A 282,119-nucleotide genomic window follows, 5' to 3' on the forward strand; every position below is an offset into this window, starting at 1 on the left:
TGTTTCTCTGGGGAAACTAGAATAAACCCTGGATGAAACCCTCAAATCTGGGTTTTCATTGGTTTTATAATTGTTCAGTTCAACCATAGGCTAACCAGATTGTCTACCATTTTCATTCAGTTTTAAAAGCTAAGATCACCAAGACCCTACAGGGTCAAACTAAAGTTGTAGCTAGGGTCTGGAGTTCTTGGAAAGCCAAAGTTAACCTTCCTGTTAACAGGAAGTCTCTCTGCTATGACTCCTACTTCACCTCTGCAATAATAATCAGGAAATTCTGAGCATACTTACATAACTCTTCCTACCTTTCAAGAGAAGTCTCAATAAACAGTCAAACAAAAGATTCCAAATCAGGGATAGCTGGCCACCATCTTCCTTGCTCGCCCTAGCATCTTCCTCTGGAAATGCCTCTGAAGCCAAAAGCCCCTCAGGTCTCCCCATCCCAGGGTCGGTCGTACTGTCTCCTACTGGTGCTGGCCTTTTCCATTCCTACACACGCCTTCTCTCACAGCCCAGTCTCCTGTCAATGCTTTGTAGGAGGAATGGTTTCTTAATGTTTAAGTAGGGCTTTTTCAGCATGAGGAAGACCATTTCTTCTTCGTGGTCATGAAGTCCTGACACAAGCAGTGATAAAGATTGTCTGTTGACCTGATTGGTTTCGAGGAGGTACCTTTTGGAATTCACAGCATGACTCTGCCTATCTTCTGTAAATGTTGGTTTATGCCTAATTTGATCTATTTCTAGATCCCATAATCTCATTCCACCGTTGGCCACTAGGTGAATAGCGATAAGTATTTGGGGGCTTTATTCTAAGAGGGCAGTTAAGGGACTCTCAGACCATGTGATCCTTTCAAGTCTTGCCTCCATGCTTTGTTGGACCAGCGCAGCATTAAATCTAGGTCCCATTCTGTCCCACTACTATGACAAACTCCCTCTGAGTACTTTACCTGATGGTTTATAAATTCTGAGGTTTTTTTGCTCTCACTGGTGGGAACATAAATATTCCCAGACCGTGAGCCTTTGACTTTGGTCCTGCTAAGACACTGAGGTGTGCTTTCCCAGTCTTGGGTAACTTCCTCTGGTTCGTGCTGAGTAAGCTTCCTTTGAAACAATGAAATGCTTTCGTCTTGTCTTATCTTGCCTGTTCTTAACTATTTCAACAAGAGCTAATGACAGAGCCAAAACCTTCCTTGGTTCTGAAGTTAATGAATTCACTGAGTGAGACCACACACTTGTGCTGTCAGAAGCTTTCCATCTCCTGAATCAGGGTATCGCAATTTTTTCTCTATGACATAAACTGGCTCAAAGCACTTCATTTCCTTTAAGTATTTTGACTTTGGCTTCAAAATTGTGTTCACAGTTGAACAATATTATTTGAATTTGTAGGGATTTATTATTGTTCTTGAATCTTTTTGACTCAAAGTATCATGTTTCACTTTTTTTTTTTAAGATTTCCTTTATTTATTTGACAGAGATAGACACAGAGAGGGGGGAACACAGGCAGGGAGAGTGGGAGAGGGAGAAGCAGGCTTCCCGCCAAGCAGGGAGCCCAATGTGGGCTTCAATCCCAAAACCCTGGGATCATGACCTGAGCCGAAGGCAGACGCTTAACAACTGAGCCACCCAGGCTCCCCATGTTTCACCTTTTAAATGGTGCTATTGTTCCAATCTACAGAGAAAAAACTTGTCCAGTGAGGACCTTTGGGCTAGGTGGTTTGCTGGGCAGGACATCATAGCCAGAACTTCCTGGATCCCCTATGTTCTGGCTAAGCTAAGAGGTGCTCTTAGGACATCCTTGATCATCATCTTACCTTGTGAGTATTTTGAAATTCATTCTAGAATTGTACTTTGTAAGTTGGAGTCGCTGAATAGCCCCTCTGATGTGGTGAAAATGTCTGTAATCTTCTTCCCAGTAACTCATAATCCAGTCTTATCATGAGAAAAATATCAAATTCCATTAATGGGACGTCTTAAAAAATACCTGACCAGAACTCCTCAAACTATCAAAGTCATCAAAAACAAGTAGAGTCTGTGAAACTCCCATAGCGCAGCCAAGAGGAGTCAGAGGAGACTTGACAACTAAATACAATGTGGTATCCTTAAATGGGATCTTGGAACAGAAAAGGGACATTAGGTAAAAACTAAAGAAATCTGAATAAAACTATTGACATTATTTAATAATAATGTATCAACAGTGGTTCATTAATTGTAAAAAATGTATCACATTTTTGTAAAATGTCAATAATAGGAGAAACTAGGTGCAGGGTATGGGAACTCTATATTATCTTGTCAATTTCTCTATAAATATAAAACCATTCTAAAAATAAAGTCAATTAAAATAATCCTAAGGGATCTACAAAAAAGCTACCAAGAGGCACCTGGATGGCTCACCCAATTAAGCATCTGCCTTTGGCTCAGGCCATGATCCCAGGGTCCTGGTATCAAGCCCCACATTAGTCTCCCTATTCAGCAGGGAATCTGCTTTTTCCTCTGCCTCTGTCCATCCCCACCCCATTCATGTTCTATCTTTAAAATAAATAAACAAATACAATCTTAGAAAGATAAAAACTACCAAAACTAATAACTAAGTTGGGAAGGTTACAAGATGGAAGGTTGTGCACCAAAGAATTATTTCATCAGACTTGAGATGTTCAAACCCTACACAAGCCAGAAAATAGACTGGCTTTTGACTGAGTCTGGGGAGATAAGCTCTAAGCTCTTCAAATATCTTGCCTGATGAGTGTCCTGGTACACCTGGAGCCTTGGACCTCACCAGGGAGTTTATGCTAACAATGTGATTTATGGTGGAGACCTTGGGTCATATTGTATCATTTCTACCTCCTAAGAGGCTAGAGAGATTGAGTAACTAAGGTCAGTCACATTCTCCATTTTTAAATTCCTGAGTCCCAATAAAAATAAATCCCGGACACCAAGGCTAAGGTGAGCTCCCCTGGTCTGCCATTCTTTGTATGTGTTGTCATACATCATTGCTGGGAGAATCAAGTGCTGTTCATTGACTCCAGTGGTAGAAGAGAGCATGAATCTCACTTCTGGTCTCTATGAGCTTGTTTCCATTGCTGATTTTAATGTACATCCTTTCACTGTAATAAACTATAATTGTGAGTAGAACAGCGTTTCTGAATTCTCGGAGTTCTTCCAGTGAATCATCAAATATGATGGTGGTTTTGGGAACCCCCAACACAAAGGCCAATAGGTCAGCATACAAAAATCAGTTGTATTTGTACAACTGTTGAACATTGTACAACATTGAACAGCTGTAAAATGAAACTAGAAACACAAGTCCATTTACAGTAGCAGCCCCAAGTATAAAACATGTAGGAATGAATTTTACAAAAATATGTTCAAGTCTATAGATGCAAACTACAAAACTTTGCTAAATAATTCTAGAATTTCCATTTCACTCTTTTTTTTCCATTTCACTCTTTCTATGGATTAAATTATTTGATGAAATTCTTCATTTTCCCCTCTGTATTCTGAATACATCAGTCATAGTCCTTTCAATGTCTCTGGCTACTCAATATCTGGGTCGCCCAGGAGACTATTTCTATTGTCTGAGGTTTTTTCTTTTGCTTTTTTGATCAATTGGACTGTTTCTTGGCATTTCGGCTGAGTTTTTATTTAATGCTGAACATTGTGTGTAAAGAATTGTAGGAGCTCTGGTAGGTTCACTGAAGAGGGAATTATCTTCTGGAAGTCAAACAGCATTTTGGTAGAGCCTCGTGATACAATTGATGGGAAGTGGGCAATTTGGACACACCATTTCCTTTCAGTGCTTTCAGGTGGCTTCACTTTGTAGTACTTATAATTATACTGTACATTTATTTTGTACCATATCTCTACTTCAGAGCCCAAAGAAGCTCTAAAAGGCACCATAAAATTTGAGCATCAGGGAGATGTAGAAAAAGGGGCCAGTAGACACTGATAGACTTTTTGTGTGACGTGATCTTCATCTCTCTTTCCAGAACATGTGAGACAGGCCCATTACCTGAACTTCTTTGAACACATTTCCTAATGACCCTGAACACCATTATGAAGTGTGCTTTCAGGCACCAGGGCAGTGCCTCGATGAACAGGTCAGTGACTAAAGGACAGGAAGTAAACTCATTCACCACCAGCTATTCCCTCCATTAGCATGCTGCCCCACCTCCTCTCTTCCAGCATCTCCAAATTCTGCCTGGAAGCAGTTCTTAACAAAAGCAAACTCATCCACCTTGGCCAGCAGGCTTTTCTGCCTCACCATACCTGGTTTACAAATTCAGCCTCAAAACCTCCACTTTAATACATATTGTCAAGTAGCCAATGAGCCTGCACGTTCGTGTTGGGCTTTGCATTGCCTGAGACCTGCATAAAACAACCAGTTGCCTGAGACACAAATGCCAATGATGGATGCTTCTGCAGTGACGCTTGGACAACATGGAGCATACGGGTAGTTCTCAAGAAAGAAATGGCAGCTAAAGTTGAGGCAGGGCAGGGCCAGTTGTAGAATCCCAAAGTCCTGTACTCCAGACAGGATTCTAGCCATTAGGTCCGCCCCCACAACTCACGAGGGATCCCATCAAAGATCACTCCACCCAGACTCCCAGCCTGGGCAGACTCCTCCCTCTGCTCGGGAAAAGGCGGGTTGCTGGTACAGCATCCATCTTCCCAGGGACTGTGTAAGCTCTGCCATCTGGTGGTAATCAAGATGTTACAAGCAGTGGGGAGAAAAGATAACAGACATTTGCAAAAAGAAAGCACTGTGTTCTGTGAATGAGCTTTTAGAAAGTGTTCAGGCTCAAAGCAAACTGGAATCTTCTCCTTCCCCTTACTTGTTTATACTGTGGCAGAACTAATTAAGTATAAATGGATTCAATCCTTACAGAAACCAATAGAAAGCATGTAACTTATTAGAGCCTTAGAAATGCTCATATTCTTGGAGTACCTGGTTGGTTCTGTCAGTGGAATGGGCAACTCTTGATCTTGGGGTTGTGAGTTCAAGCCCCACGTTGGGTACAAAGATTACTTAAAAAAGAAATCTTTAAAAAAAAAGAAATGCTCATCTTCTTTGATGGAGTCGTCCCACTCCTAGGTGTTTGTAACTCCTGGGTGTTTGTCCTGAGGAAGGGTTTTATTGCTTCAGAGCTTTGATGGGAGGGCCGCAAGGATGAGGGTCATCCAGACAGAGGCACTGTCATACTGTCACAGGCACTGTCAGAGATCCACGGGGAGTGGTCAGGAATCAGACCTCCAGCCCCACCCCAGACTGAGCTGGGACATCAGCAAAGCGTAGATGGAGAAAAAGAGACCTGGGAATGCAGTCATCTGGGAGGCACAATGGGGCTTCAGGGACCGGGAGACTAGGCGGTTCTTTCCAGGTAAATGAGAGCTCACTGGACTCCACTACCTGTCAAACAAGCCTAGGTCCGCCCAACCCAGCTGGCTTGCAGACTAATCCTAGACCCTACTTATTAAAGAAGGACCTTTGCAAAGAGGTAAAAACCATTTTTTTAAAGATGTTCATATATCTATTTGACAAAGAGAGAGAGAAAGCAAGACAGCACAAACTGGGGGAGCTGCAGAGAAAGAGGGAGAAGTAGGCTCTCCACTGAGCAAGGAACCCGACGCAGGACTTGATCCCTGCACCCGGGATCACGACCTGAGCCAAAAGCAGACACTAACTGACTGAGCCACCCAGGCACCCCAAAGTAAAACCATTTTTAATACCTTCAACTGGGCCAGGTGAAAAGAGGGAGCACAGGTGGGCACCAGCTGGTGGGCAATGGGACTATGTGCTGAGTGACTGGCAGGTGCTGGGCATGGCAAGTGTGAGGCTACCGCATGCCAGATCTTTGGCTAGGGCCTTATGCTGGACTCTCACTGCAAATATGAAGCAGATCCTCTTTTTAATGTCCATTTAAGGAAAGGAAAACTAAGTCCTAGTGGCGTGAAGTGATTTGCTTAAGGTCATGCAACGGATTTAATTGGCAGAGCTGGGACTCATTGACATATTCAGTCACTCAACAAACACCAAGCCCTTGCTCTATGCAGGGATTATGCCAGATGTCCAGGGGATGTCCTGCTCTCCAGGAACTCACAGACATGGACCATGAAAAGGGAAGGCGGTGTCAGAGAGCCAGCCTGAAGGACGTGAGGCTGGCAGAAGGAACACGAGCTGTCAACATGAACAACAGGCATGAATATGTGAAGCCCTGTGGGAGGAGAGGGAATGGGAGGCTGGAGAACCTCATGCAGTGTAAAGTGTGCCCTCAAGAGCAGGAGCACAGAAGCTGGAGAAGTAGGACGGCAAGTCACAGAGGGACCTCAGTGTGGCCATCTACTGGCTGCTCAGGATACGGCAGGCACAAGGAAAAGGAAAATTATGCCAGCCATTGCGGGCACTCACCCACTATTTACTATATGCTTTCTATGCATGCATGAGCTCATTTACTCTTCACCGCAACCCAATAAGATGGGCATCATTCTACCCCTGATTTTCAGATCCAGGCACTGAGGTACCTTTGTTACGAATTTCCCCAACATCACACCAATATAAAGTTGGCAGGGAGGGATTTGCCCAAGGAAGTCTGGCTTCAAGCCCATGCCCACAGACATGAAGCTGCACCTGCCCGGAGCAGTGGGGATTGCCTTGCAGGTGTAAAGGGCTGGGTCCCACCTGGCTGTGTTTGGGAAAAGTCTTTCTTGTGGCAGCGTGGAGGCTGGTGAGAGCATGCAATGTGAGTGAAAACAGGGAGACAGGAAAACTGGCTGCAAACATCCAGGCGAGCTGGAGGCCAGAAGCAGGGGAGCAGGAGTGGGACTGAGGGAGGGGAATTTAGTGTGAAGAGATGGGTCTCTGTCCTGGGCAGAGGAGTGGCGGTACCACCAACAAGGACAGGGGACCTAGGTTGGCAAAATATTGGGATTCCATTTGGACCTAAGGTGCCCGAGGAGTGGTGCAGGAGGCAACTGGAATGGGACTGATTTGGAAGTTGGTACTTCGTGGCAGTAATGGGAAAGAACTGAGTGGATGAGGCCCCCCATGTCGTTCCTTCAACAAACATGTCCTGGGGACCTCCAGTATTCTGAGCCTGTGCTGGGCACCCAGACACTACAATACACAAGACAGATGCATCTCTGCCTCATAGAATGCCAACTTCACTGTCTTGTCCAGAGCACAATCCCATGACCAAAGTGAGTCCACCATCCTGTGGGAACCCAGCAAGGTGAGGGCAGGGGGTCAGGAGCAGTGCCCCAGAGAAAATGGCCATGATCCTATTAGGTTGAGAGTGGAAGGATCAGATAAACCAACACACCTTGCGACAAGAAGATGGGACTCTGGCGCCCTTGGTGAGAGCTGTCTCTGCAGTGTTAGGGGTGGAATCGAGGCCAGGAGGCCGAGGAGCAAGTGGGAAGGATAGAGGCAGAAATGGCAAATGCGGACTAGTCCTTTTAGATACTCAGAGCAGTCCTTCTTCCCTTTCCCAGCATCTTTCCAAATGTGCTGTGAGCTTTGTAATGGCAAACTCCCTATTTTCTTCAGCTCCCCATTTCACACACACACACAAACACACAGGGTGTATGCTGGGGTAGAATTAGCAATGGATTTAAAGTCAAAAGCCTAGAGCCCAATGCCTTTAGCTAGCCCAATGCCCCTAATTAGGCTTGTGACACTAAAGTCTCCTCCTTTTCTGAGTCTGCATTTCCTCCCCCAGGAAAATGGGTCCAGTTATGTCCACCTGGTAGGGTCAGAATGGGGCTTGAGTCACAAAGCATTCTCCCGCCACATAGAAACCTCAGCTTCTGTGTGAACACCAGCACCACCACCCGCACTACCGCTGCGTATGGAGGGAAGGCTCTTCCCAGTCTCTTGTTCCAGCTTGTTAGGTCTTGGGGCCTGGAAGATGCTTCCATCAGCTTCTGCCCCTCCCTCTCTGTCCCTCTCCCTTCTGCTTGCTGGAGCTCCCTCTCCTCCCCGACCCTTTCCCCACCTTAATAGCACCTGTCCTCACCACCTCTGTCCCACATGTGGGCTCACAGCTAGAACTGGTCAAGAGCCTGGTTATTCATTTGCAAAGTCCACATGCAGAACTGTACCAGCCTCAGTGATGCAGAACGAACCCATGTAGCCAGCTCCTTTATGCTGGGGCCTCCAGAGGTCCAGAAGAGCAGCTGTGTCCAGCATGTTCTGTCCTCACCAGCCATGCAGAGCCTCTAGTGGACTCTCACTCCAACTTGGTACATGACCTTAGGCTTCAGATTCCATAGTACAGCATTAGTAACCCGGCCTAAATGATTCTAAGGGTTTTGCTAGCTCTGGCACACTGTGGTCTTGCACACAATTCAGCCAATCCTGGAATACTAGTAGAAATAAAAAAACAGCAGCTAACATTCATTGTGCATGAACTGTGTGCTAGGCACTGTTCAACGTGTTTCTGTGCATTGTTTCTTTTCATCTTGACACCATCTCTTACCAGACAAATACCATTTACTGGCCCCAGTTTACGGGAGAATGAACTGTAGCCTGATAAGTTGAGTTCACTTATCCAAGGTCACTTGATACAACGTGTCTGAGCACTGCTGTATGCAGGCTGCCTGACCCAGTCCTGGCTCTTAACCTCCCAGGGGGTGTCCAACTCTGGTACAACTACTAACCCAACCGTGCACTCACTTTGCCTTCCAGCCCATCCCTGCACATGCCCAGGGCCTCCTCAATTCCACATGCCCATAAATGTGTCCTCGCCACCCCCCCACACACACTGCTGCTTGTCCCCTCGCACCTGTCATTCTCAGTGCCACTCACTAGGCTGCATGGGGCCTTGGTGAGATTGGAAAAAGGCTCCCCTGCCCTTCACGCAGACACGGGCCCAAACTAGCTTGCAAGGCCTGGTTAGTGGAGACGTGGCCTGCACAGCCTTGTGCAATGTCCCAGGCTCCACCACCTTCCAACTTGCTCAGAACAATACCAGAGCACCAGAACTCATCCTTAACTTCTGTTTCTCTTTCCTCCCCTCTCTCTCATATCAAGCTCTCTCTATTTTGCTTTTCCAGGAGGTCTCCTGGGAAAGATGAGCAAGGTGCGGGCACAACTGGGGGACAGCGGCGGGGAAGGGGAGGGTTCTGGAGCTATGCCATGGGAAAGCCTCTGGTACAGCACTTAAGGGGGAAGAGTACAGCCTGAAGCTCAAGTTCAAAAGCGCTCTGCTGATCTGCTCTTCCTATTGAGCGTGGAGCCACCAGATGGCAGCCAAGGCCATAGGCAGACAGAGGGGGGGGGGGGGGGGGGGGGGGGGGGGGTGTATGGATGTTCAGGGGGCTCATCATTGACCCCGTCACCTTCAATCAGAGAGCAGGAAAGAACGAGTACTTGTGTGTTTCATGTGCCTGTGTGTGCGAAGAGTATGGACAAGCACACACCTGGACAAACAACTGGGTTTAACCTCTTCCTTCCTTTGGGTTTCCTCACCACACCTGGAGCTTCCCTTCTTCTGAGACCAGCCCTGTCCTGGGTGCTGGTGATGCAGAGGGAAGTGACCCCATTCCTGCCCTCCAGGAGCTCCCAGGCCTGGCAAGCAAACAGACCACAGGGTGGTGTGTACAGAGATGGCTGGAACAGCCCAGAGGAAGGCCCAGCAGTGGCAGGGGCAATAAGGGCATACATGATCTCCATTTCCTCCCAGCAGCCTTTCAGGGAAAACCCAGCAGAATCAATCCTACTGGCAAGCCAGTGGCACAACTGATAGGCAAGGCGGTCCGCAAGGTAAGGCACAGAGCTGGAATATGAGCCAGAGTCTGTAGGATTCTCAAGTTTATGATCTTGGCCAATGCGTGCACTTGTGGGGACTGGAAATGGGGGAGGAGAGCCAAGCTGGGGAGGTCCAGGCCCCAGACCAGACCTGGAGAATAGGCAGATGCCTCCCATCCTGGTCCCAGAGCAAGTTCTGACAGCTCCAACTATCTGACTCACGGGTGAACTTGGTCCAAGGGGACAAGGCAGAGGGCGTGTGATTGGGATCACCACTGCAGTGCCACTCTGCACTCCCGCCTCCAGTTGTACCCTAAGCTGGGGGGATGCCACCTCTGCAGAGCAGTAGTCTTGATCTGATGGCTCCTTGAAGCAGTCTTTCTGCTCAGGTTACTCTGAGCCTAAGGGAAATCATCTTGAAAAATATTCCAACCACCCAACACTCTGTCCTATAACAGGTGACACTCGAGATAGAATTCCACAGCCCTGTTTTTGAAACCAACTCCAGATTGGAAGTTCCTCTTGGAGTCTAACTGAAGTAAGCCACCCCGAAATCTACCTCCAATTCAGCAGTTGCCGGTCGGAGCCTTTAGTGCCTGAGTCTGGATGTAATCTATAGGTAACCCTGTGAAATTCACAAGTTTTAGGTAGTGAAGAGGAAAGGTGCGAGCCCTGTTCCAGGAAAAGCAAGACTGTCCTCTAGTAGTAAGAGAATCTCCCGGCCGTTCAGCCAGGCTCTGGGCGGCCTGAGCTTTCCGGCTGGAGAACGGGTGAAGGGATCAGCGAGAGATGATGCCACGCGAAGAAGTGAGACGCCAGTGAGGGAGGCCGAGGGATGTCCCAGGCCAAGGGACCAGCACGGTGCCGCTAGGGCAGGTGGGACGCGCAGGGGAACCCATCGGATACAGAGAAAGGAAACAAGGGGAAAGAGGAGGTGGTGAGTACTAGCTCGGGGTGGAGGAAAGAAGAGGAGGAGACTAGAAGACGGAGATAAAAACAGGACAAGAGGTGCACTCAGGGAGACAGAGATCCGTAAAGGCTGGGAGAGCAAAAAAGGAGACCGGGACGAGTGGGAGAAAAGGGCGGGGAGGGAGCAGGAAATCGTGAAGGCCCACCCACCCGCCCTGTGCGGGGCTACTTTCAGGCCAGCCCACCGCTCCAGCGGCGCGGTCCCTCCTCCTGTCACTCAAGGAGATGAGCATCCCCTCCCCCAGGGCTGGCGGGGGAGGGGCTCAACTCCCTCCCCGCCCCAGCTCAGGGGCTCCGTTCCCCAGGACCCCTGATCGCCGCCCCCTTGGGACTAGCTGTGCAGCCCCGATAGATGGTGGGGGGCCTAGCTGGTGTGTTATCAGCCTCCTCCAGGAGCGAGCCTGAGCCTCTCGGCGGCTGCCAGCCTGAGATTAGGCCCCGGAGGGTCATTAAGCACCGCCCTGGCCCGGGCCCAGCCTCTTTCCCCTCCCTCCCTCTGGCCGGGCTGGCAGGTGGGAACAGGCGATAAGGGCTGGGGGCTCTGGGGCCGGCAGGTCCATGCCCCCTGCCCCCTGCCAGGGCAGGAACATGGGGTGGGGGGAAGGTCAATACCAGCCCAGCACCTGCAAGGATCCCGGAGTTCCCACCACCCTGCCTCCTCCACCGTAGAGAGGGGGCTAAGGTGGCTCCCAGGGAGGCAGAGGCAGGGAAGAGGGTGGCCTGCCCCAGGAACCAGGCAGGACAGCGACTGCCACTGGCCCTTGCTAGGCAGCCTCACAGGTGGGAGAGGCCAGGCTTCACTTGCTGCAAGGAGGCCGAGGGATGGTAGCTCTGCCTTCTACCTGGGAGGGTGTGTTGGGCCAGACATGAACCCACCCCAGGCCCTCAGGGACAACTCAGGGCAGCAGTGGGAGGGAGGGAATGGAGGTTTGTGCAAGGAGAATCAATCCAAGCAGTGAAAAGGTTCAGACAAGGAGGCTGGAAAGGAAGAACAGGGTGTTTGTGCCTTAGCAGAGGCCCTCTAGTAACCTCTGTCCCTCCTCCAGTAAGTTAGAGGCTGGCCTCCTGGCTCTGCCCTCTGGTCTAGTCAACGAGGACTTCCTAGAGGAAGAGGAACCTTAGCAGAGCCAAGAAAAAGGAATATGCAGAGTTGGAACTGGCAGCAGTGAGTGAGAAGGCATCTGCCCACAAGAGCACAGTCACAATTCACTAAGCTGAGGCTCAGAGAGGAGAAGCAACTTGTCCTGAGTCACACAGCAGGCAAGGGAAGGCTTGGGGCAAAGACCCTGGCTTCATTCTGCACAGGATTCTTCCTTCTGCTGCAGGCTACAAATTAGACCTCAGTGGTAAGAAAGGATAAATCAGATCTTAGATGGGTCTTCCCTGGAGCATTTGGCTGAAACCCCCGAACAGCAAGGCAAAGGTTACAGTGGGGAAGTGAGGGGGCCATGGCTGGTTGGGACAGTCAGCAGAGGGAGATCTTTAGGACAAGGTGGACTGCCTTCTACCCTCTAGCCACACTCATCTGGATCTGGGATTGCTCCTAGCTAGGCCTGTCTCAGGCTGTCACCCCATATTCTGTCTGTTCCTAGAAGAATGACAGTCACAGGGACGAGGGGCCTCCAGGGTCAGCCAGCCTGATGACTGGGCTGCCTCCTCCCACCTCCCTCCCTCCTGCTTCATTCCCCCTGGGACCCAGTACCCTGACTCCACCCACCCCTCAGGACAGGGAGTCAGGGGCACTGCTGAGAATGATTCTACTCCGGTTTTGTGATGAAACTGACTGCCACCACCACCCCCAGAGGGGAAGCTGAGCTCAGAGAGGACTGTGACTCCCAAAGTTACCTAGTAAGGCGGCAGGGGACAGGGACTCAAAGCTGGGCTCCCTGCGTCCTAGCGCAAGCTCTGTCTGAGAACCTCTTATACTCCAAGTACAGCCTAAGTACAGCTAGAGCTGCCTGGATGAGGGACAAGTGAGCCACCTACAAAGCCAGGCAGCACAGAGGATAGGGACAGGTATCGATACTGAACAAAGAAGGGCCCAGAATCACAGCTGTGAAGGGTAGTCAGGGAGGGGCACTGTCAGGAGGGTCTCTGCCTGGAACAAGGGCTGGAGTAGGTGAGCTCCCTACCCCAAGGGGGCTCTCAGAGAGGGTTTCCTGGGTAATCCTCCAAAGTCACCATGACGGTGGCTTGGGGAGGTGACTGTCATGACTCAGAAAGCAAGACTGGGCCCGGCTGTAAGCCTGAGGGGCTGTTTCTGAACCGTGGGAACATCAGGCTTGGAAATACAAAACATCTTTATTTCACAGAAATGAGAGCCATTTCCACGGTTAAGAGGGAGAGGATGTGAGGCAGGGTTGGAGGTGATGAGTTGACTGTCCTCTTCGGAAGGGTCTTCTGAATTAAATTGGGTGGGAGACCTGGCAGGAACCCCTAGGGCCACTGCTGAGTCCCAACCCGGACACAGCTCTGACTTCGGCTGGTGACAGTTGGAGGGAAGGTGGGCAGTGTGGAGCTGGAGAGTCGGCCCCTTCCTGTAGGTTCCTGCACAAAGAAGGAGTGGCTGGCTTGGGTGGTGAGCTGGGCATCCATCACAGGCACCTGGGGTCAGGGCTGGGGGCCACAGGCAAGCGGCGGTCACATGGGGGTGCTCTGGACCTTGCCCTCCTCCTCCTCGGGGACATTCTCATAGGCATTCTCATGCTCACTCGAGCTGAAAGAGGATAACAGAGGTCATCAACCCCTCCGTGCTCTATCCTGCTGCACCTGTGACAGCAGTATCTTCCCGAATAAACGTACTTGAGTGCCAGAAGGGAGTTCCCCTGCCCACATCTTGTCCCAGGTGCACCCGTGACTAGAGGCCTCTCAGCACCCCTCCCTGAGCCCCCATCTCTCTCCTAGGCTAAGCCCCTCCCCCACTGGACTCCCACTGAACAACCCCCTCACAGAGCCCATCTCCCCACAGAGCTGCCTCCCCAACTCATCCCTTCAGAGTCCCCTTCCCTCCTTGAGTTCCTCTGCCCCACCGCACCCCTCCACCCCTCCACCCCTCCACCCCTCCACCCCTCCATATGAGTCCCAGTCCCCTGGCTGAGCCCCTTCCCCTGCCAATCCCATCCTCTTACTGGGCCTTCTCCCCAGCTCAGCTGGTGGTCCCCCAGGAGTCCTGCATCCTCACAAAGCCCCCACCGCACCCCTCCCTCCTCCCTTCACTGAGCTCCTCCCCACATGAGTCTTCCTCCCCCTCCCACCCCACTTCTCAGAAGCACCTGGTCCTTCTGGAGCACAGGGTGGTGGGTCAGCCCCGTACCAGTCCCTCACCTGAAACTGGCCGCCATCGAGGAGTACCTTCCATCTGTTCCTACCAGGATTCCATCTGCCTTGTTTCCAACAGTCATGACCGTGTTCACGGGCTCCCTGTGGATGAGGCTCATCAGTAGGGCCCCCTGGGTCCCTACCCTCTTTGTTCTCCCTCCTTCCCCCTGTCCAGGCAGGCGCTCTTCTGGGCACTGTTTCTCACAAGTCCAAGGGCAGCGGCTAGGCCTTAGCAGAAGCCCCTCTCTCCAGCCGGGCCCCTGTCAGTGGTCTGACTCTGGCCCTGCTCCACGGTCCTGCACACCCTGCCTGCTAAGGTGGGGGCCTCGGGTCCCAGGCTGAGATTTGCAGAAGAATTATCCAAGCCCTCTCCCCTACCACCACTCAGCCTCCCTCTGTGATTCTCCTTCTGGCTTCAGCTCAAGACCCAACAGGCTTTGGTGTCTGCCCCCCCATGTCCACGTGGCTCTCCCTGCACCGGGTGTGGACACAGTCCACCTCCACTCAAGGCAGAGCTTAGCTCAGGTGAAAAAATGAGGCTTCTTTCTGACCAAAAGCTCAGCACTCTGACCACTGCTTTTGCCCTTCCTGGGTCACCACACGGGCACCGCAGACTCAGTATGTCCCAAACTAACTCCGCAGCTGCCTCCAGATCTGCCTCGGGGGCTCCGTGTCTCTGTGAGCAGTACCGCCAGAAGCCTGGACCCATCCCTGTCCTTCCTTCCTCCTGCACACAGCAGTCCACCTCCAGCAAGTCCTGGGGTTCGGCCCCCTGGACAGCTCTCAGACAGGTCCCCTCTCTATGCCCTCTGCTGCCTCCAGAGGCCAGACTCTCTCCCAACCTCAAGCTTGTGGTGGGGAGGTCATTGCCCTTCTCGCCTGCCCCTCCCCCACACATGCACCCGGGGCCGCCAGCGTGGTTCTGCTCAGGCCACTCCTCATCTCAAGACCAGCATGCAAGCTTTCACTGGATTCTTCTTGCAGGAAGGATAAAGCCCAAAGTTCGGGGCATCGGTTGCTGCTAGGCCCAGGTCCTGCCTACCTTGCCGGTCTCTCACTGGTCCTCCCTATGCCTCTCTCCACCCATGACAGCTCGTGGTTCCTCACGGGGCCACGTGGGGCCTCAGCTGGCCCCCAGGTCACTGGGCCCCCCTCGTAAGAGACAGTGGCAGGGGTGGCCTGGGTTGGGGAGCACAGAGTGGGCTGCATTTCAGCCCAGCCCCGCATGGTGACTGCTCCTTGCCTTCTGGTCTGGGAGCCTGGGAGCACCTCGGTGTCTGTCCTGCTGACCCCCTGGACCCCAGCATGTGGCACAGCACCTGACCCTGAAGAAGGATGGAACCTTCCTTCCCAGAGGTTTTCACACCCCCCATCACAAGTGGGGCCAGTGTTCTGACTCTACAGAGAGAGAGAGAGACATTGACATCTGGGGGAAGCTCACCATGAATGAGCACCAATCCGCGGGGACCGACAGAGCCGTCTGGCAGTCACTGAGCCTCTGCCCTGGTCCCAGACACCTTTGGCCTCAGTGTCACTTCCACACAGTGACAGACTGGCTGCTGGGCTTCCGACACCCTTCTCAGCACGACTAGAGCAGTGGCACAACTCCGGGGCCCACCCTGCCGGCACCAGCCCAGACCCTGGCGCCCCTGGGGCCCCCAGGGGCGGTACTCACGGCTCTTCCTGACACCAGAAGCGGTTGACAGCAAAGGCGATTGCGACCAGCACCAGGAACACAGCCACTGCGATTAGACCCTGCATCCAGGGCTGCAGGCTCCCCAGGCCTGGAAAGAGGGGCGTGGTCACTGCAGCAGGCTAAGAGCTCCAAGTACAAAACAGGGGAGGGAAGGGCCTCATGCCCCAAAGGCTAGAGCCTGTGTCAGAGGCCAGAGCCTGTGTCAGAGGCCATCGGCCTGCCAGTGGCCAGGACCAGACGAGACATTCCAGGACAGCCGGGGTGGCCAGGAGGACCCACCTGATCCCCCACTGAGTTCAGAAAGGGATGACAGTGGGAAAACAGGAATTCAAAAAAGGAATGAGATGCCTAGGAGAGACAGCCCTAAGCCCCCACTCACCCCTCCACATGGGTCCCATGCAGGGCCCCCTAGGGAGTGTCTGGGCCCCAGGGACCAAAGGGCAGCCCTCTGGATAACTGGCCCCGGCCCTGCCAGCCGTGTGTCTCTCCCCTTCTCCCTGACTTCCAGAAGGCTGGCGAGGCCAGAGCTGATAGGACTGGGCTGGCATCTGGAAGATCCTGTTCTGTAATGAGATTTCTCTGGCACTGGTTAGGGCGCGGGAGTGGAGAACAAGCACAGCAGCTTAGCTAGGGGCACCCGGAGAGAGGGGTGGGACTGAACACCTTTGGAAAAGCAAGACAGAAGGACAAGTTCTCCTTGTCAGGGGGCCAGAAAAAAAGTCTCAAAACCTGAGCCCCTTTTATCTCCTCCAGCTGGATGCCTACAGGACTAGACCAGAGACCAGGCTGAGACCCCCCCATTCATCACCTTCTTTCCTTCTTGACCTTTGACACCACCTTCAACCCTCAAGGTTTCCCAAAATCTCTGCCCTCAGCCACTGGCAACCCCAAAAGGGCTCTCCCCTCCCCCAGGCATCACTGTGCTCTGTGAGCCTATGAGCACTTAACCCCGCAGAGAACAGAAAGGCGGGAGCAGGTGGGTGTCAGGAGGAGACAGGCCAACAGGAGGCCCCCAGAGGTCTCCGGTCCAGGCCAAGACACATGCAGACCTGGTGCCACCCTGTATTTAGAGGGGCCTGGGCTGGGCATTGGAAACCTCATTCTGCCTCACTCTCACTCTTAGTCCTTCCTTGGGTCTACCCTAAAGCTCTCCTGCAGCTGTGAAGGCCGCACCCCTTCTCTGAGATCCCTCTGAGCCTGCCAGGTACAGGGAAGAGGGGAGGGGCCTGGGGCCAGATCAGTGTGGTTACAGACTTGCGGAAACAAAGTACTTTGGACTCACTGTTTCCCCAGGAAACAATGGATCAGACCCATTGTTTCCTCAGTCTGTCTGTCCGTCTGTGGTTACTCAAGGATGGGGAGTTAGGGCTCCAGCCCTGGGAGGCGCCTCCCTGCCTCCTCCAGACCCTGCAGCCAACTCCCTCCAGACACCCAGGGAACCCCCGGACCCTGCTCCTCCACCCACGTAGCTCTGAAGTGAGCAGAGAGCACAAGGGGCAGAGCCTGCAGCAGGAGAGAGGGGACCTGAGCCCTGTCCCTGAAAGACTGCAAGTCCCTCCAGAGTGATCTCAAACTTTCCCATTGAAGAAGTTCTTTCTGGCTTATCTCTTCACTCAGGCAAAGACCCCGAGGGCAGTTCTGGGAACCCAAACTCTGCCTTCAAGCAGTAAGGATGGCCCCGAGCCAGCAAGACCCCCAAAACAAAGACAGACTTGACCTTCCCTGCCCATCTGCATGGACCCACCTACTTCTGCCCCACAGTTTTCTTAGAGAAACCTGGAAGTGTTTTCGGCACTTTGCAGATCGTCCTGGAGATGCTAGTCCGCTGTCTTCCCGGGGTTGACCTCACTGAAATAAACCCTGTTGTTTCACCGCCCCTGTTTCCCTGCATTTGGATTTTGTCAGTAGCCAGGGGCCGAACGTGGTCTGTGTGGGGCCCCCAGAGCCAGGGCTCATGCACCCGGCTACATCTCTTCTCACTCTGCTGTGTGATCCACACAAGTCACTCAACCCCTCTGATCTTCAGTTTCCCGAGACTGGGAGGCAGAGGGGAAGCGGACCTGCATGTTAGCTCAGGGTCCCTGTGAAGCTACTCGGGGAGCATCTTTGCTGGTCCCCTCTGCACCCAGAGCCCTCAGACTTGGGAGGCAGATGGGGCCCTGCAGCTCAGGTCGGGCAGCAGATCTCGGGGTGTGGTGCCTCCCTGCTGTGCAGCCTTCCCACGCCCTCACCTGGGTAGGCAGGGTGGCTCTATTGTCCTCATTTTATGGAGGAGAAAACTGAGTGTCACAAAGGGGCAGTGATTTTTCTCCCAGCCACACAGCAAGACAGAGGGAGAGCTCAGATTTCTGAAGGGGGCCACCCTGAGGCACTGTCCCCTACCCAACCCTAGCCCAGGAAGTTGAAACAATGAGGACTTCAGCCAGAGACACGGGCCCAGCCTTGACAGCATGCTCCCTCCCCTGGGACAAGCCTGCCATATGAGGGGCCCCTTGGGCCCACTCCCTGACCCCCTGTCCTCGGGACCCCACCATCTTTCCAGCAATTCCTGCTCCTAGAGCTTGGGTGTCAACTCCTCTAGGGCTCCAGTCCAAGCCCACACATTTCCCCTGCTGCCCACATTCCTCACTCTTGGAAAACAAGTCCCAGACAGAAGCCTTGCTCGGGGGTCTCTGCCTTTGGCGGTTCCTCCAGCGAACCCAGTCCCTGCTTCCCCTTCCCAGTTGTAGGTGTCCAGAGTGGTGAGGGAAGCCAGACAAGCACCCCATCCACCCCTGGGTTAGCAGCACTCAGCCCAGCCCCCCCTTGCCATAGCCACCAGTCCTGGGCTACCTTGCTGACAGCTGGCTGGCGGCACTGCCGTGAACAGGACAGTGAGGAGCAGGATGAGAGCTGACATGGCTGCAGGAAGCTTCTGGGCCTTCTCTCGGGCTGCTGGTTTCTGGGCTTCTGGAGCAGTTGTGAGGCCTGTCAGCGTCCGCCTGGGAACGGCTGGCTCAGTCTGGCCCTGGAGGAGAGGAGCTAGTAAGGAAAAAGGCGAGGGAGGAAGGAAGGGAGGTGGAGAGAAACTGCCCTCCCTCCCATGGTAATGAGCTTCCAGGCCTGGCCTTCCAGGTTGGTGCCCTGCCCACTCGAGCTGGCATTCGAGGTCATCTTTCAAAGGTTGGATAAGAAAGCAGGTCTGAGGACCTGGGAGACGGTGAGGGGAGTTGGTGTCTCACCTCCAAGCCCTAGGCCTCCCCAGTTTTTTGTGTCAGTTCCCCTTTCCTGGCAGGGGGCCTGGGCTCTGAGGAGAGGAGTGACACATTATGGTTCCTATGGGCAGGGTGCCTTGGAAGGCTGACAGTGGGATTAAGAAATCTGTTGTGTGGCTAGGAGCAGGAGCTTGGGGAAAACCCCAGAGGCTAGGGAAAGGTCAAAACTGACCCTCCCCACCACAGCCCAGCCTATTTCCTGCTCTTCAGCTCACCTGTCCCTCCCTAGCCAGGCCAGACCTTGGGCTTTCTGTCCCTCCATCCCTGGCCTAGCCTCATAGCTCTATAATCTACCCTGTCCCGTGGGGATCATGCCAGAGGGCCTGAGGGGCCCTGTTCCCAGCCTTCCCTACCCACCCAACTGCCCTGGTCCTGTTCAGCTGTCCTTTCAGCCCCAGAGGTAGCTTCTGGAAGGTGGGTGGAAGCTCCCTGGGACAAGATCGAGGCTCGGTCACAGACCATTATACACACCTCCCGATCTACCTCCAACATCACAGGGAGACAAGGGAGAGCCCTGCTGTGGAGGCGAAGGAAAGACATCCCCATATGGAAGGGTCCAACGTGGGGCCCTGAACCCCTGGTCCCTCAAACACTGGGATCACATAGATCCACCTGGCCCTCCAGCTCAGGCGCTAAGAATGACCCAAGGACCTGTTGAGGCCTGGGCCAGAGGGTCACGCTGGGTCTCCCTGCCTCACCCCTCCCCAGAAAGCCAAAGAGGCTGAGAGGCTGACTCCACAGACACTAGGAAAGAAGGGCCCAGCATCCTGAGGCAAAGTCTCAGAAATGGAGGGTCCCCAGAAGTCAGGGCTGGAAGTCCCTCCACAGCCTTCCTGCACGGAAGCCACCGAACTACTGTTCACAGGACCCTGTGGGCCACCCTTTCCATTGCAGGATGGCTCAGCCAGTGGCAGCCATCGGATGTCATGCCTCACCCCTGCTCCTTATGTATGCAGGTTCAAGGACAGTACGCACTTTCAAGGGCAGAGCACCCACTATCATCTCAAGACAGGGTGCTTTGGCTTGGACTTGAATGACACAGACACGTATGTCCTGTTCTCCCTCCATAACCCCCAGTTGGGTGTCCTCTGAACCTTCTGGCACAAAGTTTGGCGAGCATAGGCACCATTCATATTAATGAACAGCCAGGGAATCACCTATTGGAATGCAAGGAATGGAGTTGAACTTACTAAACAGCAGGACGCCTTCTTGGGCAGCCTAAAGCCGGCCAGTCAGGTGGGCAGATCTGCATTTGAGAAAACACTTCTGGTCCCAGGGTGGGGAATGAGTGGGGAGGGCAAGGGCTGGAGAAAGGGGGCTACTCAGGGGGTGGGGGCGCAGGGGCCATACGGCAGCCCTGCACCCAGCGCTGCGGCAGCACAGGGCGGCGCGGCTGTGCATCTGAGCCCTGGTCAGGGGATGGAGCGGACAGGACGCTGCTTCTGGATGCAGTGACCAGCAGGGAGTGGCTGGTCAGACAGGGAGTTGCCAAGGGTGATGCCCAGAGCTTCTGAAGGAACCAGAGCAAGTTTCAGAAGCGGTGGGGGTATGGTGAGCTTCAGGCTCAGGAGTATGATGCTCGTGGTGCCTGTGGATCCTCCGGAAGGAAATAGGAGGAAGGCAGCAGAATCTGGGGTCTGGAGTAAAGGACTAGATCTGGGAGGCATGGGTGGCACAGCATGGGTAACTGAGGCACAGGAATGTATGGTCTCCCCAGGGCGGGGTGTGTATGTGTGTGTGTGTGTGTGTGTGGTTTGGTGTCTGTGTGTGTATGGTGTGTGTATAGTGTGTGTGTGGTGTCTGGTATATTGGGTGGTGTGTGCGACGTGTGTATATATGTGAGTGTGTATGTGTGTGTGTGTGCATGTGTGGTATATGTGTATGTGCAGTGTAATGTGTGCGTGGTGTGTATGTGTGGCATGTGTGTATGGTGTGTGTCTATGTGTGATGTATGGTGTCCATGGTGTGTGTACATATGTGTGTGGTGTTTGTGTGGTATGGGTGTGGTGTGTGGTATATGTGTGTGTGTAGCAAGAGGAGAGCAGGAGAAAGGAGGGAAGTGAGGAGCAGGACACAACTCCAATGATAAGGGTCTTTAAAAAGGAAGAGGAGCAGGTTAGAGCAGGAGGAAGAAACCTCAGAAGAGTGAGATGTCCCAGAAACCCAGGAAGGAGAGATCCAGTAAGAGATGGACCCCCCTTAAGGATTGCCCCCCAGAAGTAGCCCAGCCTCTCCCATCAGTCCCAGGGTATCTGGTCCTTGCTCCCTCACCCAAGCATCCCCGCTTCCCTAAAGAATACGGGGAAGGACAAGGACTCCAGGGGCCTGATTGGCCGGGTTTTGGGGTAGAGGGGGAGGGGGATAAGCAGGAAGGACATCAGGTGACCAACAGGAGGAAAACACACCTCCCAGGTCAAAGTCCCAAGCTTTAGAGCAAAACAAGTTGTTCCGGAAAAGAGGGGTGTGGGTGGACACTTGGCTTTGAGGCTGGTCTCTGTTCACTGGGCGTCCTCATCCAGCTGGGGAGGGGGGGATCACCTCTCCACCTGTATGGACATCACCCTGGGTCCTCATGGTAACAAATTGGGCCCCCTGCTGCTTTGGTGTGAGCCCAAGATCTAGACTCAGGCCTCAGGGTGCCACAGGGCTGGACTCTGTCCTCATCCCTGAGCTGCTGCTCCATCAACACTCAGTTCCTCCCTCCTGGTCCCAGCTCAGCTCTGCCCCCCGGAATCATCAGTCCCCCTTGGACAGGTCCTCCATCTAGCTAGACTTTGTGTGATAGTTTTACCCTTCAGAAAAGCCAGTGTAGGCCTAGACTTTCCAGAAGGGGCCTTCTCCCAACCCCAGCCGCCTGCCATTACAGTTGTTGCCAGCAGGTGGCAGAGTCCGGCTCCGAGCCCAGCCAGGTTGGGGAGGAAGGGAGGGGGCCGGTTTGGCGCTGAAGATTCGGCAACTTCCCCTCCCTCCAGCCCCCCACTTCCGCCCCCTTCCGTGGGTGGTTTGGAGGAAGAGAGGGTGGACACGGACGTGTAAACAGTCAGCCATGCTGGGAACAGGGCCCATGGCATGCTCAGGGCTGTGCTGGAGAGCAGCACAGACGACTAAATTGTTGAGGAAGGCGTCCCGGAGGAGGCAGCGCGAAAAAGAAAGGTTCAGAAAGAGATCTGGGCACAGAGAGGACAAGCAGGGAGGCGTTGGAGTAGGGTGTTTAGAGCGCAGAAACAAAAGCTTTTTTTCACTCATTCTCATAGTATTTCAATCTCTTTAATGTCTTTGCTGCAAGCCTGAGAGCTCCAGGATACCTTGTTTTATTCCTTCAAGCAGATCCTGCTTAGACCCTTTAAGGGCTTCCAACAGCTCTTAAGATAATATGCAAACTTCTTAGCATGGGCTTAAAGATCCCACAAGCTGCCCTGGTGCCCCCTCTTCAGCCCCATCTGGCCCCAGTGCCCCCTCTCTCTTCCTAAGAGTAGCCATGCTCTTGCCCACATCATGGCCACTAGTCTTCCCCTCCTACTTGCCTGGTGGACTCCAACCCATCCTCCAGGTTTTTTCCTAAATGTCACTTTTCTTCAAGGGACTTTCCTTGACCTCCCCTTTCCCCAATCTGAAGTCACTCTCCTGAGTCCCCTGCTCATTTCTTCACAGCCATGATCATGAATGCAATTACATATTGACTTGTGTGCGTATTTGTTTAATATCTGTCTCCCCAGGGAGAAGGCATCATAACCATATCACCCCCAGTACACCGGAACTGAGCACAGTACATGAGCACACACTCAACAAATACTTTATGAAATAAAGTCTCAGTAGACCTAGTCCCTACCTCTGGCCCAGCCAAAGCTGGAGCTCAGGGAATGATTACTGAATAAAGCAAGCATTTTAGCTCTTTTCGGGTCCTTGTTTTTCTCTACCCTCTAGCTGTGAGGGCGGAGCCTCACAGGTCTGATTCATCTCTGTGTCACATTGCTCAGAGAAGTTGGAGCTACCCAGCCCGGAATAAGAGTGAACTCTCCATCCCTAGAGGTGTACAAGCAGAGGCCCAGAGCTAGGTCACCCAATGGGAACATCTACAAAAGGGGTTCTGGCCCTTCCAGTTCCGAAGGCCTGTGATTCTGTGACTCTGTTAATACACTAAGATGGATACTTACATTTTAATCAGGTTCTGAGGATGTGGGCTGGTTAGGACTGTGGTAAGCCTCTCTCCCCTCAGACTCAGTACTTCTCTTACCTGGCTCCCCTTCACTTAGCATTCCTATCACAAGGGCCCGTGGGCAAAACTCAGGGGTTCATGAACTTGCACAGGGAAAACATTACATCTGCATTTCACTAACCTCTAGCTGAAATTGACCATTTTCTTTCTTTTTTTTTAAAGATTTCATTTATTTAATTGTCAGCAACAGAGAGCACAAGCAGGGTGAGCAGGAGAGAGAGAAGCAGACTCCCCCCTGAGCAGGGAGCCTGCTTCCTCCTCTCTCTCTCTCTGCCTGCCTTTCTGCCTACTTGTGAGCTCTGTCAAATAAATAAATAAAGTCTTAAAAAAAAAAAAAAGAATGAAGGCAACAGGGTCACCTAGCTGGCTCAGTCGGTGCAACTCTTGATCTCGAGGTGGTGAGTTTGAGCCCCATGTTGGGTGTAGAGCTTACTTAAAAATGAAAAAAAAATCTCAAAAAAAAAAAAAAAAAAGAATTTAGACAACAAACCACAGTCCCTCTGCATTATTTCCGTACCACCATACACCATTGGTGCAGACATCTGGATACATCCCTTGTGCTCATCACTATGGAAGTATAGGAGTCACTAGGACTCCATTCCCACTAGAGCTTATTATTTAATACATTATAAAAATACACATAAGTTACCATACTATAACCTTATATTTTTGATATTTTAATAACTACATTTCAATATAATTGGTTTCCTCTTCCTTTATACATTTAAAAAGATTACTCCGAGATGGGTGTCCATGGGCTGCCCCAGACCACCCACGGGTCCCACAGCACAAAGCAGGACTCACCAGGAGCCCAGGGCAGGTCTGCTCAAAGCAATGCCATATAAACTCATGTCAGATCTAGAGAAAGATTGGCACTTCCTGGACAGGGGCTTCCTGGGACTTCGAGCTGGGGCCACGGTCAGGTTGAATGGGTGATCACCCCCGTACAGGGCCCCATCCCTGGAAGCTGGAAGGGGCGAAAAGACAAGCCCTGAAGTGCCCAAGCCAAGGAATGTACTGGATATGACTCCTGGGTCCTAGGCGACTCCACTGGGCCGGTGAGATTTATGACCAGGACCCCCCAGTTGGGGAAAATCAATCACCTTCTCCTGCTGCTTACTCACTCAGCCAAGAAACTAAAGGGCTGACCCTCTGCCAAGAGCTCAGCTGCCAGCAGAGGTCCCAAAGCCCAATCCTTGCCTGGTGGTTCCAGCGCAGCCCTGTTCCCTGCCCACTGTTGTGGGCCCCAGCCGTGGGACAGCATTGGGGGTGCTGGTGTCTAGAATCACAGTGTCCCCTGGCCTAAACACTCATCTTGAATGCTGTGATCTTGTTCCTCATTTTTCACCTCGGGAAGCTGTGACTCAGAGAGGAACAGTCAGGGGTGCCTGGGTGGCTCAGTGGGTTAAGCCTGGGCCTTCGGCTCAGGTCATGATCTCAGGGTCCCAGGATCGAGCGCTGCATCGGGCTCTCTGCTCAGCAGGGAGCCTGCTTCCCCCTCTCTCTCTGCCTGCTGCTCTGCCTACTTGTGATCTCTCTCTCTGTGTCAAATAAATAAATAAAATCTTAAAAAAAAAAAAAGAAAAGTAAAGAAAGGGACAGCCACTAACTGAAGGTCACACAGTAAGTTAGTAGGAGAGATAGGGCTCTCTGTGCTGGTCAGTTTCCCAAATAGGCTTCTGGCTTTGCTTTCATTCATTCGCTCAACATACCATGGGCCTGGAAATACAGTAACGACTAAGATAGGGCTTATGTTATACAATTATCTGATTAATTATCTAATTACCGTTCACCTCTGAGCAACATGTGTTTGAATGCTTGGGTCCACTTATATGTGAACTTTTTTCAGTAAATACAGTACAGCACTGTAAATGTATTTTCTTTTCTTTTTTTTTTTTAAAGATTTTACTTATTTATTTATTTGACAGACAGAGATTACAAGTAGGCAGAGAGGCAGGCAGAGAGAGAGAGAGGAAGGGAAGTAGTCTCCCTGAGATCATGCGGGGATTGATGTCAGAACCCTGGGATCATGACCTGAGCTGAAGGCAGAGGCTTTAACCCACTGAGCCACCCAGGTGCCCCTGTAAATGTATTTTCTTTGTGATTTGTGATTTTCTTTTCTCTACTTTATTTATGTTATTATATGAATACAGTATATAATACATATACGAGAGCTGTGTATCAACTGCTCATGTTATCAGTAAGGTTTCTGGTCAACAGTAGGCTATGAGTAGTTAAGTTTTGGGGGAGTCAAAAGTTATATGTGGATTTTGGCCATGCCCGGGATGGGGGTGGTCAGTGTCCCTATCCCCCATGTTGTTCAAGGGTAAGCTGTAATCTAATTGTACCAGATTTGTTAAAGGAGATGGAAGAGGGCCAAGGGGACCCCCTCCACTGTAGGAAATCAAGAAAATGTAGTATTAATATTAACATTAAGTCTAAAGTTCATTCATTCATTTGTTGGTTCGTTCAACCAACATTTATTGAATGTCTCCCATGGACTAGTCCCTCTCTGAGATGCAGGGATACAGCAATGAACAAAAGAAAGTCAAGAGCTGACTTCTCACAGAGCGTACTTACATTCTAGAGGCATTACCCAGGAAACAAATAAATCGATAAAAAAAAGGTCATAGGGCAGGATGGGAAAGTCACGACGGGATCAGGAGAATGGGGTGCTGGCAGAGAGGGCTGGGCTAGTTCACATAGATTAGTCAAGGAAGACTCCTCTAAGAGGCGACACTCGAGCAGAGAGCTGAGGTGAGGAAGCCAGACGTCTGGCTGTCAGAGAGGAGCCCATGGCAGGCATGGAGAGCCAACAGCCAGGACAGAGGTCTGGGGGAAGGGGCATAAGGACGGTGTGAGCGTAGCCAATCAAGAAGTGATGGCAGGAGGGGCGCCTGGGTGGCTCAGTGGGTTAAGCCGCTGCCTTCGGCTCAGGTCATGATCCCAGGTCCTGGGTTCGAGCCCCACGTTGGGCTTTCTGCTCAGCAGGGAGCCTGCTTCCTCCTCTCTCTCTGCCTGCCTCTCTGCTTACTTGTGATTTCTCTCTGTCAAATAAATAAATAAAATCTTTAAAAAAAAAAAAAGAAGTGATGGCAGGAGAGGAGGTTTGAAAGACCACTGGAAGGGCGCCTGGGTGGCTCAGTTGGTTAAGCCTCTGCCTTTGGCTCATGTCATGATCCCAGGGTCCTGGGACTGAGCCCCGCATCGGGCTCCCTGCTCCGCGGCAAGCCTGCTTCTCCCTCTCCACTCTCCCTGCTAGTATTCCCTCTCTCTCTCTCTCTCTCTCTCGCTCTCTCTCTCTGTCAAATAAATAAATCTTTTTTAAAAAGGAAAAAGGGAAAAAAAGAAAGGCCGCTGGAGAACCACACATCTGGAGCCTTGCAAGGACTTCAGACTGTACGGACTCCAGCTCTGAATCAGAGCCAAGAAGCTATAGGCTCTGAGCACAGAAGACAAGATGTGGCCGCAGTGTTGAGAGAAGACCTTGGAAAGCAAGAAGAGCAGGAGCAGGGAGACGGGTCGGGAAGCCACCACAAGACCACAGGTGAGGTGGCTTGGGTCAAGGTAGCAGCTGGGGAACTAGGGATGCAGGATTTGAATCTAGATACATTCTGAGGGGACAGCCAACATGATATGGAATAGGAGGGGAAAAGAGAAGCCAAGGATGGCTTCAAGGTTTTGAGTCTGCTCAGCTACAATAGACAGATGGGGAAGGTCGGGCAGGGGCAGGATTCACGTGTTTTGTCTGGGACCTGAGTCAGGAGTTCGGAGGCGTGGTCTGGGCTAGAGATGTGTATCTGGGAGCTGTCAGGCAGTGACGGGGGTGGGGCTGGGGGCTCCCCAGGACATGGGGAGAGAAGATCGGAAGTACCAGTCATCCAGGGAAGAGCCAATGGGAAAGTATGCAGATAGGAGGAGCTACTGGGGAATCAGCCCATCCAGAGAGCAGGGGGTGGTGGGGAAAATGGTCTTGATGGCCTTGTAGGAGCTATTAAGAGGTTTGGTCTTTCCCTTACACACCATTATAGTGTTTTAGGCAAGGACATGGCATGGACCGTCTTGCGTTTCAGTGAGGTCTCTCCAACCACAGCTTGGGGGGCGGGGTAGACAAAGCAGGGAGCAGTGAGCAAGCTGGGGGCGGGTCTGGGGGGGGGGCCAGAAGACAGGAGGCCCAGCTGGGTTAGAGCAGCATGTGGACAAAAGGGGGAAGACAGAAGAGCAAATTAAGGGGTACAACTAGCAGACTGAGATGCCTTGTTGGATGTGAGGAGGGAGGGATTGGGAAGGGTGGTGTCCAAGGAGCACCTACTCCTCCCTCTCAGATAACACAGGGTGGCTGTGCCAGAAAAGCAGCAGGTTGGGGGTGAGGAGAGACTATTCATTCATTCAACGAGACTCTGAGACAAGCAAAGAGCAATGAGCCGAATGCTGGGCCCTAGTGTGGGCGGGCTGAGTTCCCAGCAGCCATGGGACATCTCCGGATGCAGCTTGGGGTGTGGGAGAGATCTGAGCTGGAAGTAGTGGCTTAGAGGGGCTAATGTGGCTGGGATAGGGAAGGATGAGCAGGAAGGCTAGGACCCAGCCCTAAGAAATGCCTAGGTAAATGCGCAGAGAGTAGGTCTCCATCCCGAAAGGAAAATAAAGAAGGAATACATATCCCCTTCACACCTCTTATCATCAAAGTACCAGCATCAGTCATGTCCCATATTTCAGGGCCTTTGGAGTCATATAACTGATTTTATTTCACCCTCAATAAAACTGTTTTCTTGGGGCAACTGGGTGGCTCAGTGGGTTAAAACCTCTGCCTTCGGCTCAGGTCATGATCCCAGGGTCCTGGGATCGAGCCCCACATCGGGTTCTCTGCTCAGCAGGGAGCCTGCTTCCCCCCCCCTCTCTCTCTGCCTGCCTCTCTGCCTACTTGTGATCTCTGTCTATCAAATAAATAAATAAATAAATCTTTTTTTAAAAAACTGTTTTCTTCCCTTGATACTAATTTTGCCATTAGTCTATTACATATTTAGAGAAGCTGAGATTTTCAGCCTGAAAAGGAGTCTCTGTCTCTAAATATCTGCAGGGCTGCCCTAGACCAGAGAAAAATTGTGCTCTGTTTCCTCTAAGCACAGAGCTGGGGGATGAGAAGAGTCACAGAGAGACTGCGTTTAGTTCACTGAGAGAAAGCCTATCTTGAAGAGTATCTAGTGATAGCAAAGAAGAGCCTGGAGGGGGGTGAGCTCCCCATCACTAGAGCTATGCAAGTTGGAGCTGTGAGCTTGCGGAGACAGGTAGCGCACAGGAATGAGACGGGGCGGGGGGGCTGTGAATGGTGAATGGACTCAATGCTGAAGTCTCTGGGGCCCAGGAGGAATGAGCTGGGGGGTCAAGACCCTCACCCACCACTATTTGTGTGACATGAGCAAGACTCCTTCTCTCAGCCTCTGTATCCCAGCAATGCTGCACAGGATTGGCTGGAGGGTAATGCATCTGGACCCCTGGTAGCAGTAGATGTTGGATAAATGTTGGGAGCACCCAGATCTAAACACAGCACCCAGTGTTTGAGCTGTACTGCCCTGTCCCAAACCAGGCCTTTTTCAGAACGGAGACCTCAGCAGGGCAGTGAGAGGCATTATGGGCACATTCCGCTGGCCACATGGTCACTATCTCTAACTCATTGTAGAGCAAGCCACACCCAAGCCATCTGAACATCTTCTGTTTGGAGCTTTTGTTGGAGTCAGACTTTGACCTTCAACATGAAAGGACTTTTAAAGTCTAGAGCTGTGGGATGCCCGGGTGGTTCAGTTGGCTAAGCGTTTGCCTTTGGTTCAGGTCATGATCTCAGGGTCTTGGGATCAAGCAGGGAGCCTACTCCTCCCTCTGTGTGCTCTGCCTGCCACTCCTGCTGCTTGTGCTCTCTCTTTCTCTCTCTCTGATAAATAAATAAATAAAATCTTAAAAAAAAAGTTTGGAGCTGCATGCAAAAGTTAAATCAATCATAATTTCATAATTGGAAAAAAACAGATTTTTTTAAAAGATTTTATTTTTCAGTGATCTCTACACCCAACATGGGGCTCAAACTCACAACCCTGAGATCAAGAGTCGCACGCTCTTCTGATTGAGCCAGCCAGGCACCCCCCAAAATAGATTTTGCTTTTTGAAGGGAGGAAATACAACAAAATGTTCATTGGTGACCTGGGCTCAGTTTGTGGTTTTTGTTTTGTTTTATTTTGTTTGCTTCTTTCTGTTCTTTCCAGAGTTGCTATAACAACAACAACAAAATGTTTGTTGGAAGAGAAGAAAAAAACAACTTATAGTTTAAAAACAAACAAAATAAATCTGTTTTAAAAGGCAAAATCAAGTCACTTTTCTGATTTTTAACCAGGCCTCTTAAATAGCCCGAAGTTAACCCTGAGCCTCTCTCTGCCAAAGAATCTATCTCTGGCCAGGCAGGGGCACTGGGACTCTACGGCGGAGCCCAGTCTGCCTATTTTCTGGTGAATGGGAGCCTGTCCCCCTTGTGCTCTTCTAGAAAGGCGTCCCAGGTGCTGGGACACACATAGGAAGCATTGGGACCTGCCCTCCAGCTCAGTCCAGAAAGACATGTAACATTGGCAGTGCTACCACTTCTTGAAGGAATGCTTACCATGTGCCAGGCACAGGATAGGTGCTGTGGACACGACTTACTTAATCCTTACCATATGAGGTGAGTGCAATCCCCATTAGCAACAAGAATACAGAGGTTCAGAGAAATTAAACTCAGTAAGTGTATCCAGATTTTGAATTCACACTTATTTGATGCTCTCGAGTATTTTTTTTTATGCTCTCGAGTATTACATTAAACTTCCTCCTTACATTAAAAAAAAATCAATTACTAAAAAGCAGTGAGTGCTGTGAAGGAAGTATACAATTGGAACCTCAGAGAAGCAGCCATTAAACTCCCCAGGGGGAAGAAAAGATCAGGGAAGACTTCCAGAAAGAGGTGTCATTTGAGTTGAGCTCTGAGGATGGGTAGGAATTTACTCATATCCAATAATATCCAATCTGACAGGGTGGATATTCAGTAGATATTTTTAATTATAAGAACTAGTAAAGATTTTTATCTGAATTTACAGATGAAATAACACGATGTTTGGGATTTGCTTCACAATAATCCATTTTGTAGACAGAATGTGTGGGGAGGGATGGAAGCGTAGACAAAACAAGATTGCCCATGTGGGTGATTGTTGAAGTTGGCGATGGATTCATGCCATTTATTATATTATGCTCTTCATTTTCATATAGATTTGGAAATGCCCTTAATAGAATGAAGGTAATGATCCTTTTGTACCCACTCACCATGAGGATCTGATGAAATAATTCAATAAATATTTACTGAGCACCTATGTGAGCCCACACACTCTGGGCGTGACAGAGTCCCCAGTGACCAGGGACACACTATCACAGCACTGACCTATTCACAGTTACGGAGATGAGGCCCTGACTCAAATATGGGCTGATGGCAAACAGCACCCAGATATGGTTCAAGGAGCTCTGAGTTCAGAAGTAGGGGAGACACCCATCCCTGGGGGGTTAGGGCATCCAGCAAGTGCAGCATCTGAGCCTCTGGGGTAAAGTTGAACACACAAGAGTACACCTGTCGTGAGGCATTCAGGGAGGGCATCTCAGCCACGGAAAAGCTCAGATGTGGGAAGTGAGAGACGACGCACCATTACACGTGGGATGCCTGGGGAGCCCAACAGGCCCTTAAGGGTGGATGGAAGGCAAAGAATGGCCCAGAGTTTCTTCTCATTCCCAACTAGAACTAGCATGATCTTTTAGGACGTTCCCTGCTCCACGCATGTTACCCACCCACCTTCCCTCCCTGAAACTCTGGCCACACCCCCAGAGCACTGGGAGCCATCAGAGTGAGTGACAGCAGGCTAATCACAGCCACTTGGTTCTGAGGAGGCCCCCTGCCTCTCTCTGAGGACCCTCCAGCAAGGACAAGTGCAGGACAAAAGCCAAGCCTCCCCCCCCACCCCGCCTGCCACTGCCCTCATTAGCATCATACAGAAAACCTGCCAGCAGGCTCCCAGCAACTGGACAGGCCAGCCCTGGCTTTGGCTGGGCCCCAACCAAGCAGATGTGGACCCTGAAGGGCCCTGTGGGCCACCCTGCCCCTCCCTCAAAACTAAACACGCCAGGCAACCACCTCCCTGTCCTGCCTGCCCCACTGCACCGCCCCCGGAATCTGCGGAGGCTGCCAGAAAGCCAAATGCAATGGACAAACCCTGCACAATGATGCCTAGGGTCTTAGAGACCTCCACTTGTACCTGTCATTAGAAGCAGGCTCAAATCCTAGCCTCGCAGACCATGGCGGTCAGAGCCTGCCAATCCCTAGTTTAGACACTTGCTTTAGAATGTGCCACCGCCAGACCACAGAGTCACGGCTTCCCAGGACTTAAGTCTCCAGACTGGCCAGGCAGGTAGCTGGCTCCAGAGCTCTGAGGTCCCAGGTGGGCTTGGGTGAGATTGCCTGGGGGCTTAGGGCTGGGAGTGCCTGTGTCTGTCTGGGTCCCACCTATTCAGGGGTAATGGAGAGGGGCGTGAGAGTGATGGGGAGGCCTGATAGCCCATTGAACACGCAGCTCCCAGGAGACGGCTGCAGAGAGGGGCGGAGCCCGAGAGAAGGAACCGTGGCTAGCCTGTGTGGGAACGGCCAGAGGGCAGAAGGCCCAGCCTCCCGGGATCCTTCAGAGCCTGGGACCCAGGAGCACCACAGGTCCCAGCCTGCAGGCAGTGAGCTGGGAAGGGCTGAGGACCCTGGGCTCCCAGGTCTCAGCTGGCTGAGCTGTCACTGGGCATGGGGTGGGAAAGAGTTTTCCACCCTGGTCCCGGAGGTCCACAGGGTCTCAGAAAGGCAGGGGTCTGTCGTGGGACCTAGTTATGGGATGATGAGGGGGTGGGGGTTGCCTAGGGAGAAGGGACGTTATCTTCAAACCACCATCTGCATCAGTGAGGCTGAGTCAGGGGAAATTGTGTTTCCCCCATATCAGGGAACTCACAGAATAGCATATGACCCAACCTCCCCTCCCACAAGGTATGGGGGAGCCCCTGATTTCCGCTCAGGGTAGTCCCATCCTGATGGCCCAGAACTGAGCAGTGCCTCTCTGCAGCGATCCCAGCAGCATTTAGGGGTTCACCTGCAGTGGGGTGAGCAAACTGGCTTCCTGAACAGCCTGGGCAGAATCGCAGCTGGGCTTCTCTCTCAGCTACATGACCTCGAGCAAATCATTCAACCTGTCTGATGTCATCTGTAAAATGGGAGTGACTGTCCTCCTGCAGGGGGCTGTCGGGAGGAGTCAGTGAGACAGCAGAATCAAAAGCCCAGCCCTTTGGTGTAAACTGGACGGTGAGCACAGGGGAGGCTAACCTTCAGTGACCTGCGACCTCTTCCCAAGCTTCCCAGATTTGGCGGTGGGGTCCCTCGGTCTCTGTCTGTGAAAATCTGCTCTTCCCTGGGAGTTTAGCATCATAACAAGTCTAAATTTAAGTTAATTCAAATTAAACAAACTTAGAATTCAGGTACTCTGTTGCACTAGCCACATTTTAAGAGCTTGAGAGCCACGGGGGCTTAGTGGCTATCGCACTGGACAGGGCAGACACAGAACACATCCACCATTCCAGAAAGCTCGACTGGGCAGCACTGCCTTAAGGCAGGAGACAGCTCCAAGTTGGGAGTTAGGAGATCTGGGTTCTAGTTCCAGCTTGGAATTGGTTCAGGCTGCTTAAACAAGTCCCTTTTCCTCTTGGAGCCTCAGTTTCTCCATCTGTACAGCCTATCCCACACTCTGAGCAAGGCAGAGCACCGTCAGTGTTTGATGAGGACCTTTTGATTGATTCTATTGCCCCACTGCCTTGGATCAGGCCCCTGTGGAAACCGGTGAGTAGGCGGAGCCCTGATGATGTGGAGGCTGAGGGACCCACCTGCCCAGCCCCAGGCTCCAGCAGCTCCAGATAATACTCCGTGGAGTCTAAAGTTTGTCAGGCGAGCCTCCCTGAGTCTCAGCGTCTCAGTCCATTGTCTCCAGGTCACCAAAGCCGGAGCCAGGGGGCAGGCCTCACTGAGGGCCAACGTGTATCTTTCCATAGACTTATGCAGGCCTGAGAAGCCCGCAGACCCCGAACTCATCCTTCCTGAAGCAGGCAGGGCCTCCGGGAGGAGGCAGCCTCATGGAAGGCAGCCCAAAGGGGAGGGGAGGCACAGAGTGGAGAGTCAGAAATGCGCTATCAGCACTGCCCGTCCTCCCCACTTCCTCTCTTGAACGGATCACATCCTGTTATTGTGTGGACAGAGAAGGCCAGGGGCTGGGGAGGGAGGCAGGGTTCCGACTAAGTGAGTGCGGAGGGAAAGGAGGAGATGGAGGGAATGTCACAGTGGGCATCAGGTTATGCTGGCAGCCTGGTGCCATCTCAAGGAGGGAGAGGCCAGGACATGGGTGGGATAAACCAGGAAAGGCAGCTGGGCCACAGAAAGAGCCTGACCTTTGGAGTCAGACTTACCTGGCTTGAAGTTCCAAGACTGACACAGATTGTACTGCTGTGCAACCTTGGGTAAATCACCTACCCTCTCTGAGCTTCAGTTTTGTCATCTGCAAAGTGAAGCTACTAATTCTCACCTCCCAGGGCTGGCATAGGATTTCAAAAGAATCTACATTGAGTGCTTGTGTTTTGTAGAAAGAGCCGTTATTATTGCTAGAAATGGGGTTGGGATAGGGTTATACCTGGGGATGGCAGAAGAGAGAAAGAGGGTGGGGGGGGAGTGGAAACATTAATCATTCCTCTGGACCTGCGGCATGCTGGCCAGTGTGGGGGAGCTGGCAAGGGGCTTACCCTGTCCCTGTCTGTCAGGAGCCCAGGGGCTCAGGGGCTCGGAGGCTGGGTGGAGAGTGCATGGAGGGTAACAGGTACAGAGCCCTATAACCCCAGAAGAAAGTGTTGGGAGAGAGGAGTGCAGGGGCCAGGGGAGACCCTGGAGGCCCAGAGTACATGTTTGCTGAATTGGAAAGAACCTGAGGTGGAGGCTGGGGCATGTTTCTTGAAGAATGTCATGTCCTTTAATCCAGGTGCCTCTGCAGGAAGGCTCAGCCTGTCTTGAGCCCCAGGCATCTCCTCTCAATGGCGGATGCGAGTTGCTCCAGCGATGCTGGTCCTCCCTCCTGGGGGCCCTACTCCAGCCCAGGCCACCAGGAATCAGACAGGGCCCTCTTTCTATCTTCTGCCATCCCCACAATCTGTGGCAGTCTTGGAACTTCAAGCCAGGTAAGTCTGACCCCAAAAGCCAGGGTCTTTTTGCAGCCCAGCTGCCTTTCCTGGTTTACCCCACCCACGTCCTGGCCTCTCCCTCCCTGAACCAACACCATGTCGACTGCCCTTACGGCCTGTCCTCAAGCCGAGCCCATTGGTCTGGGCAAGCTCCCCCGTGCCCACACTCATTGCCCGTGGTCCTGGGCAGATTGCTGGACAAGCTGAGCTGTTAGCTTCCCTGCAGCACAGCCCAGGCCTATCTGCTCACCGAACGCCAACTACTTATTGGCTATTTCTTCTTCCGCTCTTGAACGTCAGTGAGCACTGGCTCTGGACTCAGACCTCAATTCAAATCCTGCAAAATCTATGTGAAACCCCAGCCCCTCTCTAGGCCTCATTTCCTTCTCTGGACAACAGAGAGAATGTCTGGGGGATCCTGACTTACTTGGTTCCTTACTGTGACTCATGATGGCCACTGCTGGACACTGTGTGCAGCCCCATGGCATGTCCTCAGTACGCGGGACAGAGGCACTTACCTGACTTGCGCGGAGCCATGGGGCCAGAGGGGGCACCTTCAGTTCTTTGCAAGTAGAGAAGAGGCAGTGGGCAGCACAAGGAGGCAAGGTTGCCATGAGGACTTGGATAAACAGCTTCCTGATCTTCACCAGCTGCTGGGGCCCAGCCAGAGAAACCTCACACCCTACTTCCCCACCAACAGAAGCAACCGAAGGGGCAGAGCGGTCCATTTGTCCCTAACCAACCCAGGACTGTGGTATTAGGTGGGGGTTGAGGAACATTGCAGGAGGGGTGTTTGTAGGGATGTTTGTAGGGATGACCCAGCCTCCCACCCATTCATCCCATCCCCCCTCTCTTCCATACTGGCCTCAACACTGAGCTAGGACATTCCATACATTAGAACCTCTTCATACAGTAAATATTGAATGGGTCCCATGCTGGGTCTTCCAGGGCCTTCGGGAGGCCTAGAGACAAATGAGGCGTGGTCTGACCCTTGAGGGGCTCATGTTTGAGTGGGGAAGCAGACAAGGGGGCAAACATTAGCCAGCACAGAGGGAAGGAAGGCCCCACAGTGTCAGGGCAGTCTTCTGGATGCTGGAGACAAGTTAGCCAGATGAATGGAAGATGGACACAGATGATAGCAACAAAAAGTGTAAAACTGGATGGTTAAAAAAAAAAAAAAAAAGGCAGTGGGACAGAAAGGAGAGTCCAGCAGGAGCAGAGAAAACAAAGGGCAGAAGGGAAAGAACACAGTCCCTTCCCTGAGGTGGGCACAGGATGTCCTGGGAAGCAGGAAGCCTAGTCCTGCCCTGCTTGCCACTGTTCTCACCATTCCAGTGCTGTATGGCCCTGGGAAGATTCCCTTCCTCTTTGGGCCTCAGTCTTCCCACCTGGAGATGGAGACGTTAGCCCAAATGATCCCCAAGGGCCTGGCCCACCTGGGCAGTCAAGAGCCTCACAGCCTCTGCCTGCTAGTCAGAGAGTCAGCTCCTCCTGACCTCTCTGGAGGTGGACTGCCTTGCCTTCTCCTGGGAAAGGTCCTTCCGGAAATGGGTGCTCCTCCCTTCTCATTTTCCTCCCCTGATGCTCTTCTGGCCAGAGCATCAGTGACCGCTGTGTTGGGCTTGGCTAACCACTTCCTCAACTCCAAACCCCCTTTTATCATAGCCTCTGAAATTACTGTCCTGTGCACACACTCTCTCTCTCCCTGCCACCCTGCCCCCACCCCCACCAGGACTGTCTCATCATCCTGTCCCCCCAAGGGCCTCTTTTCCCCGGGGCCAGGGAGAAGCACACTTGGAGTCTTCCAAAAGCCCAGAAGCTTCTCTCTGGGCCAGGGCATGATCCCAAGTTCTGCCAAGCCCTGGCCCTCCTAGCTACAGGTGGAAGCTTCCTAGGACAGGGGCCACCAAGATCCAAGCCTGGTGAGATGAGTAAGGCTGACCCCAAAGGAGCCAGGGTAATCCATGGGCCCCTTGAGTTCCCTTCTGAGCTCATCTTTTTTCCCTAATACTAATCAGCTTCTAATGTGCTGTATCTTTACTACATCAATCCCATAATCAATGTATTTCATATGTTCACATGTATCTGATCTGTGTGTTTACCGTCTCCCTGCTAGAATTCAAGCAACACAAGAACAGGGATGTTGGTTTTCTTCACTGCTGGATCTCCAGTACCTAGAATAACACCTGGCCCATTGGAGGGGTTCAAAAAATATTGTTAAATGAAAGGATTGGCTCTCCATTGGAAATTCTGACCCACTGAGCTCCTTGAAGTTCCAACGGTCCATTTGCGGAACCCCACCCTCCCCTTCCACCCTACCCCTGACCTCCCCTCCCTGCCCAGAACCCGGAGTCCCTGCCTGTACGGGCCTTCCCATTCCTGAGCCTCCATTCACTGATCACTAACCCCAAAGCCTCAGCCTGTCCCCGAGCCCCACGTGAGTCCTGCACCCCCAGACCCTAAAGAGCCAGGCATAAGAGAGGCAGCCTCCCTTTGAGTCATCAGGGCCCCTGGGATCCTGCTCTGCTGAGAACTTAGTCTGTCCTGAACCAATGATAAAAGCAACAGGCCCAGCCGTGGGGGCTGAACCCAACGCATACAGGGGACCATCTGTGGGGTGGCCCCGAGCCAAAAGTGTGGGTGCACGATGCTAAGAAGAGTCCCTCGCTCTGAGGTCTGGCGGAGCGAAAAGAATGGAACCTTCATGGGGGGAGCCTCCAGGTGGTGGGTGGTGGGTGGGATCCCACCCCGAAAGGACAGCTGAGCTCTGGAGTTCCCTCCATTTCGGGAGAAACAGACTCTTACCAGGCCCCTTCCTTGTAATGTCCCAACTCCCAGGCGTGGGGGGTATAAGCTGCAAGGACAGAGTCCAAGCCCGTCTGTAAAACTTTTATTTAGAAATCTTCCCAATATATCCTTATATATATACACACATCATCACCACAAGGGTTGTGTCGCTAAAGAGTCACGCCCACAGTGTTGGCCTCCGGGCTATACAAAGGTCAAGGTACCTGGAGCGGTTACTCCTCTTCTGCAGAAAAATGCAGAGACCAACACAACCCATCACGTACAGTACAACATAGACGGAAAGTGCTGGGCCCGCCCACAGGAACAACGCTCTATGTACAGGGGCAGGGGCGAGCCTTCGGCGGGGGGGTCACGTACCATCGGAATCACAAGTACGACCAGACCATCCCCAAAGGCCGAGATAGTTGTCGGCTGACTACAGATGCTGGGCCCTTTGCTCTGTTTTTGGAAAAGAAGAAAGGCTGTACCATCTTGTCGTTTGTCACCGCCAATAAAAGCATAAGAATTTTCCTGAAAAGATGCGAATCCCTCCAGTTCTTACAATCATCTCTGTTCTCAATTTTTTCCCCCTTTACATCTTTTCCCTTGGCACAGGTATTATTCTTGGAAGGTTGCCATTTCTTCATAGGTGACGAGACAGAGGAAGGAGGAGGGTGTAGTGGGTGGGGCGAGGGGGTGTGCAGATGAACATTAAAATTTTGGATCTTCAGTCAGTCTTACAAAAACATGAGGCTTTGCCCATCCCTACCCAGGCCCGTTGCAGGAAGCTGTGTTATGTCTTACATGTTCTTTGCCCATATCTTTTTCCATTCTCACTCCTCTACCTCTCCTTGGAAGGAGACACAAATGAGGTCAACCTGGAGAAATGAGGACAATCAGGATAACTCAGGCAAAAGTGGTTTGGAACCTAAATTACCCAGATCCTGCGCAGTCAGGCAGACTGGCCCACTGCCCAGGCCCTGGACTCAGGATGGGAAACCCCATTGCAGGAATGATGCTGAGGTCAAAAGAGTTCTTTCTGGTCTCAAAATGCTTCTACTTTCATGATTTCACTTGGAATGGAATCCACAGCCCTAATGGACAGGCCAAGCCAGGATATTTTATGAGAAACGGACACTGAGAGAGGGATAACTTATCCACGTCATTCTGCAAGTCTGAGAGAAGAGGAAGCCAGAAGCCTGAGTTCCTGATAGAATGAGCGATCCGTCTCCTAAAACCTCTCCATCCATCCATACTGTGGCCACTGTTCACTCCGAGTCAAATTAATCCACCGGGAAACAAACGCAGCTTTAGGACCGAGGATAGGAGCTCCCTCTTTACACAGATGGGATTCCTCACAGGAGCTTCCAAGCATTGGAAAGAAAACAAGCCTAATGTTCAGCAAAATAGGATGCTGGGGGTCTGAAATGGACAGAAAGTCTGAGTGCTAAAGGATTACCACGTTGCTCCCCTACTCACAAACTGGACCTCACAACTTAAGAGGGAGGGGACAGAGCCAGGTTTGTGCCCTGTGAGCACAGGGCTCTGCTCAAGGCCCTTCACTGGGTGGGACTGTCTTCCCTTTAGCCTCAAAGACGGAATCTGGTGGGAGGTGGCTGTGGTGACTTGAGGCTACAATGACACGTGTATAGGGCTTGTGCGGGGTTTGTTCCATGGGTGTGGAACGCATGTCACAGGCAGGCCTGGCATTAAGAAAACCATGTCCCACCACCTGGATTGACACAAGAGATCAACAAGGGGCAGTGGTCCACTCTACAAAAAAATTCTTCACTTTACAAAAGGACTTGCAGTAGTATTTCTTTAAAAGATGAAGGATAAGGGTTCGATTTACAAAAATTTCATGTACAGCTCTCAGAGGGGGGTGCTCCTGTGGTGGTAAGCCAGCCTTCCATACACACCCTAGATGACTGAGAGTTGTAGAATCCAGGGGTGCTGGAGATTCTGCTGCGTGAATGTGCACTTGTCTGGATCTCAGCCAGGGCCTGGTCTCTGATTGGTTTTCCCCCTGCCTTCCAAGTGGGGCTACAGCCTGGGTCTTATCAAGACCTAAAGATCCCACCAATAACTAAAGTCAAGCAAAAATCCCAAATGCCAGGAATTCGCAGGACAGGGTTTGTGCTCAGCTGGGTTCAGACCAGACCATCAGCAGACACACACCCCGGAGAAGAGCATCGGGGGACCCACAGACGGGGCTGCACATCCACGCTAAGCAGAGGCGCATGGCCATCGGCACATGGCCATCGGCACACAGCCATTGGCTCGCCACTAGAACAGCGGCGGGGAGTGGAGAGTACAGGCAGGCTGCTCTGAGACAGCGCCAGGATTCGAACCCAAAGCCCCAAAGAGCTCTGGTTCAATTTCACACTCACCATTCTCCCTCTCTCTGCCTTCATGAGGCCTGCCAAGGCAGGCTCTCAGCTACAGACTCAGTCCCCGCAAGGATTAGGAAGGCAAGTCTCAGTGGGGAGAAAGCAGAGCTTTGATCCCCGGGGCAAGCAGTAAGGGCTACTGGGTTTTCTGACCCTCTGGCCCAGCTAGTTGAGAGCAGGCTGTCCACTGGCCATCTTCTTCAACCAGGCCCTGTAGAAGGCACCTCGAGGCTTGTGACTGTCTACAGCAGCTGGCAAGCTGGGTGGACCGACATGGGCCTGGGTGAAGATGGGGCTCACCCAGAAATGGGCGGCGACTGGGTACCTACATATTTGGACAGAGTGGCCACACAAGCCACACCAGCCAGCTTGGGAGGGGCTAAAGGCAAGGCAGAGGCTGCTGGATGCTGCCGGGGAGAGCTGATAACCCCAGGTCTTGGCAAAGACAAGGCCCCTAAGCTCCAGGCCAAAAGCAGTGTCAGTCCAGCTTCTTACTGGAGAAGTCTTAGGGATTGGGGGAAGGGGGAAGACCGTGCCGTCTTCATAAAAAGTACCTACCACTTTGCTCCATTTTTCTGTTCTCCCACTGAGGCAGAAGTCAGGGAAGCTGCCCCAGGGGCAGTTAGAGCTCTGCCAAGTTCAGACACCAAGGAAAGCTCATTGAGTCCATTGCTCTGCTTCAGAGCTGCCCAATCCTCACCCCACCTGCCCTGAAGCCCACGGGCCCGGCGGCCTGAGGGTGCCCTCCCGGCTGGTCCTGAATGGCCCCGGCCCCATCACCGAGGACCTGCTCCATCAGCGGCTGGCAGCATGGTGGGATGGAGGCTGCGGGCTGTGTGCTTGGGGGCCGGCTCTTCCGTGTAGCTGTCCGGGCTGGCCGCCCCATCCAGCGAGCTGCCGCAGCTGGAGTTCGGGGACAGCACGTCCTGCAGGAGGTCATCAGGAGGTGCACCGCCCCCTCCCCCACCGCCTCCACCACCAACCCCCACCACAGGGTCCTTGCCAGGCTTGGCCCGCTGGGTACCCTCCTCCTCCTGGTCATTGAGCAGCTTGGCCAGGAAGTTGATGTACTTCATGGCCAAGCGGAGGATCTCATTCTTGCTAAGCTTCTTGTCTGGGGGATGTGTGGGGATCAGCTTGCGGAGCTCAGCAAAGGCCCCATTCACATTCTGCTGCCGCCATCGTTCTCGGCTGTTGGTGAAGATGCGTCGCACTACTTTGGTGTGGGGACCTGGAGGTAGGAGGACAAGAGTTTAAAAAAATGAGATGGACGTCCCCCATGGCACCTTCTCCTATACTATTCTAAGAGTGATGGAAACTATCCTTTGGAAAACTTGGGAAACCTAGAATGCCTTCTTGCTTTTTACTTAGAAAACTCCTGGGGCGCCTGGGTGGCTCAGTCATTAAGCATCTGCCTTCAGCTCAGGTCATGATCCCAGGGTCCTGGGATCGACCCCCGCACTGGGCTCCCTACACAATGGGAAGCCTGCCCTCTCCCTCTCCCACGACCCCTGCTTGTGCTCCCTCTCTCACTGTCCCTCTCTGTCAAATAAATAAATAAAATCTTTACTAAAAGAAAAGAAAACTCCTACTCAGCCTTCAAACCCCCATTCATCTGTTTCCTCCACTCGGGGGATTTCCCTCAACCCCTCCGGCCAGACCTCACCAACAACCATGGCCCTACAACTCCCTGACCTCCATCATCTTTTTTTTTTTTTTTAATATTTATTTATTTGAGAGAGAGAAAGACAGCATGTGCGCACATGTGTGCACACATCCAACCGTGGAGGAAGGGGTGGGGCAGAGGAAGAGAGAGAGTCTTTTAAACAGTCCTGTGCTGAGCGTGGAGCCTGATGAGGGGCTCAGTCTCACAACCTGGAGATCACGACCTGAGCAGAAACCAAGAATCAGACACTTAACTGACTGAGCCACCCAGGCACCCCTCTGTGACTTTGGACCATTAGTGTCTATGCTTGTCTCCCTCTTGGGGCTGTGAGGCATTTGAGGACTGGGACCTTATGTCATTCATTCATTGTGCCAAGAGGCCATACAGCCCTAGTAAGAAAGACAAACTCTGGAGCCAGACTTTCTGGACTGAATCCCTGACTAGGACTCACTAGACAGTGACTCGGCGCAGGTTACTTAAACTCTCTGTGCTTTAGCTTAGTCATCTGTAAAACGGAGATAATACAAGAGTAACTGAAATCATGAGACTGTCACATGGATCGAACAACTACCACAGGTAAAGTCCTTAATACAAACCTGCCTCAGATTAAACATTCAGTAAATGGCAGCTACCGTCACCCATCCATCGGTTACATACTAATAACCGGGCACCGCGCCGGACACCGTGTCAGGCACTAAGGGAAATAGGGTCCCTGTCCTCATGAAGCATACATTTTAATGGTGATGACAGATGATGAACAAGTAGCAAACAAATAAAGAAACCGGAGGCCGAATGTAGTAACAGATGGAAAGGAGCCACTACGTTTAGCTGAGGTGGTTGGGGATGGCATATTGGAGAAGGAGACATCTATAAGGTAAGAACTTGAGCTGAAGAAGAGCCAGCCAGGCCCAGGTAGGGAAGACAGACCACCATGTGCAAAGGCCCTGAGCTGGAAAATGGCCCAAGCCAACCTGGCTAATTAGTGTGGGTGCGATCAGAGTAGACTGGTTCCAGGCCCCACAGGTCTCTGCAGTAAGTGTGGGGACTCTATTCTAAGAGTGATGGAAAACAGGCTAGGCTGATCATGCTGGCAGGTGGGGGGAATGGCGTAGAGAGTAGAGAAAAGAGGGAAAACAACCTACCCTGTGGGCTCTCTCCCCAAGAAAAGAAATGGAGAGATGGGCCATGCAAGGCTCGAAACAGGTGTCTGAGGGCTGCCTCAGTTTCTCCAAGTCTACTGATGACAGACTAGACTGAAATTCAGACTACATTCATGTCCTGAGCCTTGTGAAGCAGTGACAGACCCCAGTGTGCATGTTTTGGGCACCTATGGCATTCGAAGCGCTGCGCTCAATGTCCCAGCCCGACCTGGCGTTCCCAAAGCCAGAGAAAACAGAAGGGGGCCCTCCTGATGCTCCTGAGCTCCTGGGCTGAGGTGGCCGCTCCCCTCCCCAACACTGAGGCCAGCCCAGCACTGGTCTCCCAGCTGTCACCAGGAAGCTCCATGCACTGAAAGAACTCCCAGGCTGGGGATATTTGTTCGCCCTCTTCAACTTCAGAAAGGGGAAGCTAGGATAGGCGAAAACAGGAGAGGAGGGGTCGAGGCCTCCCCTTGGACCTACAGCTTGCTTCCCCGCTAAGGAGAGCCCAGGATGGCTCATCCGGTCATGGACACTGGCATGGACACACATACACACGGATGCACACATGCATGTATATACATATACATATACACACACACCACCTCTCAGGGAGGACCACGTACCCCCTGCAAGCTGATTTTCCAAACCCCAACAGGCCCAGGGCCCAGCTGACTCTTTGCCAAAGACCAGCCCCAGACTGGGAAAAAACAGCACACCTGCCGGCCGGCCTCCCCTAGGCTGCCTGCCGCAGAGGAAATAACTCTCTGTTCTCTGGCCTCTGGGCCAGACAGAGGGCCGTCCCTCAACTGTGACATGAGGAGGTCCATCCCTGCTCCATGGCTAATGCTGGCTGACCTGGAGGGAGCAACTAGGTGGGGAAGAGACATGACGATTGCTGTCACGGCTGCAGCGAGACAGAACTCCGAAAGGAGGATCTACCCCCAGCCAGGTCCTAAAAACACTTTACCCCACTGTACTCTCTCAACAAGCTGTGAGGAAGCTACTACTCTCTCCACTTTCCAAATGAGGAAACAGAGAATCATAAAAGTTCAGCAGTAGGAATCCACACCAAGTCCCGACTTCAGCCCTTGCATTAGTTCCACCTCTATGGATTCTTTTTGGTGAAATCTCTGATTCCAAAGTCTCAAGGACCTACTCTGTACTGCCCCCCCCCCACACACACACCTTCCTCTTCACCTCCATTTCTGTCTATTCCTCTCTGGCAGCTTCCCAGAGAACTCCCCACCTCTCTACACCTTCCTCTTCCCCAAGTCTGTCCATCCCTCTGTGTCCTCCACCTCTCTGGGGCCAGGCACTGAGTAGGTGCTCAGTAAATATTGGAGACATTTATGAGTAATGGCTTCCCTGTAGTTCTGCACTCCCCCCAAACCCTCAACTCCTGTCCCCTTCTCCTCCTTCCTCTCCTCTGTGCCTGATTCTCCTATCTTCTGCCCTCCATAAAAAATGTCTCTTCCCTGGGGAACTTTGTGGCTGGTCCTGCCTACTCTCCATTTGATATACCTCCCTCCCCTCTCTAACCCAGCAGCACTGACAACCCACCACCCTTCCCTCTTGGACCTACATGCCTCAAGTCCCTGGCTGGTTAGGTCCTATAAGGTCTGTTCCTTGTCCAGACTCTATGCCCTCTCCCCTCCAGAACACCACAGAGGACTCCTCTCCAGAAGCTCCAGCTCCATACATATCCCTCCTGCTGGCTCCTTGAATAAATCCCAGTCCGACTTCAAAGCCTCAGGTGTCCTTCCCACAGGGGTCCCAGGCCCCAGTGCAGCTGACACATGGGCAGCCGCTCCAGGGATTTGCTCCAAGTCCTGGGCTCTGAAGGGCCTGCTCTCCCGCCACCTGGTGTTGGGTCTCATCTACTACATGGGAAGAGGGCCAGGATACTCCCAATTTCCCATTCATCCAACCCCTTTCCCAAGTTCAGGGTGGAAGACTACTCAGGTAGTTCACAATAGTAGTGCTGGGGACCTTCTAGAGTATGCGGGGAGGGCAGGGTAGATTCTGTGATGTCGGGACGGGAATTCCAGGTCTCAGCCCTGGGTATGGAACAGGGGACAAGAGGGCCCCACAATAATGGGACCTGGGACAAGGGCCTTAACTGTCCAATTCCAGGCAGAGAGCAGATTCCAGATTCCAAAAAGGACTTGGGAGGAGGTGCAAGAAATCCCTGAGGGTCTTCTGCCCTCCCCCTGGGATTCTTGCCAAGTGTGGAAATGGAGCTACAGTGGGGACTGCAACTGACCCTAGAGATTTGGGCTAAATGCTGCAATGTGTCCTCACTGCCATGTGCCCTCTTCCCAGGAGCGTGAGGATGGCCCCCCCCAGCCCCACCCACGACTTCCCCTTGACCCAGGTCAGTTGCAGGGCAAGGACTCTCCTTCCAAGACAGCTAACCCATCTATGTGAGACACCTGTGGTGTAGTCCCTGAAGATCCCACCTTCAGGGGCTCTAACCAGCACGAGGGGTGAGTACAAAGGGAGAGGCAGGTAGACTCACCATCAGTAATCTCCATCTCATAAGGGGAGGGTCTCCTCTTCACTCGGTTGTTGGTGGCGAACATAGGAAAGGCATCTGGCTCCCCAAAGAACCCACTGTGGGAAGGAGCAGGCAGATCACAAGATAACATGTAGGTGGAGGGGAAAAAGCCTCCTGAGGGATCCTCCCCACAGGTTCCTCAGCCCCCTCCCCCCAGAAATCAAGGGCAACCCTGCTCCCTTCATACCTGGGTTTGGGATAGAAGGAGCATCACACACAGACACCCAAACACACACACAGAATGCTGCCACTCTCTCTCCTGGGTGAGACAAACAAGGGAAGAAGGGGCCACACACCCACACACCCCTCCCTCTGACACACAGTCAGAAGTGAACACATGGAGCAAACGCAAAATTGAATACACACACCCCACCGGCAGACATACGCCCCTTCCCAGAAGCGAGCACACAATCCACAGACACCTACCCTCCCAAACAGGTACCCACACAGGCAGGGGGTCGCATTCACACCTGATGGTGGGTAACTCGCACCTCACAGGGCACACGGTCCCTTTTCCCACAAATCACCCTCACCATTGCCCTGGCCCCAGGGGGCCTGTGGACAGACAACAGAAAGGAAACCTCCCTCCACTGACCGCTGCTTACCCCCCCCTACCCCCCCCCCCCCCACCCCGCCCCACCACTCTGGGCTCTCAACAGCTGCCTCCTCAAGGTCTCCTATGACTCACTAACTGCCCCACATTGTCAACCCCTGCCTCATGTTCCTGTCTCCACCCCAAACCTATCTCCATCTCCCCACCATCTCAGTGGCCCCAGCTCCGGGAACCGGCACCTTAACAGGAGGGGGGTACAGACCCCAGCCGGAGACGGAAGCTAGGGGCATAGGGGCTCAGGAGGGGAGGAAGGAATCCGCTCCCCACACCGGCCCTGTAGCGGTTTCAGGGGAGGGAGCCCTCTTGCAACCTCAGATCCCTATCTCTTATCTGTCCACTGAGGGCTGCAGCTTCCAGAAGAATTGCATGGCGAGCGCATTCAGACACATTCTTGCTCACACTCAAACGACTCCCTTTGGTCCACAGCACGCGCGCGCGCGCACACACACACACACACACACACCCCATACAGCGCGGGCCAGCGTGCTTCTGCTCACTGGCAGCCACAGCCCGCGCTCCCGAAGGCGTGGACCCACTCTCGGGCTTCCGCACACCCATGCACTCTGCACCCCACAGCCGGCTCCGCGCACACGCACACGCCCGCAGAGGACCCCCAGTCGCTGGCGCTCGGGCTCAGGCGCGCGGGCTTTTCCGCCCTCGGGTTCATAGCACCCCTCTCTTCCTGCGCTCCCGCCGCTCCGCGCCGTCGGGAGGAAGGCGGTGGCTCCGAGGGGCAGGAGGGACGCCTGGGCCGAGGGCTCCCCCCCAACCCCGCCCGCGCGTCCCGCCGTGGCGCTGACCTGCCGAGCGAGGCCAGCGGCTGGCTGAGGCTGTAGAGCAGCGCGCGGCCGGGGGCGGCGGGGGCCGCCAGCGCGGGCGGGCTCAGCTGCACCATGCGGCCGTCGCCGGGCAGCTCCGCAGGGGCCGAGGCGGGCGCGGGCCCCGGAGGTCTGCACAGCTCGGTGGTGGGCACCCGATGGCGCGCTTCGGCCGCCGCCGCCGCGTCGCGGCCCTTTAAGTCCCGCGCGGCGCCGCCCCCACCGGCGGGGCCGCCCCCCGGACCGCTGCGCGCGCCCAGCTCGATGACCGGGGGCTCCGCAGGGGCCGCGCGGCTTGTCTCCTTGGCGACGCCGTTCAGCAGTACCAGGTGCGGGGGGGCCATGCGGGCCTCGGCCGCGGCCGCGTCCCGTCCCTCGAGCGGGGGGGCACTGTGGGCCGCCTCGCTGGGCGGCCGCTCCGTCATCCTGCGGGCAGACAGACAGACAAGCGGACGCCGGCTCTTACAACCGCCCCCAGCCCACGGAGGGGTGGGTGAAGGGCAGAGAGAAATTCGCGCACCGAGACGTGGGAAGAGGCGGACTTAATGACACGTGGACACACGCCCCCCCACCCTCTCCGGGGCCTGAAGGCCCAGCGGCTGGGCTGGGGCAGGAGGAAAAGAGGGACTTTGGTTTGGGAGAAGAGAGAGGGTGTCTGAGAGACACAGAGACCGAGGAGATGGAAAAAGACGACAGGCACTGGAAGAAAAGGAATACAGCCAGCGAAAGAAAACAGAAGGGGGAAAAAAGGAGGAAGGAAATGTAGAAAGAGGCGAGAAAGAACTAACATCGTGTCCCCCTGCTCAGGCCGCAAGGGAAGAGGAGGGAACAAATCCCCTGACCGTGTTCCTCCCGCCCCCCTTTTGGTTTTGGCGGGGAAACTGGCGCGGAGGTGGGGTGCTTTTCGAACCTCCCTTGCCTCTCAACAAGTAGAGACCTCAGGGAATGGAGGCTGCAGGGCCCGGGGTCCGCCACAGCTGGCAGAGACTCCTGCCCTCCTTTTCAACACATATTCACCCCCCCCCCCCCGGGAGTGTCCCTCTGCACTAAGCAAATACACCGAGTATTCTATGCGGCTGCTGGAAACCCCAGTGGCCTTTTACTCCCCACCAGATCAGAGATGAGACTCGTGGGAGAGAAGATGATCCTAGCCCTAGTCCTCCTCCCCCTCCACATTCCACCTCCTTGAGCTCAGCTGGACTCAGAAATGAGGTGCGGTCTGGAAGGGAGGCTTGGCTAAGTGGATGTGGAACCCAGGCATTCAGAGTGCCCCCAGGCCACTGGGGTCTCAGCTCCCACCCTTGAATGGGAAGAGATATCATGAAGGTCCTTGAATTCTTCCATCCCCTTCTCCTGCCTCTGTTGTAGTCTGGGAAATGGGAGCAATACCTCATTAATGCATTTAAAAACACCGTTCAAATGCTCAAGTAAACATTATTATTGACAAGGAGACCCAGCCAGCGAGGGGACTGCCTTGCCCAAGGTCATGTTAACCTATTTGCCACGGAGCCACAGAGCAAGACCAGAGCTACGATCTCGCTCTGTCTACACTATACTCCTGTATACACCCTCCTATATATATCGCTGGGGCTGAGGACACTCCTTTTCTCCACAACCATACTCCAGGGTGACCAAAGAGGCTCTACTCTCCACTAACCCTTGCTGGTGGAGGGGTGGAAGCTTCCATCACCCTGCTTGGATGCCCATGGAGCCAGGCCCCAAAAGAATAAAAACCAAAAAACCAGGAGACTCTGGGTCTGGAGTTTGGGGGTGCTTTTGAGTTGTTTTAATAAAATAAACACACACACATACACAGACACAGATACACACATATATAATCAAATCGATAGGCTTTATAAGATGTTCAAAATAGGGTTTCTCGTCTCAAAATTAGATGATTGGGATATTTCATAGCATAAAATACACAAAAATCAAATTTGGCCCCAAGCAGATTCCGTCTAATCATTCAGGGCAGCTGTGCTGCCACTGCACCACTCTGGGCCGGGCTGGCCCGAGAAACGTCCTCCCACCCCAGAAGAGAGACCTGACCTTCTGAACCCTCCTTCAGAGCTCAGCAAATTGCCACACACAAGCTGACGGAGAATTGTCATTTGGATTGCGCTTCTGCCCAATGGGTCTGCCAACTCCATGGGCTCACCAGGAAATAACAGAATTCCCCAAGACCTGGTGAAAAGAGCCGCAAAGGCAGTGGGTCCTCAAGGCTTCACTGGAAGTGAGTTTACGACTATGGCGGAAACAATAGATCCCTATCCGCAGAATGGGACTGCCAAGACACTGCACCAGAGGTTTACTAGTCCAGTCTTCCTGGCTCCCCTGCAGCAGGGAAATGCACCAGTAATATACTACCCTGTGGTCAAAGCGACAAGCTCCAAGGTCCTGGCGCCCTACCTTACTGTCCTCACACACCGTTGTGTGCCCAGTGACACGTGCTTCAGCCACAGCTTCTAACTCAGTAACAAACAAACTGTGCACACTGCAAGCTCTCCTTATGACACATTTATACCCTCTGATTAATTCTAAGTCTTCATGTAGGCATGGATCCCGGAGGGGCAAGAGGATCACATATTCCAAATGAGTTGACCCTGGCCCCAAATGCCCTCCCCAGCCACCTATAAATATCTATATCTCGGAGGCTCCCTGTGATAAACCTATGATTGATTCCCAGGGTCTGTGGCCGACCTCTCCCCACCCATCCCCGGACCTTAGGAAAACCTGGCGGGCTGTTCAGCAACCAGGATCATCCAGGGGAGGGGTCCATGCTCCAGAAAAAGCCAACAGAGCACTCATAAGTACCTTTGGTTGTAGGGGACTAAACCCCATCACTTGGCTTTGGTTAAGATTACTGGAAGGAAAGCCTGAGTGATTTTTGTTTGTCCATTTGTTTTTATTTGGGGAAGATGAGAGAGTGTGGAAAAGCTTTTGAACAGAATGACACTAGACTATTTGACCATTACAAGTCCTCTGTCTTTGTGTTGCCCAGAACCAGCTCGAAGCCCCCAACACCGGATCCTCATCTCCTGTTGCCAGATGGCCGCAACATTTCCGCTTGTGTCTGAGCAAGACGGGGATCCCAGGAGCTCCTGGGGGGCAGGCACTAGGTCTCGGGCAGCTCCCAATGCCCGCCAGGGAAAATTTCTCCTATGAAAACAGCCTCTCCTAGTATGTGAATTAAGAGCTAGCTGGCTTCCTGTCCTTCATAATGCACCCACACCCGAATGACCCCCTGGGGGAGCCCCAAGCCTGCTGGAGAACCAAAAGCACCAGTGAAGAGAACCACCTTCCCAGCCACTAGGAGACAGCGAGAGAGTGAGAGAGCGAGGGGGTGCTCCAGCACAGCCCCACCCTAGGCCTTAGGCCCCAGTCAAGGCCCACCCGAGTTGGGACTGCGCTAGCTAGCCGGGGTGGCTGGGCCTTCTTCCTGCCAGCGGCCCAGGCACACACAGCCTGCACCATCCGGTTATAGCCGTGCCAAAGTTAGGAGCCTTGTGAAACACCCACAAAACCAGGACTGATGGGAGCGGCCTGGGGAACTAGGTCCGGCTAGGTGTTTTTACCCAGGATCAAAATGGAAAGGGCTCTAGAAGTCACAGAGACACAGATACCAGATTCCCAGCTCTGGGTTCATCCTTCCCTCCCCCAATTGTAGACTGGACTGTCCTCTGTCCTAAGCTTCCCCCACCCTAGGCCGGAACCCAAGGTCTTCCTGGACACTGTTTCCACTGATACTGTTCCCCCAAAACTCACCTGGGGCATATTTAGAGAAACCGGCCCCTCTGAATAGGATCTCCACTCCGCCGCTGGAGAGGGGCAGGAGCCAAGGTCCAAGCTGCGGACGGGGATCTTTGCTTTTCCCCTCTCTCGCTGAGAGACCAGCAGTTAGGCCACGGTGTGGTCCTGGGCAGTCTGCCGCGCCCAAAGCCAGTTTCCAGGAAAGATGGGGGTGGAGAGAAAGAGGGAGGGCGAGAGGGAGGGAGAGAGAGAAATGGGGGTCAATGGCTGGGAATTACCTCCTGTCGTCGCCAAGCAGCCCAGGGAATTGCAAATGCCTTTCTGCCCCCACCCTGCAGGTGTTTGAAGCTTCCCCCCAGTCCCCCTTTAAAAAGAACCCTACACTTGACCAATCAGGAATAACTATTTACTCCAACAACAACAACAACGAGCTTAAGGTCTGCACCAACCGCGGGAACAATTTCGGGCCCTCCAACGGGGTTGTCTGGTTCAGTGTGGCCGAGTTTGTTTTCTAAGCACTGACGGGTCTATGCGGTTGGCTTGGGAACCCGGGTCAGGCGGGATCAGCGGGCCGCAACGCCTAGCACCACTGGGTGGGTAAATGTGTGTTGGAAAAGGGGAATCCGGTTTTCAGACCCTGATCTGTAGGGCAGAACGTCCAAGGTCCCCATTCTCTCCATGCCCACCTTTAGTGCAAAACGAAACCAGAACCCAATTCCAAAGGCTATTTTCCCACAGGAATGGAGTCAGAACAGCACGGATCCAAGAGGATGGGGGTGGCAAATATCTGATCTATCTGTCCCCTCTTTTCTTCCTACCAATGAGAGAAAAAAAGAGAGAGAGAAAAGAAAGAAAAGAAAAGCCCGCCGCCACCTTCCTTTCAACCATCTCCACACAATGATTTTCATTTTTTCAGTGTTCAGAGTACAGGAGAGTTCTAATAATTCCTTGCAGCAATAAACAAGGCAAAGGCAGGGAGGGTAAAATCCAATACTGCTCCCCAGTGTGTAAGACAGGGGGATCTAGGTTGCATTTTTTCTTCTCCAAAGGGTTTTATTTAATTTGTTTTGCCTAAATTGTCCAGTTTATGATTACACATCGAAATCCTGGATTAATTCCAAAGGACTCCTTTTTGCTCTGGCTTTGGTGGAAATATAGGAATAATTCTTCCCTGGGGTTTCAGTCCAATGCGGGAGATTTTCTTTCTCCTCTTCCAATCCAGATGGTGGGGGAGGGGGGAATCCACTCATTCCCGTGTCTTAGGTCCGGGTTAATTTTTGCTTTATGACAGCGTCTCTGTGCCCCGTTCCTCTCTCCATTTTCTCTCCCTACCTCAAACCCAGCAACTTAAAAATATAGAGCTGGTTGGGGGGGACCGGGCTGCTTTGTTATCGCTCCTAAGAAGCTAAAAGGTTGGACAAGCCACTTCGCTACTTAACGATTACTTTAATTAAATAGAATGATGATGATGATGATGATGATGACATTAATAACAACAATAACTGGCAAAACAAAATCCATTTTTATACAGCGAGAGCAGCACTGACCCCATCCCTCCACAAAGCCTGGCTCTGGTCACCCATGCGACGGATACCTGACCCACACCGCAATGTCGCTCACCCGGGGAAGGGATGGCAAAGTGTTCTTTGTAGATTAACCTGAGGGTCCCCACCCCAGGAGCGAAACCCGGAGAATGCGCCCATTGTCTTCTCCAGGTCTCTCGAGACCGCAGACCCCGCGGAGGTACCTGCGAAACTGACCAGAAATGGATGAAGCCTGGGTGCGGCGGAAACCGAAGCCAGCGGCTACCGGCGTGAAGGCGCGGGCCTCGGCGAGAGCTGCTCAGCTTCGAGCCTGGAAGAACCTCCCACTCGCTAACAAACCCCTCAAACACCGAGGCACGGACCGGCCTCTGGACAGAGCAGCCGCCGATCGGGCTCCGTCTGCCCATCCAAGCCAACACTGGCTTCCGAATACATCATAATTTGGAATAAAATGTGAAATCCCTCTCCCCGCCCCCTTGCCGCCTCCTCAACTTGCGGTTCCATCTCCTGCTCGCCCTCCCCTCCACCCCCCACCGATCTGCAAATACACTTCTAAAGGACACAAGCACACAGGCGCACAACCCAGTACGGACAGGACCACACACGGTCCAGCCCCACAGAAGGGAAGCAAAGTAAACACAACCCAGCGCTGCCCTCCAAGCCGACATGGTCAGGCCCGCACACTGGCCAACACGGTACAACGAAATCAGAACGCAATCGTTCATGGACACACATCTAACGTAGTCAGGATCACATATGCCCGACACAACAACGAAACCACCCAAATACAGTCGCAAAGGCCACACAACCCAACACGCAGAGCCAGACTCTTGTCGAGAAGGAAAAACGAGCATAATCGTATACAGCGATGAAAACGCAGGAGGGCTCGAAGAATCCAAATCAACAGCCCAAAGACCGCGGACACCATCACACTAGGACACACAACCCTCCGCCTGGAAGACCACACTCGGAAGAAGTCAGCATTGCCGACGGCTCGCACACGCACTCACAATCCCACCGCATGCACACAACCACCAAGAAGAAATGAAAACCAACCACCGCCTCGCGCATTTCTGTATATTGCGTAAGGAAAAAGGGGAAGGAAGGAAGAGAGTCTCCGAGGCGGGAGGGGCGGCGGCGGCGAGCGGAGGGCGTCGGTGGAAAATGCCCCCCATCCAAAGAAACACAGGGAAAAGGAGCGAAGCCCTCTTCTGCGAGCGGGGAAAAGAAGAGAGGAACTGATGGGGAGTTCCGCGGGGGGCCGCAGGTTGCTTTCCCCTGGAAAAAGGCCGGAATGCTCACGTTTTGCTGCTACGGGGGGATGCGTGTGGCCATTTTGAGGCCTGGTCCTTGGAGCGGAGGCCCGCCCCCGCCCCCGTCCCCGTCCCCGTCCCAGTCCCCCGCCCGCGCGCCCGGGCTCCTCCAGCGACGCGCGCTAATCCCGCTCACGTTCTGGGCCTCGTTAGCATGGGCCGAGGCGCGCCGGGGCCGTGTGCGCCGCCGAGATAAGGCACTGCCGCGGGTCCGCTCGCCCCCGATAAGCGCCTCGGCCATTATGGGCCAAATGATTCATTTTAATTTGGCAATTTCACCGGAGGGAGTGGAGACTGGTTGTGCGGCGCTGGGACCGGCTCCGGAATGCGCCACGGAGAGAGTTAGGCGCGCAGTCTAGGACTCAGCGAGTCCAGCCCCATTCCTGATCCCTAAGCCTCTCGGGAACCGGGTGCCGCAACCTCAGTCCCTGGACCTTCCAGACACCTTTCTAAGGCGGCTCTCATCCCAGAACCCCGTCCCTGCCTTTGACACCCAAACCATCACTCCCCAACCTTTCCCTGGCATTCATTCTCCAGTGTCCTAGACACCCGCATTTCAAAGGGCAGTTCCTCATCCCAGAAAGCTCCCCGTTTCCCCCTACCCCCGTCACCCTCTTCAGCCCTGGCTCTATTCTGCGCTAAAATGGAGCGTGCTTGCCTCCAGGGCCATAGACTGAACTCACATCCACGGGCTCTGGGGAGGAACAACTGTTGTCAACGGAGCGATTTAAATGTCCCTTCTGCGGAGTTCCAGGCTAAGCCCGGAACCTGGGAACGTCCCAATCCCCATTATATTTTAAACATTTTAATCTTGCTATGGGAGCACCATTCTAAGCACTCTACAAACACAGATTCCTTTCCTTCTCATAAACAATCCTAAGAGGCAGGTGCTATTATTATCCTCTATTTAGAGATGAAGAAATTGTGGCAAAGACAGTCAAAGAAACTTAACCCAGGTGACAGATCTAGTAAGCGGTGGAGCCTGGGTTTGAAACAAATTTGGTCTCAGAGTCCTCTTGGGAGCCCAGGTGACGAAGAAGGGCAGCTAGAGTCTAGGCTGGGAGGACAGATCTGGGCTCAACTCATTAGAAGGACCAAGATCTTACTGTGGGGTAGAAATCTGGGTTCAGTGAGGAGTGGGCAACTGGGACTTAGCCCAGGGAAAGCACCCGCTTTCATTCTTTTATGGTGGACTGGAAACAGCACAAGCTCAAATCTTGCAAGTCACTTGGCTCTTAACCTCCATTTACTTGTCTGTAAAATGGGGAGATAATACCTACCTGATACTATAATTTTAAAAAAAAAGTCAGTGGTGAGGGGCTTGGGTCGTGAAGTCTGTTGAGTGAGGGACTCAATTTCAGCACGGGTCGTGAGATGGAGCCCCATGTCAGGCTGTACACTCAGTGTGGAGTCGGCTTGAGATTCCCTCTCCCTCTCCCTCAGCTCCTCTCACTCTCTTTCTTTCTCTCTCTCAAATAAATAAATCTTACACCAAACGGGGGGGGGGGGGCAGTGGTGAGAATAAGAATCTAGGGAAGCTCACCCAGCCCAGAGTCCAGGATGACACCATATGCACATGGCATGGGAATTCTGGTTCTTGTTATAGGGAAGGAAATTAAGGCACAAAGAGATATGACTTGGCCAAAGTTCACAGTGACTCGAGGAAAAGCTGAGATCCAAGCTCAAGTATCCAGTTCCCAGTCCACAAGTCTACCCATCATGCCAGGATGCTTGGTCCTTCCAGCAGCTCTGGTCTGGTGCCTGAGAACTAGGGAAAAGCCCCTCGCCTGGTCCCAGACTGAGTCCCAGTCAAGGATGGAGCCCAGAGTGTGGTCACAGTCTGAGTCCTGGCCCCTTCTTGCCATCAGGATGACTCTCTGTGAAGATATGGTTGATTCAGTGCAGGCTGTCCCTTCAGTTCCTTCTGTGCTCTCTGGTGGAAGTTAGGGTGCCCTGTGGATCCAGGTAACATCTACAGAATCTCATGGGAGAAGGGCCATCCTTGGTCTGCAGAAAAGAGTTTAATTCCTGGACTTGCCACAAGGTGTCCCCTGGCCCAGCCACACCCGCCTTCAGCATGGACCTTGAGGAGGGGTCCCTGGGTCTATTAAGCCCCATCTCTTGCTCTCTCCCCATGGCCCCGGCCCTGCCTCACCCACTGGTATTAAATCGAGCCCTCCCTCGTGCCCTAGCTAACGCTGCTCCTTCTCCCTTAATGGCCCTCTCATCTCACATCCATCTTTCACGACTCAGCCTTTTGGCCACTTCCTCCCTGAAGCCTCCCTGCAGTGGGGTTGGCTTTCCTCTCTCCCTCTTCTTGTCCCCTTTGCTTTTGCTGGCAGCATCACTTAACTGAAAGTGTGGGAATCATGTAATTTGGAGTTCCAAGCCCAGTGCTGTCATCCCTGAGCAAGTCAGTTCACCTCTGAGCCCCTGCAAATAGGTGCTGGCTATTCCCATCAGAAAGCCCAGCCAGGGAGCACTTCCCTGAGAAAATGATGCCTGGACTGAGATCTAAGAGTGGGATCCAGGAGCACCTGGGTGGCTCAGCCGGTGAAGCAGCTGCCTTCCACTCTGGTCATGATCCCAGGAAACTGCCTTTCTGGGATTGAGCCTCGAATGGAAGGGAGAAGCGGGGACTCCTCTCTCTGCCTGTGCGCGTGTGCGCTCTCTCTCTCTCTCTCTCTGTCAAATAAAATCTTTATTTTTTTATTTTTTAAAAGATTTATGTATTTATTTGACAGAGAGAGACACAGCTAGAGAGGGAACACAAGCAGAGGGAATGGGAGAGGGAGAAGCAGGCTTCCTGCTGAGCAAGGAGCCCCATATGGGACTTGATCCCAGGACCCTCGGATCATGACCTGAGCCAAAGGCAGATGCTTACAACTGAGCCACCCAGGTGCCCCAAATAAAATCTTAAAAAAAAAAAAAAAAAAAAAACTAAAAAAAAAAATCTTATTGTAAAAAATTTTAAAAATAAGCATGCAATCTGAGGGTGGGTAGAAGAGTGAACATCTAGAGCCTTCCACGTGGGACAAGGGCTGAAGCAGAAGGGCCTTAATTTCATGCAAGGAACAGTAGAGTTTAGTCTGGTTGGAGCAAGCCTGCGGTCATTTTAAAGGATTGGTCATTTTAAAGGATTGGGGAGGGGCGTTTTGTTTATTTGATTTGAGAATGGGCATAGTCCTACATAAGATCAGATTTGCATTTCTGGAAAGTTCTTTGGCCGCAAGGTGGAGAAGGGGTGTGGGTGTGTGGAAAGTGGGAAGACTAGTTCTGACATACAGTGGTCCAACTGGAGGGTGGTGGACTGAAGCTGATGAAGATGGCATGTATTTAGGATACAAAACTGAATTTGTAAGAATATGGTTTCGGGGAGGAGAGAGAAGGAGAAATCCAGGAACCCTCTGGCTTTCTGGCTTTCCTTTGCCTAGATGTTGGTGTCATTCCTGGAGATGGGGGCCTGGAGTAAAAAGGGCAGAAGGAGAGAATCTGCATTTGGTTTTGAATTCCTTGACTTTAGGTGCTGGAGGCATCTACAGGCTCTCGGATTCTCTTACCCGCCATTAAATGACCTTACCAGGTTGTAGGGAAGGAACAACGGACAGAGGCAAAGCTCTTGTGAGCCAGCCCCATGGCAGAGAATGTGCCCAGGCACCGGTCGAGTTGGGGAGGTGACGCTCACCACCCCCCTCTGTTCGCAGAGCTCCAGATTGTGACAGTCTGGCAGCCATCCCGGACCTGTCCCCCACCCCCACCCAGGCCTGGAGCTGGGGGCTCGTGACGTGTACACCCTCCCCCCAAGCCCTGTTTCCGACAGTCGGTGGAAAAACGGAAACTGCGCGCTAAGCGGGGCGCCGCCCGAAATAGCATCTGGTGCCTGTCGGTCAGCGCGCTGTCCGAGCGTCCAGGAGCGAGTGACGTGGCCCATGGCCCCGCCAGGAAATGCCACCCCTCCTCCGCCGGCCCCAAGCAGGGGCCTTGGGCGGGCAGGAAACCCAGAGCGCCTGGGCTGGGGGGCGGGGTGGAGGGAGGAGGGGAGGTTGGGACCCAGACAGGTCAGTCTGGAGTCTGGTCCTGGAGGGGAGCAGCCTGGAGGGAACAGCCTCCTGGGGTTTGGTGCCTGCGGCTCTGGTGGCCACTCCCCGTCCCTCACCTCCTTCCATACCCCTACCAAAGGCTGGGTTCTTCCTAAACCCCAAATTTGAAGCTTTAATTTTTTCAAGTGTTTCCTCCTACCTGGTTCTGGGTTCTAGCGGATCTCTGAGCTTTCTCCCCCGAGCTTGTTTTCCGGAGGGGAGGCTGGAGGTGTGCGCGCTGGTGGACAGCCTGGTTTCCTTCCAAGACATCCAGGCGGTGGTGCCATGTAGCAGATACTGGTCTAAGCACTTCAAAAGTGTTAACTCAGCTGATCCTACAACAACCCAGCGAAATAGGGGCTGCCCTGACCTCCGTTTTGTAGGTAGCCAGCTGAGGCACAGAGGCTGAGCAACTTTGCAGAGCCACATTTTCAAGGTTAAGAACTCCGACTGGAGGAGGTGTCCTGGTTTCCCCCTCCCAGTTCCCTGTGGTCTCCCTTCGTTCCTTGCTCTGAGAGACACCTCGCCCTGCCCGCAAGCAGGCCTGAGATGGAATTCCAAGCTGAAAAGGTGGGGAGAGAACTCTCTGTGCTACCAAACCCCAGCACAGCTGCCTTGGCTCCCCGGGACATAAAGGGCATCCCTCTAATTCCACATTTCTCAAAGTAGACCATCAGCATCACCTGGGAACTTGCTAGAAATGCAAATTCCCTGGCCCCGCCCCAGATCTGATACATGGGAGACTCTGGGCCAGGAAGTCTGCATTTCAACAGGCCATCCAGGTAATTCGCATGCTACCCCAAATTAGAGAACCGCTGCTCTGGTTTGCCGCTGTCGCCTACAGGAAGGGCCACCAGAAGACCCTTGAAAACACTGTGCTTCCTAATGCTTTGAAGCCATATCCCTCTCCCTCACCCACAGCCCTTACGGGAGCATTCAGAAGAGAAGGGGTGCTCCCCAGAGGCAATGGTTAGTGTCTTAACTCTGTCCTCACAAGCAGAGTTGCCCAGACAGCTCTGCCATCCACAGGTTTGCTCCTAGAGCCATCAGAAAAGGACAGAGCACGTGTGCCACACCCCCCCGCCCCCAGCCCTCTCGCTAGCAAATAGTGGCTGGTGGTCACTGACCCAGGCCCGGAACTTAGGGTGTGCGTACATACCTGTGGGTGGGCCCCTTGGGCCGCTGGAAGGGGCTCTATGTCCTGAGCATCTGCTATGTTTGCCTGCACCACTCCGTGCTTCTGCCTCCCCTCTGCCATGTCCTCTCCCACAGCCCTGCCAGGCTGCTAGTGTGACCCCAGCTTTAGAGATAAGGAAGCAGGAGCAGCTCACCCAAGGTCACTCAGCTGGTTGGCACCCATGTTGGCTTGGACCCGATGTCCTCGTCATTCCTGCTAGCTATAATGAGGTATTGGTACACTGAGAGAACTACTTCATAATCGAGGACAGGGGATAGCACTGTGATTATGACCCACTTTAAATCCTTTGTGACCCTAAATATTAAAAACAAATAGCTAAAACAATTTAAAAGACAATTTAAAATTTAAAAGACTGACAATAGCGCTGCCCAGGTGGCTCAGTCGTTTACGTGTCTGACTCTTGATCTCTGCTCAGGTCATGATCTCAGGGTTGTGAGATTGAGCCCCATGACGGGCCCCATGCTCAACGTGGAGTCTGCTTGGGATTCTCTCTGTCCCTCTGCCCCTCCCCACTGCTCTTTCTCACGTTCTCTCTCTCAAAATAAATAAAATACTTTTTAAAAATAAAAGACTGATAATAGCAAGGAATGGCGAGGAAGCGGAGCAAATGTGCAAAAATGACTCACCCACTTTGAAGAACCCTTTGGCAGTTCCTTATACATATACAGTTTATAGACATATACTTACTTGGGACAATTGAAAAGTATATATCCCCAAGAACTCTAGGACCCAATTCTCACAGACGCTTTAGTTGTAACAGCTAAAAACCAGAAACATTCCAAATGCCCATCAATAGGTGAATGGATAAAGTGTGGTGCAGTCATGCAATAGAACACAACTCAGCAGTTAAAAAAAACCAAACTACTGATACACGCAAGAATATGAAATCATCCCCAAAACATTATGATCAGTGCAAGAGGACGGGCCCAAAGAGTATACTTGTGTCCGATTCCACTTATAGAGAACTCAAGAAAAGGCAAAGCTAATCTGTAAGGACAGAGTTCAGATCAGGGGTGACAGGAGAGATGACAGCAAAGAGGCAGAGGGGAGCTCTCTGGGGAATGAAAATATTCTATACCTTCTTCAGGTGCTGTTTTACGAGCCTATGTGTGTCAAAAGTCAAAAATCTGTACACTTCAAATGGGTGCATTTCATTGTATATAAATCATGCTTCCATAAAGTTGATTACAAACATTTTTTGTGGTCTGGCTTCGGTCTTATCCTGTCCAGGACACCGTCCCTGATCCATCCTGTGCTGACACCCCCTCTCGCTGTCCTTGTTAGCGTGCCCCAGAGCCCTCGGGGACAGCCTGACAGCCTGACACTTGTTGCTTAGGGCCAGACGCCCGAGAAGGGTAAATATCTGAGGACAGGAGAGGAACTGGATTGATGGTGTTTGCAAAAGTGACAGACACATCTGCCAGGAAGTAAGGTCACTTCCTCTGACCCTCAGTTTCCCCATCTCTAATAGGGGGGCGAGGGGACCACAAGAACTCCCTCCCTTTTATCTCTTATCATCTCTTTCACTCTGCTGTCTCTATCTCAAACTCTCACTCTTTGGGTCTGCTCTTCTTTCTGTCTCTGCCTTTAATCTGGCTCTCATCTTTGCCTCCTTCCTCTTTCTGGGTCTCCACTCAGGCTCTCAGTGACAACTCCAGTGCCCCCACGAGGAACCTGCTTCCCCGTCCCACCCTAGCAAATCAGACCCATAGAGTCATAGCCGGTCTGCCAGCAAACTGGGGCAGGGGAACGGGAGTGACGAAAAGGATGTGAAGGGAAGGGGAGCGTTTTTTAAAAGGTACCATTAAGGAGACACACAGGCCTACCAGGCTCTCTCACACAGCTCTGAATCCCCAGGAAAAGCCGTGGCAGGAGGCCCTGTCACCTGCATAGCCCTGTGTGGCCTGCGTTGTGTGTGTCCAGCCTGGAACCTACTCACAGGACTGAGCTAATGGCTTGGATAAGAATACGTGATTGAAGGTCAACCGCACGGGGCTCAAGTTCCTCCTCAACTACTTAGTCGCTAGTGGCCCTAAGAAAGTCACTGCACTTTTCCCTATCTCTGTTTACTCATCTCTAAAATGGGGGTAAGGGGGTACCTGGGAGGCTCAGTCAGTTAAGCATCTCCCTTTGGCTCAGATCATGATCTCAGGGTTCCGGGATTGAGTCCCGAGTTGGGCTCCCTGCTCAGCTGGGCGGGCCTGCTTCTCTCTCTGCCTCTGCCTCTGCCTCTGCTCCTCTCCTGGCTTGTGCTCTCTCTAAAAAATAAATTAAATAAAATAAAAATAAAACAAAATGGGGTTAAAAATAACGCATGATTCACAAGGTTGTTGGAAACACTATGAGACATATATAAAGAGCTTAGCACATAGCTGAGCACAATTTAATAAATAGAAGCTACAATTTTTGTTGTGAGCCTCTACTCCACACCAGGCCCTGGGTTCAGACCTACAGATACTAGACGGGAGAGAAAGACACAGAAGCAAGGATCACAGTGCAGCTTCACACGTGCTCTTCCAGAGAGGGGTATGCAAGATGCTTTGGGAGCCCAGGAGAGACTGTGTGTGTGTGTGTGTCTGTCTGTCTGTCTGTACATGCGTGTTGGGTGCTCTCACTGGGAATGATCAGGCTAGACTCTGCAAAACTGGTGTCATCTATCTTGGACTTTGAGTAGCCCAGTCAGATGAGGGGAAGTGCATTAGTAGGTGCAAAGGCCCAGTGGTGGGAAGGGAAAGGGTACTTATGGGGACAGTGAGAAGCTATGATTGTCCCTCAAGTTATACGAAGGGGCTTTGTGGTCGATAAGGCAAGAACAGCGGGCCAGGGCTATCCAAAAAGCATGCCTGCCCCGCTTCATTCATTCCTTTATTCCACACTTGCAAAGTGTCTAGTTTGTGCCAGACAACATCGTAAGTGCCCGGAAACCTATTCCCTTTCTTGGGTAGCATGCTCTGTGCTAGATTAAGAAATCTGGCTTCCTTCTCATTCGATTACTGAAAGCTCTGGTGGGAGAGCAACTCTCCACCCTCTCTGGAACTCAGTTTCCTCATCTGTATAGTGGGCATGGCTCCTGCTTATTTGTTCATTTTAAACAAACACTTTTGAACGGTAATTTTGGGCCCTGTGGGGGCTGCCAGGGATATGAGAGGACCCAGAGTCCACCTGGGCTACCTGCCAGGAGCTGAGGCTTATGTCTGTGAGGTTTGGGAGAATGGAAAAAAGCCAACTGGAATCATATCCATGATCTCAGGCCTTTGACAGCACAAGGTTGGGTATTTTGGTTTTCCCAGGTCAGTCCCACCCTGGTCTTGTTTCCCCAGGACTGTACACGGGGGTCCTGTGGCACTGGGTGGCAGAGGGAGAGGGACAAGGTGAACACCAAGGAGATCTCCTTAGGCAGACTGAGGGAGCCAAGGACTTTGGCTGCCCTGGGACTTCCTGGAGAGCAGAAGTTTCTGCCTCTAGCTTTTTCTCCCATGTCCCTTAAACATCCCTCCAATATGGTGCCAAACACCTATAGCAGGGGGATTCTGTACCCCCAATGAGCCCCTTTGTAGACCGGGACCAGGTCTGATTTGTCTATGCCTCAACATATCATAGAGACAGAGTAGCAGCCCGCAACTGTATGTTGAAGGATGAAGAGTAGCACAACTGGAGAAAGAAATCAAGGGAAAAGGACACCACCCAGCAGGAACTTAGGCCATGAGCTTTGAGGAAGCCCAGCTGGCCAGCCCTCCCGGCCCTAGAAACCAGTCACAGAGAATGTGCAAATGTGTCCTGTATGGTCCTTACTAGGAGAGAGAAATGACTCTACAAGGATGCAAGCTCTGAGTCACAGCCCCTTCCTGGGGAAGCCCAGGAAATGCGGGCCTTCATGGGGATGGGGCTCCTGAATGCCTGGTCTCTGGTCTCTGCGTGTACTCTGTGCGCTCAGTGGGGAGGGAGCGCAGGTGGGGAGGGGGCTTTGAGAGTCACAGCGCAGGCCTCTTCAGCGTGATTCTGGGGGTTTGGAGCAAATCCCTCATCAGGAGTGACTCAGCTATGGTCCATGTACCTGCTTCCCTTCCAAGAAGCATCTATGACCTTGCATCATCTTATCAAGCTAGGAACATGGGCTTTAGGGAACTGAAAGACGTGCTTCCTTCAAGTGCCTGCTGTCGCCAAGGGATGAGGAGGAGGAGAAAAAGGGGAAGGGAAGGATAACATGGGCTCTGAAGCTAGACAGGCCTGAGTTCAAATCCTGACTTCACCTGTGTGACCTTGCGCACATCACTTTACCACCAAGTCTCCACTTCCTCTCAGGGAGAATCCTGACACAATGCTCAGGTTAAGAGCAATGGCTCTGGAGCCAGACTGCCCGGATTTGAATCCTTGTTCTTCCTGTTGACTGTGTGACCTTGGGGGAAAGTTACTTAACCTCTCTGTTCCTAATTTCTAGCCCATAACATAAGGAATAGTAAAAGTATCTGCCTCCTAACATTTGTCCTGAGGACTCAGTTAACAAACGTAAAGGGTTTAGAACAGAGCAGGTGCGTTCAGTAAACTGTCGTTACTTCACTGAGGACGATGTGTGTCTGCAGGTGAAACTACACGTTTGCTCCCGTCACTTCGCAGGATTATTGTGAGGTCTAAATGAGGTTCTGAGTAGGACTTGGATAGATATGAATAGGATTTGCACGTGTGTGTCTAGGCACGCAAAAAATGCATTTGTACAACAGCAGGGTCTAACAGGGTCTTTTGCTTCCTTGGTTATGCTCCCCGGGGTCTAGCACAAGGCCCCAGATATAGCACGGATGGTCAGTAGACCCTGTCCCTGTGACTCTTCACTGGACAAGGGGATCATATGTGGTCCCTGACCTTGAGGAGCTCCCAGCCATGAGGACACATAGCCAGCATACTAGTTGGTTGTAATAGATCTGTAAGAGGACAGAGGATCAAAGAGAGAATTGATTATGTAAAGTCAAAGGAGTAAAATTTCAGTTCCACAACAGGATTTTGGGAAGGTTTCCTGTAGGATGGGGAGGGCATGTGGGGCAGGGTAGTTTTTAGGCTGTGTTTTGAAGGATATACATAGGGCTTTGAACCCATGGAGGGTTTGGGTGAAGGAAGCCATGTGAGCAAACCAAGCAGGCTGGGAAGTGTGTGTGTTTGTGTATGCACAGACACTGCCTTTTTATTCCCTTTATGGTATAAAGGAAAATAGGAAGGGCCTAGGTTGTTGCTTGATACCTAACTAACTGATTCAGATACCATGGCATATGGTAGTATGGTCTGGAGTTCTGAATTTCAGTCCCAGCTCTGTGCTTACTAAGTGTGTGAACTTGAGCAAGTCCCTTTTCAGGACCCCAATGTCCTCATTTGTACAATGAAGACCAAGTGATTTCTGAGGGCCCTGCAGCTCTGACACACTCGGATACCTGACGTCATCTTTTCCATTGTTTTTTTAATTAGTCCCTCTCATCCTCCTAGCCTCAGACCGCCCATGAAGAGGCAGGACACAGAGCTCTCCCCAAATCCATCCTTTTCCTGGAGTTCAGCCTCTGACCAGGAAGTGGAAAACAGGATTTCCTCTGAGGATGTTCTCTGTGACCCAGACAGTTCCGGTTTGGGGGGTGGAGAGGAGGAGATAGGGAATTTCACCCATGCTTCCAAACCATAAAGCCCCTTTTTGTGGGTTTGAGGTTTCCTTCCACGCTGGACTTTGAACACCTTAAATACAGGGACTACAAAATTCAGAGCTGGAGAAAGACATGTTGATACCCCTTACAACAGGTATCACTCAACATTTTGGTGGAGAAAATGGAATTTTCTTTTTCATTTTAAATTGTGAAATATATTAAGCATTATAAAAAGTAGGGAAATTTCCTTTCCTTAACTGTGACTGTGGAAATCCTTCAAAATCCTTCAAGGCCTAACTCCAATGCTGCCTCTTGCAGAAGCCTATCCCTCCTCTGGACTTGCAAACCGCTCCTCATACCTTGTATTTCTGCATCATTGTTTCATAATCACAGAATGCCAGATAGATAGGCTACCCCTTCACCTCAAAAATTGGGAAACAGAAGCCGAGTGATAAGAGGTGACTTGCCCAGGGGCACCTGGGTGGCTCGGCGGGTTAAAGCCTCTGCCGTCAGCTCGGGTCATGATTCCAGGGTCCTGGGATCGAGCCCCACATCGGGCTCTCTGCTCGGCAGGGAGCCTGCTTCCCTCCTCTCTGCCTGCCTCTCTGCCTACTTGTGATCTCTCTCTCTGTCAAATAAATAAAAAAAATTAAAAAAAAAAAAAAAAAGAGGTGACTTGCCCAAAGTCATAGAATTTAGGGCAGAGCAGCAAGAGAAACCCAACTGTTGCTGACTCAGCGAAGTATTCTTCCTACTTGCATGTTTTCTCCCTTTGGTTTCCTGACCCCAATTCCTTCCTCCAATGCTGTGCCTCTTCGTATCTCCATGCTTCCCAACAAGCTGTTCTTTCTATCAGAAATAATATTTCTTCCCCTTTTCTTCCCTATTCTTCCTACAAGTTTCTGGAAAAATCTAGAACATTCTCAGAATTACCCCACCTCCCAGCTCCTCTTCATACACCCTCACACATAGAGTTTTTTGTTTTTTTTTTTTTAATGAGTGCTGACCTCACTGTATTGCTAATATTTGCAGGTCTCTCCTCGGTTAGACTGAGATCCTACACAGGCAAGTTTGTCTTGTTAATCACCTTGTGCTCAGCATCTAGTTGCATGCCCAGCAGAATCAATGCTGGATACCTGTTGAATGATTAGGAGTAAAACAGGTGCTGGTGGGGAGAGGAAGAATGGAGGAAGAAGCTGTTGCTGGGCTGGATGCTATGGAAGAACACAAGGCTCATGTTCTCGTTAACTATAAATGTATGACCTTGACCCAGTTGTACCTTATCTGTGTCTTTCTCATTATGTGTAAAAAGGGGCTAATGATGCCTTCCATCCATGATTCAGTCTGGTTTTGGATGTGAGGATTGTATGAGGAAGTATGTCAGAAAGCACTTTGGAAAATCCAAAGCAGTCTACAAACCCAAGACACTACCATTAAATTTATTTTACAGGCACAAAGCCCTCTCAGTTAATCTAGGGAAGTAGGAAAGGTTCTGGCCTCATAACATCTAGAAAATAAAAGCACAGAAAATTCTTTTGTTCCTCTAATTTTCTGGAGCTCATAGAGTAGACTCAGTTGACTACCATGATGTAAAATCATTGACGTGAACTCTTTAACATTGACAGAGCTGGGGTTGTCTACTTCAGGACTGTTGAATAGAAAATTTTTGGTCTTGGCTTAAGGGCCAGAGGACTCCTTCTTGGGGCCAAAGAGGCAGGGCAGCTTGGAGGACAACACATACTCAAAACAGCATTGACTGCAGTACTTGAAATCATTCATTCAGCTCAACATGTTTCTTGTAGGAAGCTCTTCCGGAATTCCTCAGGCCTAAGAGAAGTTGTATTTCTCAGTGGCTTAGTAAGAGCTTGGCTCTGGGATTGTACTTGAGCTTGCATCTCTGCTAGCAACTTACTTAGGTCAATTATCTCCCTCAGGCTATTCCCTTAACTGTGAGAATGACAGTCATCAGCTGGGGTCAGCAAGGACGCTTAAATGAATGGATCAATGCATGTGGAGTACTCTGCACAGCACCCAGTGAACACAGGGGGCCTAAAAAGATGGAAGCTGTCATGATTATGCTTCTGTGATCCTTCCAGTCTCCACCACTCCTGTCTCATACTGTGGTATGACTCTTTCCGGGGTGTATCTCTTTTCCTTAGTCTTCACGGCTGGTAAAAGGCAAGGTTTATGTCTAATATGTCTGCATCTACTTCTGTGCAGGTTAGCACAGGAAGGGTAAGGCAGAGGACAAGTGAGCATAGTGTTATGAGGCAGCAACGGGTTCAGAGGTTCAGAGAGGGGATGTTTGGTGAAAGCAGAGAGGCCAGTTGGCCAGGACCTAGATGAGTGGCTTTGTTTTCCAGAAGCTGAGGAATGGAAGCTCCATCATTTCCTTATTCCATTTGAAATAGCACCCATGTATCTAAACAGTATGCCATGGGACTGAATGAAAGAAAAATATTCAGACAAATACCACTTGAGAGGCAATCGTATCCAGTCTTTTCATCCAATTTTTCCAGTACTCATGCTTTGCTCAAAGATGCCTGAAAGCTACCATAGCAACGAATTTACCAAATAACTTCACACAGTATACTTTTTTTTTTTTTTTTTTTTTGAGAGAGAGAAAAAGTGTGAGTATGAGGGCATGTGGGCAGTGACAGGGAGGCAGAGGGAGGAGAGAGAACCTCAAGCAGACTCCACACCCAGCACGAGGCCCCACACAGGGATCGACTTCACGAGCCTAAGATCACAACCCGAGCTGAAATCAAGAGTCTGATGCTCAACCGACTGAGCCACCCAGGTGCTCCCAGAGTAAAACATTCTTAGAAAACTTTCCAAAGGAGGCTTCAGTGATGGTCACTTCTTCTCTAGACATGCATGTAGTAGAAAGAGACACGTTTTGTTGAATTCATCTGCAGTCTAAATTCAGTCTCCAAAACTGCTTAAGTGTCTTATCATAGGCCTTAAATCAGATGTGGTTAACAGAAGGGATGAAATTAGATTTTGCCTAAAAAGCCTCAAGTTCAGTTTTTATTGTTCAGACAGAGAGCTTATTTGCTGTGAAAATGACAGGGTTCCCAGTGATAATGGTAGAGTTAATGAGGCTGTCAGTTAATTTACTAGAATTCTCTCAGGTTTTTTAATCACGTGTAGTATAAATTGTGCCCACACTGGCTTCTTGGGTGAGGTACTGGGGGCTAGCGTTAAGTATAGCACATGCGAAGTGGCGTTGACAATTCCGTTTCTTAAAAGTTGACTCTAGTGAAGCCTTTAAGTGGGTTTTTATGCTATTTAATAAAATAACTAAAGTGCCAAATGATGCCTACCTAAGGAAACAAGGGAAGACACAGACTTCTTGTCCTTGCTATTTCCATGTCTTACTTTTCACTGGAAAGAGCAACATTGCAGGGCAACAGGCAGCAACCGGTCAGGGCTCCAGCGGGGACCAGCAGAGAGCCACCAGGTCACTACACTTTGGCTTACAAACTATGAGCGGTTCTATCAGATTATTAGCTCAGAAGGCCCAGATGAGTTGGAAAGTATTTAGAGATCCAAAGTCCCCTTCTTTCCAGCTTACATGTCAAAGTTGGATACAAGGCAACCACAGCTTAAGTTAACTTCAGCAGAAGAGCTTTATTTCTCAAGTGAATGAGGACTTTTTCCATTTATATTTAGAAATAAAAATTTAAAACTTAATTTTTAAGAAGGTGGGAGAAAAAAGGAAGCAACACTAACATCTTGGATGGATCTCAAGGACCTCATGCTTCGTAAAAACCAATTTCAAAAAGTTGTACACTGTGCTGCCATTTATATTGATGTCCTCAAAATGACAACATTCTAGTGATGGAGAACAGACCACTGGTTGTCAGGGATTAGGGCTGGGGGGGTGGATTGTATTATAAAGGCGCAGCACTAGGGAGTTTCTTTGTGGTGATGGAACAGTTCTGTATGCTGACTGTGGTGGAAGGTATACAAATCTGTAATAAGCGACAAAATTTCACAGACTTTTACACCAAAAAGGGAATAAATGAGTACAAGTAGAAACCTGTGAAACCTGCAAGGCCTGTGGTTTAGTTACTAATATCACACCCAATATCAATTTCTTGGTTTTGATCATTTGCTACAGTTATGTAAGATACCATAATTGGGGGTCACTGGGTAAAGGGTATACCTGAACTGTGTTATTATTTTTGTAAGTTTTGGGAAGTCAAATAAGTTTTTTAATAACAAGGGGAGAAGGATATGCTATAGAGGAAAAGAGTAAATCTAGACATTTTTATTAAGTTCTATTAAAAAATATGAAAACACTTGAAATACTCAAAGTTTATAAAACAACTCATGCTCAATAATTTTCTTATTTTGTGATAGCTAGTGCTATAAGCTGAAAATGTTACATTAACATCAAACCACCAGACTGTAAAAGATTTACCTCCACAGAATTTAACAAATATGATCTTAATTAAGAGAACATATATACTCATTGTATAAAAGATCTTAAAGTTATTTTTAAAAATAAAACCTTCCCCTTAAATTCAATAAGGGCCAATTTAGCTAATTTAGCCAGGGTCATGATAAGTTTATTTTACGTTATTTCAGGTGAAACTGGGTAGATGCAGAGATGCAACACACTAGGAAAATGGAGTTACTTCTCACAATTTACAGTATAAAACAGCAGTTCAGATTCAGAGTTGGATAGTACTGGTTTACCTATATCTGTCGAAATAAGTGATCTCAGGATTTGTTTTAACAACGGCTGCAGGGATGCTGAACGGCTCTCTGTGAACAGAGCACTTCTCCCTCCTCTACGCTCGCACCATCTCACTGACCATCGGGTCACCTGTTCAGCTCTTTGCAGTCAGCTGCTACCAAGAAACAGACTGGCCCCTAGAATGCTTAGGGTATCCCCCAAACTACCAAAAGCTCCGGCTTCCCTAAGCCTCTTTAAGAGAGACCCCCATCCTCGAAACAGGAGGGTGGCAAGTTTAAGGTTTAAAATAATTTTGGCAACTGTCTGAGCCGCTTTACATCTAAGAAGGTGCCTACTGAATTCATACTACTCATTTGCTTTAAAGTTTCAGGTTTCAAACCTTTGGGAAGAATTGGGGTGTCCCTTTCATTTTCTTTCTCAGGATGTTGGGTAAACTCTGCTTTTCCGGTTCGGAGGTTCATTGCAGGACTTGGTTTATGGTTTTTTAGTAAGAAAGCTGGGTTTTCATCCAATTGCTGTGTTGCTTTTGGCTGAACAACATCATTTGTAATATTTCTCAATACTGGCGTGTCTGTGTGGGTGCTCCCGGATTCACAGTCATAACGATTAATGATTTCACAGGCATTCCTAGAAGGCTCTTTCTGACAGTCAAGTTGTTCAGGTGTGGATGTAAGGTTCTGAGTCAATAAATGTTCACTCTTGCTCTCAGTATTGTTTGGAGGCTCTTCTTCATCTTCGCTGTTGTCACTGCTTTGTATGAGTCCATATCTCTTCATGTATTTTTTGGTTGCAAATGACATGTTGTTTGGTGAAATTAAACTAAGCCCCACAGTGCTTCTATCTGTATTAATATGTAGAAGGCTAAAAGATGAATCACAATTATTTTGGTTTGATCGAGTGAGAGACAGTTGTGACAGCTGATTTTCATTTAAGTACTTCAGAGCTATAGCATTTGCCTCCATGCTCAAATCCACACCGCTGGGGCTTAAGCCACTCATGCCAACATTAGCAAATGACATGTAGTTTAATCCAGAAATCACTGCTTCAGGGCTGATGCATGCCAACACACTGAAAGACACAAAAGAGTAGGCCATCATTTATCTTATTTTGAGTACCAAAATTGTGTTATTCTAAATGTATTCCACTCTATAAAAATAACAAAAGGTCTTCAGCTTTAGGCTTCATGGTGCTTTTTTAGCTGAGTGCTCGAACATCTAAGTCTTAATGATCTAGATACATTCAAGAGATAAACATGATAAACTAGAAGATAATCCCTGACTCAAAGACTGAAAGTAGAATGCACACTAGTTTTTCCAAATTTATACATACATCATGGTTTTAAGAAATACAACACCCCAAAATGAAAAGTCATTTAATTTTGGTAAAATAAAACAAAAATAAAATCAAACAGAAAAAACATCTGATGATGTACCATTTACAACTTTGTGAGTAGCTCAGAATATTAAATTGTTCATGGTTGAAGAGATTCCATTTGTTTGTTTTTTTCTTTTTAAAAGATTTTTATTTATTGATTTGACAGAGAGAGAAAGTGAGAGCAGGAACACAAGCAGGGGGAGCGGGAAAGGGAGAAGCAGACTCCCTGCTGAGCAGGGAGCCCGATGTGGGGCTCGATCCCAGGACCTTGGGATCACGACCGGAGCCGAAGGCAGATGCTTAACAGCTGAGCTGCCCAAGCGTCCCGAAGAGATTCCATTTGAATAAAAAATATCAACCAGTCTCTGGATATGGACTAGTGTGTGTGTATCTCTGTATACACTAATTTTCTTTCATTAGATATAATCTTCAACTCACTTTTGATTGGTGTTATCTCAGTAATATTAACCAATCTACTTGCCTTTTTTTTTAATACCATAAATACAATAATAGCTTCTAATTTTTATTGATGCCTTATTATATGTCAAGCACTCTGCTAAACATTCAGTATCTCATTTCATCCTCATGGAAACCTTTCTCAGAGATGTCTTCCCTTTCAAATATTCTGACCTCATTCTCCACTCTCCAACACTTCACAATTGCATCATTTACTGGCAGTCCATATATTTAACTCACATTTCTTTTTTTTTTTTTTTGAAGATTTTATTTATTTATGTCACAGACAGAGAGATCACAAGTAGACAGAGAGGCAGGCAGAAAGAGAGGGAAAAGCAGGCTCCCCGCTGAGCAGAGAGCCCGATGCGGGGCTCAATCCCAGGACCCTGAGATCATAACTTGAGCTGAAGGCAGAGGCTTAACCCACTGAGCCACCCAGGCGCCCCTTAACTCACACTTCTTATTCATCATCTAACTCGTTCATGAAACCCCATGAGGGCAGAGATTTTTAACAGCCCACCCCCACCCCAATCAATATCCTTGGTGGCTATAAACAGTATCTGGTACATAATAGGCACTCATTAAATATTTATTACATGAATACAAGAAATAGGTACCATTATCTTGATTTTACAGTTGAAAAAACTAAGGAATAGAGATTTTTAACTGCTTTTCCTAACTGAACAGCTAGGAATTGAAGAGCTAGGCCCAGGTCTGTCTTATTCTCTGGGGCTCTACAACCACTGTTTCACTACACTATATTCAGCAACTTGTATTTTGCTATCAGTTTTTCGGTTCCCTAAAAGTTAGAATCTTTTGTGTACCATTTGTTGTGGTAAACATTATATTCTGGTCAAAAACTATGATATGACTTTCCCTATCAGCCAATGTAGCTGTTTTATATATGCCAGCCACTGTCTATATGACCAACTCTCTAAAACCCAAATAAAGACCAGGTATTTTCATTCTGAGAAGCATCTGAAATTCTGAAGAAGCTATTTCCAACCATTAATATTCCTGAAACCAGTGATGTCATCACCAAAAAATGAAACTATATGCTCAATAATGTTGGTTTTTAAAACCATCTTGTAATTTTTCCTTAAGCTTCTTGGTACTTTCTGCTTTGGAGACTGTCTTAATACGGTGGAAGTGATACCAATTTATCTAGACATTCTTCTTCTTCTTCTTTTTTTTTAAAGATTTTGTTTATTTCAAAGCAAGTGAGAGAGCACAAGCAGCGGGGGCAGCAGAGGGAGAGGGAGAAGCAGGGGAGCCCAACTTGGGGCTCGATCCCAGGACTCTGGGATCATGACCTGAGGCGAAGACAGACACTTAACTGACTGAGTCACCCAGGTGCCCCTAGACATTATTCTTTTATGAAATATTCATAGTGGCATTATCTTCTGACTATAAAATCTTTTTCTACTTTTTTTGCCTATTTCTTCAAAATTATAAGCAATCAGCATACTGAACCAGAAGACCTGTACCCATTAAAATATATATATAGGTATAATAGCTCTAGAGATAATATTAATGTAAATAATTTGAATAGACAAAAACTTCTAGTTCAAAATGTTAAATATTTAGAAAAAGAAGGTCTAATCTGAATTAGATTTTCTTTGATAGAATAGCTAAAGAATCTATATAAATCTGTAAATCAGTCAGTATCAGTTTAGAAGGTTCTTTAAGTTTCATTGTGCAACACAGCTCACTAATTTCAATTTGAGGTTAGGGGAAACATTACTTTGAAAAGAAAACAAATCAATAATCCTCAGAACCAGTGCATATAAACACCAGTGTAATAAAAGGTGAGAAGCAAAAGGAGGCCAATTCCACTAAACAACACTTACAGCCTTGAGCACAAATATACTATGGTAGAATCTCATTATATAGGCAGTCACAAAAGGATGATGAGAATCCATTGATGTTTGTATATAAGAGTCACAGGCTGACAATTAAGGGAAGCTCAAATATCATTCCAACTTTCTTCAAGATGAAAACTAACCTTGACTTTATTGTCCTGTTTGAATTCCAATTAATCACCTCCTACTTATCCTACATGGAATTTTCAACTAATGAGTAGAAAGGAAGGAAGCAACTAAGAGACGGCTTAAGATCTGTTTCGAATTTAAAAGGAATTGGAAATCTGCCTATAAAGGCTGTTGCCAGACACCAAAACCACAATCTCCATCTTCCCCACAATTTCTAGGGTTGTCTAGGACCTTCTTTCATTGCTCTGCTGTCTAATCTTTGCAGTATTCTGGAACAGGAAAGCAGAAAGGAAATCTCTGGGGCACCTGGGTGGCTCAGTTGTTAAGCATCTGCCTTTAGCTCAGGTCATGATCCCAGGGTCCTGGAATAAGCCCAGCACTGGGCTCCCCACTCAGCGGGGAGTCTGCTCCTCCCTCCTCCTTGCCCCCCCTACCCAGCTCATGTATGCTCGCTCTCTCAAATAAATAAAATCTTAAAACAAAAAAAAAAGAAAAGAAAAGAAAGGAAATCCTCCTTCCCTTGTTTCAGCTACTCATCTGGTGGTAGGACCTGCTCCTGAAGTCCAGAACTGGAACATGAAATTAGTTTTCACATAGGTATAATGACAAAGAATAGGTGGTACAGAGAACTAGGGCAGATTGTAAGAATTACACAGTACTTTCTTAGAATACTAAACTAATTTAAAACACTATTTCTAAAGCACAATGTACCTTAAATTCTAAATAACTGTCTTATGAACTTTAAGCATACCAGTTATATACTCATATGTGTTAAAAGATAGTAAGACCATAAATACTAACAATAAATACTACAGAGGTGCTAAAAATAAAGCATTCACTGTAAGCTTCAGTGATGACCCAAATAGTGGGATTTCACTATTTTAGTAAATGACTCATGGGAGGCCTACCAAATGTGGTAGAAGAAAAGAGGATTCAGGGGTGCTGGGGTGGCTCAGTGGGTAAAAGCCTCTGCCTTCGGCTCAGACCATGATCCCAGGGTCCTGGGATCGAGCCCCACATCGGGTTTTCTGCTCAGCAGGGAGCCTGCTTTCCAACCTCCCCCCACCCAGCCTGCCTCTGCTTATTTGTGATCTCTATCTGTCAAATAAATAAAACCTTAAAAAAAAAAAAAAGAAGAAGAAGAAGAAAAGAAAAGAGGATTCAGAGATATAAAATTTGTTAAAATAAAATTCCTGATCTTGCTAGAAAGACTATCACAAGAACATGCTATAATCTATTGGGAACAAGGTATTCTGACTAAAGACATCAATATTCTGATGAGGGGTCCAGGAAACCTTGATTGACAAAGGAGGTGTCATCTGAGTTCAGCTTTGAAGGACAGATAAGAGGATCTGGCAGGCAGAAAGGAGAAAAAGTATTCCACATAAAAGTAGAGCAAGGAACCTTGCATATCCAATGCTGAGTAAGCTGGAAATTGGGTAGAGAATGACAGATTATACTAAAAAAAACAAGTTTAAGACAAACTGTGAAACAATGTAAATTAAACAGGTAGGCTTTAGATGGTCTTATGTTTGGAGTATTCTCTCAGTCTAAGACTAATGACAGACAAAATCTGACTTCTATGTGTTAGAAACAGTTTCAGTATAAGTTTCATTTTAAAACCTTTGTTTTCTAAGGTTCTAACATTTGTTTGTTGACTGATTGATTGATTGGGGGGGCAGAGGGAGAGTCTCAAGAAGACTCCACACCGAAATGGTGCCCGATGGAGAGCTTGATATCATGCCCCTGAGATCACAACCTCAGCCAAAACCAAGAGTCAGACACTTACCCAACTGTGCCTCCCAGGTGTCCCAGTTTCATTTTTAATCATAATAGTTTGTAGAACTCATTAATAATCAATAAAATATAAATTAAGAACAAACTAAGAAATAAATAAATTAACTAAGAATAGGTTAAGATATATTTGGTCTAAATAGCACATATCTTTTAAAAGGGCAATTTTAGTTATCTCTCCTATGTGCTTCTACAACAAACTGTATCTACCCTTTTCACAGGAGGCAACAGAATATATTATAGTTGACTATCTGAGTGTCTTCTCCACTACACTATGAGGTCTGTGAGGGCAAAGATGTCTTCAACTTGTATGCCATGATGTCTCTCAGGGCTGGCTCAAAATAAAAGTTCAATATATATTTATTAAAGTAAAATGAGTGAAAGTACTGGTGAAAGATATACAGCTGCTAAGACTGTAAAACCTTACTCTTTCAGAAAGCAATGTAGCAACAGCTTTAACATTTTCTGACCTTTTTGACTTAGTCTTCCCATTTCTGAGTCTCTAAGGAAATAATCCTAAAACTAAACAAAAATGTAATCTTTGGAAAAAGATGTTCATCATAACAACATTTAAAACAGTAAGAAATTGGGGCACCTGACTGTCTTGGTCAGTTAAGATTCCGACTCTTGATCTCAGCTCAGGTGTTAATTTCAGGGTTGTGAGTTCAAGCTAGGCATGGAGCCCACTTAAAAAATAAAAGGGAAGAAACTGGGGTGCCTGGCTGGCTCAGACAGTACAGCACGTGACTCTTGATCTCGGGGTTCTAAGTTCGAGCTCCATGCTGGGTGTTGAGATTACTCAAAAATGAAAATCTTTTAAAAATAAATAAATAAAAAAGTAACTTAAAGGGCACCTTGGTGGGCTCAGTTGGTTGAGTGACTGCTTCTCCCTCTGACGCTTTCCCCTCTCATGCTCTCTCTCTAAAGTAAATAAATAAAATCTTTTTAAAAAATCTTAAAAAAAATTTTAAGTAAGAAATTGTAACTAACTTCACAACAAGTTCTTTTCAGTTATGACAAGACGGGAAGGGTAAGGTAAACAAATGCTAGGTTCCACTTAATGGATTATTATATCCCTATTAAAGTTGATGCTTAGAAAGGGTTACAATGACTTGGAAACATTATTTACGAGCGTGGAGCAAAAAAAAAAAAAAAAAAAAAAAAATTTTTTTTTTTTTTTTTGGGCAGACACATAATGGTCAAAACACAAAGCAGCAAACAGTGTATCACCATGAGACCCCACCAAAATTAAATAAGCAGTAAGCAATAGAGCAAAACAGTAACAAAACAAAACAAAAAACAAACTATGGACTTTGGAGTTAGAGAAGAGTAGGTCTAAAATCACAGGTATAGGGACTTGAGCAAATTGATACTTAATTTCCTTATCTATAAAACAGAAGTAATAGTGTCTACCACACAGATTACTGTTAAGGATTAAATGAAAAATACTGCATAGGAGATAGTCCAAGATGGTGGAGGAGTAGGAGACCTTAGTCTCATCTGGTCCCAGGAATTCAGCTAGATAGCCACCAAATCATTCTGAACATCTACAAATTCAACCAGGGATCTAAGAGAATAGCTGCAACTCTACAAATAGAAAAGCAACCACTTTCTGTAAGGTAGGAGGTACAGAGAAGTGAATCTGACACAGTATATGGGAGGATAAACTGCTGAGGAGAGGGGGCCTCTACCAGCTGGCTACCCTCAAGTGATAGAGCAGTGGAGCACAAAAATCAGAACGTTTATAACTCTGCTCCAGTGACAGACACTGGGGCCTGAAAGGTGCTCAGGTGGCTAAACAGGGTGGAATCCTAGGTGGAATAGCACGGTCTCAGGATGACACTAGCTGGGCTTAAAATAAAGCATAGAAGACACTACAGAATCCCTTTCTGGAAAAATAAAAGCACTAGAATCTAATCAAGCCAAAATTTAAAAGGCTATTAATGAGATGCAATAAAAAATGGAGCCTCTAACTGCTAGGATAAATGAAGCAGAAGAGGAATTAGTGATATAGAAGACAAAATGATAGAAAATAAAGAAGCTGAGAAAAAAGAGAGATAAACAACTACTGGAGAATAAAGAAGCTGTGGAAAAGAGAGATAAACAACTACTGGATCACAAGGGAAGAATTTGAGAGGTAAGTGATACCAAAGAGCAAAACAATATTAGAACAATTGGGATCCCAGAAGAAGAGGAAAGGGAGAGGAGAGGGGGAACAGAAGGTATACTGGAGCAAATTATAGCCGAGAACTTCCCTCACCTAGGGAAGAAAACAGGAACTGAAGTTCAGGAGGTACAGAGAACCTCCCTCAAGATCAATAAAAACAGTCAATATCTTGACATATAATAGTGAAACTTGCAAATCTTGGAGACAGAGAAAAAATCTTGAAAGCTGCTCAGGATAAGAGGTCCATAACCTACAAGGATAGAAACATTAGACTGACAGTAGGCCTATTCACAGAGACCTAGAAGGCCAGAAAGGATAGGCATGATATATTCAGGGTGCTAAATGAGAAAACATGCAGTCAAGAATAGTTTATCCAGTAAGGATGTCATTCAAAATAGGAGAGATAACCCCCCCCAGGACAAACGGAAACTAAAAGAATTTGTGATCACTAAACCAGCTTTGCAAGTTAAAGGGGATCCTTTAAGGGAAGAGAGAGCCCAAAAGTAACACAGACCAGAAAGAAACAGAGACAATACACAGACACAGTGACTTTATAGGTAATACAATAGCACTAAATCCAACTCTTTCAATAGCTACTCTGAATGCAAATTGGGGCTAATTGCCCCAATCAAAAGACACAGGGTATTGGATTGGATAACAAAGTAAGACCCATAGATATGCTGTCAGCAAGAGATTCATTTTAGACTCAAAAACACCTCCAGAGCAAAAGTGAGGGGGTGGAAAACCATTTGTCATGCTAATGGATATCAAAAGAAAGGTAGGGTAGCAATCCTTACAGCAGACAAATTAGATCTTAAACCAAAGACTGTAGTCAGAGATGAGGAAGGACACTATATCATAATTAAAGGGTCTATCCAACAGGAAGATCTAACAATTATAAATATTTATGCCCCTAACATGGGAGCAGTCAATTATATAAGACTATTAATAACAAAATTAGACAAACACATTGATAATAATACAATAATAAATAGTAGGGGACTTTAACACCCCACTCACAGCAGTGGACAGATCACCTAAGCAGAAGATCAACAAGGAAACAAGAGGCTTGAATGACACACTGGGCCAGATGGATTTCACAGATATATTCAGAGCATTCCATCCTAAAGCAAAAGAATACACATTCTTCTCAAATGCACATGAAACATTCTCCAGAACAGATGACATACTGGGTCACATCAGGTCTCAACTGGTACCAAAAGACTGGGATCACTCACTGCATATTTTCAGACCACAGTGCTTTCAAACTGGAACTCAATCACAAGATGAAATTTGGAAAGACCTCAAATACATGGAAGGCTAAAGAGCATCCTACTAAAGAATGGGTCAACCAGGAAATTAAGAAGAATTTTTTTAAAAAGTCATGGAAACAAATGAAAATGAAAACACAACTATTCAAAACCTTTGGATGCAGCAAAGGCGGTCCTAGGAGGGAAGTATGTAACAATACAAGTATACAAGCTTTTCTCAAGAAACAAGAAAGGTCTCAAATACACACCCTAACCTTACACCTAAAGGAGCTAGAGAAAGAACAGCAAAAGAAGAAAACTGAGAAAGATTAGAGAAGAAATCAATGAAATAGAAACCAAAACAACAGTAGAATAGATCAAGGAAACTAGAAGCTGGTTCTTTCAAAGAATTAATAAGATTGATAAACCACTGGCCAGACTTACCAAAAAGAGAAAAGAATGGATCCAAATAAATAAAATCATGAACGAAAGAGGGGGGATCACAAGCTACATCAAAGAAATACAAACAATTATAAGAACATATTATGAGCAACTACATGCCAGCAAATTGGACAATCTGGAAGAAATGGATGCATTCCTAGAGACATACAAACTACCAAAACTGAACCAGGAAGAAATAGAAAACCCGAACAGACCCATAACCAGCAAGGAAACGTAAGCTGTAATCAAAAATCTCCCAACAAATAAGAGCCCAGAGCCAAATGGCTTCCCAGGGCTATTTTAACAAACATTTAAAGAAGAATTAATACTTATTCTTCTGAAGCTGTTTCAAAAAATAGAAATGGAAGAAAAACTTCCAAACTCTTTCTATGAGGCCAACATTATCTTGATCCCAAAACCAGACAAAGACCTTACCAAAAAGGAGAATTACAGACCAATATCCCTGATGAACATGGATGCAAAAATTCTCACCAAAATACTAGCTAACAGGATACAACAGTACATTAAAAGGATTAGTCACTAAGAAGTGGGATCTATTCCTGGGCTGCAAGGGTGGTTCAACATTAGCAAATTAATCAATGTGATACAATCTATAAATAAAAGGACAAGAACCCTATGATCCTTTCAACAGATGCAGAAAAAGCATTTGACTAAGTACAGCATCCTTTCTTGGTTAAAACTCTCACAGTGTAGGGATAGGGGAACATACCTCAATATCATAAAAGCCATCTATGAAAAGCCCACAGCAAATATCATTCTCAGTGGGGAAAAACAGAGCTTTCCCCCTAAGATCAGGAACACAGCAGGGATGTCCACTATCACCACTGCTGTTCAAAACTGTACTAGGAGTCCTAGCGTCAGCAATCAGACAACAAAAAGAAACAAAAGGTATTTGAATCAGCAAAGAAGTCAAACTCTCACTCTTTACAGATGACATGATACCGTATGTGGAAAACCCAAGACTTCACCCCAAAATTGCTAGAACTCATACAGGAATTCAGCAAAGTGGTAGGATATAAAATCAATACCCAGAGCTCAGTTGCATTTCTGTACACCAACAATGAGATAGAAGAAAGAGAAATAAAGGAGTTGATCCCATTTACAATTGCCTAAAACCATAAGATACCCAGGAATAAACCTAACCAAAGGGGCAAAGGATCTGTACTCAGAAAACTACAGAATGCTCAAGAAAGAAACTGAGGAAGACAAAATGAAATAAAAAAAACATTCCATGCTCATGGATTAGAAAAGCAAATATTGCTAAAATATCTATGCTACCTAGAGCAATCTACACATTTAAGGCAATCCCTATCAAAATACCATCAACCTTTTTCAGAGAGCTGGAACAAATAATCCTAAAATTTGTATGGAACCAGAAAGACCCTGAATAGCCACTGAAAAGTTGATAAAGAAAACCAAAACTAGGGGCGCCTGGGTGGCTCAGTGGGTTAAAAGCCTCTGCTTTCGGCTCAGGTCATGATACCAGGGTCCTGGGATCGAGCCCCGCATTGGGCTCTCTGCTCAGCGGGGAGCCTGCTTCCTCCCCTCTCTCTGCCTGCCTCTCTGCCTACTTGTGATCTCTGTCTGTCAAATAAATAAATAAAATCTTTAAAAAAAAAAAAAAGAAAGAAAGAAAACCAAAACTAGTGACATCATAATTCTGGACTTCAAGCTCTATACAATGCTGTCATCATCAAGACAGTATGCTAGCACAAAAGCAGACACATAGATCAGTGGAACAGAACAGAGAACCCAGAAATGAACCACAACTATATGGTCAACTAATCTTTGAAAAAGCAGGAAAGAGGGGCACCTGAGTGGCTCAGTCGGTTGAGCGTCTGCCTTCGGCTAAGGTCGTGATCCCAGAATCCTGGGATGGAGCCCTGCATCAGGCTTCCTGCTCAGTGGAGAGCCTGCTTCTCCCTCTCTCTCTCTCAAATAAATAAAATCTTTTAAAAATTTTTTAAAAATAAAGAAAAAAAAAAGAAAAAGAAAAAGCAGGAAAGACTCTCTATAGGTGGAAAGACAGTCTCTTCAACAAATGGTGTTGGGAAAACTGGATAGCAACACGCAGAAAAATGACATTGTGGACCATTTTTTCATACCATACACAAAAAGAAATTAAAAATGGATGAAAGACCTAAATATGAATCAGGAAGCCATCAAAATCCTAGAGGAAAACAGGCAGAAACTTTTTCGACCTTGGCCGAAGCAGCTCCTTACAACACATGTTACCACAGGCAAGGGGAAGCAAAGGCAAAAACAAATTATTGGAACCTCATCAAGATAAAAAGCTTTCGTACAGCAAAAGAAACAGTTAAGGTCTGACTTTGGCTCAGGTAATGATCCTACAGTCCTAGGATCAAGCCTCGCATCGGGCTCCCTGCTCAGTGGGGAAGTCTACTTCTCTCTCTGCCCCTGCCCCTCCCCTCACTCATGCTCACTCGCTCTCTCTCTCTCTCTCTCTAGTAAATAAAAACAAAATAAAATTGTTTTAGAAAAGGAATAAAAAGAAAAAGTAAAGCTTTAATAATAAATGAGTTTGAAATGAATATGGTTTTTTTCCTACATTTCACAAAGTAAGTTTATATTACCTTGGCAATGAAAACAAAACAAATAGCAAACTCTATTTCCAAAGTTCTACAATATTTTATACAACTTATACCATATAATAAAACTTAAAAATTTTTTTTCATATGAAATATAGCTATGTTACTGTTAGGTTTTTGCCAGCCTACTCCTCTATGGAAATACTTAATTTAACATATTGCTTTGAACTGAAAACAATTTTCTTCATATTGGCTTTCACCTCCTTGATAAAATTATCTTACATGAAGTTAAAATTCCATCTATGAAAATATATCCATGGGTTTTTCAACTCACATAATCAAATTTTTAAAATGGGTATAGGCCACAATATTAAAATACTTAAAAATTTTTATGTATATATAGTAAACTGCAACTGTTTCTTAAAAAGTTAATATTTTTCAGATGTTATTATAAGTTCAGATGACATTTTCTTCATTTTCTAAAACAGCAACTCTGAGCATGTATACTTTTCATAGTATAAATTTATAATGTAGATTATTATTTAAATGGAGAACAGAATAAACTTGATTAAAACAATGACTACCCCCATTGATAAATCAAAAAGACTTTACTTCCCATTTCATTCTAAAGCATCTAAAATACCAATCAGGTTCATTATATGCTGGAAATTTATGATTTCTAATGTGTCACTATAAAGACATTAAAACTAGGTAACCAGTCTGAAGAAATAATTACTTAACCCCTCCAACCCCCAGCACCACATCAAAATACAATGTTCCACGCAGATAGCAGGGTGACTTGTATATTCTAACATACATTATGTGGCCTCTATCTCACAGTATTGAGCTAAAACCTTTAAAAATGCTAGCCTTACTCTCTTACACTGTTGGTAGGAATGTAAATTGGTATGACTATTTTGGTGAGCAATGGCAGCAACTACTAAAACTTTAAATGCACATATCCTTTGATCCTGCCTACTTCTAAGAGTTTATCCAACAAATATACTTGTACAAGTTCCTATAGAATGATGCTTACTTAGCATTGTTTGAGATAAGAAATAAGAGATGCAGCCTAAAAGTCTATTAACAGAGGACAGGTTCATTATTTATCGTACATGGATACAAGAGAATATCATGCAGCTGTTTAAATGCATGCGAAAGAACTGCATAGACCTATAAAGAAAAGTATCTAAGACATAATGTTAAGTAAACAAAACAAAACAAAATTGCAATATTCTTCACAACCATATACACTTGAACATGCATGGAACATTTCTAAAGAATACAAAAAAAAAAAGCAGTTAAGAGAAGTAACCTTGGCAGGGGGTTCAGATTGAGGAATTCGGGCAGTGGGAGCTTTTACATTTTACCTGATATTCTTGCGTGCTATTTAATACTTTCTTAAATCATGAAACCATATTACTTTTGCAATAGAAAACAATAAAAGTAATTAACAGAAAACATGCTAATCTTAGTAATATAACTTTCAGATTTTAAAAACAAATATGTGCTAAGTCATCTTTGATAAAGAGGAATCTGAACAGAAGAACATGGTCAACTGTAAGTGGTAAGCAATGAGTAAGCTTTGTATGACTCTACTGTTCAAAACACATTCCTAAGGAAAGGAGTGTTTTTGCCTTTTAGATGACACAACTGCGTAACTGAATATCCAATAGCTGACAGACCCTATCACCTCCAGGAAGACCTTCCAGACACGAGAAATGAGTAAGATTCATTTCTTTTTTCAAGAGTCCCAGAGCATTTTATTGACATCTTTACCTAGGAGACATCGGACAGTATCTCTTACGTATGTAAAACCCACTCTCCTACTATAGGGTAGAGATGGTCTCTTTGTTATCACACACCTACTAGGCCCTGAATAAATTATGAAGCAACTGAATCGAGTGGCAAGCTTATACCTTTTCTCATGATATTGCTATAAAACATCTAAATATTTTTCATGTTTTTTAAAAAATGTATTTATTTGTCGGAGTGAAAGAGAGGGCATGCACAAGCATGGGGAGCAACAGGCAGAGGGAGAAGAGGGCTCCCTGAGCAAGAAGCCCAATGCAGGGCTCAATCCCAGGACCCTGAGATCATGACATGAGCTGAAGACAGACGCTGAACAGATTGAGCTACCCAGGTGCCCCCTACAATTTTTTCATCTTTTTTTTTTTTTAAGATTTTATTTATTTATCATTTGAGAGAGAGAATGAGAGAGACAGAGCATGAGGAGGGGGGAGGGTCAGAGGGAGAAGCAGACTTCCCGCAGAGCAGGGAGCCTGATGCGGGACTCAATCCTGGGACTCCAGGATCATGACCTGAGCTGAAGGCAGTCGCTTAACCAACTGAGCCACCCAGGTGCCCCAATTTTTTCATCTTTTAAAATGAGTTTTACACAACTATATGATGCAACTAATCCTCTATAAAGCAGGAAAGACCATCCATAGATGGAAAAGACAGTCTCTTCAACAAATGGTATTGGGAAAACTGGATGGCAACATGCAGAAGAATGAAATCGGACCACTTTCTTACACCAGACACAAAAAGAAATTCAAGATGGACGAAAGACCTAAATGTGAGACAGAAAGCTATCAAAATCCTAGAGGACAACACAGGCAGAAACCTCTTTAACCTCGGCCATAGCAACTTCTTCCTAGACACATCACCACAGGCAAGGAAACAAAAGCAAAAATGAACTATTGGGACTTCATCAAGATAAAAGCTTCTGCACAGCGAAGGAAACAATCAACGAAACTAAAAGGCAGCCTATGGAATGGGAGAAGATATTTGCAGATGATATATCTGATAAAGGTTAGCTACCAAAATCTACAAAGAATTTATCAAACTCAACATCCAAAAAACAAAATAACCAAGTTAAGAAATGGGCAGAAGACATAATAGACACTTTCCCAAAAAAGACATCCAGATGGCTAAAGACACATGAAAGGATGCTCAATAATAATACCCATCATTGGGGAAATACAAATCAAAACCAGGATGAGATACTACCTCACACCTGTCAGAAAGTCTAAAATTAACAACACAAGAAACAAAAGATATACTGTTGGTGGGAAAGCAAAATGGTGTAGCCACTGGTGCCACCCCTCTGGAGAACAGTATGGAGGTTCTTCCAAATGTTAAAAATAAAACTATTTGGGGCACCTGGGTGGCTCAGTAGGTTAAAGCCTCTGCCTTCAGCTCAAGTCACGATCTCAGGGCCCTGGAATCAAGTCCCACATCGGGCTCTCTGCTCAGCAGGGAGCCTGCTTCCTCCTCTCTCTCTGCCTATTTGTGATCTCTGTCAAATGGATAAATAAAATCTTAAAATAAATAAATAAATGAATAAATAAAATAAAACTACTCTATGATCCAGTAATTGCATTACAAGGTATTTACCTAACAGATACAAAAATACAGATTCGAAGGGGTACGTGCATCCTGATGCCTATAGCAGCATTATCAGCAATAGCCAAACTATGGAGAGAACCAAAAGGTCCACTGACCGATAAATGCATAAAGATGATGTGATATATATATAAAATGGAACATTACTCGGCCATCAAAAAGGATGAAATCTTGCCATTTGCAATGATGTGGATGGAGCTAAAATGTATGCTAAGTGAAATAAGTGAGAGAAAGACAAATACCATACGATTTCACTCATAGGTGGAATTTAAGAAATAAATAAACGAACATAGGAGAAAAAAGAAAAAAAGAGGAAAATAAACCATAAGAGATTCTTAAAGATAGATAGGAAACAGGGTTGATGGAGGGAGGTGGGTGAGGATATTCAGGAGCACATTTGTTATGACAAGCACTAAGTATCATTTATAAGTGATAATCACTGAATTCTACTCTAGAAACCAATATTGCAGCATTGTATGCTTACTAACTACAATTTAAATAAAATTTTTAAAATAAATAAAGAAGTAAAACAAATTTGAAAGTTACCTGGCGTGATCCACTTTATGTGCATTTTTATTCACTTTAGTGGGAGAATCAATTTTTACTCCAAGGCTTCTTAGTTGTTTAAGGGTTGCATTAAGAACACAATCTTTGTCTACCAGACCTGAATCACATTTTTTTTTCTTTGTATGGTAAACATTTTGTGTTCTGGTGCATTCATGGCTTATAATTACTGCTTTGGTCGATGGCTGCTCAGTCTCTTTGGAGGAGTTATTCAGTAGGTGGTTCACTTGACTCTGATGAAAAGAAAAAAGATGTATTTGAAAAACCACTATTAACAATCTTAGGAAACAAAACTGTAAGTAGCAGCATAAATAAGGCCAGGGAAAAGCAAAATAATGACCAGACAAATTCTACAAAGAATCAAGTACATTTGGAAATTTTTTATATTTTGGGGTTTTTATAAAGGAAGCCCATCTCAATGAATGATTTTATCAGACCCTAGAGGAAGTTTAGAATGCTCAGAACTTGTTCATTTTAAAGTTAACAGCTTTAGAGGCATTTGAATAATATTTTAAGTGTTTTCAAGGGTTTTTAGGAACTATAAACAAAAGTTTTAAATCACGCTTTCATTTGAAAAATGGTAATGTTTCAGAGTTATATATTAGATCTTTAGGTTCCTTTCAGAATTTGGTTTCTCTCTTTTCTCCCTCAGAATGAGAATGACCTATGACACTACCTCTGCCTTCCTGACATTAGAGCGCATTTCATTCCCCGAGCACACAGCTGCTAGTGCCAGTAAAAGACCCAGCAGGCAAACAGCAAGTATGTGTTCACTGATGAATACTTACGGCCCTATGAAGTATGGAGAAATCAAATGTTCCTTAGTCTACATTTCGGATGGAAGTGACAGCCAGGGTCATTTAAGCTTCGAGTCTTAGTTTACATTCTAATTTTTCCAAGATGACTAGATGACCATTTCCTCCAACCAGAATTACCCTTTTTATTCCATGTTGCCTTGTTTACAGCACTTCTCAGCCTGTCCTATAATCGTTTGCTACTGGTATCCATGTGTTATTTCCCCTGGCTTCTCAAGAGCAGAGACTATCATACTTATCTTTATATTATTCACTTTTTTTAAAAATAAGATTTATTTACTTGAGAAAGAGAAAGAAAAGGGGGGTGTTGGGAGGGAGGCAGAGGGAGAGAGAATCCTCAAGCAGACACCTAACTGAGTGCAGAGCCCACTGCAGGGCTCAATCTCATGACCCATGAGATCATGATTGGAGCTGAAACCGAGTTGGACTTAACGGACTGAGCCCCCCAGGCACTCCTTTTTACTTAGTTCACTTACTTAATTTACTTTTTACTTAGTTCACTTTCTTAGACTAAGTATTCAATAAAAATCTCTTTACCTGAATGCAATATTACCATAGATATTCTCCTACTTTGCAACTTTCAAACTTCCTGCAAATTGTTCTTTATTTTTTCTGGTACTAACTTTACTCTGCTTTTGTTGCTGTTGTTTTGTTTTATGATTTCCCCTGGCTATCTAAGTATCCGATGACTGGGATGCTTATACAAAATTACTGAATTTAGGTTATCATAATCACGAAGAGCTAAAAGAAATAAATGATGTGTCATTAATTTAGGGAAAATCTTTTTATATCAAGGTCCCAATCAGTTTAAAGAAAGGAGAGGCTTAACTAGTCTACCCAAAAGTAATCATCTCAGAAAAGATGAAATGTATTACTGTTTCTTACCAATAAATCCTGGTATATTTTCTGATTATCTGTAGGTTGATGAGGCAAGGGTTGCATTACTTGCTCAATTTTGGGTTCCCCTGATGTTACAGAGTGGTTACTGGCACCCTCTGTTGGTCCACTCTGTAAGCACATGCTTACATTTTCTGCCAGCATGGAATTCGGAAAGAACACAGGCACATCAGGTTCTTTTCTCACACCTGGAGAAGAGCTGCTTGGAAGGATATAAATAATGTGTTAGTTATCAAGATACTTTCAAGATACATTTATTTGAAGTGCAGTAACTTTGAAATAAAGGGATAAGATTCAACAGCATTCTGGTTTGTATTTTCAGCTCTCATCTTGATAGGCTGCACATAAACCAGATCATAACACCTTTTCGTCATGTTATTTATAGTCAGACAACTTTTTTTTGAAAGCTGGCAAACAACCTGTTGATTTCTCCTGAACTTGATGCAAGTATCAAAATTTTTAAATATATTATTTGTTTAAGTTTTAGAATATAGTTAAGATCCCTGCAAGGGGTGCTGGATTGGCTCAGTTGGTTAAGCTTCTGCCTTTAGCTCAGGTCATGATTCCAGCATCCTGGGATCAAGCCCTGCATCAGGCTCCCTGCCTTTCCCTTCTGCCTGTTGCTCCCCTTGCTTGTATTCTCGTGCTTGCTCTGTGTCAAATGTATAAATAAAATCTTAAAAAAAAAAAAAAAAGATTCCTGGCAAAGAAGAGTTCATAAGCTGCCATTTATAATCACATTATATATTTGGTAGTATTTCTTTCCTTCTTTATGCTTTTACTTATTTTTCAAATTTAATACAATGAGCATTTATTACTTTTAAACTTAGCATATAAATACATATATTTCTAAATTTACTATGGAAAGCAATATTAAAAGACATTTCTTACAAGAACAATAATGTGGCTATTGTAGAGAAAGATAATAATAAATATTAGCTAGCAGAAAGCTTATTACAGGCTAGGCATTGTTTTAAGTGCATCCTCTTACAAAATCCTTACCAAAAAGACCTGTGAGATACTACATATTGTGCCTATTTGACAGATGAGGTCATGAGGCACAGAGAGGTTAGCTAACTGCTCAAAGTTATACTAAATATGAAAAAAAATACAGTTTGTTTTTTAAAAGATTTTATTTATTTATTTGAGAAAGAAAGAGATAGCAAGAACAGGGTTAGGAGAGAGCGAGAGAAAGAAGCAGACCTCCCACTGAGCAGGGAGCCCAATATGGGGCTTGATCCCAGGACCTTGAGATCATGACCTGAGCTGAAAGCAGACACTTACCTGACTGAGCCACCCAGGAACCCCTCGTACATAGTTTAATACCTAGAGAAAACCACTATTAACATTTTAGAGTATTTTCATCTATACCCTATACCCTATACACTGGGTCGAGTTCTAAAGATACAGAAACGAATATGATCCCTGTCCTATAGGAATCCAATTTAATGGGGGAGACATATTTACATACCTTTTTTAATACATTGTGGTACATACTATGAGAATTATATGATTAAAACATATACTATACTGAGCAAAGGGGATAAATGTTTCTAGTTTTCTGGAGGAACATGTTTATTGTTTTAATCACTATGGTAATCAGAATAATTTAAAATGACAAATATTAGAGGCACAAAGAAATAGAAAAGCATTTCATGCTCATGGATTGGGAGAACAAACATTGTTAAAATGTCCATACTACTCAGAGCAATCTACACATTTAATGCGATCCCTGTCAAAATATCACCAGTAATTCTCACAGAGCTAGACCAAATAATCCTAAAATCTGTATGGAACCACAACAGATTCTGAATAGCCAAAGAAATTCTGAAAAAGAAAAACAAAACTGGAGGCATCATGATTTTGGATTTCAAGCTAGCAGCAGTCATCAAGACAGCATAGTACTGACACAAAAACAGACACATATATCAATGGAACAGAATAGAGAGCCGAGAAATGGACCCACAACTATATAGTCAACTAATCTTTGAGAAAGCAGGAAAGACTATCCATAGATGGAAAAGACAGTCTCTTCAACAATAGGTGTTGGCAAAGATGTGGAGAAAGGGGAACCCTCTTGCACTGTTGGGTGGGAATGCAAACTGGTGCCACCCCTCTGGAGGACAGTATGAAGGTTCTTCAAAATGTTAAAAATAGAACTACCCTGGGGCGCCTGGGTGGCTCAGTGGGTTAAGCCTCTGCCTTCGGCTCAGGTCATGATCTCAGAGTCCTGTGATGGAGCCCCACATTGGACTCTCTGCTCGGCAGGGAACCTGCTTCCCCCTCTCACTCTGCCTGACCCTCTGCCTACCTGTGATCTCTGTCTGTCAAATAAACAAATAAAATCTTAAAAAAAAAAAAAAATAGAACTACCCTATGATCAAGAAATGACATTACCAGGTATTCACCCAAAGGATTAAAAAATACAGATTTGAAGGGGTATATGCACCCCAATGTTTACGGCAGCATTATCAACAACAGTCAAACTATAGAGATTGACTGATGAATGGATAAAAATGTGGTACACACACACACACGCACGCACGCGCGCACACACACACACACACATTATTCAGCCATCAAAAAGAATGAAATCTTGCCATTTGCAGTGACATAGATGGATCTACAGTGTATTATGGTAAGTGAAATAATTCAGCCAGAGAAAGACAAATACTATATGATCTTACTCATATGTGGGATTTAAGAAAGAAAACAGATGAGGGGCACCTGGGTGGCTCAGTCTTTAAGAGGCTGCCTTCAGCTTGGGTCATGATCCCAGGGTCCTAGGATCGAGCCCCGCAATGGGCTCCCTGCTCAGCAGGAAGCCTGCTTCTCCCTCTCCCACTTCCCCTTGCTTGTGTTCCCTCTCTCGCTGTGTCTCTCTCTGTCAAATAAATAAAATCTTAAAAAGAAAGAAAGAAAGAAAGAAAGCAGATGAATATATGGGAAGGATGAAAAGAAAAAAGGAGAGAGGGAAACGAGCCCTAAGAGACTCTTAACAACAGAGAACAAAGTGAGGGTTGATGGAGGTGTGTAGGTGGGGGATGGGCTAGATGGGTGATGCGTATTAAGGAGGACACTTGCTGTGATGAGCACTGGGTGTTGTATATAAGCGATGAATCACTGAATCTTCTCCAGAAATCAATATTGCATTGAATGTTAACTACCTAAACTTTAAATTAAAAAAATACATAAAAATAAAATGCACCGGGGTGCCTGGGTGGCTCAGTGGGTTAAAGCCTCTGCCTTCGGCTCCGGTCATGGTCCCAGGGTCCTGGGATCGAGCCCCGCATCAGGATCTCTGCTCAGCGGGGAGCCTGCTTCCTCCTCTCTCTCTCTCTCTCTGCCTGCCTCTCTGCCTACTTGTGATCTCTATCTGTCAAATGAATGAATAAAATCTTTAAAAAAATAAAATAAAATGCACCTATAAAGTATCAGGCAAAAAAAAAAGTCAAATATTATCACAAGTTTTATAATTAAAAAAAAAAATCAGTTGTCTGCCCCATGCCACCCCACCACCAAATTCACCTCTTTTAACGGTTACCTATGGTGTTTTACACTACATCATTCCTCTGCCTTCAAATTTATTCTATTTATTCTGCACCTGATTCCTTTTAGCACTTCTACAAGTCCAAGCTCCTTCATCTCACTCGGGTTGGCTTTTACTATACTAACCAGTTTCCCTACTTCCACTCTAAACTCCTTCCGTTCATTTGCCACAGAACAGCTATTTAAAAAATGAAAAATCAAATCACACCACTCTTTTGTCTAAAATCCTCCCTGGATTTAATGAGCATAGAATAAATTCAAAGCTCCTTTCTACATCCTACAAAGCTCCGGCATAATTTGGCTTCTGCCTATATCCCTGACCCCATTTCCTATAAGCATGCTCTCTTGAGCACTTTCTCTCTCTCCAACTCGCACTCCCCCCCAATCCCCGCCTCCATCTCTGTCACTGTTTCTAGCCATAATGGCTTTCCTAATTGTTTCCTGAACTGTCACGCTCCTGCACAACTTAGGGTCTATACATGCCATTTCTTCTACCAGGAACATTCTGCAGATTTTCTCAGAACTGGCTCCTTCTCATCATTCTAGTCACTGCTCCAATGTTACCAGCTCAGGGAAGGCTTCCTTTACCATCCCCTACTTAATATATCTTCACTCCCATGCCACCAACTGGTTAGACTCCACTTGATCACCCTGGTTTATTTTCTTCAGAGCAGCTGTCATTACATGAAATTAAATTATTTGTTATTTATATAGTTATTATTTGTCATGGGAACAAGTCATGGAAATTCCATGAAGTTAGCAGCTTTTCCTAACCTACTACTCAATCTTAAACTGGGTAGCTCAGTTAGTTGAGCAGCTGACTCTTGACTTTGGCTCAGGTCATGATCTCAGCGTCCTGGAATGGAGCCCCATCTAGGACTCTGCACTCAGCATGGAATCAACTTGGGGTTCTCTGTCTCCCTCTCTCTCTGCCCCAAGCCTCCCCCAACCCCACCCTCCTCACACGCATTCTTGCTCTAAAATAAATGAGTAAATTAAAAAAAAAAATTACCTATTTTTTTTTTTTAAGATTTTTATTTATTTATTTGACAGAGATCACAAGTAGGCAGAGAGGCAGGCAGAGAGAGGAGGAAGCAGGCTCCCTGCTGAGCAGAGAGCCCAATGCGGGGCTCGATCCCAGGACCCTGGGATCATGACCTGAGCTAAAGGCAGAGGCTTTAACCCACTGAGCAACCCAGGCGCCCAAAAAATTACCTACTTATAATCAGTCTTACTCCAATTACACCCCTAGTCATTTCATCTCCCACCAGCTATTTTTTTTTCTCACCGGGTTACTTTGAAATAAATCTCAGAAATAAATTCTTATAAATGTATAATTGCAATTTGGAGAATCTTTAAAAATTTACAAAATTCAGGGCCCCATCTCCATCTAGGGCCTAGTTTCAGAATCTCTACAGTGAGGTCTAAGCATATGTATGTCCGAAATTTTCTTCAGATGTTCTGATTCAGCTAGACTGTAACAAACCAATGACTGACATCTGGGAACAGTTCTAGGAGTACCACAATTGTCAGTTACGTAAAAACTGTATCAGGAAAGACACTACTGAAAATACCATTTACAAAACAAACAGTTTCTGAGTTAAAACACCAAAAGAATATTAGAACTTAAAAAGAAAAAAAGGAGGATGAATGCTGAATCAAAGACACCTTACTTGGATACAGAAAGTGGTTGATTAAATTCTTCCACAGCAATGTTGCTTTCTTCAAAGCTGGGAATATCAACTGCTTTCAATGAAGACGCGCTACCTGGCGGACTTGTAACTTCATTATTAATATCAACAGAAAAATTCATGTCCTCATTGGAAATCTTGGTATCATCTTGCCTCAGCTGAGATTCGGGCTCTTGATCATTGCCTGCTGCATTCCAAAACAAGCTGGCACCTGGAAGTTAAATGATTAAGCACATACTGAAACAAATATCCTACTATAAAAATAATCCTCTGACAAACCTCTAAGTAAGACTAACTATATTGTTTTAACACAATTACCTAGAAATGTTTGCAGATTATCTCTTCTCAGAAATGCCATAAAGAGGTAAGGTGAAAAGCCAGAGGACTGGTGTACAAGGTGGAGCCTCAGTGGCTCAGCTGGCTAACTGTCTGACTCTTGGTTTCAGCTCAGATGATGATATCAGGGTCAGGAGTTCAAGGATATCATGCTCTACACTGGGTGCAGAGCCTACTTAAAAAAAGAATAAACAACAAAAAACAAAAAACAACTTGGGACAAATGGAACAGGGGACATTCTGGGCTCTGTCTCTTCAAGAGGTGTGGCTCTCAAATGATGTGTTTCACATATAAAGGTTCTGAATATGATTTAGGTTTATGTGTGTACAGAAAATTGCTCTTCTGAAAAACAAGGGAAAACATATAATATAATGAGTCCCTAGGCTCTCTGATTTCTATCTTTAAATACAATATTTATGAGAATATTCAGGGACATATCAGACATATGTAATATCAGCAATTATTTAAAAATCAAATGTTGGGTGCTCTGGTTGGCACAGTCGGTTAAGCATCCAACTCTTGGTTTTGGCTCAGGTCATGAGATGGAGCCCCATGACCGGCACAGTACTCAGTGAGAAGCCTGCTTGAGACTCTCTCTCCCTCTCCCTCCACCGCACCCCCAAAGCTCACATGCACATGTGCTCTCTCTCTCTTTCAAATAAATTTTAAAAATCTTAAAAAAAAAAAAAAAAGAAAAAGAAAGGACAATTATGACAAAGTTACGTAAGTGCTGCTACTCTTCTGGAATATTTACCAATACATACCTTCAGGAAATTAAGTAACATTGTAGAATAAACATGTTTTAAAAGCCATTTAGTTCTCACAGTTATTAATAATGCTTTTTTGTGCATATAAGTAATAACTACCCCAGGTCATCCAAGTTGAATAACTGAATATGAATCTATGAGGTTTCAAAATAATTTCAGAATATCAGCTTAAACATGTAAATGACTTCATTCAATTATCTTTTATTCAGCACACATTATGATTAAGGCATCATATTAGCTAATGACATACAATCGTGGAATAATGCAATGTTCAACATCCTAAAAGCTTGTAGTCTAGGAACAGATACAGATGAGAAGCAACTGTAATATAATAAAAGCACAGTTTATAGGAGGAAACTGCACTTTTTTGGTATGTTTGGTATGTATGTTTGGTTAGCTCATAATACCCACAGCTCCTTGTCCGCCACCCCTCTACAACATACACAAACTTCCCCTGGAGACTGTCACCCCTGCAATTAACAAAGGTGAGACTCCAGCAGATATGTCCCTTTATATGCTTCTCAACCCCCTCACCATTGAACCAGGGATTAAACCCTAATCCAAACTAGACCCTTCAGGTTCTCTGCAATTTGAAACAAGACGGAAGGAGAGTAACTTGGTTTGTTTACATGGCTAAAACTGTGTGACACTTACACTTTGGAGCTTTGGGTGAGCTACAAAAACTGAGTAGAAAAACTGAGTAAAACAGCCATATAGTTGGATAGCCCTAATGGTATTCTAGTCTCTAGTTCTAGTTTTTTCCTGAAGTCAGCCCCACTCTTGGCCTTGGTTCTCATGAAACAACTTCATATCCTTCCAGTAAATTCCCCTTCCTTACTTAAATTATTTCAAAGTGGTTTACATTACTTGCAGCCAAAGAATCTTGACTAATACTCAGTGATATCTGACTTATAAATGTACAAGGGGTTCTTCCTTCTCTCCTTCCTTGCTCCCCTCTACATGGGCAGTTAACAAATGGGTTCAGAGATAGAATATAGAAATCTGCCTTCCTTCCTTTTCTCCCTCTCAAATATTTATTCTCTAGGTTCAAATCTTCATCTGTTACTTCTACAAGTCTTGGGTCATCATCCCTTCTCCACTCCTCAAATGTTTGGGTTTCACCATCTTCATTTCCCAAAGCAGCTCAAATGCAATAGATATTTAGACTAAACTCATCCTCTCTCTTTTGCTTCTTCTCTAACTTGCCTTCCCTAGGTCCTCTAAGCTGAAAATCCTGGATAACTTTTATTTTCATTTTTAATAAACTTTTAATGTTAGAATAATTCTAGATTTATAGAGAAGATAAGAAAGAGTTCCTATATACTCCTCACCAGTTTCACCTGACATTAATATCTTACATGACCATGGCACATTTTTCAAAATCAAGAAACTAATATTTGTGCATTACAATTAACTAAATCTCCAGACTTTATTTGGATTTCACTGATTTTTTCACTAATGTCCTTTTTTCTGTTCCAGGATCTAAACAAGTAACTTCAGAATCCCACCTATTCCAACTGCCACATCTAATTAGTTAACCAAATCTTATCAACACCCTACACAACTCATTCTCTTCATTCTTACCACCATCACCCTATGTACTAGGCGTCTTGCTAGATCTTGGGGATGTTCTTGAAGATCTCATGGTCTGGTGGTGATCAAACATGTGAACAAATATAGGCCATTACATTATTAATTGATTTTTAAAAGGCCTTTAATGTTGCTTACCGAATAAAGCAGACATTCCTTTTTGAAAGATGTAATAAAGGCTCTCCTTTGTTACTAGACAATTCAGAGCTCTGTGTTTTCTCCCTGTGCCCCTACTGTTTTCCCACCCATCTTGTTCTGCCATCTCTCCATTCTACCTCTTAAAACCCTACACATCCTTCAAGGCCCAGAATCAATACCACTGCATAGATAAAACAAACCTTCCCTGATCCCTCAAACCACAGATGACTATTCTTTTAAGAACTGTGTCTAGGGACACCTGGGTGGCTCAGTCATTAAGCATCTGCCTCTGGCTCTGGTCATGATACCAGGGTTTTGGGATTGAGCCCTGAGTCGGGCTCCCTGCTCAGCAGGAACCTGCTTCTCCCTCTTCCGCTCCCCCTGCTTGTGTTCCCTCTCTCACTGTGTCTGTCAAATAAATAAACTCTTAAAAAAAAAAAAAAAAAAGAACTGGGTCCAGTCTAGGAAAGAAGCAAAAACAAAGTATCATGTCATGTGGTCTCCCATTTGTTTTCTGATACAGTTCTTTCATAAAGAGTAAAATTACACAAAGACTTAAATAAGTGATACTCTCTTCACCTTGGCTTTGGTTCTGTTTGTACCATGCACCAATTTCAAAGCAAAAAATTTAAAAGTGATATGAAAAGAATTTTTTTTAATTCCTTACAAATTAAAAGAGAAGGAAATTACCTGTGCTCACAGCAATGCTTACACTTTTTCTCATGTGCAAGCCAGGGGAAGACTGTGCTTCCATGGAAACCAGCTCCATCTGTCTTGCAGCTTGCACGGTGTCTTCAGCAGAGGTTGTCTTAGGGGAACAGGGCTGTAGAGACTGTGCTTCCAACAAACGCTGAATCTGTATCAATTAAAAACATATTTTAAACTGGCAGTGAAGTAACCAACCAAATTGGCGGTGGAGTTTAAAAATGAATTACAAAGTGCCCCAATCATACTTTTAACTCTATTTTCTCACAATTCAGTTAGATCATACCATAAAACTTATTCAATGCAGAAATCACTAACCTTCATTATTAAGAAGCACTTAAGTAGGCTAAGTGCAAATTTTATTTATTTATTTTTTTAAAGTAAACTCTAGGGGGCACCTGGGTGACTCAGTCGTTAAGCATCTGCCTTCGCTCAGGTCGTGATCCCAGGGTCCTGGGATCGAGCCCCGTACAGGGCTCCCTTCTCAGCGGGAAGCCTGCTTCTCCCTTTCCCACTCCCCATGCTTGTGTTCCCTCTCTTGTTGTGTCTCTCTCTGTCAAGTAAATAATCTTTAAGGAAAAAAAAAGTAAACTCTATGCCTGATGTGGGGCTTTTAGAACCCTGAGATCAAGAATTGCATGTTCTACTGACTGAGCCAGCCAGGTGTCCCATAGCTAAGTGTAAATTTAAAAGTAAAAACATAAAGGCATTTAAACTGGCATTTATAAATTGACACTTGTGTAAAAAAGCCTGAATGTTAACACTTCAAATCAGTATTTCATTCCTCTTCCACTTACAAATCAAAATCAAGGTAAGAGTTATAATCTAACTCCTTACCAAATAGTGAACATTTTTGCACAAGGTTCTTCTTATAAAGGGTAATCAGAATAGTCCATGTTTGGCCATGCTAAAACTGGAATTATTAATAACAGTAGCAAACAATTACTGAGTGCGCCCTGTTTTATAAGACACTATAGTGAGAGCTTTTATGTATGATTATTACAATCCAGCCCATTAGGAATGTACTATTATTTTTTTTATAGTTCTTTTTTTTTTTTTTTAGATTTTATTTATGTATTTGACAGACAGAGATCACAAGTAAGCAGAGAGGCAGGCAGAGAGAGAGGGAAGCAGGCTCCCCGCCGAGCAGAGAGCCCGATGCAGGGCTCGATCCCAAGACCCTGAGATCACGACCCTAGCCGAAGGCAGAGGCTTAACCCACTGAGCCACTCAGGCACCCCAGGAATGTACTACTATTAAACACACTTTACAGATAAGAAAACTTGAGAAATTAACATTATTTGCCCAGGTCATGTAACTAACCAGTAGCAAAGCTGAGGTTCAAACACCAAGTTTCCCGTGCTTCTTTTAAAACAGAAATATAACTCACATACCATTAAATTCATCCCTTTAAAGTATACAAGTCAGTGGTTTTTAGCATATTCACCACAAAGTCTGCAACCACCACAACCATCTAATTCTAGAGCATTTTCATTAATCCCCTGAAAAAACCTGTACCAACTAGTGGTCACCTTCCATTGCCCATACCCAGCCTCTGGCAACCACTAATCTGCTTTCTGTCTCTACAGATTTGCCTATTCTGGACACTTTACATAAATGAAACCACACAGTATGTGGCCTTGTATCTTGCTTCTTTCGCTCAGCATAACATTTTCGAAGTTCATCCTTGTTGTACCTATCAGTACTTTATGGTTGAATAATATCCCATTGTACAGATATGTCACATTGTATTTACCCATTCATGAGCTGATGGACATTGGACTGTTTTCACTTTTGGCTATCATAGATAATGTTGCTATGAACATTTGTGTACAAGTTTTTATGTGAGCATATTTTTTCATTTCTCTTGGGTATATACTTAGAAGAGCCTCCCTTTTTAAACTGCGATTTTCTATTTCCCTATAAATTATACGATTGTGGGGATGCTTCTGTGCTCAGGTGGGTGGCTTAGCCTTTGGCTAGGATCATATCTCAGTGTCCTGGGATCAAGTCCCTCATCGGGCTCAATGCACAGCAGGGAGTCTGCTTCTCCCTCTGCCTGCCGCTCCCCTGCTTGTAAGCACGCACACTCTCTCTCTCTCTCTCTGACAAATAAATAAAAATCTTAAAAAAAAATTATACCATTGTGTTCAATTTGTCTCATTAATTTGAGCAAATTACCTTTACTAATATAGGAAAATATAAATTATCAATAAATTATTAAGATCAGTAGAAATATAACCTGCATTAATAATATAAAATGGCATATGTATTTATAGTGGTTTACAGTGTGGACTCTGGTGTCATGAGGATATAAGTTTAAATCCCACTCTGCTGTCTTTTAGGATGAGCTATTTAACCACAATGAGCCTCAGTATCACTTAAAATTAAAGTAGTTGTAAGGATTTAGAGACAAAATTGGGGTGCCTGGGTGGATCAGTGGGTTGGGCCTCTGCCTTTGGCTCAGGTCATGATCTCAGGGTCCTGGGATCAAGACCCACATCGGGCTCTCTGCTCGGCAGGGAGCCTGCTTCACCACGCCGCCCCCCCCGCCCCCGCTTGCCTCTCTGCCTGCTTGTGATCTCTGTCTGTCAAATAAATAAATAAAATCTCTTAAAAAAAAAGAAAAAGAGAGACAAAATAATTGTAACTTTTTGTATGTTTACTATAGCCAGGACCTACACTAACCACTTTATATATACATATACCTATAGACACACACACATACACATAAACTCATTAAACCATCCAATCTATTTATTTGACCGAGAGAGAGAGAGAGAGAGAGAGAGAGATCACAAGTAGGCAGGTGGGGGGGGGGTGGGGAGCAGGCTCCCTGCTGAGCAGAGAGTCCAATGTGGGGCTTGATCCCAGGACCCTGAGATTATGACCTGAACTAAAGGCAGAGGCTTAACCCACTGAGCCACCTAGGTGCCCTGCGAATAGATTTTTTATAATCTTGAAGAAGGCTTTTCTAAACATAATTAACATGCAGAAAGAAAATCACCAATAAACCTAATTATATTTAAATTGGAATATTCTGCACAAAACAAATGGTTAAAACAAAAAACATTTAAGACAAACTATAAGAAACGCTTACCACATATATATGATAAAAAAAACAATTTCCTAATTTACAATGAGCTCTTACAAATTAATTAGAAAAGGACCTAAAATGGATAAATGATGGACTTTATACAAAGAAAATATAAATGGCCAATAAATAATAAAATGATCAATATGGATTATGACAATACAATGCAAATTAAAACAGTGTCTTTTTGTAAGACTGATACTAATTTTACTAGTTTTATATGCACAATACTGGAGATGTGGAAAAACAACTTTGGAGTATTAAACTGGCACAACCTCTTTGGTTGGCCATTCTCATTCAAGTTACAAAGTATGTATTAAGTAACTATTATAAGTAAAGTACTATTCAAGGTGCTTTTTAAAAAAGTACAGTGATGAATCTTGTAAGCTCTCTCCCCACAGCTCCCTAGAGACAAAAACCAAAAACTCATAATTAAGGCCTGACCCTTGAGAAGGAGTGAGCCATTAGAAGGTATAGGCAAAGGGGCAAACTCAAGAATCTAAAGTGGAAACAAACAAGTTCATGTTTTTGAAGAACAAAAAGCACATCCTGCAACTGAAGTGTAGTGAATACAGAAGATGGCGGCAAGAGATGAGCTAGAAGAGGAGGCACACAGAGCCAAATGACAAGGTTTCAAGGGTCAGGGTAAGGAATCTGGATTTTCTAACTGCAAAGGAAAACCACTGAGAGCGAAACCCTATGATCTGACTTGAGCTTTAAGAAGATGGGTGCCTGAGTGGCTCAGAGGGTTAAAGCCTCCGCCTTCGGCTCAGGTCATGATTCCAAGGGTCCTGGGATCGAGCCCCACATCGGGCTCTCTGCTCAGCAGGGAGCCTGCTTCCTCCTCTCTCTCTCTGCCTGCCTCTCTGCCTACTTGTGATCTCAATCTGTCAAATAAATAAATAAAATCTTTAAACTCAAAAAAAAAAAAAAAAAAAAAAAGAAGACGGCTGTCATGTTTCCATTGTTTCCAAGGAAAAATGGGGACAGTACTGGAAGTAGCATGGTTGGATAAGAAATGAAGATGGTTTCAATTGGGGAGGTGGCAGGAAAGATGGTTAAGAAACAGTTAAGTTCAAGATACACCTAGAAAGTAAAACCTGGGTTTCTGACACCCAGGATTTTTGCCTGAGCAACAAGATGAGAAGTGATGTCATTAACTGAACTAATAATGATAATGAAAATAGTAATAGTTAACAGGTACTGAGCACTAACTATATGCCAGGCACTATTCTAAGCCACTTCTCCCTAGTAACTCATTCAATCCTTAGAACTCCATACACTTAGGTACATTCTTATTTTGTGAATGAGAAAACTGAAGTTTGAGAGGTGAAATAATTTGCCCAAGATTGCATTACTTTATTTTACACTGAAACTTGACTAGAACCCAAGGAGGCTGGTGCCATCCCTTCACCACTACACCAAGATGAGACTCAAAACAAGTCTCCATTAGGACTGGAACAAGTCTAGCTATCTTTGAACACTTAAAATGTGTGTTCCCTTCAACTTCACACTTTTACTTCTAGGGATCTAAGCTACAGAGATATGTGCACACATGCAGGGCAATGCTAAGCAACAGGGATGCTGACTGCTGCACTGTTTGCAATAGCAGAAACTTCAAACTGTGGAACAGGAGACTAATTAGAAAATTTGTTGTACATCATTTTAACAAAATCTTATACAGAATAAGATAGTTCTATATATTCTTATACAGAAAATGTGTTAAAATAGTTTTTTACATGTAAATAAAGTGGTACCTAAAACAAAGTTTAAAAAAATTCATATGAGTTGGGGCGCCTGGGTAGCTCAGTTGATTAGGCGCCTGCCTTCTGCTCGGGTCATGATCCCAAGGTCCTGGGTCAAGCCCCGCATCTGGCTCTCAGCTCAGTGGGAAGCCTGCCTCTCCCTCTCCCTCTGCTGCTCCCCTTGCTTGTGTTCTCTCTCTCTCTGCCAAATAAATAAATAAAATCTTCAAAAAAAAATTCACATGAGCAAAATAAAAGTGTGTGTATTTATCATAAAAGCATTTTCTACATTTTTTGTATTCTCCAAGTATAATGATTCAGATAATGTGCTCACTAGTCTATATCTACATTTTAATCCCAAGTAACTAAGATTTCTGTTTAAAAGATCTTTTTAGCCTGCCTTTTTTAAAAAACAAAACAAGAAATATATAAGAACTATTTCTTTTCGATGTGAAACATTTAGCTACGTTAAAACGAGTGTCTAATATTTGTAAGGATTTGTAAAAATCAAACTTATATTTTACAACTTCAAAGAATTTACTAGGTCTAAAAAACAGTGAAACTACATTCTTCTCAGGTTTCCTACCTACAGCATTTTAAAGCAGAAGGGGTCTTTAAAGTTTTTGGGTTTTTAAGATTTTTTGTTTATTTATTTGGGGGAGGGAGAAAGACAGAGAACATGTGTGCACAAGTGAGGGCAGAGGGAAAGGGAGAAGCAGATCCTCTGCTAAACAGGGAAGAGCCACAGGGCTTGAACTCAGGACCCTGGGATCATACCCGAGCTAAAGGCAAACACAGCTTAACTGACTGAGATACCCAGGTGCTCCTAAGCAGAAGTTTTAAATTGTCTTTTTTTGTTTTTGCAAAATGCAAACACTATGACTCCAGTTTTATAAAACAAAGTTTTTTTTTTTTAATTGTACATGTATATAATGTCCATTTCACATATATTTGCATAGTTATAGGATCATGGGTAAAATACTGAAGAATGCATTTCAGGTTGTTTTCATTCATGCTGTCGGGAGGAGGGAGGAAGGAGGTAGGGGATTTGTGGTAGGTATGTGGAAGAAGGGTACCAGTAAGAAAAGGAAAAAAAAAAAAGGTACAAGACTGAATGGTGTAAGGATATAACTAAAATACTAAAAACTACCATAAAGGCCTGAAAAAAGGAAGCATTTCATAATAAAATGAGTGAAACACATCTAGTACAGATACACAGAAGAGGTTCTAGAACTATTCTCTAAAGGCACACTGGCTAAAAGTACTAAATATACTACATGGTTGACAAATTAGAGCTGCATCAGAATCTATTGTGCAGGTTTTATATTTAGTTGTATACCAAGGTTTACTAAACTATACAGACTTTTTTGTTAGAGGCAACAAACGGAAGAAAAATGTAGTTATGTTGTAGATTAGGATATGCACAAGGCAAAGAGAAGGTTTACTTTCTAGTCCCAGTTCTACTCCTAACTAGCAATGTGTCATTGGGTAAATTATTTTCTCTCTCTAATCCTCTTCTTACTTATCAGTAAAACAAAAGAAACCAGAATTCATTTTCCAAGGTTTTTTCTACTTTTGATATTCTACAATTTTATTCCATAAAATGTAGTTATTGAAGAACTGCCAGTTATTTTTAAGCAACCATATTAATACCGTGAATTTAAAAGAACTAAGAAAGCTTGCAAACCTGTGCCTGAAGCAGTCTCAGCTGTCTGTCTTGTTCTGTGAGGAACCTATATGCATCCGGAGACAGTCCCATCATTCCGTTGTCTGAGCCAGTCCTGGGTGTGTGCATGCATACTGCACAAGGCGGTGGGTTACAGGAGCCCACATGTGAAGGCTGTCTTGCCACAGGCGATGGTTCTACATTGTTGAGGGGAGAGCAACCACCCATGTTTCCCTGAGGTCTCAAGGCTACAGGACTACTTGAAGAACAGAATGCATTAGGGTACAGAGCTGGACATCCACCTAGGTGAAATAATGAATGCTTGTGAATGGCTTCAGACTGGAGGTCTTGAACAGACTCTCCTGTATTCACTCCTTGCCAAGAATTTATTGGACTATACTGCACGTGGGCATGGTGCTGACAACAACTGCAAACATTCGTAGGACAGTAAGACGGTGGTGGAGTAGGTATCTGAAGTTCCATTGGTCTTCCTGAATTATGGGATGAAAAAACCAAATTGTGTGGGTGAGACCCTGAGGCAAGAGAAGACTGCTTGGAATTTAATGTGGAGGATCTTACAGGATATTCTTCTTTGTGTACATTTGAATCAGAAGATGGCCTATTAAGAGAAGATGCTTTAATACTGTTCTTGATATGGGCGCTCCCATTCTTACAGGTAGATGGCTGTCTTACTTTGCTGTGTCTCAAAGGAACAGTGCTCTGGGTTAATTGATTTGGTAACCCTTTCAAGGAAAGCTCTCCAGCTTCAGCTTCTAGGTTGCTTTTGTCATCGTAAAGCTGGGGTTGCAATGGCTCCAAGTGTTCAGAGTGGTTAATCAACAAAGAAGGATTTTCATTATTCACCATTTCCAATGGCTTAGGCAGAGGATTTGATTCTATGAAATTGCCATCCAAAACAAGGGAAAGTTCAGGAACTGATGGCTGGATCTTAGAAACCTATAAATGGGAAAGAAATGAAAGAGGAAAAGTATTTTTTTGGATGTTCTGTTTTCTTTAGACTAATAGTTTCCAAACTATATCCAATTACTTATTAAAAAGTGTTTATTCTTTAGACAGTTGATACATATTTTCTGGGCATCTTCTATGTGCTAGCACTAGGAATACAACTGTGAGTAAAATAAACAAGGTCTTTGCCTTCACAAACTTATTACTTAACAATGGAACTCCCTTTATTGGAATACTGATTTATGTTCCTTAAATTACATAACACAATATGGGAAACTGTTTTATAATACTTTTTTACCCTCTCTCTGCAAAAAACGTATCACTGTCAAAATGTTTCAATAGATCTTATAGCAAATAATGTTTCTGCCTCTTCAGTAACAAAAGATCTTCTGATAAGTATTTCAGAATATTTTTCTACTAAGTGAAATTATTCACTGCCAATACCAACTAAGAGTTGGAAGAGAGCAGGAAAAAATAAACTAAATATTTGCTGTCGTGAATTTGGTTATAATTTGATATTAATTTTTAAAAATCTTTCTTATTCCTTTTTCTTCTAATAAGTAATTGGTCCAATTAAGGTACAACAACTCCATAATAACCCACTGGTTGCCTGTATAATCAAAAAATTATAACAGATTGGAGATTTAGCAATCTCCAAAAGCAAGTACCGTGTTTTCTCAGATTTGGTGGTAACAATGTCAAGTTCTGGAGAAGGTTAAGAATGTTGAGTCTATATGGGTTAAAGGCACCAAGTTCTGAAACCAAACCTTCTGAATTACTAGCTTTACTGAATTTCAAACCTCCTGAATTCTACTTTTCTCTTACTAGTACAATACTGGGCAGGCAACTTAACCAATCTGTGCCTCAGTTTTCTCTGGAAGCGATATAATATAATATATACACATATATACATATGTATCATTATATATATAACATATAATAGTTACATGAAAAATATCTGTATCTGTATGTACAGATATAGCCATATAGATATATACCTAGATATATCTTTGAATAAAACTTGAATAAGTTTCAGTAATACTGTTGAATGTTTTAACATGAAGAGATTTTAGGTTTCTAAACACATAGGTGGGTTCTTTATAAGATCGGTGATACCTTCTGACTCACAGGATGAGGACTAGGAATTGGTCTTGGAGAAAAATCTTCATCTTCAACACCAGAATCACGATCATTTATTGGCATTTTTCCTGGAGATAACTTTTGGGAGGACCTAAAGAATACAGGGGAGTAAGGAAAAGTTTTCAGTAATCTGTTTATTTGTTCTTTCTTTTTGAAACTGAATAAAGTACTTTAATAAGCCCCAGTAGTATCTGGATCATTTAATTTGGTATCTGACAATCACAGATTATTTTGTTTTTCAGGCCAGTGTTAGCTGCCTAGAAAAGCTGGTCCAGTCGGATTCATGCTTAATAAACTACCTCCCTTTGCCTGATCATAGGAAGTTTAACCCAGTTATTCTTTTTTTTTTTAAAGATTTTATTTATTTATTTGTCAGAGAGAGAGAGAGCGAGCACAGGCAGACAGAGTGGCAGGCAGAGGCAGAGGGAGAAGCAGGCTCCCCACAGAACAAGGAGCCCGATGCGGGACTCAATCCCAGGACGCCGGGACCATGACCCGAGCTGAAGGCAGCTGCCCAACCAACTGAGCCACCCAGGCATCCCTAACCCAGTTATTCTTAAAGTCACAAAATATCAACAGTTACTGAGCATCTTCTGAATAACCACTTTGAGGAACATAGTCATAAATAAGGCACAGTGCTTGCCATAAAAAAAATTATAAACTGGTGATAAAGCTGTACACTCACTACATTCAACACTCATTAAACACTGTTAAAAAGAGAACTCGATAAGGAACTACTCCATTTTCCTTAACACTTATATCTGTGATGGAAAACTGAGACATTAACTGAGGTGCTTCCTCCTACTGAATCAATTGTCATCATTGTGTCACAGCGGCCTGCTCTAATAGAACAGAGACCAATTTTGAGTTCTGGTACAGAGTTTCAAAAGCTGAGAGTTTAAGATTAAAATTTGGAAGACTATATGCATTGGTTTTTTTTGCATCCTAGATAAAGTCTCAAGAGGATGAGTTCAGGGAAGAGAAAAGAAGAGCCAGAAGGAAGCTAAAAGAGTGTAGACATTAACAGAATCCCTAAGAAAGGGTCCCACATCCTGTCTCCCTGGCAGCAAGCACAAAAGAAATCCCCAGGTGGATCCGGAAGGTCTGAGAGACCTTTGTCCTAGACCCTGATGGGTCTGAGAAACAAACACAGCCCCTTCTGAATCAAGGGGCTGCAAAAAAATAATCAGGATGTCTGCATGGTGTGTTTAAGCATCAGGGTCTGCACTTGGCCCCACAGAGTTCTCCCCCAGCACCCAAGAGTGACATGGAGAATATTATGATACCCCCTGTGCCTAAGTATAGCATGGACATGACAGAGCCAGTGACCTGACTAGAGTAAGGAGGTCATAGCAGAGGCCCACACAAATCTACTGCCAAAGACCAGATGCAAGTGAAAACACCTGAGCAGACGGCAGTTTAGCTGGATCATAATCATGCCGTCCCACATCATCACTACTGGGACAGCATTAAGTCCTCCAAATTGTATATAACCTCATAGAAAAGAAGATAAACAGATCTTGAATTGACTGAAATTTGGTTTCTATAACAACTGGGCAGTCAAATTAGAAATCAAGTTCAATTACTTTTAAAAAGAAAAAAAGTTACATTTTTTTGAACCCATTTGTGGCAAGGAATTAATATATTTTTTAAAGATTTTATTTAGTTATTTGAGAGAGAGAGAGAGGGAGAGAACACAAGCAGAGGGAGAAGCAGACTCTCCACTGAGCAGGGAGCCTGATGCAGGGCTCTATCCCAGGACCCGGGGATCATGACCTGAGCTGAAGGCAAACATTTAACCAACTGAGCCACCCAGGAGACCCAGGAATTAAAATTTGCTATATGCTTACTTATGATAACACAAACATATATAGAAACACACATAAAACTTCTGACATCGAGCAATAAGATGCATTTCTGAGCTTTTATAGTAGCCAAGGCAAAAAGAAAAAACCTTATGTTGTATAATTATAACATCAGTTCTTTAGGTGAGACAAACATTCTACTAAAAATCTAAAAGTGGGGAGCGCCTGGGTGGCTTGGTGGGTTAAGTCTCTGCCTTTGGCCCAGGTCATGATCTCAGGGTCCTAGGATCGAGCCCCACATCGGGTTCTCTGCTCAGCAGGGAGCTTCCCCTTCTCTCTCTGCCTGCTGCTCTGCCTATTTGTGATCTCTCTCCCTCTGTTAAATAAATAAAATCTTAAAAAAAAAAAAAATCTAAAAGTGACTGATGGTTACTAAAACTTTGATCAGAATTGAATATTGGCAAAATTTTCAAAAATAATGTTAAAGAAATTATGTTCCCTTAATCTAGTCTTTTCTTCCATAAATATTTAATAAAACCTTGAATAAAGACTTAAAAAGACAGTGAAGGTGTTCCTGAAAAGCTGTAAGAACATAGTTTTCTGGTGATCTAACCTATATCAAGGATAACTTAAAGTGCCCAAAGATGGAGACAGTATACTTTAGATAATTTTCTAAACCTCAGAAACTGTGACTATGTTTACTGCACTTGGTAAAAAGGAGTGTGCAGATGTGATTAAGTTAAGGAACTTGAGATGTAGAGATTATCCTCGATTACCCAGGTAGGCTCAATGTAATCATAAGGGCCTTTATAAAATGGAGGCAAAAAGGTCAGAGTTAGAGAAGGAGATGTGAGGATTAGCAGCAGAAGTCAGAAGCTAGCTTTGAAGACAGAGTGAGGGGCCACCAGAAAAGGAATGCACATGGCCTCCAGAAGCTGGAAAAGGGAATAAAATGGATTCTAAAGTTTCCGGAAGGAATGCAGCCTTATCATCACTTTGACTTTAGCCTCAAAGACCATTTTAGATTTCTGATGTCCAAAGCTAGAAGATAATAAATTTTATTGTTTTTAAGTCAACAAGTTTGTGGTAATTTGTCAGAGCAACAAAGTTTGTGGTAATTTGTCAGAGCAACAACCAGAAACTAATACAGATTCAATCATAACTCCCATTTTACAGATGGAATAATGATGTTTTAGAACCAGGACTTGAATGCAGATGTCTTATACCAAACTGAGCTCACAACTATTATGTTGTGCCCACTATAAACAGTCCATATAGTTGGCATTTATTTTAAAATTGTACCACAGTTAATTTCTCCCTACAGAATCAAGTGTTAAGGACAGATGAATGAATGCTATAAAAAAAGTCAGGCCATTTTCTCAATAATTGCAATAAACTACAATGAACCTTATACCTCCTTTCCTCATGCGAGACACTAAATAGACAGTATTAAAGCAGCCTCTAGACAAGTTAAGGTCATAGTCAAAAAGTTGAGAAAAGGACAAATTAACTGCTAGGGCAAGTTAAAATAACAATAGTTTTGGGGGCACCTGGCTGGCTCAGTCAGTCGAGCATACAACTTTTGATCTCAGAGGCCTGAGTTAGAGCCCTATGTTGGGTGCAGAGTTTACTAAAAAAACAATAGTTTCAGACCCCCAGCATCAAGAATAAACCAGCACCCCAAAGTAACTTTTAAATGAGGTTATTAAACATTTGGCAAATTACTAACTTACATTAGTGGACCTCTCCAATAATACGGAGAACACTGAACACACTTCATCACTGGACTATAAATTCCATGAGGGAAGAAATCATGTCTACAACTGTTTTTAATACCACCATATCCCCAGTCTTTGGCATATCGTAGAACAAATGAGAAAGCTGGAATACGATCTGAAGGGTTAATTTAATGTGTCAACTTGGCTAGGCTATGGTAACCAGATATTTGGTCAATTATTATTCTAGATGTTTCTGTGGAGATATTTTTTGGTGGCTGGAGGAGAAGGAGGAGAATGGGGCAGAGTGAAAGAGAGAGAGAATCTTAAGCAGGCTCCATGCCCTGTGTGGAGCTTGATGCTGCGCTCAATCTCACAAGCCTGAGACCAGGACCAGAGCCAAAATCAAAAGTCAGATGCATAACTGACTGAGCCACCCAAGGTGCCTCTTTGTGAAGGTATTTTTAGATGAGATTAATATTAAAATCAGTAGACTCTGAGTAAATCAAATTATCCTCCACAATGTGGACAGGTCTCATCCAGTCAGCTGAAGGCCTTAATAGAACAAAGCATTACCACCCCCAAGAAGGACTTCTGGGGGTGCCTGGGTGGCTCAGTGGTTAAGCATCTGCCCTCGGCTCAGGTCATGATCCCAGGGTCCTGGGATTAAGCCCCGAATCAGGCTCCCTGCTCAGTGGGAAGCCTGCTTCTTCCTCTCCCACTCCCCCTGCTTGTATTCCCTCTCTTGCGCTCTCTCTCTCTCTCTCTCTCTCTGTGTCAAAAAAATAAATAAAATCTTAAAAAAAAAAAAAAAGAAAAAAGCATTACCACCCCCAAGAAGAAGGACTTCTGAGGGTGCCTGGGTGGCTCAGTTATTAAGCGTCTGCCTTTGGCTCAGATCATGAACCCAGGGTCCTGGGATCTAGCCTCACATTGGGCTCCCTGCTCAGCGGGAAGCCTGCTTCTCCCTCTCCCACTCCCCCGGCTTGTGTTCCCTCTCAGTGTGTCTCTCTCTGTCAAATAAATAAATAAAATCTTTAATAAAAAAAAAAAAGAAGAAGAAGAAGAAGAAGCACTTCTGCTAGCAGATCACCTTAGGACTCTAACTCTCTAACTGCAACTCTTCTCAGCCTTCACAATTGCATGAGCCAATTCCATAAGACAAATCTTTCTCTCCCTCTCTCCATCTTGCTGTTTCTGTTTCTCTAGAGAACCCTACTATGAAGGAATATCTTTTTTACCAGAAGAGGTATATACAGACCCAAAAAACCACAGTCATTATTTAATTACTATTCCCCAAGTGCATTTTCCTTTTTAGGTAAAGAAGTTATATTTTACAGTAGTCTCTTTGATACGCTCAGGTTTAAAACTACAAGGAAGAGAAGAATAGAAGGCAAACTAAACCAAAACAAGATGCTTCTTCCTAAACAAGATAATTTCTTGACACTTTTTCTTCCTATGTAATAAAGCAACTCAAATGACAACCATATTAAAGTTGTCACCTCATTAAAATTATCATCTAACAGGATGCCTGGGTGGCTCAGTCGGTTAAGCGGCTGCCTTTGGCTCAGGGCATTGATCCCACGGTCCTGGGATGGAGTCCCACATCAGGATCCCTGCTCAGCAGGGAGCCTGCTTCTCCCTCTGCCTACAGCTCCCCCTGCTTGTGCTCTGTATCTCTCTTTCTCTGACGAAATTTAAAAAAAAAAAAAAAAAAAAAAGAATTATCATCCAACATCTGAGTATGCTGAGTATGAAGTAATGCATTTAAAGCAAGGACATCTTATGATATCTAAGATATATAATTAGCTTCATCAGATTAGGGAGTTACTTTATTACTCATCAAAAACTAGTAAATATAATTTAAAAAGTATACATGATAACAAAAACATCTTTTACCTTTCAATTGAAAGATGCTTGGAAACCTTGTTGAAAAACTCTGTTTCTGCATTTTGGCTTTCAGCAGTCAGCTCAAAATGGAGTGAATTCTTGTCAGAAGGTTCAACATTCTGAAATAAAGTAGGTTGTACTTTGAGAGCTGACTTAAAATTTTATGTAGATAAAAAGTGGCTCTGAAACACTGAGAGGAGGGAGACATTTCTACTACTATAACCTTTCTTAAAAAATCATTTTTAAAATTGAGATATAACTGACATCTCATATTACATTAGTTTCAGGTGTGCGACATAATGATTCAATATTTGCGTATACTGCAAAATGCTCATCACAATAAGTCTAGTTAACATCCATTACCATATATACAGACTTATGATTCTTTCCCCTTGTGTTGAGAATATATTGTCTTAGCAACTCACAAATATATTATTAATTATAGTCACCATGCTATACTATACATTACATCCTCAGGTCTTATAACTGACAGTTTTTACCTTTAGACTCCCTTCACCCATCCTGCCCTCCCCCAATGCTCCACCAGTCTGTGTTCTTTATCTATGAGTTCAGTTTGATTGGGTTTTTTTAGATTTCACCCATAAGTAAGATCATAGGGTATTTGGCCTTCTCTGACTTCTTTAGCCCTCAAGGTCCATCCATGTTGTCACAAATGACAAGATTTCTTTTTAATGACTGAATAACATTCTACTATATATACATATACATACACACACACACACACACACACACACACACACATATATGTATGTGTATATATGTGTATATATACACACACACACACCACATTTTATACATATACCACATTTTCTTTACCCATTCACCCATCAGTGGATACTTAGGTTGCTTCCATGTCTTGGCTATTGTAAACAGTGCTGCAATCAACATGGAGGTACAAATATCTTTTGAAGTCTGTGTTTTTGTTTCCTTTAGATAAATACCCAGAAGTGGAACTGCTTAAACATACGTTAGTTCTATTTTTATATAACCTTTTTTTTTCTAAAGACTTTTATTTATTTATTTATTTATTTGAGAGCGAGAGCGAGAGAGAGAGAGAGAGAGAGAGAATGAGAGAGAGAAGGAAAGGGAGAGCATGAGAAGGGGGAGGGTCAGAGGGAAAAGCAGACTCCCTGCCAAGCAGGGAACCCAATGTGGGACTCGATCCCGGGACTCCAGGATCATGACCTGAGCTGCAGGCAGTTGTTTAACCAAGTGAGCCACCCAGGTGCCCTATATAACCTTTTTTAAACTGTCCATTTCCTTGCCACATAAACAAAAGTGAAAACTTAATTACCTGTATTATGTAACTCACTCAATAACCAGGGATTCAGTGAAAATAAGAACTATGAACTGAGGACGTGATAAGTGATATATGTCTCTAAAATGGAAATAAATTATTAGACCTCAATTAAGATAATTATATTTATAATTAAAATACAGAATTTTTTTTTAAAGTTTTATTTCTGTAAGTAAGCTCTGCACCCAGCATGAGGCTTGAGCTCATGACCTGGAGATCAAGAGTCACACACTCAAATGAGCCAGCCAGGCACCTTGAGACTTTTTTAATTATTAGTCTGAGACACAGGACAATCAATCATTTACTGAAAAGTAGTCTCTGAATGTTTTCATGTAACTACACTTACGGTTTCAAATATCTACTTTTTCTGTGACCATCACCTACATATTTTTTATGTGTTTTATGAGATGCAGAACAATCTATTCTGATTCCTAGGATTAGACATAAAAACTAATTTTCAAATGTGAGAAACCATTTGTTGTATCTATATTTAAAAAACAACAGGGAGGGGCGCCTGGGTGGCTCAGTGGATTAAAGCTTCTGCCTTTGGCTCAGGTCACGATCCCAGGATCCTGGGATGTGCCCTGCATTGAGCTCTCTGCTCAGCGGGGAGCCTGCTTCCCCTGCTTCCCCACCCCCCCACACCCCCCACCCCCAGCCTGGCTGTTGGCCTACTCGTGATCTCTATCAAAATAAATAAAAACAAAATCTTTCAATAAATAAATAAATAATAAAAAACAACAGGGAAAACAAATGCTAAGATCACAATTAACTATCAATATTATTAATATCTCAATATCATAAAATGATACAAACATATAAATTCTTAATATTCTTCAAAGGCTTTAGAACACGAGTAAGTTATTTTGTGGAAAAGCTCTGATCCTGTATTATAATTTGGTCCTAGAGATACGATCTAGCATTTATAAAAAGACACTAACCACAAATGAATAAAGTTAATATTCAATAATAATTATAAACAAAACCTAATAGTTTGAGTTACTGTTTTAAAGGGAAAAGACCATTGGATTTAAATTGTCAACATGCAACCCTAAACAGTCATTAATATGCTACTTAATCAAATCACTTACTTTGAAAAGACGTAATGTTTCCTTGCTGGTTAGTAGCTGGAACTGAAGGTCAGATGACCCGCCATCACACGGGAGGCATTCATAAAATTCAGGATCCTTATGTGTCACAGAATATAGAACTATAATGAAATTTCCAGATTCGGAAAAAACCCTGGACAAATAAAGCCATTTAATTAAAATTTACTGAGGATACTAAGAGTATATTCTAACAAATCTACATAAATCTGTCAACCTAGTTAATAAACTACTTAAGCAGTCTAATTTTGGGAAGAAAACTGGGGAGCAGGATGACTGGGTGGCTCAGTCAGTTGAACAACTGACTTTGGCTCGGGCCATGATCTCAGGGTCTGGGGATCAGGGCTGCTTCCAGCTCTGTGCTTGGCAGGGGGTTGCTTGTCCCTCTCCTTCTCCCTCTCCTCCCCACGTCCCAGGCACTCTGTTCCTCTCTCAAATAAATAAAGTCTTAAAAAAAAAAAAGAAAAGAAAAAACTAGGGAGCAAATGTGCTTACTTTTTAGTGTTACTGATTTTTATTTTTAAAATACATTTTATGTTGAAATACATATTCCTTATAAAAACTTAAAGCAAGATAGGGATATATAAAACAAAATGAAAACCACCTCACTCTCTGGTTTAGTGTATATAACTCCATAATTTTCTCCTTGGCATACAAAAACATTTTATACAATCTAACAAAAATGAGGCCGTACCATACATACTACAGTTGACCCTTGAACAACATGGGTTTGAACTATGCAAGTCTACTTACACGTGAATTTTTTTTTTAAGATTTTATTTATTTATTTGACAGAGATACAGCAAGACAGGGAACACAACCAGGGTGAGCAGGAGAGGGAGAAGCAGGCTCCCCACTGAGTAGGGAGCCCGATGCGGGGCTCGATCCCAAGACCACAGGATCATGACCTGAGTCGAAGGCAGATGCTTAACAACTGAGCTACCGAGGCTCAGCATATGTGAATTTTTGTCAATAAATACAGCACAGTACTGTAAGTGTATTTACTCTTCCTTATGATTTTAATGACATTTTTTCTCCAGCTTGCTTTACTGAAGAATACTTGTAATATTGCGAGAATATTTAAAGGATAGAATACATATAATATACAAAATATGTGTTAACCAGGTTATCTATAAGGCTTCTAGTCAAGAGTAGGCTATTACTGTAAGTTTTTGGGGAATCAAGTTATATGCAGTTTTTTTTTTTTAAGTAAATGTTACGCCCAATGTGGGGCTTGAACTCATGACCCAGAGATCAAGAGTCACATGCTTGCCCGACTGAACCAGTCAGGTACCCCTATATTTCTGACTGAGTATCCCACCACCTGCATTGTTCAAAAGTCAACTGTATTAGTAATTGCTATTTTCAGTTGACTGTCTTGGATTTCTTCTCATGTCACTACTCTGTATTATACCTCAGACCTCTTTATTCTTCTTTAGTGACTACTAAGTATTACAATTTACAGATGTGCCATTATTCACCTAGACTTCTAAAAGTAGGTATTTTAATTATTTATAATATTTCACTATTATAAGCATAGATAAAAACATTCATTTTATTATTCAATGAATGGCTCAACAAATATTTGTAAAGTCATCAAGAATCCTTAAAACACATACTAAAACCAACAAGAGATATCCTCTTTTCAAAAGTTCACATTAGGCCACTTCACTTTTATAGAAGACCTACATTAAAATCTGCTTTCACTAACCGAGAAATCCAAAGAGGATTTTTGCTTTTATTAAAAAAAAAAAAAAAAAAAAAAAAGGCAAAATTGAAAATAACGTTCAGCATTTGTGCTGCATGAGCCATTATAGGGGTAGCATGCATCAAAAGCGAGAGTAGCCCTGCTGGGCTCCTTCTTCAGGAACTACACGCAGCATCTCAGCATCAAGCAGCCATAGCTCTGAACTGTGTCTGTGAGTACTATGTTTTACCTCAATTTATTTTGTGCATCCATTAGTAAGACATGTCCTAAGGTGTCAAAAAAGCCTGAGAAGCTATTTTCTCAGTCTGGGAACAATGAAAAAATTTTCCATATAAATTAATGGTAGTTGGTTCTTTGCTTTGTCATTTCAGCTTACAAAAGATTTCATAGGAGCGCTCTGTTCTTTCAGATGGGGTGGGGGAAGGAAACTGTATTTAAAAATACTTTAAGAAAAAAAAATTTTTTAAATAAATAAAGGAACACCTGGTGGCTCAGCTGGTTGAGATTCCGACTCTTGATTTCGGTTCAGATTGTGATCTTCGGGTTGTGAGATGGAGCCCTGCTTTGGGCTCAGGGCTCAGCATGGAGCCTGCTTGAGATTCTCTCTCCCTCTCCCCCTCCCCCCAACACACGCACTTGCACGTACTCTCTAACAAACAAGTACAACCTTAAAATAAATAAAACCCTTTTAGGAGTTGTCTCTCCTTTGTAAAACACTGAATGAAAGATAATTTGGGGATACGTTACAACATTAATAAAACAGCGCAGTGAGGGCTGTAGAGACAGAATGTCTGTTCTGCTCAGCTCCTCCTTTGGGTCAGACAAGCCCACTGTTCAGAATGTTGCAAAGCACCAACCTAAGCTATGCTGAGCAGTGCTGACTTCTCTTTGGTTCATAGAGTTGGCAGTAATTAAAGAGTTCAGGTATCAAAGAAATTGCCTAATGCTTCAGACTGAACACAGACTAAAAGAGTTTCAAAACTAATTTTACCTAGCATTTACTGTCAATAAGTAGTTAAAAGTAAGACCAGTCACTGATAACAAAACTTAGTTGTACTAATATACTAAAATGAATATTTGTTTTATTGCAAATAAAACTAATTATCTTGAAAAGGTGAAAGAAAATATAAAAAGTAGAACTGCAAAAAGTACCTGAAGAAAACACAAGAGATTTTTTATTTCAATAAATATTTCTGAGTGTGCAATTCCTTTCTAAGACTGAAAAAGAAGACTGATAATCTGACTTAGAAGTTAAGTCTGGGAAAAATATCATTAACCAAAATTAAATGAAATGGCAATCTGGGGGAAAAAAATCTTTGCCATATACATATATACACAAATTTTTGTATTTATATAACCTCTATCATACATTCACACACCCATTTTTATAAATGTACATTTCTGTGTTTTACATACTATATATGTATATAGAGAATGAGAAAGAGAAACAGAGCTATTACAAAGCAATGTGAAAAAGATGCATAATCCAATAGAATGGCCAGAGACATGAATGTGAAGATCCCAGAAGAGGTTATAAAAATCAGAAAAGATCATTTCCCATTCACCAGGTTTGTAAAGATCCAAAGTTACCTCTCTGAGGTTTGCTACTTTCCCCTCCCCTTCTTCCTCTCAGGCATAACCTCCTTGCTGTCTCTTGAAGATGCAAAGTGATCTTTCACCCACAGTCTTTGCACTTAATGTATCCTCTGACTGGGACGCTGGTGCAGATGGCCACATGGCTTTGTTTACCTCCTTCCCTCAAACCTTTGCTTCCCTGACCACCTTATTTAAAATATCAACACTTGGGGTGCCTGGGTGGCTCAGTGGGTTAAAGCCTCTGCCTTCGGCTCAGGTCATGATCTCAGGGTCCTGGGATCGAGCCCCGCATCAGGCTCTCTGCTCCTCGGGGAGCCTGCTTCCTCCTCTCTCTCTCTGCCTACTTGTGATCTCTTGTCTGTAAGTAGATAAATAAAGTCTTTAAAAAAATAAATAAAATAAGATACCAACTCTTTTTGGTATTGCATGTGACACTTCATCTCGGGGTTGTAAGTTCTAGCCCCAATTTGGGTGTAGAGATTACTTAAAAAATTTTTTTAAAAATCTTAAAAAAAAAGAAAATAAAATTTCAACTCTTTACCTATCACTACCATCCAGACACACAATATCTACCTCCTCTGCTTATTTTTCTCCACAGCATTCATCACCTTATAAAATACTACTTATTTTACTTATTCTGTTTACTGCCTATCACTGCAGGGTCTTTGTTTACTGCCTATCCCCAATATCATGAACAGTGCTTGGTACACAGTAGGTGCTCAATAAATATTTTGTTCAACAGTGTTAGTGAGGGGATGGAGAAAACAGGCACTCTCAAACAATGTTGGAATGATTATAAACTGGCAGTCTTTGAAGGCCAATTTCTATAAAAATTTAAATTACAAAAGAAAAGAATTTTAATTACATACTCTTTGACATAGAAAAACCTCTTTTAGGAATTTATTCTACAAATATGCTAATATATGTACATATGTGTATGTATACAAAGATGTATACACAAAATTGCTGCAAAGGCAAAAGGACTAGTTTTTAAGATATAATACATATTCTTTTTTTTTTTTTAAGATTTGTTTATTTATTTATTTGTCAGAGAGACAGAAAAAGAAAGCACAAGCAGAGGGAGCGTCCAACAGAGGGAAAGCAGGCTCCCTGCTGAGCAAGGAGTCCAATGTGGGACTTGATCTGAGGACCCTGGGATCATAGCCTGAGCCAAAGGCAGATGCTTAACAGACTGAGTCACCCAGGCGTCCCAATACATCTTACTTTCTATTCAACTGTCAAATAACATGACTGAATTTGTATGTGCCAAGATGTAATGACCTCTAAGGTATAATGATAGAGAGAAAAAAGCAACATACAGAAAAGAACACTATGTTCCTATTTGTGATAGGAGAGTGTGATACCTGTCTACACACTGATATTTTAGGAAAGAAGCACAAGGTACTATTTAACATTTAATACTGACTGTCTCTGGGAATAGGCTCTGCGGATATGGGGGAAGAAGAGAAACTTAAGTATCTTTACATATATTTGATTTATTGCCATGGACTTGTACCGCCTTTTCAACAAAGGTTTTTTTTTTTTTTTTTAAGTATATTATAGAGGCACCTGGGTGACTCAGTCAGGGAGCCTGCTTCTCCCTCTCCCTCTGCCTGCCTCTCCCCTTGCTTGTGCACGCATGCGCTCTCTCCCTTGGTGTCAAATAAATACATAAAATCTTAAAAAACAAAACAAAACAAAAAAACGGGTATTATAGCTACCCAAGGTAGACACAAACAGGCCTGGAAATTTTAATAGATGAAAAACTGAGGCAAATGGTGGTATCACACACAAAATACCAAGATTAAATGAGGAGTTGAAGTTAGAGAGTTTCTTTGCTAGTTCCAATAATTGTACTTCACTTCCAGAAAGAAAATTAAATATCTCTTCTCAAATATTTCTTATGGTACTAGTATTAGCACTGTGTAACTTAATAAAACACATATAAGGCAACAAATTTAAACTCATTTTCAATCACTTCACTAAAAATTAATCTCTTTATTTATAAAATATTTATAAAATAGGATGCTACAGTAGATGATCTCTAGGTAACCACCCCCCCCCCACCTGAAAAGTGTATGTTCTGTCTTATAGTACTGTGGTTAGACAAGTGAATTTCTTCACATTTCCATGTATACTGCAACCTCTTCTTTTCTGTCTGGTTTTATTCCCATTTAATGTAAGATTTGTTTTTCTTAGTGTGCTTATTCTACCGTTCTGTAAGTATTATGAAAGGTTAAGGCACTGCATGAATTTTAAACAAGACCAATAAAACATGAACAGGGAGAAGATCAAAATAAAATACAAAATATCACTTGCCTTTCTTGAATAGAAGAACTAAACATGTATCGTAAGCAGCAAGCCCATACCTGAGGACTATAGATATGTATAATTCCAGAGAGCCAACTAAAAGAAAAAATACAAATTAAAAGGTATAGTCACTTACAAATTAATACTTAATGTACATTAGATTACATTCTTCTCAAGGTGATATAGCAGAGAGTCTTGATATTCACCAGCAACACATTAAACAGCTCATAAATAAGAAATCTATGGACACTAGACCATGCTAATAATTAAAAGGAATATAGATACAGATATAGACAGAGAGATATTTCTCTCTGCCCTCTTCCACTTGAGAGGACAAGAAAATGGTGGGAGACAAAATGGTTAACAACACAGATGAAAGCAGAAATCAATTAGAATAAACTAGTCTGGACTAGAAGAATGGGCTAAATTAGGGGAGAATGCTAACGCAGCCTAAAACTATAGCGTTATTGAGAGGATTAAATGCTGTAACATACATGTGTAGCCCCCAACACCCAAGGCTCTTCACTTGGTATAACACATAGCCGATACCAGGACCACAGGAAAAAGACTGTAAGATTTTGTTGTCTGCAGATTTGTACATTCTCATTGTTTAACTGCACATACCACCAGACCCCTCCCTCCTATGATCCAAACTCTTTAAGGTCCACCTCAAGTTTGCTTTTTTTAAGGAAATGTCCCTTATAATCCCTCTAATGAATACTAATAATGCTCACTGTCTATATTGCTCATTTTATAATAAATCATATACTTCCTTATTATTTTCCTATTTGTGAATATACATATATTTGATTGCTCCACCTTGATTATAAATTTCTTGGAGAGCTTTAAATCCTAAGACAGTACCAAATATAGTGCTATGCATAGTGTAAGCACTCAATAAATATTCAAAGAACATAAATTTCTGACTGAATAATCTGTCTAAATGTCATTAACCATGAACTCTAAAGAGAAAGCCATTAACACCAAAGGGAATTACCGCAAAACTGCCTGACAGTATATTTTGAAGTGTTATTCTGAGCCCTGTGTTCTTCAAGGTGCTTTAAGGACAGGGGATAGTGATGAAGGTTAAAGAAGGGTTTCAACTTCAATCAGAAGAATTCAACTTTATATGTTTTATTTACTGGAGTTCTTCCTAAGATTGAGCAAAATCTGGTTTTAACTGATTCTGCTAAGAAAATAAGAAAGCTTAAGAATCACTGGCCTTTGTAGCTTTATAAGCTGACCTAAGTATTAAGTATATATTCATAGTACAACTAATTAACATGCTTATTATATACATTTGAATACATATGTGGCTGAAAAAGTTTTCATACATAATACTTACATTCCCACTAATGGTAGAGAACAAACCTTGGGATCTGATTCCAGCAAAAGTAACAATTTGCGTGTTTCATCCATGGTAAGATACCTAAACAGAAGATATTCATGTAAAAAACAATTAAGAGTATGTACTTTTTACCTAAAAGAGATAATCTGAGTGCTTGGAGAAGCATATTTTAGGCAGGGAAGATGATTCAAATGAATGCTTTCCCGCATACATAAACACACACACACACACACACACACACACACAGAAAATAGGTCAAAATGTAAAAAAAGAATCCAGTAAGAGGAAGAGATTGAAGAGATTTAATATCTTAAAATTTCTACTAAAACAGTCATTGACGATCATACACCTTTTTAAAAAGTTTTGCTCTAAAAGTATCTACTTATTGGGGCACCTGGGTGTGTTAAAGCCTCTGCCTTCAGCTCAGGTCATGATCCCAGGGTCCTGGGATCAAGCCCCACATTGGGCTCTCTGCTCTGCAGGGAGTCTGTTTCCTCCTCTCTCTCTCTCTCTCTCTCTCTCTCTCTCTGCCTGCCTCTCTGCCTACTTGTGATCTCTGTCTGTCAAATAAATAAATAAAATCTTAAAAAAAAAAGTATCCACTTATTTTAATCAGGAATATTAAAATCAAGGCTATTTCATATTCAAATAGGTTTCCCAGGGAGAAGTGAATTTCCTGTTACTAGAAGTGTTCAAGCATCCCGGTGACTTGACAAGACTGCAAAAGATGTGACTCCTCACTAACAAAGCTAAATTATGTGAGATATATTCAATTTTCCATGCACTATACTCTTCCAACCACTATCAAAGAATGTTGGAACCATTATGATAGATGCCAAAATTCACTTTTTCCTAAAAGGACATTAAACCACATTTAAACTTTGTTATTACATTTATTATTGACAGTAGCTTAAAGTTTATTTTTTTAAGTAATCTCCACACTCAGTGTGAGGTTTGAACTCAAGACCCCGAGATCAAGAGTCACATGCTCCACCAACTGAGCCAGCCAGGTGCCCCTATTATTGACAATAAGATTTTTATTTTTTTTAAATTTTTTAAATTAATTTTAAGTGTAACAGTATTCATTCTTTTTGCACCACACCCAGTGCTCCATGCAATCCGTGCCCTCTCCAATACCCACCACCTGGTTCCCCCAACCTCCCATCCCCCGCTCCTTCAAAACCCTCAGATTGTTTTTCAGAGTCCATAGTCTCTCATGGTTGACCTCCCCTTCCAATTTCCCTCTGAGGATATATTTTATTGCTATAATAACCCTAAAACAAAAAGATAAAGAATGTATCAGGCCATGTGACAAGATGACTAAGCCTGAGTTGGCAGGGAGATTTATGGATCAATAATGATACTTAGGGCCACCTATCTGGTTCAGTTGATAGAGCATACAACTCTTAATTTCGGGGTTGTGGGTTCAAGCCCATGTTGTGCATAGAGATTACTTAAAAATAATATTTTAGGAAAAAAAATGACATCTGGGGCACCTGGCTGGCCCAGTCAGAAGAGCACCTGACTCTTGATCTCAAGGTTGAGTTATTGGAGTCCCTCATTGGGTGTGGAGATTACTTAAGATAAAAATAAAAAATAAAAAATAAAAATACACCTGCTCTGAAAGCTCTTCTGCCTTGACCATCTGATAAATTCCTATTCTTTAAAAGAACTAGCTCAAGCTTTCCATGACTTCCCAGGCAGTTTGGACACACCTTCCTGCTTTCCCTGCACTGTATAAAACTCCCATTATATTTATCTGCATCATGTTTATATATTAATATACTTTATGGACAACAAATATGGTTTTTATCTATTTAATTCCAGTGTCTAACACAATACCTCTTCTATAATGAATCCTAAAAAATGTCAGGATAAATGAATGAATGTGGTCAAGGAAAAGGAAAATGTCACAAATTAGATAATTCTAGGTAAGAAGGGGCAAGGAAGACAGGTAATTAGATAGAATATTGAACATTTTGGGTTACTACTAACACACCAAGGGGTCACAGAAGGAAAATTTAAAGAAGGATAAATTCATACTTCACTAGTAGGTGGGCATGGGTACTAAGAAAAACTAATTTTTTGGTTAATTTTTTAAAAAACTCCCATGTCCCAACTGAATAGCACTTATTACTCCTAGAGAATTAAATGTTTCACTTAATTCAAACACTTATCAATATCACCTTAGACCAGACCTTGATATTGGAACATACACACTTTTCCCTTTGTACCACTCCAACCAGAACATTGCTCTGGTCAGCATGCAGGACTCAAAAATAGGACTTTTCTTGCTATTCCAGGGACCCTCTGAAAAGAAAACCCTCTCTTTTTCTTTTCCTCTTTTGAAGAGGCATTTTTAGAGGACTGGACTTGCAGTTGAGTGCATCTTGGCAAACATTTTCAGCTCTAGAGACCTAACAGGAACTAGGGTGGAGTCAGTGGGAAAGGAAACCAGAAGTGAGCTGCTTAGACTTTAAAGTGGAGGGTGCTTCCATTGTCTAACCGAGCTCAGTAGACAATAGATAAAGAAAGTGGATGAGGATTCAGGGAAGCAGCCCTGCTGAGGGTCAGAAAGCATGCAATTTGGCTTCCACTTCCTAAGAAACTAAGAGTGGTGACAGAAAGCTGGAGAGGATGCTGCTCCAGCTGTGTGGGGGAGCTCCACCCTCAAGTGGTTGACAATTTGGTAAGCAAGAGTACTACGAATTTTATTTAGCTATCTCCTTTCTCTCTCTGCCATACTCATTATTCACAATTAAAACAAGTAATAAAACAAGCAAGTAATAAAAAAATTTTCAGCCTTTGTAGGCTCATAGTCTTAAAAAAAAAAAAAAAAAAAAAAAAAAAAAAGACAGACAACAACCCAAACCTAGGCAAAATACAAAGGGCAAAATGACACAGAGGATAGTGCCTCCTAATTTCAAATCACGAAATACAATCAATTTTAAATATAAATTTTACCATTTATTTTTCTGGGGATGAAAAGCCACAACTCTGAACTATATTCAAATAAATTGAACAACTTCTTTTTTCACTTTCCTTGGCTATTTATCTAGCCACCACAGATCTCTGGCATATAAACTGAATGCACAAATATCTCATATGATGTGAATACCATGAAAACATACTAATGTAACCAATATTTAAAATTAATTTATCTCTTACTTACCCAGATTTATAGGTACCTTGAACTTGAGAAATATTCAGATTACTACTCAAGTTTCTTGCCAGAGCTGTTGGAATAACGGGGATGGGCTTTACAGGTGTGCACTTAAAGGTGTTTGCCAGAGTTACTGCTGCCCAATGCAAATCCAAATCCACAATGTCCAAACTTTCCTTGGAAGTGATATGAGCTCTTAGGGAAAGGAGTTTACCACAATCCAAGGAATCTTTGCTACATATATGGTGCTGCAGAGCCTGAGGAATCAATATTATATAATTACTTTAAAACTTTGAAATTTGTCCGTATCTCTAAACGTTCTGCTTCATACTGGTACAACATATATACATCTTTATCTAACAAAATTAAACAATTTCTGATTTGTAACATTTCAATTCTGATTTTTTTCCATGTGACCAAAAAGTTACATGAGTAATTATGTCAAAGGAAGTAAGATTTACTGTACCAAGTTCCATTACATATTGCCAACTTAGATGTCCCAGCAGCATTTAAAATTCTTTTTTTTTTTTTTTAATTTATTTGACAGACAGATCACAAGTAGGCAGAGAGGCAGGCAGAGAGAGAGACAGGAGGAGGAGGCAGGCTCCCTGCTGAGCAGAGAGCCCGATGCGGGACTCGATCCCAGGACCCTGAGATCATGACCTGAGCCGAAGGAAGAGGCTTTAACCACTGAGCCACCCAGGCGCCCCAGCATTTAAAATTCTTATTAGAGAATGTCACTTCCAGTAAACATTCATCACACGAAAAAAACAGATATAAACTAACTCCAACTCAACTAAGAAAATCCAAAGTCTATTCTTCTTTAATTATTTTCTTATTTCCACAAATTGTCAAGTCAGTTCTTCCTGCATAGTTGCCCAGGCCCACTGTGTCCTTCCTAGACATTCTGCTACCACTCTACTCCAGGCTAATACACATTCTCGAACATACATCTGACTACAGACTTGGCCTACCTACTCTCTCTAACTTCAGTCAGGCTGCCCTATCAGATTAACTATCCTTGATTTAATAGTATTTCCTCTTTTCAGAAACTTTTAATGACTCTACATAGCCCATATAACAAAGTTCAAATTCCTTAGCCTGGCAGACAAGGCTCTCTACAATCTGGCCAAACTAATAGTCCAGTCTGATTATCCACAAATGCAGCAAAAATCTATACCCTTAATATTACCCTGAGCACATCTTGCATTTTGTTATCTTGGTCATACTGCCTTCCCTTCTGGAAAACTACCCATACATATTACCTCCCTAAAATTCTTGCCTTCAGAAACTCCATTTAATCGTATTTTAGCAACAATCATTCAACCAGAAATTAATTATGAATACTTGTTAAATATGGGTTTATTGAAATACAACATAATACCCATAATTTGATACTTGGGTTCAATTAAGAATAATCAAGTTATCAATATATCTCACCTTAAAAGCTGAACTGAAGTCATCTCCATCATGAACTATTAATTCTTTTGAACAAAGTCCATGAGTATGAATTTTGCATGGAATCACAAAGTCCCCAGGAAGAGAAGCAGTAGGGGTTCTCTCTAAGCATTCAGGTACTTCTCTACCAGGATCAAAACGATCAACTGTCAATGTCACACTTTCTTCATCTGAAGAACAAAACAGCAGTTATTATAAATAAAATTTATGACATGACAATAAAAATTTGAAATCAACCAAGTAAGCCTACTATTATAACAAAGCATTCTGTTCATACTAATAGTACACTAAGCTCTTATTTTAAAAAATGGCTCCCATACATATTCTTCCACCTGACCTGTGAAGTCTGTGATAGGCAGTGTGAAGTTTTACTTACTTTTATAAACTTGGCCTATTGCAAAGAAAATTAGTACAAAGAACATTACAACAATTGGCTGAATTTGAAACACAAATTCTATTATAGTTATAAAAATATTTTTTTAAAGTATATTACCTTCATCTACTATGAGAGAACCAAGTAAAAAGCATGGCAGGTTTTTTTTATTCTGCTTAGCATGACGACAAGCAAGTCGGATGGTCTTTTCAGTTACTACAAGCTTTGGATTTCTGAAAAATAACAAAAGCCTTTTATTAATATGGTAGGTCTGATATCCTAAAAAACCCTCCTGCCGTGAAATGCTGCCTAAAATATAACATACATTTTTTAACACGTACAGAAAAATCACTGTTGAGAAATCCTAGGGTCAAAGATGGGCAGGAGTTGGGGGTGCGTAGGGAGAGCTGCCTGGAAACCAGAACTGAAGTTAAGTAGACGCTGAAGTTATAGTCATTCTCTGAGCATTTGCTTAACTTTACAAACCAGAGCAAGGTTCAAGAAACTATGAGGCTAGCCTCCTGTTTCTATAAATAAGATTGGTTGAAATACCACATCTGTTTGTTTACATATGGTCTATGGACTTCAGATTCTAGTATTATTGAATGTAGAATATATAAAACTATGATTAAAATGTGTAGGGCAGCTGGGTGGCTCAGTGGGTTAAAGCCTCTGCCTTCGGCACAGGTCATGATCTCAGGGTCCTGGGATCGAGCCCCACATCGGGCTCTCTGCTCAGAGGGGAACCTGCTTCCCTTCCTCTCTCTGCCTGACTCTCTGCCTACTTGTGATCTCTGTCAAATAAATAAATAAAATCTTTAAAAAAAAGAAAAAAAATGTGTAAAGATATATAAAAGGGACTTCAATATATGAGCAAGGAACTAGATACTATCAAAAAAGATGAGGCAAATTTGAAAAAGAACCACAAAGACTTGCAGAAATAAAAATATAGTCAATTGGGGCGCCTGGGTGGCTCAGTGGGTTAAAGCCTCTGCCTTCAGCTCAGGTCATGATCTCGGAGTCTTGGGATAGAGCCCTGCATCAGGCTCTCTGCTCGGCGGGGAGCCTGCTTCCCTCTCTCTCTGCCTGCCTCTCTGCCTACTTGTGATCTCTGTCTGTCAAATAAATAAATAAAATCTTAAAAAGAATATATATATATATATATATATATATATAAAATCAATTAAAAAATCAATATAATGAACAGGGGATAGGTACATGAATTTTTATTATCCTATAAATTCTGCATATATATTATAAACAATCTTTGATATATATGGAATACTTCCACATGTAAAAAACCTAAATATACAGGTTAGAGGGCTAAGTACAACTAAAGAGAAAATTAGTAGAGTTGAAGAAAAAATTACCCACATTGTAGCTCAGAAAGATAACAATAGAAAATGTAAAAGGTCAAGAGACATCAAGAAAAGAATGAACAAGTCTAAGAAATATTTAATTAAACTTCCACAAGACTGTTGGTTTTTTGTTTTTTTGTTTTTTTTTTTTTAAGATTTTATTTATTGGGGGCTCCTGGGTGGCTCAGTTGGTTAAGCGACTGCCTTCAGCTCAGGTCATGATCCTGGAGTCCCAGGATCATTTCCCTCATCGGGATCCCTGCTCAGTGGGGAGTTTGCTTCTCCCTCTGACTCTCTCCTCTGTCATGCTCTATCTCTCACTCTCTCTCTCTCTCAGGTAAATAAATAAAATCTTAAAAAAAAAAAAAAAGATTTATTTATTGGGGCCCCTGGGTGGCTCACTTGTTAAGCGTCTGCCTTAGGCTCAGGTCATGGTCCCAGGGTCCCAGGAATAAGCCCCACATTGGGCTCCCTGCTCAGCAGGAAGCCTGCTTCTCCCTCTCCTACTCCCCCTGCTTGTGTTCCCTCAGTCTCTGCATCTCTGTCAAATAAATATGTAAAATCTTTAAAAAAAAAAAAAAAGATTTTATTTATTTATTTGAGAGAGACAGAAAGAGTGTGAGCAGAGAAAGGGAGGTGGCTCCCTGCTGGGCAGAAAGCCTGATGTGTGGTTCCATCCCAGGACCCTAAAACCATTACCAGAGCCGAAGATGCTTAACTAACTGAGCCACCCATGCACCCCACAAGACTGTTCTTTTTTTTTTTATTTTAATCAGTGATACTATCCTTCTCTGCCAACTGGTTTAGAACTTCAATATGTTTTGACTTGTATCTCTCCTTTAGTTCCACTGAATCCATTATCAAATACTATAAGCTATTTCTTCAAAAAGCCTTGTTTCATTCTTTCCTTTTGATCTTAATACTGCTACATTGCTCTAAACCCTGATAATAGCAACCATTTATTGAACGCTTCCTATGTTCCAGGCACCATGCCAACTGCTGCTTTACAGAGCCTGTCTCATTTAATCCCTACAAGAGTGCTACGAAACAGGTATCATTATTCCATTTTCTAAATAAAGAAACTGATCCCTGCCTACTTTACTGAGGTTGCATAAATAAGAAGTGGTAGAATCAGGATTTGATCCTCCAGGAAGTTTGACTCTAGTTACAGCACTTTAAACAAACCACTAGGGCATAAACCGATGTTGCTTAGATTACAGAAAACCATCCCACGGCTAAGCTAACTCCAGGTTTTCCCCATTATGACCCATCCTTCTTAGAATTCTACTTTCAACAAATAACTCCCTTATACACAAAATCATAGTGGATCTCTATTTTCTATTTCTTTAAGCTTAAGTTTTTATATCTTTCTTTCAAGATCCTGCCCTAACCATGATTTATATTCCTTCTAACATGATCTATCCACTTAAAGTAAGTTCAGTCTTCTAATGTTTTACAAAGACAGCATGCTAAAGCACGATCAAAAACCCTTCCAGTTTTGGGTGCCTGGGTGGCTCAGTGGGTTAAGCCGCTGCCTTCGGCTCAGGTCATGATCTCAGGGTCCTGGGATCGAGCCCCGAGTCGGGCTCTCTGCTCAGCAGGGAGCCTGCTTCCTCCTCTCTCTCTGCCTGCCTCTCTGCCTGCTTGTGATCTCTCTGTCAAATAAATGAATAAAATCTTAAAAAAAAAAAAAAAAAAAAAAAACCCTTCCAGTTTTTATTATATTTTGTCTCTTGAATTCCTATAATACTTAGCAATTTAGACTTGCAGAACATTTTAACTGTGAAATTAAGATTACTTCTCAAAAGCACAAGAAATAGATTTAAGAAGCAGTAAGAGAGATAGTTTGAGCGGAGTTTCTGAATGGAAAAGTTAAAAAAAAAAAAAGGAATTAGTTATAGTAATCAACTTTGCCTTACACATCCTTTTGATTCCTGTTTCTACTGGTTTGATTTGAAAAGAGAAACATCTTATACCTGTAGTAATTGAGGTGTAAGTAGATGAAATCTCCAATTGGGATTGGGTTCCAAAGTGCATATTTTGATGGAGGAAAGTAGAAAGGTACCATCCTGCTTGAAGGAAACCTTAAACAAAAAAAATGTTTAAATCAAAACACAATGAAAAGCAAACTTAGCAGAAATTTTATAAGAAGCAGTTTAACATTAAATGATGGAGCTTTTCCAACTACTTATGTTAATTTTTTTAAAACTTAAAAATATTTTTAAGAAGTAAAAAAAAAAAAAAAAAGAAAGAAAGAAAGAAAGAAAGAAAGAAAAGAAAAATCCTTGTAACTTTACTATCAAGAAAATAAGCACTCGGGGTACCTGGGTGGATCAGTGTTAGGTTAAAGCCTCTGCCTTCAGCTCAGGTCATGATCCCAGAGTCCTGAGATCGAGCCCCGTATCAGGCTCTCTGCTCAGCAGGGAGCCTGCTTCCCTTCCTCTCTCTGCCTGCCTCTCTGCCTACTTGTGATCTCTGTCAAATAAATAAATAAATAATCTTAAAAAAAAAAAAAAGAAAAGAAGCACTCAAAATTTAGGTATAGCTTTTTCCTGTCCTTTTTTTTCCCCCTATGCTTACATAAATTTACATACACACGTTTCTTAAAAAGAATGGGAAAAGGCACCTAGCTGGCTCAGTTGGTAGAGCATGTGACCCCTGATCTCACAGTTGTGAATTCAGGCCCCATACTGGGCATGGAGCCTACTTAAAATAAAAAGACAATAGACAGGCGCCTGGGTGGCTCAGTGGGTTAAAGCCACTGCCTTAGGCTCAGGTCATGATCCCAGGGTCCTGGGATTGAGCCCCACATCGGGCTCTCTGCTCAGAGGGGAGGCTGCTTCCCTTCCTCTCTCTCTCTGCCTGCCTCTCTGCCTACTTGTGGTTTCTGTCAAATAAATAAATAAAATCTTTAAAAAAAAAAAAAAAGACAATAGATGAATGAAAGAATGAATGAATAAATAAATAAATAAGAATCAATCCTATAATATCTTCGTTAAGTAACAGAGAAAAAGTATAAACCATGAAATTACATTTAAATTTAAATTTAAAATTCTAGGGACGCCTGGGTGGCTCAGTTGGTTGGACGACTGCCTTCGGCTCAGGTCATGATCCTGGAGTCCCGGGATCGAGTCCCGCATCGGGCTCCCGGCTCCGCAGGGAGTCTGCTTCTCTCTCTGACCTTCTCCTTGCTCATACTCTCTCTCACTGTCTCTCTCTCAAATAAATAAATAAAATCTTTAAAAAAAAAATTTAAAATTCTATCCTTCTGAACTAATTCCTAGATAATATCCAATAAAATTATGAAAAGCACAAAAACTTAATATAGTCTTAATTTTTCAGTGTTTCTAAACTTGGGTGCTATCACTTCAGTTTAATTGTTACCGAAGCATCAAAAGGACAGCATAATAAGTAATTCCTTAAGCAAACATCCTAGATACAGCGTAAAGCAAGGTTTCAATGTTAAGTCATCCAGAACACAATCATAAAGTTTTTATTTTACGTAAGTGAGTAACATGAGAAAACCATAAGAAACAATGGAGAGAAAGGACTGAGGAAAAGATACCAGCCAAAGTCCCATGTGATTAAAGCAAGAAAGCTCTGACAGGGAGTTAACTACACCAATACATTTGCATGGTAGTAGACTATTCAAAAGCTGAACTGAAAGATTATTTATCATATCATGTTTTAAGAATATCTCATTTTAAATCTTCCTTTCTTGTATCATCTAATGAAGCTTCTCAACTACAAAACTAGACTGTTTACTGGTCACCTACTATGTACCAGGCATCCCAGCAGCCACTTTACATACACAATATTTCTCACTAAAACTGCTCCAGAACCACTTTATTATCCATTTTATAGATAGCAAACAGTAACTTTCCTAACTTTATACAATAATTAAAGTAGCAAAGGTGGGCTCTGAATCTAAGTGTGGCTGATTTCAAAACTTATACTTCCAGAAGCTGAATGGTATAGAGATTTAAAACCTGGGTTCTATTTCTGGCTCCACCACTATTCCTAGCTGTGTGCTTTCAAATCCATGTCTGATTTGAGCTCATAATATCTGTAAGAAGGATCTTTAATCTCCCTTTTTTGAAATGAGGACATAGTCCGAGATTGAGAAATCTGTTCAAGGTCACAAAGCTAGTAGGAACAAACTGTCAGTTTATCTGTTTCTATATTTAATATATTTATCACTTATCAGTTGGTGAGAGGCAGCATAATCTGGTGGGTAAAGCAAAATGTCTGGAAATCAGTTGCTTAGGTCTGAAAACTCGCTTCAAAATCTGCTAGCTCTGTGACCTTTCTCACATTATTTAATGTCTCTGTGCCTCAGTTTCCTCATCTGTTAAACAGGTAATACTTGTATCTGTATCTCCAGGCAGTTACACTGAATATTAAATGAGTCCATATATGTAAAGGGTTTAAAGGAGAAGTCACATCAGGTTTAAATCCTGCCCCATATCACTTACCAACCATATAACTTTGGATTGGTTAATCTCTCCATGTCAGTTTCCTCATTTAAAAAAAAAAAGGCAGGGGGATGAAGATAATAATAGTACCTATACCTCATAGGTTTGTTATAAGGATTAAATAAGAATAATGCACATAATGTGCTTAGCACAGCACCTGGCACATAAAAAATAAATGTTGCTATTAGTTGTTTTCTTAATCTAAGGTACACAGTAGACTTTAGAGGCAGGGGAAACAGAAACATCTTGAAATGTGGCACAAAATTTTACATGTATGTATATAAGTGTTTTATCATATAAAAGGGGGATTCATGCTATCAGATATTCAAAGCGGTCTGCAACCCCTAAGTAATTCAGAACTGTTGCTCTCAGCCCAAAGATTATTGAAAACCAGAGGTCGGGGCACCTGGGTGGCTTAATGGTCAGTTAACGGTCTGCCTCATGCTTAGGTCATGATCCTGGGGTCCTGGGATCGAGCCCCAGGTCAGGCTCCCTGCTCAGTGGGGAGTCTGTTTCTCCCTCTCCCTCTCTCCTGCTTGTGCTTTCTCTCTCTCTCACTCTCACTTTAAAAAAAAAAAAAAAAAAAAGGAAAGAAAGAAAACCAAAAATCATTAAATAAGTAAAAAAACTAAGTTGAATATATCAGGAATAATCAATTTAAATTACATGAGTATATTATCTTACCTAGAATGTAAGGAATGAATTTGACCCAAAAATAAAATAGAAAAGATAATGTATTGACTTGTTGCAAGTGCAAGAAGTTCCTTCAAAGAACAGAAGTTGACAAATTTTCAAAGAATAAGAAGTACTAATAGGATAAAACAGAAGGGTCAAAATTAAGCAAAAGGAATATGATAGCCTCTTTGGGTCACGTTTCCCATTGTCTTCATCAAAAACATCTGGTACAAAAGAAAAGTACAGAGAATGAAGGTAACTCATGGATATAATTATAGTATAGAAGAAAAAAAATTCACGTCAGCAATAATTGTCCCTTTCTCGAGGGAAAAAAAAGAACGATAAATGATCCAAACAGCTAAATAACACAAGGCAATCTGCCTTATCCCTACAGTACTGACAGACTGAGAAAATTAGGGGACAGGTGGCAAGCTCCTCCTTCCCATTCTACATGAGTGGGAAAAGGCTTAGGGACATTTAAAGAAACTTGGTATATCCAGTGTGAAATCTTCCATCAAGGATTAGGGCTTAGACAAGGGAAGGAACCCAACCACTTTCTCATTTGTCTAGGATGGAAATAAATATGTATATGATTTTTAGCCTCAAGAGCTCGGGTTCTATTTCCCATCAATAAAGATGCTCTGGGAAACCAGAAAAGGGAAGGTGGGAATAAAACTAATATTTACCAAGTGCTTACTGTGTGCCAGACCCTTTACCTTAGTAATCTTATTTAATCCTTCACAATAATTTCTGTTACATAGAGATTACTATCCCCCATTTACAGATGAGGAAACTGAGGCTTACAGAAGTTAATTAACCTGATCAAGGTCACCCACCTACCAAGTGGTACAGATGGGACGTGGATCCAGATTTTCCTGACTTGAAAGTTTTGTTTTGTTTCTATTCCAACCTATCTTCCCAAGTTATGAGAAGCAGTGAAAAAAACATTTTGTAAAAATGCTTCTATACCTGGTATTCATCTGGGGCCCTGCAAGAGAAGATGTAGGCTCCATGGCAGCTGGTGAATTATGTATTCGATTTCAAATGCTCAGAATCCTAAAAAAGTAAAGAGAATGTTACTAATGAATGATTAAAAAAAAAAAAAAAAAAGAAACATGATTTAACCACATATTAACAGTACAGACAAAATTAGGTTACTATGTATGAAATTAGGTTACTAGTAAGAGAAAATGGTTGTGGATTCTGATCATTTTCATACTTTATAGTCATTCTGCCTATAAACTAATGTTAATATTAATCTGGGCAGCAGGAAGTTTTTAATATAGGAAATTTTGGCCAAAAGCCTCATAACATTCGAAAACTGCAGAACAGTACATAGGAACAACAAACTAGATATTTATTGAATCTGTAATGAAGTTAACAAACCTTAAATCTTCTGGAGATAGAAGACAATACTGCATCCCTACAAACAGACTTGTTTTCCTACAGAATCAGTGGTCCTTTTTTGGTCTCACATGCCCTCTCTGGGTATTTCTCATCTATTCTCATTATACTGTACATAGCAAACTCAGTTTCCACCTCTCTTCTCAGTTTCAAACCTGTATTTTAAACTGCCCACTGGATAGCTCCATCTAAATATTATCAAAGGAAAATACAGAGCTCATAGTCTTTTCTTTACTGTTTAGTATTTCCTTTACTCTTTTATTAGGTCTTAGCATTCTTTAGGCTCTGAACATTCTATTTCAATCCTAGCAAGAAGGAATTGTCTGAAGCAAGATAAGGGAGGAAAGAGTTATTAATGCAGGTGCAGAAGAGATTTTTTCAGATAAAGCCAGAGGCTGAAATTATTGACTAGAAGAAAATCTTGTTTAAAGTGCTCTTGTAAGGTTGACTAAAAAGTCTCTCTTGGAGATATCTGGACTTCATGCATCATCTATGGAATGAAGGCTTTAATCTTGAAAGCCCTTCTATGTCATTTGGTTGTCACGCATAATAGTATTCAGATCAATAACTGTAACTCTAGGAAGTATATAAAATGCCATTTTACTTCAATAAATGAAAGAGTCTTAAAGCTCCATATTTGTCTCTTCTTCCTTTATGTATGAGGGTAAAAAGATGATGTTGATCTATTTCTCATTTTAAAACAATACATGAGTTTATTCTGACAGCATCACGCAAACAATTAAAGCCAGTGAAACTAAAACCACATAACACCTATACCTAGCAAAACATACCCTCCTCAGATAATGACATCATCCTTAATCAAAATGGAAACCCTCAAGTTATCCTTACCTCCCCTTTCTCCCTGTTTCCCGATATATGTTCTGCCTTAACATCTCTAGGACCTTATTTCCTGACTTCATCAATTCTCACCAGATTTACTGAAAAGTCCCCAGAGTGCTCCCAGAAGGGTATTTTTGCATATCTGACTACATTATTTTCCCTGCTGAAAAAGCTGAGGGCTTGGGGCGCCTGGGTGGCTCAGTCGTTAGGCGTCTGCCTTCAGCTCGGGTCGTGGTCTCAGGGTCCTGGGACGGAGCCCCAAAATCGGGCTGCCTGCTCAGCAGGGCTCCTGCTTCCCCCTCTCCCACTCCCCTGCGTGTGTTCCCTGTCTCGGTGTGTCTCTATCCAATAAATAAAATCCTAAAAAAAAAAAAAAAAAAAAGCGCTGATGGCTCTTCTTTATATACAGAAGAAAGCACCTTCACAGTCTGGTCCACCTTATTACTCCCCTTTATCCCACATTCCAACCAAATTGAACTACTTACAGTTCCCCGAGTTTGAGCATCTTTGCACAGCCTGTTGCCCTGACTTGGAATGCCCTGGTAAATCATCATCCTTCACAACCCCAATCGAATGTCCCTGGCTCTGTAAAACCATCTCCTGGACACCATAGTGATGAGACCACTGCCTGCGTTCACACATAGCATTTTCACACAGTATTGTTGACACACTATTCCAAGGAGACCGCGGACTTCAAACTTTAACTGACCCCTTCACTACGTAGCCACATGAGCTGAAAGTGAGGAATGCAGGAACGAGCACACTTCAGCCGTCAAACTTTCACCTTTAAATGGCACGTTATCGACGGCAAACCTCTTTCACATACCTAACGACAAAACATTCCTAGAGAATTCGTGGTCCGCATGACTGATTTCTCCCACTAGTTTCCCTTCACGTCATCGGCGCCAGGCTCCAGGAGGGCTGAATCCACCAAAGGGCCCTGAAAGTTCCCACCGTCCTCCTAGCTTCGCTGCCGCACTTCGAGAGATTCCAGAACACAAAGCCCAACTCACCGCTTCCTCCGCCCAGCCGGGTCTGTTTGTTGGGCCGGAACAGCGGTCGGCTCCAAGGAGCGCCTCCGCCGCCTCCGCCCCGCCTCCGGGACGTTGGGGTCGCGGGAACCGAGGCGGCAAACAGCCTCGAGAAACCAAAGCCCGCGCCGCGCCTACTGACTGGTCAGAAATCCGACCCGTCAGGGGCAGGGGCGGTGCCAGAAGCAACACGCACGGTCGCCGAGACGTGCTGCTACACCAGCCAATCAGCTCTCCGCACCAATCCGGCGCTTGGCCAATCCCAAGCCTCATTGGAGAAAAGAGTGCGCCACCCGTTCTCCGGATCAGATATCGGAGGATTTAAACACTACATTTTGGTCAACGGTTAAGTTCCGGGGTGGGGTGGACCTTGCGCACGCGCAATTACAAGCCCAATCTGGTGGATGCGGGAGTGGCAGAGGAAGTCGGAAGTGCTCTTTCCCAGATTGTCGCCGAACGTTTAGAAGCGGACAAAACTTTCTACTTAAATGGACGAAAGGGAGGGAAGTTCGATTCCTTCTAGTTTCTTAACGAAGAAGACTCCTCTCCTCTCAATAACAACAACAAAAAGCTTTAGTTCTTACCGTTGAGTAAAAAAGAACGTGATTTAAATTTAAAAACCATTTATTCTTAGTTTCTACAACTGATGTTGGTAATTGAGCCTTCTCCACCATTATTTTATGATTGTCCTCCAACAGCCAAAGTGGGTATTATTATCCCTATTCAACAAGGGAGGAAATGTTAGAAATCACACAGCTAGTTAGAGCAGAGTGATGATTTGAAATGCCACTTACCTTTCCACTGTATTTCACTTATGTTAGTTTCCTGAGCAATATGGGAGTGTCAAAGTGTGAGATGCATCTACAGGCTGTATTGTTCTGAATAAGCGTCCACTCTTTTGAGGGAGTTAAAACACTTTTTAAAAAAGATTTATTTATTTGTCAGAAAGTGCAAGCACAGCAGCAGGCAAAGGAGAAGCAGGCTCCCCACTGAACAAGGAGCCCCACTGGGAGACTGGATCCCAGGGCGCTGGGATCAAGACCTTGGCCAAAGGTAGACGTTTAGTGGACCGAGCCACCCAGGTGTCCCTGAAACACTATCCTGAAAAATGTATAAAACTAGCCAAGAGAAGGGCGCCTGGGTGGTTCAGTTGGTTGAGCAATTGACTCCAGATTTCAGCTCAGATAATGATCTGGGGTCCTAAAATCATCCCAGGGCGGGGTGGGGGGGGGGCTCCGCACTCAGCAGGGAGTCTACTTGAGATTTTCTCCTCCCTCTGCCTCTTCCCCTGCTCCAGTGGTGCACAAGTGCGTTCTCTCTATTTCTCTTGCAAATAAATACATAAATCTTAAAAACAAAAACAAAACAAAACAAAAACTAGCCAAGAGATATATGTCCTATAGAATGTCATTCTCTGCTTTCCTGAAAAAATTATTAGAATGTAAAGCACACATTTTTAAGAGAAATGATGGTGAGTTCCTCAGCTCTGGTGTGAGTGTACAAAGAGCCTCAGACAGTGATGCATGTCTGACAAAGTGTTGGCCAACCCAATAGGGGGCTCTGGAACAACGACTGCCCATTAGAAGAGTCCCACATCAGGTAGAAATGGGTAGACTCTCTGCTGTGCTTAGTCATTGCCTGGGGCTTCTCAGAAAAAGCAAGAACCAAGCTAAGGTAGATCCTGAAGGCAACAGCAAGAGACTGTTAGCCAAGTGTGTGCTTTGCAGCTGACTGGCATGATTTTTCTGGAGAAAGATCCAAGTGACACATGTCAATGGATGTCGTGAGTTGCATTAAGTGCAAAGGCTCTGGGGAGGGAGCTCCCTGGCATCTTCAAGGAAGACCAAGGAAGCCAGTATGTCCTTAGCAGAGTGTGTAAGGAGAATATTAAGGGTTGAAGAGGGAAATGTTGTTGGTAGACCACACAGGGCCTTAGAGGCCATGATAAGGATTTGCTCTTTTGAGTTAGATAGGAAGCCATCAGAATATTTTATTTTATTTTTAAATTTTTTTTCAAGTAAACTCCCAGCCCAATGTGGGGCTTGAACTAAAAACCCTGAGATTAAGAGTCACAGTCTCTGTCAACTAAGCCAGCCAGGTGCCCCAACCACAGGAATATTTTAAACAGGGGGCTAATATAATCTGACGTTAGGTTTTAGAAGGATTATTGTGGTTGCTACTTTGAGAATAAACGGTAGGGGAAAGGAGAAGAAAGGAGACCAGTTAGAAAGCTACTGTAAGCTATTGTAATGACCTAACACTGATGGTGGTTTAAACCAGAGTGGTAGCAATGGAGGTGGTGAGAGGTGGTTGGATTCTAGATAGACTTGGAAGGTAAAGTAAACATGATTTGATTAGAGATTGAATTTAGGATGTAAATGAAAGGGACTTTGGGTGGGACCCTCATGATTTACAGTTTTCTTTAGAACTACTTTAAGATATCTGAAAGAAAAATGTAAGATGATATTAGACAAAAAGGAAAGGATGAACATAACATATAACTCCCTACCCCTGTTGGGTTAGCAATAGTGTACAGCATGGAAAGGAGGGGAGGAAAGAGTAACTATACACTGGAGAAACTTGACCAAAGCTACTTCAGCCAGGTGATAAAGGCCAACATTAAACAGTCATAAGTGATGTTGATAGTATGTACATTGGACATGCTGTGTTAAAAATGGCACTTTAGGGGCGCCTGGGTGGCTCAGTCGTTAAGCATCTGCCTTCAGCTCAGGTCATGATCCCAGGATCCTGGGATCGAGCCCCGCATTGGGCTGTGTACTCAGTGAGGCGCCTGCTTCTGCCTCTTCCACTCCCTCTGCTTGTGTTCCCTCTATCTCTCTGTCAAATAAATAAATAAAATCCTTTAAAAAATAAATAAATAAAAATAAAAATGGCACTTTACCTTTGTGGTCTTCCTTTCAGTAAACTAAAGACCCCGTCTTATCCTGAGAAAAACACTGGATAAATTCTAATAGTGGGAATCCTATAAAATACCTGACCTATACTCAAAAAATAGCCAAGGTTATCAGAAACAAGGCAAGTCTGAGAAACTAGCCAGGAATAGCCTAAAGAGAGATGACAACTAAATGTAATGTAGCATTATGGATGAAATAATGGAACAGAAAAATGACACTAGGTTAAAAACTAAGAAAATCTAGGGCCGCCTTGATGGCTCAGTCAGTTAAAGGTCCAACTATTGATTTCAGCTCAGGTCATGATCTCAGGGTCATGAAATCAAGCCCTGTGACAGTGGAGCTTGCTTAAGATTCTCTCTCACCCTCTCCCTCTTCCCCTCCTCCCCAACCTCATGTGCATGTGCTCTCTCTCTCTCTCAAAATAAAAAAAAACAAAAACAAAAACAAAAACAACAAACTAAGAAAACCTAAATAAACTATGGACTTTAATTAATAACAATGTACCAATATTGGTTAATTAATTGTAACAAATGTACCATACTAAATATAAGATGTTAATAATAAGGGGAAACTCTGTGGGGGGGGTATATGAGAACTCTGTACTAAGTTCTTAATTTTTCTATAAATCTAGAACTGTTCTAAAAAATAAAGTCTACTTACAAAAAAGGAAGGGGCAGGAGGAGAGTCGAAACATATGCTAACTTTTTAAGCAACAACAATAAAATAAGATGTCTTCTTTTTGCTTAATAAGAACTCAAATATAGATAAGACTTCAATTTTTTTTGTTAAAGATTTTATTTTTTTATTGACAGAGAGAAATACAGCGAGACATGGAACACAAGCAGGAGGAGTGGGAGAGGGAGAGGCAGGCTCCCCACCAAGCAGGAAGCCCAGGTGGCGCTCGATCCCAGGACCCCAGGATCATGTCATGAGCTGAAGACAGATGCCTAATAAGACAGACACCAATAAGTCTCCAATTAAACATCTTATTACCACTGGATTCCTAAGCAGAATATACACTTAATGATATGCATAAATTAGATATATTTGAATTAAATGAACAGAAAGGTACTTACTGACTTCATTTATGATGATTCAGCCTCATATTTAGAACAGCTGAGAGGTGTCTAAAGGGCCTAATTCCCTAGATATTGAGAACACTTTTTGAATTATGTTATAATGTAACAAGCACTGGCTTTGGGGAGCTGGCCTCAACTCTGCCATTTATTTCTCTAAGATTGATTTTCCTCATTTGCCTATTGCACATTATTACAGGAAAGAGTTAATGAATGTGAAAGTTAATTAAATTTAATTAAAAGAGTACCCATATATTATTATTTGTCCAGGTGTATTGACAATTGACAGTGTTAATAAATGACCAACACATTCATAGAGATTAAGGGAATTGGTTTGTTAAATCAGTGAATAAGCTTAGTGAAATAAAATCTACAAATGCTATACTAAGGACCTACTGCATACTAAGCCTTGTGCATGATGGTACAGGGAACTGGAAGGATCTGACAAACAGAACAAGGAAGGCACGGTTTTAAAGGTGGGATAACAAGAGGTAATTATCCAAAGCAAATATGAATTATTTTTAGATTGCAGGCAATTTAAATAGACTGAACATATACTATTCTTTTTATCTCTTCTTTGATCCCCATTTTCTAAAATTTATGTCATTTCGGGACACTATGGAATTGCTCTGGTTTTGGGTCCCTACAGAGAAAAGCTACCAGCCGTACTTTTCAATTTTGCAAGTGCTTTAATTTGCTTCACAGAGGATTATTTCTAGTATGGCATACTTTTAAAAAATGCACAAGTTCGGGGTGCCTGGGTGGCTCAGTCATTAAGCATCTGCCTTTGGCTCAGGTCATGATCCCAGGTTCCTGGGATCGAGCCTGCATAGGGCTCCCTGCTCAGCGGGAAGCCTGCTTCTCCCTCTCCCACTCCCCCTGCTTGTGTTTGCTCTCTCCCTGTGTCTCTCTCTGTAAAATAAATAAATAAATCTTTGAAAAAAAATGCACGAGTTTGTTGCTCAATGCTATAACAAGAAAAAAATTGTAAAGAGAAACGTTCACCCCAAATTCCACATCTTAACACATCAATTGTTCTCATTTTTCCTTATTCCCTTTCAGTTCCTGTCCACATGACATAGTCTTTATGATTACCCTGGGTAAATGTTTGGTGTCATAAATCCTAGCATGTCTGCTGGTAGCCTGGCTGAAGGAATTAAAGAGAGATTGTTATTACCAGGAACAGGGAAGTTGGAATTAGTTATGAGCTTTGTCACTCAATTTCTCCAAATACCAATTTTCCCTTTCTCTGTTTACACTTCTGAGCTCAGCTAGCCTGCTGCTCTTTAAAAACAACCGTAGGTTTGCTTTTAAGAAATATCATATTGTTTAGGGGGATTGTTAAGCTGTCAATTTGGGTAAAATTCCTTTGAGACTCTTAATCTGCTTGGGAGAGGTAAATATAACAATTGATGTGTCAAGTCAAATTATTTTACTTTTTTTTTTTTTTTGTAATCTCTACACCCAATGCAGGGCTCAAACTAATGACCTCAAGATCAAGAGTCATATCACGTGCTCTGCCCACTGAACCAGCCAGATGCCCCTTATTTTACTTATTTTTTAAAAAGCTTGGATTGTTTGGAATGAAGACAGGAATGACGAAATAAGACACATAGGTAAATTCTCTACAAGTATTTGCTTACCTGAGTTGATGTAACATCATCTTGATTTTGCAGGCAAGGAAATTATAGGTCTAACCATTCTACCCATGTTTGCAGAGTTAATAAGCAAACACACTGTAAGACCTGTCAAAGACAATCTCCCTTCACTGTTCAGCCTGCTGTTCTGCAGTATAGACCCGACTGAACTCAGCTGACACACTCCCAAGAGGTTAGGCATATTGCCTGCTGTCAGATTTACCATATCAGCTTTTTTTTTTCTTTTTTAGATTTTATTTATTTGTTTGACAGAGAGAGATAACAGCGAGAGAGGGAACACAGACAGGGGGAAGTGGGAGAGGGAGAGCAGGCTTTCCACAGAGCAGGGAGCCCAAAGCAGGGCTCGACCCCAGAACCCCGGGGTCACGACCGGAGCCAAAGGCAGATGCCCAGCCGACTGAGCCACCCAGGTGCCCCATATCAGTTCTTTTAAAGACCATGTTTCCTATAACAAATGTTCTCAGAATATTTGATAAAAGAGGAGATCTAATATGCAAATATGCAAATCTAAGTAACAGGAATCTTCATTTTAGAAACTCTATTAAGCATCAGGTGATGTAATGCACCAAGCATCCTTCCAGGAAATAGATCACAATATAATAGATGGCTACAAAGGCCCGAATGCAAAGGGTATGACCTGCCGCCCCCGCCCCCTTCCAATGCTACCACACATGCCATGTCTTTGCTTCATCACCCAGACTAAGCCTAGAAACTGGTTCCTAAGTATACTCAAGAAAGGTGTTTTTGTAATTACAGGGAAGTAGCCATCAAAAACCAACATAAGAAAAACTTGAGTGGCAGCAACCAAAGTAGTCTAAATCTTCCAAGGACCTTGGAGTACCTTTAAGAGAGTGAATCATGCTGTAACAATAACAGGTTATCATGCTGTACAAAAAGTAATCAGACATAATGTCTTCCTTCCAGAAGTTTTAAATCCAGAGTGGAGATACACAACACACCACAGTAAGACAACAGAAGTAAAGGAGGGAAGGAGTAAGTATGTATGGGTGGTGGTGATATGGGTAGAAGAACAAAAAAGGGGCACCTAACCCAGTCTTGGGAATTTAGAGAGAGCTTACTGAAGGAGGTAAAATCTGAGCTGAATCCTGAAAAATGAATGGCACATACCAGCAGAGGTATGTATGGTCGGTCAAGAATGGGAAAATGAAAGAATGGGAACAGCTGATCTATCTCTAAAGGGAAATTATGATAAATAGGACAGATAAGTGGTGACAAGGCTCTATTTTTTAAGCTCCTATAGAGTTCACTAAGAACATAGCTATACCCTGGAGATAATATGCATACACTGAATATATACCCCAAAGACCTAAGATACTTAAATGATAAATAAACACATATGGGTAGGAGTGCGTTTCGAGGATAGCACTTGTTATATGTCTTTCTGAGATCAGTCTTTTCATCTGTAATAGAACTAACTTTGAAGGGCTTTTGTGAATATGCTTTTATCTTATAAGGGGTCTGTATTGTATAGAAAGAACGCAGATTTAAGGCCATATACACCAAGTTTGAATTCAACGTTGTTATCTACTGCCTATGTGGTCTTGAACAAAGTACTTTCATTTCCTGGCTGTTTCTTCACCTGCAAAATGACAGTACTAATGTCACAGCATTATGAAGATTCTATAAGGCAAGGCTGATGTGTAACCAACACTCAATTAGCAAGACCAGTATTGGTGGTTAAAGTAGTGAATTATTTTCATATGAGTTGGTTACTCACTGGTTACTCAGTGACTTACTCCAATGAGCACTTTAAGTGCCCTCCTCCCCTCTCCTGAGACCCCAAGGACCTCTCCATGGTCCAGCAATTAAAGGGTTGATGGCTGGCATAGCAAATCTTGGCAAAGAAATCTACAGATATTCTGATTGCAGTGATTATTAAACAGTTTGAATATCATCTAAAAATTAGGTAAGTGAAATAAATGCCTGGTACTTAGTGGATATCCAATAGATACTCATCAAATTTATTTAATCTATGACTTCCAGTCCATGGGTTTGTTGGGAAATGGCCCTCTACTTGATGACATCCATTTATCCAATATATATTTATTAAGGCATATTATTATTGAAGGTTTGGTTGTTTGTATCTAGGTGGAACTCATTCTTTTCTCTGCCACCTTCAAGGAATAGGAGCACTGATCTAAGGCTTAAAAAAAGTGAACACTTTGGGGACAAATTAGGAGCAAGATGCTAAGAGTTAGATCTTTCACTGTGGACAAATAGAGGAATTAAATGTTAAAGCATCAGAGTAGCATGGTGTCTTTTATGAATCCTTGACTTGGCCCCAGGGGACTGCCTGGCTGTGGTGACATAGGTGTTTTGGAAAAACTCCTCCATGTTAATCCTCTTTCTACTCACAGCACACTCACACCGAACATTCCAGGTCACCAATGTGGGGCAGGGGAGAAGAGAGGGCAGGGTTCCCACACAAAAAATTTCATGTTGTAAGCTATTAAGTTTTGGGGTTGGTTTGTTATGTAGCAATAGATAACCAGTAGGTCCAAAGAGCCAACAAATAATAAACTGTTCTTTAGCCTAGCCTTGTTCTTCCTGGAAATAACTCCCTGGAAAACCCTTTACAGGGATGGGTATATGAGTTTCACTTTTTGATATATTTCCACAGCAGTATTTTCCTTAGTTGTCTAGCACAGTTGGCACAAAGAGCTGGGCAAGATATAAGATAATAAGTGTCATAGTATTCCAGAAAGACTTAGAATAAGTTCCTGCATCTTGCCATATACGGATATACAATGAGATTTTAGATCCAAACTCCTGTGTGGATTCCTTATTCTGGTGGACTCTATCATGGAGCAAGAAAGACAACTGTTTTCTCTATGATCTAAGGCCTTCACTAAAAGCATGTGAACAGCTTCCTAATCCCCTTTTCCATAGACTCCATATCCTGAACATCTTTTAACTCTAATTGCCAGAAGAGATACAGAAGACACTTAAGAGAACATGCACAAAGGAAAAGAAGGCACATTTGCTCCAATATGGCCTTTTTAAAACTCCTACTAGTTCTTAGTATTATGACCAATTGTTCTTGTGTTCAGTTGACTTATGTCCTAGCTCCTCCTTCCCAGGGGTGCAGGGGCTCAATAAACAAGTAAAAAGAGATATTGTGAAGGAATATGAGTAAGCTATTAATCATAAGATGTCTCTAGCTGTGATGATCTGAGATATTCCATTCCCTCTTCCATGGTGGGAAGGAAAAGGTAGAAATTATGGAAAGGAAGGAAGTAGGAACCAAAGGTAGAAGGGATAAGAGAGGCAAAGAAAGAGAACGGGGGGGGGGGAGAAGGACAGAAAAAGAGAAGTAGATGGGGAGAATGGGAGGAAGTTAGAAATGGGAAAAGAATGGGAGGAGAGGGGAATAAGTAAAAAAAAAAAGAGAGAGAGAGAGAGAGGAGGGAGGAAGAGAAGGTAGGATGAGATGGGGGGCTGGAAATACTGGGTGAGAGGAGAGGAAAGTAATAGAGGGGAAAGAGACTGGGGGAAGCCAGACAGAGGCTATATCAACCCAGTTAGATAGCAAACTCCTGTTTGCTATCATTTACCAACTTTCTTGTCACTCTATCTTCAACAACTTCGTTCTCCTTTCATAGTTTCTCTCTTCACTCTAATGCTATCTGATGTAAATTTCTCCTTGGATGACAAATCTAACACCCTGGCCACCCAGTTCCAACCACAGGGCATGCTCTTGTCTCAGCCTTCTCCTCCCTCAGTCTCACCCGGCTTGGGCTCACCCTGAATCTCAACAGCATCAGCAACATACAATCTCTGAAATCTCAATTCCATATATCCCACTCAGAGCACTGGCATCTGTACTACCAGTTCACTTGCTCAAAACCTGACTGCAGTCATTCTTCAGCATTGATGCTTCTAATACCTTGGCCCCCTTCCTGGCTCTCCTCCATGTCCCCCTCATATGCCCTTATAATGCCATCATTTGCTTTCTTTATGGTTTTGATTTCATATACATCATTGCAAACATGCTCGTGCAGACACCATGCTGGTCTTTTCTCCTTCTGTTGTGCTTGCTTGGCAAAAACCCAACCCTGGATGACTTCTAGAATCCGTCTTCTCTTTGCCCGCACCAAAACAAAAACCTTCAAATTTAAAATCCAGGATCTTAAATACCAAGTGCACTCTTACTATTGCTCAGCAGTCCTACGATTACTTTTCTTTAGAAACTTTTCCTGTCTAAAAAAATGTCTATTTCATACCTTCTCTCCCCTCAAACATCCTACCTCAAAATCTTTATCTTTAGCTGACGTCGTCTTTTCTTTATGGAGAAAATACAATTTTCAGACAGGAACTCTTCCTACTTTCTAATTTTCCTGCAACTGTGCCCTTCCTGCAACTCCTGTTGCAAATTAATGTCTTTGTCTCTGAAGACCTTTTTAAAAAAATATTTTTAAAGATTTATCTATTCACGAAAGAGAGAGAGAGAGAGAGAGAGAGAGAGAGAGAAAGTGTATGCATGGGGGGGGGTTCGGCAAAGAAAGAGGAGAGAGAGAATCTCAAGCATACTCCCCACCAACCTGAGCCAAAACCAAGAGCTTAACCAACTGGGCCACCCAGGCACCCCTGTCTCTTAAAATTTTTAAGTCATCTAAGGCCTCCATTTGCCCCTTGGAGCCCGTCTGATTTTTCTTCACAAGGGTTGCCTGTCTCCCTTTGTATCAAATCATTCCCAGGAGCTTAGACACAAGCTCTAGTACAGCACTGCCCCATAGAACTTAACTGTAGTGGGTTATGTTCTGTACGAGCGCTGTCCAACACAACTGCCAGTACCGCTTGTGACCATTGAGCACTTTAAGTGTGGTTAGTGTGACTGAAGAACTTAATTTTTATTTGTATTTAATGAGATTTTTCCTCACATGCAGGCAGCAGAGAAATGGAGTTGTATGTAGTTAAGGGCTTCCCACTGCAATTAGAATATAATCCCAACTCCGTTCCATAACCAAAGGCCTGAAAGACCTGCCTGGGCCTACCTTTCCCACATTTCATTCTCTGCCTCATTTCCCACAGCTCTGGTCTCTCTGTCCTGTCCCAGTAACAAGCCGTTTTAGGGGTTTTTGCACGGGCTTTTCTTTTTATGGGACACTATCCTCGTCTTTACCTGCTTTTACTCTTTCCTATCCTTAACGTCTTGGGTTGTCACCTCTTCAGAGGCTTTCTCCGACTACCGTCTACAAATCACAACTACCCCTTGTTTTTCTTCCTCTTTTTCCCTTTAAAGCCTATAGCTCTTTCTTCCTTCCTTCTTGTCTATCATCTATCTCTTCTGATGTTGGCTTGTCCAGCTCGGCTTCTTCCCCACTGGAATTAAACTCCTGGCGAGCAGACAATAGGTTTTCTCTCGCGTGTGTCGCGTTGCAGACGCCAGCATAGGCCTGCCACACACGGCTATAGATGAAGGATCTGCGCCCAGGGACGCACCGCCAGCGGAGGGATGAATGAGCGGGCAAAGGCGCGGGCAAGAGAACAGACGCGAACGCACACGGAAGGAGCCAAGAGCAGCCGCTTAGGAAGCAGCGGAAGCCCCGCCTCTTCCGGCCGCGGCACGGACACCTCGGCAGCCACCGCGGCGGGGCCGCGGCGGGCGCCGACTCGGCCCGCCCCCTTCCCCCCCGCCCCGCCCCGCGCCGCCGCCGGCCCGGCCGCTGTCAGCTCTCCTCAGCGTCGGGCCGAGGCGCTGTGTATGTTGAGTTGCTGCGGCCGCAGGCTGCTGCACGTCCTGGGCCTTAGCTTCCCGCTGCTGACCCGCCGGCCGCTTTTTCTCTGCCCTCACCGCCTCATGAAACCGCTGGTCGTGTTCGTCCTCGGCGGTCCTGGCGCCGGCAAGGGGACCCAGTGCGCCCGCATCGTCGAGGTGAGGCCCGGGCAGCTGGCGCGCTCCCTGGGCTTGACCGGACACCGGGTCGGCCTGTCCCGCCGCGCCGGGTGGTCCGCGCCCCCCGGAGCCGCGGACTAAGCAGACTACGAGTCCCGGCGACCATTGCGTCGTCCGCGTAGCGTCGTCCGAAGGGTCCTAAGGCGCGCGGCCTTTCGGGACTCGTAGTCCACGTCCGCCCGCCTCGGGGGCACCCTGAATAGAGGGGGACCGCTTGGGGTCGCTTTGTTCCCGCGCCCCTCTTTCCTTACAATTTGGGGACCAAGTTCGTCTCGAGAGTGGGCTGGGAGGGGGATCCGAGAGGATCAGCCTCTGGGGACTCCCGGCCCGCCGAGGTCAGTGTGTCGCTGGTTGTGAGGTGGGTGAAGGCAGCGGGAGCGTGGGTTCAGGTTAGAGGCAGTGTGCGCTCGCAGCTGTCTGGAGGGGAGACCGGTTTATCCACTCCGCCCCTTCCCGCAAGCCCTTTGTAAACACCTTCGCTAACCTAACCCTGGTCTTAATCCTGGAAAGGAACCCCGGGGGACAGGGTGTTGCTAAAGGTATTCTGTGATCTGCCTGGAGCACTTTTCTGGCCCTGTCAGTGGCAGTACCAGTTCTGAGGCTCAGCCCGGATTCGTGTGGTCGAAAAGCCGCGGAGCAGAGTAGGAGTTCAAGCTTCAACCTCTGGTCCCGCTGCCAGCTCACGCTTTTGTCGGTGGCCAAGTCACTTCCTCTCTGTCTCAGTTGCACTCTAGACCGTACGAGGATCTCCACCCAGATTTACACTCCATGTAAAATACCTCCCAGCTCTAAAATTGTGTTTCTTTTTTTTGTTGTTACTTCACGGCGTGTTCAGGTTACCGGTTCAATTCTGTAAATTTTCGAACAGATAAACGTGGTTAGCTGCAGTAACACTGTGAGGAGAAAGGCTTATTGGAGAATCTGGGGAATGGAATTGGGAGTGAAGGAAAACAGGGTATCTAGAAACGAGAGGAGCCCAATGGTGCTGTGAAACACCCAGACAATCCTTGTGAAACTCGGTGACCACAAAAGTTTTGACCCAGAACTCTAAAATAATGCCCTCCTCTGTTCCAGGACGTGGCTTATATTAGCTTTGGGCTTTCATTCCTCTCCTATGTTCCTACAGTCCACGCCTGTCCTATATTTTATTCTCTAAAGAGCATCCAAAGCGAAGTGGTAACATCTACTTCATTACTGTTTTACAGCTGTCTTAATAATTCCTGATCATTTTTAGGAATGAAAGTGGGACTAATTAAACAAAAAAACTCCACATAAATATTTGTCTTATTTTTGTTGGTTCTTTTAACTTTTTAAGACAAGTGGCAATTGAGTGATTTCAGGTTTGTTTTATTTTTTATTTTATTTTTTAAAAGATTTTATTTATTTATTTGATAGAGACACAGCAAGAGAGGGAACACAAGCGGGGGGTGGGGGGAGGGCAGGGGCGGTGGGGGGGGTGGGAGAGGGAGAAGCAGGCTTCCCGCTGAGCAGGGAGCCCCATGACCTGAGCAGAAGGCAGAGGCTTAATGACTGAGCCACCCAGGTGCCCCTGTTTTGTTTTCTTTTGTTTTTGTTTTTGTTTTTGTTTTTGTTTTTAACGTCTGAGAGGACTCTTATATGTATATAGCATAATAGGGGAAGAAGAAGAGATTTCAGAGCCAAACAGATATGGGTTCAAACCCTAACTCTGCCGTTTACTGTTTCTTTTCTTCTTTTTAAGATTTTATTTATTTTTAAGTATCTCTACGCCCAACATGGGGCTTGTACTCAAAACCTGGAGATCAAGAGTTGCATGCTGTACTGACTGAGCCAGCTAGGTGCCCCCCATTTACTGTTTCTTTAGACCCAGGGAAGTTGTTACTTTCAGCTGGCCTTCCTCTGTGAAAAGAGAGAAATAATACCTGTCTAGCATGGTAGTTGTGAATGTTAAATGAGGTAAATTAGGGGCACCTGGGTGGCTCAGTGGGTTGAAGCCTCTGTCTTTGGCTTGGGTCATGATCCCAGGGTCCTGGGATGGAGCCCCCCATCTGGCTCTCTGCTCAGCGGGGAGCCTGCTTCCACCTCTCTCTCTCTCTCTCTCTGCCTGCCTCTCTGCCTACTTGTGATCTCTGCCTGTCAAATAAATAAATAAAATCTTAAAAAAAAAAATGAGGTAAAATATCTGGCACACATAGATGCAGATGATTTTTTTCCTCCATTTTAGACTTCCTGTTCTGAATTTATGAAGTTGGTTATTTCTACTTTGAAGTAGTATTACTTTAAAAATTGGTTTTTGACAGCTATATTTGAATGCATTTAAATATTTTGTTTCTGAATCATAACGTGGCTTTAAATATCCACATCCAAACTAATAATACTCAAATTACTCCACTGCTTTAAAAATAATCTACACATTCTGTAACTAGTGTTTATTCTTTACTCAGTTCAGTAATGGCTGATAATGTTTTAAACCTGTTAATTATCAACTCTAAGATTTCCATGATTGTTTCCTAATGTATTATTCTTTAAAATTTTGGCAATTATATAAGCTTAAGTTTTTTTTAAGATTTTATTTATTTATTTGGCAGACAGAGATCACAGGTAGGCAGAGAGACAGGCAGAGAGAGAGAGAAGGAAGCAGTCTCCCTGCTGAGCAGAGAGCCCGATGCAGGGCTCGATCCCAGGACCCTGGGATCATGACCTGAGCCGAAGGCAGAGGATTTAACCCACTGAGCCACCCAGGCGCCCCAAGCTTAACTTGTTTTAAACTGTCATCTTCCTTCATGAAAATAGTTGCTCTTGATTCCAGTTGCCATAAACAATTAAGTTAATTTCTACAAATTCCATATAGTTTATAATTTAGCAATTGCTATCTCCTAACTGACTAAATTGAACAATGGAATGTCTATGAACAGTTGAGTCAGAGGCCTTCCCCCCCCCAGGAGTCTTTTGTGTTTTGACTCAATTTTTTATTTCATAGGCAAATATAAACTGAATTCTAAACAACTGTAATTCTGGGGACTAAGTTTTTTTCTGTAAGGAAAAAGTTCTGTAACTCAAGGTTAAATTCCCTATCATGCCAATGCTAATTTAACTCACAGGGTACCTGAAATGTAGCTGAAATAAATTTGGGGAGGTGGGGAATTACACTGATTTCCAACTCAGGCTGCCAGAAGTACCTATTTGGGCCTGGCTATAGAATCTGAGACTATTCGGCCCTCCAATATTCTAGGACATTGCGGTTAGTGATGAGTGTATAACGGGAGGGAAGCTGGATTGTAGGTATATATGTATTTATTTATTATCTATTTCTTTCTTTTCTCCCTTCCCTCCCTCCTTTTCCTTCCTGGTGGTGAGTTTTACCTCTGCTAGTTACTCTCCCAGACCTTGAGGAAGAAAAGGCAAATCTGATGCAGTATTTTCTGAAACTGTTCTGAACTGGGATGGGAGGATTTGAGGGAGATTTGGGTTTTGACTTTGCCCATTTATTTGTACTGGTCTTCCTCAGTTTTATTTTCTAACTAATTGTTTCTAAATCTGTGTCCTCTTGTACTCAATTTGTTTTTGAAAATTAGTGGTTTTCTAAATCAGTGCAGTCCTTTCAGAGTTAAGTGCTTAGAGTTATTGTGGAATAACTTGTTACTAAAAAACGACAGGGATACTGTGTCATTTTTTTAATTTCTAAAATTAAGCTTTATATTATTTTGGCCCAAGAAAAATTTTGGTGCCATAACCTAAATTTGTCTTTCAAAATAACCACAATTTTGCATGTGTTAGCTGGAAGGATATTTAAACCTCCTCTCTCTCTCTTTTTTGAAAGTTTTTTTATTTATTCATTTGAGACAGAAATACAGAGAGTGCATGAGCAGGGGGAGAGGGAGAGAGACACAGGCTCCTCACTGAGCTGGGAGTCCCATGCAGAGCTGATACCAGGACGCTGAGATCATGACCTGCGCTCAACCATCTGAGCCACCCAGGTGCCCCTTAAACCTCCTCTCTTTTAAAGATTTGCTTACATAAACAAATTATGCTAAAGCTGATCTCAATGCCAGATTGCTTTCTTTAGTACCCCAAAAGCATTCTTGTCATCTTCTGTGTCATAACTTTCTCCACGGACGATGCGGGTACTTTGTATGGTCTTCCTACCTACTGTGCTTAGAAATTTTGGGATGCTATTAACTTTAAGCATGTAGAAATCAGTTGATTTTATTTGCCATTGTGTTTCTAGTGCTGAACATTGTGCCTGGCACGTAGTATGGGCTTAGTAAGTATTTTTTGAATTAGTAGTTTTAGAGGATGCTGGTTTGTCCTAAGATGTAAAAAGTTTTAAAATTTGGTCCCCAGGGGGCGCCCAAGTAGCGGTTAGCTCACCCAATTCCAGGACAGAAATGCTTGAATGAGACTTAGCTTTGCCATACTTAGATTTCTTTTTAAAGATTATTTATTTATTTATTTGACAGACAATGAGACCGGGAATACAAGCAGGGGGAGTGGGAGAGGGAGAAGCAGGCTTTCCACTGAGCGGAGAGCCAGATGCTGAGCTTGCTCCAAGGACCCTGGTATCATGACCTGAGTCCAAGGCAAACACTTAAGGACTGAGCCACCCAGGCACCGCTGAGTTTTGTTATGTAACACTTCTGCTTACTGTCCGTGAATAAGTGGTATGGTTGTGAAAATCTGCTGACTATTCTAAAATATCCAAGCTCCTGATTACAAATCGCCAAAGCAGATTATGGCTCATAGAAGAAACTTGATAGGAAGATTTACTAAACATTCCCTTGTTTAAGAATAAGCCTTTCTCTCCTTTTGGGGGGACACGACAGAGTAAGAGATAAGTTTTTTTTTTTTTATAATAGAAAGTTAAATTATCTGTAAAAGAGTCCACAGAATTCTTGATTCTTCTGAAGTACCTACCACCTTTCTATTAAAGGTGGTTGTAACTTAGAATTTTTTTTTTTTCGGTTAAGAACTTTTAGGAGGGGAGAATGTATTGAGATATTACCATCACTACTTTTGAAAACTTTCCTTTTTTTTCTTTCTATTTTAAATTACAAAAGTAATACATAGTTGTTTGGGAAAAGTAAAATCCTCTCTAATTCTGATGCCACTCATGTTAGCTCTCTGGTTTTTACTGCTTCCCCATCTCTTTCTCAATATTCTTAGAAATAAAAATGCTAGTGTATATATATGTATTTTTTTTTTTACCTCCAGATGGAATTCTTCTGTTTTCTACTGATGTATCATGGATATCCTTTCAGGTCTTTACATATAGATTTAATTCATTTTTTTTTTCTTTAAAGATTTTATTATTAGAGCATGAGAGAGAGAGAGAGAGCACGCACGCACGAGAGAGCGAGCGCGAAGTTGGGAAGGTGAGCAGCATGCAGAGGGAGAAGCAGACTCCGTGTTGAACAGGGAGCCCTATGCAGGACTCTATCCCAAGGACCCTGAGATCATGACCAGAGCCAAAGGAGGACACCTAACAGACTGAGCCACCCAGACACCCAATTTAATTCATTCTTATTAGTAGCTGTAGAATATTCCATAATATGAATGTTCTATAGCATGGTTTTACCATTCCCCTATTGATGGACATTCAGGATAGTCTCCAGGAATTATTTTGCTATTGCAAACAGTACTTCAGAAAACTTCCTTGTAAATATAACATTGTATATGGATGCTGTTTTTGTAAGTAAAGTACCTTAAAGTAGGATTGTTCAGTCAGAGGATACATGCATTTTTAATTTTAATTGATAATTGTCAGAATACTTCTCAAAGACATTATACTTAGTACATTTCTGTCAGCAGTGTATGGTTCTTTATTAGCACAGGATGGTTATCAATCACTTTAATTTTTTTTTTAAAGTTATCTTTTTTTTTTTTTTTTAAGATTTCTATTTATTTAGTTGACAGAGATCACAAGTAGGCAGAGAGGCAGGCAGAGAGAGAGGGGGAAGCAGGCTCCCCGCTGAGCAGAGAGCCCGATGCGGGACTCGATTCCAGGACCCTGGGACCGTGACCTGAGCCGAAGGCAGAAGCTTTAACCCACTGAGCCACCCAGGCGCCCAGTCACTTTAATTTTTGCAAACTGGTACATCTCCTTTCTAAAGTTTTTCTGAGTAAATTCCTCATTTTTTCAAAGGTGAAGAGGCATAATTTTAAAAATATCCGTTTACTTGTCATTCATTCAGAAAACAGTTTTTTTGAGAGCTGGGCACTGTGATTGTTGCTGAGATGAATAAAGCACAGATCCTTCTCTTAAAAGCTTTTAGTTAGTGTGGAGGCAAGGAAGTTAATCGCTGACTTCTACAGAATAGAGTGGTAAATCCTGTGATACAAATGTACTAAATCTACCATTTAGATAAGGGACATTTAAATTTCAGTCCAGTGGGTCAGGGAGGTCTTCCCAGGGGAGGTGATATTTCTGACCTCAGTTTTTTTTTTTTTTTTTTTTTTTTTTTTTTTCTGAACTCAGTTTTGAAGGACAGTAGGAAAGAAGCAGCTGGGAGATGTGGGGGAGTAGAGAACACTTAAAGCAGAATTACCCTTGAGTAGGGTAATTGGAGGTTTCATTTCTGAGAAAAGCCTAATGAGAGAAAACCTATATGAGATTGACCCAGAAAACACTTCCTGAATGCAGACTGTGTGCTGTATCTGTGTATGGGGACACAGGCTTCTTGAGGCTTTCACTTTAGTTAAGATAGATGCACACTTAACAGAATTTTATGAGAAAAGATATGAAAAACTTTTGCAAATATTCAAGTTTACTTTACATTTTAAAAAACTGTTTATCTTGTAGTTCTTCCTTCTGAGTTATTGTAATGTCTTCAAGGGTGGGGACCCTGGCTTTTACTCCTTCTCCTACCTGGTGTTTGAAATGCTTGCTCATCTTTCAGATTTAGCTTGTTACGGAGATTCCCAGACAGTCTCAGTTAATGGTGCCCTTATAGTGTCTCAGTAATTTTTTTCACAGCTACCCTAGTCCAAAAGAAATACTAAGTTATATTTGTTAAGTAATTAGATCTGGACAATACTTAGGTATTTTCAAACAACTTGTGATCTTTGACCACAGTTCCAGACTTACACCTTCCTAAACCCTTGGAATTTCCCACTGTTGAGAGTTACAAAAGTGTTTCTTGTTATGTTGATGAGGTGGGGTTTGGACCCCACCTAAGGTGGGGGTGGGGTGCTGGTTGACCGGAACACCAACTGTGTGAGGAACACCAACTGTGTGATCAGAGGGTTGGAACTTTTAGTCTCACCCCTCCCCTTCACCTCCAGGGAGGGGAGTGAGCCTGGATGTTTAATCAGTTGCCAATGGCCAGTGGTTTAATCAATCATGACTATGTAATGGAGCTTCCAAAAATGAGGGTGGGGTTCAGAGAGCTCCTGGTTTGATGAACACGTGGAGAGTCAAGGGGAGACGCCTGTCTGGAGAGGCACTGAAGCTCTGTGCTCTTGTGCTGTGCTTATATCTGGCTGTTCCTGAGTTATAACCTCTTCATAGTAAACCAGTGATCTAGAAAGTAAAATATTTCTTTGAGTTTTGTGAGCCATTCTAGCAAATTAATCAAACCCAAAGAGGGGGCTTGGGGCCCTCTAATTTATAGCCAGTTGGTTAGAAGTACAGGCAGTACCTTGGACTTGGGACTGGGCTCTGAAGTGATGGTGGTGGGGGGCAGTCTTGTAGAGCTGAACCTTTAACCTGTGGAAGCTGATGAATCTCTGGGTAGATAGTGTCAGAATTGAGTTGAATTTTCACACATTCTGATGGTGTTTGAGAATTGTGTAAGGGAACCTGCCCCTCAAATTAGAATTGGGTCCAGGAACCCCAAAGACTAGCCCATGAGACCATAAACTCCATATGGGAGAAGAACCCTGAATTTCTGATTTACTTTCATATTTTTAGTGCCCAGCACAGTGTCTGGCATAAATTGATGCTCAGTGAACATTTAAGTAAGATTTTGAAGCCATTCAGATCTGCCCCTTGATGAGTTAGTTAAATTTTTGCTTTTTAGTTTCTTCCACTGAAAATTTGGGATATTAATTTACTTTTCATGGTGATTATGAGGATTAATAAAAAATGTCTGGCAGAGTGCCTAAAACATGTTATTATTACTTTATGTATGTTAGCACTCACACCCCCTTTGCCTACTCTGTGCTTACCCATAAATAGTCAATGAAGGAAATGCTTTGAGCAGTGTAAGTAGCTATACTTTGAGTACATTTTGGTACAGATAGATACATTCTTAGTCATTAGACTGAAGAAAAATTGAACTGAAGGGTTATGAATTAATATCAAAGTGTCATACCTGTGTGTTGTCTATTGGGCAATATGTAGAGTTCAGATTCTAGAGTCAGATGCCTGGGTTTGGTTTTCATCCTAACATCTACTGTGTGTGTGCCACCGCAGCCAAGTCATTTAATCTCTCTGTGCTTAAATTTTCTCATCTGTAAAATGGGAATAATTATATAGTATCTACCTCATAGGGGTGGTGTGCAGATTAAATGAGCTAATATTTGTAAAGTTCTTAGAGCAGTGCCAGGCACGTAGTAAATCATACATAAATGTTAGCTGTTTTTATTATCATCATCTTTTTATGTGTTAATTTTTTATATCCCCCTCCCCCATCTGCTTTCTTTGACTTGATTGAGACACCTACCCCCATTTACTCCCTTCTACTTTGGTGGCTATACAGTCTGTTCATAATGATTGCCCTAGAAATTTTAAGCATACATGTTATTTAACTTAAGTCTAATATTGATTAATATTTTTACTCTCCCCGCTCCTAAACAATAGAAGTGCTTTAGGATGCTTAACTCTATGTTCCATCCTGTTCTGTTTTCCAGGATTTAAATACTGCAGTGATTTTTTTTAAATCCCTACAAATGATGTGTTAGTGTTTTATAACAGTGATGTAATGTTTGTAGAATAACTCACATATATACCAATTTGTCTATTCACCATCTATTTTTGCATCTCAGAACTTCCTTCTTTTTTCCTTAACAAGTTTCTTTAATCCATATGGGCTTGTGGTTAGGAATTGTTGCTGTTTTCTCTGCATGGTAGCTTCTCTTTTTGGTAGCCACTAAAAATACCATCCTTTTGGGGTTCTGACTTTACGTGGAGCTCTTTGATCTGATCTCCAGTCCTATTTGGGCCTAAGTCTTTATCCCCTTTCTCCAGTTTGTGGGCCATTAAATCCCAGGTTCTAGCCATCAGATTGTGGGTGGGAAAAGACCTCAGGGCAGCCACAATTCTAGCAGGCACTCACTCTAGATTTGTGCATTCTTGATTTAGCTAAATCTGAGTTACTCTGGTTTTCTACCAGCTCCATCATGCATTGAAAAAGGATAATACACACACACACACACACACACACACACACACACACACACACACACACACACACACACACACACACACACACGTGTATGTATTATATATATATGGGGTGCCTGGCTGGCTTAGTCAGTAGAGCATGAGATTCTTCATGAGATTCTTGATCTCGGGATCATGAGTTAGAGCCCCACATTGGGTGTAGAGATTACTTAAGAAACTAAAGAAAAAATGTTATAAAAAATACTCCATTTGGGGTGCCTGGCTGGCTCAGTCAGTGGAGCATGTGGCTCTTGATCTTGGGGTTTTGGGTTCAAGCCCCATGTTGAATGTAGAGCTTATTTTAGAATGAAATCTTTAAAAATACACACACATACACATATATCCAACTACATGGGTTTGCTATGCAGGGAGGAGTTTCTCTGAATGTACATATATATTCTACCCACATGAAAATTAGATGCCTCTACCTAAGTCTTAGCGCCTCTTCAGTGTCTGTTCTTTCCCTTATCCGTACTCTCTTTGAAATCTACTTGATATATATACCCTTTGGGTTAAAGTTTCAATGACAATAATGGGTTACTCTAAATGCCACATTGTAGTTAAGATGCTAATGGGGAGAGGACTTCAGTGACTGTGGACCTCCAAGTCACATAGGAGTACAGTATTTTTTTAAGACGGTTGTCCTGAATTGAAATTCAGAGCACTTCAGAGAAGTTCTTTAGTAGTGGGACTTTTAGATCTTAGTAAGAGAGAAGGGGTGGGCTTGGGTGATAACCGTCTTATTCATGTCATGTTGGCCTAATCACGCTGACTCATGTTAACCTTAAAGCTAATACTTTTAGCCCAATTGCCTATGTAAATGTATTTGCTCTAACATTTCTATTGCTTTAACCTGGCAAATCAAGAACATTTTTATAGACTGAACATGTGATAAGAGCATCTAGAATTTAATAAAGAACAGGTGTGAGTGGATATATTGTTTGCCAACAGTTTTATGATGCCTGGTAAATAAAGCTAACAAAACATTACTTTGGCAAAGGAAAAAGCACCAGTTGTTACCTACCATTCTCAGAAACTTTCATTTTGAAGGACTGGGTCCCATGAGTTGCTTTCTATGCCTGGTTTCCATCAGTCTTCTTTAGAAGACCCAAAAGTTGGTTTTATTCATCATTAGGCTGTATCTTATATCAAAAAACAATTAAATATGCTTTACTTGGGGCTACATAAAAGACTGCTTCCCTGCTCACTATATGTTTGGAACTTCCATGATGTATTTATCACTGGTGTGTGCCATTGGAAAGTATTACGTGTTTAATTTAAACGATAAGATTTACCTTTATAATTATGTATGATTTAGGTAGATAACATGAATTAATATTTTCTTGGTGTCTATAGGGAGTAGAGAGACAGCCCAGAGGCTTTGATTATGTGATTGGGAATTGACTTAATGGCTAATACAGGTTGTTATATAGTGGACAGTTTTATTTGCTACATACTTAGTGATTATTGGGTGAGGCAGGTGGCAAGTGGAAACGATAATGGTGTCAGAAACGGTAGTGGTGTCATAAAGGCAAGAGTAAAGTGAGGGTTGTCAGAATCTGGCTGAATGGTGTAGATAGGCCCAATATGCCTGGCTCTTTGTGTTTGGATAAACTTCTCTCAACCCCATGCTAGGATACAACTGAATGATAAATTACATCAACTTTGAGTTTCCTTTTTAATTTCTACCAGGAGATTCTGTTATTTAAAGGCAGTAAGCTGCTTAAAGGCAAAAGACTGTCTCCAGGTCTGTCGCCTAGGCATTGCCCTGGATGCCCACCGTGGATTAATAGTCAGACTTGGGTTCAAGTACTGGTTTCCTCTCCACTAACTGGCAAGTTGGTTTATTTCAATGTTCCCTTTTGTACAAGGAGGGGTGTAGAAGTAGGTGGTCTTGCCAACACTGAAACATTTGTATCCCAAGATGTAAGTGTTAGATAGTATGTAATCCAGTGCAGTCATATTCAGAGGCAAATTATCCAGTAATTGTCAATATGTATACTTTCTGTGCCATTCGGTGCTGTATGAATTGTGAGGGCCAAGGAATTGTATTTAAATCAATTCCCGAGTATTTCATGGTTACATAGAACTTCAGGCTGGTAACAAAGAATGTGTAAGGTGGGAAAAGGAATAGCTTTCTGAAACAGAATTGTGTGTATGTATTTTTAAATTACAAATATGTAAGAATTAGGGTATTAGGGTCAACTTTCTTACAATACAGCATAGAATTAGAAAGCATGTGGACTTTGAAGTCAGACGTTGGTTTGAATCTCAGTCTACCACCTGCAGCTGTATTCGCCAACTTTTCTGATTCTGTATCTTCATTTGTAAAGTGATGATAATGCCAACCTCACTGAGTTGTTAGGAAGGTGAAATGAGGTGATGCTTCTACAATGTTCAGCACAATACGTGATGCTGAGCGTAAAAATGGTAACATTTATTATTTTAGAAAAGATCTGTAGGAAAGAGATAAAAAAGTAATTTAGGTAAAAGTAGTTGTGGGAAGCATTATTGTCATTGTTTGCTATAATACAGAGAGTGATTGCTCACACTGATCAGTTTATAATTTTTAAGAAAATCTGATACAGTATTTTAGAGTCTGTGGAATATGAAAGATCTTTGTACTTAGAGAAAATATTTGGATTAGCTTACACTTAAAAATCCTAGAAAGGTGGGACGCCTGGGTGGCTCAATCAGTTAAGCGTCTGCCTTTGGCTCAGGTCATGATCCCAGAGTCCTGGGATCAAGTCCCATGTCGGGCTCCCTGCTCAGGGAACCTGCTTATCTCTTTACCTGCTCCCCCCAACTTATGCTCTCTCTCTCTGACAAATAAATAAGTAAAACCTTTAAAAAAAAACCTAGAAAGGGTGAGTGGATTTAAGGAAGTTTATAGGATAAATGCTATTTGTATTCAAAATAGATTATTAGATGCCAAATGGAGCTAATGACCTGATGATGGGTTAAGTGTCATAAGCTAGTACTGTATGTATATCTTAACTGTCCTGTTATTAAAGATGCGCATAATTCTTATTTTGATTACTTTTTTATTATGCAAGTAGTATAGACACATTATACAAAATTTAGAAAATACAGATACATAGAAATAAGATATAGGGGTTCCTGGGAGGTTCAGTCAGTTCTGCCTTTGGCTTCAGTCATGATCAAAGGTCTTGGAATCAAGCCCCACATCAGACTCCCCACTCAGTGAGCAGTCTGCTTTTCCCTCTCCCTCTACTCCTCCTCCCGCTCATGCTTTCTACTCTCTTTCTGAAATAAATAAATAAAATGGTTTTTAAAAAAAGTATAAAATTACCAGTAATCTTACCATCCAGAGAAAGCTACCATTAATCACTATTTTTGGGCATATTCTTCCAGACATTTTTTTTAGTAGGTTCAGGCTATCTGGAAACCTGCTTTTTTACTTATAATATTGTAAACATATTACCATGTTAATAAATATACTTTTATCATATAATCTATATAACAATATACCATATAGATGAGATAAATTATATATTTAACTTACTCCATTTTGGAAATTTTGTTGTTTGTAATTTTTCAGAAATTATATATATTTTTAAATATTTATTTCAGAAAGAGAGGAGGGAGAGCATGAAAACATGAGCAGGGGGAGGGGCAGAGGGAGAAGCAGACTCTCTTTTGAGCTGGGAACCCGATGCCCGGCTTGATTCCAGGACCCCAGGATCATGACCCGAGCCGAAGGCAGGTACTTAACTGGTTGAGCCACCCAGGTTCCCCTGTATTCTTTTTTTTTAAAAATAACTTCATTGAGGGGCGCCTGGGTGGCTCAGTGGGTTAAAAAGCCTCTGCCTTCAGCTCAGGTCATGATCTGGGGGTCCTGGGAGCATCAGGCTCTCTGCTCAGCGGGGAGCCTCATTCCCCCTCTCTCTCTGCCTGCATGTCTGACTACTTGTGATCTCTGTCAAATAAATAAATAAAATCTTAAAAAAAACAAAACTTCATTGAGATTGAATTTATGACCAAATAATTCACCCATTTGAAGTGTATGTAATTCAGTGGTTTTGGTATATTACATTGTTAATTTTTTTAAAATGTGGTAAAATACAACCAAGATTTCTTATTTTAACCATTTCAAATGTACAGTTGAGCAACATTAATCCCATTCACCCCTTTGTACAGCTGTCACCACTTTTCTAAAACTTCTTTGATACACAAACAGAAACTGATATACACATAAGTCCCCATTCCTCTCTTTTCCCAGTCCCTGTTAACTTCTGATCTCCTTTCTCTCTATGAATTTGCCTATCTTGGGTCCTTCATAGAAGTGGAATCCCAGTATTTGTCTTGCTGTGTCTAGCTTATTTCACTTAGCATACTGTTTTCAAGGTACACATTAGCATGTGTCAGAACTTTCTTTTTATGACTAATGTTTCATAGTATGTACATAGTATATTTTCTTTATCTCTTTATCTGTTGTGGAACAGGGCTGCTTCCACCTTTTGGCTATTGTAAATAATGCTGCAGTGAACTTTGGCATGCAAGCATCTGTTTGAGTCTGTTTTGAATTCTTTTGGGTAAATAGCTAGGAATATAATTGCTGGGTCATAGATGAGTTCTTTAACTTGTTGAGAAAGTGCCAAACTGTTTTCCACAGTGGCTATTAAAATTTTACATTCCCATCAGCAATGTAGTAGGGTTCTAGTTTCTTCACATCCTTATCAACAATTAATTTTGGTTTGTTTAATTATAACCATCCTAGTAGTGTGAAGTGGTATCTCATTGTGGTTTTGATCTATATTTCCCTAATGACTAGCATAAGCATCTTTCTTGGACTTGTCAGTCATTTGTATATCTTTGGAGAAATGTCTATTCAAGTCCTTGACCCATTTATTAATTTAGTTGTCTTTTTTTGTTGTTGAGTTATAGGAGTTCTTTATTCTAGATAATAAGCCTTTGTCAGATAGATGATGTGCAAACATTTTATATTTAACCCTTTGAGCAACTGCTTGACTTTCAAAGTGGCTGTACCATTTTACATTCCTACCTACAGGGTATAAGGGTTCCAATTTCTTGATGTACTGGCCCACACTTCTTATCTGTTTTTTTGTTTGTTTGTTTTTTTAATAGTATTCCAGTCGGTGTGAAGTGGTATCATACTATGGTTTTGATTTGCATTTCCCTAATGATTAATGATGTTGAGCAACTATCTCATATTTACCAGGCATTTGTATATCTGCTTTGGAGAAATGTCTATTTGGATCTCTTGTCCCTTTTTTCATCTTTTTCCAGAATATTGCATTTTTAAAATTGTTCATTTTTTGAATTGGGTTATCATTTTATTATTAAGTTATAAAGTTGTTTACATATCTTAGATATAAGTCCCTTACCCAGATAGATATATGATTTGCAAATATTTTCTCCCATCCTGTGGATTGTCTTCATTTTCTTGGTAGTATCCTTGGAAGCACAGTAATTCTTAATTTTGATGAGGCATTTTATCTTGCCCATTAGAACATATGGTATGCTTTCTATTGCCTATGATTTATAAGTTAAAAGACTGATAAGTGGGGTGCCTGGGTGGCTCAGTTGTTAAGCGTCTGCCTTCGGCTCAGGTTATAATCCCAGGATCCTGGGATTGAGCCCCTCATCAGGCTCCCTGCTTGGCGGGAAGCCTGCTTCTCCCTCTCCCTCTGTGTGTGTTTCCTCTCTCTCTGTGTCTCTCTCTGTCAAATAAATAAATAAAATCTTTAAAAAAAGAAAGACTGATAAGTAAGTTTAAAACTAAAAAAGAGGACAGTTGGTAAGTATGTCTTATGCTTGGGACTGAGAGCAGGGGGTAGTGGTGGATGGAAAGGAAGAGTGGGAGTAACAGATTCTTACTACTTTCTTGACTGATTCTAGGGCGTAATTGAGTCCAAGTTAAGTCAGATTAGTGAGGTGGGCAAGAGAAGTTGCCCATTTTGCAGAATGGTCTCCAGCATTCTTTCTGTTGTGTAGTCATGGCAGGAAAAAAATTTTGCTATAAAACTTCCCATACGTTTACCACTTTTTCCATTATAGGAAGAAATTAGACCCTAGTCAAGAACTGGGAGTCCCTTATATTCTGTCTACATTATAAAAATGGGTACAGTTATCTGTGGCCAACATTGAATTCCAGCCTAGGGCTAGGATTTGATAGCTGTGCCATTAAAAATGTGTATTCTTAGGGGTGCCTGGCTGGCTCACTTGGTTAAGCAACTGCCTTTGCCTCGGGTCATGATCCTGGAGTCTCAGGATCAAGTCCCGCATGGGGCTCCCAGCTCAGAGGGATGTCTGCTTCTCCCTGACTTCTCCCCTCTCATGCTCTCTCTCTCTTTCAAATAAATAAATGAAATCTTTTTTTTAAAAAAGTGTATTCTTAGACTGACTTTGATTGATTGATGTTGATGCACAATGTTACATTAGTTTCAGGTGTACATAGTGATTCAACATCTCTATAGGTTATGATGTAGTTATCACAAGTGTAGCTACCATCTGTCACTATACAATGTTATTACAATATTATTGACTATATTCCCTATACTGTATCTTCTATTCTTATAACTTATTCATTCCATAACTAGAAGCCTGTGTCTCCCACTTCCCTTCACCTTTTTGCCCATCCCCCTTACGTTTGGCAACCATCAGTTTAGTCTCTGTATTTGTAGATTTGATTTTGCTTTTCGTTCATTCGTTTTATGGACTTTTAGATTGAGCAAAATGTAATGAAACTAAACTTTATACCCCCAAATTGTAAAAACAGGTACTATCTTTCAAAGCCAAATAAATAATAGTTTTGGGATTCCTGGGTGGTTCAGTCGGTTAAGTGTCTGCCTTCAGCTCAGGTCATGTTGGAGTCCCACATTGGCCTCCTTGCTCCACGGGGAGCCTGCTTCTCCCTCTTCCTGCTGCTCTCCCTGCTGGTGCGGTCTCTCTCTCTCTGGCACATAAGTAAATAAAATCTTTGAAAAAAAAATAACGATTTTGCTCACGCTTTCTTCTATTAGCACAGGTTGGTGGACTAAAATGAAGATGATTCTTTGTTAAAGTTAAGCAAGATTAATTATGTCTAAAAAATCAGTTGAGAGAGGTTGCTTAGCACAATAAAGTTCTGAAAGTGCTGCAAGGGGTTATTCTGGAGACTAGAAGTAGTATGAGTATATTGCCTTTGCCATGAAGGGGTCATTTCCAGAAAAACTTGCTTATAATTTTGGACTCTAGTGTCTAGAGTAGGACTTCATTGAAATATGTTTCCTTTTAAACCTTTGCTGCTGTGCCTTTTGGATTCTCTCAACTGAGTGTTGTCTCTAAATTTCCATCTGTTTCTAGGCTATAAAACTGAACTGTTTTCTGTCTCCTTCTATAACTCTTGACTTCATGCCCATGTAGTATGTTTTTGTGTTGCTATATTATGCTTTTGTTTCTCTTTTGTTTCAGGAATGGATCACTTTACAGAGAAATTTTTGTTCAAACACTTGAATTGATTTTTGCTGTACTCTATAATGATTTAGTTTTAAATTTTAAAAAGTTTTTGATCAAGTAGTGTTTCCCTTTTTTCTTGAAATTAGATGTTTTTTTACATAGGGATTTTATCCTTCATGTGAGACTATTTTGAGTTTCATTTTGCTGTTTTCTTAGGAATATATATATATATGTATACTTTTTAAAAGATTTTTATTTCTAAGTAACCTGTATACCCATATATATAAATATATATATATTTATATACACACACATATATAAATATATATGTGTTTATACACACACACACACACACACATATATATATACACATATATATACATATATATATATACACACACACTCTTTTTTTTAAAGATTTTTATTTCTGAGTAATCTATACACCCATTGTGGGGCTTGAACTTAACAACCCTGAGATCAGGAGTTGCATGCTGCGCCGACTGAATCAGCTAGACATCCCAAGGATTTTATATTAATAAAACACTTAAATCATTAATTTTTCTTTGTGGTGTTTGCCATTTAGAGATGTGTGGATAGTATATATGCTTTATGTAAAAGCATATATGTTTAATTAAAATTTTAAAAAGCATATATGTATGCATTTATATTATAAAAGATTTAAACATTTTGAAAATACATAAAGTAAAAATGAAAGTTCTTCTTAATCAATCTCAGAGTACTTCTTATGTAATCACTTAAAATTTTTTGTGTGTGTGTTTCTGGTCCTTTTTTTTTTTTTTTTTTTTTTTTAATGTGGGCTCCACGCCCAACCTGGGGCTCTGACTCATGGCCCTGAGATCAAGAGTAGCCTGTTCTATGGACTGAGCCAGCCACACACCCCTCTGGTCCATTTTGTGATGTACCTTATATACAGATACAATGCATGCACACCTGTGTGCACACATGTTGCCTATTGTTTTGTGACTTGCGTTTTTTTGCTTAGCAGTTTATCTTGGATAGCTTTCCATATAGATAGCTCTACTTCATTCATAATACACAGAGTGGATCTATTTAACCTCTTGTATACTGGTAAATGTTTTGATTTTGTTTACTTTGAACATTCATGTATAGAATGTCTTTTTTTTTTTTTTTTTTTTTGAGATTTTATTTGTTTGTTTGACAGCACAAACGGGAAGCAGCAGGCAGAGGGAAGGGAGAAGCAGGCTCCCTGCTAAGCAAGGAGCCTGACGTGAACTCTATCCCAGGCCCTGGGACCATGACCTAAGCAGAAGGCAGATGCTTAACTGGTTGAGCCACCCAGGCGCCCCTGTACAGAATGTCTTTGTGTGCATGTGCAACTATTTCAGTAGCACAGCTCCTAGAGACGGAAGTACTGAGCCAGAGGGTGTGTAAACTTAAATTCTGATAGATTCTGCTACATTGCCCTCTAAAAAGGCTGAAACAGTTCACACTCCCACAAAGTATGAGGATGCTAGTTTTTCCCCACCCCTACCTCTATTCTTGCCAGATAAAGCAGTCTTTTTATTTTAGCTAATCTGATGGGTAGAAAATGGAATCACATTGTTTTAATTTGCATTTTCATGATTACCAGTGAATTGAGCATCTGTTCTTTTCTTTTCTGTGAATTGTTTATTCTTTTCCTTTGCCCATTTCTCTATTGAGGTTTTTTATTTATTTGTTAGTATGATCTCTTTATGTACAGTATGTATTACGCCTTTCACCTTTGTATGGTGAAAACATTTTCTTCCAGGCTCTTGCTTGTTATTTGACTATATTTATGCTCTCTTTCTCTGTTCCAAAGCTTTTATTATTTATGTGGTCAAACATAAATCTTAGCTGACTTGGTTCTTGTTTTAGAATGCCTTTTTTGTATCTCAAGATTATTTTTCTTTAGTACTGTCATAGGGCTTTTTTGCTTGTGTTTTAGTTTTGCAGGAAGATGATTTAAGATTCAGGAATCTGATTTAATTTTTTCCCAGATGGGTAGCTAGTTGCCAAGTATCATTTATTAAATAGTTAATCTTTTCCTCATGGATTTCTATTTCATTTAAGGTTTTTTTTTTTTTTTAGATTTTATTTATTTGAGAGAGAATAAAAGAGAGCACAAGTGGCGGTTAGGCAGAAGGAGAAGGAGAAGCAGACTTACAGTTGAGCAGGGAGCCCGACATGGGGCTCCATCCCAGGGCTTTGAGATCATGACCTGAGCAGAAGGCAGATGCTTAACTGACTGAACTACCCAGGTGCCCCTTCATTTAAGTTTTTTTTAAACCTTTTTTTTTTTTTTTTTTAAGTACTCTCTGTGCCCAATGTGGGGCTCAAACTCAGGACCCTGAGATCAAGAGTTGTATGCTTTACTGACTGAGCCTGCTGGACACTCCCCTTATTGGTTTTTAGATGCTAAATCTATCTTTTTTTTTTTTTTTTAAGATTTTTTTGTTTATTTGAGAGACAAAACAGGAGAGCAGGGTGAGGGGTAGCGGAAGAAGCAGACTCTCTGTTGAGTGGGGAGTCTGGGTCTGGATCCCCAGGACTCTGATCACTACCTGAGCTGAAGACAGCTGCTTAACTAACTGAACCACCCAGGCGTCCCAAGTCTATCATTTATTGAATTCCCACTGACACTTGGGTCTGTTTTGGGACTGTTGAGTTTCATTGTTCTCTTTGCCTATTTTTATACTAGTGTCATACTGTTTTAATTACTATAGTTTTATAATATTTTATGCTACCTGGTAAGACAAGTTCCCACTTGTAGTTGTTAAGATTATTTTCAGGTTTGGCTAGTCTCCTCACATTTATGGTCTGATGAACCTGAGAATCAGTTCATTCTGTTGCATTAAAAAGATTAATTCCAGGGGCGCCTGGGTGGCTCAGTGGGTTAAGCCGCTGCCTTCGGCTCAGGTCGTGATCTCAGGGTCCTGGGATCGAGCCCTGCATCAGGCTCTCTGCTCAGCGGGAAGCCTGCTTCCTCCTCTCTCTCTGCCTGCTTCGCCTGCTTGTGATCTCTCTCTGTCAAATAAATAAATAAAACCTTAAAAAAACAAAACAATAAAAAAGTTGCTCCTTATTTAAAAAAAAATTAATTCCAGTTGACTTTTGATTGAGGTTGCAATAAATTCATAGATTAATTTGTGGAATTTTATTTATTTATTTATTTATTTATTGAGATTTTATTTATGTATTTGTTAGAGGGAGAGAGGGAGTGCACAAGCTGGGGAAGTGGCAGACAGTGAGAGAAGCAGGCTTCCCGCTGTGCAAGGAGCCCGATCTAGCGATCTAGATCTATCGCAGGAACCATGACCTGAGCCAAAGGTAGCCACTTAACCAATTGAGCTACCCAGGTATCCCTGTTTGTGGAATTTTAAAATATTTACAGTATTGGATCTTTCTGTTCAGGAACATAGAAGCACAGAACGCCTTCTTTTTACTTTTTTTAAAAATATTTTGTTTTATTTATTTATTTATAAAAAGATTTTATTTATTTATTTGGCAGAGAGAGAGATTACAAGTGGGCAGAGAGGCAGGCAGAGAGAGAGGAAGGGAAGCAGGCTCCCTGCTGAGCAGAGAGATTTGGCAGAGAGAGAGAGAGAGATTACAAGTGGGCAGAGAGGCAGGCAGAGAGAGAGGAAGGGAAGATGCAGGGCTCAATCCCAGGACCCTGAGATCATGACCTGAGCCAAAGGCAGAGAGGCTTTACCCACTGAGCCACCCAGGCACCCCTCTTCTGTACATTTGTATGCTGTTGAGCCTGTTTGGTAGTTATTTTCCTTAATTGGCAGTAATTGTAGTTTAGCCACTGATTATCGTGGACTTTGCTCCAGGAGTAACCTGAATGTGTTTGTGTAACTTTTTCCTGATGTGAATGCTCTCATAGTAGGTCTTAAATCTAGCAGTGTGGACCATGCATTTAGCAGTATGTTCTTAAGGAGATGCCTCGAGTTGTAATAGCTAATAACAATACTTGGCTGTAGCTGATGGTGTAGTGTAGGTATTATTTCTGATAGTATCGGTACTAATTGTGTTTTAGAAATGAAGAAGCTGAGATCTAAGAAAGGTTACATAATTTTCCAGTGTCACACAGGGCTGTGACAGAGCTTAGTCTTAAAACTAATCCCTTAACTTTGAGTTCAGTGTTCCGAGGATATGACTTCATGCAAAGTTCTTCTGTGCTTGTGGTTCTTGCTGAATTCTTTGTTTCTCTAAGTGGATTTCTCCATTAGTTTGATAGTTTTGCAGATGCTGAAATGCTATGTTTGTATGTATTATTGAATTCAGAGTTTGGTATCCTTTGCACGTTTTATTCAAGAGTGGATTTATAAATCCAAATAAATTGTACCCCTTAAGGAGAACCTAAGCTGATAAAATGTTATTTTGTGATGAGGCCTTTTACAGATTGCATTCTCAAGTAGTTATATCTCTTAGGGTGGCTTGATTGCTTTTGATATTACATAGGTAATGATATTCTGATTTTAATGTTACTTTTTTTAAAAAATAATAGATACAAGTAGGCCTGCTTAATATTTTAAAAACCTCTCTTTTCTAATGTGAAATAGAAAGAAGGGCTTCATCTGAGTGGTTTGATATATGTCCTCCAAGTGTTCTCACAGGAAATGACTTAACTGAACTTGAAGCTCTTAGGCCACCTGCAACAATATTTGGGTGGTAGTGATATGAGTGTTTAGCTTGTAGACCCTATGGTGACTGTATGAATTGATCATTCAATTAATAAGATCAGAGAGTGTTTTCTAAGACTAGCAAGACTTCTGTGCTGTCTATTAGTGTTGGAAGTTTTCAAATTATTGCTTCTGAGCTCCTGGAATCCCAGGAGGTTTCTGGGCCTGGTCTTGTCTTTTGACCATTTTCCATCTCCTTCTAATGTAGGGAATACAGATTGATTAAGAAATGGATAAGATGAATTAAAAGAAAAACACTGGAAATGACCAACTGGAAGAAATTGGAGTGTGAAAATTCCAATTCATGGTTGCTATAGGGGCCATTTGGTATGTAAATCAGGTAACCATACCGTCAGTTATCTGAGAGCCTTTTACAGGCTGTTAGAGGGACACGCAGGCTTACACAGGTGGGGAAACAGTGTTGGGTGACTTCTAACGTCCCCTGGCTTTAAGATTTATTTATTGTTCTGTCTTCTTGCCACCACCTCTGCTTCCCCAAGCAGACGGTGCTCGTAAAGACTGAATTCCTTAGGAAAAGTTGTGCAAGTATGAAGAATTACCTTATTAGTTAGTATTAGGGCTCCGGTCACTTTATATATGCAGGTCACTACTACATCCTATATTAGCTTCCTTGAATCAGCACATGACCTGGCACTTCATAGACATTCAATAAATATTTACAGATTTAAAGTAAGTTCCAAGTATTGCCTGAATTAAGGTTTCTTATATGGAGAGGAAAACATTGAGGAAAATGAATAGTGCTGTAATTGTATGCAGTTGAATGGATTATATCCCTCCTCTTTTCAGAATATAAGCTTTTAAAATATCACTCTTTAATTAGAAAAAGAAGTATGCTTCATGTTAATTTAAAATCTGTCTGCTACAGCTTTTTGCTTGAGAAAAGATTTAGCTCAGTTTATAACTTCCCATAGTTTATAGTTAATATGTAGATTTGCAATTAAATAGGCATGTGAAATGCAATGCATACATTTGGAAATACAGTGAGGGCACACTAAAAATGAGATTGGAAATCTGCTAGCAACTTAATTCAACTATTACGCTCAGCTTTTCTCGCACTGGATAGACTTTTTTTTTTAATCCCCTTTTAATGCTAACCTTTCTTTAATGGTTATTATAGGAAAGACCCCTTTTCAAACCCTCTGTGAATGAAACCGGAAGGAACTTTAAACGAATGACCAGTTGTAAGCATCTTGGCACTGTGTTGGTTTTTATATTCAAAGTAATGTAAGTTCCCCAAGACTGGCAGTTTCTGTTCTTGGAATGTCCTTATCAGACATCTCATTTAGAGTAACTGGAAAAAGTTCTATTGAAAATACCTTTGAAATGAATGATAGGCTTACATAAAATGTTACTGGGAGGCTGTAGGCTCTAAAGCTGTTGTTTGCAACAAGCAGCAGACTGTGGAGTCCGGGTGGCTCTGGATAGTCCTTGCAGCCTTTCTGGGTGTTCTGCTGAAGGTACATTGTTGCTAGTACATAATCAAAACTTAGATTTTAAGGTTCACTAATCTTCTAGGGAATGCAAAATAAACTTAGTCTTAAATGCTTTATAGATGTGTCCACTATTTAAAGGACACCCAATAATTTTAACGTGCATAGTTGTATTAAAAATATATTTATGTCTAATATATCTGCTATATGCCCTTTCTTGTGAGGCTCGGAAGCAGTCCCATGGTGCTTTCTAATTGCCACACCAACTGGAGAAGGGGTCTGGCATCTGGATCTCTTCTTGCCTCCAAGGACTTGCCATTTATGCATCATTTTTATCTTTTTTTTTAAAGAATTTATTTATTTATTTGAGAGAGAGAGACCATGAGTAGGAGAGGGGTGTGAGGTGGGGGAGGCAGAGCTAGAGGGAAAAAGCAGGCCCCCTGTGGGGCTCCATCCCAGAGCCCTGTGATCATGACTTCAACTGAAGGCAGATGCTTAATCGACTAAGCCAACCCAGGCACCCCACATCAGTTATACCTTGAGCTCTTTTTTATTGTTGTGGTTTTGTTTTTTATTGTTTTTATTGTTTTTGCCCACATAGAACCACGTTCCCTAAATTAAGAAAGAAGGAAAGATGATTGCTAAGAGGTGAAAGAAGTCCATCAAGATGATTAAAGATTTGATACTGTAAAATTTCAACATTCACCTAAGAAAATAAAGTGCCATTCTGTCCTTATTGAGAACATGGTGCTTTTTTTTTCTCCCTCCAAATCTTAGTATGTGGTTTATAAGAATTTATTGAGTTGTTTTTTCAATTTCTTAAAGGAGAAAATGAAAGTAAAAAGCTTAGACCGTTACTCTAAATGAATTGAGTTTATACATTTGTCACTAGAAAACTATTTTTAGTTGAATAGTAGCTTGTAATTGTATCTATTTTAGTTTATAGTGTTTATAACCTACTGTGGTTTTGAATGATGTTCTTAAGATTGTAGTTAGTGACCCACTAGATTTTAATTGCTAGGAAATTTCAGAGAATGTGAAAAAGTTTCGGTTAAGCCAGGGAAATAGCCATTTTTGCTTTCCTCAAAATTGGCATCAGTAACTACTTAATGACAACAGAATGCTTTAAAACCGTGCTCCTTGAAGTCTAGCTGTTACTAAAATACCATAGTAGCTAGTGTGTAAGTGATAGTTGCTTTTTTGTTATAGAAACTCTATGGTAAGAGGAAAGCTTCAGCAAAATCCTTGAGAAAAATATAGTATAAAAAAGCAGTAAATAGAGGATTTTAAAAAATGGAATGTGGATGAGAAATAGGAAGACACATGTATGGATTTCTGTTACATTTACTTAAATTCCATGTTTCCTTAGACACTGCATATAAGGTTGTTTTCTCTCTTTTTGACAAACTGTGTGTAATTATTTTTAAAAACACCATTTGTATACCTCTACAGTTTACAACTAGTTTCTCTTTTAAAAAAGTGATAGGCCAAAACCCACTTTAATGCAACATAAAGCTTGCAAATTTGAGCACTCGAGTGTCAGGAAACCAACACATATGTACTAATTTCCAAATTACTATCTGGGCTTCTAAATGTATGTTGTTCATGCAGCAGAGGCAGTCCGTACAGAGCAGTCTGTGTGGTTGGTGTTTCACTAAGCATTTGTCATTGTTTAGTACTGTTTGTCTCTGCATTTATTCAATATTACCATATGCTATAATCTCCAGACCAGATGAGAATATCCAGCAAGCATAGACTTCCAAGCAGGAAACAAAGTAAGCTGTAGGAAATGGAGCTGCTATAAAATTTTATGGACACTAGTTGCAAAATGCTTTTTGAAAATTTTAATAGTGGGAAAGTGGGTCATGCCTCATTTTTTATAGTCTTTTCTACACCCATCTTTCAGAAGTTTCCTTATGCTTGGTGATCAAAGTAGCGTTTTAAAATGGTGTCGTGTGGAAATAATTTAAGAATAACAGTTTAAATAATTAAGCATTTTGTATTTTCATTTTCTGCAAACGATGGGAGGGTTTTTTTTAAAGCCTATTAAAAAACTAAATACACTTTTGGTTATTTTAATGGAAGGGGGTGTGTGTAACTAAGAGACATGAGTGACACTGCGGTTTTGTTTATTCTCATCCAACTTTATGCCCAATTTTAGTCAGCAAATAAACTGTTTAGAATTTGTTTTCCTTTGCTGACTACCTTACCTAGCTTACTTTAGTCAGTGAGAACAAGTTTAGCTAACAATGTTTAGAAATAGAAAAAGGGGTGAAGAAGGTATGGCTTCTGCAGTCCAAAAAAAGAAGACTCACCATAATCTGGGTAATTGGAGTTTTTATGAACTGTGCAATTGAAACTTTCTTCTTTAAAAGGGGGGTGGGAATGTGGGCTTCCTCAGATCTTAATTTTGAAATGAAAGATAAATTTAAGATATTAAATTTTTATTGTACACTTAACTATGGATGAGATAAAAGCCCATTTAGGGAGCCTTAAAAATTTGGGGTAAGATTATTATAGTAACTGAAAATTGAATATGTTCTGAGTGCCCTGATATTTGAGAGTAAAAACTTTTTTCTAAAACATTAAGTATTCTTTTTATTTACTTATTTATTTAAAAAACACTTTTTTAAAGATTTTATTTGAGAGAGTAAGATCAAGCAAGTGAGGGGAGGGACAAAGAGAGAGGGACAAGCAGACTCTGTGCTGAGCATGGAACCCAGTTTGGGGCTCAGTCTCATGACCCTGAGATCGTAACCAGAGCCGAAATCAAGAATTGTCGACTGAACTGATTGAGCCACCCAGGCGCCCCCAAAATATTTTTAAAATAGATTTTATAGTTCTTTTGATTTAAAACAGGGAATGTGTATGTTCATGTGGTGGAAGAAGCTCTTCATTATTCAGAATTGTTTCCTAGATCTGCATTGTTTTTTCATTCCAGGCATGAGGAAGTGGCAGAACAACACTGAACATCTTATATGACTTAGTTCGACTATTACTCTATACCCTGACCTAATGCATCATTTATAAGTCCTACATAATAATGATCATCACAATCATAATAATACTATTCTACTGACCTTTCATAGACTATTCATATCTGTTATTTTACTTTCATCTCTTGATTGGTCTTCCCATAAAAACCATTAAAGTGAGTACATATGCAGATCTGTGTGTATATATGTATATGGGTGTGTGTGTGTGTGTGTGTGTGTGTGTGTATATAATTAAAATGGCATATAATACATATATAAAAATGCTTCTAGATTATTTAAGATAAGTATCTTCATAATGGCAAGGAGGTAATTGACTTTTATCTCATACTATACGTCAGGCTCTTTACGTTATCTCATTTAGTCATCACCATAACTTATAAAATAGGTATCTGTATTCCCATTTCACAGATGAGACCTCTAGTTGCAACTAGAGAAGGAAGAGATGGACTTTTAAGAATGGTCAGGAATGTACTGGTCTAGGTAGAAAGACAGTGATATTTGAAATCACTGCTTGATTATGTGACCTCCATAGTGGTCAGGAAAGTTAATTTTGTGGAGGAGGTAGGACTTGTGCTATTTACCAAGAAAGGGAACAGACCAGAAGAACAGTGGTAGTATAAATGCTGATGAGTTCAGTTTAGATGTGTTGAATTTAAGGAAGGGAAGCATTTTATAGTTATAGAAGGGGGGGTACAGCCAACAGTGGTGAATTTTTTTTTTTTTTTGCCTTGAATTATTTGTTTTTTGTTAGGCATTTCTTGGGCATTATTAATGGCATTTAAACTTTGATTGTGTTTCTGAAGGATTACAGTGAAATGTTAAGGGCTTGAATAGTTACATAAATTTCAGGATGATTTCTTGGTGTGCGAACATTATAGCTACCATGCCCTACGAGGTTAAGAATGTTTTTAAAGCAAATTTGAGTGTATGAAATCTCTTAAAATTTGTTTATTATTTGTTTAATATACAATCAAAGCTTATTGTGGAAAAGTTAGACTATAGAAATTAACATGAAGGAAAAAAATTGGTAGTCCTACCACTGGGTTGAATTTATTTATTTATTTATTTTTGAGAAAGAGAGAATGAGCGTGCAAGCTTGAGCCCTTGTGCACGAATGCAAGCTAGGGGAGGAGCAGAGGGAGAGGGACAAGCAGACTCCACACTGAGAGCAGAGCCAGACATGGGACTCAATCCGAAATCATGACCGGAGCTGAAATCAAGAGTTGGATGCTCAACCTACTGAGCCATCCAGGTGCCCCTGGGTTGAAAGTATTCTGATTTTTTTTTTTTCCTGTGTGTTGTTTCTTTCAGAAATATGGTTATACACACCTTTCTGCAGGAGAACTTCTTCGTGATGAAAGGAAGAACCCAGATTCACAGTATGGTGAACTCATTGAAAAGTACATTAAAGATGGAAAGATTGTGCCAGTTGAGATAACCATCAGTTTGTTAAAGAGGGTAAGGAGTGTGAATGCCAACCTGTTTAAACCAGCAATGAAATAAGAAACTAAATCTGCCTTTCCTTTGAGTAATGGAAAAAAAATGAGAGTACTAAGTATCTTGCTTGTGGTAGGTGGTCATGCTGTTTGAGAATGGTAGTATTGGACATTCTGCTGTCCCCTGGAAAGAAATTGGACAGTAGCAAACATTCTCTACCTTGATCTAGGATCAGCTAGCTTAGCTTCACATCCATATGTGTGTCCTTGATCCTTCCCCAACACGCAGACGGTGTCTCACTTCCATTTCTATTTTCTCTTCCTTTTTTCCTTCCCCTCCTCTTCTTCCTTTCCCCTTCCTTGCCCTTTTCTGTTTTCTTTTCTTTTTTTTTTTTTTAAAGATTTTATTTATTCATTTGGCAGACAGATCACAAGTAGGCAGAGAGGCAGGCAGAGAGAGAGTGGAGGAAGCAGGCTCCCTGCTGAGCAGGGAGCCCGATGTGGGGCTTGATCCCAGGACCCTGAGATCATGATCTGAGCCCAAGGCAGAGGCTTAGCCCACTGAGCCACCCAGGGGCGCCGCCTTTTCTGTTTTCTTGTAAGCCTTCTTTCTTCCCTCCCTCCTTTCCATCCTTCCTTCCCTTTATTCCTTTTTCCCTTGGACATCCCGTTGTTGCCGTTTTTCTCCATTTTAATGTTTCCTTTTGTGGTGAATGTATCACCATCTTTAGTATGAAATACAGAGATTAACAGCTATCAAAATATGTCCCATCTTAAAAACAGGTGTCTTGCATTTATGTGATACCTCTCCACTATAGATTCCCAAGACGAGTTGTTAACAGGTATTTTCACATATAAGAAACGGTGAAAGAGAAATGCAAGAGTGAGAACAGCAAGAAATAGTTGAAATCCAGTGGAAGAGAGATATATGAGCACCTGGATGGAACCATAGAAACTTGAGGAGGAGGAGGAGTGGCTCATTTACACACTTTCTTACCTTTTGTTTCAGAGATTGGAGTAACCTGCTTCTATTCCATAATATATCTTCTCTCCCTGTTCTCTAGATTTGATACCCTTTCTCCACTTTATCACTAAACACTGTGAAAAAGTGGTCTACATTTTTCACTTTTTCACTTCCTACTCTTCAACCTTATGTCATCAGGTTCTACTTCCATCTTCACTGAAACTGTTCTTGCTGTTGTTACCAGTGATCTTCCTTATAAAATCTAGAGGACATTTTTAGTCATTTTTCTTACAGCATGTAACTCCATTCATTGTCTTTTCGAAACTTCTTTATTCTCTATGACACCATTTTTCTTGATTCTTTCCTGCTTCAACAACTGTTGTTTTTTACGTCTCCTTGCAAGTTTCCTAAACGATGATGTTCTCCGGATTTTATCCATGGTTCTCCTCTCCTTTTATGTATTTACTGCTGGATGCTTTTAGCCATGCCCAAGGCTTTCATTATACTAACAAATGCTAAAATCTATAGCTCTAGCGCACACCTTTTTTCTGAACTCCAGACCTACACTTCTAATTACTAGATACCCATCTGAATATTTGACAAGTATCTCAGGGAATCAGTGTATCTTCTAAAATGTGATCGCCCTTTGTCTCCTGTTCTAGTTAATGGTTCTACCATCTGTGCCCAAGCCAGAGATCTGGGGCCATCCTATATTTTACACCTCTTTCGTCACTTTGCCAAATCAGTTCAGTGAGTGGATCTTCTAGTTATCTTCCTCTTAACTGTCTTTGACTTAGTCTTTTTTCTCTATTACCACTGTCACCTTAGTTCAGATCCTCTTTTCCTTTCCTGGACCATCACTAGAGCCTCCTCATGAGTCTTTTTGCCTTTAATCCATGCTTGTCCCCTTCTAATCCACTCTTCACAGTGCCAGTGCAGTCAGGGTGACTTTTTTTTTTTTTTTTTTTTTTTTTTTGAGAAGGGGAGAGGGGTTAGAGAATCTCAAGCAGGCTCCACACCCAGTGCGGAGACATGTGGAGTCAATCACAGAGCCCATCATGGGGCTTGATCTCACAAACCTGAGATCATGACGAGCTGAAATCAAGAGTCAACCCTCAACAGACTGAGCCACCCAGGCACCCCAGTCAGGGTGATTTTTTTCCAGAAGGTGATATAAGCATATTCTGCTTAAAATTCCTTAGTGGTCCTCTGTTGCTTCAAGAATAAAAACCAGTTCCTTAGTGTGGCATAAGCTCTTCATTAATCTTGCCCCTACTGACTTTCTAGTCCTATCTCCCAGCACTCTGTATACATGTCCTAATATTCAGCTGCCTCAGCTTACTTCAGATTTATCAAAGCTATTATGCTTTTTCATTTCTGAGCCTTTATATATTCAGTCTGGAGTACCTTGATCCCTGTCTGCTTGCCACTTCATTATTTAGGACTCATCTCCACTGCCACCTCTCATAAAGCTCTCTCTCAGGCTGTTTTCCTGGTAGTTGGTGCTTTGTTTTTTCATACGTCCCCATAGAACTTAGCACATTTCTTTACACATATTTGTTACCTGCTGAACCGTGAGCCCCCAAGAGTCATGTGGCTATCCAAGTTCCTTGGTAATAGGCCTTGAGTAACTGTATGTTACATGAGTAGAATATTGATGCACCTTAATCTTTCTCTACCATAATTGAGGTAGAAATGCTATAGCAGAGCCCAAAAACATTCTATGAAAGTTTTGTATTATTGGAGAACATTGGAGAAACAAATGCTGGGACAAAGCCAACCCTCAGATGAAAGAATTAGAGGGCCAGACAACCCGTGTTCTTCTTGAGGAACAAGGAGATTGAGCACTGAGGGGACTGGATGTTGGTTAGCTTTGGAATGGGGGCTTCTCCAGATCTGGTCAGAGTCGTGCATCAGTGCTTACTCCGTGGTGGCTGGCAGTGGTGAGGACTTGGAGACTACATTTCTGCATCTCCTGTTCACATATTTCAACATTCTGGCCTCAAACTTTGGGGAAGATGGTGAAGTGTGCTGCTCTTCCTGTCTTCCTTGACTGAATTCTTAACTCTGCTATCTGTGTTATGGGATAGCTAGTGGCATTTAAAGTTTAATTAGCTTCAGTGAAAAATGTATTAACTTTTTGCTAGCAGTCTCTTTATATTTGTCCAAAGCTTTGTGCAGTTGGATTTGAATTATTGCAGAGAATCTGAATGCTTGCAGAAGCAGCATACTTCTTCCTACAGCAAAATGACTTGGGAGTGGGGAGGGGAAGGCAAGATAGGGCCTCTAGTGGCTGGAGCAAAGGTACTGGTTATTGCTTATTTTGTTTTCTTTTCGCTATTTATAACTTTGTGAATATATATGTGAAAGTAATAAATGCTTACTGTAGAAAATTTAGAAACTTCAGAGAAAAAATTGTATGTGTGTATGCGTGTAAATTGGGAAGGGATACTTGCTTGCCTGTAACTCCAAGTTACTACATTGGATCATTTCCTTTAAGTCTTTTTTTTTTTTTTTTTTTTTTTTTTTCCTATGCACCCTCCACTCTTTACTAATGATTTAAGGAATAATAGTAACAAAAGAAACACTTGTATCTCCACCACCCTGCTTAAATAATTGCATTTTGTTGGAGGGGAGAAGGGTGGGGGATGGGGTAACTTGGTGATAGACATTAAGGAGGGCCTGTGATATGATGAGCCTGGGTGTTACATAATACAGATGAATCACTGAGTTCTACTTCTGAAACTAATAATACACTGTATGTTAGTTAATTGAAATTTAAGTAAAAAAACAAAATCTGAAAAAAAGGACTTCTCTACCCTTTCACCATGTTTTTCAACTAATCTTTTGGCTGCCAATTTAAAATTAATAGAATTCTGTACCTCTTTATATTTTAATTTCTTCTGTGTTGTCAGCATTTTGTAGTCATTAATATCTACCTTAGGAGCTTTTTTTTTTTTTTTTACATTTCTGCTTATGCTTCATTGTTTCAAATATCCCCTCAAATGGACACCACTCCTGAGTCAAACCTTTTCTTTTCTTTTCTTTTTTTAAGATTTTATTTATTTATTTGACAGAGAGAGAGAGGAAACACAAGCAGGGGGAGTGGAAGAGGTAGAAGCAGGCTTCCCTCTGAGCAGAGAGCCCCATGTGGGACTCAATCCCAGGACCCTAGGATCATGACCTGAGCTGAAGGCAGATACTTAACGAATGACTGAGCCACCCAGGCTCCCCCAAACCTTTCCTTATACCTTCACCCCAAAAAACCTCGTAAAACTAATCACTCCTTCACTTAGGCTACTTTTGTACCTAGTATATACTTTTATTAAACATGTTAACACTGAAAAAAAAAAAAGAAAGAAATTACATTTTGTTGATGTCCTCTTGAACCTGAATCTTCCTTTTCTTTTAGGAAATGGATCACACAATGGCTGCCAATGCTCAGAAGAATAAATTCTTGATTGATGGGTTTCCAAGGAATCAGGACAACCTTCAAGGTTGGAATAAGACCATGGATGGGAAGGCAGATGTGTCTTTCGTTCTGTTTTTTGACTGTAATAATGAGGTAATTAAGACCTTCATCTGCTCACACGGGCTTTCACTAACTGATGGTCAACTATTAGGGAAAAACAAAGTGACGTTTTACTTATCTTTGCATTTTATATGGGCAGCAGTTTTACTTCGAACTGGTAAATGGATGAATGGAACAGTGCTGTCTTGCTGTTGGAGTACTAAAAACTGTTTGGTATCAGCAACCCTGTGGATCTAAAATTTGCTTGATTTTCAAGATAACAAGTATTTGCTTTGTTTTGAAGTAAGAATTGACTTGTACAATAATGTTAGGTAATGAGGCTGTGCTGTTTCCTCTTAGGTATGTGCTCTTTTCAGAGTATTGCCTTAGGATGTTAGGAAAAGACTTTTGGGGAAGTTGGGAAAACTTTGTATTTTAAAGAAACATCTAGGATAGCTTGATGTGAAAAGAAAAAAAGATAGCTTGATTTCTATCTTTTTTTTTTTTAAAGATTTTATTTATTTATTTGACAGACAGAGATCACAAGCAGGCAGAGAGGCAGGCAGAGAGAGAGGAGGAAGCAGGCTCCCCGCTGAGCAGAGAGCCTGATGTGGGGCTCGATCCCAGGACCCTGGGATCACGACCTGAGCCGAAGGCAGACACTTAACGACTGAGCCACCCAGGCGCCCCTTGATTTCTATCTTCTAAGAGTGAAATGATCTTGAAAAAAGCAAGAAAGCGTTTTCTTCCTGGTACTTCTAGTAACATATCCAGACATACCTTTGAATAGCTAAATGAATTTCTCAGGATCATTTAATTAAGAGGCCTGACTGTTTGACAGCTGTAATATAACTTCACTAAGTTAATGCCAGCAGCCCGAAAGAATGGGAACCTAAATTACTGCCTTGAAGGAAGTTGGCTATTCTTGGGCTGAACTGCAAATGTGCCTCTGCTGGAGAGACTTGCTGCAGCCTTTGAGTTGTTGTAAAAATCTAACTCTCTTTTTCCAACCCCCAAAAATATGTTTTCACTTATTCTTCAAAGTTAACTTTAGAATGTTCACCACAGCTTTATAACTAAGGAATGTTTATTCACGATTAATAAGGGATACTTTATTCAAATGCAAATTTGTTGATTCTTAAATATTTGGATATTTATGGAATTATCAAAAAGTAAGCAAAATGGAACAAAGTTTGAGGCATGTAATTCATACCTAACAAGTTAATAATATATCCTCGATGGAAGCACACACATACAGATCTTCTTTTTATTGCGGTTTAAAAAAAAGTGCACGGGAAAAACTGAGTCATGAATGAATTCTTATTATGCTCTGTACTTATTTAACCTAGTTTATATAAATTGAACCACATGTTTAAATTTAAAAGGACTTTGCATGTTGATTAATGAATTAGACAAATTAGTTTTAATGTAGGGTTTTTTTTTGTAATCTCTTCAAACTTTGTTCTCTTTTCGGGTTAAAAGAATGGCAAATGTGAAAGGCAAATTTGGATCTTTTTTTTTTTTTGGAATGACTTTTCATTATTTTTCTTTTTAGATCTGTATCGAACGATGCCTTGAGAGGGGAAAGAGTAGTGGTAGAAGTGATGACAACAGAGAGAGCTTGGAGAAGAGGTACTTTGCAGATTTTATCCATCGCCTCCTTAGGCTGAGTTTGGAACTTGAGGCCCAGGTTAAACCCCTGCCTCAGTTTGCCCAGGGACAGTGAACGGCACGCTTAAATATATAAAATGGCGGGTATAGAAAGAGGGTTGGTTGGGTCAGATCTGGGTTGTGCTCTGAGCAATCCTATAACATGGGGAAGAATGGGAGGATATGTAGAACCTTGTATTATTTGCTGCTTTTGCAGAATTCAGACCTATCTTCAGTCAACAAAGCCAATTATTGACTTATACGAAGAAATGGGGAAAGTCAAGAAGATAGACGCCTCTAAGTCTGTTGATGAAGTGAGTATCCCTAGCTTGCCTTAAAAGAAAAGTCAAGTAAAAATGTGATTTAGCGGGGTGCCTGGGTGGCTCAGTGGGTTAAAGCCTCTGCTTTCGGCTCAGGTCATGATCCCAGGGTCCTGGGATCAAGCCCCACATCGGGCTCTCTGCTCAGCGGGGAGCCTACTTCCTCCTCTCTCTCTGCCTGCTTCTCTGCCTACTTGTGATCTCTGCCTGCCAAATAAATAAATAAAATCTTTTTTAAAAAAATGTGATTTAGCAGGCAAAGGGGTATGTAGGCAGGAGAAAAAGAGATGTGACAGATTAGTTTGCTTTTCAAGACCCTGGAGACTAAATGAAAAATGAGATTTTTTTTTCCTCTTCTTTGAATAGCATCTAAAATAGATTTTACAACTTCAGACTCGTTCTTCACAAGAAGTGGATGGTTTATTAATTCCAAACCTCTTTTCTCAAGCACTAGAAAATTGGCATTTTGAGAACTGTGATTTGGACCACGTTCATTTTTAAAAATCTCTAATGTGAATGGCGAGTCCTCTTAGTTCAAGGGCCCCAGGCTGCTTCCATCTCTTCATCACAGAGTGCAGAGCTCCAGGGGCACAGGGCTTCCAGACCTAGCCCTTCTCTCCTCTAAAAATCCGTGATCTCTCAGTGCCCAGCAGCTCTTTTTAGTGTCTCTTAATCCAGCTCCTCTTGCCCTGATTCCCACCCTGAGTCTTCCTTTCTGGACCTTCCTTGTTTATCACATGGTTGTGTTGGGTGTTTTTTATCCATTACTCCTTCCCAAGAGGTGAGGTGATACATCAGGGAACTTAGTGCTTTAGAACCAGAACTAGAAAAATAAGCCACAACAGTTTACATTTTATCAAATAATTGCTATTGATCAAGAAATTTGTTTGTCCTAAAAATACTAATATAATTGAATGCACTTGTTCACAATTTTGTACATATTTATGATATTACTTACTACTGTCTAAGGTAAAATAGATGAAACCAAGGAATTACAATATCTTTTAAATGATACATCTTGAAAATTAATAAAAAATTGACTTTTTAACAGGAACTTAGCCATATAGTGTTTTAATAATACCTTCTTTTAAAATTACTATTATTTTTGTCCTTTGCAGGTTTTTGATGAAGTTGTGAAGATTTTTGACAAAGAAGGCTAACTCTAAACCTGAAGGCATCCTCGAAATCATGCTTGAATATTGCTTTGATAGCTGCTATTAAAACCCCTTTTTAAGGCAATTTTAATCTTTCATAATTACATCTCAATTAATGGCTGGAAAGTATATAGTAAGACAAATTAAATTTTTTATCTTAGATTTTTTTTGGTTATAGGAGTAGACAGTGAATTCGGGTCTAACTTCATCTTAGCTATGGTGCTCACAAAACAAAGAAGGGTATCAGCTTAGTTCTTTGTTTTTACTCAAAAAGCATATCCCTTTTATAGTTTGTGCCTTCTGTGAGCAAAACTTTTTAGTATGTCTGTATATCCCTTTAATAATTACAACATGTTAGGATTAGGGATTCCCCACTTCCTTGTTTTCTTGCAAGTTTTAAATTTCCAACCTGTTAAGCGAATTTGTGGACCAAATTCCAGAGGAACTTCTTGTGTAGTCGGTTCTTGCAAAATGTGTTTGGTAAACTCATGAAATGAATTCCTAGAAGTGTTTTAGTATATATCAAATAACTGACCATTTCCTATAGAAAGGTAAGAAAATAGGCTTTGTTTTATTACAACTTCTACAAAGTTGTGTGACAGGGCATCTTCTTTGCTTCCAGGGATTGGGATGGGGTCACTGGGGGTTCAGAGCCTGGCAGATTTGTCAGCTTTATTCTGACATAAATCTGAGGGTAGGGGGCAAGGATCACATCTAATGACCTGTGTTCCTGTGCTCTATTATATAGCATTATTGATGATTTAAATTGATCTTAACAAAATTCCTAGCAGTGGAACCTTGAAATGCATGTACGAGGTTTATGGTAAATGATTTGGTTAGTGTTTTGGTAACGCTTCATTCAAAGTGTTTTTGTTTGTGTTTTAGACTAAATGTAGGGTTGGTATGTAGTAAAAACATCTAATGGTTCATTTCCCATTTGTGTTTTATTTTCTTGAATACTTTTTTTCAGTTATTTGTTTAAGGAGATTAAAAATCATTGCACTTTGGTCAGAAAAATAATAAATATATCTTATAAATGTTTGATTTCTTTCCTGGCTACTTTTATTTAGTATATTGTTTTTTGGCATCATGTTGAAGCATTGAAAGGTACAGAATTTTAAAAAAAAAAAAAAAAAAAAAAAGGCTATAGAGTCCAAAGGAATTTTCCCTTAAATCCATTCTTCCTTTAAAAAAAATCTCTGAGAAATTTGTTTTCTCCTTATCTTTTTCTGTCATTACTAAAGCAGAGTAAATTCCAAGGTTCTTAATGTGAGATTTATTAAAATGTTTCTCACTTTTAGCATTTATGCTATTTGGTGTACAGGGTTAAATCAGGTAGGGAATTTTGTCTTTGTGTAATTGGGTTTTACGTTTAAAGTCATTGGGAATAGGAGCACCTGGCTGGCTAAGTGGTACAGCATGCAGTTCTTTTAATTCATGGTTGTGAATTTAAGCCATACATTGAACTGGAGTTTACTTACAAAAAAAAGAAGAACAAGAAGTATAAAGTCATCAGGAATAGTGAGTGCAATTTATGGATGTTCTTACATTATAATAGGTTCATTTATTTCTGTGTGTATTATGAGACTCACTTATTAATGATACATTTTTCAACAGACTTAACCATTAGGAAACAAAGTATCTGTAAGTACTGTAACATATTAGCCATGAAAATTTGTATTGAGATTATCTTGGTTTCTTAGAAGATATTGTAATGAATTCTTACCTAGTGATTTAGTCCAGCCAGTACAGAGGAACGTTACTGGTGGTTTAATCAAACAACTGCAGTATGAAGCAAGAGTAAAGACTAAGGTTTTGAGAGCATTCCTACTCAAATAAGTGAAAAAAATCATCCAATGGGGAAATCTAAATATTTATATTGATACTGGGAAAGCAAATTCAAGGTTTTTAAGAAGACTGCTGAGACTAGGTGCTTTGCTTCCTTTTATCACACATCCTTCTGTGGCATTTGAGAACAGAAACCAAGAAACAATAATTACAAAGTTATGAACCTTTGCTTATTGTTTGCCTTTGAGTAGAAAAACATGTTGGCAATGTTGCATTTAGGATTTGACTGTGATACATCTGACTTCATTAGTTTGGTCATTCCGTTTGTTAAAGATACAGTAACCAAGAAGTTTTTGACTTTCTTGAAGGACCCCAGTGGAAGCCTTGCTTTTTTTTTTTCTTTTAATTAATTAGTCTTATTTCCATTCATTGATGTTGGATGTGTATGACTTACTTGGTAAATAATCCCAATAAATATTGTGCTATGGCCTTTGCTGTTTCAGATTTCTGTTCTCTCAAACATATTAAAAGACCGAGAAGTATCATGTATTTAACATGTGGGTTTAAGGCAAAAGCAGAGTTCAGGATCCAGGAGAATTTTTTGCTCTGTGTATTGTGTTTGAACATCTTGAATTAAGTAGAAAGCATGACTTTATCCCATTCCTTTAAGAAGTAATTTGGATTGAGGCACAAGTATGGCGTATTTTATTACCTACCTACAGCATCGGGGGTGGGGGGGGGGAATGGCAGCCAGCAATATCTCAGGATGCAGGGTTTTGGGGGCTTGTGGCTTTGTCATGTAATTTGAGTGGTTGCCTGACACTCCAGTGGTCTCTGGAGATAATAGTGGCTGAAGGTATTGGCCAGAGCAGGTCAGCATTTTTGCCCTGGAGGTTTGGTCCTTCTTCTTCAAACACATACTAATTGCACGAGCCATGGTGCTACAAATATATTCTGTGCCTTCCAAGAGTTTTCCACCTAAAACTAACATCCTGATATGGGCAGACCTTCAGATGTCTTCTGTTAGCTAAAAATCACTATTATGTAGCTTATTTCCCTTCTCCCAAGCCTGCCTGCGTGCTTCAGCTAAATTAAGTGCGCCTTAATTCTAAGCACTTTTTTCCAGTGAAAGCAAGGAAGCTCATTTATTGTGTACCAAGGAAAAAAGGTAAAAATGGTCCTAATCACCTATCCCTTTATTTCCTCACCCCTGACTCCAGTATTCTTGGATCCAGGTATGCTTTCCTTTGAATGGGTGGGATTATTGTGACTGTGTATGTTCCGTCTCAGTTATGTTCTGCAGGTCACCAGCTTTCCTGTCCTGGGGAGGGCTAAGGACGAAGTTGAATTTCTGGCTATCACCCTTTACCTTTGGTCAGCTATGCCAGCTCCAGGCTATGCCCAGGGCTTGGATTTGTATGGGGTCCCTGCTGTCCCTGCTCATGAGAGCAGAACCTGTTTTTTCTTCAGTCCCCCTTTTTTTAAAGAGGCTTTTCTTTCATTATTTTGTCCTCCTAAGACTGAGGCATAAGAGAAGAGGGTTTAATTATTTTCTCCTATTTAGGGGGAGAGAAGGGTCATAAATCAACATTTCTCTAAGGGAGGTTCTTTCAGCCACAGGAAATTGTTTTTTATTTACGATACATTTTGAAGTAACTTCATGCAGCTTCCTAACATTGGCCTTTGATGCCCTAACCGACCAGAGGGAAAGCATCTGCACATCTGCAGAGGTAGGTTACCACATCTCAACCCTAACGGTAAATAATCCACACCTTTAAAAAGTGTCTTCCACAGAGTGGAATCGAGCAGTTAAGCAGCATTCTGCATAGTTAGCAGATGCGTTCTCTTGGGTTGAATAACGACATTTTAAAAAAGAAAGTAAAATTCAAAAAACATGTCTGTGAGCTTTGGGAACATTCGAATCCTACCCTTCAGGAGGCTTCCTGGAAGAAATACATTCTCAGTAGCTGCTTCTATGAAATTTGGGGGGGAATTGATAACAGTGGACTCAAGATGGCCTTCAAGAAAACCCCTGAATTGGCTGAGATTCCTTGCCAGTTTGCAAATGCTTGCAGCCATCTGAGGACTCTAGGTGGAGCTGGCCATCTCACAACCACCTGGCTCCCAAGGGCTTCCAGAACCAGAGGGAAAAGACCCTGAATTGGTTCAGCAGTTAGTACTTAAAAGCACAAAGCTGTTGTGCATGGCTCACTATAGGTTTTTCATTAGTTTTATAGAGAAGCTTTTTCATGAGTGGCTCCAAAGCAGCTGCCAGAATCTGGCCAGGGTATCTGTGATTGAGACAAGACTGCATCAAAAGGACCCTGAGATCATGACCTGAGCTGAAGGCAGTGGCTTAACCCACTGAGCCACCCAAGCGCCCCAGGATTTTTTTTTTTTAAGAGGAAGAGTGAGGCTGAGGGGCAGAGAGAGAGAGAGAGAATCTCAAGCAGGCTCATGGAACCTGATGTGGGGCTCGATCTCACAGCCCTGGGACCCTGACCTAAGCCAAAATGAAGAGTTGGAGGCTTAACCAGTTGAGCCACCCAGGTGCCCCTCCTTAGGATTCCATTTTCATTCCTCCAGGGGACCAGATGCTGAGAACCATAAAGCAGTGGGAATGGGAGGGGAGATGAATCTTTCACTTCATCAGCCTCCCTCTACTTGTAGCACACAACTATGAGAAGACTTAAAATGTGACTGACTGTCTTGGAAGGAAAACCAGGAGAGAGAGACTGGGATCAGAAAACAATGTTTTGGTGAAAATCTCACCACCCATGCATAGTTCAGTCTAGTTGATTGATTTTTGACCTATTGTACTGTATTGTATTATATTACTGTTCCTCTGCTATGACTTAAAAATTATTTACTTTATGAAGAAGACTTTTTTTTTAAAGATTTTATGTATTTATTTGACAGAACGAGACATCACAAGTAAGCAGAGAGGAAGGCAGAGAAAGAGGGGGAAGCAGGCTCCCTGCTGAGCAGAGAGCCCGATGTGGGGCTCAATCCCAGGACCTGAGACGGTGACCTGAACCAAAGGCAGAAGCTAAACCCACTGAGCCACCCAGGTGCCCCTGAAGAAGACTTTTGACAGTTTCTGGTTCATGTTCCGGATCTGAAACTGCTTAGTAAAAATTTCTACTTGAAGCCTTGGTAAGACTATGGTGTATCCTCAGCACTTTGACTGTGTTTACTGGACTGGAAAAGAGAGAAGTGAGAGGCTTTCTGCCTAATTTCTCCTCCGTGGGTGTGCATTGTGGAGTCTTTGGGAAAGAAATTTGAGAGATCTTAGCTGTATTTCTGTATTTTCTTACTGACATGGCACAGAACAGATTCTTAGTACGTTTTATTCTTAATAATTCTCTTGAATATTGAAGGACGTGTCTTCCTCGAAGCTCTCCAGGTTCTGGAGGAATTAGGCCTAGAACCCAGCTTTCCTTTCTTCTAGCCCACATTTCTTAATTAACACCCAACATGCTTTTATCCACTGTCTTTCCTAGCAAAAACTTGGAAAGGGGAAAGGCAGGGTCATAGCTTGTGATGCTCCAGAGTCACTCATTTAATAGGATTTCATTCGATGTGGAGAACAGTTGTTGAATGTCCTTTAAACCACTTCTTTTTTAAAACCAGTGCCTCAGGCATCACTCCCAGAAATTCTAATTTCATTTTAAAGACTCCCCAGGTGAATCTAAATCAGTGGTTCTCAAACTTTCACATGCATCAGAATCATTTGGAGGGCTTGTTCAACTCAGTTTGCGGAGCCCACCCCAGAGCTTCTGGTTCTGTAGATCTGGGTATGGTCCAAGAATTTGTGTTTCTTGTCAAGTTCCAGGTGATACCGATACTTTGAGAACCACCGTACTAAATAGTGACAGGAGCCGATATTGGAAACTCCGGGTCTTGCATCTTTGTGGGCAAGGGACCAAGCAAGTCTCCTTGGTTTTTATATCCACAGTGCCTAACACAGAGTAGGTACTTAGTGCTGGATAAATGACAAATTGCTAACAACCCTAATGAGAGCTTATAAGTCAAAGAGTTGCCTAGTCTGCCATCCCTGAAGCTCCTGGGTTTGTGGGGGGCGGGAGGGGAAGGAGAAGGACTAGGAGAAGATCACAAGTGTTCTCCCTCTAAAGAAGTTGTCAGATGGGTACTAACTTGACAGCGTAGCATGGCTCAGCTCACCAGCTGCCACTGTCTTAAAAGGTGAGGATCGTCCTGGGGGCTGCTCTCACTGTCTAGACTTCTGAAGGGAGATGTAGATGTGTTCATTGTGAGCTTGAGGGCACAACTAAGCCCCTGGAAGCAGCTCAAGAGGTCCTTTTAAAGTTAGAGCTGCCCAGGGGCACCTGGGTGGCTTAGTCAGTTAAGTGTTGCCTTTGGCTCAGGCCATGATATCAGGGTCCTGGGACCGAGCCCTATATCGGGCTCTCTGCTCAGTGGGGAGCGCTTCTCCTCTCCCTCTGCCTGCTGCTCCCCCTACTTGTGCTCTCTCTCTCTGCCAAATAAATAAAATCTTAAAAACAACAGCAACAAATAAAACAACAACAACAACAAAAAAATCTGCCCAGCAGTAAAATGGAATAACTGAGGATGTGAGTTCCCCATCACTGGAGGTGTGCAAGCAGCCTGGACACTCAGCAGGATGTTTTAGAATCTTCTAGCCCTAGATAGGTAGGTTCTGTCGCCTGTGGACCATCCTATTCAAGCTGTAGCTATTGAAGTCTAAACTCCACCTGGAACCCCAGCCACATTCTCTGGCCCTTTTGAAACCCAGGCCGCAAAATAGCTCCCAAACCATAGAACCAAGGAGGCAAGCCTGAGGAACGTCATGGGAGCCTGTGCCTTCTCATAGGAACCCAAATACTGAGAAGTTTCCTTAAGCTTCTCTTTCTGCCTCCTGGGTCCCTTCCCCAGTGTCTGGAATAGATACTCCAGAGAGTTCTTTGGTGGTAATGCTGCTGGCAGTGAGGAGGTCCCTGCTTTGCCTCAGAGGAGAGGAACAGCACTAGCAAAAGCATGACAGGATGAGGGGTGAGGGGAATGCACCCAGCTGAACAGGGTGGGGTTCTGTGTACTGAACAATGGGAAACACGAACATGCAGAGACAAGGTGGGGAAATGTAATGGACAAACCATAAAGGCAGGTAGAAGAATGCGGACTCATCCTATGTCTGTTTAGTCAAGTCCAGACTTGAATGCTGGGGAGCTACTAGGCTGGATAAGGCAGTTTGATAAAGGCTTCTCCGATTTTGGAGGCTGCTCTCCTCTTCACTCCCTCCTCTTTTTCCTCCTTGCTGTAAGATGTCCCTTGAGTTCTATTCTGAACCCTTAATGGTTTTTCCATCTCACTAGGGACAGTTTGCAAACCCGCCCTGGCTTGGCCTGGGTTAGGGCTGGGCCCGGGCCCGGCTTGCCTGAGCCGGGGAGAAGAGGCGCCTCCTAGCAATAAGCAACCCACAGAATTGTGTCTGTTATTTAAGAAAAGTTTCTGGGTTTTCGGCTAATTGCAAAAATACATAATGGATGCTTTTCGCATCTGCTAGTTATTCTGGAACAGGCCTGCATCCAAGAGCAAACTTTAAACAAACAATAAGATTATGGAGCTTAACTATTTCAATGTGTAACAGAAAAGAAAGCCAAGGCCCAAAAAGTTATATTAACACACTCGCAGACACAAGCAGTTTTACCAACAGATACGCATACAAACATACAGATGCACCTTCCAGTTCCAGTGCTCACGATGCCTACACACAATCTGCTCATGTGCCCAGTCCCCAGCACCAGTATACACACTCTCTGACACATACACAAATACACATGCCTAAACTCATAGACATGTATGCCCACCCAACTGGGCAGCACAAGCACACAGACGTACAACCCCAGACACAGCTGCATTCCACAAAGCATTTTCACTGCAACAAGTGGTCCTCTTGTGTGGGCAAGTGGGCCCTTCTGGTCCTGAAGTAAGTGAAACAATCAGCTGGGTGCTGGCTGTGTCTGGTTGGTATCAGGTGTAGTTATTCAGTGTGGCCACCAAGGGGCGCCCGTCATCCGTCCTACATCCACCTTCTGCAGGTTCTGCCCGCCTGTCAATTGTTTCTGTGCCCACACCTTCCTGTTCTGGCTCCCTGCACAGAGCTGGGAAGCATCTTACTTCCAGCCCCAACCTTCTAGGATCCACTGTACTCGCTGACACCTCTTCCCTCTCCCAAACCACCGAAACAGCCACAACTCCTCCTCCCTCCTAGTGGAACAAACATACTTCAGAGCCCCCTGCTCAGTCCTGAGACTTCTTGAGAACTTGATCTGTCAGGTCTTAATCATAATGTGACTTCTACCAAAAGCTTCTTCCCAGGAGCAGCTGTTAAAATTTCATTTCTCTTTCAGAGCCTGAGATAGCATCTCCCACAGCAGGATTGTCAAAGTTAACAATGCATGTTAAAATAATTGAGTAAGTTAATGCCCAACTCAACAACTTCCCCACCAGCCCTAGCTGGAGAGATCTTCCACCCCCAGCACCTGCCTCCCAGCCTTTTTTACCCCCTGTCGGACTATGAAACAAATCCTGGCTTCAAAACATAAGCTAGGGTAGAAAGACCTAGTATATCATGAAGTCAGTCTTTTTCAGCATCCCTGACGGGTGGCTACCCTAGTAACAGATTGCTCACTCCTCCCTAAGCAGTTGTCCTCATTGGGTGGCTCAGACTTCTGGGAAGTTTCTCTATGTTCTCCAGAAACATTCCCAGAGCTGCTTCTTCATGACAGGGGCTGTGGCAGGCCTGGATTTCTGCCCTTCCCCCGAGTTGATAGTCTGGAGAGGGCATTTAACTAGCACAGCGTGAGACCTGCTTTCATGCAGCAAGTACAAAGTACAGGGGAGGGTGTGGTGAACTTTGCAGAAGAGCGAGCCAGGGAGTCACAGGGAGTGAAGGCTGAACAGAGAAAGAATAAAACAATAGTTACAATTTTGTTTATTGAACGCTTACTGTGTTCAGTGACTGCTAATCCTCATAGAGGAACAATTCTAATCCAGGTCAGCCTGCCTGCCATCTGACAGTTTAACTACTAGGCCAGAACATCTCCTATCACAAATAAAATAGGAGTTTGGGGGCAGACATGCCAGGTGTATTAGTTTTCTATTTCTGTGTAACGAATCATCAAACTTGGCAACTTTAAACAACACCCACATGTTACCTCACAGTTGTACAGAAGTCTGGGTTCTGTGCTCACCATATACAAAGCTGAAATCAAGAAACCAGCTGGGCCGGGCTCTCATCTGGAGGCTCTGGAGAGAGTCTATGTCCAAGCTTATCCACACTGTTGGCGGAATCCAATTCCTTGCGGTTGTAAGAATGAGGGGGCTGTTTCCTTGCTGACTGTTGGTCACAAGGCACTCTTGGCACTAGGGGCCGGGCTCAGGTCCCTTCCACTTGGGGATAGAATACATAGAATACATATAGATGCATCCAAAAATTTAGAAACTAAGAAAATTTTTGTGTCATTGTGTTAGTATCATTCACTGCAGAGCTGGTGGTTACTAGATGGCATTTATTTTTAAGATTTATTTATTAGAGACAGAGCAGGAGTGGGGGGAGAAGGAGAGGCAGACGGAGAGGGAGAAGCAGACTCCTCACCGATGTGGAGCTCAATCCCAGGCCCCTTGGGACCATGATCCAAGCCAAAGGCAGACACTCAGCCTACTGAGCCCCCCAGGCACCCCAGATGGCATTTTATTTCTTATACTAGTTTTTCCTTTCGTCTTTCCTTACTGCCTTTATCTCTCCCTCATGTTTATCCAGTCTCTCATTCAGCCTCCCTCTGTCCCCAGAGACCTCTTTTCAAGGGCACCTTCTCTCCTACTCCAGTTTCTCTGCAAGTGTCTTCACCTGCTGGACACCTGTAAGCCTGACTTCCTCTTACAACTTCTGCACGGGGCGGGGTCAGGGGGCCGCTAGTCTTTTCGGTAACTTAAGTCTTTTTTCTTCCATGGCTTATTTCCACTTTTGTCTGGAGAAAACCCTCCAAGTAATCACATAAGGAAGGGTGCATAGGACATGAATATTCTGACTCCTGATAAGGCTCCGTATATCTTTACTTTAGCCTAGTAATTGATGGCTCAGTCTTTATAGAGCTCTGGATCAGACACTCTGCTCTGCCAGCGTCTGGAAGCATTTCTCAGCATTTCTTCTGAGAATTCTGAAGGCAGTTTCGTTCTCATTCCTTTGTGACCCTTTTTCTTTTCACTTTTCTTCCCTCTGAAAGCTTTTAGATCTTCTCTTTAAATCCCTGTGTTAAAAAATGTCAGGATATTATTCCTGAGTGTGGGTCACTTTGTCATTCATTTTGGGGACACGTAGTGAAGTCTTTTAATGTGGAGACTTTTTGAACTTTAAGGGAAATTTTCTTACGACACTTTTAAATAATTCCTCTTCTCCATTGCTATCTGTGCTAGTATTCCCATTTGTTGGATTTTTAACATCTTGGATTGATCCTTTCTGTTGCTTATATTTCCTTTTTCTATTTTTAAAAAAATTTATTTTTCTGAGTAATCTCTACACCCAGTGTGGTGCTCAGACTCGCAATGCTGAGATCAAGAGTCATGTACTCTTCAGACTGAGCCAGCCAGGATCCCCATTCTCTCATATTTTCTACCTCCTCTTCTTTTTATTCCATTCTCTGAAAAATTTCCTTAGCTTGAAAACATTCTAGTCCTATTATATATATTTATATTATGTATGTTATACACAACTTACTTAAATAATAGATAAATTATATAATTAATTACATATAAAAATATTTATATAATATATACACATAATATAAATATATGTATTTTTCCAAGGGCTGTTTGGTTCTTTTTCTTTATACCATCCAGTTTTTATTTTAGGGACACAATACCTCCTCAAATCTCTGTGAGGATATTAATAGAGTGTAGACCTTTTTTTAGTTCTTCTCTGTTCCTTGCATCATTTCCATTTCCTCCGAGGTCATTTTATTTGTCTTACATTCAGTTTGGAGGCTTTCCCAAATGTGTGCTAATCGTTAGCTGTCCTTTCATATTTAGGAATGAAGAACAGCTTGCTGTCCAGCTGGCATGCCTTAGTTGATGAGGCAGTCAGCCAGCCACCACAGCAGAGGACTTCCTCCCCCCAGTCCCCTCCTCCCCCAGTGCCAGGACATTGGGGTCCTCCTTCTGGGGACATTAGATTTCTCCAGAAACTGGCTGCTGTAGACATTGACCTCTTGGTGCTCAGTGCCCAGGTGTGGGGTCACACTGTCCTTTGTCCAGATTTTCACTGAATCTGCTGATTTGAGCTCTGCATCTTGCTGGTTCTGCTGAGAACGACTGCCTCTTGCCTTGACTGTGTCTTCTCTGCATGCTCCGTGCCAAGGCTTTCCCTGCCCTGCTGCATCAGTTACCACCTTTCCACCTGCTTTCTGTTTTCCTGAAATGTGTTGTAGCATCTCCCCTGCTGATTGTACCTCACCCATTAGTTTTATTATTGTGGGTTTACATCCTCTTTTTTTTTTTTAAGATTTCATTTATTTATTTGACAGAGAGGGAGATCACAAGAAAGCAGAGAGGCAGGCAGAGAGAAGGGAAGCAGGCTCCCCACTGAGCAGAGAGCCTGATGTGGGGCTCGATCCCAGGACCTTGAGATCATGACCTGAGCCAAAGGCAGTGGCTTAATCCACTGAGCCACCCAGGCGCCCCTCCTCTTTATTTCTTAACAGTCATTTTAGAGGGCTCTCAGGAGAAAGGGGACTAAAGCCACCAATGTATCATCCCCAGTGATGTGTCAGCCCCTGTTCTCTCTTCTATCCCTCTTATTACCACACTGGCCCAATGGCGAGGTCCTCAAAAGTGTGCCCCAGGACTCCCATTCTTGCTCCCTCATCCCCGAGCCTCAGGCACCTCTTCTTCACCTTTCAAGGCTCTCACTTCCACAGGAAAGGACTATAGACCTCTTCACTCCAAGTGGGCATGTCAGGTGAGAGCTTCTGGGAACATAGTCCCTGTTGCTTCGAACCTCACGAATGAAGAGTGAATGGTGGAATTTCAGTGCTGGGGCTTGATTTGGGAAAGCTGTATCTCAGGCTTGAGCACCGTTCTTATATGTCTTGAGCCCCTAAAATGATCTCATGTTACTCACTGGTGATAATGGCACAAGTGTGACTCTCTCAAAGGGCTGAGACAGGCTGACTGTGCAGGAGAGAGGCTATTGCTACTCTGAACTATACCCTCTGTCTCCAGGCCTGGACATGTGGCTTGTGATTACAGAGGGGCCTGTGCTGTCCCCGACCTGTAAAGGCTATGAAGCCTGGTTGCCTGGAGGTGGCTCTGCATCCCCGGCCTCCAGCGGACAGACTACTTGGCCAGGATGTTAATCCTTCCACTGGGACACAGGCCTCCCTGAATCCTCAAGGGCTCCCCCTAGAGGATCCCCTGCAGACAGATCTGACCAACCATCCCGGTTTGCCCTGGAGTGAAGGGCTTCTCTGGATGGATGTGAGATTTCCTTCCTTCCTTTCCTTCTTTCTTTCCTTCCTTCTCTCTTTCCTTTTCTCTCTTTCTTTTTTTCTTTTTTCAAGACTTCATTTATTTATTTATTTGATAGAGCGAGAGAGCACAAGCAGGGAGAACAGTAGAGGGAGAGGGAAAAGCAGGCTCCCCACTGAGCAGGGAGCCCGATCGATGTGGGACTCTATCCCAGGACCACCTGAGCCAAAGGCACATGTTTAACTGACTGAGCCACCCAGGTGCCCCAGGATGTGAGATGTTCAATGCTAAAAAGTGGAAAGTCCTGGGCAAACTAAGGCAAACTGGCCACACTACCGCAGAGGACTGTGTCCCATCCCAACCTCAAGTTCCCACAGAGGAAGATTTGAAAGCCTCACAGACTGCTAATTGCAGAAATAGAACTCAAACCAAGGAGTATCTGATACCAAAGTTTAAGAGCTTGAGATGGTCTTGAAATGTCCAGTTTAAGTCCCACCTTCTCCAGGAAGTCTTCCCTGATCATGTTTGCCTTCTGCTCCAAATTTGGGCAGAAAATTCAACTGACAATGGCTTAAACATTTAGGACATTATTTGTTTACTTGAAAAGTCCAGAAAGGGTAGTCCTAGGACCACCGCAGTGACTTATAGGTAACAAGGATGATGACTCTTTCCAGCTTAACACATCATGGTCTTCAGCGTGTGGGTATGGTAAATTGCATTTTCCAAAGGTGGGGAGAACAATATCTCCCATGTCATTTGCTCTTCTGCAATGTCAGCTCGCCATTCCCTCTCCTAGAGAGAGGGTCTAATTCTCTTCCTCTTCAATCTGAGCTGGCCTTAGCAATTAGCTTAACCAATAGAATGTGATGGAAATGATGTTTTGAACTTTCAAGGTTACATCATAAGCCTTGTAGCATCTGTCTGGACCTCTTAAAATGATTAGAGCTTGAACACTTGCCCTTGGAAAACAGCAGCCATGCTATGGGATACCCAAGCCACATGGAGAACCCCTCTGCAGGTGTCCTGGTCAAGGGCCCTAGCAGAGCTCCCACTGGACATCCAGCATCAACTGCCGGCTCTGTGAGTGAGCCAACCAGTACATCCAGCCCCTTGAGACTTTAGATGATTTCTGCCCCCACCTCTATCAGATTGCAACCACATAAGAGACCTCAAGTAAGAACCATCCAGTCGAGTCCGGTCAACATACAGAATGGTGACAGATAATAAATTGTTTCTTTAAGATACTGAATTTTGCGGGGTGATTAATCACTTACAGTAGATGACTGCAACAGTTGGCTTTCTTCTAGTTTGTTGCCTCAAGTTACAAGATGGTTGCCTCAGCCCCAAGTATCACTACAGACCACCGATAGGAAAAGCAAAATTGAGGGAGAAAGTATGGAGTAAAGGCTTTCTTCTTGAGTAACTTGAAGGAGGAAGAAAATCTACACGGAAGTCCCTCAGAAACCCCCCCCCCCCCACATATCTCATTGTCTAGAACTGGGTCACGTAGTCTCTCCTAACCACAAGAGAAGTTTTGTCCACCCACTTTAGCGGGAGGTAGGCAAAGGAAAAGGAGGATAGGAATGACCATTAGGTGGACACCAACAGCATATGGCATATTGTTGAAACTAGTGGTTGTTCAAGGAGAAAGAAGAATCAGATGGAGAGAATGACTAAGCAAGGAAGGAGTCTTCACTGTCCCTTCCAGAAGCAAAGCCGCCAGTGGGAACAGGTTTACTGAAAACTCCTTTAGATGGCAAGTATGGGGGCGCCTGGGTGGCTCAGTGGGTTAAGCCACTGCCTTCGGCTCAGGTCGTGATCTCAGAGTCCTGGGATCGAGCCCCGCATCGGGCTCTCTGCTCTCTAGGGGAGCCTGCTTCCTCCTCTCTCTCTGCCTGCTTCCTCCTCTCTCTCTGCCTGCTTGTGATCTCTCTGTCAAATAAATAAATAAAATCTTAAAAAAAAAAAAAAAAGATGGCAAGTATGGTGTAATGGTTAGTCTTTCTCTGAAAGGCAGAACCTGCCTCTATTGCTTGCTCGTGGAGCAGTAGTGGTGGATTGGTGTCCCATTCTGTGCCTCAGTTTCCTCTTCTCTGCAATGAAAGGATCCCCTCCAATTCCTTCAGGTTGGGAGAAGCCAGGGCAGAAGGGAAGTGCTGGATGCTTCCTGTGTGTGGAGGCTATGTGCTGCCCCAGTCAAGCTCCGCAGAGCCGGCCTCTAGCCACAGATGTTGGGATTTGCCAAACAAACCCTAATCACTTAATGAGAAACGAAAATGGTGCCTGGTTCCTCCACTTAATTGCCCCTTTGAAAACAACACACGGGAGATTTATAGTAATCACCATAATCGCCTCATAAAAACCCGAGAATTTAAAGACGGACATGCCTCATTTCTGGGAGGAATTAGAGGCAAAAATTAAGGCAAGAAATTCCTGGCCTGCCTTGGCCTTGGCTTCCTGGAATCCAGGACTCAGCTCACAGAGAGCCTGCCACTCTGGACAGCCTTGTGGCCCCAGCCAAATATCACTCCCAATGCTCTGCTGCCAGTGTCTCCCGCAGGCTGGCTCCCAGGCATCTGCTGTCATTGTGCCACCGGAGGCAGGTACCAAACGTACCAGGAAGGCTCGACTGCCCTGAAGGTCAGGTGAGGTCCGGCAGGAGGAGACAGGAACCTTGCTGCACCCACTTGCACCATCTGAACTAGAGGACAGGAGTTGGGGGACACACAGGCTAGCCCATGGAGGGCCATAGCCCATAGTTCTCCTGAGGCCACCAGCACTTGGGTCACACACCTCCCACGACAAGATCTTACAATGTCCCAGGACATTTTCTAAGATACCCTGTCAAATCTGCTCAGCGGACGTTCATTCCCTTTCAGGTCTTCTAACTGGACTCAGAAGCACGGAGTGTCAAGGTCAGAAGTGTCCTTCAGGTTCGCCTCTTCAGCTTCTCCCCGTGATAGTGGTTCTTTCTTTCTTCCTTCTCACTCCCCTCTGCTCATGCACTTGAAAATCCCTATTAAATCCCTAATGTGCATTGGAACTATCAATTCTTACCGCAATAGCCAGAGTGGTCCTTTTATTTTTTTTTAATTTTTTTTTTAAGATTTTATTAATTTGACAGAGATCACAAGTAGGCAGACAGGCAGGCAGAGAGAGAGAGAGAGAGAGGAGGAAGCAGGCTCCCTGCCAAGCAGAGAGCCCGACGTGGGGCTCGATCCCAGGACCCTGGAATCATGACCCGAGCCGAAGGCGAGGCTTTAACCGACTGAGCCACCCAGGCGCCCCCAGAGTGGTCCTTTTAAAACCTAAGTCAGATCAACTTCTCTGTCACTCTCCAGTGGCTTCCCAACTCAGAGGGAAGGGGAAGCCCTTGTGGTCCCCTTTAAGGTTCTCATGCCCTGACCCTTGGCTCACTCTGCTCCAGTCTTGCTGGCTTTCTTGCTGTTTTTCCTGGAAAGCACCAGAGACCCTCCCACCTTAGCACTTTTTTACTTGCTGTTCCCACTGTCTGGAATGCCCTTCCCTTATATATCCAAATGGCTCCCTCCCTTATCTCCTTCTAGGCCCTTCCTGCCCTCCCTACCTATAATCACACCCTTAGTCTTTCTATCACCTCCCCACATTTTATTTCTGTCCATCATGCTTAATACCTTTGAAGACCTAACACACTATAAGATTTGCTGATTGTCTTGCCTATGCTTGAAGGTAAGCTCCAAAAGGCAGGGATTTTTATTTTTTTCACTATTAAATACCAAACACCTAGCACAATGGCTGTCAGAGTGGGTGCTCAGTAGATATTTGTTGAGTGAGTCAACAGATGGTAATAGAACAGTGGCAAAGATAAAGCCCCTACTGTTGGGGGGCTTATAGTCCAATGGCAGAGGCAGACGTTAGACACACAGTCACCTGCAGGACTAACTGCTGGAGAGAAAGGGGTAGCCGTGACAAGGGTGATCTGACTGTGGTCTGGGGGACCAGCCTGTGCAGAGTTGTTTGTGAGGTGGGGGGCTGACAAGTAGGGGGCTGAAGGTTTGGGGCCATGAAGCTCTGGGAAGAAAGAGTGCTAATTCTACACCCTCTAAAGGCAATGGGACTCCATGATGAGAGGGCAATCATCTGCCAGCTGTGTTCAAGTCCCCACAGGGCCACTTCCCAGCCATCTGCCGCAGGGCAAGCCACCTCCATGATGAGGTACTTATTTCCTTGCATATAAGACAGAGAAGGGATTACTAGCTCCCAGGTTTATTGGGTGAAACAGGTGAAATGTCTATCAGAGCTGGAACCTGTAGGTACACAGGAAGTGCTCACTCATTTCCTGTTCATTTCTTCTTTGCCAAACCTTGTACCAGCTGGTATCTTCATCTGGCCATGCCCGTCTCTCTCCTGGCCCCCTGTGTGCCTTAGGGTGCATCTGATCAGCCTGAGTAAAACTCCAGGTTAACAGAGATTAACCAGAGCTTTGGGGAGCGTCATCTGACAGAAGATTAGACTGATCTCTACTGTGACCCAGGCCCTCCTGGGCTCCAGGCCCAACTAGCTTGGCTTTGGAGCTATTGACTATATAGTCCACCAGCCTCTGGGCCCGATGCCTGTGGCCCATAGAACGATCAGACTAGAATCAAGAGTGGGGGCCACTGGGTGGCCGACACAGCTGGGCCTGTGATGCTGCCAACCACTTTGCCCTTGGGGGGCCCCCCTTGCCTCACAACCTAGAGAGCTCCCTGCACAGACCTGTGCATGCCCATACCTATGCAGTACACGGAAGATCCGTATGCAGCCCCAACTCCCCGCCCCCTCAAACCTTGCTTTCTCTCCTGATTGGTAAGTCGGGGAGGGAGGCTGCTAAGGAGGCAGCAAACACATCACTTCTTCCTGGGCTCAGTATGGACAGTGGGTGTGGGCAGGCGTTTAGCAAATTTTCCCCACTGTGGACCAGCCCCAGCACTGGGCACTAGAGAAGCCATGAATCCAATCTGAATTCCTGGGCTCAGGTCTCACATTTTAGTGGGGACAACTGATGCACAGGTCAGTATAATATAACCTATGCAGTAGAGGATCTCAGAATCTATAGAAAGAGAGTCTGGATTTCACTTTGGGGTTTGGGGGAGGGTGATAGGGTGATAGGAAAGACCGTCAGGATAAGGTGGTCTTTGAGACATGCCGAGACTGGATGAAGGGCTCCTAGCACCAGCAAAGGCACAGTGAGGGGCAGGGCAGGAAATGGTGAACTGTCCCATGTCAAGCTAGATAGAGCCCCAGGGGGATATAATTGCTTTCACTGCAGTGATTTGGTTTGTAACCAGGCCTGAGAGACCCTCCCAGTGTTTAATGCTTCCCAATCCCTCCCTACATCCACCCAACACCTTAGATGGCTTTGGATGGCTCCTGGGGACCAGAAGACTACCACCTTTCTTGTTTGCTACTTTACCTTCCTGCTTGGTTGCATTTTCAACTCCTTCAGACCAGTCTCCCTCACGTCACCTCAAGCGCCCCCTCAGAAGCATTCCACCTCATCTCTCCCTGCTTACATGATTCTCATCCTTCAAGGACAGAGGAGTCCTGCTTGTTCCAGGGACACACTCCTGACCATTCCAGCCCCAGTGGCCTCCTCATCAGACCACGTAGAAGGACTGAAGTTACCCCGTGCTTTCATGCAATGATCCCCTTTCCAGGAACTGCTTCGCTACATGCTATATTAGGATACTATTTTTACAACAAGAAGTCCAACTTGAGTCAGTTTAAACAAAGAAAGGGGGAATGGATTACAAGGGACTGCTCATAGCACCTGACAGGTCCAGCTGTCTCCAAATTCCCAAGAGAAGGTGATTGGCCCAACTGAAACAAGTGTCCTAGTCTGGCCCAGTCAGCTTTGGGAAGGGGAATAGGGTCACATGGTACTAACAAGGCTGCCAGCCTACACCTCTGGGAGTCATTCCCCATAGTCATGGGGGTCGGGGGCCAGGCCTTCTGCCAGAAGGGACCTTGTCACAAGCAGAGCAGATACCCCAAAGATGTCTATGACATATCTATAACAGAATGTGACTAAATGCTCATGATGATCCTACTCACCTACTCTGACTTCATGCAAGTCCTTCCCCTCTTGGGCTGCAGTTTTCACTGGACACAGAGGAGGGGGTTCTGTTGGACTCCTTAACTTTGGGACTTTGGGCCGTTTACCTCTCTGAACCTCTGCTTTCTCACCTGGGGGTAAAATGGGAACAAGGCTACCCATCTCACAGAGTTCTTGTAAGGTAGAATGTACGAGAATGCCTAACATGGGCTGGGTACTGAGATGCTCCAGAAATGCTAGGGGCCCTAGCGGATTTACACTGGGGTAGCCTCCCAGCTCACAGGGATCTACCCATGGTCATGGCCATGCTACCCCGGATGTTTGAAGGAACTCTTTCTCCTCTAGCTGGGATCTGCCACCCTCCGACAGTGATTTGTCAAGGGGAAGGCGTGTCCCAAATCGGACCCCTCGGAGTGCTTTTCTGGGGCTTTTCCCCCTTTCCCAACCGCAGCTCTGTTTCAGTTTGCAGGACTGTAAGGACGGGGCCATAAAGCCGCCAACAGCCAGGTCCCCAACCTCACGGAGGAAGTGGTCTGTGAAATTGAAGCCAGCATGAAGAGGATGTTTAAGTACTTGGTTCCAGACATCCCCAAATCCTGCTTCATCCTTACCATAATTTACAAGCCAGTGCACCCTCCTCCTTTTTCTTAAGTTGGTTTGAGTTGGGGTTCTGTTGCTTGCAAGCAACGACTCCCGAAAATACTGCGCCTTCCCTGCATCTATCTCAGAATCCCGACCTATAAGATGCCAAGTCTGTGCCCCCCACCTTCATCTCCAATGCTCTGTCACTGCATCCATCAATTTCTTCATTTCATCCGTCAGTCGGTTAGTCAGCATCCACGTGGCATCTGTTCTGTCCCTGGCCCTCTGTTGGACGCTGGCAGTCTCGCTAGAGGAATAACACAAGGCCAGTTCCTGAGACTTCCAAAGTCAGGAGGGGGGCCCCCTGACCAAGCATTCCCTACCGAGTGTGGTCATGCCTGTGCTGGAGGAAGCTTAGGAGCTGTAGGCAGGACAGAGGAGCAGCTCAGGGCCAAATGGAATGCTTCCTAGAGGAGGTGGCCTGAGCTGAGTTTTTCAGATGGGGTAGGAGCAGAGAGAGAGGAGGAATGGTATTATAGGCAGAAGAAGCTAGGTCTGTAAGAGCCCGAAGGAGAATGAGAGAAAGTGGCAGCCTGGGGCTGGAGGGAAGGGACACAAGGGATGGATTTATTTGTATTTTCCACCCATTGTAACTTCTGCAGGGAAGAAAAAAATAAAACCGAAAACAATAAGACCTCCATTTTTGAAGCTAGGAAAATCCCCAGGGTGAAGTCTTTGAACAGGGAAGAGAAGAAGTGCCTCTTGACCACAGTAAAACCCTGGAGCAAATGGTCCTTTCCCTTGCAGGCCACCCCACTGGCCCTTGGTCCCTCCGGGAGGCCAGGCATGCAGTTGCTTCCCGAGGCTGGTCCTGGGGCTGTTGGACCTGTCTAAAAATAGGAAGGCAGGGAGCCTAACGCCAAGCAGACGGCAGAAGAGCAGGCCTGCGAGGAGCGCGAACACACCCCTCCTAGGAAACGTACTCATTACATTCAGAGCAAAGGTGGTTCACAATGCATCCTGGGGGGGGAATGCAGTTATTGCCCCAAACATATGCCAAAACTCGACTAATGACTGCACGCCGGCTCCAAAGGCATAAACCATTCCAGATGCTACTTCTTGCCTCTGTGAGAGCCCTTCTTTCTCCCAGCCTGAGGTTCTGGGCTCTCTCTCCCTTGGGTTCTAGTCCTTTGGGAGACACGGGGTCAGCTGAGGGGCTTGGGGTAAGTGATCACCCTCTCTGGGCCTCATTGGGTCATTCTACAGGATGACTAGGTTGACCTGGCCTATGGGGCGGAGTGGGGGGGCAGTGCGAGAAGGGGGCCCAATGGGAAGCCGGGAGCCAGTGCTCTAGGATCTCTGGGTGAGGCAGGGGTTTCTGAGCCCGGGTGTGCTCAGTTTCTGCATTTACCAAGAGGTAATGAATCTGCAGGGAAGCAATACTTTGAAAACGCCACGTGTTGAATGCACTAGGGGATGGAGACAGTTGGAGAGCCCTATGGCTGGGGCCTGTCTTCTGGCTGGGTGCCTCCGGGCAGCTCCCTCCACCTGTGCGGCCCTCCGTTCCTTCATCTGTGAATTGGGGTTGGTTTCTGGTTAAAGAAACCCTCTGTTAAAGAACTCATACAAGCTTCATGCCTATTTAAAAAAAAAAAAAAAAGTTTCTTTGAACAGATGATACACTCACAGGATTCCAAGTTCAAAAGGTGCAAATGGTACAGAGATAGTCCTTCTCACTCCTGTCCCATAACTGCACCATTGTCTTCCACTGAGACAATCATTGCTATTGGTTTCTGGTGTATTCAATTTGTATAAGTTAAAAGAACTTCTATTGCAGTTTTAACACACACACACACACACACACACACACACAGCCAAGTGAATATGTCTCAAAACACAACTTGGTGAATAATATTACAGTTATAATTCCTAAAGGAAAAAAAAAGGAAAAATCACCCCAAACTCATCACCTACAGAAAAAACCTATTGATATTTTGGTGTATTTTCTGCCTCTTCCATTTTTATGCATGTATGTATACGTAAATCTCAGAATCATGCTGCATACTTGTGTTCCCTGTTTTTTATGTTGAACTTATGTCACAGACATTTCCTCATGTCATTAAAAACTCCCCCCGATTTTCTTTCAGTGTTTGCCTGATGTTTCGAGGAATGGACCCCCACCTTCCTGTAGGGCTTCAGGTTCAACTTTCCCCTATCCTAAATAACCCAGTGATGACCATCCTTGAATGTGCATCATGGAGCCCATCCCTCCGGATGAAGTCCCAGCAAGGGCCTCACTGAATCAACCAGTGGGAAGACAGCATTACAAGTCAGGAGAAAGTATGGAGGGTCAGGCCCAAGGCTGTGTTAGAGCTTTTATGTAGGGCTCTGTCCTCCTGCCGGGCACAGACACAGGGCTCCATGAGTGTGAGCTAGGCCCTCCATCCCTGGAGTTTCCTGACAGCCACAAGGGAGCATATCAGTCTTGTCTGAGCTTTATTATTTTAATCCCTAAAGACTTGCCAAAGGGTGGGCTGGAGAATGTTTAACAGCTGGCTGGGGTCGGGGGGTAGGTTCTGGTTGGTGGCATTTGCCCATTTCTGTGGCGTAAAACCTCCCGCTGTGACCAATTTCAAATCGCCAGCCTGTCGTGGAAAGCAGAGCTGGGAGGAGATGCGCCTAATCTCACAGGCTGGTCGGAGCTGATTTGCCTTTTTACCTGCTGTGGCTCCCTCTTGTTCCCCTTCTTCCTCGTCCATATTCATCACCCTCCCTGAGGCTCAACCAAAGCGATAGGGATTGAATATTCCGTAGGGAGGTGGATGTTACTGAAGAATGAGAACATCCTCTCCCAGTTCTCTGAAGGGGAAACTGAGGCTCCGGGGGTCCAGATGATTGCCCCGGGTTGCCCAGCCCAATGACCTTCCATGGGGGTGTTCCTCCCTGCTCGCTGCTGGGGATGCGTCTCAGATGGGAGTCCGTGCTTCCTACTGTGGAAACACACTGCCTTTTCCAACACTCCTCTTCCTCTTCTTCCTCTTTGGGGACTCCTGTGCCCAGCTCCACAGAGCATGAGTCCCAGGCCTTGTCCTCCAGGAGCTGGGAGCCAAGTGGGGAGGTAGACACACGACTTCTGTCAAGCAACTCCCGTCCGGGCTTCCATGCTTCTCTCTTCTCTCCTGGTAGCAGACATTGTTGAGGACTTCTCTTCTTCCTCAGAGAACCCGTTTTTTTCTCATTATCTACCGCCTTTCGTGCAGCAGCCCGTCTCATGGGCCAGTCAGCCGTCTCTAGCTGTGGGAGAAGGTAGGTTTCTGATCGGCCTTGGTCAAACCTCTCATTTATTCCTCTTTGTCAGAAGTTGTTTAGGAACAGGAAGTGATCCAATTCTGGCCAATGAGCGCTGAGGGGACACGGGGTGGGGGCGTGAGGGGGCCAGGGGCCCTGCCTAGGAAGATACAACCTCTCCTCTTCTGGACACTTGGAACTCAGTATTGTAGTTCTGGATGTTGTCATGATCTTGCCGCCAGCCTGAAGATGGAGTCGACTCATGAGGGATAGCAGAGCCAAGAGAATCACAGAAAAGAAGGGGAGCTAGAGCCCTAACCGCATCCTCCCTCTGACCTTCTTGTCAGGGAGAAAATAGATTTCCTTCCAGCCTAAATCACTTTGAGTTGATATTTTCTGTTACTTGCTGCCAAAAACATCCTAAATGAGAAACTACTCCCCGTCCAGCTTCCACACTGCAAACAACGGGAATCTTATGATATGGCTTCCTCATGTCATAAGGACTCATTCCAGTCCTTCAGTGCCTTCTCTAGGAAGTTAGAGCAAAATCTTTGTTCACTGTGTTCTCTCCCTGCCTCATGCCTACCCACCTCCCAGACAACATCAGCCCCTGCGGGTAGGACAGCGGGTGGTCCTCACTGGCTCTCTCGTGTCTGGCATAGAGTCTGCCACAAGGCAGGCCTTTAATAAACACTGTTGAGTCTGTATGGAGCAGACAGAGATGGGGCAGGGGTGGGGATGGGAGTGGTCAGGGTCCAAGGCATTGCACTGACTTGTTCTGGGACTTGAGGTGCATCTCTTCTCTGTCTGGAGCTCCATATCCAAAACCGTAAAGAAGGCGTATTGTGGACTAAAGCAGTGGTTTAAGAACTGGGAGGCAAAATACCTCTCAGTGACTCCATTTTAGAGGAGTTGTACTTTCAGTATCCACAGATTCAAAACGTTACAATGTGGGAATTTGCCCATCACGGCAGCACCGATCTCCATTTGGAAAGCCTTCATCCTTATGTGTGAGACACAGTGTCTGTACCCTTGACAGACAGCTCTGGGGGCCACGTGGTTTCCAGATGCCTTCCTTGGGCTCAGGAGCCCACAGGCTGGGAAGCCCAGCCTGGGGCATCGCAGAGCTCCTTGGGCACTACGGGCTTATGTGTCCGGCAGGGACCAGGGCAGCTGGACCTCTAGCTCAGGGTCACGTAGCAATTAGCCGTGGATTCAGACTCACTCTTCTCCCACCCAGGCTTCTTCAGCTCAGCCAGCCTGGCCGATGGCACCAGTCCCCCTCAGCGTCCCTGGAAATGAGAAGCAGGGAGGCCTATGAGCCCTGAGGTTGCCCTGGGTGGGGGACGAGGTAGATGGCGGAACACAGATGCTGACAGCCCAAAATGACAGGGAACATACTTCAGATGCCGGGGGCGTGGTTTAGGAACGGCTGGAATTACACCCTCAGGGCTGAGCCAACGTTGTCTGAGTCTGAGCATGAACCCAGCCTGGACCCTGCAGGGGCAGGGTCCACGTGGGGGGTCCTGGCCCAGGGCTGCAGAGCTGAGCAGAGAGGCAGGGGAGGCACGAGGCACAGTCCTCGCTGGAACCAGGCACCAGGATCCTGTGCCTTTCCAGACATGCGCGGTCATTTGTTAGATGATCGCGCATCGTTCACTCATTCATTCATTCACTCAGCCAGGTCCTCAGTCACTCAGCAAGGCTCGTGGAGCCTTGTTGCGGCAGCCTGGCATCAGGCCCAAGGAGGAACAGGGCACAGAGGGAGGGAGACACGGGGCGTGCACTCGGGTCTCTCTGGGTAGGGTTGGGCTAGAGGTGCCGGCGGGCCTTCTGCCTGGGGATGGGCGAGGAAGGGGACACTGGGCAGTGTGTTCCAGCAGATAAAGTGGTTATATTCTGAAAGCGGCCCTTAAAGGGCAAGCAGGGGTACAGCAGGCCAGTCGGGGGAGTCTGTCAGAGGGAGGGATGGGACGTCTTGTTCATAAAGGGCTTAGGAGATCGAGGGGCTGGTCGGAAAAATAAGTGAGACTGTATTTGTATCTAAAGCTGGCAAAGCAGGCTGTGCTCATTTCAGTTAGCGAAGGCTCAGAGTGGGAGAGGCCCTGGTCCTTGGCTGAAAGCGGCCCTGCAGAGCATGGTGAGCGTGGAGGGGAAGCGGGCACGGGCGACTGGTGAGCAGCGGGGCCACGGGTCCGGCCACGCCAGTCAGGGGATCCCCTGAAGGTGCTCAAGCAGGGCTGCGGAGTGGGGCATCGCTCGAGCTGCCAAGGAAGGTGGAATCGGAGGGCGAGGCTGGGAGAGCAGCCAGGAGGCTACTGCCCTGGGCACTGTGAGAAATGGTATTGGCCTGAACAGCCGCCAGGCAGAGGCACGAGAGCAGAGGACGGATCTGAGAGAAACTGCTGGGAAATGTCGGGTCTGGGTGCCTGGAGGTGGTTGGAGAAGGAGAGAGAGGGGCCCACTGTGATGGACGGGGTGACGGCCCATTCCTGGACTATGTGGCAGTGGAGGTTTAAGCCACTGAGGTGGGCAGCTGGAGGGCTCCTCTCTGTCCTTCTGGAGTGAATGGGAACAAGGGGTCTGATGCTCCCCCACAGGCAGAGCCTTGGTTCTTACCTCACTGTCTGCTCAGCCTTCCATCTGGTCTCAGCCTTTAGCCCCTTCCCTCTGTAGTCTCTCTGCGGCCACACTGGTCACAACAAGCCATCTGACCATGTCACTCCCCTGAAAAATTCCGAAGGCTACCTGTTGTCTCAAAAGATCGGAGCTCCTTAGCCTGGCAAATAAAGTCATCTACAGTCTGACCCCCATCTACCTTCGCTGTCTCCGTCCCTTGGCACTCTCTACTAACCACAGGGAGTAATAACAGTAACAGCAGCAACAACGAACAACAGCTAACACACAGCATTGAGGCGGGCTGGGCAGTGTCTCAACAACTTTGTATATGTTCACTCACGTAATTCTCTGTTGAAAAACACAGTAAGTGTTGGACTTCCTGGAAGGGGTCACATCCTCTTGCTCTCAGATCTTTGTCCCTTCGGTGATCTTGTTCTGATATCCAGCCATCCTTCCAGCCACATGATATGTGTTTATACACCATCAGCTTGTGCCAGGCCCTGCATTAAGTGCCCAGGGTCCCCATATGAGTGACATATGTACCTGCCCACAATGTGTACAATCTAGTGTGGGAGACAGATCCATGGAGAGTCAATAAGGTATGTGCAGTGACAGAGAGGATGGGGGGCACAGAATGAGCCCTATTTCAGCCTGAGGCCTGCCAATCTGGCCCACTGGGGATTTACCCCCTTCAGGAAGCTTCCCTGACTTTGCCAGTCTGGCTGAGGTCCCATGTCTGGGCCCCTACAGTCCCTTCTCTGCCCACATCACACACTGACCACCATGTCTGGAGAGTGGCTGTCCCCTCCTGGGCACAGTGAAGACAAGAACAGTCTGGCTCCCCACCAGCCCGGCACCTGAGGCAGCCTGGACACAAATCCTTGGGATCTGCCCAGGAGAAGTGCTTGTAGAATGAAGAGTCACACACAGCAGCATCCTCCTCGTGGGTTTTTCTCTGATGCTCTCCCCAGAGTCAGGCCTGATCTTATTCCCTTTCCTGAGCCTTGTTCAGGCCCCTTAGCCCAGAGGACACTCCACAGGGGTCAGGCCCTGTGGGTAAGTTTGGGGCTGCTTGCCTTCATTACTTGTTTCAAGAGCAGTCTGGCTAGAAAAGACCACACCAGAATGGGGGCCCAAACACCTTCAGCCAGGTTGGAAGCATCTGCCCCAGGCTCCTGAAGAAGGAGCAGTATCTTGGGCAGTTCTAGTCTTAGTGGGAAGAGGGAGGAGGCCGTGCAGCAGCCCTCAGAATCCCTGGATGGTTGGGGTGGTGTGGGGTGTCTCTGAAAGTTTCTTCGGTTCCTGAACCCCTTCTTCAGCCTCTGGGCTATTTGATCCATGATGCTGTGATGAGGGGCTTAAGGAGTAAATGACTCTAGAGTGGTCTCTAGTGGTATTTGAGGAATGTTCCAGAAAGCCTTAAGAAGCTTGGTGACAGTTCAGGCTGGCCCCTTGGACTCACTGGTTAACACAGCTCTTTCTTTCCAGAGCTCAGGAGCGGCAGTCATAGGCCCTCCTAGAAGGGCCATGCATCTCAGGGCAAGGACCTAAAAGGACTTTCCCAGGGAGAATGATTGGGAAGGTCTGGCCCGCATCCTTTGCTCCTTGCCTGGAAGCCCATCTTGGCTCATGGTGCCTCTGTAGGGGTGGGGCTGGAGGCAGGGAGCCTTGGGGTCTGATGCTAACAGCTTTGGACAGGGTGGGAATTTCCATTCCTATCTAGGGAGCCATCAACGCTGTGTGCCCTGACCTGGGCCTTTGGCCTCCAAAGGGCAGTGGGAAGGCCGGCCCCAGGGCCAATCCCTGGCCATTAATCCCTCCTGCCAGCCTGAATATCCACCCAGCGTGGTCAGACAAAGGACTGCCCAGCCCAGCCACTGTGTTCCTCCCGCCCCAGGGGCTCCACTCAGACGCTGGGCCGCCTGGAATCCAGGCCCATGAGAAAGGGGCCGCCTTCACTAGCCATCTTATGCCCGGATGCTCAGCCGCATCCCGTCCGGCCCAGGGCCTGTGAAAAGAGGGCCCAGCCACGCTGAAAACACGGATTAGCCCTTGGGCCACCCCCTGACACAGGCCTGCTCGGCTCCGGGAAGCAGGCCCAGCGGGTGTGGGGGGGTGGGGGGACAGGCAGGCAGGGAGAACTGGAAAAGTCTGGGTTCTCACCCCTTTGGCTCCATTCCCTGCCCCCACCCTCCCCAGGATGAGTATAGCTAAGCGCACATTCAGTATCATTTATTGAACATATACTATGTCCCAGGCTCTACACATGGATTGGCAAATTGAAAGTATAAGAAAATTGCAGCTAGCCATGGGAGTTAATAAGAGCCACTCTCCATAACCCCCCTGACCCCACCCCTAGCAAATCTGTAGGTGTGAGACAGGCTATGGTAAGGGGCCTCCAGAGGGGCGTTTGGCCCCAAGGGAAGGTGGGAAAGAGTGTGGCTCTGGTTCTGTGCCTCAGTCCAGCTACAGGGTTACACTGTACCTGGTTGAAAATATGCAGGCTCTGAAGTCACTTCTTGGACTGCCTCTCTCCTTCCTTTCCTGGTTTAATGCTGGAAATGCCAATTGGGTAGCAGGAAAAAAGAAATCTCCTGTTAGCAAGTGCCATTGTGGGACAAGCATCTTTCATACATGATCTCATTTGAATCTCTTAACAATGTGGGCAGGGCTCGTTATTGCCCCCCTTTGGCAGATGAGGAAACTGAGGCTCCAATGAGCAAATGGGCCCAGGTCACGTGGCTGTTGCAACTGGATTCCCTGCTGCTGCCGTTGCTCGTCTTTGGTGAGCTGCTCACGGTGCCCGCACTGTCTTGTGTTCTGTAAGGCCTGTGCTCAGCAGTAGAACGTAATGTGGAGAGGGCACAAGGGCAGGAACTGTGTGCCTACAATCCAGGCCGATCCTCACGGTTGTAGGGTTGGGGGGTCGTCTCTCAGTCGCTGAGTGTCATCTCCTCCTTCCCCTCTGCTTCTACAGACCTCTCTGCCCCCCTCTTCCACAGTGGTAATTGTCTCTGTCCATCGTCCCACCAGATCAAAAGTCTCTCCATTTCAGTCTTCCCTGAGCGCTGGCGAAGGGCCTGGCACGGCAGTGCTCAGTGGGTGATGTGGGCTAAACTGAGGCCAGGACACCTGAAGGAGGGGTGGATTTGAGGTCCATGTGACAGTGACAGGACTTGCAGATGGCTGGGATGGAGGGAGTGACGGCGGAAGAGGAGCCCAAAATGATGTTCATCATTCCTGCTCTGTGTGGTGACGGCCAAGGGCCCATTTACTGTGATGGGGTCAGGGGGACACGGGGTTGAGGCTGATGTCCTGCGGACACTGGATATGCCGACCTGGAGGTCAGGAGAGAGGCCAGGCTTCAGCTCTGCAGCCAAAGTTGCTGAAAGCTGGAACAACTCTAGACGAAGTCATTTCTGCAGTCTCAACTGTAAAGTATGGTGTTCTCAGGAGAGTCATGGAGCTAGTGCTCTGAACTCGGGGGTTAATTCTGGCCCTGCTGCCTACTAGCTGTGTGAAGTTAGGAAGATCCCTTAACCTCTCCGAGCCTTAGTTTCCTTCTCTGCAAAACAGAGATTGTAACGGTGCTGACCTCACAAGGTGTTTGCCCTAAAGCGGGGCATTGCAGCGAATGGAATACTCAGTAATGGTGCTGCTACTTTATGGAGCTGGAGATTGGGGGCCTTGAGCTTCCCATTTGGCTTTGGAAGCCCTCAGCCACAGGCCTGCAGTAGCTAGCTTTGGTCATTTGCACCCCAGGGCTGCCACACCACGGCCAGAATCTGATGAATGAGCCATCTAGGGCCCCCCATTTAAGGAGGCTCTCGAGTGCCAGTCCCACACTCATACCACCTTGCGAGTTTGTGCCCCCTTAAATTTCCGCCTTGGCCCTTCCTTCACTTGCCTCACCTACTCTCAGCCCTGCTCCCTTGAACTTGCCTGTCCCCCAAGACAAGCCTCTTTAAGGCAAGCCGTCTTCATCCTTTGATTCCCTTCAAGCTAGGGCTGGTTCTCCTGTCACTTTGGTGAGATTTCCTGAAATAAACTCAGAGAGACATCACCTCTGGATGGTGGTAGTAGGTGGTGTTTCCCAGAGTGAGTCTTTAATAAAAATCGCTAATGTAACCCTCCCCCTCCCCAGTGAAATGTGAGTGTGGCTTTTTGGGGTCAGTAAGCAGTTTTCTCAGACCCCAGGTTGTGGAAGCACTTGGGGGTCTCTCTCTGACCCAGCAACTGGTCCTTGGAACTTTGAATTGTGTAGGCCCGTGTTTTGTGCATCTCCACAGTGTGTATGCTGTGTGTGTGTGTATGTGTGTGTTTGTGTGAGAGAGAGAGAGACAGAGAGACAGAGAGAAAGGGAGCACTTTCTCTAGAACAGAAGGCACACGGACAAGAGGCAGCCAGAAAGGCAACTTCAAACTATGGACTTACTGGGGGCCCTTGATTTTAAAGCAGCCAGTCCCATGGTCCCCAAATATGCTAGTTGGATCACTTTTCAGGATTTTGTGTTTTCAAAGGATGCTTACAAATGGCTTGGACAGGACAAGGTCATGTGGGAGGTAGCAGAGAGAGGAGGTGGTGACCCTGGAACACCAAATGTCCTCTCCCAGGACAAAGTAGGCCTTCTTGCTCTGCCATTGCCCCTACCCTACCCTTTTAATGTCCAAGACCAGCACGGTGTCAGGACGCTGAAGGCTGGCAAGGTGGTCCTGGGGAACTTTCATCTCTACCCCATTTGGGGTAGGAAGAATCTGGAGAAGGCTAGGAGAGAATGACGGAGGGGACAGACGGGGGAGGAGCATAGTGGGGAGGGGGCCCCAAAGAGTACACTGAGTGGGTGGATTTGTGATTAGCATTGACCCAAAGAGAAGGGAGGTGAGGGAGAGGCCCGCAGAGGGGGGGAGGGGGATGGGGCCAGGACCGGACCGACCCAGTGGAGATGGGGAAGGGATTGAGGCTGGGTCTGGAAGGACTGACCCAAAGGGAAGAGACCAAGGGAGGGGCGACGTAGGTGGCAGGGGACTGTGAACATGGTAAGGGGATTGGGGAAGTGATTCAGGGAGGAGGCGCTGGCCGGCGGGGGAAGATCCGAGCCCTCTCCCCAGGCTTGGGGGGGATGGGGGAGGAGAGGCCGCGTCCATATAAGGCGGGTCGGCGGCCCCTGCTCTCTCCGAGCTGCGCGGGCAGGGGCGGCCGCATCCCGATGACCGGGCGAAGCGACATGGAGCCGCCCGCCGCTTTCTCGGGCTTCCCCGCCCTGCCCTCGGTCGCGCCGTCGGGGCCGCCGCCGTCGCCACTCGCCGGGGCCGAACCGGGGCCGGAGTCCGAGGAGGCGGCCGCGGGCCGCGGGGAGCCGGAGTCCGCCCCCGCACCGGGCCCGGGACGGCGGCGGCGGCGGCCCCTGCAGCGCGGGAAGCCGCCCTACTCGTACATCGCGCTCATCGCCATGGCGCTGGCGCACGCCCCGGGCCGCCGCCTCACGCTGGCCGCCATCTACCGCTTCATCACCGAGCGCTTCGCCTTCTACCGCGACAGCCCGCGCAAGTGGCAGAACAGCATCCGCCACAACCTGACGCTCAACGACTGCTTCGTCAAGGTGCCGCGCGAGCCGGGCAACCCGGGCAAGGGCAACTACTGGACGCTCGACCCCGCGGCCGCCGACATGTTCGACAACGGCAGCTTCCTGCGGCGCCGCAAGCGCTTCAAGCGCGCGGAGCTGCCCGCCGCCCGCCCGCCGCCCTTCCCCTACGCGCCCTACGCGCCCGCGCCCGGCCCAGCGCTGCTCGCCCCGCCGCCCCCCGCCGCCGCGCCCGGGCCCTCGCCGCCCGCGCGCCTCTTCAGCGTCGACAGCCTGGTGAGCCTGCCGCCCGAGCTGGCGGGGCTGGGTGCCCCCGAGCCGCCCTGCTGTCCCGCGCCCGACGCCGCCGCAGCCGCCGCCTTCCCGCCCTGCCCAGCCGCCGCCTCCCCGCCGCTCTACTCGCCCGGCCCCGAGCGCCTGGGGCTGCCTGCGCAGCGCCCGGGCCCCGGCCCGCTCCCTGCCGAGCCCCTCCTGGCGCTGGCCGGGCCCGCCGCCGCGCTCGGCCCGCTCGGCCCCGGGGAGGCCTACCTGCGGCCGCCGGGCTACGCGCCCGGGCTCGAGCGCTACCTGTGAGTCGCCGCGGCCGCCCCGTCTCTGCCCGTCTTTGCCTGTCTCGGAGCGCGCCTCGGGGAGCCAGCCCACCTTTGACACCTGGCTGCCCCCATGCCGGGCACCCTCCAGCCGTCTCTCCCCTGGACCCACCCCCTGCCCCCCCCAACTGTGAGCCCTCCTCCGGGCACTCTCCCCAGGGGCGCCGTATCAGGTCCCAAGTCCCGGAGCTGGATCGCCGCGGGCGAGCTTCCTCCCCAGCTTCTGGTAAACCCCGAGCCTTCGGAAGCCAGACCTTTGCTCTCACGCCGCCTCGACTGGCTCCAAACTTCTTCCGCCTTCCCTCGTGTTTTCACAACACAGTAGAGGTCAGACTTCTGGGTTCCTGACTCCCTTGCTGTCTTGCTCCGTTTCCTCACAGACTTGCCCCCACCCCTCCCTTCCCCGTCTGCACCTGTCTTACTGGGAGAGAGCGCCCCTTCCAAACAGACACACCTGGTTGCGTTATCCAGTCCCGGAGGACAGTTCTTCCAGATCTCCCAGACGAGAAGGACCAGGGGCTCCGGACTGAAAGGGGGGCTGGTGGGCTGCCCCAACGTCTGAAAAACGTAGGACTTACCGGGTTATTATTTTTTTAATTAAAGCTGGTTTGATTAAAAAAAGAAGAAGAAGAACTCTTCTCTGGGCTCGGTGTGCTGGTTGGTGACCTGGGGGAGTTATCTGGGGAGATAGAGAGTGAGCTTTGTATGGGATCTTGGGTTGCCACGGGGTGAGCCCCTTGTCATTTATCAGGCAAAGGTTCATGAAGTGGGATTAGGATGTGATTAAGCCATAGCTGGGCACATAGTGGGCCTAGCAAAATGCTACCACCTGCTGCATCCCAGAAGCTGGTAGGGGTGTGCACATGATTGTATTCAGTTAGGGGGTTTGTCTGCTGTGTGAGATTATTCCCAGCTCCCATGGATAAGGGAGTACTGGCCACTCCTCTAACAAGTACTTATTCAACGTGCAAAGCACTGTGTAGGCACTGGAAATACATCACTAAGCAAATGGGCAAGATCCCTGCCTTATGGGGCTCATGGATCAGTCCTCAGTCCTCAGAGAAATGAGTGCTCTAGGGCCTTGCACTCAAACTGTGGTCCATAGACCTTCAGCATCACCCGGGAGCTCGTTAGAAGTGCTGAATCTCAGGCTCCGCCTCAGACCCACTGAATCATCAGATTCTGCATTTTAACAAAATTCCCAGCTGATTAGTATGCACAGTATTCTGAAGGAAAGGCACCAGATCAAGGCTGGGGGCTCAATTTAAAAGTCTAAAGCTCCCCACTTTAAGAAAGGGGACCGTGAACCACATGTTACCCCGCCCAACTTCCAGAGCTGGACTGTGCCTCATCATGTATGCCTCCTGTTCTACCTCCCTTGCTAGGTTTGAGCTGAGGCAGCCAGAACCGGAACTGGTTACTACTGACCGTCCCCAGCACCACGGACAGGGCAGCACCAAGGAGAGACTCCTAGGTTGCAGTTTGAGGGAGTTGGACTTTCACCTTGTCCTGCTCCCTGGTGCTGACCCAAATGCTAATCCTCAGGCTTTCCCAGGTGCCCCAGCACTAACAGTCTAGCAGGGCCTGGATTGGGCACTGGGGGCGGGGGATGGGCTGATGTGTCTTGAGTCCATGGTGAACGTGATTTTCGTGTTGGATGTTGGACATGCCTGGTGCACTTCTTTTAGTTACAAGAATTTAAAGTTCTCTTGTGGTGTTGGAGGGTGAGGGTAGAGACTCAGGAGCTTCTAGGGGAGAAAGGGCAAAAAATTTGAGAAGGCAGGAAAGGCCCTCTTTGGTGGTAGGACACTGGGTACAGACTGGGTGGAATGAAATTACCTGAATGGACACCCTCCTTCAGCTATTAACCCCTGTGAGCAAGAGTCAAAACTAATTTGCCTGAAACATAGCAGCCCTTCCCTTAATACTTGACTGACTGACTCCCTAGGGTCTAATGTCTCTGACTTCCTGAATAATGACTAGGTTGACAGTACTTTGGCACCTTTCTATCCATTCCCACTCGCAGTCCTTGCAATGACCTGCGAAAGAGGTAGAGGTGGAGACCATCTCCCCATTTGTTGGGTAAGAATTGCTCCTCTGGAGCCCAACGGACAGCAAATATCCAGCCTGCCTGGAGTCTAAGGAGTAGAGCTCCACAAACATCAAAATGTAAACTTTCTTCAGTACCAAATGGTGTTACAGCCCCTCCTCCTGCCTCAGAGAACCTCTTGATAAATCCTTCCAAATCCAAGAACTGTGTAGGGAAGGGGAGAACCCTTCGCAGTCTGTTGAAGCCAGGAAGTGCCTTGTGAGCTCGGATTTCCATTCCTGCCACTGCCCTGCAGATCTCTGTCGCCAGGGTCTTGGAACTGTGAGGACTAGGTGGGAAATGTCTGTACAGAAATACTAGAAAAGTCACCACTGAAGTGGAAAATCAGAGATTTGATTTGATTTTTTTGCCTCTTTAATCTTTTTTTATTCAACGTATCAAGACTTGCTATGTGTATCCAGGCCCTGTCCTAGGCTCCTAGGCCAATACAGAATCAGATTTGAGACCATCTATGCCCTCACAGAATATGTCATAGCATACCCTAAGAATTTTGACATTTTGGTAGATGTTGAACAAACAGAAACAGAGGCTCTAATCCCACTCTCTCTTTAAAAAGCACCAATCAGGGACACCTGTGTGGCTCACTCCATTAAGCATTTGCCTTGGGCTCAGGTCATGATCTCAGGGTCCTGGGATCTGAGCCCCATGTTGGGTTCCCTGCCCAGTGGGAGTCTGCTTCTCCCTCTGTCCTTCCCCCTACTCATACTCTCTCTTTTTCTCTTCCAAATAAATAAAATCTTTTTAAAAAATCAAAAGCACCAATCACTTATCTAGAAGTAAGTTTTCACAGTTATTCTCCCTGTCCCCTTTTTGGAGAAAATAATCTGAATGGAGTCTTCAGACACTTTTTTTTTTTAAGATTTTATTTATTTGAGAGCACGTGAGCAATCATGAGCAGGGGGGAAATGTAGAGGGAGAAGCAGACTCCCCATTGAGCAGGGAGTCCAATGCCAGACTCCATCCTAGAACCCTGGGATCATGACCTGAGCTGAAGTTAGTTGCTTAACTGAGTAAGCCACCCAGGCGTCCAAGCCTTCAGACACCTTAAGTAAATATTTCCCCCTTCATTCTTGTAGAAAACTAGAAGTCATCTTTAATCTGAAGACAATCTTTGACACTTAATTTTTGTTTTTATTAAATTGAAACAAGCATATAATCAAATAGCAAAGTCCTATGATAGTGCCTTGCCCACTCTCAGGATCCCTGTTTTGTTCCCTAGAAGCATCTACTTTCAATTCCTATTTGTCTCCTTTGGAATATAGTTCCACATTTCCATGCCCTTTTTTTTTTTTTTTTAAGATTTTGTTTATTTATTAGAGAGAGAGAGAGAGAGAGGCAGACAGAGGGAGAGGGAGAAGCAGGCTCCCTGCTGAGCAGAAAGCTTGACTTGGGGCTAGATTCCAGAACCCTGGGATCATGGAGCCAAAGGCAGGAGCTTAACCATCTGAGCTCCACAGACAACCCCACATTTCCATGCTTATATTCCTCTCTCTTGAAACAGTGATGATTAGCTTCCTATTATAATAATCATTTACCTCTAAAATGGTTATGTCTTTCCATCCCTGCCAAACTACCCACTTCTGGCATTTACATCTTACTACCATGTAAATACTGTTCTCTGATAGGGTGCTAATGTATCAAGCCTATAATTCTTCTCCTTCTCCTCCTCCTATTCCTCCTCTTCCTCCTCCTCCTTCTTCTGGAAACTTTTCATTTCTCCTGGAGTCAATGCCTTATTTTTTCATTTGCTTAGGTTTCTTTGTACCTATGGTAAAATCTTCCTGTGTCTTCCAAAAGCATTGTGGTAACTTTTTCACAAAGTCAAATTTATCAGGAAATCTGTCATGGCTTTCGGTGGTTGTATTTTTCCTTTCCTGGGGCATCTCTCCCAGAGTTCTCTGTCCTCCAGATCCAGTCTGAGCTGATTGCTCTCCATGTCTGCTGCTCAGATGTGGACCTGAAATTTCCCTTCACTGTTATCCTAGGGATTTCTTGGAATTCCCTCCATCTTTTTTTTTTTAAGATTTTATTTATTTATTTGACAGACAGAGATCACAAGTAGGCAGAGAGGTGGTGGGGGGCAGTGAGGAGGCTCCCTGAGAGTGTGTTTTGGGGCTCAATCCTTTAACCCACTGAGCCATCCAGGTGCCCCAATTCCCTCCATCTTTATCCGGTGTTGGATTCTCTGCTTCCTGGATCCCACATCATCCTTTTTCTTGATTTATTTATTTCAGTTGAGGTAAATTTGGGGGGAAATTTCACACATCTGAAATTAAGATGATTACTGTAGTATGAGAAGCTAAGTGTGCACTTTGACTATGAAATGTTTGAGTCAAAGCTGTATCTTTGTAGACTTATTTTGGGGGGTTTAGGAAGAGGGGAATGAAAGGTTGTTATATGGGTTCAGTATACCTTGTGTATGGGGAAGCTGGGAAGGTGGGTCAGTGTTTTGGAAATGAGGGGTACATGTTTTGGCAGGAGGATTAAGGCAGGGGACAGTTCTGAGTTCCTTACAGGAATATATAGGTGAGCTGAGAGGGCAGCCTCCGAACTTAGGAGGACTTGGGACAGGATGGGAAGGATGGCTTTGGTCCCAGGATGGTGATGAGCTGGTTAGAAGGTCTGTTGGACCCAGTTCAAGAAAGTGGCCAACATCACGCTGGCACAGGGAAAATTGAGTACATAGGAAAGTGACATCCTTGGAAGGGACATAGGTAAGCAGATCAATGGAGAGCCTCCTTTGGACAATTTTTCATGCCCATGGGCTTTCACTTGGGAAGGCAGAGGAAAAAATGCACAACCTGGAAAACCTTCTACTCTTAGTGACTGGTTTGGTTTTAAGCCCATGTGAAGGACCTCTCTGGGAGATGAGGCTGGACAGGATTTTGCAAGATACAGGAGGCTACAGTGGTCTTCTTTTAAACAAAAAAATTCTGTAGATCCCCAGTATTGACCTTACTTTTTATTATAATGTCATTTAACATGGGCAGGTATCAAATCCTTAGACTTGTGTCTCTTATGCAACTGGAAAACAAAAATTTATTCACAAATTAAATTCAAACAGAGCTACAAAATAAAAATTCATATAACATTAATCATATGTAAAAGAAGATACCATTTTGCCGAAACTAAATAAATCATTTGCACCATAAATGTGGCCTTGACTGCTCCATTACAGGTCTTTTGGGTTTGGTGTGCCTTAAGCCACGATGACTAAATTCATCCTCCATTGTTTTCTTTTCTTTGCCCTCCCTCCCTCCCTCCCCCGCCCCTTCCTTCCTTCCTTCCTTTCTTTCTTTTCCAACGTGGGGCTCGAACTCATGACCCTGAGATCAAGACCTGAGCTGAGATCAAGAGTCAGAAGCTTAACCAACTAAGTCACCGAGGTGCCCCTCCCATTGCTTTCTTTTGAATGAAGGGCAAGCCTTCCCTGTATGGCAGGCCATGCCACCAACTGGCCCAAATGCAGCATTTACTTATAAAGTCAACATTGTTTTTTGCCTTGTCTCAAGATTAAAGAAGTAGTACTTGACAATAGATGTAAATGAGGACTCTAAATATCAGGTCTCTGATATTTATATCAGGAGGTCATGTAAGTGGTTCATTATATGCTTATATGAATGTGTTTAAGATCACTATTGAAATGAAAACAACCACCAAAAATGTTCATAAATTCCTATAAGAATATGTTCTTGGACCACATTTTGAAAGAAGCCCTTGAAAATTAAAAAATGCTTACTTAAATAACTCTCAGTTTAGAGGAAAATTGAAACTACAGACCATCCATAAATTAATAAAGGTGAGAAAAGTACATATTAAAATTTGTAGGATAGGGACGCCTGGGTGGCTAAGTCAGTTAAGTGGCTGCCTTTCGCTCAGGTCATGATCCCAGGGTCCTGGGATTGAGCCCCACATCAGGCCTCCCTGCTCAGTGGGGAGCCTGCTTCTCCCTCTGCCCCTACCCCTGGTCACGCTCTCTCTCTCTCAAATAAATAAATAAAATCCTAAAAAAAAAATTCTGCAGAATATAGTCAAACCTGTGGTTAGAGGAAATTTCATAGCCCTAAATAAACTATTAGAGGGGATCTGGGATAGGGTGTTGTAGGGAGACCAATGACAAGGCTACTGCAGTATCCAGGCAGAGAAGGATGGTAGCTTGGAGGAAGTAGCCATGGTGATGGAGGAAAATAGGTATACAAAGCTATAGAAAAGAGGTGCCTGGGTGGCTTAGTTGGTTAAGCAACTGCTTTCGGCTTGGGTCATGATCCCCGGATCCTAGGACTGGGCTCCCTGCTCAGCGGGAAGCCTACTTCTCCCTCTCTTTCTGCTTGTCACTCCCCTTACTTGTGTTCACTCTCTCTCTCTGTCAAATAAATAAGTAAAATCCTTAAAAAACAAAAACAGAAAAACAAAGGTATAGAAAAAAATCAACCATTGGCTAAAATCTTCTTATTCCACAGAGGTTACAAATTTGCCATATAATTGTAGCCTCATGCTGACTCTGAAAGTTTGGGGTGGTCATTTGAGTGGTAGACCACCTTGTCTGGCTTGACTGATCCGAGGAGTGATTAATCTCATTAGACCCATTAGTACAGAAGAAAGAGAAAACACTGTCAGAAACTGTTCCTCCTTTGCGCCCACCAGAGAGCACCTAGGCTAGTTGGTTTTGCCCATGAATTCTGTGAAACCATCACGGAATGTATTTTTCTTTGATAATATAGTTACATATTATACATTACATTTATATAATGTATAGTTATATAAATTGTTCTAGAACACAGAAGAAATGGAAGTCATTCCAATTCTATTTAATGACCTTTTCGAAGCCTGATAAAGAAGGGGAGAAGATGGAAAACATAGCCATTCCCACCTATGAAAGCAGATTCAAAGCTCCTGGATGAAATATCAGCAAACTGAATCTAGTAGTGTATTACAAAAAACAAACAAACAAACAAACAAAAAAACCCATGATCAAATACAGTTTATTACTGGAATGCAGAGTGCCACTATTAGAATTATCAGCTCCAATTTACAGGATATGATATTAGGGCTCATAAAAGTTAAGTGACTCACCCAGGTCAAGCTACAAAGTTACTGACCTAGAATTTGATTCCAGGTACACTTAACTCCAAAGTCATTCTCTGCCTGTGAGGAAGAAGCAAATGGAAGTAGAAACTTGGCTCCAAAGCCCGCCCAAATTCCTCCATTCACCCTAATATACACCCCCTCCACGGCCCCCTCCCCAGCCCTGATCTTGAAATGTACATTCCAAGCCAAGTGACAAGTTTTAGATTCCTTTTTCTTTCAGTTTTCCACTCCCCGCCCCTTCTGGGCTCCCTGACTCAGACCCCTTCCCCCACCAGCCCCCGTACACCCCTCCTCCCTTCCTCTCCCCTCACCATTTTTGTGGAGACAAAAGCGCCACCTATTGGCCACCTTGTATTCACCTGACCGGGATCCATTTGGATGCTGTTTGGGGCTGGGAGTGGCTTCTGCCGCTGAAAGTCACTTGCTCCAGTGAGGAACCCAGTTGCTTGGTGTGGAAGAGGAAAACTGGCTTCAGTTACCACCTTGCCTGGGAAGCGCTCCCAGATCTCCCGTCCTCCTCCATTCTCCTTGGCAGCCCTTGGTAGCTGCCCCATTGTAGGGGGCTTGGAATGGGGTAGGCAGTCCCAGCTGCCAAGAATTGATCTACTCTGCGAAAGGGAAACAGAGGAAAGCATGCTGGGCTGAGGTCAGGAAATATGGGGTCTGGTCAAGCACTAGGCAACCCCTTTCCTTCCTCTGTCTTTCACAGCCATTCCCAACACTCTCCAAGCTCCGTGACTGTGTGTTCCTCCCCAGCTAAGGACTCAGATGAATCAGACACTGCCCTGCTCAGAGGAGTCAAATATAGGTGGGTGACAATATTGTATGCAGAGCGCTGACAAGATGAGGGAGCATGTAGGTCACCTTGGTCACTCACCAGTTGGAGCCTCTGCCTTGAGCTCAGCCTTGGTCTCTTCTGAAAGAGCCTTGCCCTATCTGCCAGAGTGATGATGCTTTTGTAACTGCTAAAGCCATTGTGATGGTGGGTGAGGATATTCGACCCTGTTTCCCTCACTGGGCAGCCTCGCTAGGGCTGGACACACTGGACTTTGGCCTGAGATACCCCTTGTCTGGAGGCTGGGCTTGAGGTTTTGGGGCTGGAGATTGATTAAAGACAAGAGGTCTGGATCCTGCTTGAGGGTTGGTTACACAGGCCCCAGCTTAGGCATCAGACTGGTTCCTGAATTGTGTAGGGACCAGGGCTTGGTGGGCTTCACAAGGAAGGCTTCCTGAAGGAGGTAAGCTCTGGTTTGGGGTTTTGAAGGAAGGGAGAAGACCTGCTATTCCAGTTTCTATGAAACCCCCTTTCCTCCATCCTAATCCCTGTTCAGCCTGGCTGGCTAAAAATGTTTGACTACTTCCAAAGCAATTTAGGCGGTACCAAGACAAGAGGCAGAAATTGGGAAAGGATGGAAAGAGAAGAGGAAAAGGGTAAGGTAGAAAGTCTGGGGTCCTAGCTAGTAGATTCGCCTGCTTCCCTGTCTGATGGTTGACGGGCTAGCACCCACAGGCACCCACTAGATCGGGCTTAAATGTCCCTGCCTTTCACATTAGCCACCAGCCATATTTTTGGATTGGAGCTCATAGAAAGTGTTTACCACATAGTTACAGTTTTTATTACTCATATGTTCTACATATTCTGCCTTACTTACTCGGATGATTCCATTGTTTGCCTTAAAGTATTTATTCAATTGTTGAATTGGCTATACATTCTCTTGGCTTTAAAATTATAAAAAAGTATTCAGTGAAAAGTCTCTCTTCCATTTTTGTTCCCCATTAATTTGCCCCAACAGATAATGTTTATTAGTTTTTTATTCATCCTCCTAGATGTACAAACCAAAACAAATAGACCTTATTTTCTCCTTTAAAAAGACACAATTGGAAGCATAATGTGTTTACACTGTTAAGTATCTTGAATTTTTTTCATTCAATAAAATATCTTGGACTCTTTCCAGATCAATAGATAAAGAACTTTTTTATTTTATTTTACACAACATTCTATTTCCTAATGAGATGTGCCATTATTTGCTTGATCAACCCCCTGTCAATGGACACTTACACTGTTTCCTACCTTTTGGTGTTCTGGAACCAGCTGCAGTGAGAGCCAGCATGTGTCCCATGTATGCAGGTCCATCTGCAGGAAAAGTTCCTGGAAGTGCATTTCCACGCAGTCCTTGTCAGCACACCAAGCCCCCTATGACCGCACCAGCTCTCTGGGCAGTGTCCACTTTATTTCTCAAAGGAACCCTTGGTGACTGTGGTCAGAATTCCACTTTCTCAAACCTCGCTGCCCTCTTCCCCGTGACCTTCCCATCAGAACCTCTCACTAGGGTTCCTCACCAGATGGTTTGGCCTCTGGATCTGAGAAGCCTGGGCACTTGCCACCTCCACCATGGGTGGGGTCTGTGCCTGGGCCACCAATCTGTCCAGAGTGATGGCTCCTTCTCCGTTCTCCAAGCCTTGGGCATCAGTGGCAGGTGTAGAAAGCTCGATCTTCAGACTTCCACTGTTCAAGCCTCCAGGCCTCCTGCCAAATGCTGCTGTCTACTCTTCTCTGCCATCCCTCGTCCCCAGTTGTGACCTCCTTCTGATCACTGGGTCATGTTCTAAGATCTGCTCCTCTCTGGCATTGGATATCCCATTTCACTGGGAGAGGCCTGCTTTGCGGGGGGAAGAGGGTGAAGGAAGACCCAGGAAGAAGCGCCCTGTGAGAGGCGTGCATATGAATAAGGGGGAGCCAAACTGATGTCATAAAACAAGGCCCTCAGGAGCCCAGGAGTGTCTGGGTTGGCCCAGGTCTGTGGCGTCAGCTCATGTAGCAGATGGTACCATTCTGGCTGACGGAGACCAGGATGAGCAGGAGCCTTGAGCAGGTCAAGACCACGCAGAAACATGGTTATCAGTGATTGCTGTGAATGGCAATCACTCACCTTTGGAATTGTGGGTAGGACACAGTAGTTAAGAGTCCTGATTTCTGAGCCAGACTCTTCAAAACAGGGGATACCCTCTTACATGTCAGATGAGGACGTGGAGGACCTGGGAGGGGAGCGGCAGGGATGGGAGGTGATCTCAGGCCCCTCAACTTGGGCTCCACTGCTCCTCTCCAGCCTCAGGAACAAACCAGGCGGAGGTCCATCCTGCTGGCAGATTGGAGCAGGCATCCTCAAAAATGCCAAGGCTGGAGAGATCAGCACGGATCCTTGACAAGGCTTCCTGACCCATAGTTGGCTCCCGCTAGAATACTAGGCATCAGGAGTCTCTGTGAGGTGACAGGCTAGGAAATTTCCTTGGTTTCTGTCTCTGACCCAGCTCTCTAGATCCTTCATGAACAAGGACACTGGGGCTTAGAAAGGTTATTTGTTGGAGACTAATACATGATGGAAGCATGATCTGAACCCATCTCTAAGACTTATAGTCTGTCTGTTGTACCTAGATTCCTATCCAGTGACTACCTAGCCACAGCTCACACATTTCCAGTGATGGGGTGCTCACTCCCATCAGTATAGCCTATCACCTCAATGAGTGACAGCCCTATTAGAAGGCTCTCCTTCCATGGAGTCCCAGATACTGGAACTCCATGGAAGGAGATCCTGACAACCTTCAGGCTCCCTTCCGCCTTGGTCTCTATGCTCCAGGTCAGCGCTATAGAGATTTGAAGATGGCGGCTGTGTCAACCCTGAGCCCTTTATCCTCCAGGCTAATGATCCTAGATTGGTCTTTTGTGTCTATAGGACATCTTTCCCACCCCACTCCTGGTATTAATTAGGGTTAAGTTCAGTTATGAGTAACGGACTCCACCACCACTGCCACAACCCCCTCCCCCCTAAGAAAATTCCACAGCAGTGGTTTAACCCATATTGAAATGTGTTTCCTTTTCCCATAAGTCTGTGAGGCAGTTCAGGGTGGCATGCACCTCAAAGGTTTCAGGGACCCGGGATCCTTCTCTCTTGTGGCTCTGTTGTTTGTGAAATTCAACTCAAACTAGCAGAACATCATTACACGTAGCTTAAGAGAAGGGAGAATATCTTTAGAGTGTTTGGAAAGTCTAAGGGTTCTAGTTTTGGGGCAGAGACAGTGGATGCCACACTGTTGTTAAGCTGTCTCTCTCTTTAAGCTGTTTACCCCCTGTGTATGGGCTTCCATGTCAAACAGCATTGTCCATGTGATCTTCTAGTCCAAAAGGAGAAGCACCCCTCCTGAAGTCCCAGAGTCCATATATCAAATCCTGTAGAAGGAGTGACTGGCTTGCTTTAGGTCACTTACTCCTGCCAATAACAATTGCTGGGCCTTGGGTTTGCAATATTATGGTTGATCCTGCTGGGTTGGCTGTCTACTCTTGGAAGTCAGTGTGAAGGACAGAGATTGGACAGTCCCGTCAGGACCATGTGGACCGTGGGAAGGGAAGTCTTATCCAACAATACACACCCCTGGGTGTATATTAGCAGAGATTTCTTAGCCCATCTCCCCCTTCCCAGGGCAGAGGGGAGGGCGATATTGGCCTGAATTGAGGCTGTGTCCAGCCTCCAGCCCACCCACCTCCTGATGGAAGACACTTAGCCAACCCCTGACATTTAGAGTCCTTCAAAGTAGCTTGATCTGCGCTGGGCTTGAGGAAAGTAAGTGACTGTTTGAGGAAAGCGAGTGACAAGTGACAAGTTTCCAGGGCAGCTTTGTCCTCTCTTCCTTCTTTCCTGCCCCACCCTGGAGCGGTGCTTCCCTCCACCCAATTCTCTCCTGTGTTTCCCCCCTCCTGGACACCCCAACCAGGCCTTACCCCTCAAAATAAGCCCTTCCCTACATCTAGGTGAAATGGAGAGGGCTCTGGGCTTGGGAAATGAGAGGTTAGGGATCTAGTTCCGCCTCTGCTACCAATTTGCTGTGTGACCTTGGGCAAGTCAGCCTTCCCTCTGGGTTTCCACCTCTGGGAAATGGACTTTGAAAGCCTGCAGTCTAATTTTGGGATAAATGACTTGTCTTTTATTTACTGAAGGGAAAGAAAAACAGCACACCCAGCATGCAGTGCAAAGGGTGGGTGGAGTGCATGGATTGACGGTCTTTTGGAGAAGGGCGAGGCAGGAAGCAGGTCGGCTGTGCAGCGCTGGGATGCCAGCGCTCTTGTCAAGGGTTCAGCCTTTCAGTTCTGAGATCAGAGCAGGAAGAAGGCAAGCTGCTTTGGGCTTTCCAGAAGCCTTCTTTCTGGATGAGGCGGGATTTGGGCAAGGATCTTAAGCATGAGTACAGGTTGGGAAAGGAAGCAAGCATGAGCAAAGAGGAGTCCAGAGTTTATGAGTCTCTGGATGACTTTGCCAAAGGGGTGGGTGGAGAAAGGGCCCTCTGGTCCTAGACCCGGTCCTCCTATTCCTGACTCTCTGCGTGGACGCGCCGCTCCTCCAGAGGTCGCTGTGCCCCAGGAATCCGTCACGGGCGTCTACCCGGCCGGGACTCCTTCTGGTCCCCTCGCTCTGCTTCTGTGGGGCTCACGCGGCTCCGCACGGGCTTGGAGCTCCGAAAGGCTAACCGCGAAGGCGTGTGTGTGTGCGTGTGTGTATGTTGCGTCGATTACCGGGTTCGGACGGCTGGGCCCCCTCCTCCCTTCCCTTCCCTCCGTCTGTGTGTGTGTGTGTGCGCGCGCGCGCGAGTGTGTGTGTGTATGTTGCGTCGGTTACCGGATTCGGACGGCTAGGCCCCCTCCTCCGTTCCCTCCCGCCTTGCCCCACTCCAAGGCTGCGGAAGGGCGTCGGTGTCTCGGGGTCCCGCTGCTCCAGCAGGCGGCGCAGTTGGTGGGCAAGCGGCCGCCGCTACACTCTTGCCAGCTCTCCGCTGCGCCTTGCCTGTGCGCTGTCCCCTCTCCCCGCTCGCGTCCCAAACACACACCGAGGCTTGCACCCTCACGCATCCTCCTTCCCCGCCAGGGTCACGCCGCAGGCCTGGAATAGGTTGCAGGCCCAGCCACGTCGCGCCGCTTCCGGCTCGGGGGCAGAGCGGTGTGTCTGGAAGGCGAGGCTTCCAGGGCAGTCCCCGCGCAGGTCGTGCGGTTGGCAGGGGAGCACTCGGGACAGGCATGGGTCGGACGGGCACACAGAGCCACTGCCGTCGGGAGGGGCACACGCACGCAGAGGGAGGACAAACAGCTCCGTCCTCGGAGGGACGAAGAAAGAGACCCTCATTCGCAGAAACCCAGGGCGCACTTAGACCGTAGGAGCGCTCAGACATGGAGCTGACGCTCCGACACACCTGGGAGCGTCCCCTTCTCCCCTGCCCGCAGCTGTGCGTCTCCCCAGCTAGGGGAGCTTGTCGCACTGCGGTCGCTGCGAAGCCAGGGCCCCAGGTTGGGCGGCTGCGGAGCCGAGCTGTTTTCACCCTCGCCTGGGCCCGCAACCCTCTTCTCGCGAACCAGAGTCGACAGGCTCCGCAGCTCGTTCGGGTCTCAACCGCGGCACAGGGCTGGGGCCGGACCGGGCTCAAGCGAGCCCCCTACGACGTCGTCCCGGGATAGGGGGGCCGGGAGGCGACCGGGGCTGGGCCTGGTGAAAGGAGAGAAAGACATTTTCTCGGAGAAGTGGAGGGTCCGTGGAGGTGTGGGGAGCAGTTCAGAGGTGCTTGGGTCGGGCGGGTGGTCGGCTGGGGCGAAGGCGCACACGCGGGAAGCCCTGTCATTTCTGTGCTTGCTGTGGGTCCGGCCTCTCTCTTAACTCTGACCCGGGGTCCCGCTCCTGTGTGAGGGGAGCCCCGCCGCCGGGGTTCGTCCCCGCAGGTCTCCCGATCTGGAGTCTCCCGCCTCCCGCCCGGGGCCAAGGGAGCCGATCGCTCAGGAACAGGCGGGGATCTGGGTGAAGAAAAGGGTCGGGGATGTCCGGGCTTCCGCCAAACAACTGTCTCTCCACCGCAGAGCTGCAGCCCGATGGCGGAACGGGAAGAGGGGCGACTGCGCGCGTCTCGCAGCTTTCCCTAAGGCTGGCAGAGTTTGTGAATAAAATTAGAGAAGTGTGCGCGCGTGGGGTCCCCCTGCCCGGCGGAGGCCGTGCTGTGCTCGCGGAATTCACACGGCGGGAAGGCAGCGCGTGAGGTCGCTCCGCTCCGCGTCCCCGCCTCCCCCTTAGCTCAGGGCCGCTCTTCGCCACGTTGGCGACTGACTTCTTTAGATTCTCTCAAAACCATCTGATAGCTGTCGTTTTCCCTTAGTCCAGAACAGTACGTCTAGGGTGACCATAAGGAGGCAAGAGAGGAGCCATGAAGGGAGGGACACCACCGGTAGCTAGCAACACAGCACAGCAAACAGGCAACAACTCCCGGTTGTCCGAGCATTTTGGGGTGGACCTCCCTCCCAAAAGGCGCCCCCCCCCAAAGCCTCCAGTTGTTTCTTGGCTGCGTGAAGGAGGTGGCAAAATAGTAAGGCAGAGGAAGGAAGAGGCCAGACTCTACTAGTGACACTGTAGCCAAGACGCACAGAGCCTGTGGCCTCCTGCTTCTTGGAGGCTTCAGGCCCCGGGGCTGAAGCATAGGTTTTCCCTGGAGGGAAGTGACAGAGTCACCCAGATAGCAAATGTGACCGGAAGCTGAGCCCACAGGTGGGAAAGCCTGGTGCCTGGGGGAAGCGCAGAAAACTGAATGCATTCTAAAGGTCCTGGTGGACCTTCTCCCAGCCCCCCACTCACCTACTCCTGACATTGTTCAAGACAAATCTAGATTTACACTAAAACCTTGGGAGGGATGGGAGGTTACCAGAAACACCTTTCCCAAGCTTGGTCAGGGGCTAAGCAGCGTTATTTGGATAAGTAAAGGAGTTCTGGCCTGTGAGTCTGGACACCTGTGTCCAACCCAACCCTGGGAATTGGGAGCAGCACTTCAAAAGACTGGCTGAGTCACATGACCTCTGAGCCTGTTTGCACTCCTGGAAAAGTATACGTGTGTTTGAAGGGTCTGGATGATTCCTTAAGATCATGTTCCACCCCTACATTGCAGAACAAGGGCTAGGGGCCTGTATCCCTTTTCCCCAACCTGAGTCTGAGCAGCAGCGCGCCTGCAGGAGAGCCAGGCAGAGGAAAAGGCTAGCAGCTGCTCCTCGGAGTCTTGCCTACATTCTGGAACCTGGGCTACGTGGGCACAAAATGCCTCAGCCAGTCTGACCCTGAAGCTGGGCAGGAGGTTGGAGCCTGGGAAACCCAAGAGTGCTGGCGAGGAGGGAAGTGACTGGTTCCTGCCTGCCATTTTAGAAATGAAGACATTCAGAAGGTGAGGTGTAGTAAGATAAGACCAATGTTGATTTTCCTCCCCATTTTCTCAGCTACTAGCAGAGTAGAGTCAGGCTAGAGCTGATGTGTGGTAGACAGTGTGGGGTATCTGCAAGTTCCAGCGAGATCTCCATGAAGTAATACACAAGCTTGGGGTATGAGTAAGGTGACCAGATAAAATAAATCTGCTAAACCTAGCAACCCTAGGTATGTGAGTTTATTTGGACTCATGCAAAACACTTCTTTCCAAAGTGCCCCCCCCCCCACCAATCCTTTTTCTCTGGAGGGCCTTATCACCTAGAAAATTCCAATTCCCCAAAGCCACTACCCCTGACTAACTCCTCGTCCATGGTTTGAGGACTAGACCACTTTTCTCCTTCCTGAGGACAGCCTGTTTAGGCAGACCCTGCACACCAGGTGGCCCCTTGGTCTGAGGAGTGTGTGTAGGGGCCACAAAGGACTTTCTCTCCCTGGATAGGAGCAGCCAGACCTGCTTCCACTCTCCTCTGCTCTCAGCCAGATGGCTTGAGAGGATAGAGACTCCATCACAAAGATTAAGTGATAAGCACCTGGCCCTGCTCTATCTTGCAGGAGCCTAGGTGAGTCCCTTCCCTCCTCTGGGCCTCTGGTTGTCCCAACTGTGGAATGGGAAAGTTAGATTTACACTAGATTATTCCATAGACTGGAAACTGTTAGAGGAAAGAATGCATCTGCCCCCACATCAACCCTGTTGAGTTACAGCTTGTAGGGGCCAGGAGATCCCTCCCACCCTGCTCCCAGCACCTCTCTACAGGGGATCTGATTCAGCGCAGTGACTACAGAGGGTTAGATAACCGTTATCCCAGGAGGGGGGTAACCTAGTGAGGGCTAGACCAGAGCTTGAGATCCAGGTGGGAGACTACACCCCGCCTGTCTCCTCTCTCCCCAAGAGTCTGCAAAGTGCTCCCAATACCCTCTTCATAAATAGTCTAGAGTGACAGAACTACTTTTACATATTAGTCATGAAGTAGGTGCTTTTCTTTTTTTTTTTCTTTTTTTGCAGGCTCCCTGCTGAGCAGAGACCCCATGCGGGGCTCCATCCCAGGACCCTGAGATCATGATCTGAGCCGAAGGTAGAGGCTTAACCCACTGAGCCACCCAGGCACCCCGAAGTAGTTGCTTTTAAATCTCATTTTTACAGAGAAAGAAACAGAAGCACAAAGAGTTAAATGTATCCAACATGACAGAGCTGGTAAATAAGAGTGAGGACCAGAATCCCAGCAGCTTAACGTCAGGGTTTCTGCTCTTAACTCCTAGGCAAAGCAGGAAACAGGCTGGGTAGGGAAAGTAGCTTGGTGGCTGTCAGACAGCCTTATGACAGCGGACAGCAGCTGGGTCTCGGGCCTCGCATGCCGGAGCTTTGACCACTGCGCGGCGCTGGCGGAGCAGCGGCCTGTCCATCAGCTCAGTTCTTGCCCACGACCATGCCCATTACTCCTGTCACCCCTCAGGGTTGAGATGGGCCCAGTCTACTGGATGTTGGGTTCCTGGCCAGGGGAGAAAGGAGCCTAATGGGCTGGGCAGAAACCCGGCTGGTAAGAAGAAGGGCAAGGACCAACCTTGTGTGCAGGGGCTCCTGAGAGACGAGGCAACGCTGGCCTGGGGCTGAGGTCAGGGCTCATTGAGGAAGGTGTCTTTAGGGGTCCTGTTGCCGGTCCGTAGGGCCTACAAGTCCGGCCAGAAAGCGGGGGGGCAGCCCTGCAGTGCGGCTGGGGGTAGGGAAATGGAGCGAGGGATTCTCGGACCCACGAAGAAACACCCAAACAAATGCAGGGTTTCCACAGGAAACGAGGCAGGGATTCACCGAAGGCGAAAGACACAGTCACAGAGCCCAAAACAAACGGATACCCGGACCGAAAGGGGCGGAGTGCAGACAAACTCAGAGCAATGGACCGGTGCGCGCCCCCGGAATACTGCCGGGAGCGCCGCACAGTAGCTTCGCGGAGAGGGCGACGCGCCGGCGACGCGCTCCCCGGGTCTCCCCGCACACACTCCTGCGTCTGGGGTCCTGCGACGCGGCAAGAGGATGTATGGCGGGGTCTCGGCTTTGGAAGGGAGAAGAGGGGCGCAGCCGGAATCTCTCACCTCTCCGAGGCCCGAGGCTGAGAGCGCCAAGTTTGCTCCTCGCGATCACTCAAGTGCGTCTCCCCTAGGGCCGGAAGCCGCTCTGGATCCGGCGGGCCCCGCTCGGGCGGCTTCGGTCCCGCGGTCTCAGGCTCCCGCTCGCTCTCCAACTGCGCTTCGGCCTTGGTGGCCCCGGGCGCTGCCGTGGATAGATGAAGGGTCGGGGGCTGTCCCTACTTTTCCCCGCGCCGGATGGCGCCCGCGTGAACCTCAACATCCAGAGGCTGAGCGCACTGGTTCCAGGCGGCGGCTCCGGGGAGCGGAGCGTGTGCGGGATCTGCGGGCAGAGGAGGACCCGCCTCCGGCCACCCGAGCCAGCTCCCGCCTGTGGCCGCTGTTTGTTCCCGCCGGGCCCCTCCGCCGAGGCAGTCCTCCCGCCCCCTCCCGCCCCGCCCCACCCCGCTCGGGGAGCTCCGCCCCGGGTTCGCGCTCTTCCGCCTTAGGCAGCAGCGAGGCGGGAGGGACAAATTCCCCTACCCCCCCATCCCGGGGGCACTGGGGGCCGAGACCCGCCAGGGTCAGGGGAAGCCTCAGCTCCTTCCGCCCACGCCCCGGGTGCGGGCGCCGGGCTTCGGCTCCCGGGGCGGCGGGGAGAGCGGCCAGTCGGATGCTCACCGGGAGGTGAGAGCTGCGAGTTGGGCCACGAGGGGGCGCTGCGGAGCTGGGGGACACCCCTCCCTACCCTCCTCAGTCCCCCGCCCCCTCCCCGCCCGCGCGCAAAACACACTCGCCCCAGAGGCAGCGCGGCGGAGCCCGAGCCGCGGCCGGAGCGGAGCCGGAGAACGACGGTGGCGGCGGCGGCACCATGACCCTGGGCAGCTGCTGCTGCGAGATCATGTCCTCCGAGAGCTCCCCGGCCGCGCTGTCCGAGGCCGACGCAGACATAGACGTGGTGGGCGGCGGCGGCGGCAGCGGTGGGGGGGAGCTCCCTGCCCGCTCCGGGCCCCGCGCCCCCCGGGACGTGCTCCCCCACGGCCCCGAGCCTCCTCCGGAGGAAGCCGAGGAGGACGCAGCCGAGGACGAGGAGGAGTCCGGCGGTTGCTCGGACGGCGAGCCCCGCGCTCTAGCGCCCCGGGGGGCGGCGGCCGCAGCGGGAAGCCCCGGACCAGGCGCGGCGGCGGCGGCGGCGGCCCGGGGCGCTGCGGGGCCCGGGCCGGGACCGCCGTCGGGGGGCGCGGCGACGCGGAGCCCGCTGGTGAAGCCGCCCTACTCGTACATCGCGCTCATCACCATGGCCATCCTGCAGAGCCCCAAGAAGCGGCTGACGCTGAGCGAGATCTGCGAGTTCATCAGCGGCCGCTTCCCCTACTATCGGGAGAAGTTCCCCGCCTGGCAGAACAGCATCCGCCACAACCTCTCGCTCAACGACTGCTTCGTCAAGATTCCCCGCGAGCCGGGCAACCCAGGCAAGGGTAACTACTGGACGCTCGACCCGGAGTCGGCCGACATGTTCGACAACGGCAGCTTCCTGCGGCGCCGCAAGCGCTTCAAGCGGCAGCCGCTACCGCCGCCGCATCCACACGCTCACCCTCATCCCGAGCTGCTGTTGCGTGGCGGGGCTGCGGCGGCGGGGGACCCCGGCGCCTTCCTGCCGGGCTTCGCCGCTTACGGCGCCTACGGCTACGGCTACGGCTTGGCGCTCCCGGCCTACGGCGCACCCCCACCGGGCCCGGCCCCGCACCCGCATCCGCACCCGCACGCCTTCGCTTTCGCCGCCGCTACCGCGCCTTGCCAGCTGTCGGTACCCCCAGGCCGCGCCGCTGCTCCTCCACCCGGACCTCCGACGGCCTCGGTGTTCGCGGGCGCAGCCTCGGCTCCGGCCCCCGCGCCTGCTCCAGGCGCAGGGTCGGGCCCCGGCCCCGCAGGCCTGCCAGCCTTCCTGGGTGCCGAGCTGGGGTGCGCCAAAGCCTTCTATCCCGCGTCGCTGAGCCCTCCCGCAGCCGGCACCGCGGCCGGTCTGTCTACCGCACTCCTGCGCCAGGGCCTCAAGACGGACGCAGGCGGTGGTGCGGGCGGTGGGGGCGCCGGGGCCGGGCAGAGGCCTTCCTTCTCTATAGACCACATCATGGGCCACGGTGGCGGCGGCGGGGCAGCAACCCCGGGCGGAGGCGAGGGCTCCCCGGGATCGCCTTTCGCGGCGGCGGCAGGTCCTGGGGGTCAAGCCCAGGTCTTGGCTATGCTGACTGCCCCAGCCCTGGCTCCAGTGGCCGGCCACATCCGCCTCTCTCACCCCGGGGACGCGCTCCTGTCTTCAGGGCCCCCGTTTGCCAGCAAAGTCGCCGGCCTCAGTGGCTGCCACTTCTGACCGCATCGAGCTCAGGGCCGGTAAGGCCCGCACTCCTCAGCCTCTCCCGGGAGCTCCTGAGGTCCCAGCGGAACTCAGGGAGTCTATTTATGAAGAGTCTCCAGACCTTGGGCCGGCGTTCGTGACTTGGCACTTCAGGCTCCATGCTCAGAAATTCGGCGAGAGTTGGGACGAAGCGGGCTCCATCGATCAGGGAGAGGCCCAGGTCTACGCGATGAATTCGCAAGCCACGATCCATCCCACTCCAATATGAGCAGTGAAAGGGGCGGAGGAGCCTTCACTTTTTCCCAGCCTCTGCGCCTCTCAGAGGCCCGGGAGGAATGCTTTCCTGGAGAGATGTCTGCCCAGGCCCTACCGATTCCATCAGAAACACCAACTGCACAGAGAGGTCTCCTTTTCTGCCTCTCCCTCACTCCTTCCCCAACTTTGAGGCCCTGCTTGTCTGATATTATAATTTAAAGATACCTATTATCTGCTTTGTGCTTAAAAGAAAATTTCAACTTTTTTTTTCTTGCTGTTCTCCAAGAAAGCTCGTTTCCTCTGAAGCCTAAAGCAGTGTCTACACCGGCGAAGTTGAACGGAGAGGTTAAGCGAGGGGTTTCCACAGTCCCCGCAGAAACCCGGGATCCCACTACACTGAGGAACATCTTCCCTCTTTTGTGTTGGGGTGCTTTTAAAGGAACTTTCCCCTTTTCCCATGGCAGGCTGGGTCCAGCCATCCAGGGCCAGCGGCCCTCTCAGCGCTCTGCTCTGTCCCAGGCCCTGGGATATTTATTGTAGCTAAAGGCAATGAGGTTGGGGTGGGACAGGAGGGTCTGGGTCAAGGACTGGAGAGGTGGGGGTGGGGTGGGCAAGAGCACATCCTGTGGCAGGGGGTCCTGTAATTACGTGTAAATATCTGTACAGCGGGCTGCTATCTGCGTTCTCTGTCCACTGGGTGTGAATTGATTTAGATTTCCCCACTGAGGGGAGACTCTGTGAAATCGTCTGATGGTTTGTGTGGAAGAAAAGAAAAATCTGTCTTCCCCCCCATTCCCATTGGTGTCAGTTGAATAAATGTATGTGAACTCTGGCAGTCATCAGCTCTGTCTGCTTGCCTGTACTCCCCTTTTCCAGTCAGGGCTTTCCCAGACACCCAGCTCCCAGGTAGAGAGGGAGTGGGGAAGAGCTCTGCACAGCCCAGACAGGTAAAGGAGGTCTTGGGCTTATTGGATACTGGGAATGTTGTGGCCTTAGCCTTTGGCTGTTGATGGGGCTAGGACTCTGGGAAGCCTGGGACCCCTTTAGCACTTTCATTTTCACTCTGGTCCTAAATGTCTGCCTGGGGTTCTACAGCCGAGGTTTTGTTTCAAATGCACCGGAGGATTCTCATCTGGTTTAGACTTCAGCGAGGCCTGGTCTTATCTGGGAGCCCAGTGCTCATGGACACTCTACCCACTAAGTACAGTTGGAGTGAATGTGTTTCTTGATGCGTATTCTGTATGCCTCTGTGTGCGGAGGCTTTCCTGGAGCTTGTTCCAGTTTGTGTTTCTGAGGGTCCTCTGTATCCTTGCTTTTTGTCCTCCTTTGTGGGGGGAGGGAGTGAGTTGAATTTTAGGATATCTGTATTTTTATTTCTTTATGTGTTCATGTATGTGTGTCTCTATGTTTGTGGTTCTCTGTCACTGTCTTTTTCTGGCTCTGTAAGAGAAGAGAGACCTCTCTTTAGCCACTGTAGAGCCTTTTGGGGGATCTCCCTCCCTCCTGCTGCTGTGGACAGGTCAGTACAAATAGCTTGAATGGGGGACTGTGAAACCCTTCTCTCCTCTGGCTTTAGAGGGTTAGAAGTGCACTATGAGCCAAAAGAGAGAGGCAGTGCGGTCCTACTCTGTTAAGGCAAACCTTCCCAACCCTTGAGCCATGCTCACAGCCAGAACGTACTGCTGAAGTGCAAAACCATTGGGAATCATGGCTGGAGCCTTCCATAAACTTACTGAGTTTCCCAGCTTGCTGCCTGTGCCTGGGACTCCAGCTGGCTAGACTCGAAAGCATGTTGGTCGGGAGGGGATGCTTTGGTTCAACAAAGATGGTTACTCAGCTCTTTGTACATTCAACTGAGGATAGAAGAAGAGAAGGAGAGGAGAGAAGGAGAGATACGAAGGTGCAGAACAAGGCATTCCAGCCATCACGGGAAAATAGACACATGCTGAGGGTGAGTGTTGGGCTAGAGTGACAGCTAGAAGAGGAAGACAGGGTCAGGGTACCAACTCTGGAAAACTTGAGAGGGGCAGGCAGGGAGAAGCCCCACAGGCCTCTTTAGCCAGAGTCCCAGGCATTAGCAACAGCAGGAAAGGAGAAGGTGGTAGAGGACAGAGTGCCCTAAGGGAGGAGGGTCAGAATCAGGATCAGGTTAGGGAACGCATCAGGGCTGAGGAACAGTGGTTGGAATTCCTAAGTGTCTCAGGTGGTTCCCTAACAGAGGGGAGACAAGGTTGGAGGTGCAGGTAGTAAATGAGGCTCCTCTGCCAGAGAGGGATCCTTGTCCTTGAGAGACTGTGGGAGGGTGGGGAGGTCGAAAGCAGTGGGCCATCTTCCCATGATTTTAGAGTTAGTGGTAGAAAGGGAAATGGCCTGCTGATATGGTGATAATGGCTCTGGCGGGTTGCTTGGTTGACTTCCTTGCTGACTTTGATTTCTTTTCATTTGAGGGAGGTTGAACATGACTGTGTGTGTTTGCCCTGAATAAAGCATTTTGTAGCTTATGTGATCTCATTTACCATGAATATGTCACTCCCAGATCTTAGGTTGGAGCTTCAAGTAAAATATTTATCGGTTAGTTTTTCCTCTGTGGAAGAGAGAAAATTCAGTCAGAATTCATATCTGATGGTGGATAGGCAGATGAGAAGATAGGGCCTCAGTCGCTTTTTCCAGGAGTAGCAGCAGATCCTTCTGGACTCCTCAGTGTGTGTTTGTGAAAGTAAATGTGTGTGTAAATTCATTTGAGCATATTGCCTTTATGTATATGTGTGTCAGAGGGTCCATATCAGGAAGTGGTAGAAATAAGAGGATCAGGAAAGAGTGAGATGCACCCTTCAGGGGTTTCTAAGAAGCTTGAGGCCCCAGACCCATGACTCAGATCCCAGTTTCCCCATGGGTCAAGAAGGCCAGATCTGGCTCAGATTATGGCTGAGGACTGGGAGGCAGAAAGAAACCACAGATGCCCAACTGCCCTTGAAAAATACAGGAAAAGAATTGCTGAGAGATCCGTACTACTAAAGGCAGGCGAGAAGGGAGGGTGTTTAGAATCTGAGACTCTTTTAGGTTGTGTGGACCCAGAACCTGTAAATTAGGAACTGGCAAGGACCCACCTGGGACCTGGACTGTAGGGAAGAGCAAGAAAAAGGATGAGGGGATTGCAGATAGAGCCCTCTCTTTGTGTTCAACTCCTCCCCCACACAGACCAGAGGGATGCGGTAAGTGGCTCCTTCCCTCCCTGTGGGTGCAAAGTGTAGGTGTTCAGTGTAAGGCGGCTTACTTAGGAGACCAGGTCCCTGGGAGGAGAAACAGGCCATCCCATCTGGAGCACCTTCTGTGGGTTCCCTTCCTGTCTGGATGGAGACAGCTGAGCTTCAACCCCCCGCAGTCCCCAACAATCGGTGACAATAAGAAAATATCCAGGGCACACCTTCATCTCTCGAGGTGAGAAAAAAAAAATGCTAAGAAATCGGCCTGGGGTTCAGAGAGTGCTTTTGAGAGCGGGCAGTTTAAAGGGGAAGAAAATTGGCGAATTTCACTGGTCAATTTCACTTCATTTCGTTCAATTTCGTTCAATTTCATTCCTTTTCATCCGGCGCCGGGAGGCCCGAGGCCACAAGGAGGGGGAGGGGTCTTTCCGGACAGAATTTACCCCATCTTGCAGATTTACTTTCTACGGGCCGAGAACAGCCTTGATTCTCAAACTTTGACATACGTCTTTCAGCCACGGTTGGGGAAGGGATTTTATTTTATTTTATTTTATTGAAGGGCATTTGGTTTGGGTGATCGAGGCACATCGGTGAACCTCTCCCTACTTCTCTCTCGCAGCCCAATTAAAGTGGTTAATTCTTTTCACCGCCGATTCCTCCCCATCTTTCTTTTCTCCTGGGGCTCCCTGGACCACCCAGGAGCCAGAGTTGAGGTGGGGGCGGACACTTCCCCTCCATTTCCAATTTGTTCTCGCCGCAGCGGGCGCGTCTTCGTGGTTACAAAGCGCTTTTCCCCTGATGACTTTTTTCCCCTTTTCAAAAACACTTCTCTCTCTCTTCTTCAACTAGCAACCCTCCCCAGGCCCACCCCTCCTCCCTCTCCGCTCGGGTTGATTTAAACTTCGCCTCCTCCAGAGCCGCCGTAGCGCGCACTTAATGAAGTTGAAGGCTCGGTGAGCCCGGGTGAAGAGGGTTTGGAATCCGTTGAAAGGGGCGTTTTTGTGACACTGATTGGGGCGGGGGCGGGGGCGGTCGCGGACCAGACAATGACCGATCGGGCGGGTTTTCCTTCGCCTAGGGTCAGGCGAATAAAGGCGCCGACGCTGTTTAAACGAGGGACCCTGCAAGAGAAAGGGAGGAAAGATTTCGAGTGTGGAGCGTGCCTCCTAGGATTTCGAGCCGTTGGAGCAGGCAGCTCGCATAGGGTCTTTACCGACCGGATTCGGGATTTAATTCATACCCCGCGCATCCCGCTAAAGAGAAGAGAGGCGAGTCTGGGTTTGTGCCTACATTATTACGTTACGCGGTTCCAGAGGTTGTCTAGGATAAGGACTGGAGATGTGTCCAGGGAGGACCAACCGGGATGATGAGACCCAGCTCACATTTGTCCTCGGGGATGGCGCTCTGAGATTTATGGAGAAACGGTGAAAGAGAACTTGAGGTGGGCAGAGGTCGTACAAGATAATTCAGCCTCCTAAGCTTTTCGTCAATCAGGGTATTTGAGAGCAAAACAAATGTTAATTGGAGTTTCGGAGCCTGATGATTCTGTTCTTTAAGGTCGGATAGACACGTACCAACACAGAAAGCTGAAGGGAGGATGGAGGTTCCTAGCTCTAGTTTCCGCAACGAATTTTTCCGCGAGCTGGTGGGCGCGGCGCGGCGCGGGGCGGAGCGGGCACCGCCTCCTTTCCCAGACTAGGGAGCGGGGCGGCCGGACCCTGCAGCGGCGCCAGAGGCCAGGCCGAGATGCTTCGGACGGCTGCGAAGCCAGGTGCTTTCCTCCGGTGCCTGCGTCCCCGGGTTGCCCTGGGCGCCGACATCCTTGGAGTTATTTCTCACCCGCGCTGGGTTCCTAGCTCCGAGTACCGGGTGTCCGCCGAGCGCTCTCTTTTCGCTCCACACGGACTCCGAGCGGAACTCGCTCGCAGTCTGCATCTTCGGTTTGCTCCTTGGCGGCGGGGGTCTACTCCGGGTGCCCTCCTGCCGGCCGGGGACAGCCTCCTAGCCGCAATTTCGTACTCCTAGAGGGCGTCGACAGGGTCCCGGTCTTCACCTCTGCCCTCCCGCTATTCGGAGATGCGCGGGTGGCGAAGGGTGCGCAGCGGACCCTGCAGGAGCGGCTGGGGAGATGCGCATAGTTGCGGCTACCAGGGTCTCGCGCGTTTCCCCTTCGGAAGCCCGGGCTCTGTAGGTCTGGGCTGTTTCCCTAATGCTGGGAAATCTCCTTAGACTGGTCTCACTTCCGGGGCATTTCTTTCTACGCAGGCAGAAGTATCGTTGGAATTGCGGTTGGACGGATTTTAGGACTGGAAAAGACAAATTATTGGGGAACAATATATTTAAATACATCTCTTTGATTCTATCCCTTCCTAAAAATCACACTGCCTTGAAAAGCATATTTCAAATGATCTGGGCAGACACCGCCAAATTGTGTGTGGAGGGGTGGGGGCACTGAGGGTACAGGAGTGGGTCTTATTGTCCACGTTAATTCCTGCCGCTTACAGAGTGCCCTCGCTTCGCGCCCCTTTCCCCCGGCAGGTGTCGGTGCTGCTAGGACTCTGACTTAGATGCCCCATCGCAGTCGCAGTCGGGTGCCGACATGTCAGGTCCCTGCTGGGTGTGGGAAGATCCTCCACCCCCGGCCGCCCACCTCGGTCCTTCTCTGCCCGCAGGGTCACCTCTTCTCCTGGGCCCTATGGGTTCACGTCTCACGTGCAGAGTTCTGTGCAAATGTTTTCATCTTTATGAGCCGGTTCTGGCTTCCCCACCAGTCACAGCAGTCAAAGAGGGCTGCTGGTGAGGTTATCGCTTAAATTAGCCTCAGAGCCAGACGACAGGAGCCACTTTCTGCGCTGGAGCGGAAGCGACCAGGCCGAGATCGCACCCCGGATCATTTGTGGAGTCCAGGAGTGGATCCAAAGACGTGGACTCCCTGTGCAAAGAGTCGGATCCCAGGGCTCGGAGGTCTGGCTTTTCGCCCAGTTCCCAACGTCTTGGCCGCTCTGGCCAGTCACGCTTTGTGGAGCCCCAGGCAAGAGGGAGGATCGATGACCATGCTGAGTGTCCTCTTGCAAACCCTTGGGTTTTCAATCTAGCGATGCAAGGGCTCATAGGCTGCTAGGCCGCCTCTGGGTTCTGATCCGCTCCGGGCAGCAGCTCTGATCTGCATACCCCGCACCTCTGTCCCTCCGCTCCTCTGTTGATCACCTGGAGATTCTGAGGCCAGCGTCAGGGCTTAGTCTGTGTCCAAGAACAGTTTTCCTGCGTGAGGAGGAGTTGCCTGGTAAAGAGCAAACATAGGCAAGTGATTTTACCTCCGGTGCTGGAGATCTCTTTCCTCTTTTCTCTCTTTCCTCTGGTATTTATTTTCTCAATAAATACCTCTCCACAGGTATTTATTAAGCACCTACTGTGTGCCGGGCATTGTGCCAGAGAGACAAACAAGGAACATCTGCCTACCATCATTACACTCAATCTAACTGTAGTTGAGAACCAAAAGACAGGCAAAACAAGTGATTACCACCATATTTGAGGTAAAAAAAAAAAAGTTTGGTGTTTTAAGAGTTTCTACTTCATGATGATGGTACCAGGTATCACAGTCCAGAGGTGTATATGTGCTTTTTGGATATTTGGGGTCTGTGACTGTGTATATGTTTGTGCGTGAGAGCACACCTGAGCCTGTCATCGTGCGTGGGTGACTGTGCTTGGGAGGGATGTCTGTTACTGATTCCGTGTGTGCTAACACGTATATTTGTGAGTGTATCAGTGTGAGTCACAGCTTGTGGTCCCCACTCCTTGGGTGGGTGTCTGAAGCAGAGGCTGGAGGGTTGTGGGTGTGAAGGACTGGGGTGGGAGGGTTAGGAATGGGTCTCTGCAGGGGTGTAGATGAGGAGGACTCAGTGTTAAGCCTCTTTCCCTATTCTTTGAGTCAAGATTGGGGCCATCAGTCTTCCCCCTACTTCCTTCCCCACTGCCCACGAGGCTGGGAATGAGAAGCAGCCAGTGAGGGTGCTGAGAGGCACAGATCTCCTGATGCTCCTGCTTTCTCCCTTTCCTGCTGGTGTCTAGTCCTCTTAGCTTACCTTTGGTTCAGGATGGCTCCAGGTTGTTCTAGAGTAGCCCGGAGGCTCCACTGTCTGGCCTCTTTCCGACCTGCTCTCAAGCCAGGGGCCTTGAGCCTCCTTCCCTCCAGCCTGCACCTAGGGACTAGGTCTGCATTCCTGGGGAACTTTGGAGCCCCCCCTTCCATTCCCAGGAAACTACCCTCCTGCAGCCACGGGGTGGGTGCAGTTTGTAGAGCCAGTAACTCCGGACTGTGCAAGGTTTTCAAGTCTGACATTCAGCTGATGGGCAAACATGTCTGGAGGAGGGGTAAGGGTAGAATTTGCCCAAGCTCACTCAGCAGGAAGCCGTTGTAAATTTGGAGCCCGCTGTCTCTCTGCACAGGCATGGATAATTGAAGCGTTAGGCTAGATATTCTGAGGAAACTAAAAATCTAGCATCTCCCCTTGTACTCTAGGGAAACCTCAAGTATTGTCTGGGTTATGGATTGCTTCTGAACCTTCCTTCCTTCCCAGGGCATGAAATCTGCTGCCCTAAAGTGAATGAGGTGCTGGCGGCCGTCAGGAGGAGTGTGGGGAGTGTGGGCAAGTAGTAGCATTGTGGGCTCTGCCATAGTCTGGCTTGCTGGGCCGGGGAAGGCAGCTGAGTTGCTCCCCCAGCTCCAGGCTGTGCAGAGGGTTGGGCACCAACTTGATTGTGAGGAAGGAGTTGGGGGTGGTGGTTATAGTTTTCCAGTCAATCACCTTTTCCCCTTCAGTTTTCCCAGGCAATAGCGTCTCTCCTTCCCAACTTCCACGAGTCTGTTGTTGGTGAATCTGTCAGCCAGTCGGCCCACCTGGCTTGTCCAAGCCTTGCTTCCTGTGCCACTTTGGACTCTAAACCTTTTAGGCAGTGGGGAATAAATGAAGAAAATCAAGAAAATCGGGGCCATCTGGAGCCATTCCTTCCTGGTTGGGAAGTGTTGGCTGAGCTTCTGGGCTTTGGGAGGCAGAGATCTGGGGGAGGGCTGGCCTATGTGTGGAGGAGGGTAGGGGAGGAGAGCGTTAGAGGGTGTGTGCGTGAGAGGCGTGCAGCAATAAGGATTCTGAATTATACTGGCCTGGAAGGTACCAGAGATCTGATGCCTCTTTCCCCCTCCTTCTTAGTCTTCGTTTAATACCTACCCTGAAGACGATTAATTATCTAATACTGGCAGTTGAGAAGGGGAGAAGGAGAGACACGTCGTGATTCCAGCCAGGGTGCTGACTCTCTTGTGATATCAAGCCAGTAGTTCCACCCCTAAAGAGCCTCAGTTTCTCTGTCTGAGAAATGGAGCTGGAATACAGTAGTCTGGACTCACCTTCCGAGTCCTGGGTCAGTAAGCTCCTCCCAGCTCCTCCCTCTAGTTTACTGCAGTTCTCACTCCTCTTTGGGCTCTCTCTTCTCTTCTGTCCTGAGGATGGGACAGTGCTAGCCTACCATAGGTTATGCGGGGACTCCCAGAGACGCAGACCAAGTGGCTGCCTCCTTCTGGCTTCCACTACAAGGGCAAGGGGAAAGACATGATTCCCTCCTTTCTGGACCCGAGGGGCTTCCACCCGAGACCCTGGGATTTCTCCTCCTCAGGCAGGACCAGAGACAGGTCACGTGGTCAAGGGGCTTTGGATGCCTGGGTTCCTCTGTCCTGCATGAACTTGTCTCCTTTTTGAAGACAGGGAGTGTGGGTGAATGGGAAGGTGACTTCCCAGCAGGTAGCCCACTGAGATCTCAGCACTGTCCCATGTGTGTCTGGCACTGGGCTAGGGAGGCATGGAGTAGAAGATGGGACCAGAATATGAAAGGGAGCCTCTACCCCACCTCCTTTTACTCTTGTCCCTGTTCACCTTGCCCTGTCCCCCTTTTCCTGGAAACCTCTAGAGGGGTGTTTGAGTGTTCCTGGGGAGGCAGGAGAGGCAGGGCCCTGCACAGGAGCTGGGAACTGGACCATGGACAGCTGGTGGTATAGGGAGAACAGTCCTAAAGCCAGAGTGGGGAGGGCCTGTGGCTCTGCTCCCTCCCCAGTGTCCCTGTCCCAGACCCAAGCTGGAGAACTGCAGATTTTGTGGGGTTGTAGTAGAAGCACCCAAAGCCTGGGAGGTGTCTGGGGGGTCGGATAGCTTCTCTCAGAGACACATCCGAAGAGTGGGTGTCGGCCCGGACAGGACCTAGAAGAAGGGGAAAGCCCGGAGGGTCAGGGCCAGGCTCTGTGGTCCCTTACCCGGGAACTGGGGCCGGACTCGGACGGGCGTCTTGTGTCCTCTGCGCTAGCGTCTAGGATTCTTGCTGTCAGATGCGCTCGCGCACCCACTTGCATTCTGTGAACAGAAAGAGCCCCAGAGAATATTCGAAAGCGGAAGAAACTCCTGAAAGGCGAAGCCCGGGACTAAGTCCGCGAGGCTCCCTGACAGAGGGCGAGAGGAGCGAGGTTCCAGAAGCCCTCCTTACCCGGATCCCGAGCGCAGGCGGGGCCCTGCCACCTGGGGGCGCCGCTGGCCCCAAAGTGCCGGGAGCGTCCCCGGCTCTCACCGCGGTGAACCCGCCCCGCCCGGGTCTAACCCTCCCTTAGAGTCGGGTTCTGCAAACCAGGACGCTCTCGCTCCCGAGCAGACCGGTCTTGGGTGAGAGGGATGATCCCACGTTCACCGGGGCAGCTCAGCTTTGAGCGAGCCTGACTCTGAGCTCGGGAGTGATCCTAAACCGCCCAGGGGTGGGGTCGATCTCGTGCTAGCGGGCGTCTTGGGCTAACCCGGCTGGCTCTGTGCTCTCGCCCTTAAGGCTCACCTGCAGAGGTTGGCTGCCAGGACTGTCTAGCCCTTGTTGGAGGACCCTTGGATCTGGCGCCAAAGCTGGGCTCCCCGCCCCCACCCTCCACTGGTCGCTGTTCCATCCCTCCTACTCCCTGGCCCTTTAGGCCACTTCTGGGACTTCCTTCGGAAGTGTTTTCCGTTGGGAGTGTTTTGCGGGAGTTTACAAGGCCGAAAAGGTGACTGAGGGTAGGAAAGGAGGATTGGTAAAGGGAACTGATTCTGAGGAGACTGGAGCATTTTGGGGACCACCCCCCCCCCCCCCCACCCGCAGCCTCCCACCTCAGTATCCATCGGCAACTCTGTCTTTGGGCAACTCCACACTCTGTTGGGCTCAGTGTACCGGTTGGGGAAATGAAATGAGCTCATCACCAGGCTGCCCTCATCTTTGGGACAGTCCTTCCACATCCACCGGCCAGTCTCAGGTCATTTCAGGAAGCATTTATGACTGCTTTGTGCCTGGTCTCTGCCCAGCACCGAGGATACTGTGCAGAATAAAACAGATGTTGTTCCTGGCATCAGGGTGCTGGTGATCTAGTGGAGGAGAGGAGGAAATCCACAGACACATATCTAATTAAAAGAGTAATAGGGGCTCTGAGGGAGGAGCAGCTAGGGCTTTGAGAAGAGTTGAAGAATGTAATTTGGAGGTGAATTGCTCAGTTCTGCTAGGCTGGAACCTGTTGGGACAGTAGCTATCACCCCAAACTACTTCCTGTTCAACTCAGACTCCAGCCAACAGAGCTCTGACCATTGGGAATTCCAGTCACGGCTGCTTAGGGAGCCAGGGTTCACGGCCATCGCCCATTGAGAGCTCCTGGAACACTGCATTCTGACACCCTGGGCATCTTTAGACCTCTTTTCTTCTCCCCAGGCCCTTGGAGTTGGAAATTGCCTTGGAAGAGGTGGTCTGCCTCTTAAGAGTAGGGTATGGAAGCCAAGCTGTCTTTTGGCGTATGAGAGCCCTTCAATTCTGAGATCTCTTTACCTTGCTTGGCTTCTGGTATAATAAATAGCTGTTCATTTAAAAAAAATGATTCTAGCAGTCTATGAGTCTACCCTTTGATAAGCCCAAAGCCAATGATTCTCTGTTTCATGCATCTGCTTGTCCCTTCTCCCCTTTGCTACTTGGTTCACTTCCAAATCAGGTGTCACCTCCTTCAGGAAGCCTTCCCTCTTTTCTGTCCCTTATTCCCCAAGCATGGGCTTAGATCCCATCCTCTGGGCTCCTACCACCCCTGGAGCTTTTATTTATTTATTTTTTAATTTTTATTTTTTTAAAGATTTTATTTATTTTATTTGACAGACAGAGATTACAAGTAGGCAGAGAGACAGGCAGAGAGAGAGAGAGGAGGAAGCAGGCTCCCTGCTGAGCAGAGAGCCTTATGCTGGGCTCAATCCCAGGACCCTGGAATCCTGACCTGAGCAGAAGGCAGAGGCTTCAACCCACTGAGCCCCCCCCCCCCCCCCCCGGAGCTTTTAAAGAACTTATCGTGGTGTATTATTTTCTGCTTACTGCCTTATCTCCCTTGCCAGACTGAGAGCTCCTTGAGGGCAGGACTTAAATCTTAGGCATCACGCTGTTCCTGGCACATAGAGCAAGGCCTGGCACATGAGTAAATGAATCAACCATGGGTCTGGAAGTGCTCCTAAAGTGTCACTTCCCAGAGACAACCAGAGTTAATATTATTCAGAAGTTTGATCCTTAATAGAGCGGTAAGGGTCTCTGGAGCCCAGGGTGGCAGGGGAGGGAGTGGGCACAGTAGTACCCAAGGCAGGGTCTGGAGGCCCCCTGAGCACTAATGTAAGTAAGATATCCTGAAGGGAGGGAGGGACCTTTACTCAAGGTCAGTTCATTCTCGTTCCAAAAGGAGCTTGGGCTGTTCAACGACCTCTCCCGCCATCCCCACTCTCCCACCAAGCAGCATCTGTCCAGGAAGCAGGGGTGGGCTTCCAGAGCTGCACAGAGATGATGAGTGCTCCCAGCCCAAGGGCAGAAGCTGCAAATGCTTATTGGGGGTGGGACAGGCTGGAAGAGGAAGGGGGATGGGTGGAGGGAGTGGCTTTCAAGGGTGTGGACAAAGAGCTGACTCAGCTGGGACCCACCAGAGATATGGGGTAGGAGAGGACACAACTCCTTCCTGACTTCTCGTCTTACCTGGCTACCCAAATGACAGAGACCCAGACGATAAGATATTTTGGTGTAAAATGCAGATGGGGCACAAATAATCTCTGAGAAGGGAACTTGCAGCCTCAAGGTGGGAAAGCACTAGCTCACTACCTCTCCTTGCCTCACTGTCCCATATTTTCCTTGAACATGCTGACTCTGTGCACACCTGGACCAGGCTGAGGGAATAGAGGCAAATCAGACACACTGTTCTCTGACCACCCACCTGCCTCCCATGCAGCAAATATTTCCTGGGCCTACTGTGGCTGGGCATCCCTGGCTGTGCTCGCTGTAGGGCAGGGGTGTAGGTTAGGGAACAGAGTGGGGAGGGCAACTGCCTACCTTTGGGGAAGCTCACTGGCTGATGTTGCTGACTCTTGGTGCTTTGGGTCAGGTCCAATAAGTTCTGTGAGGGGAGAGGAGGCCCATGAGACTTCCTGGAGGAAGTGGCATTTGAGCTGGGCCTGAAAGGTTTGGGAGAACTGCCATAGTAGAAGGTTGGGTGTGAGGGAAGGGCATCCTGGGAATTCCATCCTTTATGAACAAGGGCATTTAGGAGAGCTAAGAATGAGTCCACAGTGAACGTAGGCTGAGAGGTCTGTCCTGTATTCCTACTGTGGTCATAAGGACTCCCCTCTGTATTATAAGTGTTCTCAAAGTCTTAGTAGTCTTAGGAATTTAACAAATAAAGATTTTAAAAATCCATCTCATAATCCAAATACTGGTGATGGGATCTGATGGGGGGATACTTTGTTCCAGATAGTCATTCAGGGACCCAGGGCCTTCTCTCTTGGGACTGCCTCATTTTCTAGGGGGAGGATTTCCCATCTCTTTTGTGCCATGAATCCCCTTGGGCAGACTATTGAAGCCTATGAACCCCTAAGATTAAGGATTTGTCCATGCATAAAATCCAGTTCACAGGACTACACTAGAAACCAATTATATTGATGTTCGAGTATCAAAATATTTCTAAGTTTTGTGATATAATAGAATGTGTAATAAAACAATAGAATACATTTTTGACATAATAATAACATGACAAGTTAAATAAAAAAATAGCAATGGGATTAACAGGACAATTTCAGAGTGTTCTTAATATAAGTGACCTTTTGCTATTTCTGCAACAACTTAACACAATGTAGAAAAATACCTGCAATTTCTGTGGGCGGCAAAATTACAGGTATGGGGAAAACTGCTGTGGTTTTTGGCCTCCTTTCATAATTGAATAAAATGCTGATTTTAGTTCAGAGCTATGTCAAAATAAAGAAAAAATTTCTCCCAGCTAAATTTATGGAACTTCCATGTACCAGATACTCCCGTTGACCCCTTGTGGGTTGTAGACCCTGGTTCTAGGTCCTTGGCATCCTCCATGGGTCTTCTAAATGCAGAGGAGGAGAGTGATCAGAAAATTCTGGGGGAGTGTTTTTTATAAAGGGCCAGGTCGCAGGTGACTGATATCACTCTGACCACTTTCTTTGGCTAGAAGCCAGCCACACGGCTCCACCCAACTTCAAGGGACACTGGGAAATAGTCTCTAGTTGTGTGTGCAAGACCAAAGGAATTGGGAAAGGGATGCTCACATTTGCCATACTTCTGCCCCTGGGTAAGGTCACCTGAAACTAAACACAGCAGATGCTTAGTAAGCAAATGTTGAGTTGAGCAGCTGAATGGAAGACTTCTTTCTCTAGAGGTCTCTTGCCCTCTTCCTGCTTCTGTGTTCATTCCTCTATCCACCCGTCTGTCCCGTAGTCGGTCTATCAGAGATTTTTCCCTCTCAGCCATCTCAAATGCTTTGTGGGATGAAGCAGGACACAGAGGCATATGTGAGTATTAATAGTAAAATCTCCTTGTTGGCAGATAACCGCTCACTGTCATCTCCATCCTGTCCCGTGACTTCTCCCCTTCTGGCAATCTTGAAAAGTGAGGGTGCTCAGAGACCTCCCTAGAAAACCTTTTCACCCCCACAGCCTTATTTAGTCCTCACAGGGCGTTTGCAGCCTCTGTTTTCCAGAAGAGATGCAGAGAAGTCTCATGATTTTTGCAGGTCTGCCCGGTACATAGCAGGAGGACTTGAACTCCCATCTTCTGACACCATAGGGCCGTCTGCTCCCTTGCCCCCACTCAGGTTTGCTCTTCCTTCTCTCCCACTGGCTTCCTGCCAGGTCCTGCTGCATGGTCTGCTGAGGGCGGTATGCTCACCCATGCCCTTGCCGTGCGTGCACAGCCCAGGCCCCCCAGGGAAGTTGTCCTCGAGGACTGGCAACAGCTTATAGGCATGTTGGGCAGGACCTGCTTTTCCTCAGTGGCTCGTGAAAGCTATGGGAGTGACCCTGGGCCCCTGAGTCCTTACCTGGCTCCTGCTGCAAGGGTTCCAGTCTCTGAAGCTCTCAGAACTGCTTGGGTCTCCTGGAGCCCAGTTTACTCATCCTGGGGACTCAGACATCCCTTCTACCGTCCTTGTTCTTACCTGTCTTTCCTTCTTCATCGAGCTTTTTGGCCTGTCTCTGTGCCCAGTCTGAAATCTGTAAGAAGGCAGCTGTGGTGCGCTCCCTCAGTGCAGGCTCACTCTGTCCTCTACACACATGGGATCTCCGACCTCAGAACCCTACCTCAGAACCTCCCTGGAGGGCTGAGGCTGATACCTGTCCTTCCAGACATGAGGACCCAGAGGGCCTCACAGGGGCTGGAGACCTACGTCTTCCTCAGACCCTCAGTCGGTCCACTTCTGCAGTTCTGGGCCATCTCCTTGGAGATTATGAATGAGCACAACTTCCGGACTGTATTCTCCCATGGGCTGATGGGCCCGAGTTTCTTCCTCTGCCCTCAGAGCCCCCATCCCCTCTCATTTCCCTCTGCCTTATCCCCTGCTCCCTTGCCGTGTTCAGAACCGCCCCCTCTTCATGGCTACACTCACAGAGGGTGGCGTGGGGGTCTGGTTTCCATGATGTGTTTGCTCTTGGCTAGCTAAGCGGAGAGCAGCCCCACACTGCAAAGTCTCCCCAAGGAGAGGGCCAGCAACGGAGCCGAAGTGCCGGGTCTGCTTTGTACAAGCAGACACATAGAGGTAGACGTGCTAGTGTGCTCCTACCCAACTCCACGGCACCCACAGGCACTGGCCCGCTGACAGAGGCGAAGAGTCAGGTACATGCACCAGGATGAACATCACCAAACATAGGCAGAAGGAGAGAGAACAGTGGGTTTCCCTACATATCCAACACCTAGTTACAACAATGATCAGAAACGTGTACATCCTGGTGACATGGGCATTTAGCACAAGTAAGTGAGGATATCTATTCAGTATTTTTCTGGTTACAGTCATGCAGAGTTGAGCGTGTGGATAGTTTCCCCATAAATAATTATGCGGGGAGAATGTATATTGTGGGAATATATATAGGATAGGCATGACTAGTAGCCGGTCCTGTGTGCATTCTGCTTTACACGGAATATCTTCAAGCGGTTACCTTGCCATGTCTTGGGTGTGGATGGCAGGAGGTGGGTGGATGGGGTGGGCTGGGAATCTGCTGTCCATCATGTATGCTGGGGGTCTGATCAGTGAACTCGGATCATCTCGTGGTGAAAATTGCACGTGAGGAGTTGTCTGTGTGTGATGGCGTATTTGGCATGTGTGCACATGTGTGCACGCCTGGGGCCAGCAGGAGAGGTGTGCAAGCGTCAGGAGCAGCCGAGAGGAAGCCCAGTCTGGCTCTCGGAAGAGACACTCATGTATGAAGAGCTCAGTGCTCAAAAGCGGCTGGTTAACAGCTTGAGCATCAAATTATAGCCCACGTGGCCAGAGGTGGCAGCGGTTGCTGGTTGCTGTAAATACTTCACTGCAATTGACAACAGCTTGTGGAGGGCTAAGTGAGATGGGGAGGGGGCAGAAGGAGGGGCAGTGCCTCCCGAGGGTCCCCTCTGCCCCGCAGTCCTGTCGCTGCTGGATGGAGGGCTGGTGGGGAAGGGGGGTCGGGCATGCAACCGGGGCTCTGTGATGGGGTGGGTTCCAGAGCAAGGCGGGTTTTCATAATCCATCATTTACAGCGGGGTAACCTTGGGCATAATGACTTACCTACTCTGTGCCTCAGTTTCTCTATCTGAAACCAACCAACCAACCAACAAACAAACCAACCCAGCCAGTAGAGATCAGAAGACCCTGTAAGATCTTTGTGAGCATTATAGGAACTTCTTTCACCTGGAAGCCCTTGTTGTGGTTACACAGGCATTAGCTTTTATTGCCTTGTCAGAATACTGCACGGGAATTAACACGGTGCCTCTCATGTCGGAAGCCCTCAGTAAATGTTAGCGAACCGTTGTTAGCTTATTTCTGTTGTTTTCGTCAGCCTGGACCCATAGCTGGAGCTGCCACAGCCCTTCCAAATATGCATGGAATAAAGGCTTCCCAGAGGGCAAGCCAGTGGGTCTTTGTGGGCTTTCAGAGATGTTTTTAGGCTCCAGGCTTTCAGAGAATCCTGCTGGACACGATCTGAGACAGTCTGCCCAGGGAGCTCTCTCCGTAGATCCGTTGCCTTCATTAGTGCCTTGGCGGCTGCGGTTCTTGAAAAGTCATGTGTAAATGGGTTTCTGCCAACTCAATCCGTTTAAAATGCACTAGCCAGGCTGGGGGCTTAAAGGGACCCTGTGGTGAATTCTTTTGTAAAGCATAGAATTTCCTGAATGTGTCTCTTTTGTAAAGTGCTTATCTTTATAAAGTAGTCATAGTCAGGATTTCTTAAGTGCCTACTATGTGCCAAGTACTCAACATCTATTATTCAGTTTTAGCTTTGCAACAAGCCTGTGGGGGGAACAATATCCCAGTTTTCCAGAAGAAATCTATGCACAGAGAGTACCACACGCTTACCCAGAGTCACACAGCGCGTGGAAGAGCTGGGATGGGAGCTCTGTCCAACTCCTGTGAAAGTTCATGCGCCTTCTGCCTGTGCCCTCCCCTCCCCCTTTTCCTCCATCCCTCCCTCCCTCCCTCCCTCCTTTCCCTCTTTTTCCTGAAGCCACCACTGGCAGTATATTTTGCATATACTACAAAGAGAGTAGTTCTAAGCCTGATGTAATGAGTAGACCTAAACCACAAAGACTTCAACAGTATTTAAAGAGTAGAAGCAGGGTGCCTGGGTGGCTCAGTGGGTTAAGCCTCTGCCTTCAGCTCAGGTCATGATCCCAGGGTCCTGGGAGTCCCACATCGCATCGGGCTCTCTGCTCGGCAGGGAGCCTGCTTCCTTCTCTCTCTCTCTCTGCCTGCCTCTCTGTATACTTGTGATCTCTCTCTATCAAATTAAAAAAAAATGTTAAAAAAAAATAAAGAGTAGAAGCAGTAGCTGTAACAAACCTCTGAATTTGGGGGGAACACTTGCTAAGTGCTTTTTCTTATGGACATTTCAAATGTATGTAGAAGTAGAGAGAAAAGCAAGCCAACCCCATCTACACTCACTTTCATATTTAGCAGCTCTCAAGACTTGACTTCATCTAGCCTCTAATTTTTTGGAGATCCTGTTTTAATTTTGGGCAAGAGGGATTGAGGCTTTATCTGCACTGGTGTTCTGATTACCCACTGAATTATATAGCCTTGCAGGTGTTTGTTTGTTTTTATTCAGAAGACCTGGATATATTATCATATACCATAGGCAATTTTCCTGCATGTCTATGGAAAGTTATCACAAGCTCCTTCTAGTTGTGGTGATTGCATTGCTTTAATTGTGGGTGCCCTCCTGAGATCATGTTCAGTGTTTCCTGGTTAACCTACTGGAGGAAAGAGGTTCCCGGCAAGATGGAAGGGACCAAGTTCTCCAGCAGCCCGTTCTCCACATTCGAGACATTGGCTGGGCACCAGACGTTTGCTTTCTTTTGTGAGGCTGCGGGGAGTCTCTCTGTTCCTCCTCCTCAAGTCGATAATCGTGATAATAATTACTAATAATGACTGTGACCTTCTTGAGTTTCCCATTCTCCAGAAGGACCTCTTTCTCAATGCTCTGTGAGTCCTACTTCTCTCTCAATGACTGGCTTTTGTATTTTGATTCACCCATGAGAAGTCCTGCAGGTAGCGACAGTTCCTTGGACAGGTGTCCAGCTGGTAGCAGCAGGAGGGGGTCCTTCCATCCTAGAGGAAGCCCGGGCTTCCAGCTTCATCCTCCTCCTCCATGACATCTGGACCTTTGGTGGCTGGTCTGTTGGATGATTCTTGAGCGCTCTCTGCCCATAGCTATGGGTGTGGAGGGTTCCCAACACAAGGCCACTGAGGGAGGTGAGTCCTCGGACCACGAGGACCTGCCCTTCTGATGTGAGAACCCAGTGTCCTGCCACCTGGGACAGTGGCTGCCTAAGTAACAAGTCGAGTAGAGCAGCTGCTCCTCAGTGAGGCAGATGGCTGCCTGGGCACACCTGCCCGCAGGTGCCGGGGTGGTCATCTCGTGGGATCATCATCGAGAGAAGGGTGGGCTGGCAGCAACACCATACCGCCCCTTCCCTCAGCAGCAAACACTTCTCTACGTCCCACCAACTCACATGCCCATCCGTTCTGGTTCAGACGGGGCTGGATTGTAGCCTCCCCTGAGGACCCAACACCCCAGGACAATCGAACAGTTTCTTCAGAAGTTTTGAGTTTTGAGGCACAAGGATTGCATGAAAATGTGACTCAGTTTTCATTATCTTTGTGAGGTACCATCCCCTCTCCAGGGTTTGTCATAATTACAGAATTTGATTGAGCTTTCTCCTCCTTTTACTCTAGAATGAACACTACCTTACCCTGCTATGGCCTTTCCCTCACTGAGTTTACCTTGTCCTACCAAACTATCTTTGAACAAGAGTCATTAATGGAAACATTTTCTTTGTTCCAATTCTGGAACCCTTTAGGGGGTGGGAGACAGCAGAATGATTTCTGCTGGCTGAAGCTGTGACTGGTTACCACACGGTGTTTTGTCTGTTAAGCGACCTACAGACACATTATTAAAAAGATATCAGAAAACAGGGTACCTGGGTGGTTCAGTTAGTTAAGTAGCTGCCTTTGGCTCAGGTTATGATCCTGGAGTCCTGGGATCGAGTCCCGCATTGGGCTCCCAGCTCCACTGGGAGTCTCCTTCTTCCTCTGACCTTCTCCCCTCTCATGCTCTCTCTCACTTTCTCTCTCTCAAATAAATAAATAACATCTTTAAATAAAAAAAGATATCAGAAAACTAAGGTGAAAATTTTGAGCAAAATTTAAAAATTAAAAATGATCCATCTTTAACTGTAGGAATGACACTGCTCAGCCCAGACTTCTAGATCTGTTCAGTTAACACTGAGACATGTAATTCTTGACCGGTAGCACACTGCAACATCAGACGGGCCCTAGAAACATCATGGCTTCACTGGTGTGCTTCCAAACCGGGCTACGACACAGTGCGTACAGAATACCGTGGTCTCTGTGTGGCCCACTGGGCTGAGTGGAAAGGGATTGTGGTCAGAGGCCCCAGGGCTGTGGGGATCAGGGATTATATCCACTGTGCAAGTGCAGTGATGAGATCAGAACAGGGCTCCCCATGGAGAGGGTTCACTTCAAAGAGCGCGGGGCGGCCAGGATGGGGTAAGTTCAGAGGGAGTTATTGTGTCTGACAGGGGATTCTGGAAGGTTCCGCAGAGGAGGCAGGCATTGGCTGAGGACCTTAAAGGTCTGAGAGAATCTCATACATGAAGATGGTGGTGGAAGAGGGAGGCTGGCATTATTACTGAGAGCGGCTAGGCCATGGTAGTGGCCCCCTGGGCATAGAGGGTGTGAGCAGAGGTGGAACAGGGAAGCTTCTCATCATTCATAATTGTGCAATTGCTTTTTAAAAAAAAATTTTATTTATTAGAGAGAGAGAGAGAGAGAGAGAGAGAGAGAGATAAAGCAAGTGGGGGGAGGGGCAGAGGGCAAAGGAAAGAATATCTCAAGCTGACTCCACACTGAGCACGGAGACCCATAAGGGGCTTGATCTCAGATCGTGATCTGAGCTGAGATCAAGAGTCAGATGCTTAACCAACTGAGCCACCCAGGCACCCTTGTGCCATTGCTTTTTGCTGACTCTTTTGAGGGTAGCAGACCCACCTGCCTTCTTTGTCACAGTGCTCCCAGCCCTGCAGCACATAGCCAGTGGTAGTCAGGCCTGACAAGGACTTGTCTCCAGCAGGGCCTTGAAGGATGGTAGATTTGGATGCAAGGAGTGGAGAAGGGAGGGCAGTCCTGGAGGGGAAGCGGTGTGGGCAAAGGCACGGAGGTAGGAAAGCATGAAGCATGTGTTGAGATCAATGAGGAGCCTGGTTTGTCTGGAAAAAAGGGCTGGTGCCAGGGAGTTGTGGGCGATGAGGTTGGAAGGTGGGCAGGAATGCTGCATTTTCCAGGTTGGGTTTGAGGCCGCGACAGTAATTCCCTGCAGAAGGGCAGGGGAAAGGACTGGGCAGCCAAGGGCTTTGCTGTGTGGTGCACGGCAGGATGGGGTGGGTGTTCAGGAGGCTGGGGCCACCTCTGTGAGTTTCTGTCCAGCCCCTCATCTCTTCCACTGTTATGCAACCAGAATTGAGGAAAGGGGCAAAAATGTCATTTTTTTTTCCCCTAGGGGCAGACACACACACACACACACACACACACACGCATCAATCCTAAGAATGATTTTGTTTTCCATTTGTTGAGAGCCAGAAAAGGGCTGAAGGCATAAAGTTTAGAACTGGCAGGGCTGGAGGGCCGACAGGAGAAGCAATGAGGATCTTGAAGTTTCCTAAGCCGTGGCAAGAGCTGGGAGCTGGGAAGAAAGGAGAACTTCTGTGAAGTGTCCGGAGGCATGGGGAAGGCTGTGTGGAGTTTCTGGAGGAAGCTGTGCTCTCTCTGAGGTCGAGGCCGTGGCTATGCTGGGGTGGGGGGTGGTAGGCGTCTCTGCTCATCAAGCTCCTCTTGGGGACTTGGGAAAATGAGTGCTGGGGCTGGAAGACACACAGTAAAATTCTGACCCCATTGCCGGCCAGCCCTACGACCTTGAGCAAGTTATTGAGATGCTGGTACCTCCCTTCCTTTGTCTATAGGGCAGGAGTAACAACATCTGTGGGGGGGAGGGGAAGAGACAATGACATGAGTTCACACCTAGAAAATGCGTGTGGTGAGTGCTGGATAAATGTTAGTTATTATGATTGTTCTTTTTTGATGTTTATTATTATTTTTTAATGATTGTTCTTATTGAGATAAATGGAAGTCAGAGAAGAAAGGGATGTGATGAGCTTCCTTACATAACACGCAGGGACAGCTGGGATCAGTGTGGCTGCCGTTAGGCATTAGGAAGGGCTAACTCACTTTCCATATATTATTATTATTTTTTAAATTTTATTTATTTATTTATTTGACACAGAGAGAGAGAGAGAGAGAGAGAGATCGCAAGTAGGCAGAGAAGCAGGCAGAGAGAGAGAGGAGGAAGCAGGCTCCCCACTGAGCAGAGAGCCCGATGTGGGGCTCGATCCCAGGACCCTGAAATCATGACCTGAGCCGAAGGCAGAGGTTCAACCCACTGAGCCACACAGGTGCCCACTTTCCATATATTCTGATGGAGCAGTCAGGAGGAGTGGCCTCTTTCTAGAGGACAATTCCTTTCTTTCTTTCTTTCTTTCTTTTTCTTTCTTTCTTTCTTTCTTTCTTTCTTTCTTTCTTTCTTTCTTTCTTTCTTTCTTTCAAGAGTTTATTTATTTATTTGACAGAGATCACAAGTAGGCAGAGAGGCAGGCAGAGAGAGGGGGGAAGCAGGCAGGACTCAATCCCAGGATGCCGGGATCATGGCCTGAGCTGAAGGCAGAGGCTTTAACCCACTGAGCCACCCAGGCGCCCCTTCTAGAGGACAATTTCTAAGAATGACCTAAAAATGTTTAAAACGTTGATCCTTAAATTTGTAGCTATTTGGAAGCTCGGGCGTCTGGATGAATGTGTTCATCAAAGGTCCAAGATGGCTGAGGTTTCGCTGTATTTTTATTTAGATACGTGGCACTTGGACACACATGCTGATTAAAAACTGAATGTCAGCGCTGGCCACACCAGGAAGACGTCATACAGAAGTGTGTTTGTTCTGTACCGTGGAGACCACTGGGTGCTGGCTCACTGGGGAGCTGGCTAGTGGGGTCAGGTCCAGTTACTAGTGTTTGTGGGTCTCCCTTTCCTCCCTTGTGAGGCGAGGATGATGATCCCCACTCAGGGATGATGATGGTGACAGGAATGATGGTTCACATGAACCAGCACAACAGGAAATGCCCCTGTCAAACTCTGAAATATTAAACTTCTCTCAGTTCCTGAGAATGATTTTTTTTCAAACTTTAGTGTTCTGACCTTATTAAATAAGTAATTTTTATTTGCTGTAAAAACATTAAAAACTACCATGAGCAAAAAGAAGAAATTGAAAAGTCAGCTTCACGTAATTGTGTCGTATATCTTTACCTTTAACAGATGCATAGTGAGGGGACAGTTTGCATTTCATTTCATTCTTCTTAGAGCACTGTGGGGTAGGCAGAGCTGGGGTTATTAATTTGTTTTATATGCAAACAAATCAAGGCCCAGAGAGGTTCCCGACTTGACTGAGATCACACAGCCAACCTTGTTTCTTCTGGATGGAGGAGAACTGTTTCCCTTCCAATGAGGCCAGGGAATGTGGAACAGAGGAATGTGGGCAGTGGGGCACACTGACTGGGAAGCCTAGGGAAGAGGCAGAAGGGAAGGTGGCCAAGCTGACCCGAGACGTGCAGGAAGACACATAAGCTCCAGTGGGAGCCGTCCTGTGGGTAAAGTCTTCTCCCTCCAGCTGTGGGTGTGCCTTTCCAGAGCATGGTTCCTGGTCATCCCTTACTGCCTCGTCCTCACCCCGGGAAGCTCCCAGGATGGGATGATTTTCAGGTAGATTGAGGAGATGGAAGGAAGGGGACAGGGTCGTGTCCCTCAGGTGGCAAGAATGGCACAAACGGAAGTACAGATAGGGTGACCTCAGAATCAGTGGGCCCCTGACTGAATTTATAATGTTCCAGCTCCATGTACCCTCAGCCTCCTCTACTTTGCTCACCAAACTGCTCCTGCTTTGATGTACTTTGATGTCACAGCAAAAGGCACCATTCTTCACCCATATGTAGGTGTAACCTCCTCCAGGAAGCCCCCCCGGTGCACTCTGCTGAGCTCCGGTTGGATCAGACTCACTGGGATGGGCACATCTGTGTGGCTTCCGTCTAAGAGGGGTGTGTGCAGCCTCACTTGTCCTTTCACGTACCCTTGTCACTCACTCACTCTGTCCTCCTCCTCCCCTCAGCCTGACCTGGAGGGTGCCTGTGTGTCAGGCCTGTGCCGTCACTGGGTGGCTGTGGACCGGAGCCATGCCGACGGCCACGCTGATGGCCACTCCTGGATTCTCGGGGACAATACCTTGGACGTGTTTCCATTCTGTTATCACTGCTGTTACAAGAGCTGGAGTTCGCTGCCTGTGCTGGGTTTCACTTTAGGATCTCCTGTCCCTGTGTCTCTACAGCTCCCCTGAGGCAGTTACAGGGTCCAACCTGAGCTTCACATCTCTGAGAAATTCCAGTGAAACAAAGCAAAGAGGTAGGCATTCTTCACAAAAGTATGAGTTCTCTTCAAAGATGAATTTTCATGGGGCGACTGGGTGGCTTAGTGGGTTAAGCATCTGCCTTCAGCTCAGGTCATGTTCCCAGCAGCCTGGGATTGAGTCCCACATCGGGCTTCTTGCTTGGCGGGGATCCTGCTTCTCTCTCTCCCTTTGCCTGTTGTTTCCTCTGCTTGTGCTCGCTCACTCTCTCTGTGTCATGTAAATAACTGATACCTTTATTTAAATAGATGAACTTTTGTCATCACCCCTGTCATTTATAGGATTTCTACATCTCCCTCAAAGTGAGAAATTGTCTTCCCTACCAATTTTCACATTTCCTAGGTCTCCTCATAGATGAGTAGGCTCCTCTCCCTCAGCCAGGCCATCCATTCACCCACCGTCAGCTCCTCAGGTAACCTGCTTTCCTCCCTGCCCTCCTTCCCTCCTTTCTCCCTCCATCGATGCTGATCCCTCCACCAGCAACCGGCCATTCTCCAATTTAATTCAGCCAATATTTATAAAGATGATATGCAGATAATCGATCGAACTTTCCATCCGTCTGTCCATCCATCCATCCACCCACTCATCCTTTACCAGTTCTTTCCATATCGTTTCTTCACCTCAGCCACCCCAGCCTCCTCAGCCTTCCAATTTAGCAGTGTCCCTTTGAAACTACAGGTAGCTTCTACAAAGCATCTGTCACCTTTTCCAGCTCAGGGTTTTTTTTTCCTGATCTTTTTGCAAGTTGTCCGTCTTCGGGGCACCTCCTTGGCCCGGTTTGCTTTTCCGAGGTTCAGTCTTCTTGTCTGTTCTTGAATTCTCTCTGCGTGGCCTTTTTGTATTTCATCCACACCATCGTGCCCTGTCTGAGATCCTTTCCTCTGTCTGGAGCGTTCTTCCCTGTACTTTCTGCTGCTGGTGACCTTCTGTGTGTCCTTCAGGACGCTCAGTTCAAATGTCACCCTTTCATGACACCATCCCTTCCACGGCTCTCCACATCACCTTTCCCGCTGAATTAATAGTCCCTTCCACTGTGCTCCTGCAACAATTTGTATGTCTCCCTAACACAGAGCTCACCACTCGGAATTTTAATTAATTGCTTGCTTGTCTGTCTCACGGGGTGGAGGGGGGCTTGCTTAGCCCATCGCTGCATTCCTGGCACCTGGCACAAAGCATCTGTCAGTCTGCCTGTCATCATCACCACCTAGCCAGGCTTGGTCATCTGTGTATCTCTTATCTATCACTTTCTACTTAGCAATCTTTAGCATCTCTTTCTCCTGTCTATCTCTGTGTCTGTCTTCACCACCATCATCATTGGTCTGCCCACCTGTCTCATTTGTGGAGTGAGAAACTAAATCCTGCTGTGGGCGGGCAGCCTCTGTCCCACACCACGTCTCCCTCTACTGTTCACACCCTACTCTTCCTTGAAAGCTCTGCTAAAGTACTTGCTTCATGGAATCTTCCATGAGTTGGCTGTCCCAGCTAGAATCCCCACTCCCTTGTCTCGTTGTTGGTGATTTGCTGAAGGGGCGATGGAGGGAGGTTTGGGAAGAGGAGACCTGTGGAGACTGTCAGGCACCTCCCTGTCCCTCCCTCCTCTCCTTGGGTGCTGTCATAGCTCTTTGTCTTCATATAGGATCGTGGCCAGCCTGGCATGCTTGACCCTTGGGAAGCCAGCCCCCCAACTCCTTCCCCAGGGGACTTGGGCAGGCTAAGAGAGGAGCCTTCAGAGGGGCTGGGACAAGGCTGGTATCTTCCAGGACAGGACGGACCTAGAGCACTGTCCCAGAGACGGCCCAGCCTAATGGACTTATGTAAATCAGAAGCAAATTGAATGCAAATATCATGCAAATTCACATGTGGTTCTCCTGATTGCTTCTTTCAGTGGGAGGAGGCCCTTGGCAAGCCTTTTGCCTGGGTCACTGGGAACATGGCACGTAGGGACCCTCCCCCGCCCCTCCAAGGCCATCTCTCTCTGTGACTACAGCTACAGCTGCTGCTTCTGTGGTGAGTGTGAGGCTAGGGTTTCCTATCACCCTCTCTTTAGAGGTGGGCTGGGCTGGAGTCTCCCCTGTCAGACTGGGGGCTCCCTGAAGGAAAGCATGGGCAGGAATGCTGAGGCTCACAGCTAAGGCTTGTGAGGATGAGTATAGGAAGGGAGCCTTCTCCATGGCTGTCTCAGCAAGCAGGGAAGGATCTCGACCTTTTCAGTGAGGTCAAATAGGGCTAGCTGTGTGAAGCAGGAAGGTGAGGGGCAGGGAGCTGGACAGGGTGGGATGTCCCTGTTCCTAGAAAGAACAAGATGGATCGAGGATCCAAGAGAGCAGATGTGATTCTGGTCACACAGAAAGTCTGTTTTTAAGGTTTGGAGAATATGTTATAGTAAAGAAGAATGGAGAGGAAGTGGAGTTTCCAGTCATGATATTTTATTTTATTTTAGATTTCATTTTTTTATTTGGCAGAGAGGGAACACAAGCAGGAGGAGTGGGAGAGGGAGAAGCAGACTCTCTGCCGAGCAGGGAGCCCAATGTGGGGCTCAGTCCCAGGACCCTGGGATCATGACCTGAGCCAAAGGCAGACGCTTAACGGACTGAGTCTCCCAGGCGCCCCTCCAATCATGACTTTTTAATAAAGAGATTAAAAATTGGTCACTCCTGGATGGTCAGTGTTTCACTGGGGTAAGGGCGGCTGGAACTTACCTCTAGTACTCCTCTCATCATTCATTCATTCGTTCATTCATTCAAGGTATCACTGCATACTGGGTGTGGCATTTGCTAGGCGCAAGATTCATCAGTCTTGACTTTACTCTGTAATTCTATTAAAGCAACCACTTCCTATACACGTGGCTTAAAGCCTGGCACATGGAGCTCATTTCTTGACTCAACATATGAACTCACTGAACTCACTTCATGTTTTCCTTATATTGGTCTGAAAATGTGTAGCTCAGTTTGGCCCAACTTTTCCTACTGAGCGCTGGGGAGACTCTGACCAGACCCAGGGTAAGATGCACCGTGAGAAACAGGACAGTCAATGTGCTCAGATAGAGGCCACCCTGGGCTCTGCTGGGGCAGGTAATGGGGGAGGACTCTGTTCCAACCCGGGCATTGGGATGGTCTCCTGAAGGGGGTGATGGCCCTGCGCTGCATCTCTAGAAGTATATAGGGGTTGTCCACGTGAGGAGAAGGAAGAAGGACATTCCTGGCTGAGGGGACAGCATGTGCAAAGGCCGAAAGGTGGCAGCGAGGAGTGGGGGAGCCACAAAACAGCTGAGAGTTATAAAGGCAAGAAGCATAATGGTGTTCTCAGGAGAGATGGCCACAGCTCCTGTCAGGCCACGAAAGTGGCTTTATCTCATTCTTCAAGGCTGTGGGGGAGGCACTGGCCCATTAGGCAGGGGGAAAATCTGGTCAGACTTGGGTTTTAACCCAGCCCCCGGGGCCACATGAGGGAGTACATTTAGAAGCCCCTCAGAGTCCCCGGCAAGTTGCCTGGGCTGGGGTGGCACCGTGTGTGTGTGTGTGTGTGTGTGTGTGTGTGTAGGGAATGGATGTATCTGTGAGCTTGCTGGAGTTTGAACTGATAGGACTCAGGGACCCACCGGGTGTGTGGTGTAAGGGAGATAGAGGAGCTGGGAGAAAGCTGCTTTCTCACTAAGGTGACTGGCAGGACAGCAGGGGACCCTGAGGAGGCACATGCTATGTTCAGTGCTGTTGTGCTGAGCCTGAGGTGTTGTGGGATGTCCAGAGGCGAGGCTTTCTCATCTGGGCCTCATCGGAGCCTCCCTAGACTGGACTGAGTCTCCATCCAGAAGGGGGCAGGACAGCATGGGACAGAAGCACTGGGGGTGTCTGAGGCAGTGGGCCTTGGGATGGGGTGATTCCTACTCATCTTGATCCACTGTCTTCTAGAATATCTCAGGGGCTTCTGGTTATGGGAGCTGCAGCCTCACCCGCGGAATCCTGTCCATTTATGCCCCACTGTCCCCACAGCTCATACTCCCAGAGAGGAAGGAAACCCGGGGAAGGAGACAGAATGAAGGTTGAACTTCTTGGTTTGGAGTTTACAGCAGAATCCTGTTTTGTTTATTCCCCATGTGCGCGCGTGCGCGCGCGCACACACACACACACACACACACACGAAAGGAAAAGGAAAGGAAAAAAAAAAAGGATTGTTTTTCCTGAGGGGAGAAAAGCTCAAGTCATTTCCATAAAAAGGTCTTCCTCCTCCCCTGAGCTGGAGAGCAGGCTCCTTGGCACAGCCTGGCTCATGATCCAAGTGTAAGTGGGTCAGTCGTCACTGACCTCCATGATCCGGGGCATGTCTTTAATTAAGGGGACAATTGCTTTGGCTCAGGGTCTTGGGGTTTCCAGCCAACAGGTCTACCCCCTGGCAGATCCACGATGTCCTGTGAGTCTTTTTTCAGTGTGGCTCAGAGTGAGGCCTCTTTCCTTTTCTTACCAGGAGGGACAAGATGTGGGCAAACTGGAAGGAGAGGTGTGGGAGGAACCACCTTGTAGAATCATCTCTAGCCACAAGGGTGTTTCTCTACGAATCTGGGGCTGGCAAGAACTGAGCCATGCTGCACCAGAGCCCTTGACATCAGTATCTTTCAGTTCTAGAAAGGTGCAGTGGCCAAGCCCTCAGTTTACAGGGGCCCAGGGAGGGAACACTCTTCTTAAGGTGACCTAGAGCACTAGGGATGAGACTCAGAGGCTAGAATTCTGAGCTTGTGTTCAGTTCACTGGCTCCTGCGTCCAGTGGGCATCCATCTGAGGAACAATTGGGTGATGAGAAGAGGCAGGCCTGGGCCTCCGGGCTCAGCGTGTATCAGACAACCTCCCCGCAGTGGTGGTCACACCTATAGGAGTTTCTTTTCCTCCTTTTTCCAAACTGGGCTGCTTGTGAGGATGGAGCCTCCATCTGTGGTTCAGTACTGCGAGTTTTTCTGCTCCCTGGAGGCAGAGTCCTAGAAAGCCTTTGTCATCCACAAAGGCCGCTGGTGTTGGAGCTGCTGTGTTGGGGTTCCCAGGAACCCCTAAGTCTGGGAGGGATGCTGGGGCTGAGTGGATGACTGTGAGGTCTGGGCACTGGATGGAGGGAGGGCTGGGCATTTCCTGGGCCTGCTGGCTCCCAGATTGTCCCTGGAGAAGAGGCACAAGGCCCCGACACCCAGGATCTGTGCAAGGGGAAGGTTGAGGGGCCTAGAGTACTTCTCAAAGTGCTGAGTCTCCTCATTCTTACTCCTCAAAGACAGCTGAATGCTGGGGACATAGGCCTGCTGGGTACAGGGAGGGTTCTGGCCCCATGAATCTGCTTTCCTACAGCTTAGCCAAGACCTGAGTCCCTTCTAAAGGGTAACAGATGGACTATGGGGAGGGCTCCAGAAAGCAGCCACACGGCCCCGTATCATGAGCACAATCTGAGGCCCATGGGATTTGAGTAGTAGCGGGGCCTGAAAGGAAGTGGGGCCCCAAGGCTGCGTGACCTCCTGTGCCTCAGCAATGGCTCCTTCCACAGCTCGGGAAACCTGGTGTCTTGGAACTTGGGCTCGTACCTCCTCCTAGGACTTCTTGTCCAGGGACATCCCAGAGACTGTGCTGTAGAAGATGGGTCTGGGTGGGAGCCTGCCAAGTGTCCTGGATTGTTGGGATTGCCGTGTATGTGTGTGTGTGTGTGTGTGTGTGTGTGAGAGAGAGAGAGAGAGAGAGAGAGAGAGAGAAACAGGTAGGGGGATGTGTCTCACCTCTTGGCCTCTCCAGGATGGTATGCAGAATTAAGGTTAAGGGCATCAGGTGTGGGGCTAGACTACCCAGATTCAAATCCTGGTTCTGCCACTGACTAGTTGTACAATCTTGGGCAAATCTCTCCTCTTCTCTGTGGCTCAGTTTCCTCATCAGTGAAATGGGGATGACCTACCTTATAGAGTTGTTGTGAGGATTGAATTCACGCGAGCGCTGGCATCTAGTAAGAGCCTAATAAGTGCTTGTTTGATTTGCGTTGTTTTATACAATACTTTCTGGTGGTCCATCTCATGTGTCTTAGGCCCAGTGAGCGGCAGCGCCACGGAAGTTCACCGCTTTCCGTGCACTTCAGAGGTGGCCTGGCTCTGGGGGCAGTGTGGTCAGCAGAGCAAGGCCAGGCCTATGCAGCCGGGCAGATCTGGGTTCAAAGTCACTTACAAGACCATTGGTTAAATGACCTCACATTTCTGTACCTCAGTTTTCCCATCTGTAAAAATGGGGACAAATCTTATCTCAGGGAGAAATTGTGGGAATTAAATGAGAGAACATGTGGGAGCTCTTGGCTTAGCGGCTGCCAAGCCTTAGCCTCCTGGTGGTTAATGTGGTTTTGTTCCTTTTTGCTGCTCAGAATGGCTACGACAAAATAGAATTTTCACTCAACCTATTTTTCTTCGAATTCGCTGACTTTGGATGGAAGTGATAATCCCAGCGATAGTAGTCACAGTCCCATGTCTGGCAGTGTATTGATGGCACACGGTTCAGACACGCCGCCACCTGTCTGTAATCACGTGTGAGGGCAGGTTGACAAGTGTGGGACCTCAGTACCCTCACTTTATTATTTTATTTATTTATTTATTTTAAAAGATTTTATTTATTTATTTGACAGAGAGAGACATGGCAAGAGAGGGAACACTTACAAGAGAGGGAGAAGCAGGCTTCCCGTTGAGCAGGGAGCCCGAAGTGGGGCTCGATCCCAGATCATGACCTGAGCCCAAGGCAGATCCTCAGTGACTGAACCCCCCAGGTGCCCCAGTACCCTCACTTTAAGGGTGAGGAAGCTGAACCACCTGGAGATAAGGCACAATGCAGGTTCTGCAAAGGGAGACCCTCTCCCACCAGCAGAGGCTAGGCTCTCATCGCTCTGGGGGGCCTCTGTGCTTATGCAAATGGATGAGTGCTAATCGCTTTGCTAATAGGAAACACGCAGGAAGATAGGATCTGCAGCAGAGCGGAAAGGCCTTCCTGAAAGAAGCCCTAGAAAAATCCAGGGATATGATAAGGCGCTGCCCTGAGAACTTGCAGCATTGTGTGTGGGGGCACGGGGCAGAGGGAGTCCAAGAGAGATGCGTGGAGCTGACTGGCTGCTTTGGGCTTGGAGCCGCTTGGGGAGCAGGCCTGCTGGCCAGGCAGCTAGCACAGAATTCCTGAACACCTCCTCTTTGCTTTGTCCTGATGGGGTCCTGGAGCTGCCTTCTCCTAGGACAAGTGCTCAGTATAGGATCCCCAGGGCTCTAGAGCCAGATTGCCTGGGTTCAAATCCAACTTCTGCCACTTACTTGCTGTGTGATCTTGGGCAAGGGACTCAATCTCTCTGTGCTACAATTTCCTCCTCTGTAAACTGGGGACATTATACGTTAGTAATGATGTTGCCATAGGGAGTAAGTAAATTAATTCATGTCAGGTGCTTTGGAGAGTGGCTGAGATATAACAAAGTACTGGATAAGTGAGACATGTTGTTGTTGTATATTTATTATATTATTTTTATTTCTTAAAGGTAACACAATTTCGCCAAGTCCTTACCTTGCTTAAACTCCTTCCATAGGTTCCCATTGCCCTTAGGGCCCAGAGCATCCTCTGTGCTGAACTCTATATCTGGTCCCTGCTCGAGCTTTGTCACTCCCTCCATGACTCCCCTTTGGTCACCCAGATGACCTGTGTTTTCCTGAATGTACTGTACTCTTACCTCTGGGCCTTTGTATATTTGGTTTCCTTGACTTGGCATGGCCCCTTCCAAAGTGGGTCAAACCCACCATGTGTTTGGCTGTCACCAAGGAAACATTATGTCTGATGCTCCTCAGTTTTTGATGCCCACAACTGGGTCCTCGTGGCCTCCTGTGCCCCATTGTCCCTGCCCTTACCACCCTGTGGTGATTGTTCAGGATCTGCGGTCCCCACTGGGCTGGCTCACCTCTCCGTACCCGGTGTATGGCGAACGGAGCAAATCCTGACCCAGAGCAGGTCTGACACGTAATATTGTCAAGTGGCTCTGGATGGGGACATGGACAAGTATGCCAGGCTGTCCGTACCGAGGTCCTGTGCACTTCTACAGAAGACACGCGGTCTGAGCACATGGGGGTTGGACCGGCAGTGACGGCTGGCAGTGGTAAGAATGGGCTCTCAAGGCCAACAGATGGGGCTTAGAATCTTGGCCCAACTGCTTGCGCTCTATGTGACCAAGGGCAAGTGTGTGTAGCCTGCCAAAACTTCAACTTCTTCCTTGGTAAATAGGAATAATAATAGACACTTGAGCATGAAACGAAATACTGACGTAGGTGCTTTATACCACGTCTGGCGCATAGAGGAGGCCACTGCATGGTGACCGTCTGCTTCACCGTCACCAGCAGCTGCCCACCACGCGTGCTGCCAGGACACCCCCCTCCCCCGCCCCTAGCCTGGAGGCAGCGGCCAGCTGTGCAGACTGCTTCTGCAGATAGAAAATGATCGCTGGGCACCGCCTCTCACACTGTTCTCTAGGAGAAACCTCCTGGAAATTCAGAGCGGAGACTAGACCCGTTGGGTGATCGGACATCTTGCTGTCCGCCCTGCAGGAATGATCCAACCATTTCCAGAGATCTCTTCCAGCATTTGTATTCTGAGGCTTGGTCCCATGGCTTCAAGAATTTTGTCTTCCTCTGTCTAGGATTCTGCTGTGTGATTAAAGCCACCTTGCGTACAGACAAGGGTGGCGTTCATTCATTCATTCATTCATTTGCTCGCTGTGTGCAGAGCACCTGCTCTGTGCCAGAGTTGGGGATCCTGAGCCTGGGAGCTGGCCCTCGAACTGCTCACAGTCTGCAGGACAAACAGAGATGTAAGCGGGAAAGTAAAGAAGAGGGAGGTGACAGGGATTGTGGAGGGGTCAGACACCTGAATCCCCCTAGCCCTTTCTTGGTGTCAGAAGCCACGCTAAGGGATCTGTGTGTGGAATGCTGTACCCTTCTTACAATAGCCCTGTGGGGAGGCCTGAGTGTTAGACCCATTTGAATTCATTTCCTGTTGCTGCTGTAACAACAAACGGGTTCCTTTGGTAATCCATAAACTTAGTGGCTTAAAACAACACCAAATTATTATCTTAGAGTTCTGGAGTCAGAAGTCCCAAACCAGTTTTGCGGGACTGAGGTCAAGGCTTTGGCATGGCCAGAGCTTGCTAGCGGCCATGAGGGCAGAGTCCGTCTCCTTGCCTTCTGAGGTTGGAGAGAGAGGTGGCCTGCATTTCGCTGCTCCTGGCGCCCGCCCCACTCCTATCTCTGCTTCTGCCACCACATCTGCCCCTTAGAGACTCAGGCTTCTCTCTCCTAGGGATCCCTGGAACCATGTTGGGCCCACCCAGGTGATCCAGGATTGTCTCCCCATCCCAAAATCATTCAGTTAATCACACCGGCAAAGTCCCTTTTACCATGTAAGGTGACGGTTTCATAGATGTCCAGGAAGTGGACACTGATGTCTTCGTGGGGGGCGTTCTTCAGCCCACTGGGCTGGTGTCACAGATGAGAAAACTTGGGTTTACGAAGGTGAAGGGATTTGCCTGCAAAGCCAGAGCTCCCTGGTGTCAGGCTTCAAGCTCTTAATTCCAAAACACGAAATTGCCCAGTGTTGGTGAAACTTGAACCAGGTTTTGAAGAGCATGTCTTGGTTAAAAGGTGCGGCAGGTAGAGGAATGGTGTGGACAGGAGCATCGGGAAAATAAACGAGGCATTGGCGTTGGGGGCCGTACACTGCTCTGATTGGCTGGAGTGAGAAGGGGCGAGAGGGGACAGGTCAGCAGGGTCTGGAGCACGGAATGCCCAGCCTAAGACGTCTGCAATTCGGTCTGAAAGACAGGATGAACTGCCCGGGTGGGGGTTACCTGGATGTCTGGGCTCAAATCCCCTCCCCTCCCTGAACCTGGATTTCCAGGCAGGAGAAGTGGGCCAGCTCTCCTGCAGTGATTGTGAGTCCACCTTCGCCCTCCCACCCTCCCCTCGCCCCCGGGCCCCCTGCCCCCTCACCGCTCAGCTCAGTCTGGTCCCATTTGTCCCCTTGCAGAATCGAGGGCTGGATGAACTGCCCCTCCCCCCATATCTAGGACAACGACGGTTTCCAAATATCTGTCTGTTGAAATAATGTTCTCCGGGTGCTGGGCCTCCCTCCCTCACATTCCTGGGCGAGCCTGCCTGTTTGGCTTGCTCGGACAAATATTGACTTTCTCTGTCCTTCTCACTCTGGGTCTGTTTAAAAGGCATCAATCTTTGCCAGGGTGTGAGCTCCCTCTCCGTAACCTGTGGCCTCTGAGGTCCTGTTCAGGCAGGGAGTGGTAGGGAGGGGCTCACTGGCCCCAGGGACACCTCTTTCTTGCTTGGCCGCAGAGAGGGGGTTTTAGTGAAGAGCTGGCACCTGTCAGGTGCCTTCCATCCGTCCTAACAGTCCCAGTTATCCAACACCTACTACATCTGCTACAACAGGGCTGGCCTGGGGCGACGTGGCAGAAACAGGGACCCCCTGCCTCCACCTTTCTCCAGACTTCACCACAACCAGGAGGGAGGGCTGTGTGATCCTCTGTCAGGAACCCTCTAGACTTTGCCTTTAGAAATGTGGTCCTGCTCCCATCAGTGTCTAAGACACCATCATCTCTCTCCTGATTCTTTTTTTTTTTTTTTTAATTTTTATTCATTTGACAGAGGGAGAGAGAGAGAGAGAGATCACAGGTAGGCAGAGAGGCAGGCAGAGAGAGAGGGAAGCAGGCTCACCGCTGAGCAGAGAGCCCGATGCGGGGCTCGATCCCAGGACCCTGAGATCATGACCTGAGCCGAAGGCAGAGGCTTAACCCACTGAGCCACCCAGGTGCCCCTCTCTCTCCTGATTCTTAAATGACCCTCCTAACGGGTCTCTCTGCTCCTGCTCCTGTTCCCTCGCTCTGGCCTCAACCCTGGAGCCAGAATGATCTGTTAAAATGGCTGTGGGATCATGTCCTTTCTGAACCCCCAGCCCTCCAGCGGCCTCCCAGCCACTCAAACTAAGATTCTTATGGACGCTCTGGCTTTCTGGTTGTGTCTCAGCCCAAGAAACCTAGCACTTGCTCTTCCTTCTGCCTGGAACAGTGTCCGCAGGGTCTGGCAGACCTTCTCCCACACCTCTTTGTTGTTTCTGCCCAAAGGTTCCCTTTTCAGTGAGCCCTTTCCTGCATGGCCCCAGGTCCCCCATTTCCCTGCTTCTACTTTCCCACCTCCATAGAGCCCCCTATCTGCCATCTAGCCCATCTAGTGCATCATTGGTCCATTTTCACCGCCTACTTGGTGTGTTGTAGGTCTGGCCCAAGGGCAGGGCCTTCTGTCTGTTTTACCTGCAGCAGCATCACTGGGACCAAGAACAGTGCTGGGGCACAGCAAAGGGCCCGAGGGACCCCGTGCAACCCCGCTTTGCAGGCGTGCGTCGGTGGGGTTGTTAGGGTGAGAGCTAATGTTGACTCTGCTCTCTTAGCACGCTGTGTCCACTCACTGGCTAATGGTTGCAGCAACCATCCAGGCCCAACTCTTGCCCCTCTTTCACAGATGAAGCAACTGAGGCACCAAGTGGTGTAGGGTCAGTCTTGGGTGCATTGAGGCCCCAAGTCCATCTCCCAGCCTTGCCACACTGCGTCCAACCAGAGTGGTTCGGTGGACCACAGCAAGGTCGAGGGGGGAGGAGGACCTGGTGTCCAAGCCCATGAGCCCTCCCCACCCCCTCCCCACCTGGTCTGTCCACCTGTCACCGGGACTCACCTGTGCACAGACTGGCGGAACCCGCTCTCATCCTGTGGCATTTGGCCAGGCCTCTTTTCCTCTTCAGCTCCTCCCTGGTTCCAGCCCCAATCTCTCTGTCTCTCGGTCTCTGTTTCTATGTCTTTCTCTGTCTGTGTCTCTGTCTCTGTCTCACTGTCTCTTCCAGAAGCACTGCTCCCCATTCTGCTGCCCTGGGAGTTGCTCTTAGACCTCATCTCCCTCTTTTCCTTTGCTCAGAGCTCCCGGATCATGGCTAACCTCCTTCCTGGCCTTGTGTGTCTGACTCAGGCAATCCACCACCACTCACTTGCCTCCCCCCTCAAAGAAGGCCTGCCCCCTTGATTTCCCCTACCAATCCTCGTGGAACCCACCTCTGCTTTTGGTATAACCTCTCCTATTTTCTTACTCTATCCCACCTCCTACTCCTATTTTATTTTGAAAAATTTTAGAGAACAGAGAAATTTTAAGAATCATCAACCAACCTCCTTCTACCCTTCCTGTGGATTCACCCACCGTCATCAAGGTATTCTCTCTCCTCCCCTCTCTCCTTCCGATATCCTCCTCCCCTCTCCCCCCACCATCTGTGAGTAAATACCAGCCCTCTTCCCTCTGACTTCAGTATGTAAAAAAAAGACATTCTCTTACGTGACCGCAATATAATTGTTGCCCTGGAATTTTAACCTTGATACTATACTATTATCTAATACTTAGCCCACATTCACATTTTCCCAATTTGCTAAATGATGTCCTCTAGAACATTTTATTGTAGTTGTCATGTCTCTTTAGCCTCCTTTAATCTAGAATATTTCCCAGCCTTCCTTTTTTGTCTTGTTTCACAACATTGACATTTTTTTGAGGAGTCTAGATCAATTATTTAGTGATATGTCTCCTGCTTTGGATTTGTCTGTTTCCTCATGATCTGAATCAGGTTAACTATTTTTGGCAGGGCTACTCCTATCCCTGCCCCATCCTCTGCCTCTCTCTCTCTCTCTGGCTCATCCCACCCACATCGCTCTCCAGCCTTTGCCCTTGACCTCACCAAATCCTGCCAGTGCTTCACCCATCTCCAGCCCCAGCCCCAGCCCCGAAGTTCTGCTCTGGCACCAATGAATGGTGTGGGAGGAGTGGATAGGCCACCTTGCCCGTTCCACTAGGAAGGGGAGGGAACCAAGGACACTTTCCTTGGAGAGGCTCAGGCTCAGAAAGTGATGGTTTGTTCCTCAGACAGGTTTCAGCCGCAGAACCTTCTGTTCAGACACACAGAAAAGCAATGAAGACTGGTCCTGCTATTATTGAAGAGGCGTGTGTATGTGCACATGAGTGTGCCTGTGTGTGTGCACATGTGTGCGCGCGTGTGTGTGCGTGTGTGCACGTCTGTGCACATCTGGTCTTGAGCTTGAGTTTTGAAGCTCCAGCCACTCAGGTTCCCTCTTTGCTCCAGAATGCCCCTTGGAGATTTTCATCGAGCCTTTGGGGTGGGGTCCCACAGATGCCAGGAAACTGAATCCCACAAATATCCGCGAGATTTACTGTGTGTTAAGCCTGGTGCTAGGCCCCAGGGAAGAGGGATTGAAAGTGGTATAAGCACTGGTTTTGGAGTCCTGTAGATCCGGGCTCCAATCCCTTCCTTCTTTCCTTCTGGCTGTGTGGTTCCGGGCAAGATACTCAACTTCTTTAAGCCTTGTCTTCTTAATCTGTAAATGGACATCATAGTAAGTATCTATCTCTGGGCATTCCTTGTGAAGATGAAATGCAGAAATGCCCTTGCAGGCTTGGCACATAGTAGGTGGACATCTCCAAGGGGAGTGAGGAGAGCAGGAAGGGGTTCCTTGGGCTGGACGTGGGCCCCCCACCCCCGCCAATGCCCCCTGGTAGGTTGAGGAACTTATTGTCAGAACGGTTGTTTCTGATACACAGAAGGCTCCTTGCTTTCGCTTCCAAGCCTGTCATTCTGTGGTGGGTAATCAAGTGAGGCTTTGATGGTTGATGCAGTGGATTAGGGTTGGGGGAGTTTCCAGGCCCAGCTCTTGGCAGTGACTTTGGCAGGAGAGACTTTTAGTACTGAGGGAGGGAGTAGGGAGACAGGGAGCCCTAATTCACATCAGCCTCTGCCTTGGACCTTACCCACCCTCTGTTTGGAGACCACACCAGCTTGTCCAGATGTGGGAGAGGAACTGGTTCCATGGCTCCGCAGTTGTGGGAGTCTGAGTTCTGGTCATGGCTCAGCCACCAGCCCTGTATGAACCAGGGTGTCACTGCCTGGTTCCCAGAATACTGCTCTCATCTGTGTGTGTGTACTGAATTCATTTATTCATTCATCAATATTAGTTGAGTAGCTACTATGTACTGGGTGCTGGCAATAGTGATGAACAATAGAGACAAGGTCCCCAGCCCTTCCAGAGCTTACATTCTTTTTTTTTTTTTTTTTAAGATTTATTTATTTATTTATTTGAGAGCGAGCAAGAGAGAGAGAGCTCATAGCAAGGGCAGGGCAGAGGTGCAGAGGGAGAGAGAGAATCTCAAGTAAACTCCCCACTGAGTGCGGAGCCTGGCATAGGGCTTGATCTCACAACCCAGAGATCATGACCTGAGCCAAAATCAAGAGTCAGACATTTAACCAACCGAGTCCCTCAGTGCCCCCAGAACTTACATTCTAATGGGAGAGGTAGACACATACGTACAGATAAATAACACAGGTGTGAACTGCATGTGTCCATTTCTATGTGGATTTTTTCCCCATTAACACAGTACAGTAACATAAATGTATTTTATCTTTCTTACAGTTTTCTTTTTTTTTTTTAAGATTTTTATTTATTTATTTGACATATCACAAGTAGGCAGAGAGGCAGGCAGAGAGAGAGAGGAGGAAGCAGGCTCCCCGCTGAGCAGAGAGCCCGAGGCAGGGCTCGATCCCAGGACCCCGGAACCATGACCCAAACCGAAGGCAGAGGCTTTAACCCACTGTGCCACCCAGGCGCCCCTCTTATAATTTTCTTAATAACATCTTTTTCTCTAGCTTACTTTACTGTAAGAATACTGTGCATAATACATGTAATGTACAAAATATATGTTAATCAACCATTTGTGTTATTGGTAGGATTTCCAGTCAACAGTAGGCTATTAGCTAAATTCTGGGGGAGTCAAAACTTACACTGGGATTTTTTACTACAGACTGGGGGAAGGAGTGTCAGCACCCCTAACCTCTGTGTTGTTCAAGGATCAATTGTAACTAGAAATGTGACAAATACCACACAAGAAAGGTACAGAGTGCTCTTAGGGTGACCAGGGGTGGTGGGGGGGAGTCAGGGAAGCCATTCCACATAGAAGTAACGTCTATGTGGGGCCTGGAGGATCTGTGGGAGTTGGTTATTGAAAGGGAAAGAAGGGGTGTGTTGGTAAAAGCAGGTGAGAATTCCAGATAGAGAGAACAGTATGTACAAAGGTCCTGGGGCAGAAAGAGCACAAACAATCTACAAGTTTTGCCACACAAGAGTGCTTGATACATACATACCCTCTCCATCTTAATTGATTCACAGGAAATGGCTCTCATAATAGATAGGATGCTCAGCCTTCCTTTCCTCTGTTTTCTATGTCTCCAAAGAGCGGAGTGGCTAGGAAAGAGGTAGGAGAAGGGAAGTTGCATCTTCAACAAGAAAAAACATTTCCTGTATCTTGGGCTCTCTTTTGCATTTCTTCACTCTCATAATGACCAATGATAGTTGGGAGTTTCTTCTTCCTTCCTTCCTTTCTTTCTTTTTTTTTTTTCCCCACCTCTTCCTTTGGCTCTTTCTCCTTGCTTCCTATCAATGTCTGTTGGGAGGAGAAAAGCCTACAGTTTTTTGTTTGTCTGCCTGTTTTGTTATCTGTGTAAATGGACTCATTTTCAGTGCAGGTGACCCCAGTGAGGGGTCCGTGTGTGTGTGTGTGTTTCATGAAGTCATGGCCTCCACAAAGTCCCAGGGAAATCTTACCCAGTTCTAAGAGTTGACACGGGGACCCCAGCAAAGGCTGCGAGGTAGTGACAAGTCTGGGTGGTGGCAGTCACAGGTGGGAGGCTGGGGCTGGGAATGCCTGGCTGTGGAGTTAATATGTGGATGGCAGGAGAAGGGGGTGTGAAGAGGCTCTCCATCCTTGAAGGCCCCATTGGCCAGACACGGCTGTGATTTTGCTAGGGGCTCAGCTGGGAGGGGCACAGGGAGTTGTCTTGGGTGCTGTTGCTGGGGTCCTAGAGCCAGCTGCCGAGGGCATATTACTCTAGCATCCCCTGACAGTGCTTGAGAGACTGGGGGCTGCTGCCTGAAGCCCCACTGTGTGGTGTACTGGCTCAAGAAGGCTGAGTGTGCTCTGCAGCTGAGTCTCCCTAAGCCTTGGGCTGCAAGCACACAACAGCGAGGGAGCTTATGGGGAGGCAGGCTGGCAGAGAGGAGGCTGTGCACATGCAGCCCGTTACTATCTGTCAAGGTCTGTGGAAGGACGATTGGGGTAGGGGGTGGCGTACAGATCTGGGTTTGGGGACCTCCGAGGGACCTGTCTGAAATGAATGTCTGAAAAAGTTGTGTGAGTGGTTTGAGGTGGAGGAGCTGGAGGACTTGGCCATGACCAGCCTGGTGGGAGGGAGGCCTCCAAGGGCTGTGGCCAGTTCCGGAGCCCACTGTGGAGCGGATAAGTGACTCTTTCACCTGAGGTTGTGGTCTGATGGTGGAGGCATTATTTCAGGACCTGGCAGGTCTGGGCAGGCCCACCTCAGCCCTGATCCATTCAACCCAGCAGCTCAGCCTAGCTCAGCCCAGCTGTCACACCTCTTCTAACCTGAACTCCATTCAGCTCTGCTTAAGGCAACTTGACTCGAGATGACCCAACTTGACACAGCCCAGACACTCAGCCCAAACTCCCTTCTACCCAACTCGGTGGAGCCCTGTTTAAACCAATGCTACTCCGGACAATCCATCCCAACCTCCAAACTCAACTCTCGGCTCCACCTACCCTACATCTATCCAGCTAGCATCTTGACTTGGGTCAACACAAGAGAGTTTTTTTCAGCACACATTATGCTTTCAGCTTGACTCAACTCACCCCATCCTCTCTCAGCTCAACCTGAATTTAAATCAACATAACCCAACCTAACTCAGCCCAACGTAACTCAGTTTACCCTAGCTCAGCTTGGTTTGGTTTTAAGCCCAGTCCAGGTTACCTGGGCCAAGAGCAGCCCAGGTTACCCCGACCCGGTCCATAATAAGTCAGTCCATCTTGAGTTAACCCAATTTGACTCAATTAGCTTTCACTAAAGTTTTCTAGATTTGATTTAATTTATCTCAGTCCTTTAGTAACTTTCCTTAGAATATGAACCCTATGAGGGCAGAGATTTTATATGTTTTGGTCACCCATGTATTCCAAAATACATAAAAGTAGTGATGACAAATCCAGCAGGGTGCTGGTGGCCATTAAGAAATATGGTGGTCAAAGAAAACCCCTCTAGGATATGATATGTGAGTCTACATCTGAACAAAGGAATGGGACCTTTGGTTATCTGGGGCAAGTGTTTTTCAGGAATAAGATACAGCAAGTGCAAAGGCCCTGAGGTAGGAACAAACTAGGTGTATTCATGGGACAGGAAGGCCAGTGTGGCTAGAACAGTGTGAGATCCAAGAGTCTTGTTTAAAGTTAGTCTCTCCTGCTAATCTGTTAGCTTTGAGAGGGTTGGGACTGTCTCGCACATGGCAGTATTCCCTGCTTCTTGCCCATACTGAGACATAGTAAGCACTTAAAAACAATTTTTTGAATGAATAGATTCAACTGAGCATAATGCAAATGGATTTAACCCTAATGAGCATATTTAACTCAATGTTAAATATATCCACTCAACTTGAAAAGACTTTCTTTGGATCTTGTAACCTCTGGAAAGGATGGCTGGAGTTCTACAAACTGAGGAAAGAAGATTCTCCAAACTCCCGTGAACTCCCTCTGTGAACCCCTGTGTAAGGGGGGGAGTGTTAGCATCTGCCTCTCCTCTCTTGCGAGTGTAGTGGGGGTTGGTGGGTTACGAGTGTGGAAGGGCTTTGTGGACAAGAAAGACCTGAGGGCCTCCTTGTCCTTGGAGATGAGGGAGTGAGGGGGAGGGAGGGCACACAGGTGATCTCTGCAGTCCCTTCTGACCATGACATTCCACAAACCTGTGGTTCTATGAGAGGATCTCAGACCAGATCTGGGCAAGTCCCACCGTGGCTTCTGCTTCGGCTCTTCTGTGACTCCTCCCACAGGCCTGGCTCCCTCTGGGTCTCTGAGCCTCCGATTCCCTCTGCTTAGACACTGATTCCTTCTTTTGTTCTTTTTCCTTTTTAAATCTCAGGTGGGGGCAGCGAGTTTAGTTAACAACGCTTCTCCGCACAGCAGACCATCATTCTCGTCTTTCCTGCAAGGCCCGGCTCTGGTTTGGCTGTTCTGCTGCTTTTCCTACTGTTTCGTGGCCAGTCCTTCCTCCCATTTCCCTCTTCCCTATACGTCCCCACTCTAATGTGTTTGCTGTGTGACCTCGCAAATGCATGTTTCTTTGAAAAAATATATGGTGTTGTTTACTTTGTGTGTGTTTTTCATTTATATAAATGGTATTTTGCTTCAGAGCACCTTCTGTTTCTTATTTTTTTCCACTTAACACATGTTTTTAAGATCTCTCCATGTCACTTTGTGTCCCTCTGGCATCCCATCCATGGCCTCTAATGGCGTGTGTGCTGTATGCCCACGCTGCGGTTTCGGGACCTGCTCTCCCGTGACCCCCGGCCCCTTGGGAGCGTCCCATCGAACGTTCTCATAGCTTTTCCCTCAGACCCAGGGCAGGAGTTTCTTGGTGGTGAACAGCCAGGAGGAGCGTTCCCGGAGGGATCCGAGCTGGATTTAATTTCCCTTCATTCTGCCTAACGGAACCTCGGGCAGGCACAAGTTTTCAGGTTCCCTGGAGTCTTTGCCAGCATTTGGTATTACTCAACTTTTACACTGACAGTCTGATGGGGGAGAAAATGTGTCTCACAGTTTTGATTTGCATGTCTCTGGTTACCGGGGAGCTGCAACACCCTTCCTATACCTGTAGGCCCACAGCCCATGAAGGCCTTGTGGGAGGCATCCAGGGCTAGTTCACTTCCGTGTCTCTGGCGTCTGGCCTGGGGCCTGGTCCAGTGAAAGTGCCAGGGAGTGCTTGATGACTGACTAACCGACCGAGGGCATCCATGCTGTGGTTTTGGCGGGTTAAGAGGTCACGCTGGGAGGGGGGCAGCATGAGCCAGGTGGAGGGCTAGAACATTCATAGCTGGAAAGAGGAAGGAGAAGCAGAAGAGACTCTAAAGCTAGGTTCAGAGTTCGTTGGCCGGGCCATAGGTTCGAGACTTAGCTGGAAAATTCCCCCAACTTTGGGATGTTCATTTCCTGTTGCTCGTTGGAGAGGCCAACCCTGCAGGGCCAGCCTGGGCGTGCCAATGTAACCCGGGGAGGCAGCGCAGTGGAAGGACCGGTGCCTCTCACACCTGCTTTTCTGCTTTACTGCTTTTCTCACCAGACCTGACTGCTGATCCGTTCCTACCCAGTCTCCTCACAGTTCTTGCTTTCTCTTGCCCAAGTGTTAGTCCAAGATGCATTTTCCTAACTCCCTCTTTGCCTTTATCTTGGGACCAAAAGCTGCAGGGGCCGTTGGGCGGCCCTGGCTTCGGATCAGCCTTGCATTGCAAGCCCCCGCAGACTCCCGAAGCCGCTGCCGTGGCCGCCCCCTGAGGGAGCCCCGGCTCTGCGGCACAGTCCACCGGCCCGGCCTCGGGCTGAGGTAATTCTCCACCCGAGTCTGCTCCCTTCTCTCCGGGGCCCTTCTTTTCCTTCCACGTGGTTTGGCAGAGGCTGAAAGGCAGAAGATTACAGGCGCGCAGTACAGCCCCACAAACCAGCGTGAAACCCCATGGTTGTCTTTTTCCACCCTCTGCCTCTACTTAGTTTTTCCTTTCTCTGAGGAACTGGGTTCCCAGCATCTCCTCCTTCCCCAGGATCAATCAGTTGGCGGGGTGCTGTGGGAAAGAAATTTGCATTCAATCATGCCCATGGCAACCAGCATAAGCAGGGCCCGTGTTCCTGTCCTGGAGCCCAGACTCCGTTCTGTTTAAAAGACTTGGGGTTTACAAAACTAAGTGGACTAGAACCTGACTTTTAATAGCACATTTGAACAGCATTTGAGGAGGTTTGAAGAACAGAACTCGAAAGCGGCTTTTCTTCAAGGACTATTATTAATCACAGGACTCATCTGGGCAGTCCTTCTCATTTTTCTGGCATATTCCAAGAATCCAAACATTTTCACATTAGTCATCCTCTGAGACACCCTTCGCTCTCCTGGGATGATGGCAGGGCCGGCATTGTCTTCCTTGTAGCTCTGAACTGTGTTTCTCAAACGTGAATGTGCACACAGGTACCTGGGGACCCTGTCACATGGCAGAGCCCAAGTCGGTAGGCCTAGGGTGGACCTGGGGTTCAGGGGTTTTCAGGGGGGCTCAGAAGCCTCTCCCTATTCACTGCCAATTATATAAGAGCCCTGGGCTATTGTGCCGCAAGACAAGAATCAGGATCGGGCAGGGCTTCTGGCCTCGATGAGCCCACAGTGCGGTGGGAGAGCAGACATGACTCCACGGGGCTGAGAGGATAGTGTGGTAGCATTTATAACCTCTGTGAGGGCAGGCCGTGGCCTTCATCTGTCCCCTCTGCTGTCTCAGCCCCAGTCCTTGGGCAGTGGATGTCCTGGTGTGTAGTGGATATTCCAGAAACTTCTTTGCATGTGGGGGGGATGAATGACTGAATGGGACCCAGTGGGTGCAAATGAGGGAATGATCAGTTCTACCCGGGGTGCAGTGAGGTGGGGAGGATTTGTCAGGGAAGGCTTCTCGAAGGAGGTGAGTTTGGATCCAGGTCTCTCTTTTTTTTTTTTTTTTAGATTTTAGTTATTTGACAGGGATAGAGACAACCTGAGCTGAAGACATATGCTCAACGGACCGAGCCACCCAGGCACCCCTGGATCCAGGTCTTAAAGATCAGTGGGTGTTTGTCAGGCACAGTGAGGGGGAGTGGGCAGATCTGGAGCAGAGGGTCCTGTTTAAGCCCACCTCTGTCTTGGTGAGGGGACCTGGCAGATCTGTCCTGGATTCAGAATGCCGACTGCTCCCTGGAGGCCCTCCTCTTCTCCAAGATACCTGGACCATGTATGGCCTCTGGGTTCTCCCAGCTCCATAGAAAGTCCCCCTTCAGGAGACAGAGGTGTCCTGCCAGGAAGGTGATTCAAGCCTGCTTGAGCATACTGTGTTCAGAGCGGGCTCAGGCCCAGGGAGGGACCTCCCTGGTGTCAGCTCCTGGGGCCTCAGAGATGAATCAGACAGCCCTCTTGGAGCTCCCAGCAAGCCCTCCCCAACTAAGTTTCCTACTGTTTTCTCTCTCTCTCTCTCTCTGCCCCTCCTTTATATATTTAATAACATTATTTAGACAATAATATAACAGTAATTTATTGTATTAAAGAGGTGTTCAAAGCTTCCTTTGGCTTTGGGAACTGAGCAGCTGACATAACCCTCACTTCATAAATGTGAAAATGGAGGCTTTTTAGAGAGAGGGAGTATTCGATAAAGGACATAAGGGAGAATTAGACCTTAAGCTGTGGACCCTGATTCTGAGTCCAGTGGACCTGCCTGAGAGACAACCTTTTTTTTTTTTTTTAAAGATTTTATTTATTCATTTGACGGACCAACATCACAAGTAGGCAGAAAGGTGGGCAGAGAGAGAGGAAGGGAAGCAGGTTTCCCGCTGAGCAGAGAGCGCAATGCGGGGCTCGATCCCAGGACCCCGAGATCATAACCTGAGCCAAAGGCAGAGGTTATAACCCACTGAGCCACCCAGGCACCCTGAGAGACAACCTTTTAATCAATCAGTCAATCAACACACAAATATTTATTGACTGTCCATTGTGTACCAGGCACTGTTCTAGGCTTTAGCTGGGGGGATTCCTCAGTGAACAACAGAGACGGAATCTCTGCCCTAGTGGACTTTCTCTTTAGTGGAAGGAGACAGACAATTACAAACCTGACATAAAATATAACATGGCAGGTGATGTTCCTGTGAGCAAAAATAAAGCCGGCAAAGGGGCTAGGGAGCGCCTAGGGGTTGTGTTTACAATTTTAAGTTGGAGTAGTTAGGGACTGCTTTCCTGGGAACACGGCACTTAAAAAAAAAAAAAAAGATTTTATTTATTTATTTGAGAGAGAGAGCCCATGTGAGCAGTGGGAGGGGCAGAGGGAGAGGGGGAAGCAGACTCCTTGCAGAGCAGGGAGCCCAACATGGGGCTCCATCCCAGGACCCGGGGATCATGACCTGAGCTGAAGGCAGATGCTTAACCCACCCCAGAGCCACCCAGACACCCTGAGATCATCACTTTTGAATGAAGACTGGAAGGAGGTGATAGAACAAGACTTGCAGATATCTGGAGGAGGTCAGAGGGAAGCGCAAAGGCCCTGAGGTGAGTGTCCCCTTGCTTAAGGACTCTAGAGCTCCTTTTGACGTGAGCCTATTCTTCTCAGTCCTGCAGGGACCAGCTTCTTTGCTCATCTGCTCTCTCTCCACTGGGCTCCCAGCCTGTGGCGCAGATAAGCTGGGCCACTGGAGCCCTGGCAGCTGTTGGAGTGGGTGGTGACAAGCACAGAGGCTGTGAGAGGCCGCTGGTGCTGGGACGCCCACTGTCCTGCTGTCCTGGGCTGTGTCTCTTGAGCAGCAGCAGTCGTATTGAAAGGTTGATCTCCCCATTAGAAGGGATTTGTCAGCACGAGCTGGGGCTTAGCAGCCTAAGCCGGGGGTCTGAAGGCTCAGACAGGTTCAGGGCCTGGAGGAGCTGACTCAGGCCTGGCTCCCCTGCGAATCGAGGAAAGGCCACCAGCTGAGACTGCCGGGGTCAAAGTTGGGAGGAATTGCTTGGCGTCTCCAGGGGCACTGCCAAAGCCACTCATGTTGCCAGTATTCTTCCTGGGAGCTGGGAGTAGCCCCAGTGCCCATGCCTGGTGCGCAGCGCTGAGCGAGGCCCCAGGGCTCAGCCAGCTGCGGGTGCGGCTGACTCTGTGGTCTCCCCAGGCTCGCCCTCCTTTTCCGCATCCGTGGAGATGGCCAGTGCAGGAGATTGTTCTCCTGATGTCCTGCTGCTTACCTGATATCTCTGGATGATGTTCTAAGAGAGAGCTCTGCAACGGACTGCAGTCAAGATGGGACTCCCAGCTCCCACCACACCAGGCCCGGAGCTAAGTCACCATTTCACAGGCTTCCTAGTGCCCCAGTGGGGCTTGAGGACAAGTTAGGAGGGGCCACCAGGAAATGCTGGAGAGTGAGTGGATGGCATCTTCTTTCCCCTTGGTCTCTTATTGCCCCCATCACACACCCTCTGCTTCACCTCAGCCCCTTTTCTTTTTCTCTTCACGCAGCCACTCTCGGCCCTGCCTCTGCCTCTGCTCTTGCTGGTCCTACGGCCTGATGCCCCAGGCCCTTCTCTCACCCATGGCCTATGGCTTCCTCAAGGCCGCCTTCCAGCCCCTAGAGGAGTGCCCTCAGCAGGCCTTCCTTCTGCGCAAGGCCAAGCGGTGCGTCGTTCTTCTCACTGTGCCATTTCCCTTCAGGACTGCCCATGCTGGAACTCTTGACCTAAGCTCCGTGTAGGCAAGGACCGAGCCCTCTCCTTCAGGGCCCTCCCCAGAAGTGAGAGAGGCTCAGGGCCGGGCACACCCAAGGGCACGTGGTCGTGCCCCGACTCAGACTGAGGGTGTGGCCGACTGTCTGCATGTCTTCTGGCCCTGGGGAGGCGAGCCCCTCCATTCCTCACCTCCTCCACTTGGACCCCCTGAGTGCAGTTTCTCATCCAGTAGACCCCGCGAGCAGGTTTGATGGTGGGGAAGTAGAGATAATAGAGACTGCAAGAGTTTTGGAGTCAGAAAGTTCTAGACTAAAATCCCATTTCTGTTAAGTTGAACTGTGTGAAATGGCCATTTCTAAGCCCAAAGCTATTGAATAGCAATAGTTTCATGTGGCTCAATTTACTGTGTGCTCCCGGGCAGCTGGCCTGATCTCTTTCATTTTTTATTTTTATTTTAAAATTTTTTTGGCCTGATCTCTTTTAGACTTTGTTTCTTTGCCTGTGAAATGGGAATAGAGTGTCATTTACAGAGTTGGGGAGAGGAGAAAATGAAGCTGTTTGGCATTGTGGGTCAAAGCCTGAGTTCTGGAGCCGATTTTGAATGCTGGATCCCACCAGCCATTGTTTTGGGGTTCCTAACTGCAAACCACAGAGTCCATTATAGCTGGTTTAAGCAGAGAAGAAATGTATTACAGGATGTTGGCCAGCTCACAGAATTTCTGGAGGGTCCCAGGAGTGAGGCCTGATGAAACCGTGGGGGAATTTTCAGTGAAAACACCACTGTCCCCTCACTCAGTCTCTCTGGCATTCAGACATGGATGCCAGAGGCTCTGTCCCTGTTGTCCCCGAAGATTCGGATGCCTCTGGCACTGCCCTGGCCACAGGATCAGCCCTCCCACCTGGTGGCCTTGTTCTGAACCCAGGGGTCACATAGGTGTATCTGATCCATGCCCCCTGGGTCACTGGTCTGAGCCCGAGCCACAAAGGGGTCTGAAGATGAGGCATTTCTGGCTTCTGCCTGGAGAATGTTAGACTCATGATGCAGGAAACAATGCAAATGTTGGGAGGGCATTCAACCGGGACAGTGCTGTGCCACTGCTTCTTACTGGCTACGTGCTCTGAGGTAAGTTATTTTCTGTGAGCCTCATTGTTCTCCTCTGCAAAATGGGAACAACAGCAGAGTTTATTTCATAGAGTTGTCATAGGATTCAATGCACTGATTGGTGAAAAACCCTTAGAAGAGAACTTGGCCTATGGTAAACTCTAAGTAGATGTTAGCTATAATTATTAAGATATTATTATTAATGAATTTGAAACCTCATGGCAAAACACCAAGCACAGAAAAGATGTTCTGTAAATGTTTATTGAATGAAAGTCCTGGGCTGAGGTGTTAGTGTCCAGAATTTCCCTCAGCCAGCCCAGACGACTGCTGATAGGTAGGACCTGACCGTTACCTTTTCAGGAATTTCATGAGGTGGTGAACATCTTGTTGGTAGCTTGAAATCTGACACGGCGGGAGAATTTATACCACGGCAGTTGGCAAAGGCTACCAATCAAGGCTCCACTCTTGCTAGAAGCAGCAACTTCCTATGGTTAAACATTTCTGGGCACACCCCCGGCTAGGGCCCGGGATAGGAAGTCTACAACGTGCCCAGCACAGTGCCATCTTTCTCAGTCCTTTTGCATGTGGTCCTTCTCCCCAATTAGCAAATTCTTCACATTAACTTTATCTTCCAAATGTCGGGACATGTAGATGAACCCCTGGATTCATGCCTTTTTCATGTTTCCCTGAGTGGATACCTCTTTGGCATGGATGAGACCGTGAGTCCTCTGAGAGGGGCCTCAGCGCCAGGCACAAAGCTTGGCACACAGTAGCTCAGGAGGCAATAATAGAATGGCAAAGTGGACAAGGTCTCTGGAACTGGGGCCCTTTCCCCTCCCCACACTGCTTGACAACACTTTGCTCTCCTTTCCTGATGCCCTCAGAAAGAAATCACCACTCCGGATTTCCTTCTTCGTGCCCTTCCGCCATGTGGATTGTGTAAGAAGGGAGTGTGGTGGAGGCTGGGGAGGAGGGAGGGCTGCTCCAATGTTGGTGAAGCTCAAGGGGGGGCGGGGCAGGGGCTGCCTCCTGCTTTGGAAACATTCTTCTGATTGCTCTGCACAGCTCAGCGGGCTGCCCTGGCTTAGGACAAAAAGGAGGGAGAGGCAAACACCCTTCATTTTAATTAAAGCCAACTTTACATTGTTATTCCATTTGCCTGTGTTATTGCACGAGCTTACAGTAAAGTTATATGGCGCCCCCAGGGCAGCTCGAGCTGCGTGATAGAATGTGTCCAAGTTCAGCACTCCAGGACTGTGCTTGGCTCCTCTGCAGGGTGAACTGGAGCCAGCCCCAGGTCCTCTCTGGGGCTCCAAGTCATTGTTCAGGCTCAGGTCTGTTAGCGGCGCCTTTGTTTACATGTCATTCATTGGAAAAACATTTATCTAGTACTTTCTATGTGCCCAGCAGTGAACTAAGGGCTGAGTCTACCTCTGGCACATTGCTGCCTGCCCCCTGGAGCACACAGACTCCAGTCTCCAGGGGCTGGCCCTGACTGCTCTCTCTCCAGAGGTACAGATATCCATGTGGACACTCTCCCATCCCACCACATTGTTCTGGTCTTCCTGCTTTTGGTTTGAGGAGACGTTTGTAATTGAACTAAGCAACCTCTTACATTTAGCAGTTTCCCAAGTTCCTTTACATCTGACATTTCTTCTGGTTCTCGCAGCACTCCTGTTCACACTCTGCCCACTCTTCAAGATCCAGGGCCAATGAACTTCCTCCTGGCAGCCTCCTCTGGCCACACCTTTCTCGGGGCCCTTTTGGTGCTCCCTTTGCCCCCTTTTCATGGATCTCATCACATGTTAAACAACTTTTTAAAATTATGGGCAGAAGACATGAACAGACATTTCTGCAAAGAAGACACACAGGTGGCCAACAGACACAGGAAAAGATGTTCCATCACTCATAATCAGGGAGGTACATCGCAAAGGTACAGTGAGACACCACCTCCAACCCGTCAGATTGGCTAAAATCAAGAACACAAGAAACAACAAGTGTTAGCAAGGATGTGGAGAAAGGGGCAGCCTCTTGCCCTGTTAGTGGGAATGCAAGCTGGTACAGTCACTCTGGAAAACAGTATGGAGGTTCCTCAAAAAGTTAAAAATAGAGCTACCTTATGATTGCACTACTAGGTATTTACCCAAAGAATATAAAAATACTAATTCAAAGAGATACATGTACCCCGATTTTTTTTTACTTTACTTTATTTATTTTTTCTTCCAAATTTTTATTTAAATTCAAGTTAGTTGAGATAATATAATATTGGTTTCAGGAGTAAAATTTAGTGATTCATTACTTACATACAATACCCAGTACTCATTATAATAAGTGCCCTTCACCCATTTAGTCCATTCCCCACTTACCTCCCTCCATCAACTGACTGTTTGTTCACTATTGTTAAGAGTCTCTTACAGTTTGCTTCCTCCCTCTCCTCTCTCTCTTTTTCTCCCATCCCACACGTTCATCTGTTTTGTTTCCAGAGTTCCACATATGAGTGAAATCATATGGTATTTGTCTTTCTCTGACTTATTTCGCTTGGCATACTACACTCTAACTCCATCCACATGGCTGTAATTGGCAAGATTTCATTCTTTTTGATGGCTGAGTAATAGTCCATTATATATATATTACATAAGATATAAAATATATAAAAAATACACACACACACACACACACACACACACACACACACACACACACACACAC

The 282,119-nt window shown here is 46.2% G+C and overlaps 6 protein-coding genes across 12 annotated transcripts; 3 read left to right on the top strand and 3 right to left on the bottom strand.

Annotated features, from left to right (window-relative positions):
* Positions 1–12,937: 12,937 nt before the first annotated feature.
* Positions 12,938–18,974, bottom strand: LOC111143051 (PDZK1 interacting protein 1). 2 transcript variants are annotated; one of them, XM_022496489.1, is made up of 5 exons: positions 18,944–18,974; positions 18,555–18,729; positions 15,702–15,810; positions 14,033–14,128; positions 12,938–13,424 (listed from the first exon to the last, which is right to left on the bottom strand). In XM_022496489.1, the coding sequence occupies exons 2-5, from the start codon at positions 18,619–18,621 to the stop codon at positions 13,349–13,351; spliced, it is 348 nt and encodes a 115-aa protein (XP_022352197.1). In that variant the 5' UTR covers positions 18,622–18,729; positions 18,944–18,974; the 3' UTR covers positions 12,938–13,348. The 2 variants fall into 2 exon arrangements, with proteins under 2 accessions (XP_022352197.1, XP_022352196.1); XM_022496488.1 differs by lacking the exon at positions 18,944–18,974 and having other exon boundaries at positions 18,555–18,751.
* An 18,394-nt stretch (positions 18,975–37,368) lies between these two features.
* Positions 37,369–46,891, bottom strand: LOC111143235 (TAL bHLH transcription factor 1, erythroid differentiation factor). Its single transcript, XM_022496835.1, has 3 exons — positions 46,449–46,891; positions 44,997–45,091; positions 37,369–40,901 (listed from the first exon to the last, which is right to left on the bottom strand). Exons 1-3 carry the CDS (start codon positions 46,889–46,891, stop codon positions 40,447–40,449), a joined length of 993 nt encoding a protein of 330 aa, XP_022352543.1. The 3' UTR covers positions 37,369–40,446.
* A 21,145-nt stretch (positions 46,892–68,036) lies between these two features.
* LOC111143107 (STIL, centriolar assembly protein) lies at positions 68,037–131,101 on the bottom strand. 5 transcript variants are annotated; one of them, XM_022496590.1, is made up of 17 exons: positions 131,058–131,101; positions 126,915–127,022; positions 123,701–123,813; positions 123,190–123,377; positions 121,964–122,006; positions 121,759–121,822; positions 118,584–118,667; positions 117,248–117,334; positions 111,610–111,760; positions 109,210–109,319; positions 103,767–103,881; positions 101,706–102,641; positions 95,165–95,330; positions 91,630–91,854; positions 86,392–86,555; positions 84,674–84,924; positions 68,037–69,744 (listed from the first exon to the last, which is right to left on the bottom strand). In XM_022496590.1, exons 1-17 carry the CDS (start codon positions 131,099–131,101, stop codon positions 68,958–68,960), a joined length of 3,636 nt encoding a protein of 1,211 aa, XP_022352298.1. In that variant the 3' UTR covers positions 68,037–68,957. The 5 variants fall into 5 exon arrangements, with proteins under 5 accessions (XP_022352298.1, XP_022352297.1, XP_022352296.1 ...); XM_022496589.1 differs by having other exon boundaries at positions 86,392–86,605; positions 91,626–91,854; XM_022496588.1 differs by having other exon boundaries at positions 121,759–122,006.
* A 13,579-nt stretch (positions 131,102–144,680) lies between these two features.
* On the top strand, positions 144,681–182,162 carry LOC111143056 (cytidine/uridine monophosphate kinase 1). Of its 2 annotated transcripts, XM_022496496.1 has the most exons (6): positions 144,681–144,908; positions 172,162–172,308; positions 176,663–176,815; positions 178,317–178,393; positions 178,629–178,725; positions 179,850–182,162. In XM_022496496.1, exons 1-6 carry the CDS (start codon positions 144,738–144,740, stop codon positions 179,889–179,891), a joined length of 687 nt encoding a protein of 228 aa, XP_022352204.1. In that variant the 5' UTR covers positions 144,681–144,737; the 3' UTR covers positions 179,892–182,162. The 2 variants fall into 2 exon arrangements, with proteins under 2 accessions (XP_022352204.1, XP_022352205.1); XM_022496497.1 differs by lacking the exon at positions 172,162–172,308.
* A 27,785-nt stretch (positions 182,163–209,947) lies between these two features.
* On the top strand, positions 209,948–210,895 carry LOC111142823 (forkhead box E3). Its single transcript, XM_022496145.1, has one exon. The coding sequence runs from the start codon at positions 209,948–209,950 to the stop codon at positions 210,893–210,895; it is 948 nt and encodes a 315-aa protein (XP_022351853.1).
* An 18,335-nt stretch (positions 210,896–229,230) lies between these two features.
* LOC111143321 (forkhead box D2) lies at positions 229,231–231,314 on the top strand. Its single transcript, XM_022496982.1, has one exon. It carries the CDS (start codon positions 229,310–229,312, stop codon positions 230,807–230,809), a length of 1,500 nt encoding a protein of 499 aa, XP_022352690.1. The 5' UTR covers positions 229,231–229,309; the 3' UTR covers positions 230,810–231,314.
* Positions 231,315–282,119: the final 50,805 nt, after the last annotated feature.

The sequence above is a fragment of the Enhydra lutris genome, unplaced genomic scaffold, assembly GCF_002288905.1.
Source record: "Enhydra lutris kenyoni isolate GAN:26980312 unplaced genomic scaffold, ASM228890v2 scaffoldscaffold9, whole genome shotgun sequence".
In the NCBI taxonomy this organism is placed as follows: domain Eukaryota; kingdom Metazoa; phylum Chordata; class Mammalia; order Carnivora; family Mustelidae; genus Enhydra; species Enhydra lutris.

Excerpts from the sequence above, each read along its gene's own strand:
- LOC111143107 (XM_022496587.1), bottom strand. The coding sequence starts at position 131,101 with ATGGAGCCTACATCTTCTCTTGCAGGGCCCCAGATGAATACCAG. Across the intron at positions 103,882-109,209 it reads AAGCATCTTTCAATTGAAAG|GTCCTCCCAAAAGTTATCTC; the intron begins GTAAAAGATGTT and ends TGTATTCTTTAG. Across the intron at positions 102,642-103,766 it reads CTCATCCTGTGAGTCAGAAG|GTTTCTAAGATCCAGCCATC; the intron begins GTATCACCGATC and ends TCCCATTTATAG.
- LOC111143056 (XM_022496496.1), top strand. The coding sequence starts at position 144,738 with ATGTTGAGTTGCTGCGGCCGCAGGCTGCTGCACGTCCTGGGCCTTAGC. Across the intron at positions 172,309-176,662 it reads CCATCAGTTTGTTAAAGAGG|GAAATGGATCACACAATGGC; the intron begins GTAAGGAGTGTG and ends CTTTTCTTTTAG. Across the intron at positions 178,394-178,628 it reads AGAGAGAGCTTGGAGAAGAG|AATTCAGACCTATCTTCAGT; the intron begins GTACTTTGCAGA and ends CTGCTTTTGCAG.
- LOC111142823 (XM_022496145.1), top strand. The coding sequence starts at position 209,948 with ATGACCGGGCGAAGCGACATGGAGCCGCCCGCCGCTTTCTCGGGCTTC.
- LOC111143235 (XM_022496835.1), bottom strand. The coding sequence starts at position 46,891 with ATGACGGAGCGGCCGCCCAGCGAGGCGGCCCACAGTGCCCCCCCGCTC. Across the intron at positions 45,092-46,448 it reads CCGCTGGCCTCGCTCGGCAG|TGGGTTCTTTGGGGAGCCAG; the intron begins GTCAGCGCCACG and ends TCCTTCCCACAG. Across the intron at positions 40,902-44,996 it reads TGAGATGGAGATTACTGATG|GTCCCCACACCAAAGTAGTG; the intron begins GTGAGTCTACCT and ends TCCTACCTCCAG.
- LOC111143321 (XM_022496982.1), top strand. The coding sequence starts at position 229,310 with ATGACCCTGGGCAGCTGCTGCTGCGAGATCATGTCCTCCGAGAGCTCC.
- LOC111143051 (XM_022496489.1), bottom strand. The coding sequence starts at position 18,621 with ATGTCAGCTCTCATCCTGCTCCTCACTGTCCTGTTCACGGCAGTGCCG. Across the intron at positions 15,811-18,554 it reads GCCAGCCAGCTGTCAGCAAG|GCCTGGGGAGCCTGCAGCCC; the intron begins GTAGCCCAGGAC and ends CCCTCTTTCCAG. Across the intron at positions 14,129-15,701 it reads TTCTGGTGTCAGGAAGAGCC|GGAGCCCGTGAACACGGTCA; the intron begins GTGAGTACCGCC and ends CCTCATCCACAG.